The sequence below is a fragment of the Anopheles ziemanni genome, chromosome 2 (genome assembly GCF_943734765.1).
Source record: "Anopheles ziemanni chromosome 2, idAnoZiCoDA_A2_x.2, whole genome shotgun sequence".
NCBI lineage: Eukaryota > Metazoa > Arthropoda > Insecta > Diptera > Culicidae > Anopheles > Anopheles ziemanni.
In genome coordinates, this window is record NC_080705.1 from 23,591,594 (window position 1) to 23,873,781 (window position 282,188).

Below are 282,188 nucleotides of genomic sequence, written 5' to 3' on the forward strand. Positions count from 1 at the left end.
AAGCGACCACCAAAAACCGAGAAAATCGAGGCCACCACCAGGCCTGGCCACAAACAGGCAAAGATGACGACAGCCAACCCCGCCAACGACTGCTGCGGGTGAGGGTTATTTGCGGAACTTCGCGCATGACTCATCGCGCCAGCAGCACACAACGTTTCATTCAACCCGGTAGAAAAGGGAAAAATGAATATCACCACACACAAACATACTCGAAGGCATCCCGGACCTTAAGGTGGAGTGTGGAGGGGGAGTCTAGGTTACAACTCCTTGCGTGCCACGGATGACGATGGGGGCCGCAATATTGTGCCGGAGGAATTAATGCTCGCTGCGGGCGCGATCTTGGCTCGGGGTGAAAGACACTTTTCGGCGGCGCGGTTCAAGCGGTTGCCAACCCTCGAACGATCACGTGAGCGTAGGCAACGAACGTTTCGGCGCGGACCGTAAAGGATGATAAAATAATATTTAGCTCACCGCTTCACAAAGATCCACACCGGTTGCTGCGATTACAGTTGCCGTTCGTTGAGTTTTATTTGTAGGCACGGTAAGGTAGGCAACGGCTCAGCTTTGATACAAATCATGTTTATCTTACTTAACGCACGCACAACAAAAAGCAGGCTAAACAAACGATTGATTGTATTGACACAGTTTAATAATTTACTGGAAGGCATCAGTTGAATGTTAAAGTTTGAACAAAAATATCCGTTATCAAAGCAATTGAATCATTGTCCATATCGTTAGATAAAACGTGAGGAAATGCAAAAAGTCTACCAGAACGAAATAAATTACTAACATTTAATTCATCTCCTACATATTGTAATCAGAAAATACGAGTGACTCACATGGTGCGTATCAGTAGCTCCAGTAAGTTCCCTCATTTGAAGTTTTCATATTTTAGACTGATATTCTGGAACCTATTTGTGGAGCAACTTTTAACCTGTTGCTAATATTTATTACAAAAAAGGTATCACAACTTATTCGATGTTCAAGTCGTAACTGGTATTTGTTCCTATATCGATTAACCGGTCTGTTATTATGATAGTTTTGATATTCTTAATTATTATTCAAAAAACCTTGAAATATGTGTTATTGACTTCTAAAAAAACAGTGCACAGGTTTTTCAATGTTATTCTCTAACTGGTGCTCTCTTTATTTACTTATCAATTTATATTAGTTCGTTTCAATCCAAGTCCCTAATCTTAGTATGTTTCATTGCTGAAGAGCACATTGTGTTGCTAACGAAAAGATGCTGTTGCGATGTTTAAACGAGGATCTTGGATTTTTGAATGCAAGAGAAATGTATTAATAACAAAAAAATCTTCAGCACAGAACTAGTCGTAAATTCAACATGTGCAATTACTTATTTATGATTTTGCTCCACAGCATATGACTCATAACATTATATAAAATGTATTACGGAGAAAGGTTAATGTATACTAGTTTTTTCACCTTAACAACATTCCGTAATGAAACTAGCTAAGGCGTGACTCATTTGACATTTGAATGGCCATTAGTTCGACATGCAATTGTAAATGTTTGTTCCATAAACTCGCAGTTTATTCTGCTTGTTCCAACTCTTAGCCGATATTAGTAACGTAAACACTTCTATGAATTACGATATATCTCATTCCGTATTCGGCTAAAAAACAATTCCTCCCATCAAGAGAGGTTAGAACTGGTCGCATATTAAAAGTTCTCAAAATTGGTGTTCAATTCGTGAATCTGTTGAATCCGTTGAAGGGAACATTGATTGGAACATTCTTACATTCATAAAATTGCTGAACCACTCTGGTTAAGTCGCTTTTCTACCCTCTGCAGCATTTCGAACTCTCAGAGCTATTTGTTGGCTCAACATAAACACGTTGAGCTACCGTATTGGAGCAATTCGTCGTTCGGGCCAAAAGCAACGATTGGCGTGTGTCGATTTCGCCCGTGGCTACAAAGCCCGCGATTGAGATGCTGGCCCCGCGGCCGATCGATCGATCAAGCGCATTCCCAATCGAGCGCCATTTATAGCAAATCGATCGTTTTGCTTCGGTCCGCGGCCGGACTCGAGTGCCGGTTGTGTCCGGGGAGGTGTGGAAGGCCACGATTGAATACCATTTACCGCCGGTGTCAGCCTCGATCGGTGCTGCCAAATTGGATCAGTCGGGCGCACCGGGGCCCGGTGGAAATGCGGCCCGAAAAACTAGATCACATCGCGAAGCCAAACAAGTATCAATCGAACAAAATAAAACAAAAGCCCGTACGCGCCCTGAAAGTACGTTCGCGTCACAATATCGCCGCGTTTCGGTGTTGTTCGAACTCGTAATTGTCGAATTCCGGTGCGTGGAAAAGCGTGCCCATACTTTCCCGTGTTACATTGCCACCATCACACCACCCTTCCTCTGCACGTGCCTCCTACGCCACACTTTCCAATCAATTGCAAACGAGCAACGTTATGCCTCCAACTTCAACCGCTCGTTAACGGCCCCGAATCAGCTGTACTGCGCCCCCTCAAGCCATCTCCCCCACTCTCCGGCGGCATGCGTTTCCATTTCCACCATGATTTCCACACCCGGCTGCAGCAGTAAACTGCATTTTACACACACACACCCCCGCCTGATCCGGCACGTGTGCTATTTTGAGTGCGTCGAAATTGTTGATCATTTTTTGTTGGTTTATTATTAACCAGATCGATCCGATGGGCTCGATCCGGAGCATGAAAAGGGAAAGTCATTTGGTCGTTGAATGTCGCACCCGTGTGGTCAGCCGAAAGCGTCAGCGAGTTGGGAAACAAATCGTGTCGAGGAGCGAGGAGAGGCCAGTTCCGACCGGAGTCGGATGCAATTCGATACGGTTTTGGTACGGTGAGGTAAGGCGAAAAAGTCGCCCGATTTGGAGACCATCGGAGCAAATCCATGCAGTCTGGAGCGAGAAGTTAGGAACAGGAGGGAAGAAAAGGAGCCGAGTGGTCACACTGAAATGTGGGAAAGCGGATGTGACCATTTTATCGTTTAATTCATTCTGCAGATCGCCTTGATCTCAGTTGATTGTTTTCTTAACGTACGCCCTTCGGTGCAACATTTTTAACGAAAGTCTCAAAAAACGATTTTCGAAATGGCGGCTCAACCTGTTGGTAGGCCATTATTATATAAAAACCATTTATAATTCACTCAATTCAATTCAATTAACCATTTTTTTTATTTTTACAATTAATCCATTTTACAAACAAGTTTTAGGATTCAAGAATTTACTTTTACAATCAATGTAAATGTCAATCAATGTGAAACCTTTAACAAACTACTCTTCTGAACAAAATTCATAGTTGTAAATGCTTCGTGCAAATTTATATTAAAAAATTTATTGAATGCTAGCTCTTTTAAAAGAAAGTACAGTTGATTGAACGTATGGTTTCAAAGTGCATGGTTTACATAATCCAAAAAACACTCGTTCAATTTGTAATTTATGTTCTAAACTAAACTAAAAATATCACAAATATTGTCTAGGTATTTAATAAACGGTTAATTTTTAATTCATCAGATTTAGATTCATTTTACTTGTCTGTAGTAGTTCATGTGTTATGTTTCCCTTCTTCACACATGCCCCAATATTAAGGTTGAAGAATCATCTTTCTGAAATGTTGTTTGCTGCCCTGGAGAGACGCATGTTCGAAATAGGACCAACAGCAAATTACCAACCGGTACGTGCGCAGCGTGATGCAATGTGGAGTTAAAACCAAAACAAAAAACCATCAACAACAACTAGATTTATTATTTGAAAAACAAAATCGTAACAACAATCCAACATTTCATGGCCTCTAGCTGCGGCACCGGCACCGTGGACTGACACCGATAAAGTCAAAATCTGGCAGTTGGTAGCCTGTGGAAGTCGCTGTTTTTTGCCCACGTGTTCGGTTTTCGGTTTTTTTTGCCGCGCGTTTACGCCCCTCATATGTATAGAGAATGACACACATTTCGGGGCGTCCTGGGAAGAGGTAAATGAAAACACGACCCAGCCCAGGCTCATCTGCCTCTTTTTCGGCATTTTCTTGGGATCAACCCCCGGAAGAAAAAAGCCGACCGGGCGAAGATGACCCATTATTTCGGATGGCGCCTTACGGATTCGTGTGGTGTGCGTCTCCACGCGGCCAACACTCGCGCACTCCCCGGCTGATAAATGTGCAGAATTCGGTGTCAAGCGAGAAACTGCGAGCTGTACCCCCTTTTATCGAATGTACAGTTACAACACGCCATAAGCACACTCACACTCAATTCGATCGATTCGACGCGAGGTGAATTTTATACCTACATTCCCGCACCACACCCCACACCCCGCCCTCGTTGGGGAAATTCAGAGACCGGCCAACACCGGGAACCCGCGAACGTGTCTGGAAATTAATTTGCCAGCCCCGCAGGTCCGGCCCGGACTTTTGGGCGCGTCGCACCAAAATCCGAACGGAAACACCCTCGATCACCGCGTGGCGGATCCACCGTCCATCCGATGCCGTTCCGGTCACACCGCGGTTTGTCTGCGGTGACTCGTGTTACCAGCAAAATCCGTTACTCGAGGAAGGTCCGGTGAAGGTTTGGGTTTCAATTTTGGCAGCCGGATTCGTTTGCATCCAATGCGGCGCGAAAGGTTGTAAATAATATCTCTTCAATTCGATTTGTTACGAATGGCAAGTTGAAGGAAGTTTTTAACGAAGTGAATCATTTAAAAACATTAAACTGATAATGTGTCTATTCACCGCACAGAATATAAATTTATTCGGCTTTTTTAACTCAAAACGTTCAAGTGAAGTTCCAAAAGGGGACGTCCTAAATATGATTTTGAAAAACAATATTGAACAACGATATTGAAAGTTTTAGGTAAATCAAGCTTTTGTTTATAGAACTCAGCAGCTTTGTTTAAAACCAACAAACATACGTACTTGACTACATGGAAATATAAAAATACATGTATTTTATGTTGTTGAAATGTGTTTAAAAAAATTCCAGAAACAATGCCTACAATCGGCAGAAAAACGCTACCCGCCATGGTTTCAGGAACCGAATCATAGATTCATCGCTAGCTAAGGTCGCTCTAAAGTCAACATGTTGACTTTTAGATTCTCATTGTTCTTCAAATTTATGGGATGAAAAAAGAAAAGTGAAAAATCATTCAAAGTTACAAGAAACTTGAAAAAAACAAAACCACTTAAACCGATGACGCAAGTAACATTCTTTACACCGAGCCGGAAAAGAATGGAACAAAAGTGAATGCAAGAAGAGTCCAATGTAACGAACGACTCAAAGCGACGAACCCCGTATTGATATTCAACCGATTGGGCGGGACCGAGTTTCGAGTTAATGAGGCTTCCGCTGGTTCCGGATTTGTTGTAATGGTCATGTTTTACAACCCCCTAGGCATCCCTCGAAGTCCGCCCCACTGACCCAATAATAATAGTGCTTCAAAGTACGTTTTGAAATTGACGATAATTTTAACCCTCCTCCGAGTGGCGTTCAATCAGCTGATAAAAGTTGTTTTGCTTCAAAGTTCGACGAATTGCTTTTCGGAAATCGACGCTCTGCATGCGATCGAGCCAGTTTGTTGTGTCATCGTGGCGTTCGACGGAGCCGTTTCCGGAAAAATCTTCCTCCCAAGACGAGAGCATCTTCTCTGGCAGTTATACTGATTTACCCGCACCATGGTGCGTGATTAACGAACCAACGTGTGGTTTCTGCTTCCCATCTTTTCCTCCCCGTTTCCATCGAACAGGCGCACAGACGTTAATTATAATTTCACGCACTTCGCGGGAAATCGGATTAACTCCCGAACTCCCTGCCCCTTGGGGAGTGATTTCGCTTTTGTTTCGTAGGGCCGCATCATCCAATCGAACGATTCCGATCCGGGAATCCATTAGGCCTCCCCGCATCGCTTCACCCGACCCCGAAAGAAGTCGTTGTCCCATTATGCTCGGTTGGGAAAAGTTTCTTGAACTTCGCTTTCCACTGGGGTGGCTCCTCTCGTATGGCGATTTGCATTACTTTTCCGAGTTATTTTTCTTTTTTGTCACCCTATCGTATTTTCCGTCCAAAGTCTTTCCACGCACAATAGATTACCGATAAAAAAAAAGATATTGAAATGAGAAATAAAAATGGAAGCATTTGCTCCTGCATCGCGATTAAAGTGAAAATACCGGTAAACAAAAAGCGGAAACTTCTCCCTATACCGTGAGCTTTCCTAGCGCAACCATATATTAACGGGCTTGAAGCGTCACATAAAGGAGGATGAAAAAGGTACAAAAAACGGCACTTGAAATTAAAAAGCTGGTGCCTCAACCATAACCTTGCAACCGATTATAATTAAGCCGGCGCATGTCATTAGTGTTCCCGCGATGGTATTATTAGACAGTTTGTTTGTGTTGGCTATGCGTGTGCTTCTTCCCGTTTTTTTTTTCCTTTCCTAATGATATCTTTTGGAAAACTCTTTTTTTTTTATTTAAAGTTGGAACTTTTCCTGACGAAGATCGGCCTTGCCGGCGCGTTTCTGTGGCCGATGCAGCTCATTAGGGAGCCTATCGCTTGAATGCCACTTTTGTCGTGCATTATTATCATACTCTTGAGAAGTAACGTTAGGTGTTTTTGTGTGTGGTGAAAGTGACCGTATCGAATTGGGAAGATTAATATAAAGTCCATTCGTAGCTTAACAAATGTCAATAAGAAACAACATGGTTACATGTTGCTGGACATTTTATGTTTTGATCTGTGCATTAAAAAAAGTGCAAAAGCTATTATTTTGCTTTTCAGGAATAAATTTTAACGTTATTGAAGTTTTCTTTTCAAAAATTTTTAACGTGAATTTCAAAAGTTCAAATCCTAACTTACAGGCTCGGACCGACCTTTTCTTTTCTGAACTCTTTTTTTTTCCACTGCTTTGGATACAAAAGGGGAACTGCAACGACGCAATCCACTAGCCGAAGGATGTTCTCCGCTATTTTATTTGATGCAGTTTGAGCAATCATTTCGTTCTCGTTGCCCGCAACGAGTGGCACAACGAAAAAGTTACACCATGCCATACCTTACCCACGCTTAACCTTCGGCGCATCCGAAGAGCACACTGACGATTCCCCGATGCTCGAGCGCACACCTTATTTGCTTGAAGAGGCACCCATCGAGGGTGTATGTACCTTATATCGTCACACACCCCAAGACCTTACCTGACTTCATCTTAACCGATGCAAGATGATCCACCCATTTGAAATCCACCCACCGGCACTGGGAGATGAGCAAACATTGCAGCATAATTATCTGCTGCGCTAGTCTTCTGACTCATGCTCGCGGGAGTTCAACAAGTTCGGGGAATTAGAAGGGAAAAGGGGGGAGTGGATGAAATTAAGACATCGCCATTTGATGCACCCCGGGCGTGTGGTAAGATGAAGGCCGGGAAAATTTCCCACCGAGTGAAATGAAAATCGGTGCAGCGCGGAGCGGGGTCACGAAACGAAACAACCGAACAACACGAACGGCCCCAGAACAATATCAGTGAAGCATTTAGTTGCGCTTGCAAGTGTGAAATTCGTAAACGACAATCGCATTGTTGAGCTTAAAATGTTGGCATCGTTTTGTCTTTCCCACCGAAAACGAGCTGCCAAGGGTGTGTCAATGGGTTTGACCGGTGAGGACATCATTGTGATTTTTTTCGACACAATTTTTTGGCAATGTCGAGGTTTCTCAAAGTGTTGCTTCATGAATCGCTTCTTTGGTTTATTTTAACCATGTGTCTGGCTAATCAAGCATGCGTGTTTATGCTTTGTGTCAACAGAAACATGATCGCACTTGGAAATGTTTAACACTTCGTCTTATGTACGCGCGCAGTTTAGTTTCTCTTCATTCATATGTGAATGCTGCTGTCGTTAAATAAACGGTAACAAACAATAAACAAGCAAAAGTAACAAAAAGAAAACAAACATGAACAAACCCTACCCATTTGCCTAACGACCGCTGATGGACGCCTATTTTAATCCGCACGGAAAAGCAGCTAGCGAAACTTGGGGCTCTTGATTTCGCCCGACTAAATTGAATAAAGTTGTCCCCAGCCGACGACGGGTGCAATTAGGCGGAAAAATGAAACCCCAGGCCGAGATCGAGCGATCGAGATTTCGCCCAGTAAAGTGGATTGGACTAACCTGGGCCTCGACAGAAGTTTTTTTTTTTGCCGCGCGGTGAGAGTTGGGTTGGGAAAACGATTGGAAAAATAATAATTAAAATAAATTACACATGTGAATATGTGAAACGAGTTGATTTGTTGCTCTACGAAATCGGGTGGACGTTGCTAGGCGATGGGATGGACATATATCTTCGGTTGGTTCATATTTAATTAACAGTGAAAAGTATGATGTGTTAATGTTTGCAAAACAGAATACAATCTTACAAAAATGTGAATATTCAGTTCAGAACAAAGAAATGGTTCCCGTCAACGCATAATAAAACTCATCAGAGCTTGTAATAATATGGTAAAAAGAAATTAAACTGAAACAATGTTATCTCTATACCAACCCAATTGAATAACACACAGCTCTCCTTGGTAAATTTAACGCTCGAAAATACTCATTTTAAGTTGGTTTCAATCAGTTTGTCAACTCTATCAAACCATCAAAGAATGATCAGACTTTTATCTTCGGTGATTTTGTTTCGTAAAAAGAAATGCGAACAACGGGTGGCTAGTATATAAACTTATAAATCAGAATAAATTGTCATTTTAAAACGTGTTTGGAAGTTTTGTAACTAAGTGCAAATGTTGCATCAAGGTGCAAACGATGACCATGAAGAATATCGACTGATTGAAGCTCCAACAATGGACCCCCACTATTATCAAACGCACGTACGCACGTCATAGCTCCTCCGCTGGTAATGGAAAATGGCTTGAGATCCGCCAGAAGCGAAACAGATCCACGAGAGACCTGAAGATGCACCAGCGGGAGGAAAACAAATGCATCCATTGTTGCGGCTGCATGGCGGTTGCGCAGTTCCGTGGTTTTCTTGTGCGAAGCTGCAATTTCACCGCGGTTGTTCGAAAGCAAATTTCCCTCATTAAGTTCACATTCGCTCAGAACCATGTACCGCCGGAGGCAAACAAATAACAAACATGTCTATTGTGGAGCAGCAAAGCAATAACATGCATTGACAACGGCCAAGTGTGGGAGGCCAACATTGCACCACAGCCCGCATGGACGACCCGAGACATGGACGATCTGAGATGATTGTTTGGTTCGCTTGTTTTAGTATCATGTTTTGATTTTTCATTTTTTCTTTGTAATTTTTGCTGACGTAATTGATACAAGCATAACGTTTTTATAACAGCACACATGCTTTCCTACAAATTGTCTTCCCAAGACCGGCAATGATTGTTTTTCCCCACCCGAAACCATTCTCTCCCGGTCAATGCTTCCTTGAAGCTTGGGAATCTGCTGGCGCGTTGATGGCCCTGGATGCTTTGGTTTGGTTATTCGATTTCGCAGCCAGCAATCCAACGACCGCCAACGCGCTTTCAAATAGTTTCGCACCGGGAGCGAACGAAAGGCGTCACGGGTTTACGCAATTATGCGAGCCGACTTTTCTCTTCCAATTTCCATTGAGTTTTCTTCTCAACATTTCAATCGCGATCCCGGCGACGACGTCGAAAGAAAGTGCTCGTACAGATTAACCTAACTCCGTCTCCGAAAGGGAGTGGCACTCAATTAAAACCGCCATTAGCAATCGCATTCGGGATCGGAGTTTTTCTTCGACCACCGGGTGGGATGGGTGATAGAAAAAAAAGAAGCGCCAGGGAGCGTTATTAAATATTGTGGAACGTCGAGGAAATGGGATTCAATTGAGTCATCTTCTCTCGCCTGAGAAAGTGCATTGCACTTCGGGAACATTTTCCTGCACCCCGATGCGATGAAAGAAATTGTATCCGGAAAGAAAAGTAACGCCTTCGGAATGGCTGGCTAGCGGTTACTTTCATTTTCGTCGGCGGAACAGCTGATCCAGAAAGTTGGCCACTTTGCATAACAATACGAGCGCCACTCTCAATGGAAATGAAGCGTCAATTTTAGCCTGCTTTGTTTTCTTTAGCTGACTTACCTAATCCTACCCCGAGTTTAGTTTTTCCAAAAGTTCGACAACAACTGCGCTTTCGAAAGCCGATGGTTTGATGTATGATAAAATCATAAACTAAATCGACGAGCGAATCAGCGAGCGGTTGTCTTATAAAATTGCATAAGGACATCTTTGGGGTCATCGTCAAAACTCAAAAAATAAGGCGAACCGAGGATAGCACGTTAACCAGCGCGCTTGGAACATTTCGAAAACGGAGATGAGTCCGATATGGACAGTAAAGAAGGAACATAACCAACCGGCCGATTGCACAATGACCGATACAACTTTCGATTTCGCAAACCACAAGAAAGCACACATCAAGACACAAGCTCCGAATAAGACATTAAAAATGCACAAGAAAACCGGAAACAGGTCGTCCCTTATCGCTTTCGAGGGCGCCACCGAGGAACTTCCAAGTTGTTGGAATAATACCAAGGGAAACACGTTTTCCCGGTTTTTCGACCATCCGCTGTGTTTGGCTTTTCGGTGGAGCAGCCCTCGGGGCAGCTTTTGTCGCATGTGGGGAACATTAAAACGATGTTACAAATAGTATTGATATTCAAATCTAAACGACGGCGTCGATCTTAATACATTTTTAATATTTTTAATAATTTCCCAAGCCTTTGTTAACACCGTCACACTTTTTCTCACTTCTCCGTAGGTTGCAATCTGGAGTTGAACCAACCAACGAAATCGAGAGGCTGCAACCGATTCCACCGAACGCTGACATTTGTCAACGCATTGTCTTTTGTCTGGTTTCTGCAAATGTGTTCAACATGTCCAGCGATCGGCCAACTCCCAATGTTAAACGCGATCGCTCGCAACCAGACGGACCGGATGTGACAAAAGGCTGACACCCAAAGACTATCCGTGAAAACGAAAGCTTAGTGAACGTCATTAGAACGAGACAATCTTACGAACGGTCTGGCGAGGCCGTATTACGAATGCTGTGGTGTGTAAGTGGTATACCGTAGTAGTGAAAAGTATAAGAAGAAAACGTAGACGCAGCTTCATATCTTAATGCGAGTGTAGTCATTTTCCACGAACCAAAAACCAAAAACGACCGGTACGGTGCTGTCGCAATGGGATACTTTTCCAAACGAAACATATTTATCTACTGCTGCGTTTCAGCATGTTTGTCATTGGTAAGTAATGTTTTAGGTACAAACTTGTCTTTCTAGTATTTTGATTACCTCTTATGCTCTTAAATGAAAAGTGTGTGAAAATTACATTAATTTAAAGAATTGTGCTTTTTATTGTATTTGCTTCTAAATAATTGACTTCATTCGACAGCGCTTTCTCTGGGCTTGCCTAACCACAAGTAACCATTTGCTTTATTTCTTTCACATACAGTGACCGGCAGGAAAAAGTGCCCACTTCGAATTTTGTTGATTTTCGCTCAATATTTTTTTCTCAATCCAACTAAATATACTGCAAGTATTTTTCGTATATTGATTTACATATTTCACATAAAATTCACTAATGAGTAAGCGAAAACAAACATATTTTGATTTTGAGAAAAAAATAATAAAAAAAGAATCTAAAAAAACAGTGACAAGAAAAAGTGCCCACTTTTAAAATTAGAGCTTTGCATAAACTTTTCCATTGAGGGCTAAGTAATTTATTGGGTTTTAATATTTTTTAGGTTTGTTAGCACCATTTCTGATATTTATACATGTATGATCACGTGTTTAATTCATAGTTGGTTGTATATATACAATTTGTTAATATCAGGTTTTGGTATCTCATTAATTTGAGTGTTACAAGAAATTACCTTGCATAAAATATGTTTTATGACACTCATTTACATTGAAGTAATTCATTCAAAGTACGAAATCCACAAGGCAGCGGTAGGAAAAATCACAATGAAATTTTAAACGTAGGCGGATCGCCCTGGTAGGGGAGACATGTGCAAAACAGATGCACGCATGGACACTAAGATCATTCGTGAGATCAAAAAAATACAAAAGTAACTGTCAGAGAGGTAATGGAAACACTTCACTCATCAGTTTTCGAAAGAACTATCCGTCGTCGGCTTGTTGCATACGGGTTATAGAGCAGACTTGCTAGGAGGCTTCTTTATATGAGCATGACCAATAAAGCCAAGCGTCTTAAGCTCGCTGAGGAACATGCTGCTATGCCTCTAGAGTCCTGGTAAACGGTTCTGTGGTCTAACCAATCAAAATTTGAACTTTTTAATCGAAGATGGCATGAACGTATACAGCGCAGATCGGAGAAGGCAATGCTGCAGGTTCGCCACATCCAGGGCACAGTATGCCATGAAGGAGGCAATATGGTGGTCTGGTGTTGTTTTTCGTCCAGTAGAGTGGGGAGCCTTGGGAACATTAACGGTGTTAAAACTGCAGATTACAACATAAACATAAACATCCTGCAACAAAATCTGGAGATTTCACTGATCCTGACGGGCCTTCAAGAGAAGTTCGTTCTCCCGGCGGGGGCAAGTTCCGCGCAGCCCGGCGGGGCCAAGTTCGACATACTGCCAAGAAGACGAAGTCTTTCTTCCCGTCTTGTCGGACAAAACTGTTGAAATGGCCTCCTCAGAGCCCGGAGATTAAGAATTTGTGGGCAGTTCTCGATGCCAGGGTGGACAAAACTGATGTATCGAATAAAAACGACAATTTTGAAGCTCTAATGCGCGCTTGAGAAGAATAAAATCCCCAAAAACTAAAAATCCTAGTAGAAAGCATGCCAAAGCGCCTTCAGCAGGTTCTAAAAGCTAAAAGAGAACACATAAAATTTCAAAATGCATTTATTATTTCTTATTTTTATGTATAATAATAAATAACTGAAGTGGGCACTTTTTCTTGTCACGGTTTTTTTAGATACTTTTTTTATTATTTTTTTCTCAAAATCAAAATATGTTTGTTTTCGCTTACTCATTAGTGGATCTTATATGAAATATGTAAATCAATATACGAAAAATACTTGGAGTATATTTAAATGGATTGAGAAAAAAATATTGAGCGAAAATCAACAAAATTCGAAGTGGGCACTTTTTCCTGCCGGTCACTGTATACAAGTATGCAAAGAGGAGCTAATTTCTTGATTTATCGAAAAGTGTCTCTAATTTCCAAAGGATTATCTTTTATTTCTTAATCGATGAATATTAGGTCTAATTAGGTAGATTATGTTTTTTAACCAGAACGAGTAAAAAACAAATTTGCTTACATTAGTTTCCTTCCTATTTTTAAATAGATGTAAATTTTCTAACCAACCCACGCGGTAAATGATTTTTAAATCATTCGTAAAAATTTTAAAAGCTTATTTCCCCCCACAAAAAAAAGGTTGTCGGTCCATTAAAAGCTTCTAATTAAATTTTCCGAAGCGCCACATCTTATCAATCACTTAATGATAATCTTTACTAGCTAATGGTAATAGCCTTCCGCTGGCTGATCCGATCCGATTGCCTGCTCAACTTAACGGCTGGAACATGTTTCGCCGAAAAGCTCTTCACACTCTCAGACGACGGCTCGTTCAAAGTGCACCCTCCCGTCCTCGTTTCCCGCCGGGGACTTCAATTTAATCATCATCGACGCGAGACCGTCCGCGCGAATCCACCAACTTCAAACGGGTGGAGTTCACTGACCCGATCGGGCTGGCGCATGTGTCCCAAATCAAGAGCCTGGGGGATGCCGACACACCTACCCGTTTGATGTTTGACGTTAGCTTAAAAAAGTTGACCGTCATTAATTTCATTGCGAGGATAAGAAGCAGCCGTATTTCTGTCTCAATTTTCTTGTGTAATGGTTGGCGAGTTAAGTCATATCGGAAAAACTTACTCTTTGATAGACTAGACTAATTGTTAATACAACAATATCACTTCTGGCATAGGTTTCTATCACGCCGTCTTTACACTTTTTGCGAAAAAATATGTTCCATTTATTAGTCATCCCTTTAACTCATTTGCTGCTTAAACCTAGAAATCCTGAACGTTTCGGGGCATAAACCAGTTGGTATTTTTAAATGACCCCTCGTGGATTCCCACACCCGCATTTCAGTCACCCTCGACTCGCCTCGTATAAATCGTACCGATTTAATCTCCCAAAACGAAACGATGATTCATGAGCACCGCGAGTTAGTGCTGGCCATCGTCATTCACGCAGTTTCACTTCTGACCGAAATGCTCACGCCTTCATCCGTGTTTATGTTGGCCAAAATAAAAAAAAAGGCGATGACGAATTCAATGTACGCTAACGCGAAACATTGCCATCCTGAGCATCTCATGTTGTATGGAAAGATGGGAAAATCTGCGGCTACTTCGGTAAACGGAGAGTACACTGCTTCGGTATTCACGTGCCTACGTTTATGTTGCGGCCAACCGAACCACTTAATTATTGGCAGTAGTAACCACCAGCTACTCCATACGACGCCGTGTGGCCGTACCTGACCTTAATAGGCGGCCAAGGGTTCGGTCAAGTGGTTTCGCTCGAAATCGCTCCACGCTTAGTGGTTCGTTCGAGCACAGTTTGACCCAGCGAACAGGGTGGCTCTGCCTGCCTGGCCATCCACGATTGTGCCTGGTGGCAGCAGGGGTCGCTAATCACCCATCGGAGACTCTCGGTGGCATTCGATACCGACTGGCCACACACTCTCGCCCCGCAAGTGCTTGCCACGGTTGACTGATATTCCGGTCAGTTGGGAGGAGGAAGGGGATACTTGACCGGAATGTTCACTTTTCACCCCCTGCTGTTTTCCTTTTCGAATAATGGTCCAGTATGCGCGGTCGTAGTCGATTTGCCGGTAAATCAAGCGGGAAAATGGAGCAGATAACAATTGGGGGGGCGGGGTAAAGTCAGATAAATATCCAGACAGATAAACATACACAATTGGTTTAAGTTGTCTAGAAACTGCATGGCCTTCGTAAAAGAAACAAAACATTTGAACCAAAACTTCTTTGTAATCTCGGAAAAATACTTGACATTTCATGCATAAAATATACTTAACACTCTAAGAATTCACTTAGAATAAACATTAAGAAGGAGTGAGTTGTTATTATGTTTAACTTAACAATGCCAACACGCAACATTTGGAAACATAAATTTTCTAGAAACTTTCTAGGAAAACAAAATAAAAAACTAACAGTAACAATCCTTCCCCTTAAAGGTACACTGGATTGAAGCTGATTAAAATAAATGTATCTGCCATTTTATTGAAATACGGTTACCTTAACAGTTCTCATTTATTACAAGATGAACAATGAAAGCATGAAACGCCTAAACACACTAAGAAAAAAGTAGAACAAATGAAACTGACTTGTAAAGGAAGGGAATTACTGAAGTGTTCGGGAAGCAGCAATTCGACATAAAAAACACAATCCCCTGTTCGTTTGGCTCGTTATCGTAAACGTTACGAGTGTTTCCATAAAATAACAAAAAAACGCCGTAAACCTCTGCCAAGATGCTCTAGTTTTACCATACTTTTTTGCATACTGCCGTTCCAGTACGTAGGGTGGTTTATATTTGGCAAAGGCGCAGAAGGTGCGCTACCACTGGCAAAGCTTCCACCGTAATTGATCATCACTTTCCTAGGAAAGCCGATGGGGCCGATGTGCGAAGATGGTTTTCCTCGTTTTTTTTCGTACAACCGGCGCTAACCACCGCCATTAGTGGCGTCCAAATTATAGGGATTGTATTTTCTCTAGCTTTTCTCTGATTGCGATTTTTATCGCCCTTCGTCGTAACGGGGTGCAGGTCAATGGAATTTCGTTAATACAGCTGAACCTGCCTATGGAAGGTACGCAAAACGAGCGAAATCGCATTGTACACATTAAATTTATCTTAGAAGCAAACTTCTTACGATCGTCGGAAAAAAGTTACAGCATTGCAACCATAATTGGAAACCAGCAACGCTACACTTCCTGCCAATGCCTCTTTTCAAATTTATATCTAAATGTTCCTGAACTTGTTCCTAAAAGCACCTTTCGCTTTCTGCTGGAATGGTTTTGCTGTTAATAAGTTTTGCGACATTGTTTCCATTGTCCTCCGGAAATACCACCGGATATACTAATTTCCTTGATCCACTCTAAAAGAGTGAAGGTTTTTGCATTTTCCCTCTCTTATACTATACTTCTAGTGGTCGGTTTGTACTATTTTTATCTCTTTTTACGTTCACTTTTCAGCTCACCTACCTGGTGGCGTTCTCTTGCGAAATCTCCTGGATACTGGAGGCCCGAGGGGACCTGCCCATACCGGCCTATCTGTTGTGTGCCCAGTATTTCATTCTCTTCATTTCGTCCGCAATCTTGATACACGGCCTGTCAACGGTGAGTAGTGGACGTGATGCTTCATGGCTAAAGATCATAGCAAAACGATTTAATTTGGTTTCATGTTGCATGGAATAGATGTTGATGACTTTTAATAATACTTACATAGATTGCAACTTATGGCCATCGTTGTATCGTTTACTAATAAAACGCATCCTAACTTCTTTCCCCCTCAGGCCATCTCGTGGGGTCTGCTCAGCTGGTCGATCATTATCGGTGTGCTGTCGGTACCGGAACTGGCACTAGTCATGTATATGACCATACAGTATTGGGTAAGTTGGCGAGCGGTCGCCTTACGGTGCTCACGTCCGGTAACCATACCGATGCCCCCGCGCAGATCCATCCCACTACCATGCTAACTCGTACGTTCTTTTCCACTCCACTCGGCAGGGTCTACAATCGGCGCACGGGCTAACGGAATTAATTGGATATTTAATACGTTTAATAGTCAACTGTTTGGCACTGCTGTGCGTTATTCCTACAGCACTCAGGTAAGGGAAACGGCTGGACCGAAGCCACCAGGTGTGGCAATTGATTTGCTAATCTAACGGCCGTTTGGACAACGTTTCACTTGATTTAGTGGCGAAAGAATCGCTTCCAACGGCAAGCCATGCATCTAGGAGAGATCGAAGATCGAATTGAATTTAAAAATAGACTGCGAATGTATTATAATTAGTTGCGGGGTATAATCAAAACATTTTCTTCCAAAATCATCACACTTACTTTACGTGTAAGCCCTAGAAATTGCCCAACTTTCCAATTCAACCACACAATGGTAATTCATATTATTGCATGCGCTTGTTGGACAGAACTATGATTAAATTTGATTGAGTTTAAACTGTTTAGACCAAGTTTTTATCCTCTAAATAATGATAAATTACGAAGCTACAATGAAGCATGCTTTTTTACATTATGCTGTGTTTGTGTATTATGCTTTTCGCAATATGTTATTTGATGTAAATATCAAAGCCATTATTTTTTTCTACATCTGGTGAATCATTTTGTTTCAAAATAATTATGCTATTTGTTTTCCATTGAAAAAATATCATAAATATCAAAAATTTAAGAAAATAGCACAAACAAAATTATTAAAATTAACTACAACTTCTTTAGTATGATCGTACAACCAAAAAATCTAACTGCCCAAATCTCCTACCTGTGTAAGTCAATTTTGTATCCAGTAAGCAGACAACAAACTAGTTCTTCTAGTTAAAATGCAACATTTTTCAGTCAAGAAAATTAGTTTTAGTTAACATTTTTATGGAAATTTAGTTCTCAAACAGGTATTCGGATACTGATGGATATTCTCATTACAGATGGCGACAGGAGAAGAAAGTATTATCCCAGCTCGAATCGCTGGCATCGCGACTTCAGCTGACGACCCCTACACCGACCACGCCGTTTAACACCACCAACGGCATGAATTCGCTGCGTGCGAGCAAGAGAAGCACCCAGGGTGGCCCGGGAGTGGCCAGCCGGCGCCCATCGACCGGCTTCGACAACCCCGGCTACGTACCGCACGAAAACGCCTCCATGGACATCGTCCAGCAGTACACGGCGTACAACAATCTGTACGGTTCGCAGAGCGAGTTCAACGCCAGCATCTTCGGGCTCAATCCGTCCCAGTACATCGGGCCACCGCCGCCGCCGATTGTGAACGAGTGCAAAAAGACACAATCGCTGCTCGACCTACGCTTTATCTTTCCACCAAAGTTTCTCACCACGCATGCCACGATCAGTGAGAAGAAGTCCAAAGAATCCACGCCGGCCGGCGACGAACCGGACAGCGTGACGCTGCACAACAACCTGAAGAACCAGATTCACAACAAACTGCACGACGTGCCGGAGAACGGGACGCTCCGACAGGGCTTGGCGGGAGGACGCGAAAAGGACACCAACGCGTCGATCGATCAGCACTCGGGCACGGTGGCCATCTCGGGAGACGCGCCAAACGATCCCATCTACCACACGATCGAGTCGACCAAGAACAACAAAATCCTCGGACGCAATTGTGTCTCGCTGGAGAACCTGGGCAACATCACGTTCTCCGAGTCACCGCTGCCGGTGAAGAAACACGACCTACCGTACTACCGGTACGGGCACAATCTGCTCAAGAACTACGCCATGAACCCGTGGAACGTGCTCGCCTACAATCCGGCCTACAGCGCCTACCCGCCGGCGTACTATCACTACCACCTCATGAACCCGTATCATCTGTACCAATTGCAGAACCACCAGCAGCAACATGCGGGCCACTTCCCCGGCGCCGGAAGTCCCATGCCCCCGGGAGGCTACTTTGCGGGGCATCCGCACGCAGGTCCGCACGGTGTGCCGGGTGGTCCCGCTAGCTACGGCAAAAATCACTCCCACCTAACGAGCTACGGCTACGGCAACAACCTATACCCGAACGACAGTCGGCAGTCTCTGGGCAACGAATCGGATGACTTTCGAAAGTACCGCGATGTGGCACTATAGTCCGTAACACCCGGGTCACACAATGGACGCGGTGTAGCCGTAGTAGCAGTAGCAATAGGTTGTTATTACCATGCCAAACCAAGGGACAGAGCAATATGATTATGAGTAGACTGTGGATGAACATTCCAAACGGTAGCCGAATGTACTGGAAATACTCAGTTGTAAGATTTAGCATGTAAGAGGGCGAGAAAATTAAAACAAACGACCACCTTGAATACACGTGGAAATGAAACCGGATAGAAGACCGTAACGACTCAGTTACCTCATGGGGGCAAAAGGGCGAACACTGGAAAGGGTTTTGTTTTGGTAGACTTTTACTTTTCGTACTAATCAAGGACCTCAGCTACCTTCGAATACCGTTCTTGTACAGGAACCTGAAGTGATTACGAAGAATGTTATTTATTATACACTAGCATAGTATTATTAATACAACGGAAAGACGATGATAAACTTTGAATATCTTCGTTGATTTTTTTCGATGTTTTTACACTAAAATAATTAATGAAAGAATTCCCAAACAACGATGACTGAGCACGATGTTGAAATTCTCTCCGAAAAAGAGTATAAAAATAAACTACTTCATGATTTGATGAATGAGAGTTGGAATATGATTGTCGACTTCATTAACTCCCTAACTTTGCTTTGTACATCTTACTGTTCCGACCTTAGTGTAGCACAAAGAAAAGCCTAAAATGCAAGACGCTTTCTTGTTTCTTCACCAACTAATACGATTTGTGAATTTACTTTAAAATTTTAGTGTATTAAATTCCTCTATCGTTTTGGGTTTCAACCCTTTTCGTCATCAACATACTATTTGATAATAGCAAAATGTAAAAAGCATAGTAATTTATTTGATATAATCCTCATATATATAAATCTATATATCGTTAAAAACGTATATCTTAGCTTTAAAAATTTTCAATTTTGATATAAAGTTTAATATTCTTCTTCCCTGGTACAACAAGTCCCTTCCGTTATATCGGCCTATCGAGACATAATAGACTTTTTGACAAATATAAAATGCGACAGCTAACAAATTATTCCTTAATTAATCTTATTTTAACATTTTCGCGGGCAACAACAGTATGGAAATATTTCCGGTTATGGGCCATGTTACGTTTTTCGTAGTAATATGCACATTAAAGGAAAGCTATAAACCTTAGTTTACTTTCCTCCTAAGTAACTATATTGTTATACACTAACAGAAAACATTTGCTGTTGTTTATATAAAGTGTTGATTTATTGGCCCCAAACATGGTTGTACTCGGTGGGTCTAAAAAAATGAAATGAATGAAAAAATCTAAGAACTTAAGGAATCCGTGACAGTGTCAAATTCGTAAAAAAAGCAATTGTGGCAAGCAACAGCGATATTGTACCGTTTTACAGCCAAACATATACTTTAAATACAAAAACTCAGGTGCCCAAAACCAAGACCGTTGAATGGCGCAATACTGGAAATGGTAAACACTTTTTTAAGGAATTTTTGTTTTTTGCTTAGGGCGGTCTGCGACAGAGTCCTAGAAAATCGGCCCATGAGCGCTGGGGTTTACCATCTCGACGGCGTGGGTTCGAATCCCAACCGAGACCGGACTCTGCCCTGTACGACAGAACTTACTATCGACGAACATAAAGGGAATAGGTTTAGTAAGCCCTTAACAGGTAGGCATGACCATGACGAAGATGGTCGTTACGCCACGAACAAGAACGGTCTGAAGGTCAAACTACAAGCTTGACATAACTCAGCTCGGCCGTATTTGCCAAGTTGAAAAAATTATTAAGTGCGACCCAAAACCGGAGACACTCCATTACCAGCTCGTCTGGTTCGTCCACCACGTATTACGGACTGTGACCGTAATGGTCTTTGAATCTACCTTCCTCTTCATCCGCTACAATTCTTTTAATTTTAATTAAAACTCTATCCCGCCTTTTTGGTGACCATTGTTCCATAGACTCACCGATGTTAGTCATAACTCTAACACATTCACTATCGTATCTGTTGTGTTGTGTGTTTAAGCCACTGACTGATGCTGATGCTTCTTCAATGGTGGTCATAGCTCGTAAGCGATCTTCGTCGGATTCAAATGCCTTCCTAAAACCACCGGCAATTGCGTCATTATCACTACCGGTCATTTCCTCGGAACAGTCCTCTTCGGGGTTGAACGCTTTCCAAACAGCACTGATGGAACTCGAGGACTCTCCGATGATGGTGCCTTCTCTCCCGCACTCCATGTCTACACTCGTAAACTCCTTTCCAGACGTGCTGGTGGATGTTGAAGCCTCACCCATGCTGGTAACGTCGTTAATACGTTCGTCTTCAGTTTTTATCAATGGTAAACTAGTGATAGTTATTGGAGCTGGCTGGAGGGTTGTAAACTCCTTCTCATCATGTGTGATGTCATCCTTAGAACTTGCCTGCTATATAAAAACAAAAATAAAACAAAGAACTATCAGATCGAAATGGTCAATTATATATTGAAGATGCTAACGAAAGTATGGGGTTTTCAGAGGTATATGGCATTGACAACAATCAGATACAACATTAGAAGTAAAACAAATTAACAAACTTATACATCTGTTTTTATATGAGCTACCTAATTAAGGAACTGGTGGTTATAGTATGAACTAGAGAATTAAAATCATATAAAATATTTTACCTGCATCGTGTGGTGAACAATGTTATAGTACAAAGATACTCACAGTATTTTCATAAGACTCCGTTGTTGTGCCCAAAAAGCTCATGCTTTTGTACGCAAACCAGGTGGGTTGATTAACTTCATCGCTATCTGAAAAACACCAAATTATTGTAATTTTATTTTAGTAACGATTTTAGTAAAAAAAGCATAAGACGTCCTATAGCAATACATATGTGCTCACCGTACTTCGTGGGCTCAATTTTGCATACACGTCTTTCCTCCATAAATCACGAAGATCAACTTAATTAACATGAACTGAAACAAACAAGTATATGTACAAAAAAAACTAACCAACACACGGGATGGTGCATTCTTTAACTCGAAATAATTCCATGGACATAATGACTTTCAAATTCGTGGAGGCCTTTCGTTTAATTTCGCGAGACATGGTGAATCAACTTTTTAAATAATTCTGACTACCTATTTACCTATTTCTCCTATATATTCCAATCAATCCTCAAACCCTAAAGCTACAACATCTTTCCCATTAAAATGTACCTACCTTCTCCAGTAACTATACTTCTGTTGTAATTGGATCTGTATTTTCGGTACGTCGATTGTATTGATATCCATTTATCCTTAACACTCTCTGTAGGCAATCCAATTTGTGAAGAAATAGTTTCCCATGCTTCCGCACGTAGATCCTTGTTTTTGTAATCCGTGTGGCGTCTATTCCAAAGGCACTCGTTGTCATGAACACTCTTAATTAGCCAGAGGGTAGCTTCTTCGCTTAGCGCAACGGTCTAAAAAGGAAAATGAATATTAGAAACATCATTAACGAAAAATGAGCTTTAGGAACTTTCTATCTTATATGTTTTCATTCCAATTGGAAATGGATTTCCTGTCTCCAGAAGGAATCATACACAGGTTATCTTCCATTTCATAATTTTATCTTCTTCTTTTTCTCATCCACTGTAGGGAGTACAAACATAGTTTACAGTGTAAAAATACAAAACACTATGAGGAATAGCAGTTTCAAACCATGCAACATTAACGCAGGTTAAACGATTAACGTATCGTAGTTTTCTTGCTAATTAACATTTACACAGTTTTCCTAGATGATTATCTTTCGGCCTGGCAGTAACCACAAACAAGACACAACAAACACGAGCAGATACTTGCCTTTTTAATTTTCCGTTTAGTTCCCAGCTGTGGACTTTTCATGCATCGTTTTCTTTCTTGGTCGTCTAAAACAAAATAATTGTTTGGCTATTATTAATATGAACGCGAAATATGTTTTATTCGTTTCACAAATTAACTTACTCATTCTTTACAACTTGTTGTTTACCACTGGTTGGCACAACACAAACATGGAACGTCAAAATCGCGCGGTTGAAACTATAGGTGGGCAACACTGTGTGAACCTAGTTCGCTCCTCATAACGAACCACGATCCGTTAACGATTCGTGGATTGTGGAAAAAGAAAAAACGTTCTTAACACGCTCTATCAAATCCATTCATCGGCATTTGGCTAGGATGGACGGTCCGTTTCCGTCCGGTTTCGTCGGTTTACTGTTTTGTGACTCGCGATCCGTCCTTCGCGAATCATATATATAGTTCCCGCTCTTTGGACTCATCTCTAGTCAGAATGCGAAATGTGCTGAATATAAGCGGAACTTCGGATACACATTCCGCAAATACAATTTTAAATATCAACGCACATTTTGGCGGTACTTTAGTAATTCGTGAACTAAATTTAAAAAGTTTGAAGTGCTTTCACTTGAACGTGTATTCGTAAAGTAAGAAACTAAGAATGCTGGATATTTGTGCGGCTTGCTTGTTTACCATAATTCTACAGAAGAACTTATAGGATTCATTTGGTAAAAAAATTGCCCTAATTTAAATTTCTATTTTTTCTAATTTAATTATATTAATTCCAAGCACCCAGCAAAAAAATGTCACGAACGAGTCAAATAAAAAAGGCCCTTGTAGCATAAATTAAAATCACTTTCTATCATAATACAGAGAGGGCATGATCCTGGTATTAGGTCCATGACAAGTTCTGAAGAAGGGATAATAACTAACAATACAGAAAAAAAACATTTTTTTTACTGAAATATTTAGTATATTACCTACTTTCTTTTGTTTATATTTGTAATAATAAATCAAAGTCACCTTGACGAATATTTTGCTTCGCGATTTTACTCTCTTAACCAGGATTTTTTATTTATTTAAAAAGATCCATCCCTGGTACCAGTAGATCATCCATCAGGTTGCTGCTGAGTGGCTTACCTCCCACGGACAGATCAATTCCAGCCAGTCCAAGTTCGTTCAGCAGATCGTTCTCCGTTGAGCCAGTGGTTGTCCCTTTGCTCAGATCGATCTCCTCAAATCCTCCCAGCAGTTGCCCATCGTCCCCATTTGCACCATTCGCCCGTCCCGAACCGGCTGACGATGGTTTCGGATCGGGACGCACTGTGCCAGTACCGTTTCCTTCCTCGATAGCTTCCTCTGCCTGCGGCACTTCATCATCCACGTACTCTTCCGCCTGAAACTTGACGGTGGATTTGTACTGAAACGCGCTCGCCTTCAGGTCCACCTCGATCGGAAAGAGATTCGGTATGGACTCCAGCCGCTCGACCGTCTCGGCGGCCAGCGTTGCCAGCCCCTCGATGAACTTGCGCAGCTGACTGGCCAGGTCGCGAGCATGCTTGCACTCGAGCAGTTCGATCTTTTCCAACACATCGCTGCGCAGCTTGGCAAACTTCATCCGCGCATCCTGCCGGCAGCGGAGGATCAACCGGTACTCGTAGTTGCCCGTTTCCACCCGGTACAGCGGTTCTTGGATCGCCGCATAACCGTGCTCCTCGTCGTCCATCTCTTTAATCTTCAAACAGTAGGATAGATAGCTGAACTTGGCGTCGGCGTATCGTTTGACGGTGAGTTTGGTGTCCGGGATGGCCTTGTGCAGGTAAGTACCCATGTCGGCCAGGATCGGCTTCAGCGCCTTGATCATTTTGATTCCATCCTTCTCCATGTTACGGTGCAGTTCGCCAAAGATACGAAACGCTTCCGATGCCCGTGGTTGTGGCTCGCGGACGCTAATCGAGGCGAAGATGTTCCCGAACGCCTGGTATGTCTGCAGCACGTCAAAGTGCGCTTTTAGCATCCTATATAAAGGGAATAAATGCGATCAAAACTAGGCAACCCCATGGATCCGTATCACGTTACCTCCTTGCATGATCCACCAACCCCTTGTACATCGTTTCCGTCCGTTCGAGCTCCTGCAACCGTTTAACCAGCGAATCATTGCAAAGAATAGCACGGGAGAGGCCAAGCGTGTCAGCGGTACTACTGGACATTTTTTCCACCAGTCGGTGCTTCATCTTTTTCAGCACGATGTCGAGCGTTTCACCCTGCGTCGGGTCGGCATGCAGTTTGTTGTAATGGATGACGACCTCGTCCGTAGCGGACTGAATCATTTTGGCAACTTCCACCTTCGTTTTACCCTTCACCGAAACACCATTCACTCCCAGCAGCTCGTCACCGCTCTGCAGTGTTCCTTCACGTGCCGCAGGTGTTCCATCGAAGACCTTCGAATTAAAAGTGCAAACATACAATGAAAGATGTTCATGTAGGCCAACCGTTACGAGTTATCCACTAACCTGCACAATGTAGAGACACGGACATAGCGGGGCGCCACCTCCAATGCTTATCCCGATCAGGTTACTGTTATCCTTTTTAACAACAACCGTCCCTGAACTAACAGTCATTCCCCTGTATGGAAAGAGTTACAATTTCAAAGTGGTTGAATTATTCAAAGGGAAGGGCTATGATTTTCTACGTCGATTTATTCTTTATGTCTACAGTTTAGCATAGGAAATGCAAACAACCAACCACATGGAACGCATGCTTTGATTCCAAGACAGTAAAGCAAAATCACACAAATATGCACATAATCGCTCCTTCACCGTCCGGAATAAAGCAGACATAGCAGACATCCTCCCACCCGTGGCAACATTTACTAACTACTACGACTTCCGCTAAGGTTCCACACAAACAGCCACACACAACACACTTACAGGCGCTCCATTTCCTGGCGCTGGCAAAGCATAATGATCCTGTTATCATCCACACACCCGTCCGCATACAGCACCGGATCCGGAAGGTCATCATTCGACATAAACGCTATCTCATCGAGGCGAGGTTTCGTAGTTGCCTTCGGTTCTCCCTGTCGCTTCAATGGGTCTTCCAAAGATCCATTGCCGTCTTCACCATCCTCCCATAGGATCTGCGCTTCATTGGATTTCTTTTTCCCATCTTTTCGTCGTTCCGGTTTTCGCTGGTCGCCCTTGCTATGTACCGATGGGTCCGATCGGTCAGTAGGTGTGTCCACAGCGATGAGATTTGCCTCACCATTGTCCACCAGCAGCGTCTTCCCAGGATGGGTATTACTAGATCCAGCCCTTCCGGATCCACGACGAACCAGTCAACCGGAAAGCAAAGCAATTAACATCGATCGCTGCGTTTGACCACACCATCCCGCTGGGAGGCGAGTATCCTTTTGCGTTTGAAGGGTTTCTCCTCCTAGTGTTTTCATGCTACTCACATTTCTTCGCCATTTTCAAACAGTAACAGGGAGGTCGTTTCCTCGCTATCAAACCAATCCGATACCTTTCCGGTCTCCATCGCCTTCGTGAGGTGTTTATAGCCCTTACTTTCTTCAGCCCTTCACAGAAGCAAAGGGTGTCATATGCACGTTAGATTGTACCTCTCGTAACCTTTTTTCGTGTTGTAAAACTCATCGATGGGGTGGTTAATAGCCATCAGACACACTTACACAAAAAGGAAATGCACACAACAGTACGAAATATAATGAACAAACAAACAGACGGATAAGGAGCATGCGTAAAATTCGGTGTGGTACAATTGCTGAGAACGTATGCAAACAAGTGAACATATGTTTATGGAAACGCAGTGAAAAAGCGGTTTGAATTATTTTTGTGTTTTTTTTTCACATGTGGTAACATTTACCAAACGATTTCATTGAATGATCCTTGCTCATTTGGCTATACTTCTCTTTATAAACGGTTTTATATCACGTGTAATGTTGTTACCACAATTGAAGTAGGTAATTTATACTTCAAAAAACGAATAATGCACAACACTGAACTCATAAACATTCCAGAGCGTGTGAAACTTAGAACGTAGATTCAAAAACATAGCTTACATTTTATCTTCCTCGTAGAAATAATCATAATCGCAGTCCTGTAGCATGCTGGATGTGCGAGTTCAGCGCGGCTAGTACCGCGGCCAATACCCCTAGAAGACGTAAACCAACTGGAATGTCGATAGAAACTGTTGAAATCGATCGTTTCTATGACACGGCGTGGGCGGTATTCTACAGCTGGAGCAACACGACCAACACGGTCATGCGCTGTGAGAACTCACATTTAAATGTCTTGTTCGACTGAATCGAGTGGCAACTAATCAAATGTACTTTTAAAGTGCATCATAGCTTTTTTGTCGCTTTGAATAATCTTTTCGATTTAATGAAATATGCTTTTACTGATGTCGTCCACCTATTTTTGATACCACGTTTTATCAACGGTTAATTTTTATAGGACCAGCAACGACGAGTCAACTGTGGTAAACTTGACAAAGGGGGTCTCGTCAAACTTATTTTTAAGTGTCTTTTTGATTTTAAAAACTAAAAAGAGCTCTATGGGCTCAAAATTACAAACGCGGTGATTTATTGTACGTCCATGAAAATAAGAAACAAACCTTCAGCGAGAAAAAGATGGGATTAAGATGAACAAAATAATCAACAGTTTGTCAGTTCACTTGTCAAATCCGATTCTCCGAAGTTCGCAAAAATGTTTCACCTGAAATATACTGTATCCCTGGGCAGCTTCAATCCGACAAGTGTCAAATTACTTTTGTTGTGATCCGAAGCGAAAAGAAAGAACCCAAAACGACGGCAACCTTTTAACTGCAGAAGAAATGGTCTACTAATGGTGGCAACGGAACAGACCAAGTGAATATTTACTGTGAGAACCTTGCGTACAGATTTTTGCGCTTGTTGGTGTGGTGGAAATCGTGGTGCCTTGACCGTTAACGTCTGATCGGGAGCTGCTCAAAGTCCCAATGGTACGATATGCCCATACGGTCAATGGGGGAGTTTGATTACTCGTACTTTGTGCCTGATAACGCAACAGCATCATTCCGTCCAACCCTTAATCGTCTAACACTGTCGTAATGATTCATTACTGCACTATTTAAAAATCTCCGCCTACCCTTGTCCACGATCATCGCAGTTGTTTTGGTTGTTTTTTGTGGTTGTTTGTTTTCTGTTCGCGGTGAAAAAAAAGAAAAAAACCAACAACAATTGTTCGTGCAGCAGATTTATCGCGCAATCGACGTTCATTTATTCAATCATTATCATTTCCTCGCGAACAACCAGCTGGTGGATGCAATGGACATGGACTTGTACGATTTTCCTTTAGCCTTCGTTCGCCTGTAGCTTTAATTCCTTCATCTACCGTTGACCGGCTACGGTTATTAATCCAATTGCTTCTTGGACCATGGGGGTGAAATTTTATAAAACGTTTCTTTTCTCGCACCTCGCTTTCGATCCCCTTTCCACTTACGAGGTATCCGTCTGAATTGTGATTTACGATAGTACAGATTGGGCGAAATTTGCCTCGAAAGTTTTGCTTAGATTTTAGTGCACACACCATCGCGAGGATGCATTTTAATTGGTATCGCAAACGCCACCAGCGAAACGTGATCTTTTGGGTATTTCATTCGCTAATGCTTCATTCCGTTACAGGCGCTCACGCCGGAAGAACTACGCCAGCGCATCCCAAACTGGTCGCTTGAATCGGACGGAAATCTTTTGCAATATATGATTTCGATAGCGAAGGTAAGCCCCGTAAACGGTTGCGATGCTCGTTCCGTGGTTGGTTATAATCGTCTTTATTTCTCACAGAATCTCGAGGAGAAATGCACCAAAACTCGGGACAATCTGAACAGTCTGATGCTACAAGTGGACCAAACGGAATTGAAGCTCTCGAACGCGACAAATCAGTTCTCCGCCGTCGAACAGGTTAAGTTTGTTGAAAACCGTGTCGAGGAGGACGATGAAAGCTTCTACGGCCTTCGGCGACGCCGGCAACAGCAGCAGCATCTGCAACAACAGGCGGACGAAGGGAAGGAAAGTTCAAACCGCGGCCAGGATCCGGAGCGGTCCTTCGACGATCTTATACAGCTGGCGGTCGAACGCTCGATCGAAGGGATGTACAAATCGTACGAAAAAGTTACACTAGAGCTGACGGACAGTGACACGAGCGACGACGAGGACACATCCGAGGGCGGTACGCGAATGACCGAGGCGGATCTGAGTGGAGGAAAGACTTCTATTATGCGAGCGGTTCCACGCCATCCGTTCATCGATCGTCCACTGCCGCACGTGATCGGCTCGAGGGAATGGCAAAACAAGTGGCATGTCGGGTTGATCGATTCTGACGATGAATCAAGCTCCGAACGGAAGGAAGAGTACTCGGAGTCGTCCAGCCAATCGGACGACGACGACGACGGTGGAATGTTCCCGTCCCAGCCAAATAGCAAAAACCACACACCATCGGAATCGGAAAGCTCGATCTGGGGGACAGATGCGGTGGCACGAAAGCGGGCACCCTCGATGGATCCAAGCATTACCGGTGACGATGGATCATCGGTATATTCGTATGCTAGCTCGTCCAAGCCCCGGGCGCTTCCAAATAGTCTCCCGGTTCGAGGGGTGCTACCAATTGGAGTGAGTTTGAAACAACCGAGTCTGTTCCCTGAGGAACCCCCGGAGCCAGTTGCAGATGATGTGAAGAAAAGAAGTGACAAAGGACTATTCGACGAATCACCGGACGAAGAGGAAGAAGTGGAACCAGCACCAATGCCTACACCGCGACAAACCGTACCCCATTCCAATGCTACCGTACCATTCTTCAAAGGAACTGTTAATCAACCGGCCCGTAAAATGGTGAATCTGTTCGATGATCAACCACCCTCGCCCCAGCAGCAGCGTGGTCCACTCATGCCCGGGCCAAAAAAACCGATCAATCTCTTTATCGAAAGCGACGACGAGGAAGAAAGAAAAGAAAACACACGAAATAATAACAATGTGCCGGATGAGGCGGTCGAACGAAACGTGAGACACTCCGGTCAACCAGTGACGAATCCCCGCACGATGACCAAATTAGTCGACGAGTTGAACAACAACTTCCGCAAGCAATCGGGTCCGGCGGTCCGGGCACGAAACCCGGAGCAGCGCTCTAGCGTTGGGTCACATTTGTTCGACGCTGAGCCACCGGTTGATGATTTCGATCCACTTTTTAACGCCGCAAAATCACCGACGTCACAAAGCGCCTTACCGCAACCTGCCTTCCGTACAGTGGTGGAGAAGAAGACAGTCAATCTGTTTGCGGATGACGATGACGATGATGACGACGGTATAGTGGTGGGAAGCAATGAAAAGCAACCCGTATCCCGAAGCCCTTTCATCAGTCCTATTCGGATCACACCATCGAAGCAACCGGAGCGCAAGAAGAAATCTATCTTCGACGAGTCTGACTCGGACGTGGAAAATGATAATGTCGGGCTGGTTGTGGATGTGCAACGCAACGAAAAATTGCCTTCTGAAAACATTGCTGCCAAAGCATTGCCGCAACTACCAAAGGTCACCACCAAATCCATTTTTAGCGATAGCTCCGAAGCGGAGGAGGACGATGAGGATGCATTGTTTGGCCACTCGTCCAACGTTGTGAAGAGCAAACTGGATGCACTGAAAAGGAATGGAGCGAACAGTGTTCCCACGGTTGCTGCGGTTGCTCCTGTTTCTCAGCAAAGACCAACGAAAAACCCACCGGATGAGAAGAAAATGGCAAAAAAATCGCTTTTCGATGATGAATCTGAGGACGATAATGGTGAAGATTCGCTTTTCAGCAGTAAACCATTGGTCGCCGCTAGAATTTCGTCTACGACAGTGTCAACCCCACAGAAGACGACGCAGGGCAAAGTGTCATTATTTGACGATCTATCATTCGCCGAAGAAGATCGTCTTCCGGTTGATCCCAATCGATCATCCGCATCCATAGCACAGGGTACATCCTCGAAAATGTCCACCAATAAGGAACTTTTTGAACCTGGTATCAAAACGGAAGCCCCAGAGGTAAATACTAACAGCACCGAAAGCTTCGCTGTGAAACCATCCAATTTAGAACCGGCCCATAGTCATGCCGAAGTTATAAGTGTACGGAAACCGGTCGAAGTGGACCCGCTGAATGAAGTTGTGAGTGAAACGATGGTACCAAAAGTATCCGAGCCTCCGGTGGGTGGCAGTATTAGAAGTATAATTCTGAAGAAATCCATCTTCAACTCGGATTCGGAAAGTGAGGAGGATGACTCCATTTTTGGGCCTTCGGGGATTTCTATTGGCACTGAAAGAGCAAGTGAAAACGTTTTCGATGGTCTAAATACGAAAGTTGAATCTGAAAAATGTGATACCGACGGGGCTCAACTTGATCGGGGCCCCCGAGAAATTGATGAACGCTCAGACGTAGACAAGTTAAACAGCAAGGAAGTAGAAATCGAATCAATTCCTCAGCCGGCCCCTCCAAATGGGATCGACTCTGGGAAAGGAGAGCAAGAAAAAACCCTTCCTGACAACTTGCTTGACGATGATTCGACATCAACAGCGAACAAACCCGATATTATAGATCCTGATGTTTGGGATTCTCAGAAAAGTCCATCGCCAGCGGAAGTCGTTCCAAAAGAAACAGTAAACCTTGTGCCAGCGGATGCTAATAAGTCAATATTTGATGATTCATCGTCAGAAAGCGAATCTGACCCTGTTCTAAATATGTTTGCTAAGAAAATCAAAAATACCACGGTCTCCTTGGATCAGGATGTGGAAAGTGAGACGAACAGTTCAGAAAGTGCTCCCGCTGACTATGATGCAGCAGAAAATGAGAAAAAGATTGATCAATCTGTGCAATCAGAAGATTTGAAAAAAGGTTTTGCGCCGGAAGAATCTTTGGAAGACTCCCAAACGAACGAACAAGCACTTTATGGAGCAAAGGACGATCGTTCATCGAAACAAGATTTGCCTTCAAATTCATTTGCCGATGAAACTACGATACCGGTTGACTGTGAGACTGCTCCACCAGAGGACGAACCTTCTACGAAACAGTCGCCCCTCGGGATGATAGCGAATGATATCGATTACTTCCTTCGTACGAATGAACCTGTCCAATCGGAGACCGAGCCATCCCGTCCCGTCACACCTCCAGCGGTGAAGTCTGAACCAAAAAGTGCCTTGAATTTCAGCCCGATCGGGCTTTTCGACGATGTGCCACCACCGGATGACGAGGGGGACGACCTATACGACCCCAACGACCACGTCGTGCATCAGAAACACTTTCAGCCCGGGTCAACTTTGTCGCACGCGGACGATATTCCGACGGAGTCGCAATCGCTGAACTTCATTCCGAACGGCGGCTCGGGAAGTGGCAATGGGGCGCGAACGCGATACCTATTCGACGATGAACCTCCACCGGACGAGGCAGATAACGGGGCTAGCTCAGGATTTGAGGTTGACCGTTTTCCGTTCAAGGGTACGGCGGGCAAAGTTTCGCTCTTTGAAAACCGCCCACCGATGCCGGACGAACCGGTATCGCTTCCACCAATGACGCAGAACGTGGACAAAGCTCAAGCGCGACCAAAGGTAAACAAGTTGAATGCAAAGATTGCTATTAATGTTGCAGCCCTGTTGCCGGGCGCTCGTCGTCCTGCTCCTGCAACAACAGTACCATCAACAACAGGATCCGTTGATTCCCCCGACATAGCTGTTAGCCAAGAATCGCGACCGGAAGTCACTGCCAGCAACGCCGGAACAAATGGTGGAAAATTAACCGGACTAAATAAGGGTCGTGCACGAATACCTACCAAACGTAAACCTCCGTCGCGGCAAACGCTTCGTGCCGCTGCCGTCCCACCAACAGACAGAGACCATCGGAAAGAATCCGATCCAGCTGAGACTGATGATCGGATCGTTGTTGGTTCGGAGCAAAAGATGCTACATATCGAGGCCGGTGAACAAACAATGCCGGGAACCATTCCACCAGAAATTACGGAGCAATTGCAACGCGATGCCGCAAAGCTGGATCCACTCGTCGATCGATTGAGTGCAAGTGTACGCAAACCCTCGGCGACGGTTAGTCGGGTAACGATTCGCCCGGATGGCCATGAAGCCGTGGTTCCGATACGACCCGCTCAACCTAAAGTAACGTCAATTTTCGGAGATAGCAGCGACAGTGAAAACGACGATGATAAAACGGACAGTTTCTTCAGCAAGCTTTCATCTGGGCATGGGGCAGCGGGGCCAATCTGCAAAACTGCCAACGCAGGCTCACGACCACTGGCACTGGGATCAGGGACGCGAGCAGCCACTGGCCCCAGCATTTTCGGTAGCGACGATGAAGATGATGACGATGACGGAGCGGACGACTTGTTTGGGAGTAAAAAGTCGACTATCGCGAAGCATCTGAAAGCGTCGAAGGCAGGGGATTTAAGCGGCAAACCCGACGCGGCAAAGGCACCGGCGGCCAAGACGACTACGAGTCTTTTCGGTGATGATGATAGCGATAACGATGACACGGATGATCTTTTCGGTGGCAAAACAAGTAAGTAAAGAAAATACGTTCTTCTGAATTCGAGTGGTTGCTATCGATTATATCCTCTGTTTCTGTAGAAAGCCTACCAAAAGCCCCAGGAGGAGGCAACGCAACGGGCAGACCAATAACATCGATAACAACGAAAACGGCCACAACTACACGCGCGGTTAGTGATCCGCTGGCGGATCTACTGGATTCTTGAGCATGATGATACCACCTCGAACATTCGATCATCGACTTCATTTTACCAGGAGTAGGCAATTCTGGGGGTGGTTGAAAAAAAATGGTCGAATGCTACATGAGCGTAGTATGATAACCGAGACAAAAAAGGAATGTTACAATGAGTTGCGAACAGTAACCATACTCGATCGAACAAAACTTTATGCAGATCACGCCGGCCCTTAGAAAAAAACCTACTAACAGAACAAACCGCCGAAACAAAAAAAGGAATGAGTTTAGATAAGAAATTATGATTCTCAACGCCCCACGCAACAGGTAGAGTTGGATTTGTTACTGTTGTAATTGTTACAGCTTCTTTGGCTCCTATTGTTATCTAGTCATTTAAAAACAGAAAAATCCTTTATGGCGGTATTGCTTTTACGCCCTGTCTCAGATGTATCTAGCTCTTTTGTTATTTTCCGTATTCCGCGTTCCAGCATCTTCCCCGGAAGTAGTTAAACTATGTCAGGCTAACTATTCGTCAAGACCGCTCAGCGGCTGTAGCGCCACATAAGAAGAAGAAAAGTTAAACTATGTTTATACACTGTCCGTTACTATGTTTATGATTTATCGAACAACATTCCTTTTTTACATTTATGTTACATGTTAGACAATTATTTATCATTATGCGTGAAGGTGCTTCCGATTGGCCGATATAGGTGAGAATGGATATTAGTAGGGAGAAAAGGGGATACGAAATTGATACGAACAATTATTGGATGATTTACTTCTGATCCGTGAAATTATTTTTTTCTCATAAAATTTCCCTGTGCTTTAATTTCAAAGTATGTTTCTTTGATAAGAATGAAATTAAATCAGCTGCAAGAAAAAACAACCAAAATTGATTATTTAAAGCACGCCAAGGCAAATACGAAATCAGAAAGGTTAATATATAAAAACAACAATAAATAGTTTTATTAGAGTATCTTTATATATTCTTAAAAGAGTGTGTTTGAATATCTTTTCATCTCGCAGCGATTGGCCATCTTACGCCTATAGGATTTTTTTCATTTTTCATTTCCTCAAAGAAACTCGGATATGTTTGTTTAAAAAAATACTCCTATCTTAGAGGGTTCCATTCTGGGATATAATGAATAATAATCACTCGCAACAACATTGATTATCCAACATATCTTCTCTTTCAATTGGCACAATTAATCGAATATCCATATCTACTGTATGAGTTGCTAGAGATTCCTGAATAAGATTCCGTACTGGGTCCCTAGCGGCTGTGCCATTCTTTTTCAGTTTTGAAATAAAAGTGATGCGCCATTTGTAACCATCGCATTGAAAGAGTAAAATAAAAATAGGTGAAGCTAATAGCACTACAACGATCACAGCTGGCTGGGAAACGTTTACTTATTCATACGGTCGTCGTTTTCGGCCGTACGGCTCGCGTGCCAGCTGAGATAGTTCTCCTTCGTGGCCATCTCGTACTCTTGCACAAGCGCTTCAACCACGTCGCGCGATTCGTCCAGTTCGCTCAGGTCATCCTTAAATTTGTCCTCTTTACGAAACTGGTCCAAGAAGGCGCCCCGCTTCCGCAGCTTATCGTACTGGCCGAGGGCTCGCTCGAAAAGAGAGCAAATACTGGTGTGGTTGGCCAACATCAATCCCGAAACACGGTGGCTACTCTGCACGTAGGGGCTACTACGCGACAGGGCCACCTGAATGCTGGCCGGGCCCCACGGGATAAACTGCGCCAGTTTGCGCTCCCGAATCCGCTGAATCGATTGATGCACTTGGGACGGATTCACCTCGCCCTGGATGATATTTAATATGGAAATATACCTATGGTGGTTAGTTTTGTCCGGACCCGTCGACACCATCATGTTCTTTGGCTGAAGCAAACGGCGCATCACATCGAGCACGGTCGTTTTCTGAACCGCCTGCAAATCCGATTCCGTCGTCAGAGGCGTGTAACCGGTCATGAGAAAGTGCAGCTGGGACGTGGGAATCAACGGGGCAATCAGCTCAATTAGACTATTGTTCATGTACGATGGATAACGAAGAGTTGTCGTGCTGACGGACATGATGGTCGATACCAGCGTGTTAATCTGAGCAAAGCTTGGATTCTCCAAACGCAACCAATCAGTGGCAATGCGATTCAGGGCGGTATTGTCCAGGACAACCACACAATCGGCACAACTGGTTAAACGGCGGAGCGTAAGGAGACTGTTGTATGGTTGAACCACAACATCACTGATTTCGTCCTGGTTCGGGAATACGCTGTACGTTTGGATCAGCTTCTTCGGAAAGTGATCAGAGAGACGCTCCATAATGTATGAACCCATTCCAGACCCAGTTCCACCAGCAATCGAATGGCAAAGAACGAAACCCTCGAGACTTTCGGTACCATCTGCTTCGCGGTCAATAATGTCGAACACTTCCTCGTGCAGTTTTTCGCCCTGAGAGAAACCGGAAGCCCAATTGTTACCGGCACCACCACCGTCCTTCGATAGGTATACATTCTCTGGGTTGTACAACTAAAGAGGAAAGAGATTAGCAGGATCAAAGTATAAAGAAGTGTCTTTCCATTAGAACATTATTTGTATAGGTACCTTTGCGTATTGCGAAGACATAATAGAATGAATCACACGCGGTTCCAAGTCCAGCAGAACCGCCCGAGGAATATAGTGATCATCATCCGCTTGATAGAAGAACACATCCTTCCGGTCGATACCATCTGTCGCAAATTCTTGCAACATTCCGGACGGTGAAATGCCATGTTCCAGACAGAGCCTCTTCCAGAACTCAAATCCAACTATGAAGCGAAAAGATTAAAAAAAAAACATTTAATGTAACTCAGGAAAAATAGGAGCAAATTACACATTGCATTCACATATTGCGGTTCAGAAAAAAATCCCAGTTCTTACTCTGATTGCCGCATTGGCCCAGCTGTAATGTAATGATACCGCGAGGCATCGTTGCAACAAGCAAAGGGATTTCTTTTGTTTCTTGAAATATTCTTTGCACAACAAATCGAGATAATTCACACACAAAATTCCACTACACCAAATGCCGGTCACTGTTGTTTGGAAAGGACGCTAAACGAATGATTATTGTTTACTGCGGATTCCGTCGCAATCTATCAAACCCCAACAAGAAGTTATCGTTTTGTAAACGGCAAGTAGAAGAGAACAAACAACCAGTAGAGAAAGAGAGTCAATTTCAGAAAACGTTCCGATATGAACTTTTCAACGAAGATGCCAGCGTGAGATTGTAAAAAAATTAAATACTTAAATATAACCTTTATTTAACGCTTTTTCGTGACAGGCACACTAAAATTTGCCTTCAAACAATAAATTAAACTTTCATCATCTGCTTTACAAGCTGCTATTATTATGAGTTTATGCAAGCTGTGGTGTAATAACGCGATAATTCTATTTGCTTCAATAGCCGCCCGCTGTATCAACAATGCTTCGAATTAAAGAAAATTGGCGAACTCGGTCGGTTATACTAACAATAGAAAAACTTGCCTCTATTTACATATTTTATTATCATAAAAATATACTCCGCTCTTAATAAGTTCAATTATTCTTTGCAATAAATCAGTGGTTTTCTATATCTCTTTTTCTTTCGGATGCCACAACACATCGGAAATATCCATCCAATAGATAACTTCACCGTACTCCTAGAGATTCCTGATCAATTAAACACACATCCTTAACTACAGAGAGACCATCCGTATTTGCTGAGAGTTGTGCTATTTTGTTCTGCATTCAAAGCGGCAGCGATTTTAAAAGATGATGCTAAAAACACACTTATGATCTCAGTTGACTTGGCGAATTTTAGTGGTTCATACGGTCGTCGTTTTCGGCCGTACGGCTCGCGTGCCAGCTGAGATAGTTCTCCTTCGTGGCCATCTCGTACTCTTGCACAAGCGCTTCAACCACGTCGCGCGATTCGTCCAGTTCGCTCAGGTCATCCTTAAATTTGTCCTCTTTACGAAACTGGTCCAAGAAGGCGCCCCGCTTCCGTAGCTTATCGTACTGGCCGAGGGCTCGCTCGAAAAGAGAGCAAATACTGGTGTGGTTGGCCAACATCAATCCCGAAACACGGTGGCTGCTCTGTACGTAGGGGCTACTACGCGACAGGGCCACCTGAATGCTGGCCGGGCCCCACGGGATAAACTGCGCCAGTTTGCGCTCCCGAATCCGCTGAATCGATTGATGCACTTGGGATGGATTCACCTCGCCCTGGATGATATTTAATATGGAAATATACCTATGGTGGTTAGTTTTGTCCGGACCCGTCGACACCATCATGTTCTTTGGCTGAAGCAAACGACGCATCACATCGAGCACGGTCGTTTTCTGAACCGCCTGCAAATCCGATTCCGTCGTCAGAGGCGTGTAACCGGTCATGAGAAAGTGCAGCTGGGACGTGGGAATCAAGGGGGCAATCAGCTCGATCAGATTGTTATGCATGTAGGAAGGATAACGAAGAGTTGTCGTGCTGACGGACATGATGGTCGATACTAGCGTGTTGATTTGAGAAAAGCTCGGGTTATCCAAATGAAGCCAATCGGTTGCGATGCGATTCAGGGCGGTATTGTCCAGGACAACCACGCAATCGGCACAACTGGTTAAACGGCGGAGCGTAAGGAGACTGTTGTATGGCTGAACCACAACATCACTGATTTCGTCCTGGTTCGGGAATACGCTGTACGTTTGGATCAGCTTCTTCGGGAAGTGGTCAGAAAGACGCTCCATAATGTATGAACCCATTCCGGACCCAGTTCCACCGGCGATGGAATGGCAAAGAACGAAACCCTCGAGGCTTTCGGTACCATCTGCTTCGCGGTCAATAATATCGAACACTTCCTCGTGCAGTTTTTCGCCCTGAGAGAAACCGGAAGCCCAATTGTTACCGGCACCACCACCGTCCTTCGATAGGTATACATTCTCTGGGTTGTAGAGCTACGATGAAGAAAAAGCAGAGCAATAGAAAGATATTTCTTTGTACGGGGCCATTGATCGTTACCTTTGCGTACGGTGATGTCATAATATTATTAATCACACGCGGTTCCAAGTCCAACAAAACCGACCGTGGAATGTAGTGGTCATCATCCGCTTGATAGAAAAACACATCCTTGCGGTCGATACCATCTGTTGCAAATTCCTGCAATATCCCGGACGGTGAAATGCCGTGTTCCAGACAGAGCCGCTTCCAGAACTCAAATCCGACTGCAAAGAGAACAATGTGAATAACCAAGAAATGTACGTTAGCAAAACTATGATTAAATTATTAGAACAAATTTCCAGTTCTTACTCTGATTCCCGCATTGCCCCAGCTGAAGAGTAATGATACCGCGAGGCATCGTCCACAAAGCAATGTGATTTCTTATGTCTCGCAACACGTACTTTTTTAAGGAAATCGTAAGAATTCACAACGAATACCACTGTACCACTTGCCGGTTTGATCAGGTCACTGTTTGGGAAAATAGGCTAAACGAATGATTATTGTTTACTACGATGCCTCGAAGGAATCTTTCAAATTCTATCGCTTGCAAAAGTTATCGTTTTATAAACGGATAATAACAGGGCTGTACACGATACAGAAAGAAACCGTGCAGGAAAAGGGTTAACTTTATATTTTCCTATCTGTATACATACAGAACTATAGTTTAATTGAAATTAACTGTAACCGCATTCATGTGTCGTAGAATAGATTAAATTAATTTAATTAAAAATCATAAACCCCTTAGTAGTGTTTTTGTTTGACCATGTGTCTAGCAACTTCTTAAATCAAAAAAAAATCCTATTAAATACTGATGTACAAATTATAAGTACATTCTATAATGAAGTCGGATCTATATGACTATTTTAGTATAATAAGTATAAATGGTGGGAAAAATGTTCTCTACCGTGAAGCATTCGACGCGATATTGTATTCCCAAGCATCCGTAGGGGGTGATGTAGCCCTGACATCCCTATCTGTTTTTGCCCCTTCGATACCTTTACGAACGATAAGTATATTTTCAGGCATAGCACTTTTAGGTACGCTTGTTTTTGTGTCTGAAGAACGTCCTCATCAAAGGTTGTTTTATTTTTATTACTTTATCGGAAAGTGAAGCTGTGAGTTGTTTTACATTGAAAATCCCTTATTGCACACGGTTACAATACTGATTAAGCATGTTCTCGGTCGACTTGCGCGACCGTGCCGAAGGGGACATTAGTATCGGGCGGAGATCAATGATGCCAAAACCCTCGAACGCTACTAGCACCAACGGCGAAGTAATCGATCTGGTCAGCGACACTGAGGACGAAGTGGTACATAAAAAGGACCGAGATATAAATGATAACACTGGCTGCGCTAAGGGCGGCATCGAGAAACGAGCATCACTGTTCGAGCGACGATGCTATCAAAGTCCAGCCCGCTCCATTGCCACCTCAACTACCGATTCGCCAGCATCGGAAGGAAGATTATCCGTGTATAGGCGGAAGTCCATCCACATGTCACCCGAGCGGGCACCAATGATGTGGCCCACGGCCACTTTTCGATCTCCAGCAAGCCAAGGCGAGTCTAGTACAAGCAGCCCAAGAACATCTTCAGCCAGTGGGATTATAGTCAATCGCTCATACAACAAAACACCGACAACACCTAGCACATCCAGTAGTGAGCGTTTGAAGCTTGACTCAGTCCGATTAAGGGTTCCCGTCATTCGTTTGGAAGATATTCGTGATCGCTTTTCGCTGTCCGATAATGGGTTACTATCGGAAGATAGCCTCCAAAACGACCGAGCCGGACCGAGTATGAGTAAGTTTACCGTCAGTTGCACTATCTGAAACGAAAATATGATACTAATTTCGATATAATTGTTTGAACTCATTTGCAGTAACCACAGGTCGTACTTTTACCCCACGGCCAAATTTTCTGAGACGATCGTTTCATAAGCTACCTACATCTCCTAGCAAAATACTTACGATCGATCTGGAACCGGATTCATCGCCCTCGAAAATAACGAGCACTTTCTCCGATTGTGAAGAGTGTGATATTGTTCTAGATACGACATGCACCAAACGTGATGAAGTGTTGAAAACATCAACAACCATCGACCTAATCGAACAGCAGCCTACTGAGGAGCAGATGGATGTTGTTGATGTCGACAAAACCGTTCCCGATACTGATTCCGTAGAGAACTTATCTTCCTCCTCCTCGTCCAGCAATATGAAAGTAGTATACGTGGGCAAGCTTGATGCGACGCAGAAAATACCGGCCGTGGCAAGTTTGCCTGATGAAACGTCCGATGCCAAGAAGGACAACGCAAGCGACGAAGTCAGTTCGATGGACAACTCGTACGGTGATGTGTCCAGCTTCGGTTGCTTGAAACATACATCTAACTTTAGTAGTGTTGGCCGTCGGCAGAATGTCCGGATAGGTGCGGACGAGCAAAAGCCGCTAAACGAGTTCGATCTGTTGCTGTTGAAGATCAACCAAACGATGCCACCAATGTCGCAACAGGACCGCATTGATCAGTGGCGCGTGACGGCCGACGATTTGCTGCACTCGATCCCAACGAAGGCCGCCATCGAAACGACCAGCTCAACGTGCGCCAAGCGCCCCCTACACGACACCGTGCGCATCTCTAGCGATGACGATTCGGACAATCTGGAGGCAGACGCGGGTCCATGTGAAAAAGGAGTACGAAAAAAGCGCCGTACGATCGAAGAGGGTGCTGCGACGGAAGCGCAAGGTGACGGTGCCAGTTGTTTGGATTTTCGGAAAAGTCAGATAAATCCTGAAATTGATAAGCCTCCTCGGGCACTAGAGGCGTTGGACGGCACGAGTATGATTCTGTTGCGGAAAAATTACCATAAACTCCCTACGCGCTGCCGAGAACTGACTGACTGGTCCGTTCCCTCCGACCACCGTGAATCTTCCGACAGCGGACTGTCGTTGGCTGGTGCAGAGATGCCGGGCGTAAAACCGTACGCGCACCTTCTTAACCGTAGCAACGACGAGCGTGACAAGTTTCTGAACTATCTCAAGATCAGTCCATACTTTCGAACGGATGAAAAGGCGCTCGTTTGTCCGAGTCGAACGTTTGGAGACCACGCTTCGGACGCCATTGACAACAAGCAGCTGGACGTGTCTGCTCACTCAAATTCAAACCGCCTTAAACCCTTCCGAGCGAATCGAACAAAGAAAAGCGGAAAGGAGAAGCGCAAGAAACCACCGAAGAACAAAGCGCATCCGTCAGTGATTGCTAGTACCGGTCTACGGGGTGCCCGGCGGCTCGTTCTCGCTAGTTCGCTGCGCAACGGTAAGGTGATACGATACAGGAACAATATTCTAAGCACACTCGCGAAGCCCAAACCTAGGACAGCAAGCACGTCACATGGTCGAAAGGTGGACGGATCGGAACAAACTCCGATGCAGGGTAAGGAAAAGAAGCCTCATTTGGCCACAACCGTACGATCCATGTCGGTCTCGGACGACATTTTGCTGAAGTGCGATGAGCGTCAACGGCGTATGTTACGACGCAGCGCATCGGCAGCGATCCCCTCGATACCATCGTCCGATGTCGACAATAAATCCGGCAAGGGGCGCTGCTCGGTGGACAGTGCCGTCAGCAGTTCGACCAGTGCAGAGATGCGGCAACCGAACCACGTCGGTACGCAATCGAAGGAATGTCAAACGGTGGATGTGATGATCGGTCGGAAGGAGTCACTTCTCCCGCCAGCGGCCGTGAACGAGGGAAAACGTTTGCGCAATCCGCTGGTACGCACCGATGGAGAAATACTTCACGTCTTCCTTATCGACGAGCTGCTGATCGCGGTGCAAAAGGAGCGCATCAGCTTCTGGAAGTACTCACGGTTAAGCGTGCTGTTGGGCGTGAAACAAGATTGGCAGCGAGTAGGACAAATTCAACGCTTGACTCGTGGTAAGTTTCAGGCCGGGAATTGATTTTTCGTACGTTGTAAGTGAAGTGTAGGGGATTACAAATCTGTCTTCTTTGCTTTACAGACACCGAGGTGGACCCCCACAACGCTAACCGGATCGTCTACAACCATTCCGATCCCGTCTACCTAGAACCGAGGGCAAGGGATTTGGCCGACGATAAATCGCGTGCCTGCCCGCTTGCTTCGATTTATGTGAACGCATATTTTCTTGACATGCCCGGCACGATACCGACGAAGGTTTACGTAAACGTCGATGCTGGCACGGGGGCCGATTCTACTGAACCCGATGAGGTCGAGTGTGCTGAAGGCATAGAAGAGCTCGTGCGCATGAAATCATACCAGCTTGATACGGTTAAAAGGTAGGCGTTTGTCTCGAATGAGAATTTCGTGGGCTATTAATTATTTTCTTTCCATCCCTTCGAATGTAGTGCACTCGAAGACATCCGGCTAGTACCACTGCCGAAGACACGTGATTTTATTGTGTGTTGGCATGAGCACGCCACCGACATGGAATCGCGCACCGGTTTGTGTAAATACAGTCTGACGCAGGATCTTGATTCGTTGGGCTGCATTCGTGAGTTTGTCGGTGTTAAGCAGCGTCTAACTAGCCTCCGGTGCATGAACGACCGGAAACTGCTTGGTCTGGGACAGTCGACGGTGCACATTTGGTGCTTCGAAAGTGGGTACCTTCTGCGTACAGTCGATCTGAAGATACCGATTGGGCTGGTCATGGGCGCATATTTGCACATTGAAGCGGTACGTAACAAGCAAGGTGCAGACGAGCGAGCTGATTTCTTACTTTATGTAATCTGTTTTTCCTCCCGTAGAACGAAAGCACCCTCATTATGCTACAGCTGCAGCACGCACCGGAACCGGCTGGCAATCATCGCAAACTGGTCAAGGTGGTAGCGGTCAATCTGGCAAAACCGTCGTGGTACATCGCTCACGGTTATGAAATTGCTCTAGCATCGATGAGGTAATTATTTTGCACCAAGCATCAGTTTTAAAAGCAAAAGTTTATACAGAAAGTGTCCCACATTTGGCAATCTTTGATGAATTCCAATTCTCGAAAAAGATTGTTTGTCGAGCGGTTTAGTGTTTTACTCAAATAAGCCTTCTGCCAAATCACCATATGGCACCAACTAATTTGCCATCAATTTCTTTTATTTCACTAAATATCCATTATCAAATAAATAAAAACATTTGATTCTTCTAGTATTATCAGTTCGAGTCCGGTGTCAAATCTGGATGAGGATAACTGCACCCCGCGGCTCTGCGTAACGTTCGACAGTGGTGAGCTCTTGTTGGTGAGCCTAACCGATCCTTCCGCTTGCTGGACGAACCATCAGCGATTAGAGAAGGAACTGCAGCGAGTGGATCCCGGTGCAATGAACATTTGCAACCGGCTACGAAGTAACGGCAGCAACGAATTGTACCGACCCCGAGAACGCATACTGAACGGGTCGAACTGGAACGGCGGCCGTGATCTGGTTTTTCTCAGTGACCAACAATTGACCACTAAAACGATCGATGAGTACATAATGGAGCGCACTAAAGATAGGGGGTAGACAAGGGGGACATCATTCCTTTACTTCATTTTCAATTGATCAAAGAAGATAGTGCAGTGTTGCACATAATTTGGATTGTCCGTTGAACTATAAAGGAGAAATCATTTTTCATATCATCTTTACGTTTTTATCCATTTTGAGCAAATTTTCGTTCATCAATCCTTCGCCTAGAATGTTCCTTTCTCTCACTTCTTTTTCGTAAACGGGTGATAACAGTTTAAAATAGGAAATCGCTCACATAGTATTTATTTTCCTGTTCATTCTGCTTTAGGCATTCGTGCATTCGTTGTGCTTTAAGTGTGACATAGAATTTCACTCGCATCGTGTGATGTAGGGGTACCATGGCCCCAAAATGGCATTAGAAATGACCGTGCCATTTTGCAACGCTGCATGAGAACCGAAAATTGGCTTAAACTGATTAATGTAAAAAGTGTAACATAGCTTTTGGGATAGCATCTCTGACCTTCCTGTTTGTCAAAACTTCATCTGGCTTGGCAGCAAACAGGCAAGAAAAAAAAGATCAGCACTGTTAAGACCTGATACTGGTTCCCTTCTTCTAGCAAAAAATAATAAAGATGTATTTTAAGATCTCACCCATATCTTGTTCTTGTGTAAATGCTTCTTATGTAAGTATGCCTTATTAATAAAAATGTTAATAAATTATGTGTATAACTACACACAACAGGCAAGTGAAGAAATAAACGTATTCAAGAATATTTTGCTAACATACTTCTTCTTGGCGTAAGGACCTCTTGGTCATGCCTGCCCATTATGGGCTTACGAGACTTGTTTCCCTGTTGTACGTGGATAGTCAGTCCTCTCGTACAGGGGAGGGTCCGGTCTCGGTTGGGATTCGAACCCACGCCGTAGAGGTGGTGAGGCCCTTTGCTATCATACAAATAAGGTAAATACGATACGATCGAATACGTTAAATAACTCACAAAAGTCTCATGTTATACACTTTTCAATAGACGACTATTTTAAAATGTTCTTTACTGAGCCAATTAGTCCGAAGATAATGCATGCCCTGAAAAGTTTGAACGATAATCGTGAGGATTTATTAAATGGGTAAACATGTATAACAATCTGTAATCTAATCAAATAAATTGTGTGGTCGAGTTCAGGTGCACATTCCACCTGAACAACGCTACAAAATGACTGAACTTATGTACCATTCAGTACAAGCAAAGTAAAGCTAAAAACAACAAGCAGTAAAATTTTTCAATCTTATCTTTGATTTCGATCTAATTAGCAGAGTATAAAAATGGAACGATTTCACTGTTAAATTAAATTCCATGCGATTTAATACGACGAAAAATTACAGGTATATGGTTAAAGTTGTTACGATTCGCAAAACACTTTGCTTATCTACATGAATCGGAACTAGTTGCACGATTCAGTTACAGGAATCACTCCATCTACCTGGGTTTGAATTCGAACACACCACTCTAGGCATAAATTGCATACGTTTTGAAGTGGAATGTTTTTGTTGATGTTCGTCTGTACGATGCATTGAACAGAGTCAGTGAAATTTAGCTGCACCGTGCAAATTGCTTGATGAAAAATGTGTCGCGCTAGTGGAAAACTGCATTAAAAGCTTTCGTCGAGCTAAATTCAAACCACGCGACGCTACGTGTTCTTTCTGTGCGTCAGGGGGAACAGAACTAGCAGGAAGATGTGATTCGCGACGAAGCGTAAACACATGTAAAATCAATCGGTGGTCAGCAGTTGTGTAGGCAACCATACAACGCAAAAACCTTGCAATCGAACGCCCGATACGGAGTGTAGAGTAGCGGAACGAAACGCAACAAAACGGATACGTTTGAGTGATTTTGGAGTGAGAAAACGAAAAACACTCCTAAAGATCAGTTTTGCCAAACGAATTTCGCATTGCAATCGTCGTTTCGATTTTTGCGCACTACCGTAGAGCGAACCGTGAGCCTCCACTTGGGTAAAGAGGGAACACAGCCGGTCGTTGCGCGGACTACAAACTTCTGCACGTGACGGAAGCAGCATGACGGTGGTTTATCCTCGCAAAATGTTGTCCCGCTTCCATCCGTACCACGGTCAGAACATAATATTATTCAACGAGAACACGGTCGCCTACCGAAAGGCGAGCTTCGGCAATGCGCTCACCTTCAGCGAGAAACCTTTGCAACCGGGAGAAATTTTCCTGTTAGAGATTGAAAAAAATGAGCGCGGCTGGAGTGGCCACATGCGATTGGGTAAGAAAGGTGCATCATCAAAAATGCCGCTGTACGATTAATGTGCTGATTTTGGCTACCATTTCAGGACTGACGCAGCTGGAGATCAAACCGGCCTCCACGCTTCAGTACGCGCTGCCCGATCTGGCCAATCTCGGCTCGAGCTGGGTGTTCCCGATAACACGTAACGTCGGCAACTCGGTGTTGAAAACCAACATCCTCGGCAACGGGCCGAACGTAAAGACCTCAAGGGGCGCTTTCCCCCGCAGTCGACTCAAGCCCGTGTCGCACGACGGTGCCAGCGAGGACATATTGCCAACCGACACCAACTCCCGCATCGGCGTCATCTTTGTGCCGAGTGAACACGAAGCAGACAAGGCCAACATGCACTTCATCATCAACGGGGAGGATCAAGGTCCGTGCACACACGACATCCCGTACACCAAGGGTGCGCTACACGTGGTGGTCGATGTGTACGGTACGACCAAGCAGGTAAAGATCATCCAGCTCTACGGCATTTCGACGCTGCAAGGTGCGTGTCGGGACGCGATACTGGCACGGGTAAAAAAGTCCTCCATTCCAGACCTGCCGCTACCGGAGAGTTTGAAAACGTATCTCTTGCAGTAGGTTTCCGGGTATAAAGTACGTTTATCATTAAAATAGGCATTATAAAGTGTTACCTCCCCAACACCCGCACTACCTACTGTCCTCCGTCAGTCAACAAAACACTCCCCAATCGATGAGCCAGACGAACAGACGGATACAATACGATTGTGCTATGTGCAGTCGGTTTGGACGGTTTTGTGGACAAAGCCTCATCAATCCATGAGAGGTAACAATGCAATGCGAATCTCAAGTTGCTAAGATACGCTCAGATTCCTATCGTATATTCCCCACTTTGCACACTATCATATTCGATAGTATCAGGTATGACCCCAATTAGTTTTAAAAAGAATCAAAAATCTTCTTGTCTGATAAATAGTTTTAATTCGCCGTTTAGCAGGTTCTAAACCTCGGATGGTGTATGGTGGATATGTAAAATAATCGCTCTTATTAAACTTCTTGAAAGCTTTGTCCTTTTTAAATCTTACCTCTTAAATTTCACGGCAGCTTCGATCCAAATTAATCTGTATTTCAAATTCCAGTCAGGCCAAACTAGATTGAAACAGAGTGAGAATACATCGGATTGATAACCGTCAAACAGCATACGGACCATATGAATGACATAGCAGGATAGGATAGTACTTTACCCCGTAAGTGTTTTTCTCACTCCCCTCAAGCCCCCAACTGTATCGGATCCAAGATGCTTGTATGCAGTTTTATTCAGTATCTTTTGCAGTTTTGCGTTCGCCTGCACTTCATAAAACCAGTCTCTTTGGAGTTAACTACTCGGTAGCGTTATTAGCGGGAAAAGTCACCGGTGATAATATTGATTTGCTGCCGGCAGATATGATTGCAGGGTAAAAATTGAGTGGAGGCAACCAATGGTTATTTGGAAGAGAGTTTTTCTCCCCACTGCATCGCCACACTTTTGCTGTAGAGAGTCAATTGGCAGAAGATCGTAGGGTCATAATGTGAATGTTGGTTTGGGAATGAAAAAATGGAAAACCCCTTTAAACTGGATGTAAACATTCAACTCCTGTGAATAGGTATTTAATGAAAGCACACACATGCAAACGTATAATTATCCAAATTGTTGGATTTTGTGTATCGATATCTCTTTTAGATGGTCATGAAACAAAACAAAAACTGTAATAATAAATGTAGCGTCTAGTATGATTGATAATATGATTTTATTATCCAATTGCATTTGGAAAGAAAATATAACTACAAAATTGCTGCTATCCGCTATCATATTTGCTTTTGCTATCAACTCTACCATTTCAATAGGTTTACGTAAAACAAAAACAAATTTAAAAAAATAAATATGAAAAATTCATTTGTGTTGTTTTTTAAAAACCGTGGGGTTGTTATGTTTCAACAAAGCACTTAGTTAATCTATCGTTTCAATAATTTCTAGCGTCGTATCAGCTATAGATCGGTTGGCGATCCATCGTCATTCGGTGCTCCACCATCGGATTCCTTATGCCGCCTAAAATGCAACCGTAACCCGCTCACAGTGGCGAATAACTTCATGCACAAGCTGCAGGAGAATGGCTTCTCCTTAGTGTGGACGCGCTGATGAACCTTCCAATTCGACTTTTGCACAAACTCTTTCCCACAGTGCCGACACTGGTAATGTTTGTTCCCGAGGTGCACATCCATGTGCTGCCGCAGTCTGTGCGGCGTGGAAAACGCTTTCCCACAGTGGGAGCATAGATGATTCCGGGGCTGTTCGGTACGCTGGTTTTCGTGCACCGTTTTGATATGAGCGGAAAGCTTGGCCCTTACCGTGAATTGCTTGCCACAGCGATCGCACTCGAATTGTTTGGAGTGCCACTGGCGGTGGTAGATAATTCTATGATAATCAATCGTCGCATACTGGCAGTCTGCTTCCATGGCACATTGGTACTGCCGCTGGCCATCTGCCGTATGCGTTATCGTGACCCCGTCGAGAGAAAAGGCACGCAACGTTTCCGGATAGTGTTTCTTTGGAGATGACCTTTGGTTCTGTCGCCGACCGTAGCGTGGATCGTCTGGAAAGTGGTCGGCCATGTGGATACGCAAGGCGGTACCGGTCGTGTACGATCTTTGGCACACCTCGCACGAGTGTATGCGCTCCCCCAGATGGAGCCGTTTGTGGTTGGTAAAGTTGTGCTCGTGGTTGAACCGCATGTCACAGAACTCGCAAGCGTATGGTTTTTCTCCCGTATGGATGCGCAGGTGTCTCCGCAGGCACGTTCCAGTACCGAAAGCCCGGTTACAGTACTCACACCGAAACCGTCCCGAATCTTCCGCTTCGTGTGTCCGCTGATGGCGCTGTAGAAGATGCGAACGCTTGAAAGTTGCACCACAGCGTTCACATTTGTGACCTTCCGGATTTGTTTCTGCCGTATGCTCTTGAGTGACGTGAATGTAAGCCGATCGTTGCTTCAGAAAACGTTTCGGACAGTTCGGACAGCGGTATGGATAGAAGTGACTCTGGAGATGGCGGTTCATCGAGATGAGCGTAGTGCACACCATCGGATATTCGGCCGTATGGCAATCGGAACACGTAAATGGAAGGAGTTTTATGTGCGTCGATAGGTGAACGTCGAGGTCTCTTCCGGTTTCAAAGGACTCAGAACAATAGTAGCACGTATGCGCAACCAATTCTAGATCCTCCACGGTGTTCGATTGCGTATCATTAGTTGTGTGAGCACTGTAATCCTTTTTACTTCTGCCATTACTCTGCGATTTGACCATTTTTTTGCTCTTGCCATAGTGCGTGTACTCTTTTCTATTCTTTGCCTTTATAGGTTGGAGATTCTTCTCACTCCTATTTTCATCTAGAGGCGTTACAGTTTTTTCGTCCAAAATATTGTAAATATTCGTAGCCAGCTGATCGTGATAACTAGCTGTGTTCTTGCAACTAGTATTACTTTTGTCGTTGATTTCATTAGGATCAGTATAGGTTAAACCAACTGCGATGGAATCGTCTATAGGATTATTTTCGGGAGTTCTTGGAGCTTCGGGATTATTGGCATATTGCGAATCGTCACTAGGATTGTTTTGCATTGAATCTTCCACGGGCTGTGGTTTAAAATTATAACCTTCAGTATCTAAGCATTCTTCTATGATGTCATTCTCATCACAGTGTTCCATGACTACGTTGACAGGTTCCGGTTCCAAGACATCGTACCCCGAACCGATCGTTGCATTTTCATGATCCATAGGAGCCATTTTTAACCTCTTTAGTACGTCGGTAAATGTGCTTGCCAGTTCGCAATCTTCCTCACCTATCAAAGCCTCATAGTGAGGAAAGTTAAACTCGGCGAGCGCTTGTTGCATCTCCCGGTCGGATTCTAAACATCCCATCCGAAAGGTAAGGGCGAATTTAAGTTTAAACGTACAGATCGAACACACATTCGTAGGCACGATGCTACCGATTTCGGCAGTTATACCGACCGTAGTTTCGATCGCTTCCCGTATGGTTACCGGACCGCACAGTACCTCGTCCAGTCGCTGCATTTCTTCAGCGCGCTCCAAGCAAAGCCTGCAATACATTGCACTGAGGTCTATCGTAATGTTCCTATCGGCTCCATTTCTTGTGTCCAGGATAACAACCCCCGGGAGGGTAGTTGGTTGTATTTCAATCATGTTATATGCTGTTTTGTTGGAAAGTAGAAAAATCAATTCAGTTTATTGTTGGAAAATGATGCTACGTTTAGCCAGCTCAGAATAAACCACAAACCTTTGGTTGGTATTTACTTCCCACTACATCTGTATTATGTACGAATGTCCTACCCGAAAATACATCACACTTTAACGAAAATTTGTTCTTATTTTTAAGAAACCAATAGAATTAACGCTTTGTTGACGAATTGACAAACAAGCGTGTGTGTGACCCGACTAACGCACGCATACTCTTGCAGAATCGACGACTTTACGAAACGTCAAATCCATTTTCGGCTTCGGAGAAGCGTGGAAATGCCTAAAAAATGTTTTAGTGCAAGCGGATTCTTTGCAATGGCCAGACGTAGATGCGACTACTCGATGGGTTCTAGTGATTCTGAAGAAGAAAGTATATCATCTGTTTCGAGTGATTCGGAAGAAGAAGAATGCGACACTATACAAATTAAGCGAGTTAAAGTAGAACCTGGCGAGGCAGAAGAATGGGCTGAACGAGACCAGCCACAAACTTTGGTAGAATTCGCAAAGGTTTCCGGTCCAACCATCGAGCTGAGTTCTACTGCGACTGTAAGCAAATATGCGGAACTACTGTTTGATGATTCGTTTTTTAAACTACTCGCAACTCACACCAACATTAATCACAAACTTCAATCGGCATCTTATAAAACTGCTTCCAAAAGTCCGGTATTCGAAGATGTCACCGTAAACGATATGAAAAAGTTTCTTGGATTGTTGCTGCTGATGGGGCAAATAAAAAAATCACACTGGAGAGAATATTGGACGACGGACGCCTTGATTGAAACACCTATCTTTCCACAAACCATGACCAGAAACAGATTTGAGCAAATACTTCGGTTCTTTCATATCGCGGATGATACGCAAAGCATGGATGGTGCTAACAAGGAACTGTGGATAGTAAAACCGCTAATGGATCATTTCATCCCGAAATTTCAGTCAATTTATGCACCGAAACAACAATTATCGATGAACGAAGCTATCGTTCCCTCGACAGGAAATCTTCGCTTCAGAAAACACAATCCCGCCAAAACAACAAGGTATGGAGTTTTGTTAAGAATGCTTAGCGAGAGTGAGACTGGATATATTCTTAACATGGAAGTATATGCAGGCTCCGGAAAACCATCGATTGAAAGCATCACATCAGTTATCCAGCCATATTTCGGTCGTTGGCACCATGTTTATCAGGATAACTACTACAACAGCGTTGCCATGGCAAACATGCTATATGAAAATCAGACTCTAGTTTGTGGGATCATTCGGGCAAATCGTGGCATACCAACGGTTATAAAAGATAAGTCGACAGCTCTTCAAAGGGGAGAAATTGCCTATGTAAGGAATGGTCCCATCATGGTACTTGCGTGGAAAAATAAGAGATTGATAAACATGATATCAACTGTTCATGATGCGTCGATGAAACCAACGAGAAATAAAAAGAGAGTCTTCTCAAGCGCAGCTTCCAAACCAACGTGCGTGTTGGACCATAGCAAATATTTGGCGGGAGACGATCGTACCGGGCGGTACCTGGCCAACTGCCACGTTTTTAGAAAAACTGGTAAATGGTACAAAAAAATGACATTCTTTCTGATCAACTGTGCTTTATTCAACGCCTTCGTACTTTGTCGTTCCCATAGTGAAGGAAAAAGTAAAATGCGCTACAGGCAGTTCCTACTAGAAGTAGCAAGAGCATGGATAGCTGCCGACGCCTTGCCGGCTCAAAAGGTGCCTAAAACTAAGCCACAAGAGACAAAAGAAAACCATGCTCTAGAAAAAATTGTGACACCAGGAAAGGAACGGCCAACCAGAAAATGTAAAGTTTGTTATGAAGAAGGGTTGCGCAAGGAGACACGATACATCTGTAAAGCGTGTAATGTACCGTTGCATGCATATAAATGCTTCGAGAATTTTCATATTGCTTTGAACAAATCATCAAATAAAAGAAATAAATAAACCTTTTCTCCTATTAGAATAAGCAATGAATTTCAAGTTTATATGATAATTCGAATAACGCAAATGTGAATTCAGTGAGATGAGATTTCAGTGCATAATGGGGCTGGAAGACGAACGCAAGTGAAAGATAACGCCGTATAATCGCCGTGGCATAACCATAATTATACGCTCGCAAAGTGTTTACGTAAATTACAAAAAGGAAACAAATTAATGTTTACAAACAATTCTAACGACAAAATGTGTACTTAAAACAGGGTCAATTCAAACTTGGTTCATGATGACAGTACTGTTGCAACCAAGGATTAAGTTTCCTTAACAGGTGATATCCATCAATTGTAAATACAAAAAGTATTGTGGTTCGTTTTGAAACAATAATTTATTTTATCCTGTCTAAATTTTAGCAAAATACTTCTATTGTTTTCATTCAACAATTTGTTCTTAAGAATTATTCTCGCCTGTGCGCTTGAAATTGGTCACCTATGTGTCAAACAGATGATAGACAAATGCCATTACTTCTATCGATTTGGTTATTTAAATTCACTTCACGAACAAAACATCAACATCAATATCAACGCAAACTGATCACAACATCGTACACTCTTCGGTAACTTCGTCGATTCGTATCCCGAAATCGTCCCACAACAACGATGCATGTTTGTCGCTTCTGTCTCCGATGGACGGAACCTACTGTGGACGTAGAAGATCAGGTGTTACTGGTAAAGAACATTTTTGGTCTCGAGGTAAGTTGCTTTACCTTTCTTCCGCTTGTTTTTCAACGTGCCTTCGTTTAATTTTACTTGTTCTTTATTCGTAGATAGATTGTGCCACCTGGTTTCCTCGGAATGTGTGTGAAGAGTGCTGTACGCGGCTAGAGCAGTGTGTTCAATTTTATGAACAGGTAATGAAGGCAGAAAGGTCACTCCAGAACCTCCACGAAGGTGGTGTGCTGGAGCCACTGTTGGCCGAACCTAAGGAAAGCGGTGAACCATTTGGTGGTATTGATTTATCTCCCAAAGAAAATGCTGATGAGAGCGATCCAGCCTACTACGTAATGGATGAGATTGACGATAATCAACCGGCTCAGCCGCTGCACGAGGATCTGGGCGGTGGATATAAGGATTTAATCGAGGAACCTATGAGTATGCTACCAAAAGAGAGGCTGGTAGAAATTCAGATTGAAGCTGTTGAAGAACTCGAAATAGTGTGTGCACCAACGAAGACGAATGAGGTGCATTATCAACAGGAACACCTTTTGCCCTTTGTGCAACAAGTACGTGAAGACAAACAGGTTGGTGGTATTGAAAAATCAAGTAACGGAATGCTGCATTATGAATCAACTAACAAATCGGAATCTAGAATAGTTGATGAAGATACCAAAGAAGCTTGTCAAAGCAGGCTTGGTCGTGAAACACGTAGTGCTAAATCCGCATCCAACATGAAAGTGCCAACGGAAAAGATCGATAGGATTCCTAACAAATGCTTTATCTGTGATACGGTGTTTGCAACCGTAACGGAACTACAAAGTCACCTGTACGACCACGAGAAAATACTGCCCTATCGTTGTGATAAATGCAGCACGGCGGAACATCCGATCGAAATACGTACCATCATTTCCCTAAACAATCATCTTGAAACGCATCGTTACAAATTAGTATGTAACCGGTGTCCGTTGCGATTTCGAAGTTATACCAGCTGGTATGAGCACAACAAAAAAAGGCATTCCGAGCTCCGGTCCTACACTTGCAATTTGTGCGGGATGAATTTTGAGGTGAACCGTAAATATTTGAAGCACATGAACGGCCACCGGAATAAGCAGATGGGGCGATACAAATGTACCACGTGCGCGAAGGTATTTGAAACCTCAACTGAGCTGAAACGGCACGAGAAGATTCACTTGAGTCAACCCGTCTTCAAATGCCCGGACTGTACGCGTGGATTCAATCAAGAGTGGAGCCTAAAACTGCATCAACGAAGGCACCGTCAGCATAGCGAGGTGTACCGGTGCATCCAGTGTCCCGGGAAATATGCAAATTTCACCGATTGGAGACGCCATATGAAGGAGCACTTTCCGGAGGATGAGCGTTACTGGGAGCTGCAAGATGTGCTGCCTGCCTCGTTGCAGGATGCGGGCGAGTATCCGAAGGGTTGCGCTGAACCGGGCTGCACCTACGTGGCCTCCTCGTTGCAGTTGATGTGGATGCACTATCGCACTCACTATAAGGCGTTTGAGTGTCAGCATTGTCCTCGGAAGTTCTCAAACACGACGAATCTACGACAGCACATCGATCTGGTTCACCGTGGCTTAAGACCACACGAGTGTGGGAAATGTGGAAAACGCTTCGGCTACCGCCATAAGCTGAAGGAACACATGAACATGCACGACGGGGTGCGCAACCTACAGTGTAGGTACTGCGAGAAAAGTTTTACCCATAGCTCGCACTTGACCGTCCACGAGCGGGTGCACACGGGTGCAAAACTGTACATGTGTGATCTTTGCGGTCGACGGTTTCGAACGTCATCGGCATTCGCGAAGCACCGGTCCCAACAGGATCAAACCACTGGTGTCCATGTGGCGAGTACACGTTGTGTACAACAGCAGTTCAAACAGTTGCAACAACATCAACCGCAGGTTGATGAGAGCATCTGAAACAATGAGCTCAAGCAAGAGGGACAGGAGGTAGAAGGTAAACTTTGTAGACCAAAAACAGAGTCACAGAGACATACGTTTGTTCTAAATAATGAAAATTGATACTTAAAAAAAAAGAAATTTTACCAACTAACTATAATTTGTTATATCATATAACCCTACTATCGGCATGAGTAAGGATAGGTAAAAAAATCGCATCGAAATATCGGTGGCCATATATTTTGATTGAAAACTTAATAAAACAACTTTGTTGAAACAACATGAAACCTTGTGTTGTCATTAAAGGAGTATCCAACGCTTGTGAAACAATTTGGTTAGAAAATCGGCCCATGAGCGCCGGGGCTCACATCCTCGACGGCGTGGGTTCGAATTCCAACTGAGACCGGACCCTCCCCTGTACGAGAGGACTGACTATCCACGTACAACAGGGAAACAAGTCTCGTAAGCCCTTAACGGGCAGACATGACCAAGACATGTCAACAATTTGTTTAAATTTAGTTGTATCGTTATTCCATTGGAGGGTGGCGGATTCTCTACTGTCGTACAATGTTAAGTGCCTACTATTGGGATTACAGCAGGTGTTTTAGCGTCACATGTCGGTCCAAAGACTATTCGTTACCAGTTTGCTCAACCACAGCAATGACGCGACCAATTTATTAGGACAGATTACTCTATCAGTTTCATCCAGATCTGTTAGGCCACGACAAGTGATCTCAACACAATTTAACCGTACCAGTTTAGGACATTCTGATCCCCTGAATGTTACGATCCTTGCATTCAACGACGTAGCAGACCCTTTCGACTTTAATATGTCTCATTCTACATATATTCTACGCCACCGTGTGTTATAATTTTATCTATCTAGATTTAAGCTGTCTATGTAGACAGGCACTGTCCGATGGACGTAATATGTAAATAAAAAAAGCGATCCACTTCGGTGAGTTTCTAGCTGCGAGTTAGAAATTGAACACAAGCGAGACAAACAAGCGACAACGACTTTGCCACGAAAGATAAGCGTATCGTGCATGACTGGCACGCGCGATAAGTGGTATTAAGCGTTTCGGTTTCCCTTGAGTCGATTTCATCATCCATCTTGACCTAGTGTGAAGGTAAATTACTGGACAGCAACAAACCTTCTCTTCATCCTATGGAATGCATCTACATGCCACGAGCCGTTGTTTGATAAGAGGAAGCACATTCGGCAATGCCGTGTAAAACAACAAACGGTTTTTAGTAAACAAATTCAAATGACATTTATTCTACTGAACACACATATCCCGTGGCTCGTTTCAATTGGGATTTCGTTGTACAGCTTCGAAATCCTGAGGTATATGTAGCGTCGGCTAGTTCAATCAGCAAACCATAAAGTCTTCCACCGCAATCGGCATCGGTTCGATCCCGTCGAGCCCGGCAGCGACTGCCTCGAACGTCCCCACGATGTTCAAGGTCTCCGGCTTGTGCGGATGCTGTTTGCGGATGTGCACTTTGAGGTAGTCCTTGCGCGGGTACCGCCGAAGGCAGTACTCGCACTGGAACGGTTTCCCCTCGTCGCCCGGATTATGTATCAACATGTGGCGCTTCAGATCGGACGACTGCACGTACCGCTTCCGGCAGATTGGACACTCGAACGCTTTCTCGCGCGTATGGATGCGCATATGAATCTTCAGGCACTGCAACCGCTTGAAGGTAGCCGTGCAGACGGTGCAGGAATGTTTGCGCTCTTGCGAGTGGCTGATCAGGTGCGTCTTGAGCAATTCTTTCGTGCGGAAGCACTTACCACACTCGTCGCACACGTGGTCCTTCGTGCTGTTCGTGTGCAGTTTACGGTGATTTTTGAGATACAGCTTGTTCTTGAACCGCCGCCCACAAACGCCACACTCGAAGGGCATCTCGTTCGAATGGGTCGTCTCGTGGTTGGAGAGGTCGTGGGCCCGCCCGAACGTGCGGCCGCAAATCGAGCACGGGTAGCACTTTTCCCGGAACACCTTTTGTTGGTGCTGCAGCAGAAAGAACATCGAGGAGAACCGTTTCCGGCAGACGTCACACTCGAACGGTTTACCATCGTCCGTGCCGGATGATCCGGTGGAACCGTCCGTCGGTTTGTGCACCTGCAGCGCATGCTCCCGCAGTGCAGCAGCATTGACGAACACCTCGCGACAACCGCCACAGCATCGGCGACTTTGCTGCTCCATTACCACCTCCCCGTGGTGTACCCGCTCGAGGTGAAGCGTAAGAAAGAGCTGCTTCATAAAAATCGCCCCACAAAGTTGGCACTGAAACTGACGTATCATACGTTTGTGCGTTGCCAGGGACTTTCGCGTTGGATACCGGCGGTAGCACGTTTCGCATTCGAACGCCTTTTCCGAGTTAACGGTCCGCTCGGGTCGGTGGACCTCTTGCGAGTGGAGCAGAAGGTCCAGTTCCTGCTCGAAGTCCATACGGCAACCGCAACATTTGTACGTTTCCTTGTTCTTGTGGCACTTGCTGTGTATGTCGAGATTGGTCTGGGTCATGAAGCGCTTGCCACACTGCGCACAAGTGTACTTCCGGTTAACCGACCGTTGGTGTTCCTTCAGCAAGCTCAGCGTACTGAACTTTCGGTAGCATACTCCGCACCGAAGCTGTTCCCCTTCGGTCTTGGGGCAATCAGTGGTGGTGGGCGGCGCCGCCGGGAGGTGCACGGCCTGCGAATGTTCACGAAGCCTTTGTTCGTTGTCGAAGAGCTTCTTACAGCCGCAACATTGTTTTTGCTCTTGGGGCACACATGCGGGTTCATCGTCATTAGTTTCACTAGATTCGTACGTTTTTTCGGCTCTCAACAAATTTGTCGCGAACTTTGGTTCTTCGTGTGTACGAGCCGCGTAAGTCATGTGCAATGATTCCAGCGGTTGTTGTTCTAGTATCATTTCCGGTTCCCTATATGCTTGCTCCGTTCCCTGCTGATATTCCTGTTGATCTGGTGCCAGATGTTCTCCGGGCAAGTTGTTTTCCTCCGAGCACTGATTGTTCTTATCGATCGGTGGCGTGAAATTGCAGCGATTGTGTTCTTCCAGCAATATTCTAGCACCATTCTCAAGCAACATGTCGTCGTACGCGTCGGACAGCAGAAATTCATAGTCTGACGGATCCATATCTTCCGGCTGCAGGACCATGGGACATCTCGGCCCAGCGTCGGTCCCCATCTTAGTACCGCAGTGTAGATTAAGCTCATGCTTGAAAATGGATCGTAGAGTCACGTCCGATTCACGGCACTTCTGAATGGTGTGGTAAGCGATTAGCATATACTGTGCACAGCTTCGACAAACGTTCCGGGGGAGTGCATCGTTCTTGCGAATCTCCACGTGGGCACACTCCTGGATCACCTCGCAGAGTATCACATCCTCGAACTCGTCGTATACGCATACGAAATCATCCTCGCAGCTTTCCATGCAAATACGACACACCTTGTAGCAATCTGGCTCGATTAGGATGTCCATCGTGCGATCCAAACAACCATGCACACAACAGCCGAAAACGGCAAACGCGTAAGGTTTGGCTGAGCCCGCCTCCTTGCTTACGATCTTTACTGGACAACTGCTTGAAGAGTGACTGAGGGGTTAAGAAAAAAAACACTGCACGTCCGTGATTTCATTGATGCGACGAATTTCTTACCCTTGCAGGAAAACAGATAAGAATGAACCGCCCCGGGGATGATTGTTGTCGGGTGACTCGTTCCAATTGTCCAACGAATGTTGAGTTTATGTTGTCCGGAATCGAATAAACAAGCGCTGAAAGGGGAATGGAAGTGGTACCACTTGGGATGAAGGGATTTTGACAGCTGTGTCAGTTTTGTTGCCACAACAACTGTTTGCACAGTGGTCACCAACTGCACATAGCGTGCGCCACGCAAGACTACATCACCGCAAGACTACATCAAGCGTACCATGCCATAAACTTGGTACGGTCTAGTAACAGCGTGTGAGTCAGTGACGATGGCGCTCTAGAAAGAGGGAAAAATCGGGTTTTGACACCTGACCGCACCAGTTTTTTGGTATGGTACGCTTGATGTAGTCACGCGGTTAAGTTTCGTTGTATTCTCGGCAATACGGCTGGCTGCCAGCTGTATATATCTAAGAATATCTTAGTTCTTAATGCACTTATTTGATTCATTATCGCTATGACTGGCCGTCCACACGGCATCGTAGCGTAGCGATTTTGACACTCCATCGTAGTGTCAACTATTGTTTACGGCCGTGGCTAAGGCCTCGCGACCAACATTTACACTACGACGGAGTTTTAAAAACGCTACGCTACGATGCCGTGTGGACGCTGCCTGAGAAGAACGTAATGATTATAACTTTAAAAAGATTGGTAAATATTGTCATGGTTAGTGGAGAAACAGTCGTTCAAATTTGATTCGCTGCGTTTGCTTTTTTTTTCGAAGAAATACGAAACGATTAAGCCCAAAATATGCACAAAATAAGCACTTTCTGGGATAAATGGGTAAGTACGACCCCAACCCCCATTTCTCGTCATTCTTCTGTTCCAAATTTTCGACCGGAGCCTTGTGTCGACTGGTTGAATACATATTGTTTCAGAAAATCGGGTTGTTGCTTCATCCAGGGCACGATCAACTGTCAAATTCAGATAATCCCTTTTGAAACACCCTGTACTTTGAGACGTATGTATCTGTTTTTCGGGGCTGTCAATCCCGAGCACCGGCTGTTTTACCATAGTGCACCTGTAACACTCAGAACAGTCAAGTGCAGGTGTACGCGCCCTTTCCTTCGTCTTCACTCTAGGAGTGTTTCGCGACCATCTCCGCGAGCCGCGCGTCTGCGGTGTTCTTGCCATCTCCAACCCGTGGACCGAAAGGAGGGAGTTAAGAAATTCAACCAATCAGCTGTGTTTATTGGTTCGCTGCTGTTGCTTCCATTTGCCCGCTAGCTGTACCCGTCCAAGGTGGCTAAGAAAGATCGCGAAAGCGGATCTAGCAGCAGCAGCTATACCGATTACCAATGAAGTAGCGCGCGGTCAAGTAGACGGGACAGCCATAACACGAATTATCTCGTTTGCCTTCTTTGCCGTTCAGTGTTGCTCGTGCTTTTTCGGTCGCGATATAGCAGCAGTGCCAGTTTAACCACCAAACACCGGTAATATGCTGCTCGGGAGTTAGTACGGCTTTAGACATCCGTCGAAGTGAGCGAATGTGAAAATTAAGCGACTACCTTCACGTGCGATAAGAGCTGACGCGCGGTATCAGTCTCGCAACAGAAGGGAATTTTCGGTGACGACCCTGCTGATTGCTGCCTAATTTCGTTCAATTTACTTTGCCCGGTGCCTGAGGTGCGAACGTTAGTCATCAGAAAAACGAGGACGGTGGTTGTGTCGGAACTTCATTAGAGAATGACGCGAACGAGAAGTGTGTCTCCGAAATCGATCGAAGCATGCGAGGATAAACGATCGGACCAAAGGTGAGTATGGTGGGGCGGCGTTTTCATTGAAAACGTTCGAGAAACATTATGTCATGACGCGGTGATTGTATGTTCCCTTTCCGACAGGCTGCTGCATAAATGGACCCGCTACTCCAGCGCCAAGCTCGAGGAGGTGGAAGAAACGCTGCTCTCAGGTTGGTAAAGCGATGGCTAGAGAACTGGTGAACAACAACCTGTAGAGGGATGCGAGTGGGAACGAGCGCGCGCGCAAGTTGTGTTTGTTTACTACTGTGCAAACAGCAGTTTTTCGCCACCTGCGGGCAAATACTTTGTCGAAGACGGGCCCCGGGTCGAAAGGACATCCTTCTTTAAGGACATCGTCTTTTTTTCTCGTCCTCATTTCTAGCCCTCCGGAAACCCTTCGAAAGCCAGTTCCTCTCCGAGACTCGTTGCGATCGGACGCACTTTTACCAAAACAGAGTGTTAAAAAAAGTGCAAAAGCAAGCCACATCATGGCTGCTTCGAGAAGCACCCTGCGGGTGGATTTCTCGAAGCTCCCCAAAAGGCCGTCCTTGATGGAGGCCACAACCCTCGCCATGACCAAGCTGGGTCTAAGCAGCTCTTCAATCGTTTCAATCCGGACGAAGCCGGCATCCCACTTCCTTCACATCCGAGTGAAGGACCAGAGCCTTGCTCTAAGAACCGTCGAGGAGAACGACGGCAAGCATTCTCTCGAATGCGACGGGAAGAAATTCCCGATCCCGATCGTAATGGTCGACAATTCCGTGGTCATCAAAATCCACGACCTGTCCGAGGACATCACGGACAGATGCATTACGGATTTCTTTGCTCGCTACGGAGAAGTCCGGTCAATCCGAGCCGGAGTATGGGCGAAGCCATACCCGTGTGCCGGAATCCCTGACGGATACCGCTACGTCACAGCGGTCTTGTCTAAGCCGGTGCCGTCATACGTCTCGATTGGAGGGGAAGAGACGCTGATAACATACCGGGGACAGCAGCAAACGTGTCGAACATGCCGTCTTGCTGCACACCATGGGATGACCTGCACCCAAGGCAGGAAACTGGTGGCTCAGAAGACGAGCGTCAACGAGAGGCTGTCGTATGCCTCAGCGGTGCAGAATGGCACCGAAAACCCTGCTCCAGCAACAGTCCCCCGGGCGAGCACACAAACCGTCCGTGCACCGACCGACCCGGTGAGCACACCGACCGTTCCGGCAAGCACAATGCTCATCCCATCGAGCACACCGATCATCCCGGCGCCCGCATCGACCGTCCCGGAGAGCGCACCGGCCGTCCGCGCACCGACAGTCCCGACGAGCACATCGACCGTCGCGGCGAGCGCACCGGCCGGTGCTTCGAGCCTGACAATAGGCGCACCAGCAACGATCATCCCGATGCAGGCCACTAGCGTTGCGGCTAGTACACGGACCGTCCCGGCAGTAGCATCTTTCATCCGGGCAAGTGCGTTGACCGTACCGGCAGCATCGACCAGCACCAAGATGGACAACGCCGGACTTCAGGTGGACGCCGATGCCTCATCGACGTTCAAAGCCCCTCGTGTCCCTTCACCTTCCGCTACACCTTCATCCCTTTCCTGGCAAACAGTGGCAGGTAAGAGAAAGACGGACGAACAGACGGACAGCGACGTGTCGTGCAAGTCTGGGGAGGAACCGATCAAGCGTAAGCCAGGTCGTCCTCCCAAAAAGACCAATGCCACGGCAGCGAAACCGACTGGGGTAATGGAAGTGGACGCACAGTAGTTTGATGGAAATGGATGAGTTGATGACATCAGTGACGATCGCATCGATAAACATCAATGCGATATCCAATTCCACCAAACTAGATGCACTACGAACTTTCATACGCACTCTTGACACAGACATAATCTTCCTACAAGAAGTTTCTGTCAAAGACTTTGTGCTCCCTGGGTACAATGTTGTAACAAACATTGACCACACAAGGAGAGGTACAGCGATCGCCTTGCGGGTGAACCTAAAATTTTCTCACGTCGAGCGTAGCTTGGACTCACGACTAATCTGCGTCCGGCTTGAGAATTCTTCCACGCTATGCAACATTTACGCTCCTTCGGGAAGTCAAAACAGAGCTGAGCGGGAACTCTTTTTCAACCGCTCGCTGGCGTACTACCTGCGGAATGCACCGGGACCGGTCATCCTTGCAGGGGATTTCAACTGCGTGCTGAAGTCCAAGGACGCCACGGGTATGGGGAATACGAGTCTCACTTTGCAAAACTTTGTTGACAGTATGCAGTTGTGTGACAGCTGGGAGGCTCTCAAAGGAAACTTTGTAGAGTTCTCTCACATCACACGTGGTTCGGGCTCTCGCATCGATCGCTGCTACGTCTCTAAGGACATGAAGGATCAACTGCGTGCAACAGACATGCACGTATTGTCTTTCTCGGACCATAAGGCGCTCACGGTGCGCATCTGCCTTCCAAACATACCTCGCATGCGGCAAAATGGATACTGGCAACTTCGGCCACATATCTTGACAGCCGAAAACATGGAGGAGTTTAGATGTAAGTGGAACTATTGGACAAAACAGCGAAGGAGCTTTGGCTCCTGGATGGAATGGTGGATTCATTTCGCCAAACCAAAAATAAAATCGTTCTTCCGATGGAAAACGAATGAAAAATACTCCATGTTCCGCTTGCAGCATAACATTCTCTATGCGAAGTTAGAGTCCTCATACGGTCGGTATCTTTCCAATCCGATCGAGTTGGTCAATATCAACCGTATAAAAGGAGAAATGCTACTCCTTCAGAGGCGTTTCTCCGAGGACTTTACAAGGATTAACGAAACAAGGGTGTGTGGGGAAAACCTCTCCACCTTTCAGCTTGAGAAACGAAGGCGGGAGCGCACCGTGATCACCAGACTTACGTGTGACAACAACGTTGTTTTGGATTCTCCAAAACAACTGGCAGACTACATACATACGTACTACAGGGAGTTATACACCGACGAGACAACAAACGTTGACGATACTTTTGCCTGTCATCGTGTAATCCCCGAAGATTGCGAAATCAACAACGATTGCATGGATGAGATCACCTACGGTGATGTCCTTCATGCAATTGAAAAATCGAAACCTCGAAAGTCTCCTGGGCCGGATGGAATTCCGATTGAATTTTATCAGCGAACGTTTGGGATAATTTGGAGAGAAATCATATTGATTCTCAACGATGCTCTCAACGGTCGTTTCCCGGCGGCCTTTGTCGATGGGGTCATAGTGCTTGCGAGGAAAAGGGGAGATGGGTGCACACTATCTTCGTACCGTCCGATCTCTCTGCTTAACACTGACTACAAGCTGCTTTCCAGAATTCTGAAGCAGCGGCTCGAGAAGATTATTGCTAGGTGGCAAATCATTTCACCGTCGCAGAAGTGTAGCAATAAACCCTGCAATATCTTCCAAGCTGTGCTCTCTGTTAAGGAGAGAATATTCGAACTCAAACGGAAGAAGAAGTGTGCAAAACTCGTCTCTTTCGATCTCTCGCAGGCGTTTGACCGTGTTGACAGGGGCTTCCTGTTTGGAACGATGGATTCATTAGGGTTTAATCCCGCATTAGTGCGGCTTTTGAGGAAAATTGGTGAGCAATCTTCGTCCCGTGTCATTGTAAATGGATCCCTATCACCTGCCTTTCCCATCCAACGTTCCGTGCGACAAGGAGATCCCTTGTCAATGCACCTGTTCATCCTCTACCTTCACCCCCTCATCAAGAGACTCGAAGATATATGCTGCGATCAGGGCGACCTGATCAACGCGTATGCTGACGACGTCTCCGTGGTGAGTACTTCCCCTTCCACAATCGAGCGGGTGAGAGCAGCAATTGAGGCCTTTGGAGTCACTTCTGGAGCGAGGTTAAACGTCCTTAAAACCACGGCTCTGGACATCGGAATGGTGACAACCGAGAACAGAATCAACCTGCCATGGCTGCACACCGTAGAACGGCTCCGTTTACTTGGAATTCTGTTCTCTAACAGTATCCGGGAAACAGCGGGCCACAATTGGGATACTGTTATCAATCACTTTCGTCAGTTGGTATGGCTGCACAGGGTGAGAGATCTAAACCTGCTGCAAAAGGTAACGCTGCTCAACTCATTCTTGCTCCCTAAGCTATGGTTTGTTGCGTCAGTCTGTGGCCCTCGCGCAATGGACATAGCCAAGGTGACAAGTTTGATCGGGTCTCTCCTCTGGAACGGATCTGGGGGTATACGTGTCTCGCTCCAGCAGCTGGCCCTGCCACGAGACCGTGGTGGCTTAAACCTACACATCCCAGCCGTGATGACAGCAGCCCTACTCACAAACCGCTATGTTGCAGAACATCAGAGCCTCTCATTTGGAGCCCAACACATCTTGTGTGCGGGAAACCCCCCAGATATTACATTGATACCGTCTACGTATCCGTGCCTTCGCAGTGTTGTCCAGCAACTGGCGTACACTCCATGTACGGTAAAAACACAGCTATCCACCAAGGCCCTCCGCAGGTTGCAAGTGAACAGACTACCCCCAGCCAAGATTCAGTCCCATCCGAAGGCAACCTGGAAAAAGGTGTGGAACAACATCCACCGAAGCAAACTAACAGCGGAGCAAAGATCCACCTTATATTTGCTTGCGAATGGCAAGATCCCGCACGGAGAGCTGCTTATGCGTATGGGACGCACGCCTTCGGCTTCCTGCATGTTCTGTGTTGAGTGTGACACCCTGGAACACATGTTCACCTCCTGCACTCGCGTTATTGCCGCCTGGGACCTGCTGCAGCAGTGCATCAGGAATGAAGCTCCAGGGTGTCAGTCGTCCTTCGAGTGTCTCCGATTCCCAGTGCTTGGGAATATAAGCATTGCGCAGCGGAAGGTTGTCCTTCGTTTGTTTGCAAACTACATCATCCACATCATTGGAAACAATGATGCTGCGATCGATGTAAATGTCCTTAAGTGTGCACTGTATTTGTGATTATAGAGTATAAGAAAGTTTTGTTTGTACACCTTATCTATTTATAAAATAAATAGTTTATATTTTACAAAAAAAAAATATTGTCATGGTTAGTGGAGAAACAGTCGTTCAAATTTGATTCGCTGCGTTTGCTTTTTTTTTCGAAGAAATACGAAACGATTAAGCCCAAAATATGCACAAAATAAGCACTTTCTGGGATAAATGGGTAAGTACGACCCCAACCCCCATTTCTCGTCATTCTTCTGTTCCAAATTTTCGACCGGAGCCTTGTGTCGACTGGTTGAATACATATTGTTTCAGAAAATCGGGTTGTTGCTTCATCCAGGGCACGATCAACTGTCAAATTCAGATAATCCCTTTTGAAACACCCTGTACTTTGAGACGTATGTATCTGTTTTTCGGGGCTGTCAATCCCGAGCACCGGCTGTTTTACCATAGTGCACCTGTAACACTCAGAACAGTCAAGTGCAGGTGTACGCGCCCTTTCCTTCGTCTTCACTCTAGGAGTGTTTCGCGACCATCTCCGCGAGCCGCGCGTCTGCGGTGTTCTTGCCATCTCCAACCCGTGGACCGAAAGGAGGGAGTTAAGAAATTCAACCAATCAGCTGTGTTTATTGGTTCGCTGCTGTTGCTTCCATTTGCCCGCTAGCTGTACCCGTCCAAGGTGGCTAAGAAAGATCGCGAAAGCGGATCTAGCAGCAGCAGCTATACCGATTACCAATGAAGTAGCGCGCGGTCAAGTAGACGGGACAGCCATAACACGAATTATCTCGTTTGCCTTCTTTGCCGTTCAGTGTTGCTCGTGCTTTTTCGGTCGCGATATAGCAGCAGTGCCAGTTTAACCACCAAACACCGGTAATATGCTGCTCGGGAGTTAGTACGGCTTTAGACATCCGTCGAAGTGAGCGAATGTGAAAATTAAGCGACTACCTTCACGTGCGATAAGAGCTGACGCGCGGTATCAGTCTCGCAACAGAAGGGAATTTTCGGTGACGACCCTGCTGATTGCTGCCTAATTTCGTTCAATTTACTTTGCCCGGTGCCTGAGGTGCGAACGTTAGTCATCAGAAAAACGAGGACGGTGGTTGTGTCGGAACTTCATTAGAGAATGACGCGAACGAGAAGTGTGTCTCCGAAATCGATCGAAGCATGCGAGGATAAACGATCGGACCAAAGGTGAGTATGGTGGGGCGGCGTTTTCATTGAAAACGTTCGAGAAACATTATGTCATGACGCGGTGATTGTATGTTCCCTTTCCGACAGGCTGCTGCATAAATGGACCCGCTACTCCAGCGCCAAGCTCGAGGAGGTGGAAGAAACGCTGCTCTCAGGTTGGTAAAGCGATGGCTAGAGAACTGGTGAACAACAACCTGTAGAGGGATGCGAGTGGGAACGAGCGCGCGCGCAAGTTGTGTTTGTTTACTACTGTGCAAACAGCAGTTTTTCGCCACCTGCGGGCAAATACTTTGTCGAAGACGGGCCCCGGGTCGAAAGGACATCCTTCTTTAAGGACATCGTCTTTTTTTCTCGTCCTCATTTCTAGCCCTCCGGAAACCCTTCGAAAGCCTCTTCGTGGATGTAGGTCAGTGTGTGGGGACGAACGATAAGATACGTACGGTCGCACTGAACCGGGAATCGGACCAAATTCCCGTCCTGCTGTTGCACGGGCTTGGAGCGGGCGTTGGGCTGTGGGTACTAAATTTGGACGCCATCGCTGACCATCGGCCGATGTACGCCATCGACATACTGGGTTTCGGCCGGAGCTCACACCCAAAGTACGATCCCGATCCGATCGCGGCCGAGCGACAGTTTGTCGCATCGATCGAAGCCTGGCGGAAGGCGGTCGGGTTGGAGAAGATGTACATCTTAGGTCATTCGATGGGTGGTTACCTCGCCTGCAGCTACACCTTATCACATCCGGAACGGTAAGTGCACGGACGGCAAAGAAGAAGGGCATGAGATTATCATTGATTTCGAAATTCTGTAATCGAGCGGTGGTGTTTCATTCCCTTCCATTTTGTGTCGGTTTCAGTGTGGCTGGTCTTATACTTGCCGACCCGTGGGGCTTCATGGAGACACCGGCGAGGATAAAACGCAAGTACTGGATACGAATCCTTTATCGGACGGCGCGAAAGATGAACTTTTATCCGCTCACCGTGGTGCGGATGGCTGGTCCGACCGCGGCTTGGATATTGAGCCGCCGGCGGACCGACATTACCTCGCGCTTTGAAGCGATTGTACCGGACGAACGGATAGTGGCTGACTACTTGCATCTGGTCAACGCACAAAAGCCTTCGTAAGTGTATTTAATGTCGTTTTCCCGAGACTGTTCCCAGTTAATGTTTCGTCATACATTGAATTTCTTTTAGAGGGGAAACCGGATTCTGCGCTATACAGAAAAACTTCGGATGGCCTATCAACCCGATGCTGAGGCGTATCGACCAGATCGATCCCACCATTCCCATGACATTCATCTACGGGTCCGAATCGTGGATTGACTTCGAAGCCGGTAAGGTGACGAAAGAGAAACGGCCGGCTAGTTTCGTCGAAGTGAAGGTAGGCGTTTTCGCGGGTGTTTGTCGGTTTTTATTTCTAATGTTGAAACATTTCTATACTCCCAGATCATTGATCAAGCTAGTCATCATTTGTACGCCGATTTTCCGGAAATTTTCAACCAGCACGTCAACGACGCCTGCTTTGTGTACGACAAACGCACCAACAGTGCGCCCAACAAAGTGATCGAACTGGCGGAAGAATGAATTCCAACGCAAGGATATTTGTCAATTTGAGTAAGGATGTTCAAGCAATCTTTACTCTTGGAGAGGCTACAGAGAATTTACAATTCGGTTGAATAACTTGACGAAACAAGCGCACAGGTTCTTTGCACAACATTAGAGATTGCTGGAACACGCTTACTCGTGTGATCGCAAGCCCTGCGAGATGCTTTTATTAAATATTTGCCTCGAAATTCGTACCTTCTACTGCCAGCAGTTCCAAAAAGCTGGATGTGAAACTAACAAAAAACTAACAAAAGATAAAGAAATCGAAAAGAAAACTCAAACCAGCTCAAAGGTATACTAAAGTTAAAGTATATTGGAAGGGGAAACACATTCTCCTCCGGATCCAGGTACAACCTAAAGTATTTTCGTAAAGAGAAATGGCCAGCGTAGTACACAACCGGTATGACGATAACTAGAAACTCTTCCTATAGCTCCCTTTTAAAAAGGTGTAGTATTACAGGCAAGCTTCCATGGCATCAGTGTAGTAGAACTTATGTTTTCCACGAACATAGCGAGCCATAGCGGTATGTATTAGGTATTCAGCGCCCGAGCGTATCGATTTCATCCCAGATGAAGTGATAACTTTAAACAAAAAAAAAAGGACAAACTTAGTTCTAGCACAATCATTGTGAAAGATGCATTTTTATATTGTCTGCACAGCAGTTTTGTTACCATGTGAGTGTTTCTTTTTCTACTAGATTTTACCTACGATGTTGAGAGTAAGGAAGGTGGCGTGCGGTGGCTAGAAGGCAGGTGAACAAGTAAACAAAATACGAAGTAACAATTTTACAGACGATAGCTAACCCTTTTTAACTAGCTAATCAAAATAAGATGGTATTATCAATTTGTTCAATAAAGAACGTATATACTTCCATTGCGCAACCGTTTGGTAATGTGTTCATGCTACAGAAGAGATGTGGTTCTCTAGGTAATCCTGCAAGGTTAATGCACTTTTACGAGCGTGGTGGTGTGAAATGCAACATAGTATTGCATATTATTCGCACAACGGATGGGGGAAACGATTATGCATAACTAAACAAATTTAGCACGTACATGTGAACGAGAGCTACAATTCTTGATGAAACGAGGTTTCCTAAGCTGAATATCTACTTCAAGCCCTTCAGTTCCCTGTGGCTACGCAAACTGCAAAAATGCAGTTAAGCCGGCATCCGAATCTTGTTCTGGCAACTATGCTTGTTGCTTTGATAACATTGAGTACGGAGACAAGTGAGGATTTCGTTTCTAGGCAGAAACGATTTCTTCTCTTTCCTCGCGCAAACCCGGGCCGTTTGCAGTTTATCGGCGGGTTCGGTATACCGGTCGACTTGCAGCTGGAGTCCATTACGGTGGGATATGTGTTCAAATCCGTTTATCTTCTGCCATGGAATTCGTCCCATTGGATTCACCCATTTTTGGACCGTCACGAGCTGGAAACACAGCGTGCGGATGGGGTGCGCCGTCGACGGGATACGTGGCAGACCCCATTGCGAATGGCCGACGAGAAGTACGAGCATTATAACGACGAACAGGAACAGGAATCGGGTAATGCATTGCTGCCAGGACACTACACAAAAGATTCCCGTTGGACGTTCTACCACATTTTAGAGCAGTTATTCAATCAGTAAGTGATGATTCGAATGGGGTAGTTTAAATATTTAAGTGCAATAGCTTACTGTTTAATTTAACAGGAAAGGATTGAACGGTCGTAGCTGCGTACTTCGGACGATTTGCGAGTCTTCCGATGCCGGGTTTACTCACTCGAGCGGTTTGGTAGGGGAATTACTGCACATAGCATTTACACCGTCCACTACGGAGGACACTGTTCGGGAGTCCCACCACGAATCGTACAGACAAGCGGAAAAGATCCCCCGGCAGGTTAGTGTCCGAGCTGGCGGTTCGGTGTGTGCGGAGATGTATGCTGAATGTACCGTCTCTCTGTTAGATTCCTTTTCTAACGTTTTCAATGGTATTTTTGGTGGTATGTGAAGCGTGTATAGACTTTCCGAAACTTACGCCAAATAAATAAAAATAAAATTATAATTATTTGCTCGTTTTTTCGACGCTTTTCATTGCACTAGCCATGGTTGGGTTAAACCACGTGGTTCGATGATTTTTCAAATGTTAGTGAATCATTTGTAAAGAACGGATCGAACCCCCATGGCCAATGTAGGAGACGCCCATCACTAAGCGTGTTTTGATTCTAAAACCAGCTGTCAAATCGTATCGCGCGCAATGTTTTCCTCCGAGTCTAGGAGATTTATCTTGGAGCAGATGTGATTTTTTCGATAGTGCCGTGGTGTAAAGTTTCTTTTCTTTAGTTGTTTGACGCCTTTCGCTCTCCATCTGATTTGTATCTTAACATATTCTAAGTTTTTCGTTTCAACGTGCAACACGTCGTGATTGTTTTCTATCCGTTTTTGTTTCGGCTCAGTGGCCTTCTTTGGTGGACAAAAATAAACCCAATGTGATAATCGCTATATTTGACCTACGCCGCGATCGTATTCTACTGATCAGAGCAACATGCTGCGCCACGGCATGGGGTAAAGCAAAATAATTGGTTGGGAATATTAGAAATGAGAGATTGATACATGTTTCCTTCCGAACAGGATTGTATTCCTATTAGTTTTGGTACTTGTCTCTTCCTTGAGTCCTGTGTCGGGATCGCTGCTGGAATACATATGGCCGTCAGGTGAGATTAGAAAGATGCAGTTTCGCTTAATCGTAGTGTGAAAGTATTATTTAAAATGTGTCTTGCTTGCAGAAGACGATCCATCGACGGCGGTCGATACCTTTCCTGGTGTGCCATACGAACTGTCCGACGGGGAAGAAAACTTCATACGGGAAGCATCGAAATGGATCGGTATGAACCTCTCGAAGCTTGACCTGTGTCACCATCGTATCATTTTAAAGCTCAAAAAATCCTGCCACGAGCTGAACGCCGAACAGATTGGCAAACTCTCCGTAATGCTACTGAACTGCCAGTCGGATTCGGAAGGTCGGCCAGTGTTCGCCTGCACGGAGGAAATGTCCCTCCGGCAGTGCACCGAGCGGATGGATCCGGACACTTGGAATGCGTACCATCTGATAACGAACCGTGCCAAGGCAGTGTGCGCCAGCGTACGCCACGAGCAGTTCCGTGGACTGACCGAGCTGACGGTGAATAAGTTGATGAACACGGCCCACGAACAGATCCGCATGATGGACGAACTGGCCAGCAACCAGCGGCAGCTGCAGAGTCTTACGAAGGAGGCTGTGGATGAAATGGTGGGAAACAACGAGCGCATCATGAACCAGCAGGGTGATATTTTGAAAATCTCCGAAGTGCACCGGGCAAAGGTGGAATCGAACTTTCGTGATCTGTTGCGTGAAAAAGGACTGATCAGGGCGGGCCAGCAAGAGGTTGCAGTGTTACTGACCGGGCTGCGCAATCGCATCGACGATAGCATGAAACAGCTCGAGCTGCAGTCGAAGCGCAGCAAACTTAACCACGACTCCCTGCTAACCGATCTGGAGCGGCTGCAGGCACACGCAGCGGAGATAGCGGCGAAAATCGATGAAACGGGCGTGCATTTCAACGAGCACCATCGGGTGGCGGAAGAACAGTATCGATACACGCTCGAGCAGCTGCAGCGGATCAATGCGACCGTTTCTAACTTACTCGAGTCGCTCGGCAAGCTGCAGAACGATTTCAATCACCACTTGGCCTGGCTCGTGGAGAAGATTGGTGGCAACGAGAATATACTACAGAAACTCAATGTAATTCTGGTGCACTTTAGCTATCTACTGATCGGTATGATATGCCTTGCTTTCGTGGGGGCAGACAATCTAATCAGGGTTGTCTTCATAGCTGCCGTGCCGGGCAATCTGATCGGTGGACTGTTGGAACTTTTCGAGCCAAACATTTTAAGACTATCTATTGCCTTGGGTTGCATCGTGGTATTAGATTTGCTTAGTCGCTTGATTATAAAAAATATACCTTTACGGACGGATAGCAATCCACGGCAGCAGAGGTCCAGAACGCCCGCTCAGGATCGACCAGATCACAGTCGCCACAATACAGCTCCTCCAGAACACGACGACGACGACGACGAAGAGGAAAACGTCGAGCAGCCGGATGTGGTAGGCAATGCAGGACGCTTCCAACGTCGTGACAATTTCAGCAGGGAGCGGTCCGTCTCTTCCACGGTAATCAGCTCACTGCGCCGTAGTGCTTCTCGTTTCGACGACGACCACGATAACGATAGCCGGGGGCGCAGTACTACCCCGTCGGGGCCATCCAGTGGGCGGCAACATACCCAACGCCAGCAATGTTCCGCCCGAACGCTAAGAGGCGACCAATGTCGTGGGATTGCTCAAACTGGATCCGGTGTCTGTCGCCTGCACGAACCACGAAGCCTTTAGTTGGGCGTTTGCTTTGTTTGCCGGGGGGATATTCTGTTTTCTTGTGACCTATTACGTAAGTTTTATTTATTTTTCACTGTAGCTTTTACCTCGCCTATACTTCTGTAAACCATTCAACCTCATATAATATGTAGTAATAGTACAATTGGCAGGAAATATTGTTTATCCATGCTTGACCATAGACTTAATTCAAATGTAGGTGGAATTGATAGATTGGTATGGAAAAAGCAACAAACAAAAATATTGTAAATGGAAATACTTTTTGAAACTTTTTTTACTTTTTAATTTGTTAAATACATCACCGATGTATTTTATTAAATAGATTTGCTAAGAATAAATTTTATAAATCGGTCTTAATGGAAATGATTTCAAAAACTCTCTTTCAATTAAGTATCACAAGATCTCCTTTCACTAGCTCCGTTAGTAGATACGATACAGAGGTAAAATGGAATGAACTGTTGGTATGCATTTTGAGTCAAATTTAATTTAAATTTAAATGTTTGTTATGGAAAAAGAGCAACAGGAACACAGATCCTGGCCATTAAAATGCACATCATATCAATGCGGTCGCACGTTTCATTTGTTTTGTTTTTTTGTTCTAGTAGCCTGGCCAGTCGCAGTCTGTGCGGAAATCGACTAGTTTTCCCGTCGTATACAATCCTGCGGCCCGATCGTAGACGGGTGATAACGTGCTGCGGAAATGGTTTCGTATAGACAATGGCGCTCTCTTGGTACGTTCGGCAGCGAGTTCACTGGAGGAAATTTTCTTTCCACAAATGTCCCCGTGTCGGAATTTGCTAGGTATGTACGAACAACGGTATACCGGTGTATACCCTATTGCTATGCACTCGTTGCTATGGTTGCAGCACGTGCCTGGTGGAGGGATGGGTTTGGCTAAATTATCCAGCGTGCTATCGTGTTTCACTTTCCGGCTGCTGCTGAATTATTGAGAACACTGTTAATTCGTCGTATCCCGTTGCTTTCGTGGCAACCGAGATGTTTCAACGAATTGGAATAGATTTAGTTTGGTTAAAATTCATACTGTTGACAAACGGTGTGTCTATGAGTTGTGGAGCAAAGATAAGCGGAAAATCAAACAAAGTGCTAGTAAGATATTCATAAATAATACAAATAACTAAATGAATCTCCGCATCAATGAAAAAGGGTACACTGTGATCCGGATTTTCATCCGGTTTCGAGCCTGCCCGAAGTTTCCGTTTTCCTATGCGGGAACATTGAATAAACAGGAAGCATGTCCTTAATCTGCTACACCCGGAATACCCGAAAGGCTCATGAATGCTACGCAATTTTTGATGTTTTAGCTGTGCTTAACAATATGCTATACCGTTCAAGTAAATGTGCCAGGATACATGTTTTTTATACACGCTAGTGTTACAATTTAACAGTAGACCAAACAGTAGACCAAACAGTAAAGCATAATGAAATCAAACAAAACATAAAAAAACGGATTTATGCTTCGAGCTGCAAGGTCGATATTGGCGGAAGCCCTTTTTTTTTGTACAAACGCTCTTCCCACATGTGTGGTTGCATCGATACATGGAAGACGTGTTGAGTAGTTTTTTACAGTTGTATGTTTAGAAAAATTATTCATACGTTTCGTTCGTTCGTTTTACGAAAAATAGGCGTAGGAAATTGTTAGTTGTACGAATATTTTTTAACTATTTTTTTACTGATTTTGTTCGTAAAATTGTTAATGTTCAGTCCATGAAGTCGTGCTCCAGGTATTATTTCTTTAGCATTTTGAGAACAATGTTGGTGCTGTTTGTTGAACTTATTAAATTCATTCGAGTGTAAAATTATTTTTTCATCTTTCTACCTATATTTTATTTATGGTGCTCTGAAGAGATTGGGATGAATTTTATTCTTGGTTAAGTTTAAAATATTTACGCTTAAAAAAGAATAAAGTTATTCATGATACTGTGATTACTTGTATTGTCCGTACATTTGTTATAGGATTTAAAATATTTTAAAAGGTATCATATCTAACAAGAAATGAATCACCCTGTTGTATGATTTTCCGATTCAAACAGACACGCAGTGCATCCTCCGCGTGCGGTTTCGATCCGTCTATGTTCTCTTTCCATTATTTTGATGTTTTTTTTCAGCACATCCTCCCGGCAGCACCTGCGATCTTGTGTGCGCCGTATATATCCTGTATCTCTCTTCGACGCACAATCACCGTTTTACGAATCTCCGTTTCCGGGCCCCTGTCATCCGTTCTAGCCGTGTTTTAAGTTTTTTTTCCTCCAAAGGAAGCAACCAACATTGCTCGGGGAACGGGAGTTTACGAATTTACGCCTGCATTTGTTTTCATGGAGTCCTGCGAACCGCATCTCGTCCTCGCCGCTCTCCGTATTGTATCCGCATGTGGCAGTGAGATGCTGCGCGTTTCTCTCGTTCCGGTAAGCATTTTCTCTCTGTTTTGTTCCTGCATTGCTGAGCGCGCTATGAGGTTTTACGCGCGAGAGCGCGAAGGAAAATTTGCTGCCAGTCCGTCGCGAACTGTGCTCGAGAACAGTCGAAGTCACAACGTCGTTCGTCCTTGCTCGAACATCGTTCTGTTACTGTTCGGTGCATTTGTCTTTTTTTGGTGTTGGCTAGGCAGTAACTCCTCTACAAGAACTGCGTAAAAGTGAAAGCGTACTCCCTAGAATTCGTGCTTCGAAAGTACCCGAGTGTGTTTGGAAGGAAGGAAGTCAACAGCCACCCGGCACGGTTTGCTGGAATTCTTGTGCCAGTGAAGTTTGGTGTGCGCGCGCTCCTGGCATTTGCCATCCCTGAATCCCTTGGCCGATTGTGTGTTATAGCATCCTACGTGCAGGAAGAAGCGTTTGCCTCCCTTGGATTGTGCAAGGATGTTGATTTTTGGTGAAGGATATGTGGCCGCTAGTTGCGTGCTGAGTGTGTGAGGCTGTTCCAGCCTGTTCCATGTACGGTTTCGTGGTGCTTTTCAACGCCGGTTGAGGCAGCGCTATCGACGAGTGTCTTTGGTTGCGATGGTAACGGCGAGATTCGACTACTGCAGGTTTACGCTGGTGGGTCGTTCCCGTGGGCACCGAAGGAATGTCCTTGCGCGCTTGGTGAAGTATGAGTGAAGCAAGTGCCATGTGCTGCACAATCGCAAGCGGGTGTTTTCTGGAACACCACCGACACCTTCGTGAAAATGGTAACGGCAATCAGTTGCGGCTCGGAGCATCGGTTTGTGACAGTGGCGCGTTGGTAATTCGCTAGAAAAGTGTCATTTCCAAGCTGTGAAGAGATCGGAGTTGCCATAACGGTTAGGAACCGTCAGGAGAAGTAGCCTGTGACAAAGTTACACGTGCAACATACGCATATTCAAGTTAAAATAATATATCAATCCTAGTAACCTACTGTGGACCGCACTCCCGAGGAGCAAGTGTCCAACATCTATTTATTGTATTTATTACAACTAGTAGCAACATAAACAAGTATCTAGCTGAAAAGTCGAACCGCAAAACGGGTGGTGAAAGCACAATTAAGTCAACCAAAACATGGCCACGAAATTAGTCCTTTACTCTCCCGGACCTGCCCGGGAGGGTAGCATTTACCATCGACCCGTGAGGAGGATGCGTCTGGTGCTACCAATTCTTCTCGTATGCTACATCGCCATCGTCCAAGGAATAAACGAGCAGATGATGATAGCACCCATCGGTAAGCAAAACCCAAGCGAAACAAGAAAGTAGCGCAATAGATCATAAGTGTTTCAGCCTTAGGTCACGGAAACATTAAATGGAAGTTTAAATCTTCCGTTTCTTGCTTGTGACGCAAGATTTAACCTTGAACCTTGATAATGATCAACCAACGCAATCATTATAAGTGACCTCTGGTGGAGGCACACTGGAGGAAAAAGATTTTTCAACCCAGTTTCAACTGAAAACGGTGAAGAAAAGTATGAGCGTATACATGTATTGGAAAATTAGATACCATACATGAGAACGTAACTACACACTGACACGTACTCCTGAAAACTCTCGGTTTTCCGGTAGGATGCAGAAGGGCAGGAAAATGATGGCATGTGCTGGGGTGAGGCGGTTTCGGAAGCTTCCCGGGTCGGGAGGTTTAATTGCTTCGATATGGTAATTAAGCCCTTTCAAAACATCCAGCTCCCAGTGTGCGGCTTTTCCGCTCGTCAGAAAATTTGGTGGGCGGATTTGAGGAAAAGCATGAGTGAAGGAGACTTTTAAGAAAATTGAAATTATTTCCTGGAACGATTCCATTGTATGGAGGAAAATTATGTTAGAAAAGAGAATCACTTTACCCACTTACGAGCTGTTAAAAATAGATCTGGTAGTTAACGGAACTAAACCGTTGGAATTGAAAGAATTGGCTGTATACGCTAAACTTAATCTGATTGGAATAATGGAATTTTTATTCCTATTATAGTGAGCACGTTGCCTTTGGCCTTTGTTTTCAAAGAAAGATTATAAGAAACTACATATATTTTCTTTTTCACAAACAAATCATCAATATACAATTGAACAAAAAAGTAAAACAAATTAGTAATAATATTTAAATTGATCACAATTTTCAGAACTTATCTTAATTTAACTTAAAAAAGAAGATAGTTTAATTTAGGCATACTCTACAAAAATATTTGCAATAGAATTTATTTTAACAAGGAAACAATTGGTAACATGCTTGGTTTATTAATGCGTTATGCAATTACACACCTAAAATTGTTTTAACTAAGGTTTTATAGCACACAAGATAATTTGCTAGAAAAATTAAACATAAGCTAAAACATGTTTCAAGGATATTGTATCATTATAAAGATTTCTCTTTCATGGAATTTCTATTATTTTCTTTGTTTAATTTTGAATAGTTTTCGCTACTATAGAAGAACCCTTGTTAGAGCTGATTAGGTAATAATTTGTGCTTTTGATAATCCAGCCTACTTTAATTTAATGATGGATGAAAATGAACATGCTTCACGCTACATTAGGACACAATCTTCGGACAAATCAACTGATAATCCGATAGACTGACTTTGTGCTGTAAATTTGCGGTACCGAGAGATAATCTCCTCGTACGGAAGCAGATGACTTCCGGTTTGGAAAAGGTCGTGTGTTACCCTAGGACCTAAATTAACAACAGTGGAATCTCGTCCGTCGGGCCAGGGTTTCCTAGCCGAGCAAGAAGGGAAACACCTTCGCAACGAGATTATAATAAAAAAGAGGAACATCAGTGTTGATTATTGAAAGTTTTCGGGGCTGGCATGAGAGGTCTAGTGTATCCACATTGGTTCGTTAGCAAACTATGTAGGAGGGTCAAAGCGGATTAGTTACGTACTAGTGAAGGTACAACAACAGAACATGAACAGCCATCAACAAGCCGGTAGGTTTAAGCTGGAATAAGATGAACTTAAACCAAAGCACCCTACACACGAATGCCGGTTGGTTGTAATTAAGTTCGCTCCTTGCGCCATTATTCAAGAGCAAAGACATTTCACAAGTTCACTTGTTCCTTCGGATCGAAGTTTTGGGAGTGCAATAAACGACCCAGCCACATTCCTTGCACCTTCGATTCAGGTGACCACCCAAAGAAAATCGGTAAATGGGCGGAGGGTTGAGGATGCGTGCTGCAATAAAAACCAAGTAAACGAACCATTTGACAGTTCGGCTCGTGCAGTATCCTCCTCGAGCTATATCCTTTTTCGTCCTGCAGTTCGCAGCTGGGAATAATCAGTCGCCCGGAACCGTCTCGGGGTCGTGGCTGTTTGATAAACGTATGTGTGTGTGTGTGTACGTGTGTGTTACGATGGAAGATGAGGGGAAGGATGCGGAACGGTCTTGGCCGTAAAGCCGTTAACGGCGTTTCCGGAACCCTTCTGGTGCTCCGTGAGCTACCGAAGAAGAGGCACAACGTTTTGGGGCGTAGGACTCCTGAACAGGTTTGAGTTTGGGTGCGAAATTTTATTTCGAATAACACAAAGGATAACATTGCCTCTCTTTTTATACTTTGTTCGGAGTCCACCTTCGTCGGCGAAAGGTTATTGATATCGGAAGGGTTTTGGCGAATGGATGCTCGGTCGGTTGTAAAGTGGCTGTTTTGAGTTTAAGGGCTGTGCAAATATTATTGAGCGAGCACCCTTTGCCACACCGCAACAGCGGTGAAATGAAAATTGTTGGGGGGCGCAGGATGCGAGAACCGTTGCTTGTGTGTGTAATCGTATTTTTGGGCGTGGGTATGATCGTAAATCGTGTTTAAGACGGAGACCCCCGTTTTAGATGGGAGTTTAAATAAGCCGGTGCAAACAATGGATAAATGAATGGGATTTTGTAGTGTTTGAGGTATGATTGTCATCCTTCCGATGAAGCAATAATTTGAACCCGTTAGACCCGTGGTCTGGTTATCAGAATTCATCTTTTAACTAGATAAAAAGAATAATGTATTTAATTATGTGTCTTTGTGGAACAATTTGACCATGGTATCTATGGTTCATTTTCCAAATGATCGAAGAAAAAAAAACAGTTCAAACTCTTTTAACCTTGCTTGTGAAAAAGAATTCTTGACTTTGAGTTCGTCTTCATGTACTTCATGAGTTATCGCCGTATGGCAGCAATTTTTTTCCAAAATATAGAAACCGTTTATGTATTTCTGTGACAGGGATTTTTTGAATAGGGCCTCCTCCCCTTTTTTATAAAGAAATTGTTTGTTTTATAATTATTCTTTGCCTTTGAGGATTTTCTTTCGCAATTTTCACAATTCTGGAGGATCAACTTTTTAATTATGGAGTAAACTTATTTCTCAACAGAAAAATATAAGCGACTAGTAAGGTATATCTGTGCGAAGTGGAGGAATTCTTTTGGGTAGGCAAATTTTCTTCTAAACCCTTTCCGATCACGCCTGGACAACGTCGTTTGCGTAATTATGGAGGAACACATTTGCACGAACCGAAACGACCATCCTTTTATAAAAGGTCGATGGAAAGGAGAAGCTTGTCAAGCTTTTTTTTTCTATTCAATTCCTTCCGCTTGACAAGATAAATAAACCGACCCTCGAAGATGAGGTCATCTCGGGGGAGTGCAGAGAAAACTTCTGAGTCAGACGGTTTCGCAACCCCGTTTCTTCCACCTGGACGAATAAAATGTTAAGTCCAGCCGAAGGGGGAAAGCCAAGCCAAGGGCGAACATTGTGTACGTCCACTCTGTAGTGCAGCTACTATTGGCCCCGGGGTGTTCGATTTGGCCGACAGTGGGGTTTGGCAAGTTTATCGGCGAGCAAATTTTCCTTTCTAACACTATTTTGTTCTCCATTTTTCTTCATTCCATGCTTCCGTCCGCTGATCCCGACGTCGTTCTGGCTGGCGAAAATGAAAATGAAACTCAAACGCTGGACGATTTTCCCGGCACAAACCCAATCGACGGTCGCCTTCTACCTGCCCTCTTTCGTTCGTGTTTCCGCCGGCAGAGGTCATCGAGGAGTGGGGCTGCTATGACACCGAAATACGGCTAACGTGCGGAAATCTCGAGTCGAAAATAGCGATCCTCGAGGCACGGTTTACGCCCCACTGCCAGGACCAGCGCAACTGCGTCTACATGGACGAGAACAGGTAAGCCATGAGGGTGTTCCATTTTCCTTCGTCTTTCAACGCCAGCAGACAGCGAGTATGTTGCCAGTTTTGCTTTTTGTTGTTGTTGTTGTTGTTGCTGCTGCATCCACTCCGGCTCGTATGTGTTGAGAAATTGATTTCATTGAGGTACAGGTCAATCGCGGGTCGGGCAACGGTCGGTCTAGGTTAATTTTATTTATGTTTGCTTTGTGGTGGGGTTTATTTTTCCTACTTCCTTTCCACACAAGCGCACGCTTTTCAGCTCAATTTAATTTTAAACGTTCCAACGTTAACTGTTGCCGAGCAACATACTGGGTTGAAAGATGTCTGCTGTCAATTTTTTTATAAACTGTAAATTATTAATGGCCCCATTTGTTTCCAAAAAAGCCGATCAAACGTTATTTGTTATGTAAATTGATCTGCTTTTCAAAAAGTAATTGAGTATTATTTTTTCACAGTAGAATGTGAGGGAGGAAACATTACAATCAAAATGCGTTTAATCGATTACCATTTAAACCAGTTTCATTTCCTTCTTTCTCATGGTCAAAATTTCAATTCATAAAGGGAAATTTAATTTATGCTTGAAACCGTACACCCACCAAAACCATCCTGATGTTATGAAATGTGTTTCGCAAAAAATGCCATATCGAAATCGCCATCCAATGTTAGTCGACCACAAATAAATAAAGGGACTTTGACCATATGTTACGTTTTTCTGATGCCTACCATAATATCTTTCCAATTGCTATCGGATTGATCTGAATATTGTTACGGAAACATGAGGAATAATTTTAATTTTTAATTTACTTCTAAAATTCGTCACGCACTCTGTCCCTTACATTAATTTTATAAAATAAGATTATTGGCTTATTGTGTGAAGAGATGAGTACTCTATAATAACAACATTATTCACAAATTGCTTTCTATTTCATCTGAACCATTCGTGCTGATATAATTTGATTTGTTTCAGGATGTCTTAACTGTTAAAATAACTGTTTAACTTCAAATAGTTGGATCTTTGATTCAAAGTTAATCTTTTGTAAACTAATGAGAATAACTGTGCTTCACGGTGCTCAGGTGTGCTGTGTACTGTGTGCGCATTAAATGAATACTCTTACATGGTTTAAGTATGCATGGCACAAGTGGCGGTATGTTGCACCAGCGAACAAATCCTTTCGCTCGCGATAAAATCATGGTCGCGCCATAGCTTTGACACACAGCTCCATGCCCCATGCTCGATGTCAACCGGTGGCGTTTGAGGCGTGGGATTACCGTCCCACGGCACCGTCATGTGACACGACGGCGAGCACGGAAGGAAAACATATTTTCTTGAACGTCGCGTGCCCCTTGCCTCGTCTGGCGGGGAGGGTTCTTGAACGATCCTTATGTTGTTGCCGTCACTCGCTCGACGACTAGACCTTGACCCGGTTGGGTTGTGCGAGCGACGCCCAACTCCCATATCGCTGCTAAGATGTAGCGGAAGAAAAGCGAGGAAAAGCATTGTACCCCGACACTCGACACGACACCTTGTTCGCGCTGTGTCCGACAATGTTCTGTTTGCATCCTTTCTTCGCAACGGCTCAGTGTTCTTTCTCTCTCGCTCTCTTTGTAGCTGTCACTTTGTGTGTGTTTGTGTTGAAAAATAGCTACCGAGGCCAAAGTTTTCCCGTTTTTCCTAATTTGATATTACCGTCGTTTTTTTTGTTGTTACTTTGCGCGCACTAGTTTTCACTCCGTGCGCTTTCCGTCATCCATTTCCAGCGAACTTAGTCAAATGAAATTTGCACTGACGTTGTTGAAACTGTGGCGACATCGCGCTTGGGCGTAGGGAAAGTTCTTGCTTTTCGCCCATCTTCGAGCGCGTTGGGCGGATGCTGGGCGAAGGAAAATGTGTCTTATAATGGATGGTGATAAAGGTTTATCACGCCGTTGGCGAAGACGGTTCCGCGAATAATTGACGTGGAAAAAATGGTTGATGCGCGAAACAACTATTTCTTGGCGGGTGAGGAAAAAAATAACCAACAATGAAAAACAATCCATAACCCAAAAACCTTGAAAACCTTCCTTTTAGTCAAGCGACAAACGCTACGGAGCGTCAGTCAGAATCTTTTGTTGCTGCTGCTTCTTCGACTGCTGGCATCCGTCGAGTGTGTAATTACTTCGTACATTTCTTCGTCTTTCGACCGCCAAGGAAGTTGAGGGAGATTGTGGTTGTGTGTGTGTGTGTGTGTGTGTGGGGGGGGGGGGGGGGGGGGAGGATGCGGGCGCAAAATTAGTTCCTTAGCTCCCAGCATCATGGGATTCTTTTGCTCAGTCGGTGTCCTACGTCCAAGTAGCGAGTAGTTGTGGAGAAAGTTTAATTGAAATAAGTAGAATCCTTCGGATTGGCGCTTTTTTTTTCTTATTCTTTCCACGGCAACCACCAACACTGGCTGTTACGAAGAAATTTTCAATTAGGTAATATTGAAATAATTCAATTAGGCAGGAAACCTTAAAACGTTTCATTCGGTATTAGCAGTTCCTATCCAAGAATCCAAGGAAAAATCAGTTTTGCCAAGGCTGTGAACTTTTGAGAACCGGGCTAATTTTGAGAGGATTGTTTTGGATGGATAAAACCTTAATACGATTGATCTTAATTGACAATGGCGATATTACCATCGGCATTTATATTTGTATATTTGAATTGTAATAAAAATCTAATAATAATATTTAACTCAGTAACCATGCAGCTTTGATGCGATTTTGGGTCTGTTAAATTTATTAATCCAAGTCCAGCAAAAAAGTGGAGTAAAAGCTGATAAACATAAAGTAAGAAAAACAAATCATAATAGAAACCTTATTATCAAGAAGCGTTATTATGGATAACTGATGCTCATCCCATCGATTAAAGCTACAGGGAAAGTTATTTAAAGGTGCAAGGATCGAAAAAATATCATCAAAAACCATAATATATAATAATCTGGATGCTTTATATAATCACGATGCAGGACATAATTAATGATGTATAAATAGCATCGAACTAATTTGCTTAAAGAAGAATTTTCATCTCTTAGCAGACAAGTTTAATCGTGTTCAAATTGTCCTTTATATCATAAATAACTTCTTTATGTCTTAACAATTGAGGTTATTATGATTGGAAGGTTCGAAACGCTTACTGTCAATTTTCTCGTCGCTGTACAAAAGGTAAACATCACTTTAGAAAAAAAAAGCTAATAAAAACCAGTCATTTTTTGTACAATTATACAATGTTATTACTGTTTACTTAACTTATCTGCCAGTGGTTAGTGTGTTCTATTCAAAATAATAGAAATTGAGCTCCCACACACGTATGGGCTATGTAATAATCACCCTTTTTCTTGCATAAATTTCCCTCAAAACACACCGACATCCACGTGCGCGGTCGTATTTGAAGGCAGTCGTCCATTTAAGCTATTTCCGTTGATATTCCTGTGCGGCGGTCGACGCGAACGTTCCATGGATGGTGGATATATTTTGATTCTTCCAATTTATGCACCCGAACGTCGGCGAGCGTTGCTCGCTTGGAATGTCAATCGAATGTGTGCCGCCCAGGGTGGCGTTGGGCGGAACATGTGTTGTTGTTACGTAAAGAATTTTTTCCTAGGCCTAGCGCTAGGAAAAGCTCATCCCGCTGGCGGAAGTACTTTTTTTCTCTTTTTCGTTAACGAAAGCGTCCCCGTGGACTCGAGCGGTGAAGTTGGGGAAATTGTGCAACAAAAAGAAAAAAGGAAAATCATCCGCGGACGTGACGGAATTCCGGTTGCTTTCTTTTGGAAACGGAGTCTGTTTTCAGTCTTCCCTCCTCATGGGGGGTGGGGACTCGTGAGGGAGCTGGGACAAATACCCGTCACGTTTCACTCAGACAGAGTAGTGATGTTGGGCTTTGTTTTTCCTGCCGGCGGTGTCCGGCGGGACGATTGTGTTGGTGAAGCAAGGAGAGAGGGAGAGGAGGGGGGGGGGGGGTGTATGGTTATTTTCCGTGTCACAAGGATTGTGGGCCTTTATTCAAATCACGTACATCCAATGAAAACCAAACGGAACGGAACGCGTTCGGCTTTGTTATGCACGAAACGCATCAAAATCCTCCGACATATATACACATACACACATACACACACACGCGGCCGCACCCACACATTTGAATATCCCTTCCCGAGCGGAGGGCGCTTCCTTGGAGAAGTCCGGGCCATCTTTTCTTCCAACCCGCAGCCGAGGCACATTTCGTCAAATGACGCTCTTTAGTGTCAAACGTGCCGAGTCTCTTTGGATGAGACCGCAAAGTAAAATGTGTAGGGTAATGTGGGGCAATGTGGAGTTCAACGAAAAACATTTATTTCCTGCTGTTCATTGAAGAAAACTACATCACATTTTTTACTCTACTCCACTACCGAAACAATATCAAGACGACATTAAAATTCTCCGATTGCTTCTAAAACATAAATACTTAAGAGCACTATTTTCCATATGGCCTTCAAAAGTTGTTTTGCTCAATATGATTCTATACAAAATATCGAAAATTAATCTTTTACGTACAACTTTGTGTTAATTTCATTGAGACAGCACCATTTTGAGAAAGTTAGGATTACTTCAGTGTTTTCCCAAATCTATGTACCGGTCTGTTCTGCCCAAAATATGTTTGGGCATATAACACCAGCTGGGGGTTCTATTTGCTGTGTTAAATTTTCATGTAGATCGTTGAAGTTCACACGATATTATTGCACATGCCAATGAACAAATTACATTAGTTTAGTTTATTGGAATTGTATCCGTCCCGTGCATATTACCCTACTGTCTCCTAAACTAACAAACGTTGAGGTACCTTTCGTTGGATTGTCGGTAGAAAGATCCAGCTAAGAGTAGGCAATGAGGATGAGGACTTGTAGAAAGAGTTACGCCATCGGACCGACGAAAATCGGCTTCGGACACAATGGTCGGTTCGGGACCGGGGACGTTTTCACACGGGAATCAACTTTACAGTGGAACCTCCTCTGCCCCGCGGAGGCTACCCGGGAGTGTCCGGTGCGGAGTTGTGCCTGAAATATGTTCTGACCCAGTTACGAAACTGCGCACTGTACGGTCGGGAAAAAATATGTACTAGTGGCCGAAAGCAAGCCGTGTGCCACCGTTCGTTGGATGTTTTTCCGTGCCCGTGTGTGCCTGTCTAGTGTGGAAAACTTTGCGCATCCTCATCTACCGACGTAACCTCAGCGAGGGTCACGTGTAGGTGTACGCTAGGGAGATGTTTTGGAATGGTCGGGGCCAAAACATCGGCCCCGGGAATGTTCACGTACTGGAATCAACGGAACTTGTTGTTTTTCCGCTGCCGTTGAGAAATGGAAAAACATAAACCTCGCTCCCTCCATACAGTTTGCAAATATTTTGTGATACCTCATCAGTAATGCCCGAGTGCAACGCCAGAGGGCGCGGTTTGGAAAGTTAGTAATCCCGCTGGCTGGAGGTTCGCTAAACGCTTCTGCGGCAGAGAAAAACCGCCGGTCCCGGTCAGGAAGTCCTTTGGCCGCCCGTATCGAGATTCATTTGTGTGTATCCTCACTCCCTCCACCCCCGGAAACGTTACTCTGATGATGCTGTTGTTGATGAACATGATGATGATGACTGTGTAGGCTGTTGGTCCGGTTTCGGCGAACTCGTTGTCGTCGTCACCATCGGTGGGTGGCTTACGGTGGAATAAATTAATTACTCCTCTGATTGTTTTCGGCTTAACGTCGAAAAGCCTCTTTTTCGGCGCTGGATCCCGGTGGCCGAAGTCAGGTGGGAGTTAATTGTAGGCCAGCAGGGGCCGACCGGGACCCAACCGGGACTGACCAAGCTACGCACGGTGGAACCTTTCACATCGTCCGTTTCGTATCCTTCGGCTGGTGGTTGGTGGTGGGCTGAGGGTGTTGAACGTGGTTTTAGTTTGCTTGCCAAGTCGGACCGGTATTACAATGAGCTCGTAAAGTAACTTCATCATCGTCCAGGCCGGCGAGGCGGCTGTTTTGCGTCCGGCTTTCCGAGCGGTAGCAAATAATAAAATCATAAAATTATGCTCCCACCGATGAATGCAGGAACCCCACCGCCCGCCGGGCGTGAGGAAGCTGCGCACGAGCAAGAGGTGAACTGCGATATGATGGGTGAAAAATAGGCGAAAGTTACACAGCAGTTTGATAAAGTTGTTCATTAAGCGGTACAATGTGCCCGAGCACAAATGAGGCACGTTTTGTGGGATAAATGTGGCACGAGGTGAAGGTGGAAGTGGAGTGGGGGGTTCGCAGCAATGTATAACGGTGAAGGAGGTTATCCTGTGGCCGTGTCCACGCTGTTGACATTTATTAATTTTGGCGAGTTTTATTATTTGTCTTCATTCCGTCAGGGGGTTTTTGGGATAATGTTACAAAATGACGAGCTGATTTGCCTCGAATGGGGAAGTTTGAGAAGAACTTCTGAGTCAACAATTTTCTCTGCCGTAGCGGAGTGCATGAGCAGTGAATATAAATGTGATATGTTTCTTCGAAACAGCAAGAAGCCAATTTATGTTCCATAATTTCACAATTTGGCATAATTCATATTTCTGCAAACAACGTAAACATGGAAGAAATGAATTTCTATGTCTTTATGGTAAAAGCAAAGTCATCTCCCTTAGCCCTAGTTTTCCGAGATTTTTGTCAGTTGAACACAGTTCTAAATTTTCCAAATTTTCAAAAACTGTTTATATATAAGTGTTTTTAATGACAGTTCCATTTCTGTATGTTAAAACAACTTAATGCCCTGGCTGACAATTGGCCAATGAATAATGAAAGGATTTAACCATTAGAGTAACGCGCAGAGTTTATATAAATTTAAATTGCACGCTAAGTCCTACGGCTATCCTCTATACTGAAACAAATAACAACCAACATAATAAGTTCAAAGCTTTGTTTATTTAGGGAAAATTTGTTGTTGAAAAAAGGTTCCATGGCTGTTGATATTCTCTGGTCCGTTATGCTACAAGTGATAACATTTTCGATACGCAGGATTATTAAAAGTTACTTATAAAGTTCTGGAACAAGTTCAGGTTGCGGAGTAAATTTGTTGGGTATGCCAGCATGATGTTCATTGTGTAAGGAATCATTAGTAGAATTTTCAGTTATGTTTTTCAGGCAAACATGTTTTTCACAATCAAATTCTTGGCAATTGTTTATGTATCTTGTGCGCATTTTCGATCGTTGATTAAGGAAGGAGAAAGTTGGTTGCTTTAAATCAAAAACACTGTATTTTTTTAACACAAACGATGTCTAAAGGTTAAATTCGGAGAGATGGAAAGGTTCATAGATTAGTTTGTTTGTTTTTATGTGTCTATTTTCATTTACACACGCTTCGCTCTTTGATGGCACAGAATAAAAATCAGTTAACTCCCTTTGTTCGAAAGTCTCCTCAGGTCTCACCAGATCTGGGAAAGTCTTAACTTATACTTTTAATGGAGTACGTGCTAGCTCGCACTCGTAAACAATATCCTCCCGCGCTAATCTCAATGAAAAGTTGGAAATGGAACTGCAATACTGCCGCTCGGAATAATCTCATTATTCAAACTTATGCAGCACATTGCTGAAAGTGCCCCCGGTAGAAAAACGCCGCTCGCCGCCTCGGGTGAGAATGCTTGTCAACGGGAAAATGCAAACACTGCACTGACCTAGTTCCGCTGTGTCCTGCGACACGGCTGGGGCAGCAGAAATGGTGGGGCGGAGCATTCGAGGTGGACAGCAGTGCTCTTAACATCTTACCGTGCTCGGCAGCAGTGCCCAACGCTGTTGCCTTTGACCAGTTAACACTTTAAACACGACATTATCACCAGCGTAACTGATGCTGCTACCGTACGGTTTCGGACCTTTGGGCTGCGAAGGAGGGAAAACTTTCTAGCTCGACGAAAGTTTTCCCCGACGGTATGCTGCACTCGTCCCCCAAGGGTCGGTGTTTTTATTCCAACGCGCTCCATGGCCAACGAATGAGAGTTCCTCCGAAAGGGCGTGCGAAAATGCTGAGGCAAGGGAAAACGTTGTTGAAAGTGTCACCGAAAGTCAAGCGTGTCCCTCCGGATCCACAAGCTCTAGCTAGCTGTCCTTTTGGGCACATTGTAGAACGAGTTCCATGCTTTGTCCGTGTCCCCCCTTTTTTTTCGCAAACCTCTACCTTGGGTGAAATGAGAAGAGCAAAAATCGTTTGCAACATATGTCCAACTCTTGGCCGCACTTTCTTGGCCATAGTTTGTGCTGGGTTGGGTTGTGATGTTTTCGTTTTCGGTTTGTTTGAAGGTTCCTTTTTGTGTGTGCAAATTGTCTTTCAAATTGGGATTTGGTCATATATCTTACGGGAGGCAATATTTTATCCGAAGCGTGAATTTATTGTTTAAGATCAATTGCTTTTACTTTTTTGAACTTTAAAAAAAATAATTTGATATAAATTATTGCGACATCCAACATTTGCCTTTACAGAAACGACACCTAAATGAAACAATTTTAAGATTTTTTTTATCAACCAATCATTATTTAGAATTTTATTTATTAATAACCACTGTGCTGGGAAATGATAACTTGGGGTTAAACTATGAGAATGTTTAGATAGTTTTAACGTTTTATTAACATATTTATACTCTTTATACGTTGTCTTTAACTGATACCAGTTAGCATAGCTTTTAATCGTTATTTTTTATTTCTAACAATTTTTTACCAAACACAATTTAAATTGAAGTACATATTTGCTTGGCAAGATATTTGTAGTGAGGGCTGTTGGCTCGGAAATGTCAATTAAAATTTTAAAAACTGTACTAAACTGATGAGGTTAAGAATCCCTGAAAGGTATTAATTGTGTTCTTTTTCTCATTTGTCTCCCATTTGCATCTGTGTTGCAGCTCTGACACGCAATCTTTCTCGTATCTTCTACATAATTTCTCTCTCTTTATTTCCATCCCGTCTCCACTGCAGTGTCGCCCATCCGTTCGCGTCACAAAAGGTGGACAAGCTGATACTGGAAGAAACGGAAGCGGGGCGGCGCTTTCTGGCCACGCTGCGGCGCAATCACGAAAAGGAAATGCTGGAAGGTGAATCGCACCCGAGCTCGGCTCAGCCCGACGATGGTTCAACCATCGTGGTCGCCCGTTCCCTGGCGAAGGACAAACGAAGCTCGCTGCGGGCCACGCTAGAGCATTTGATCGTGCGCTATCTGCGCCGGCTGACGGCGAGTGGAGATGAGGACGAGAACGGGGAGGAGAACGGGGAAGCGGCCCGATACCGCAGGCAGTCGCCCATGGGCCACGAACGAACGACGACCGTCGGCAGCTTCCCGCCTCCGGAAGGTGACGAACCGGTCGGCGGGACCGTGGGAACGGGCGTCATTTCCAACTCGATGGAAATCACGCTGCTCACCAACGATACCGATACGAACCTGACGGATTCTTGGGATGACTCCGAGCGGTTCCAGCAGCAGCAGCAGCAGCAGCAGCAGCAGTTAAAGGATTCCGGCCACGGATATGGACTTCCCGGCTCGTCGGTTTCCGGCCAGTCCGCCGAGAAAGGTGTGGAGCGCGCTCACGAAAGTGGCGCCCGGCGGGACACGGCGTGGGATCGAAGTGTGGGGGCGAGTGCCGGGGACGAGCGCGTTCCTCCAAATGGAGCTTATGGTGGTGGTGGGGTCGGTGGTAGTAGTGAGGGTTTGGAGAACACTGCAAGTGAGGGCCACCGGCAGCGGGAGCAGCAGCAGGGGTCCGATGTGAGTGCTACCCATGATAAGCTTCGTGTTGGGGATGGCGATGGCATGCCTTTGGGTGTAGGCAGTGATACGGGGATGGGAACGGGCGAGGGGCACGTGAAGGCGCCCGGAAGTGGCGGCGGTCTTCGCCGGCAGAAGCAGCGGGAATGCGGCAACGTTCGGAAGCGCGTTTCGCAACTGGATCGCTTCGAGCTGGAACGGTCGATGCGGAATGGTTCCTTCCGGGAGTACAACATCCGGAATGCGCTGAACTACCGGTGAGTTGTTTCGTTCTCGTTTTTAATACTTTGAATTGTTTCCTGCTGTGACAGTGTGCCTCACTTTTCTTCGCCGCATTGTGACACAATGTATTTATCTTCTATAGTAACAATGGACGACTAAGTTTGCAAAAGAGACAGAATTTATGTATAATTACGACAATCTAGGAGAGCACACAAAGTCTGGCAAGAAATGATCCTTATTAATGTATTTCTAAATTATATTGTTGCGCAAGTTTTCTTATTTACCTTGTTCTTTCCTGCGATATTCTTTCTTAACCTGCTCATGAACATGGGTTCTTAAAGTTTTATGAGCAGGAAGTTCTCTACAGCTGTCTTGATAAATAACACATTTTTGAAACAGAAGACTTTAGACTGCACATAAAAATCGATAAAACACTAAAAGCAAACTTTTCACTTAACCGAAATTAAACACGTCGAGCGTTTCCGTTGAAAATCATCGATGAACGTGTTTGTTTCCATTGTACTATAAGCGTGTTCAGTCATTCGCATGGTGGTTTTTGACAAATATGAAATCAGGACAGTATTTTTAAGTAACTCTCCTTGGGAGAAACACATTTATCTCATTTTGCTTCGAATTTCGTTTGAATGGAACATTTTAAATCTCGTTTGTTGTTAAATCTGATATTAATTTTCCCAAGTTACAATGCAAATATTTATAAATTTCTTAGTAACAGTATATTCTACTTATTTGAAAAGATAATTTAAAAGTAGGAAATTTAATTTTAAACTCAAAAACTAATTAAACGAAGCCAAATTAATTAATACACTACGAAATTACACTACAAAAGCTAGATTGTAAGATGTTTACGCCATGAAAAGTTTCATGTGGATTCGTCATTCTAAAACACGACGCTTTTTCCTTTTTGTATTTTCGTCAACTTATTGGAGCTTCTCTAGAGGTCTAATTACTGCTGCTTCCGGTTTATGATTGAAAATATCGGTTTGATTTGAACATCCCACGCTCGTCAGCAGGTGACATTTTGTTGAACCCTCAGCTTCTCCGCCGAGTGACAAGTGTCGATTTCGATGCGATCTGGCAACGAATTGGAATGTTGTAGCAGATCCTAGAAATTCGCGGACAGGTATGTAAATGACTATGTAAATAAAGCCGGCTAATGGTATCGTGCTCCGGTAATACCACCACGTCACGGTTCGTTCGGTTCGAGGGTTTGTCCGCAGATTGATTGAGACACATTGCTCAAAGGCGGTTGCTTTGGGCGCATCTTGTGTTTTCATTCCTTCGACTCCTCCTTCCATCGCACTCCAGTTCTTCGGTGACGAGATTTATCTAGAATTATCCATCAATTCCGCCCGGTGCGGCCGGGGCGCTTCCCAGAAGACGCACCCGTGGTGGCCGGGTTTTTCTCGTTGCGCACGAACGCACTTATCCCCGGGGGCCGGGGTCGAACCTCGTCTTACGCACCCGCGCAATTATGCTGCCTTGGCCCGGTGATGCTGGGAAGTGAAGCGTTTCAATTATTATCAAACGGTGGCCTCGGCTGCTCCTAGCTTGGCCGATATTTTATTTCTTTCGCCGTTCCGTTCGCCGGTCGTAGCATTCCGAGCTGCTCGAACCCCGGCTCAGGCTGGGTCGGTCGGTTGGATTTGCATTTATTTTTTCTATCTTCCCGTTGCGTTGTGTATTTTGGCACTTCCCGTTCCACCTCGCTACGCAAATTGCAAACGAAACGAATCGGAGAAGATTGTTTTTCCTATTTCCCTTTTTTTATGGAAAAGGAAACCCCGTTCGACGATACTTCCGCCCTGCCCGGTGTGGGACTGATGCTTTCCTCTTTTTGTGCCAAGTCTTTTTCTTGTGAAATTTCGTCTGCTATTTAACTTTTCCAGCAGCTTCCTGAGCTCGTTTTCTTTCTATCAATTTTTCATTTCGCTCTTCCCTCTCCTCCGGCTCGCTACTTTTGCGACCATCTTTCATATCCTCCTCCCGGGATACGGGCGGGGAATACGCGCGTACTGTACCGATTGACCTTCTCTCCAGCGCCCCCCCGACTTTTCCCTCCAGCATTGCATTCGGGTGGAAAATTCTTTATTTTTCATCCGCCTCGGTTTCGGTTTGTTCTTCCAATTTCGGTCCAATTCGACCGACTCGGTTGCCGGATCCGTTCCGAAGCTGGTGGAAAGATGCTCTGTTTTCTATTCCCAGCATATACGATATGGTATTTTTCCGAGCGCGATACGAATCAAAACAAACCGAGCTGTGGAACCAAGCAGAGGACCGCATCGATGATCGTTTGTTTTCGTTTAATACGTCACCGGCTTTTCATAATTAAGTATCATTCGATTTCGGAACCGGAATAAGGAAGGTAGCCAAGACAGGGGAGGGGGGCGGGTGGACGTTGGTATTTATTTTCCGGCTAGCTTTTGGAGTCGCCGCTTCACAGGTCTGTTTATTGAGATTGGATAAATATTGCTGTTAGCTTTGGAAGTTTTTCTTCGCTGTGTATTCGAACATTTTTACTGTCATGTTGTTGACTTTCGTGCATCATATTTGCTTTGACGTTGGCACCGATTACGATGTTGAAGGAATCTTTTATACTTTTGAACATGCAACATTTGCTTGCAGCTCTTTTAACAAACGTCACGAACGATTTTTATTACGGGGGTTTCAATTACGAAATATTGCTTTTATGTCGCCATAATACTGGCCGATAAAATTGCTCACCAAAGCAGCAAAGGTACGGTCGGTTTCATGCATAAGTTTATGTTGTTTTGCATTCGCAATTGAACCGGTTGCTCTTTTCCGTAGCCTCCCCTAGAGCGGCGTAGAGTCTTTTGCACGTTGCAGTCACGTTTACCGTCGGTGGCATCTTTCCCGCATCTTTCGCCAAACGAGCTCCGGAACGGTATTAGCGGTCATTTCGACGATTCGCTAATAAAACTCGTCCTCGCCCCCGGTCGCCTCCCACATGCTGGAGTGAACCATAATTTACCTAATCTGCCCTCGCTTAGAGTCGCTCGGAATGGAGGGTTGCTCGTGGTTTGGGCTGCATCGCCATAAATCCACTTAAAATTTGCACCAGATCTGGCGTCATCTCGCCATCCGTGCGCTCCGAGCTAAGAAACGGTCAAGGTGGTGCCGGCAGTTCGCCAGGTCGGATCGAGCCATTGTTTCAGCGCTGGCTGCAGACAAATTTGCATATTCATCCAGCCATTCATCCGGGCAGTCGCATAGTTTCGGAAGGTAGAACGCAGCGGAATACGCCTCCTCGGTGCGAAGGTTTTTGCGCGAGAACGATCGAGAAGGAGTGTGGCAAGTGGATGAAATCCATTAAACTTTTGATGCGACTTGACAACTCGTCAGCGCCTCGGTACAATTTACGTCGAGCGAGTGATGGAATGGTGCTTCTAATTTCTGTGCCGTAATGTGCTGCGTCGCATCGGGCCTCCCATCCCGCCTGAAGGCCTCTCTAATTATGTTGAATTGTGCGCATGTTTCCTTTTTCTAGCGAATTTTTGGCTTCAAAAATAATCCCTCGCTCTGGACCAGGGACACTGGTCGACTGGACGTAAACACACCGTACCTGGGCGGAGGCGAAATTAACGCCAATTCACGGACCCGACCGGATCGGGAAGTTTTCCCAAGCGAAAGCCGCGGCCCCTTGGGGCACGCGCAGCGCACACTCACACACAACCACACCGACACCGGTGCGGACGCCAATTGCCAAAAACACGGCCGGCGCTGGATTTACTGACAGCTGCCCCCCCCCCCCCCCCCCCCCCCCCCCCCCCCCCCCCCCGGTAAAGAGACTAATTAATTATGCAACTTAATTTATTTCGCCATGTCTCGCGCGCTTTTCCGGAGCGTCTTCGGCGGGACGCAGCCGAAAACAAGGATTACGACACCGGGAACGACGGCGGTTTGAGTCGGTTCGGCATTGTCGCGGGGGCGTTCGGAAAGAGATTAGCAGCGTTCGCAACTGAAGGGGAGCTAAGACTTCCATGCGAAAGACTTCCAAGTGCGGCGTGCCGTTTCGGGGAAAATTCATTGCCGGTAGAATTAATACTACTCAGTCGACCGAATGTGTAGGTACGTGATGCGAGACTTCTTAACCCTTCAAATTGTGTGGTAGTTTACTAAGCCTGGCGTGTTCATACGGTTCTGCATTGAACGTTAGGAAAGTATTTGTTCCAGATTAAAATTGACTAATGAAGATAAAGAGAGGATAAGGAGAAAATAGGGCGATTATATGGGAAATTTTACAGTCTTTCTGTACAAAACTTACATTTAGAACAATTGTTAAAAAGCCACTATTCTTAAAAGTAATAAAGATTTTAAAGATTTGATATTAATTATGTCTTATATGATGAATCCTGTCTTAAGATGTTAAGAACTTCCGGGGTGAGTTAATACCGCATGTGCGTTTAGAACAGGGATTGGCACACGTTTTTCAAAAAGGGCCAGATGATTAAAGAGAAACCGAAGGCGCGGGCCGGATACTTTAAACGATGCTTCAATGTTTTCAAAGTAATACCCTTTGTAATGGAGAGTGGAACTTTCTAAAAAGCAAAGTTGCATAAAAAGTGGTAAAAGATAAAACATTCAAAATGTTATCGATAAACATATAACAGGAACACCTCGTTAAACAATTATCATCTTCATTTTTAGGAAGAAAATAAACCTGACATCGTGAACAAATCCTTTAAAAATTTGGAATGGGTTTTTAGTATAAAGCACCTAAATATTCTTACGGGCCGGATAAAATCATTTGGCCGGATTTGGCCCGCGGGCCGCACTTTGCCGACCCCTGGTTTAGAAGCAAAAACTTATGTTTTACCGTTAATTAACAATTAAAAACGTTAATTAATTATGCTAAAATGCAAATGACCCATAAGAGCGTTTCAATATAAATTTCAAATCTGTTAATTTAATCAAATAATATTATTAAATGATAGTATCTTCTGAGAGTTAGCTACGGTTTATTTACGATTTTCGATTTTTAAAGAGTTTAAAAAGCAGATTATATCAAATCAACGTGCCAAAACTGTGCCGACAGTTGATTTGATTGCATTTATGTTATTGATTGTTCCTGTCTATGCATTGAAAAGTTTGCGCCAGCGCAACCGTTCTATCTTTTACCGCTCGCTAGCGCTATGCCATAAAATAGCATAAAAAACATACAAAATTGAAAAGTTCAACAGTTCGTCGGAATGCGACTGCCGTTGCGCTGCCATCGGCGATATTGACACAAATTTGTACGCTGCAATCGTCGGCGAGCGATGCTGGTGGCTCGCTTTTGTTAGTGATCGAATCGAAAGGAAAAGCGGTCGTCGTTGCAGCGAACCGACGCGATGCACTCACAATGTGTGACTCTAATCAATTAGTCCAATTAGCAATTAATGGTAAACGCTCGGGAGCGGTACGGTTGCAATCTGCTGACAAGGATCCTCTCGGTTGCCGACAGCTAAGAGCATTTCTGCCTCAGAGAAGGGTCGTTTTATGCTACGGTGGGGTTTTTCGACCGGTTTTTTGCTTACACAAACTCATCGGAAAAATCTGGTGTTTTCGTTAGAAAGCAGAGAGCTAGAGAACAGGCGTTTAAAAAGACTGTTCACTTAGAATGGTTACCGCAGATTTAACATGCATAGAAGTCGGTTTGGATGTTATTGGTTATTGAGAGGAAACGATCTGTGGAATCTCGGAACTGTAAATTTCTGAATGGTATTAGGTTTGTCTTTTGTAACTTTCCCGATGTGCTAGACATTGCCATAAAATTGTCCCACCGGGAATGCTCAATAGGAAAATGAGGTCGCCTTAACCGATACACAAACGTGAAATCGATCCACCTGCGGAGCTGACAGTTGATGAGTTGCCAACGCTGGCATACTGCCAAATCCCGGCCAGGGGTGACACATCGTGATGAACTACGAAGCATGAGCTAAGCTGGCGTACACCTGGATTTTCATGTGGCCACCATCACGGATCCGGTCCTCTTGCCACCGGAAGCGGACCACCGCCGGAGCCCGACCTGCTCCGTCGGCTTAAGCTGCGAACGAGCGGCGTAATTGATGGTATGACATATTCGTTTATTGTTGTGTAGACATCTTATTAATGCAAACGAGCTCGCCGGCGAGAGTCGTACATCACTGTCACGGGATTTTTTGGCACCGCTCGGGAAAGGGACCAATTTGCCAGACCCAGGGCATGTCTGCGCTGCGGAGCGCCCCGCTTCCCCTTTCCTCCCACCTCTCAGCCTGTCATGGATGATCCACTTTGAGCCGATGATGTGAGCTATGAGTTATGTTTCGATTACATCCTGCGCGGTCCAAAATCGGGAACGCCGCCACCGAATTTCGTGCCGTTCGTTTCGCCATGTTTTTGAATATCTCTATCTTTGAAATGCCACAAGATGTTGGTCTGGCCCAGCGATGCAGGCGGCAAATGGGAATGTAATATTTCACTAATTGCCAGCAGAAATGCCTCACGGTTCGCGTGACGTTCCCTTCTTCGATTACTCAACGTCATGGTTGACGTTATGAAAGAAGTTCTGGCAAGATTGATTACGAGTTTCGTCGATTGCTTTTCATTACCGGTTGCTCGTTACACGAGAAACACTTGTGCAACTAATTATTTTATTCAATTTACGAGCTACAACACGACATGCTTGAAGCTTTATTTATAATATTTTTGGGAAGGAACTTTACATGATATTCTAATTAAAAGGCTTTCCTAAAGGTTTGTTGGTATTATTTTAGAGACTGTTAAAAATGACGGTAGCCCAAACCCTCAAATGGCATTTCGGTTCCGAACCGATCTTGTGGATCCTTTGCGAGCGAAAATGAGGCCCCAGCTTCTTGGTTCGATTCTTGTTTATTTACTTTGGGCCCGTTTTTCATCGGCTTTCCTGTTATCTTACCAATTATGTACCAGACTCACCGGGCCATCCATTAGGTGAAGGCACAAGGGAGGACTCAAGAGCCTACTTTTGGTCGCTTTCAGCAACAGCCTGCATGTTATCTTCGTTTCCGCTCGGTTTCTTGCTTCCTTCCCCCCTTCTCATCAAGAAAGCAATACAACAGTAAGAGTTTATTATATACCACTTCTTTCTCTTACCGGCAGTTCAATGAACCCTCCCGACATTCCACGTGCGCAAGGGTTTTTCCTTTCGGCTAACCCTCCGGTGGCCTTTCGGTCGGAAAATGCCCCGAAATTTGTGCTCTGCGGGACGTGCGCAGGTACGGTACCTTACCGTACCGGAGGGGCTTTTCTTCGGTTTCTTATCAAATTGAAGGCAAACCGGCTAGACGTTCAGCCATTATGTTGTGAAAGTTTTTTCCCTCCCCCTCCTCCCACCGATTGGCGGCGAAAAGGATACTTAGTCGACCGCTTGCTCCAGCAGTCATCTTTGTGTGCGCCATGGTAACGAATGCCTGAATAATTTCGTTGCTTCCGACCAGGGCACTCTACATCACCCAAAGAGAAGTGGAGTGGAGGACCAAAACCACGTAGAGAGTACCTGCGTCGTTTGCTGTAATCGAAATTGTCACCGAACATGCGATCGCAAATTTTCCCACCCTTTCCGGAGGGCTGTCTTCTCTCGTTCGCTGTTGTTGATTTTTCACTCCACATGGTAAGGGGGGTGCAAGGCGTTCGGGGTTGGGTGGAAGCGACGCGGACCAACTGCCAACCCATGGTCACCATCAAGCACCACACGTACAGGAAAAACCGCCTCCACGTCGGTGGATTGCAACATTGAAGTAGTGAGTCCTTGCCGCGACACGGTTGGGGAATTGGAAATGCGCAATGGATAAATAATGGAACGCTCCGTGTTGTAGAGCGAAATCCAACCCCGTGGTTCCCGAGGGTCAACTCGGGCGGTTTTTGCAAAATCCATCCGGACTCCGGACTCTCCCAGCCTTAAAGGTGGATCGGGTGTAAAGTTGGCTAAACTCGGTCACGAGAAATTGAGCGACATGTGAAAGTTAACGGATGGTTTCGCCCTCCGTTGCACGACAGGTGGAGATTTTCCGGAAGTTTTTGACACCGTCTCAAACCAGTGCTTAGCGGGGAAAAGATTGACTCGACGTGCAGTGTGTTTCTTTCGGAGGGAAGCACGGAAACGAAGGATCCGATTCGACTGTGAACCGTACTGCAGTAACACTGATGTCTGTCCTCCCGAGACCCATGCCAGCCGAGGGATAGTTCTAGGGGCCACTTATGAATGTTGCATTTGTTCCTAAATCTCCTGCACAAAGGCACAAAGGAAGGGAATGCCAATGTTACAACGAAGTGGAATGAATTTCCCGGTTCGCTTCAGATCGACTTTCAACCCGAGCGCCACTTTCCCGGCGGAAGAAGAATGCGAACTGCAAAATGCCACCTCGTACATTGAGCCAGCAAGAGGATTCTTCTTGCAATCCCATGCCGGCAACATGATGGGTGGAGGTGGTGACATATCATTATCGATCGTCTTAATGCCGGCTTATGCAGTCGCTGTTGAACGAAGGTTTCGCAACTCCCCTGCTTTACGGCGAAAACATAGCAATCGAGTCGGGGAAGGATTTGGAAGCCCTTAAAGATGTTCAACAAGAGCACTCTTCTCGTCTCCAATTTCAGCGGAGTTTGTTTGCGATAGGTGATATTGGAGTACCTCGACCATTCTGATTGAATGTGCCTTTTCTTTCTTTCACTGTCCATTCGTTACTTTGACAGTTACTGAATTTCTTAAAATGTGACACTGGTTGCAAATTAGTTCGGATGAAATTAAAAAATTCAAAATGAGTAATTGTTATACTTTACCGTAGCTTTTGATGATAGTGCTATCCATACTTAAAGAACGTTGACTTAAGCTAAATACCCCTTGAGCTATCAACAGAAGTATCTTCATCAAGTCGCAAAGCAAATCTTTGCATAATCATTGTTTCGACATTCCAATCTACCTCAATCTGATCGAATGAATGTGTTATTCTATGTAACCAACTGATCACCATGATTATTCTTGTACGATACTGATAATTTTAGTTTTCCTATTGTTAAGAGTTTAGGTTTTCCTGGCTAATCTGGCGAAACCAAGCACCTGTTGCGTTTCTTAAGTTGTTAAACTTAATTATTCTTTTGGAGTAACCCGGTCACCTCATTTTGAAAATTTTCTTTGCTTAATTACGATACTAGTTGTTGGCCGTATAGGTGAATTATGTTATTTTAGTGTACCAAGAGGTTGTTAACTTTATATTTAATTCACTGAATATCTTGAGATGACAAACATTGCTTCTACTACTTCAGCTACAAGCATCAATTGGGGAAAACAGATCTGAATGGACCTTTGATTGAGGAGCTGTTCGTCTTTCCCGTATTTCTTTTGCACTTTCGCACGAAAAAAATTCATTTGCTTTGCATCGTAGATTTATGAGACAGTTTCTTTTTAAGCTTCACGAGGGGAATCATCAAACAAAAATTGGGAATAAAACCATCAAGCATGAACGCTATGAATCGACCAGAATGTTCGTGAGGTATTTGCGCGCATTCTTTTTTTAATTTGGAATTTTAATAAAAGTGTTCTTTCAAATGTTCGAGTATCTACGGAAGAAAGTTTGGTGTCCTAATACTTTCCGGTGCGTTATTGACATGCGCATCACACGCTGGATTATGTTATATTTTTCTCGAATATTGTAAGACATGTTGCATTCTTAGGAACTTTGTTTGAACATGAAGTCCTCGGTTATTCGGCTGAGCCGAACCCTGACTTAAGCTTAAAATATAATTGAAATGTCTTGTCGATTTACTGTATACCGAAATTCTTCTCGCATTTTGGAAGGACTTAAGCGCAGTGCAAAATCATCCAAGACGGATTAGCGTAACCCACTCCAAGTGACAAAGTGCCTACCGATGTTTGCGCAAAACCCCGAACAAAAAAAAAAAAAACATTACATCAGCAACCATCTTCCCTGCTGGTATTATCCCGAACAGTTTCTTGATATCGACGGGGAGAAAGAAGTGAAAGAAATAAAATAAAACCCTCCGGATGGATCTTTAACTTGTCGCCATCAAATCAACGAACCACTGCCGCACTCCTCCGCTTGGTTGGTAAAGTGTTTTCCGCAAGCTGCCAGGACCGTGATAGCCAACCCACGCCCGCAGGGCATTTGTTTAGTCTGCGAACGACATCAAACGGTCGTCTGGCAACTTTGGCCTGCGTCTGCGTGAGGCTCAGCGTGTTCGAGGCAGGAAGGTGAGTGTATTTACCTTCACGCCACAGATCTCACCCCGTGGGTTCCGTCCTTCAAAAGCCCGGGCTGCGTGTGTTTTTGTTTTCCCTCCTAGATTGTGTTTGTGTTGCGTGTGCAGCAGCTAGGAGTTCTAGCTTTTCCACCCAGCGTCGGTTGCCCGTTTGTGAAATTGATGTTCCTGAATCGCCTTGAAGTCCTCTCGGTGAAGGTCCTCCCGTTTCTTGCCATCCCCCTGATGGCGGTTTCGGTAATGATGCTCCAAGACCGCACCATCGCTTTCTTTTTCATTGAATCATCTTGGTTCCATTTCACCCCACGTTTCTTCAAGGACAAAAGCTTTCGGGCACGGGCGTTGCAGGCGCAATGGTGTGGTGTAGGTACCGCCAGAAAAGCGCCGAAAGAAAGGATCCCGCTCCCGCTTTTCTGAGGTGAGTGTGGCTGTGCGAATCGGTTGCGTCGGGTGAGAACGATTGGATTGAATTTCATTTCGGAACAAAAGAAATTCGATTTGGAGCCACCTTTTCTCGGCAAAATCGCGTAGGTTTGTTTGGAAGCGTTGTTGTCCATAGCTTAAGGGCGCTGCTGCTGTGTTGTTCGCCGTTCAATTTGGTAAGAAATACCGTTTTCCTACTGCCCGGAAAACACCTCACATTCGAACAAAATCGAACCAATCGTAAGGCAATGAAAGCGAATTAAATCTGCGTTCGTTGGGACATATTTTAAAGAATTAAGTGGTTGAATTTAACAGTTTTTAAATCCATTTTTTGTTTTGTTTACTGCATTCAGTTTTGTTAAATCACCGGGCTTTAACTAAATGTTTATGCATGCTTGCAGTGATATGGTAGCCTACATTATTCAAATAAAAAAATTCTAGTTCATTTAAGTTCTAGTTCATTCAACTTTTCGAATCAGTGGTAGTAATACTGTCCGATATCATATCAATCGCATTGTATTTTTCCGAACATGTGTATCAGATGTTTCCTTCCGTTTTCGCGTAGAGTTCAACGAAGCTAATTCGCGACTCGAACGTTGACACACATTTTTAATGTTCGATGTTTATTGTAATATTCAAGTTGTCCGCCAGCAGATTTTTCTTGTTCGAGAATAATTTCTCTGAAAGATTCAAACAATGATAAAAAGGGAATCAAACACCTGTTGCTTTATCGGTGAACTTCAGCACAATACATTTATGACCAAAATATTATTCAAGCTTCATAAACGTGTTCAATTTCGCCTCTGTCTAAATTGACTAATTTTTTTACAATTGTAAATTATCTAAGCAACTCATCACTTACTTATTTACTTATGTGGCGCTACAACCGCTGAGCAGTCTTGGCCTGACGAAGCAACTCATCACAGCATCGAAAAATAAGGTGCAATTGTACTTCATTCGTAGCTTTTCGAAATCATAAATTTTCATCCATCCCCAATCACCACTTGTATTGGCTTAACGTAACAAAAAATTTAAAATGGCCAATCCGAGTATTGTGAACAACTTCAAAAGTTATGTATAGTTAAGTTTTGTTTTGGTTTTAGATTATATGAGGTTTTTTTTTGTATCCTTTTTACGGACTTTGTATCCAATGTAAAAGGACTTTGCTGTTCACTATCCTTCGTTATGTGGTAAAATTAGTTGAGTTTAAAATAATGTTTGTTTACATCTAAAAAACACCATCAACGTGAAATTAAATCGTAAAGTCTTTTATAAAAACACAGTTCAAGGACGTAAGAAACTGTTTTAAGTATATTCCTATTTAATCGATAATAACAGATTATATGTTGTTTTGAAAAGCATTAAAATGGCTGCAAGGTAAAGGAAACTGTACATGTGCAAATAATCTGTGGCTTTGGCCCGATCGGTTCATGTTTCCTCTAAAAACCTTTCTTCCCGACTGAGTTACAATATCATGTAATTTCTATGTACTATTGAAGTTGTGTTACATTGCCTTTGTCCCGTGAAATTTCTCAACTGACCTCAACAGAAACGCCAAACAAACCTACAGCGACGGTACACGCACACATTGATTCGATGCCGATCGAACTAAGCCTAGTGGCAGTAAACCGCTCCTATGCCTGGAGCAAAATTTACATCCACATTTCCCCCTGGTATATCGTTAAGGACCGGTACCGGGCCGGGCAGCTGAAAAGGACCTAAAAAAGGGTTGAATTCTCCCCAACGGTGGAGAACGAGTTTGCTTTTCATCGACACAGGGCGAAAGGGGGTAACGAAAACGATCGCTCGATTTGGTGGAGCGCATAAAGAAGGAAGGTTTATGCTCGGAGACATTAAGGCGTGGCTGCTGCATTAGTTTTTGCTCCTGCAGCCGGTGAATGGGGGAGTCTATCCGCACTCTGTCTGTTAAATTATGATATTTCCAGTGAACAAGTAACCGTGCGTAAACTCGTGGGTCGCGCTCGATTTGGAAGCTAACGGAGTGTATGTTTCTGGATGAATATTCGATGTACTTGATACTCTACTAGCTAGTGTATCGTGCAGCACTGTGCCTGTTTTTGTTGTTTTAATGTTCTGTATGTAGTTAAAAATTCCAGTGAAAGGTATGATTTAACAAATATTTTGTTAGTTTTACAAAAAACTTAGTACACAAAAACGAATGATACCTACTGTATTGGTTTGAACTGAGCCACCATTAAAATAAATTCAATCAAAGACTTTTTGCAAAGAGCATGACTATTTTCTATCCGCTTTGTATACCCGCTGCTGTTTGCTGTTTAAACCCATTTAAATATCCCAATTTAATCGATATTCAAACACCGAAATGTACCGTTTTCATACCGCGCTGTTTAATGAACGAACCGTTTTATTGACAAGAGAAATGAAATTTGCGAAACTTTTACCTCATATTTATTCTAACCACGTCCTTCCAAAGCGCGCATTCCACTTACCGCTTCGATACCCAGCCACTTTTCTTCCCGGAAAATGGCCCCGTGCAGTGCGCGAAAATGCGGTTAGCATTTCGCCACGGCTCATCGTTCGGGATGGGTTTATCGAAAAATCGAATCTCTCCCCTCAAAAAAGGCGGCGTTAGATCCTTGATTCATTAGATTACACACCAACGGTATAATTAAATAAATTATCCATTCGAGGCCCCCGGGATGGTCGTGTTTGTACCTTGCACCGGACTCGCCAAACAATGATTCCGGGACGAACTTTCTGCCCATGACAGGCGCCGCTTCGACGTCCACTGGAAGGTGCAATAATTTTTCCAACCCACCGGGAGCGCATTGTCCTTTTCTGTGCTGGCTTCAATGGCAGGCGAAATTGAATGGTCTCCTCCCGATTCATGTACTCCCTCATCGGTGGGGGATTTGTATTGTGTATTCCCGCTGTTGAGTGTGGTTAAATATTTGTGGAAAAATCATCCCCCAAAAAGTCGTACCGAGGCGAGCAAAACGTGCAGGTGTTTGCGTGTGTGTGTGTGTGTGTGCTTTCTTGCAGGGTGGAAATTCAGAGGGGTCACACAGCAACATAAGGTGCCGAACGGCAACAGCCTGCTGTGGACGGCAACAACGTGTTTTAATTCAATATCAATCATATTTTCCGACCTCCGGTACCATGTGTTGGTGGATATTTCCCGGTGCCGGCAGATGACGCGAGGACGCCGGGATTCGGTTGAGGGTGACATTCCGCCGGTAGACTTTCGGGGGAAGCCAGCAAAATCAACCCCTTTTTTTGTAAGCGGCTTTTCCGCCTGCCAATCCGTCATCAGCGTACGGGGGAGAATGCTGGCTTACAGTTAGCCGTCACTACCAACGATTCCGTACATTTGATAAACACCTTGTCGTCGGGAAAGTGTACCGGAAGGGGCGTGCTCTGGCGTCCCGGGGAAAATATGGCAAGTAAATTCCGAAAGCGTGGTGGCAAAAAGGATCTACCGAAACTAATTTCCTGGTGCCATTCGGCGGGTGAAGTTCGACGGTTATGATTTTTGTTCGGCCTGCCCAATTTTCCGCATCCTCCGAAAGATCGCTTACCGTCTGGTGGTGGTGGTGGTGGTGGTGGTGGTGTTGGTAAAAATCCCACCTCACTTTTACAGACCCTCGGTACGCAGCGAAACAATTTCATTAGCACACGTTCCGCAGGTGCCCTCCTTATCCGATGAGTTTCTTTTATCTACGGCTAGAGATAGAAAAACCCCGAACACAGGCATCGTCCTGATTGGCATCTGCCGTAACGGCTGGAAACGTGCCTACCATCGCAAGAAGGACACTTTTGGGAGCACTTTAGTTTCATCCCGGGCGCGCCGAGGAAAGACTGTGCTCGTTTTTGTGCCGTCTTCTTTGGCCTGCAACTTTCCAACGCTCAACCGAACCGAGAGTGTCCTTCCGGCTGGAGTGCGGGCGTTAAAAGTTCGCCGAACCGGAAGTCAAGTCCATTCAGCGAATGAATTATCTTTTTTCGGAATTTTCCGCTACTTAGGTTTTTCGACTTCGGCGGAGGTAGATTGTGCTGCGCAGGCTGAGAATTATTACACTTTGATTGGTTTTTGTGGGTTTTTTAGTACAGTTCAGAACAACGACACGGTTTGATACTAGGTATTGTGCAGGCCTGTGGTCTTTTCAAGACATCAACTTTGCCAGAGAAAGGGAAAACTTCTGAGTTTCGATTAAAATAAGAAACAGGTACGCTGCGATTAATCATGTTAATCAATATCAGGTATATAGTATCATCTTCTATATTCGTGTAGATTCGGAACTAATTTAATGTTTAATTTAATTCTGATATGTAACTAAATTTGCACATTTTTTTTAAAGCAAACCTGTAACTTCACCCTTTTGTTGTTTTATTGTTAAGAACCGTTAAACTTCATCATGAAGAAATTATGGAATGAGATGTTTTTACGTACTTTAGATGATCGTTGTGTTTTTTCAATGCTTTGTTACTGGTATCAACCAGTAAACAAACTGAAAAAATAGCTTGTCTTTTCAATGTTTTGATTGTGTCAATGATTGTGTTTTTACTTAACTTTCGTTGCTTTGGTTGTACTTTGTTATAAACTTAATTTAAAATAAGTGGTTAAAATGTTGACATAGAATTGTTTATACGTATAATCTTGGCAGATTCATTTTTTTTTTTCATAAAGCTTTCGAGATTTCTCTCGATTTTCTTCAATCATTTGAGTTGGTTGTGTCAACGCCAGCAAAACTGGCGTGGTCTGGTCGTCGGGCCCAGAAATGAATTTCAAAGCACATTTGAATGTAATGCAATAAAAAGCCAATTTTCCTAATCGCAATGCCTGTGCTCCTTCGCGGGGAGCTAGATTCGCAAATTTCCTCCAAACACGGCCAATCGACTGAGAAGCCGGCCGGGGAATCCGGAACGCACTCCGGCACGCACGAGCTACGTCAAGTAGATCGGCGTGGGAAGTCGCCGAGGGTGGCGGTATTTTGGCTTCCCAAATCGGGCGCCGCGGTATCGTGTTTCGGATTTTGTGTGCTGCGGACTTTCCAAGGTAACATTGGCCATAAAAATTTTCGGCCCCGAGAACATGCGCACTGCCAAGGGCACCAAAACCGTGGTCCTCCACGGGTTTTTCTTTTTCCCCTCGGTCGGGTCGAAGCAAAATGATACGCTCGCTTTTCCGCGGCGCTTCCCAGCGGAAGCATATGGATGTGTGGGCGGGGGGAGAAGTCTACGCACACGTTGTGGGACGGAATAGGGTGGCGATACTTTTACTTTCCATGGTTTTGCCTGCAAATGCTTTATTATGCTTCAAAAGGATGACTAGCGGCAGCATTGAAGTATTTTGGGAATAATGTTTTTGTGGTTTTCCTTTTTTTCCATTCCGAATGGTTTGTTGTATTGATGGTGTTACATTGCTGTTGAGAAGGTTCCTGCTTTGTCTCGGTATACGAAACATGACCTAACGTGTTTCGAAGAACATTAGTTTCGAATCATGCGGTGCATGCAAATATGTAAGAACCTCTGGAAAAATTGCTTATAAGTTAAAAACAATTGCCGACGTGTGATTTAGATTTGAAACTGAACAAGTACTAATTTAATAAAAATATAGTTGTATTAGCAAGGCTAGGAAATTATATAATCTAGGCGCTATTGAACTTTTGAAACCATTTTTTTAGAAGATAATTTCACCAACTCCAATCCAATTAAATTATTTAGCCTTTGACTGAATTGTGCAGGCAGTAGAAATCGCGGTTTGCATCCTAATGCAATTATAAAGCTAATCAAATTAACAGCAATGCAATGGACCGATTTGTGCAGCGATCATTTTGTTCGAATGGGTTGGCTAAATATCCATTTTCTAGGTTTCTCTTTCAATCACAGCAATAACTTAATGATACGATTTAGCGTAATGGCTTCACACACCACCTGTAGGGCCGACATCACTTTGATTTGAAATTGTACGTACTTGATCGATGGGCAAAATTTCACTTTTCACGTTCGAAGATTGTCTGCAGAGAGTGGTTTTTAATTAAACGAAAGTGGATGTAGGTTCGTAAATGTCACACAATGCGAATGGTTTCATTTTATTCTCGTGCGAGCCGTTCCTGGGTTGACAAGTATACTGTTTCGGTTTTAAAAATGGATGAGTTCTTGAAATCTCTCAACATAACCACCACGGTTGACGTGTCCCGGTACGATAGGAAGCTGGATTCGATCGTGCAAGTGCTGAAGAGGACCGATGGTCCTGCCGAGAATTCCACTGTCTCAAACATCACTGTTGGAGTAAGAAAGGAACCTTTTTGTATCACTGCAGAATACTTTACTGTATACTGTTTCTTATCTTCATCCATTAAAGTACGCACCAAACACCCCAGAGCGTGAGATGCTCGTGTGGGTGTTCGAGTTGATGGGACATTATTTCAACTGCAAGTAAGTTAATCAGTTTCCACACCCGCAGAGTGACTGCTAAAAGAATACTTTCTACGTTCGCAAGCGTACACTATGTCAAGTACAGCGGATTGCGGGCTGTGCAAGATGCGCTTGACAGGGGCGAAGTCGACTTGGGCATGATGTTAAGACCGATCGTCAGCAATCATAGTCAGCAGACAGTGGTCGCCAGACTGGAGTATGTAATCGGGATATTTTAGATCTTTGAAAGAAACAGCTTGTTTCTCTTTTTTTGTTCACTTCACTTACTGCTCTTGTGTGATAAGAGTCAGTATCTGCGCTGGTTGGTATGCTTCCTAGTAGTGGTTTTATTTCATTTATTTGCTTCAATGACATCGAGAACCGACTAGATAATAAGGCATATTTTGTAGATGTAACAGCTTCTTATGCTTTGCTCTTTGTTGCTGCTTTATTGATCAGTGCAAGCGAAAACTATGTTAAAATATCGATGATCTTCGTTAGGTGTACAATTGATTTGAATTGCAACAGTTAGGATACTGTTTGGAAATATTTTTCTATCTCACCAAAGGCAAAACCTGTACCTCCCGGTCAACCATACGCACCATTCGAGCACCTTCTTTCTCGACATTTTTTCGCTCGATCTACGGTACGCCATCCTAGGTTTCGTGCTGCTCATCACCCTGCTGAACGCGTTGCTGATGAGTCGACTCTCGCCCTGGCGGCACCTGCTGTTCCTGTACGAGCTGCTCAGTGGCACTCAGGCTCGGCCTTACCGCCGCGGCCAGCACCCGTACGTCCCAAACCGAACGCTTCAGCTGCTGCTCGGTGGCGTCCAGCAGATCGTGGTGTGTGCCATGGCAACATTCCTGGTGGCGCAACTCTCCATCCCTATTATCAACAGTCCGTTGAAAAGCGTAGCCGACCTGGGAGACCATCCCGAGTACTCATTGTGCATTCCGCGTCTGCACAACTTTTTTGGCCATATGGCGTCGTTTGTGCGGTTTCAAAATATCCGCAACAAAGTCGACCGCGAGTGTCTCCGGCGCGTGGATGATCCGGTCCGGCTGGCTGAGTATCTTTGCGACGCAAGGAGCAACGTGGTGCTGATTACCAACGATATCATCCTGAACAATATCTTTCCCGATCGTTCGGTGGTGGATCGGATGTGCGAGCTGCAGCTGATACAAAAGGGCTTCATCAAAAATTGGGTCGCTCTACCGTACGGATCGCGTTTCAAACACGGAGAGCAGATCAAACGCTTGTAAGTGGCTTAACGAAAGTTTATTCGTTGGCTCGTTTGGGCAGAGTAACTGGAGTGGTGAGGAGTGTTTTGTTCCGATTAGGCTCCATACGAAACCGCTCAGCGACAGCGCGGTTGGTATTCTAGGTTCTCACTCCCTTAACAAAATCTGAAATGTCTAGCACAAGAATTACACCAGTTTTTGACCGAGTACTGATGATTTCTATTTGCAACCCTACGAATAAAATGCATTAAAGTTTGTTTCAGGTACGCTCGAATGGTTTGCTACAAAAACCGTACCGGCATCTGCTGGGAGCTTGGGGTCGCCGAAAACACCACCCGAAGAATCATTGGGCAGACATCGAACTTCCTACCTTAAAGTGGCTATTCCTGGGATACGCCGGTTTCGTCTGCTGCAGCGGGTTGCTTTTGCTGCTGGAAATTCTTTATGCCAAGTCTGTACAGTACCTGCGTCTACTAAAGAGACGAAATTAATGTATTGAACAAAAATGATTTCTAAAAATCATTACACATGTGAGCAACTAAGGTCGCTCAAAATATGCACTTATATCACCGCTGGGATCACGCAGATCTGTTTGAATGTATTTGGTTTGTTTTAAAAGTGTGATGTAAGTAAATAAGAACATGTAGTTCCAAATGTTGGATCACTTTAACGAAATGATAATTTCACTTCCCCAAAATCTCGTATCGGAAAATTCGTGGTAGTAAATAAAACGTTTGCATCATGTTTAATTGCACGGGTAAAACGACGTCGACAGCACCGATTGCACTTTCCACGAAACGCACCCTTTGAATGGAAAACAGGTCTCGTTGGCAGGTCAATTTGTCCGACGGCGGGAAAATTTACAGCTGCTCTTTTGTGTGCTCAAGCACCGCACGTCGATCATGATTGGATGGAAGCTGCTGAACATTCCGTTCGCGTCCCGCAGAGAAGTGTTTTTAATCGATTTACGTTAATTGGTACGCTTTTCATTATCCTGTCGTTCGGTGGTACGGTAGGATGATACAGTGAGGGAGGTCCAGGAAAGGCAGAGGCCTTTAGTATCTGCAAACTTTTGCTTGAAAACAAAAAATGAAAGATCCTTCGGCGTGAAAAACTTCACTAACACCCACGTTTGGCCCGGACTACGAATGTGGAAACAAATGGACTTTTTCTCGCTATCTGAAAAAACATTCCAACCACACGGCAATCCTTCCTCTCTATTGTTTTCCGGAACGATGACGATCCAATCGTTTGTTTGGCTGTCGGTTTAGACCCGGCTCGTTCGTTTGCTCTTTTTTCATTTCATTTTGTACCCTTGAGAGGATGGGAGAATAAGAGATTCATTTTTACCTCATGTTGTTTCGCTTCTTTCTGCACCGAACAATGTTTTTGCGATCGTTGTGTGGTGTTGAAAATCACTAGACTTTACACAACAGTACCGGAACTTGGTGTTGGGAAATGTTGGAAAAACAACCTAGTGTTATCTGTACATAGGAGAAAGGTTCAGTCAAACACCGCGGGGGATTTGCGTATGCCTTTATTCTTGCCGTAGTTAACAATTAGAATTTTTAATCTGTGGAATATTGCACAAAAGGCATTCATCATCCTCCGTGTATACTCGAGAAATGTTATTTTCGGTCCAATTATCCCACATGTTGATTACTTATTTTTGGGGAAGATTAGAAGATTAGTCGATAACCATGTTTAACTATTTTACAATATTTTATTCCTTGATTATATCAAGAACAAACAATATTTTATTCCTTGATTATATTAACAATTAAATTCTCGTTTACTTTTTATCTATTTGTTGACTGTGGATTCTTTACTATTGATGGATCATTTATTCAATTACGCTCCCTCTCCTATAGCTTTGTATTGTCTTTGTTGCGATTATTTTAGAGAAACCAACCGAGTTTTTGCAATCTCTAAATTTGTTATCCTGATTATATTTATGTCGGTAATTTGAAGCGTTCGGTTTACGTTTGAAGCTCTTCATTGTGCTGTTAGGATAATTCTGCTGCTAGGAGGATCTCCACTGCCGACGACGTTGTTTTATTAGCTTGGTCGCGCTGACCCAAAAGGACGAAAAATTTCATCATAATACGTGTTTGAATGTTTATACCGCCCCAAGAATCTTCGCACAATCGGTGTCATTTGGTTGGACAACATGACAGGGTGTTTGTTTATTTATTTAAAACATACACTTTCGCCCGCGTGGCAAGCAACGAAAAGCAAAGACAAAACACGCTGAGAAGAAAACCATAATTTACACAACATTCAAATCTTTCTGTTTTTCCACGCGCCCACCTCCTCTAGCAGGTTGACCGCAGTTTTTTCAGCTGTCATCTTTTGTCGCCCGATTATCATCGCGCGCGCCAGTGGACAAAATGGCAGTTAAAGTTGTTCTGCCGCGTTTTCGGTGTCGTTTTTAGCACCACAGGGACAGATGACGGACAACGCTTCCCCATCGGACAACTAGCGGCGGCACGTGCCATCGCACATCACTCATTTCCGTTTCCCATCAGGACCGGTTGGTTGGTGGTCAGGACGCCAGCAGTCCCGATAAATCCAGCAATGGCCGGAAATAAATCATAAAACAACTGAAACAGGCACGCACATTAAACCATTCCCGGCCCAGAAAAGGTATTCCTCTAGAGAAGCAAACGGTTTGTGTTTGAAACACACCTTTCTTGCCCTGTTTTGGCTCGTTCTGTGTCGTTGCGTAAGAAAATTCGACAGTTTTCATAGCGCACTTGTTGGGGGTTACTTAAAGTACGTGTTTCCCCCAAATTTTCGGGGATTTATGTTCTGTTACTTAGCAGTGTTTTGGAACAACTACTTGCGTGTGTCAAAAAGAAGACCCTTAACATATTGTTATCTAATCACTACTAAATCTTCATTGTTTATTTTTTGCTATCCAAACTAGTTCACTATTTAGATTTTTCCTATGTTACTTTCTAAGTGTCTAAAGTTATCTGATGTATTTGGGAATAAAAAAAAATCTAGCAGATGTGGTGCAAAATTCACCGTTGGTGCTCTTTTAAAAGCACAGGATTAAAAATCAACTCTAAAATTTCCCTTTGCACACGTGCAGTGCTCGTAAGCCGAGGAGAATTGATTTCTTTTTCGATTTTGGAAAACTCTCGAGTGCCTCGAAGGGACGGGTAGTTTTTCCGGATCGAATCAGCTCCACTGAGGTCCATCGATGTGGACCCACACCGAGGTAAACTTTCCCAGGGAATCGGTCGAGCCGATGTTCGCATTGGATCAGGCAGCTGGGACGAACCGATTGGGAGGCAGCTCCAAAATCCCGCTGTGGTTTGCTCTCGTGTCTTCACCTGGTGGTGGGCCCCCGACGGTCGAACCCCGCCTAAGGATAAAGTGATGGAAAAGTTGGGGCCGAAATTTTATTGCCCTTCCAGCGAGTGCGGTTTGTGCGGTTTCGTACCGAAGAAAGTCGTAAGCGCCGGTTTCGGGGAAGGATTTCGAGATGGGCAGCTTAATGTACCGTCAAACCAACACCATCGTCAGCCTAGTTGTAGGGCCTCAAAAACTAGTAGATCGGAAAACGTGCGGTAGCCCCTAATGAAGCGCTCGTAAGTGCGGCTCAAAAAGTTGTACCAACCCCGAAAGGGAGTTGCCGCCAACAACGACCGGCTGGGGGCTACCCGACAGATGTTAGCTCTCTTCCAGCTTTGGTTTTCCGACCTCTCATCAGCAGTGCTTTCGTAAGGAGTGGCGCAGAATCACGAAACACGGCCGCTCGGAATGAATTATGGTCTTCTTTCCGGCGTCGCCGGGTCTTTGGGGGGCCGTTACGGCAAAGTGGGTCGGTTTCTGCGGTTTTCCCTGGTTCGCTCCGAAACACGCTTGAGGCCGGATATCTCCAGGGCTCGGCAAAGCTCTTCACATGTGCGCCAGGAGGATTATTAGGCCGATTGCCGATGCCATTATTCGTGAAGCGCCCGGCCACGGGGGGAATGCTTTGCTTAGCTGTCTGCCCAAATCAAACAGCCGATTGAGCACGGAAGGGTTTGTAATTAAAATATCGTCATGCTTCGTCTGGCCGGCGAGTCCTTGGTTGAAGGAGCATTAAATTACTGATGCTGATTATTTTTCTAATTAAGGGATCAATCACGAGGGTCCAATTAATGTTATAAGAATAAATATTTCTCGTAACGAAGTGAGTTGGAATGGTTGGCTGGCGTGAACAAAGTTCGAACCATTATATAAATTTTCGGTTAGCAGCATTTAATTTTTTTTTCATTATTTGTATTTGTTTATTCATAAATAAAAGTAGTTCGATGAAAAGTATACCATATTCGAGACGATGGAATATACAATATTTTTGAAAAGTTAAATGCTATGCAAATTCTTTCAGAACGCCACTTTATGTTCTGATAATCTTATACAGTTGCTCAGTTTTTTTCATTGTCATTGCACTACTTTTTTCTTAAATGGTTCAATCTCCGTTACTTTAACATGAACGAGTCTATCTATAATTTTGTATTGCTCTCTCTCCATATTTTATCACTACCTCCATTTCTTCATCATTGTAAAGTTTTTATTTTGACATTTTCTAAGCAAACCTCTGGTTCTAAAAACTGACGAAAAAGCAAATACTCTATTTAGAGGTGCGCTGCTCATCATCTCCACACATTGAACGCATTCGAACCTTATGTAACGCCTGTCTCAACATATTTCTGGAATGTGAAGTCAACGACCTTTACTAGAAACCCGTGTGCAGAGCCTTTGAATTGTGGTTTCGTTCGCTTCGGTTGCAAAACTTGTAAAAAAGCGAGTCATTGTCGAGAGAGTCCTTCCAAGCAAAAGCGTGATAGTCCTTCCAAGTTCCTCCCTCCCCCCTCCTCGCAAAACAGGCCCGAAAACGGTTCCAGTGGGTAAGTTTGGTTCCGCTTCGGTAGGAAATGTTTGCCAAAAGTTTGCACTGCTGGCGAAAGGAGTTATCAACACCCTGTTGCGAACCTGGAATTTATGTTTTATTTACTTTGTTCGCCCACGAAGCATTTCATAAGCGACGTGTAGAGTCGTGGGAATTTGTTTTCCGTTTATTTTTAACCTAGCAAATCATAACCGATGTCACAATATGCGTGACATATGGGATCCATAGCGCACCGACGAAGCCATTGGCATTTTTTATTCAAACCAACCACTTTGGGATACGAATTGAATAAAATATACATCGTTCCACTCAATGCAGTTGAAAAAACCCCAGCGAAGTTCTTCATGTGGTAACATAAGCCACTCAATAGCCATACCGGGGCTCGGTGTGTGTGTTGCGGTTTGGTGGCGGATGCTGGCCATGCCTAAGGTAAAATGGCTGGGAACTATTTAACGGAGGTTAGGTTTACGATTTTTTTGCGGCCACTATTAGTTTGCTCATATAATATAGACAACTACAAAGGACTTCCCTTTAGTCATTTTTCTCGAAACTAGGTCAAACGTGTCCTGTTGCGTTTCCTCCATCTTTGCCCCAAGGAAAATGGCAATTGGTGACGCAAACACACTCACGTGGCAACACATCCAAACACCGACCACCAGCACAGCTTGGGAAATGTAACGCCGGGAAAAAGGTCAATGTTGCATGGCTAATAAAATGTAATTCCCTTTTTCCTCCAATCGTTGGCGGTGCAAAGGGTTCACGTTAATGCACATGCAACGCACGGATCGGTGCACGGATTGCACCGAATTTGCATAATAATAAACCAACACCCAACCGTCACCCAGGGCAATATCTCAATTATCACCCATTTATCCAGTCCGTTTAGTAACGATCCAAAGGGGGTTTACGGTCAAAAGGTGACGAAGGGCGGGCTGCCTGTGCGAGAAGCTGCCTGTTTTTGCCTTCCTTCCACGCAAATGCCTATGCAGGAAAAGATGTGAGGGAGGAAAAAGCCACCACAGGAAACAGGTACAAAAGAGAGAGAGAGAGAGAGAGAGAGAGAGAGAGAGAGAGAGAGAGAGAGAGAGAGAGAGAGAGAGAGAGAGAAGTAGAAAGAGAGAAAGAGGGAGGGAGAGTGCACGTTGATTGCTAATTTGTAACAACTAGTCGTGGCGTAATCACGTGCCAACAACATTATCCCGACACGGATGAATACTTCCCGCGCTGGAATGCCGGAAAATGGTTCATTTCCTGCCGCCGGCCAGTGAAAACTCGAGCGGGCGAGACTGGCCTGCCTCCCAGCAAAGGGAAACCGGCGCTTTGTTGTTTTTCCACTCGTGTTGCCATTTCGGAAGGGGTGCGGAGGGGAGGGTGTACTGCTAAACCTTTGGGCAGTTCGTTCCGTTCACTTCCCAGCCTTCTCGGTGCTTGTTTGTGTCGCTCGATTTAATTCAATTTCATGCATATTCTCGGTTAGTTGCAACTTTTATATTTGCTCTTCATTGCTCCTTTTTTCCACAATTGAGCTCGGCCATTCCGCCGGGCAAGCTGATTGAGCCTTGCGGGATTTTCCCGCAGGGAAGTGCTGTTAACACGTGCTCGCACGGTGCATTGAGCGGATTATGCAAGTTTATTGTTCGCCTTTTCTTCGCCCTTCAAACAATTGCGCGCAACGGGTCGGGGCATAATGACATAATTCTACGTTTTATACAAACCAGCACCAAATCCGGAGCTTGTTGGATGTATGCTTCAATCTGGTCAGTCTAGATTAAGAGGATAAAGGAAACCGTCGCGATTGGTATTTTTTTCTTTCACTTGTGGGAGGATTTAAATTTGAATAAGCTCATAGAGAAAAAATAATTTAGTTTCTACAACAAAATTCCCTGCACTAACATTCGGGTTTTGTCCCGGCACTTGGACTATTTTGAAATTTTTGTAAATCAATAAGATACATACTCAGTGTTGCACTGTTCCCAAAATTATTTGTATTACTACTTCTTTGGAATAGAATAAAAAATATTTCATTCCATCCCTAAACAATCTTTTAAGAATTAACGCATGGGAAGAAATGAAATTCGACCACTGTAAATTAAGTTCCTTGAAAACCAATGAACTTCAAAAAAATATAGTGGCATCCGCAAAAACATTTATTAAACTAGGAAAGCCTTTCTTGAAACTATATTAGAGTAAGTAATACTCTAAAATGATTTAAATTTTGAGAAGAATTTAAATTTGAACAAGCTTAACGAACAATTAATAAATAATTTTGGTTTTACAACAAAATTTGCTATATAGCACATTCTTGAAATGAGTTAAGTTTTTTTAAAAGCAATAAGCTACGAACGAAGTATTGTTGCATCTCCAATTTAATTTACATTTCTCTTTATTTGGGGAGGGAAAAACACATTGAACCTATTATAAATAATTTTCGAGAATGATGTCCGACATTCTGATCGATCTCTCACCAATATTAAAAATCATTCATCGTTTTCATCTTAGAAAAATATAATTTTCTTCAAATACTAGTCTCATAGAATTTACTCTCAATATTAACAGCACATCGATTCAATATTTCAAATCATGTTGGAAATAAAGCATGTGTATAAGATTTTGATACTTGTTTAGAAGGACAAAATCGTTCCTATGCTTTTCTTGCCCTGGCAGAGAATATTTTGATGAATTTTGCGCTCGAAATGGGGCTTATTTTCCATTGATCACTCATCGTTTGCTTCTTACGCATCTCCTGGGATGGCACCGATTTCGGCTTGGCGTCATAAATTTGACAACGAAAACCGGACGGCGTCGTGGGATAGGACCATTCGGGGGAAGCCCACGAAACAGGGGAGAGCTATAAATAATTTCTGTTCATGAACCGAACGGAACAACGATCTCTTTACGTCCTTCCGGCATCTATAAAGTGGATGCGTTGTGCTTGGTTTGATTTCCGCGTACGCCCGGCTGTGGGTTCCGTTTCCCGCCGACCCTTCTGCCAGGCGTGAAGAATTAATTCTCACGGGACACGCCTTGAGACCTTCGAAGCGGCTCCGGAAGGAAGTGCTTCCAATAGTCAACCAGGGCAACATAAATCACCTTCGCAGGGGTCCGCGTTTTCTCGATGCTGTGCGCAACAACGCAACGTGGCAACGATGGAGCGAACGATCGTCCCTTCATCGGTGGAAAGTGTTGGTGACCCTTTTCTTGTGTCTCGGTTCGATCCGAACCGCCGGAGGAAGTGACGAAACAGAAAGCAATTGTTGCCGGCAATGCGTCTTGCGCGCAGACGTCGGCTTAAGAGTTGAATTGTTAATCGACCATTTTTCATGGATCACATGCATGACGCTAATGCGATCATTAAGTCGATTCTAGCGCAATCGAAGCGGTTCCGGAATGCATTTTGAATGGAGTGCTAATGTGTTCCGAGCCAAGTCATTTTATTTAAAAGGTTTTTACTTGCATCGAAAGCGAAGGGTTGCTTAGTGGCTTCACATTTGACTGATCTTCGTTTTGGGCATAACGAAATGAAAATGTTGAAATGCATATGATTGGTTTGTTAAATTTATGTTTTATATACAGTTTTCGTAATAAGGCAATGCTTTCCATATTTATTTTATAGACGCTTGATGTCGTTCTGTTTTAATAAATACAATTTGACATGTAAGTAATGTTTTAAATTTTCCACTTCTCGAGCTGCACTCGCGCCAGCGTTTTTTTCCATACGTTTCCGTGCCGATCCGGTGGCTGTGTTGGTACTTGACAACTCACAAACAACTGGCATGTTGGTTTTTGCTGTATCTTTTTAACAGTTCCGGTTTTCATTGTTCGGAAGCTGACTTATTTCCTTATTTATGACCACTTTCAAGCAACTCGAGTTTGCTGCGGAAGGCTTCCTTCGTCCAATTACATGTTGTCATAAATTAAATCCCACGCAAGTGTTGATGTGGAAGCAATACGAACATGGAACAGAAATTTTTCAACCAAACATCCCACCTTCATGCTGAAGTATGGATTTTGGTGTCATGTTTATGGCCGCCCGACGGTACTTGCAACGCAGCCGGGGCATTATTTACGGCAATTATTTTTTCCGTATTTCATTGTTTCATGGAAAATATAGCTCAAACGGGCCCACATTATGGAACCAAATGTCAAAAAGAACCCGGCCCATTTGATGTTTCTGGTCCGGAAAACTTCCCTGTAATCCCGAATGGGGGAAAAGGCGGTTCACAATAAAGTAGGCACGATAGTCGAAGCGGCGAGAGTTGTCCTCAAGGAAACCGGACAAAATGTGGCCCTCTAGTGGGCGTTTGAATTCCCGACCGTAACCATTTATTTTCCTCTCCGTATCCCACGGGAAATGGCTGATGTGCTGCGGCCAGAGATGGGCAATTAATGTTTCCATGAACGCGAGAAAGGACCCATAATTAAACGTCGGATCCGAAATTCTGCTCGCCTGTTCTAGGATGGATCGAACCAATCATTGGAAACTTTGACGCACGGGACAGTCTATTATTAAAATATCTTCACGTGAACATTCATCATGTACAATTCCTTAGACATCCGACTTTGCAGAAGACTTTGCAGAAGGCTTGAAGGCTGCTGGTTGATAATCCACACTGCGACACGCGATTGCTTATGCAGACAGACTCGACTGGTTTAGTTCTTCGCAGGTGAAACCGCCGGCTGGTGGTGTGACCTGTCGACGTTTGCGTCTATTAGGACATCACCGGATACTCTCATAGACCGAATGTACCCTCCGCTAGTCCAGTTGATACTTCCCGCTCGCTAAAATGCAATTTTCATGTTTCCCTGATTGCAGCTGCTCCGGCAAGAACCACTGCAGCTTCGTGTTCTCCCATGATCACCCGTTCGCCGTCGTCTGGAAGGAGGGCACCGTGCGCATCAAATACATCTGCATGGAGGGTAAGTGTGTGTTTGAATAGTTAAATTTCACCCGCGCATCGTGCGGATTCCTAGTAAACGCGCCGAATGGCCGGTACGACTCTAGCTTTCACCATCGGTAATTATCCGCCCGATGCGCCCACTCGTCCGGTTGCCGTTGGATATGATAATTTATGATTAAATTGATGATGGCAACAGTAGGCGGTTGGTATTATTTATCACCAGGTAAACAGTTGGACGAAAGTTGTTTTTTTTTCTGTTCCTAAAGACGTTCTTTGACTTCATTTCGGAGTTCCGTATGACTTCGACGGGAAACGCTTCGAGTGGAGTTTTATTCTCAGAAGGTTTATGGGTTTAATAATTGAAAAGGGTCTGGTTTGAAAATTACATTTTGCTACCATAGGAAAATGTGCCCTCTGTGCAGAATGTATTTCTACTGGTTGTTTGAGTGGTCGTTATGTGCTGTACCGCTTTTTGTCAGGCAATTTTCGCGTCAACATCACAGATTTTTGCTTATTTTATGCAACAAAAGTTTTAAAAAAATTTCTTTTTTGTGAAACCAGCTTAAAGATAGGTTGAAATTATTTTCGCATCATGTATTGTGATTATAGTTTACACAATTTGTGTGGTAATGGTATCATGATAATAGTCAGAAATTACTCTAAACTCCTTAAATTATTTGTTGTCTATTAAGTGACATTACAAAAATAACGATATTTTTCAAAACAAACTACAACAAATTTCACGAATTTCTGTTGCTATTGTATAGAATATTAGAACAATCACACGAAATTGTAGTAAACAATCTAAGCACTTTTGGTTGAATGGTTCTGAATGAAAAGCTTTATATACTAAACTATTTACGTCCACCCATTTAACTAAAGTATGCTACATATGGATAAGATACATTTCAGATACAGGTACAAGTTAGTTTTCTTCATGTAATTTATTTGTTGTGGTTTAATTCGGTCGTTAGTTACTGCAGTTAACAGTGTTTTTAAAGTTTTCATTGATCGAAACCCTGTATTACTATTTATTAGTTTGCACAGATGTTTTATGTATCCTCTTTCTTTTTAGCAATTGAAAATTGACACATAATTAATCTGGATGCATTGTGTGGCATATATATACAAATTATCAAATTGATTTACTAACCGTTTTTGCCGATTTATGTCGATGCATACTTGGAACATTGGCATGCACGTTTTAACAGTTGTTTTTAGCTTTGTTTGATGGATAAAGATAGTAAAGACTATGGGATCGTCCTCCCACATGCTACCGAATTTCATGCCGAATATCTCATAAATGCAAGAAAAGCAGTTTTACCGTACGGTTGTTGGGTACACATTTGGATTTAGGCATTGAAGGAAAATTCTATACCCCTCTGTTACCTTGGGCACTCCAATTCCAACTACCACCCATTCCGAGGACCACAAGTATGTCAATAAACTCCAGCAGTGCCACAAAAAACGTATCAAGTGGTAAAATTCAAGGCCGAACCGGTCGATGCTAGTGGTCTAGAACACCGACCCGCTCACCCACGTCTCGAACACATCAATTCGGATGGCTTTTCGCGGCGCCGCCGGGTCTGGAGGCATAGTTTTTGCACACGTCACGCCGTGAAACCTTCTCGGCGCATTGGTCCTTTTCGGTTTGATGCGTTACGAAACGACCGAAAACGTACGCAGACTCGAAAATGTGCGTCTGTGTGTAGGTGGGTGTGATTTTTTCATCTAAACAAACACAACAAATCGACGATGTATCTGTCTGCGACGCTCAGGGGTTGCGTTCTTAGTGTCTTCCACTGTTCCGAATGGGTATCCTTGACTGGTTCTGTGCTGAAACAGAGGGGACATCGATCTGGCGACGGTCGACGGTGGATGTAGCGTTTTATGGGAGCGATATAGCCGACGAGCTAAAGCCTATCGTTAGTGCTAATTTGTTGTGGCATGCGACGCGTGGTTGCATTCGTACGATCTTGTCACGTCCCGAAAAAAACACAACAAATACCGGTTGATTTGTAGTATCAGGTCGGTTGCGAACGGCCGTTTGTATTTTTGGAAGACGTTCTTCTTATCTAGATCGTTTCACTTGGCCGCTCGAAATAAATATATTGATAGACGATAAACATTTACACCCTGCTTAAAATGAGTTATGTTTTTCTTCACAATAAAATCCAGCCAGCTTAAGCAATACACACAGGAGTTGTCTCTAGTGAAATAAATAAATAAATGAGGAGTTCATGTATGCCGTTTTCAAAAACTATTATATAGTACATATGTTCTCGTAAAAGCATAACAATTAGAGTTGTGTAATTTCGATTCAGATTCATGAATCTGAATGATTCTTTGCATCGTTTTAGAGAATAGCATCGTAAATGGCGATCGAACTGAGAGCAATCTCGATGTAATGCGAATAACGAAAAAAACAAAAAACTGATACATAAATACATACGTCATTTAACATACATTATTTTTTATGTTTTAGTACATTTAGGGAAAAACTTTTATTTGGAAATTTTATTTTTTCATTTAATTTATTTTTGGTCGCAAGATCCACGCCAACGAAATAATTATGACGATTCGTGAAAGATTCATGAAAGATTGATGATTCATTAATGTTTCACAGGATTCATCAACGTTTGATGATTCCAATCCCAAAAGATTCATAAATAAATCTGGTTGAAGCTTAGGTGAAAGATTCATATGAATAAAACTCGCGTAAAGATTCAAAAGACACAACACTAATAAAAACATAATAACCAAGTTTAAAGCTTCGACAATATTCGTAGAAGAATATCTTCACGTCGAGAATGTTTGGTTCAACTTAAAACTCCGAGCCGGGTCGCATTTTCACAGAAAGACATAATCCACTTTTCATTGGAAATTCTGATAAATCTGAGCAACGTGCAGCTTTTCCGAGCCATTCTATCAATCCTAGCCACCCTTGAAGGTCGTAAAGTAGTTGCGTGCTGGACGTGGCAGCCTTTGCCAGAAGACGCCACGTACCTCATGAAGAGACCTCGTTCTGGTGGCGCCAAATTTTCCCCCAGCTCTCGGTGTGTGCGTGGATGTCTGTCTGGTTAGGTTTCTATGTTAACTGTAAGTGCGAACATAAATCCGATAAAAGGAAACCGAAGGAGATAGCAAAAACCCAAAGCGCCACGTTTGGCCAAAACGGCCACGACGTGAGCGACCGTGACGGAGTCCTTGTCCGCGCGGAGTCACTTTTGCGGATCGTTAAGCGCACACGTTTTTGTGTAGTTCCGTTTCGTTTGAGAAAAATGAAATAAACGAACTTAGGGGCATGGAGTGAATAAGCAGGGAGGGGTGATGATGTAATGTGTCCTTGGTTGGAGCAGAGTTAATGCCAATCCGTAGGTCGTGAAATTCGTACACTAGACCTAGAGAAACAGGCCCAATCCGATGGTGGGTGGAATGGGTTTTCGCAAACACTCACAGCCATAACATATTTGCTTTGTTTACTCCATCGAGGATAACTCTCTTCTCCCGCTGCGGTCGTAACACGGTAACGAATGGTCGTAACGCGGTAGGTTACTAATTGACTACAAGTTTCCATGTCCCGTCCCGTAGCAGCGGGACTCCAAACTTCACTCTGCGAGCCGTTATTATTGCTGCACTAAACCGTAAACTTTTCGCACACACTCTGGTCAAACAAAGCTTCGCATCTTTCGCCCTCCAAGGTTTGTTATATCTCGATGGAAGTAGTTTTCAACTTTTGCAAGCCTAATATCTCGTGTTTTCCTAGTTAACAAAGTTACTGTTTGTTTGATCTTTAGTAAGAAGATTTAACAAATCACTTGAGTAACACAATATCGCTGTTTGCAGAGGTAAAATCGACGTACGATGTTTCTAAACATTATGTTTTTCATAATATTACATAGCTCTCTTTCCCCCTAGTGATTTTATAGGTTATGTTTACAGCATCAGAGGCGACCTTAAGACTACGTTTTTGGTTCAACTCCAAGCACTAGTACAAAAATCACAACAGAACTGTTTATCCTCTGCCGTGTGCCATTGGCGAAGGTACAAGAAGTAAATACTTGCTTTGTTTGAAGGCTGAACATGAATGGTTATCACTGATGAACTCATCGGTACGCAAGAAGTGTGTCACAACTGTTTGCCTTTCCCACACCGACCAATTGCCCAACGGCATCCACTGCCCTTGGCAGGTTCGTCCTTTAGTCTGATACCACCTTCTCTCTTGATCCTCCTGTACAAACATTCATCCCTTGCCTCAGGACATCGTGCCAAGAGTAAACACAATAATTTGGGTAACACTGTAATCTTCGATGATGGACGATCGGATCGCATCGATGAGCTTGATTTGGAACAAGACATCCCTCTGGTTGCTTTTTCCCATGCTTCCCCCCGTCCATCGCTCTACTGTGATTGCTGCTCCTTTTTTCCAGTGCTTGAAGTAATGCGGAGACTACGGCGATGAGCAGCCCGAATCGAAACCCTGTTGTCACATGAAGTGATTAATTGCTTGCTTAGAGGTGGTGTATAGGCATCGTTTAATAGGTGGGTTTTGGAAGCAACGGCGAATGTTGCAAAACTAAAAACAGTATCTGTTGACAGGCTCAACAGTGTCGTCCTCCGTCGTCCTTGCACAGTGCGACGACACTTGCGCCAAAAAAAGCTCCGGTTACAGTTCAATCTTTCGTAATTAACACCACATTCAACCACCAAGGGAAAATTGGCCTTCATTCTCGGTTTCGTTCCCCAGTTCGTCTCTATATTTTTTCTATCCTAAGGGAAAGTTGGCTTTGGTAGGAAAATGTAGGGAACAAGTGAGTCCCTCTCCGAACCGACACGGAGTGAGAGTTAATGTGTCAATTCTTTTCATTCTCCTTTTGCTCCTTCCACGGAATCCTTGCCTGCCGAAAAGGGGGAAGAGAACGATATTGTTTGGTGGTTCGATTATCATCTCCCAAGTTAGCCGGGACCGGCCTGAGAAGGGTGAGAAAATGCATGTGTTGCAGTTTTACGCCTCGCTATGTGTTGCGTTTACTTAGGGAGATGAATTTATCGCCAAGCTAATATCCGCAACAGCTGGCGGCATTGTGTTGCACATCCCTGCACGTTTCGACCCACGCCAATCGAAGCCAGAAACGCCGGCTAAAGGTATCGGAAAATCGTACTGCTGCACCCACTGTGCACTGTTTCACATGTTTCTGTCTCTCTGGCGGTAAAAGTGATGCGCGAAATATAATTTTCCTCGCTTTCGGGCAAGGGTCGTGGTAATGCTTCTTTTTACCCACCCACGGAGCGTTTTGTGGTGTGGCAAGTGCTCGAGGGAAATCCTGGTAGATTATACGAGCGTAATGCTATACAAATCCCAAGCGGTCGTATTTCGATGTTGGTTTTACAGTTGCTGTATTTTGTTTTCTTTAAGGCTTGCTGAGAAGACCACAGTGTAATATTTTCAAACTCCAAACCAACAACACGAAACTGAAATCGTATAAATAGTGATCGCCAAAATTTGGGATGGATATTTGTGTACACACCAATGCTGCCAAATCTTTGTGGGGACGCCAAAAAGGGACTAGAAAACAATGAGCTCTACCAAGTAAGGCTTCAAACCCTGACCCTGTGGCAATTTCAATGTACGTAAAGTTTGCGTTTTGTACATAAGAGCTTTTTTTTCTTGTTGTTTGCAGAGACAAGGTCACGGTTTGGGAAACCAATGATCTTGGTGGAGGAAAATAATCAAACTGGAGTCCTTCTATGAAGGGTAATGCAAGTTTCATAAGGGGAAGGTTGCAACTTTTCAGTACCGTTCGCAAAATTTATCGCAAATCAAGCAAAGTTGGTCAACCATAATAAGTTTGAAGTAGATTTCAGGGATTTCCATAAAACAAAACAATCAAATAAAATGCATGCTTGACCATTTAGCTCCCGACACTTTGGAATACAATGGACACTGCAAAGATTGTTACAAGGCTAGATGGAATTTAACCCCGAAACCCTTCTTTGAGTTATTTACTCTACTGTCAGTTTAATTTTTGGGTAAACCACATTTGCATCTATTTTGTGACTTCATTTTGCAATTCTATTGCTCAATTCATACATCATCAGAAATCAGCTCAACATAATTCAACTCAGGGTAGCTGTTCCATACTTTTTTTTCCTTGTGTCATTCTCTAGAATGTAAGTACACTGCAGCACACTTCACGATTGAACAAAATGCCAAATATATTTCCCTTCCTCTATTAAAACGAGGTTTTTGTTTGGGTTTATTTTTTCCTATATCGAAGATTCAAACCTAAGGGTGATTGCAGGGAATTATGTGAAAGCAGTAGGGGACGTGTAAGATGCATACAAAATAATGCTCGTGCATGTGACCGTGACCTCAGGAACGTGCCTGGGTGAACCTCCCGTTAATAAGAACACACTGTCCCGGATAGCGAAACTGCACTATGGGTCGTGGTATGGACAAAAGCGTATTGAGTCCGAAATAAGCACAATGCATCTCGAAGAGGTATTGTATTTTTATAAAGCCATACATCAATATAAATACTGCCAGTATTAATTATTTTACCCAATCATAGTGTCATTTAATTCATCAACCTTACTTCAAACATTAAAGCCATACCTGCCTTTTCTGTCCCTCTGATACTCTTTAGTGCCTCAAGTTCCGGTACGCCAGCAACTTCGCACTGGCAAGCGAAAGCAAATCTCGCCACCCCGGGCTGACACGCGCCCGATGAGCTGGTAAAACGCCAGTCAGCGCTTACCAGGGCCTCGCCAGCTGGGGTCACGTATCCGTCACGATCGCTTCTGCAAGTCAGCTGACAAATATTGGACCGACACTCGCCTTCGCTAGCTTATCGATGGCGAAGCAAATCGGAACGTCCCGGGAGCACGATGACGATTGGCACGGGATTCGGTTTGGTTCCGGTGTTCGGTTCGGTATAGGGTAACGTTCCGTTGCGGTGGTTCCCGGTCGAATGTGTGTGATTGGAAATCACCCAAGCGGCACCGAAACGGCGCCAAGATTGATTATGCTTTCTTCGGTGTGTCCTGTCGGTCGTGTCCTTCCGTTCACGTGCGGTACACGAAAGGGAGCGGTTCACGAAAGGTCGGCTTTCGAGATCCCGTGCCGAACCTAACCTACGATCTGACACCGGGTTCGAGCGCACCGGATCGTTTGTCGTTGTGGTGCTTTTGCTTGTTTTCTTCCTTCCCTCCCTTTCTCTTGAAACGACAACGTTTAGTGATGCGAATAATTTTCCATTCCCAAGACCGGTCAGGACGAACCAATGGAGGATATATTTTGGGTTCAGACGTTGCGCGTTCAGGGAATGAACAGGTATGTAAGGGACATGATTCCAGAATTCAATGGTCCGTATCCTTCGGGTGGTTGGTGATTTTATTTAGCTGCTCTCCGTGTCCCTCTCTTCATTCAATTGTTGTCAGCGTTTTGATTTGCTCTTCAGACCCGCTTGTAAGCGATCCATAGCATTTTATTGAAAACAGATATATTTGAAATGAAACAAAAACAGATTTAATTGGGTTCCCAAACTGTTTGGATGCTGTGAGCATGAAGGTCTTGTATAGTTTGGTCAAAATTAAACGAACCGATGAATAATATTGGTGGGCTGCAGTATGAAATAGAATTAAGTAATAAGCACTCTACAATAGGAATTTTACAAATTTGTGATGACATCCTTTTTGAAAATTTACATTCTACCTTTCCCTTTAAATCTTTCTATGGCTTCATTGTAAGTGGCTATATTATTTGCAAAGCTGTACCAAGGTGGTAGGAACTGTTCTTTGATGTTTCACTTGAAAACCGCTTCTATGAAAACCGCTTGTTTCTTGTGCCCAAAAGAACCCATAAAGCAACGGTGAATACCTTGTTGAGCCTTCAGACATAACCATGGGAACGCGAGCTTGAAGCGAACACTGTTTGCATAGTTTTCCCACATTCAAGGAGTTCCCCCCGCCCTCCCCCCACCCACCATCTGCCCTACTACTACCGGAGGAGAAGGGATCTTTTGACATTTATGTCCCGACCTACAGATAAACAGAACGAACCAACCAACGTGACAGCTAATCGATACGTGAACCGGGCGCGTGACATTTGATGGGCAGGTCCGTTTGAGCGAGCGTCAGCCGGGTCGATCGGGGTGTGTGTATGCATGTGTGTGTGTGTGTTTATCCTGCTCCCATCTCCTTCGATCGATTGCCAATCGGAATGGTCGGACCATCTGGTCTGGGAGTGGAGGTTCGCCCCGGATAAAACACCGCACTCGCACAGTTCATCTTGCCATGGCAGTTCAGTGGTGACAATTCAACCGATAAATTGTTTAATTGAATAAAATTTATCGCTCCGATAATGACACTGTTATGCGCTCGAAGCACTTGGTCGTGCGTGTCGAACGCTATCCCAAAAAGTGGAAGTGCATGTCCGGGGGGTTCGTTAAGCAGCAGGGACCACGGTAGCAGGGCTAGGCTAGACAGCTGGTTGGCATAAACAATAATTTGATAAAAAGCCAAAATGAAAGCGAAACGAAGGCAAAATTTCTCTACGACCCTGGCCATTTTTCCGTCAGCTGTTGCGTCGTTCCCGTCGCGTTTATCGTGAACCGAAAGCGGCAAGAATATACTGTTGCTGGATTGTTTAGACTGCGGCGCGTGCACACCATGGCAAAGTCTCACGTTCCACCGTTCATTGGTAGGTCAACCCGGTCCGAGCCGGTGCCCGCCGGTCTCACACAGATTAAGCGTTTGTTCAGTGTAACAACGGGTATCGGTAGCAACGGTTAGAGAAATGTGGCGGTGCAGTACGAGCGCCCTGGTGTTAGCAGCACATTCGATGATGGCAAGTGCTATTGTTTTGACAAGTCTTCTTATGGGCAGCACAGCCCAGCAGGCTCTAAGGACGGTCGCCAACCCACCCGCCAGCTGCTACAATGCATCGTCCGCACCAGACTACCTCTGTCCGCCAGATGTGGCCTCTCTGAGGCTACCGCACGAGACGACCTGCACCAAGTATTACGTTTGCGAGAATGGCAAGGCCACCGAGATGTCTTGCGCTGGTTCAGCGCGCTCGGGCAGGCGATACTTCAACGCCAGGAAACAATCGTGCGGCCGCAGTTCGCGATCGTGTCGGACCAATCCAAGGGTGCTGATAAGAAACGTTACCGCCTGCCAACCGGTATGCCACCCGGACGCGCCCGGAATGGCCAATGCGGTCTGCCCGAGACCGTTCGTACCGTACCCGAGTGCGACCAACGCCACCAGCTTGCTGGTGTGCAACGAGGACGGTTCGGCCTATCTGGCTCACTGCCCGCTAACGGCCACCGGCATCCAGACCGTGTTCATCAATGGGAAGTGTCGGCTCAGGCAGCTGCTAAAGGGTCGCTACAAGTGGGAACGGCTGTTGCGTAGTCCGGGACTGTATCCGCCCGGCGGTGGTGCCACTAACGCTTCCCGAATCACCACACGCTGTCGAGCTGGCATACGGCCACTGGTATCTTCCGAAGAGCGGAAAGCTGCACTAGTTGATGCTAAAAAACACAATAATAAGAACATCAAATACATCAAAAATGACTGTCCAGATGCAAACAAGTCGAAGGTACTTCCGATAGCTCACTAGGATCTAGTTTTAACGTATTTTACAATGTGACGTTAACGAATGGGTGACTAATCGCAACCGCCTTAGTAACACAACAGTGGCCTTCCGCGTAAATAAAATGTTACTGTGACTAAACAAAATAAAATGCAAGTGCTGTCCTCAATTTCAACATTTACTTCCTTTTTAATAGTATATATGATCGTTTCGGGGGTGCGGAATAGGCTTGGTGCGAGTACGGTATTAAGAAAATTATCCCCTAGGCGCCAGCGGCGTGGATTACAGTCCCAACTGCGATCGGATCTTCCCTGTTGCTAAGGGACTGATTATCTACGTAGACAAACCTTAATGCCATTACGGTAAAGAAGACGAAAATACGATACGGTACGATCATTTGAAAGGCGCTAAGTGAGCGAATGATGTTGCGCAGGTTCAGTATGGTATTTCACTAAACTATTTCACCTTGATGTTCGCCATTTATCAATTTGCAACTGCATTTATCTCTTTGATTCCCAAAATAAATGTCCGACACAAATATTTCTAATAATATTCAATATAGTTGGACTTCAAAAGCAACTTATGCTCGTATGTACGGGTGTTTTTTTTATAGCTGTTTGACATTTTTAAAGCTAAACGACCATTATAATTCCCACCGCACGATTCAACAAGCGCGTGGTTCTGCTTCACTGCTATCAGACGGCAATTTTTATTCAAACGCAGACACAATCCCTACGCATGGATGGATATTTGTTGTCTGATAATAGCATGTGGTCCTAATGAGCTTTATATTTAGACATTTTCACGCGGTAGTAGCAAAGATCAACTTACTCAGTTATTGAATTCATGGCTGTCATCCATAAAGGCAAACGATCATTCAATCACAAAAGCAGTAGTGTACCAACTGTTCTCGAAAGTAGTCGAAAAATATCATGCAGTGCTCAACGTTGCCACACTCGTATTTAAAAAACCACAAATTAAAAACTGTTTGTAAAAGGTATCTTGAATATTTTTTTATTTCAATCTAACTGTTTTCAAATACTGCATTGTTTTTCTTTTTTCAGTGCGATTATATTGCTATTGCAAGTTATTTCAACAAATTCCTTACGTTTTGAATGTGATACAGATTATCAGTGTTGGATTTTCAATTGGAACCCGCGTGAGGAAGGAAAGTTTGCCATGAGCCATATTCCTGAGAACTACACCAACCTACAGCTCCAAAATCTGTTGGTGTCCTCCTTCGATACTTTGGACATAGAGGATCACATACCAAAATTACGAGCATTGGATATTGTCCGTTCTCCTGTCCGGATATTTAACTTGAAAGATAACAGCCGGGTAGAGTTCTTGATAATCGAAAGTACGCTTCTAAGGTCATTAACATTCGGCACTTACTGCATTGTAGAGACTTTGAAAGTTGCTTTCAGCCAGCTGGAACAGGTGCCGCGATCGATTGCTAAGTTGAAGGCAGTAGAAAGGCTTACGATTCGCAACTCGCTTATACGAACAGTGAATTGGGATACTTTCAGTAGGTTGACAAAGTTAGAATTCTTGGACCTAAGCAAAAATCTCATCCATGCATTGTACTATCGAACCGAATCTGAACCTTACCCTGTGTTACGCGACGTATTTCTGCGAGAGAATAAGCTGCAAAGCATCAACACGGATCTGTTTAACTCCATGATAGCGCTAACTACTCTCGATCTTTCGCACAATCAGATAAGCGTGGTGTCTGGATCCTTAATGGCAAGGAATTTAACATTTTTAGACCTGTCTTTCAACCGCATACAAAAGTTAGACTGTTGTCAGTGGAATGTTCCTAATGTCCATACACTGGCAATTACCAACGATAGATTGAAGCATATGCCAAACTGCATTGCAACTGCTTTCGTAAACTTAAAGTCGTTTGATATATCCAATAATCAGTTACATCTTGATGAATTGTCGAAGATTGCAAATGCTCAAAGTCTTGAATTTTTGAATTTAGCAGATAATCAGTTGTCATCGGTAACGTTCACCGAAAGAACATTACCATTAACGTTGACAAGACTAGATCTTTCTCAAAATAAGCTAAAGCACGTGGAGGTCGCTTATGCTCCAAATTTCGATTTTTATCTAAATCTGGCATCAAACTGCATCACAAGTTTAAACGTACACACTATTTCAAAAAACATCTCGACGCTACAAATGTCAAATAATCCTTTAGATTGTAGCTTAGGAACGTCGGTTCCATATGATATCAAACAAAAAGAACATTGCAAACGAAATAACATTGAATGCACTATCAAGTAGCGTGAAATTGATGAATTAAGTTTGACGGTAATAGAAAATAACGTAATAACCGTGTAAAAAAAAACGTTCTGGAAATTTTCATTACCACAACTTTGGTACAATAAATAAAAAGCAGCAAAATAACAATACGATTTACAAATGGAACTATTTAGAAATGGAAATAGATATATATTTTCGTTTGATATTTAATGGATATTGTGACTTTAAAAGTGTACTGTTTTGTAGTAAATGAAAATAAAAATGTAAAATTCTATTAATACTAAATTTGAAATAAACAACTTGCAGTCATATTCAGTTGTCGTTGGACATAAACGGTTTTTTGCGTCAAACCTTGCTTAAACGTGATGCACAGTAAAACTGTAGAATTGAGCTTAGTACTTCATCAGGTATATTATATTAGACGTTACTCGAAACGAATCGTATGGAATCGACATTTCATCATAATTCAGGCACGCATCAGTATTAGTATAATCATGATGATTTTTCAAAATTTCATAAACATTGATTGCATTTAAATTTAGACAGCAGAAATTAATGTTCTTTTTAAGTGGGAAAAAGTACTGTCAATTCGAGGTTAACATAATAGATGTTCCGGAGTTAATGGGGCAAATGGATTTTTATTATTATCACGGATTTATGATCACAGGAAATTAGGATATATAATAAAAGGGAGGTTAATCAGAGCAGGTAGTCGTTGTTTGAAATACGAAGAAATAGGTTGTCGTTTTTGTTTGCATTGTACATAATGAAAATAAAAGCCGCCTCTCTGTACAGAAGGTATGTGAAAGACTGGAACATTGACTGTAAAATAATTAATGCATGATTTTTTTCTATTAGTGTCGCATTACTACTAATTCTAGTATTACCAATACTACCATTACGGTTCCTTTGTGATTCATGGGATATTGGGTGTCAAATATGGAACTGGAACCCTCGTGAAGAAGGATCGTTTGTTTTGAGTCATATCCCTTACAATAGTTTACAATTGACACTAACAAATCTGTTGACATCATCGATCGATACTGCCTTGATAGAAGGTCACGTAAATCAAACGATTCCGCATATGTTAACGGTTGAAAGTTCTGTGATACGTGAATTCAAAATGAGAGATAACAGCAGTGTGAAGTATTTATTCCTCATGCGCACGTATCTGACCACAACATCTTTCGGCTCCAACTGCACGACTAAGATATTGAAAATTGTTGCCAGCAAACTAAAGGAGTTACCTCGATCGATTCCTAAGTTGAAGCAACTGGAAAGGATGACCATCAACAAATCGTTTATTCGAGCAGTGAATTTGGACCTTGTTGCAGGGTTGATAAAGCTAAGCCTCTTGGACCTTAGCAACAACAAGATCAATTCGCTGTACTACAGAGCTCAACCGGAACTTTACCCTGTGCTACGTGACGTGTTTCTCCGGGGTAACAAGCTGCAGAGCATTAACACGGATCTGTTCAATTCAATGATAGCGCTGCATACGCTCGATCTTTCCCATAATCAGATAAGCGTGGTATCTGGTTCCCTGAATTCACGAAACTTGTCATACTTAGACCTGTCCTTTAATCGTATCCAAAAACTGGACTGTTGTCGGTGGGTGGTTCCGAGCATTCGTATTTTAGTTATATCGAAAAACCAATTGGTACAAGTACCAATGTGCTCACAGTTAGTCTTTGAAAATTTAACTGGTTTCAATGCTCATTACAACCAGCTCCATCTCGATGAAATATGGAAGTTCGCAGGCATGCGAAATCTAAATTCACTACAACTATCCCACAATAATTTACGCCACGTAACCCTGAACGAAGACACGTTGCCACCGAATCTATTCTTTCTAGACTTAAGCCACAATAAGCTGCAGCAGCTGGACCTAAAATATATTCCAAACGAAAGGTTTAGTATTAATATTGGATTTAATTGCATAACAGACCTCGACTGGGACAGTATCCCGTTGAAGTTTGCGGAAAGGCTCAGAGCTTCAAACCCTTTCGATTGCGTTTCTGCAAGTCCAACGCCAGCCGATCTATTTCTAAAAACCGTTCCGTCATATTGTTTGAGAAACATTCACGAGTGTAAAACGTTACAGAGTAGAATTAACTGATCACATGGAGTGTGTTTCGCTCATGGAAATCGTGAAAATAAGCTAATGTTTAATCATTGTGAGATACCACAATCCAACGACATGATAAACTTATACTTTACAAAATTATTTTTTATTGACAGTGGTGCTTTCTTCTCTTTACTTCTAATATTCCGTTAAAGTTTTCACAAAGGCTCATATGATCATACGTAACACACAACTTACTTGCCACGCACAGCTCCACAAAAGAACAATGAAAAACACATACGATTTTCAAGAAGTTAAAGAAATCAATAAAACTATACAGTGTGGAAGCAAATATTTATTTCAATTACCTTGTAACTGTTTGTAATTGTATATGAAACAACCGTATTCACTTCGAATGTCCATCCATTATTACAATCGTATCTCTAGCAATGCTTTGGCGATTTGATACTTCACTAATGTTGTTGGAGGCTAGATTGAGCCTCTTTATCGAATTTGTCGCGAACATGGCAAAGTCTATCTTGATTATTGAGTTGCTATTAAGCTCAAGGTACCACAGCGCTTCCAAACGATTAACGCATCGAAACATGTGGGTCAGCCTATTCTGGCTCAAGTTCAGCTTAGTTAACGACGTCGCATTCCATTGGCACAGTTCGATAGTAGTAATTTGGTTACCTGATAGATCCAGGCCTACCAGACTCTTCGTGGTAAGTGTACCCAGTAGTTGATTGATCCTATTAAATGCAATGCTTAGCTGTGTCAGGGACGATAATTCGCTAAACTGTGTCAGATTGATCGTTGGCAAGTCGTTGTAGGACAGATTAAGGTCCGTTAGGTTGCCGCAGCATTGGTGTCGCTCTTCCGGGAAGTGCAACTGATCGATTTGAGCGTGAATCAACTCCATAATCTCCAAGTTGGGTGCGTTACGGAACAGATCCAAACTTACTGACTTCAAATGACAGCGAGATATGCTTACAGTTTCTAGGGCGGTGAGATTTGTAAGCCAATCAATAGAACCTATCAGCGCGCGGGAGGATGTAACATGCAGTAAATGCTCGTTCCAGTCCATTTCAAGCTTTCCGATACGCACACGCTCTACTTCAAGGGAGGTTAAGTTGCAAGTGGACGGTATGATCAATCTGCCTACATGCGAATCCTGGATCTTTAAGGCTCCGGTTTTTAAATTGCGCAAGTTTATGCTTGCCATGTACGTAAGTGCGATAGTTAAATGCAAAAAGGGTTGTGAACGATGAGGGAAAAGGCCCTCCCATGTATCGTTTGTCAAATGCTCTATTGTGCAATCATCGTAATTACACGTCATCTGCATTGCTGAGCACTTCCCAACGATAAGCATCAGGATTCCTAAGGTTTTCGATCTAAAAGAAAAAGAAAAAGAAATCAGTTCGGCTCGAATTCTCTATGCAAAGTACCATATCCTGTGAATGATATTGAATTTAAAATCATAGATACCGGGTTTTACATATCAACTACAAACTCCTGCAACATTCTTTGTAAAGCAGACAATCTTTCACAACAACAACAAAATTAAAGTGGCAACGTCAACGGCGTTATCAGTAACTCTCCTCCTCTCGTACAGGGGCGTTATCAGTAAGCATTATGACATAACTAGACAGGGAGGGCGTAACTGATCATTGCCGAAAAGGAACTTGTCAATGAGATGAGCGTTCTGGACACGAACACCAGAACGCCGGGCGTCAACGTTCACGTCCTCATCTCATTGGCAGGCTTCTTTTCAGTTACGCCCTCCCTGTCTAGTTATGACGTGATGATGACTGATAATGCAGTTGACGATACAACTTTAATATTGTTCCTGTTGTGAATGAAAGTTTGCTTTTCAAAGAATGTTGCTGGAGGTTGTAGTTGATCTGTCAAACCCTGTAACGAAAAATATATTAGTTTTCACAAGGATATTCCTTTCTATTCAATATAAAAATCTGTTCTTAAATGATTATTTAAAGTTTTCTTATTATGGACTGGCGTTTTCACTGTTCTGAAATATCTGTTTTGCTGAAGTCTCGTATGGTGTGGATAGTAAGGTTTGAATAAAAGCGTACCTGTGAAACCCCTGCGTCATCTCGTAGCACCACTTGGTTGACTTGTTGCTGAGGATGTCTAACTAAGTTTCAGAATATGGTCCAGTTGTGGCTTATTTCTTTAGCATCGTGACAGTTTTCCTCTATTCGTATGGGATTTATATACGATTTCAAATTGTTCTCCATGATTTTCATGATGTGGGCTTCTCAAACCACTCGGTTTCAGCTTCGTTTACGAACTAATCGTTTCCAGCTAAAACATTTAGTTCAATTTTATTCGAAAAAAAAAAGTTTCTTTTGGATACATCTGAACTCTTTGCGCTCGTTAGCCGTGCTTGATTATAGCCATTTAAATACAAAGAAAGATCATGGGTTGTAATTTTGTTGAAGTATAATTTCTTTTTAATATTTCATGCCTATTATAGCCATTTAAATACAAAGAAAGATCATGGGTTGTAATTTTGTTGAAGTATCATTTCTTTTTAATATTTCATGCCTAATTCAACTACAGCACTTGACAACGAATATGAATTAGTCTCCACCATAACTGTGACTAATCGTCTTGTACGCTCGATTGCTCCCATGTATGAAGTTAATTTGCATGATAAAAAAACTGTTTAAAAATAACCGCCAAAAAATATCTCAGTCGTTTCAAAGGCAAACGTGTACAGTTCATTTTGTATCTCGGTTGGATGAGATATAGTGACAGTTTTGTTGTGTGGTACTCAGTGGTTTCTTGAATCGAATATAAAAGCACTGATATGTTTCATTGGTTCGTTTTTTTAAATGTTTATAATTTAGCAACATTTGTTCATTTCAATTTTTCTCTCTTCTACTAACAATAGTGTTATTTTGATACTAATTCAGCTACAACCTGCCTTATGTTTAATATTCCAATGTATACTAGACTATCAGTGTCAGATACGGAACTGGAATCCTCGTGAAGAAGGCACGTTCGTCTTGACTCATATTCCTGACAACTATAGAGAGGTGAAACTAACAAATCTGTTGGTTTCGTCCGTCAATAGTGCGCTCGTGGAAGATCACGTTTCGGCTGGCGTTCGACTGATGACACTAAGAATTGTAAAGTCTGCGATTCGAAACTTTACAATGAAGGATAACAGCCGTCTGACATTTCTAGGACTTGAGTACACCTATCTCAGGACGCTTAACTTCGGTATAAACACCAGAACTCAGGTGTTGCAAGTAGATTACAGCAGGCTAGAACAGATGCCCCGATCGATTGCAACACTGAAGGAACTAGTACGTCTTACGATCACCAAGTCAATAATACGGGCTGTGAATTTGGACCTTGTTGCAGGGTTGATAAAGTTAACTGTCTTGGACCTTAGCAACAACAAGATCAATGCATTGTACTACCGAACCCAACCGGAACTTTACCCTGTGCTACGCTACGTGTTTCTCCGGGGTAACAAGCTGCAGAGCATCAACACGGATCTGTTCAATTCAATGATAGCGCTGCATACGCTCGATCTTTCCCATAATCAGATAAGCGTGGTATCTGGTTCCCTGAATTCACGTAACTTGTCAAACTTAGACCTGTCCTTTAATCGTATCCAAAAACTGGACTGTTGTCAGTGGGTGGTTCCGAATATTCGTATTTTAGTTATATCGAAAAACCAGTTGGTACAGCTACCAATGTGCTCACAGTTGGTCTTCGAAAATATAACTGCCCTCAGTGTTCATTACAACCAGCTGCACCTCGATGAAATATGGAAGTTTGCAGGCATGCGAAATCTAAATTCACTACAACTGTCCCACAATAATTTACGCCACGTAACCCTGAACGAAGACACGTTTCCACCGAATCTATACTTTTTAGACTTAAGCCACAATAAGCTGCAGCAGCTGGACTTAAAATATATTCCAAACGAAGGGTTTGATATCAATATTGGATTTAATTGCATAACAGACCTGGACTGGGACAGTATCCCGTTGAAGTTTGCGGAAAGGCTCAGAGCTTCAAACCCCTTAGATTGCGCATCTTCTAGTCAAACGCCTGCAAATCCATTTCTTAAAACTGTTCCGTCAAATTGTTTGAGAAAAATTCACGAGTGTGAAACGTTACAGGGAAGAATGTAGAGCACAGATAGTGAGAACCTGGTGAAACTTAAAAATATGCTGACCTTAAAATAAATGGAATAAATATTTTGTAGGTACCAATAAAATAAAAAATAAAAAATTAGAAGATGTAGAAATCAGACTGGTATCCAGCAAATGATTTAAGTATGTACAATTATTACTAATTGGCAGGTTCACATTGACTGCACATATGAATATATAATATCATTTGTAAATGTCTACCAATTGCAAAATACACCATGACGAAGAGCATTTCCATCAAATTTGTTCCTATATCAGTAACTCAGAGCAAAATCATCGTTCACCTACGACCTTTCTACCTATTGGCAGTTCTTAGTTATAGATTATCGTTGGTCACCGCGTATTTAACTCTTTTCAATTTCTACTGAATATTCAAAAGATATTAATTTATCAAGAATGGCGCTTAATGTTGGCTTTTCAACTAAAATTTTAAAGCTACATCGCTAGAAAATTTATTTCTCAATGTAGCTACACTATCTTCAAAATGAAAGGTGCAACAGCAAAATACAAGGTGGAAGAATTAATGCACAACTTAACCATATTCTGAAACTAGTCATACAACGGATTCATTTCAGTGAAACAAATACATTTTTTTAAAGAGAGTTTTAACTTGTTGTTGAAAGAATTGGGAATGTTATTAAACAAAAATTGTGAATTTTATGAGCAAACGCATCTTTTTAACAGGTTAAATGTCCAGCTTCACAACTCCCAACCTAATAAGTGTTAATTTAAGGGCTGAAACCTTGACAATGGATTGGCTTCGCAAACTTTATCGGTACAAGGTTATGTGACACTATTAACCACAATACACTTAAGATGATATTTGCAGTACAGGTTGGGACCGGTTTCACTTAACCGTCACTGGTGACATATGCTTCATAAATAATAGGTGCATCGTGATGTCGCGTAATCGCTCCCAAAATTGTGTGCAAGTTCTTAATTAGAAGTGCTGGCCACCCATCATTAATCCTCTCCACCTTGCGTTCGTTGCAGAATTCCGCATCAGCAAGTACTGCGGTGGGCACCTGATAGTGGGCAACGAGGTCCACTGGGAGTCACTGGACGGTGACGACGAGGAGGACGAGGACGCCGTCGGTGACGTTTACCACCCACAAGCCACCACTAACCATGCCGGAAGTCCTGCACCGAGCTGGCAGCAGCCGAACGGGGAGCCAATGCTCGATGGAGCCGCTAATGGATTCGCTAATGATGCTCGATGGCATGGCACCAGGGAGGATGGCACAGTTGCGGAAGATTTACGGGTTGCATCGGACTTCGAGAATGACTACGGTGGTAGCAGCCCCTACGCACGGATGGTTCGAGCCGGGGAGCCCCGCGCCGAAGCGCTCCAGGCGGCCACGGTGCACTCGTTTCACAATTTGAAGATATTTAAGCCCATCGACGAGTCGGAGCTCCAACAGCAGCAGCATCTGCAGCACCAGCTACAGCAAAAGCAGCACGAACACCAACAGCAGAATGATACGGACGAGCGCAATCCCGAAACGGAAGCTACACGCAGCCGGAGTCGGCAGAGGCAGAAAGTTTTCTCGCAGGTAATATAGTGGCACATGACTTTTTGGTCAAGCACAGCTCATTTGCTAGGTATCAATTCGCAGCTATCAAATGCGTTTACGGTATTCTTTTGCTTGTGAACATGTCTTTAATGTGTAGTGACTGACTGGAACTCAATCAACTGAGTCAAATGTTTCATTTGATCTAGTGGATATGCAAAATCCGTACATCAAATATGGAACACGTCGGATAGAACACACATACAATGCTCCACAATGGAACACAAAGTGACGTGGCTCGCCTAAAAGTCGTTGTTGACGCAGGTGAACTGTCTTACACCTGAATAGAGTAGCTTCCCTAAATACTATTTGAGGATATTACGATATCACATAGGAGATATCATACCCATAAAGAGACATCTTTAGCATGTTCATGTTAGTAAGAGAAGAAATTACACAACAGAGAATTTATTGCGGGTAATTTCAAGACCACCCGGTTTCGAGAGGTACAACTACAGCGGTACAATGGATCCACCTAGGGCTAGGAAAGTATTGTGAACCGCCTTCAGTGCGGGGTCGATATTTGATGGCGACAGTGGGAACTGTCCGAGCGTCGTTTCCAAGTTGGTAATGTTGGTCTGGAAGGTCTTCAGCGCGTTCTGCAATTTGGTTCGCTGTGCGAGTGACACCGCGTTGCTGTTAGTCGTTCCGTACGTCGCGTATAGGTTTTTGATGCCGGCTATAGCTGTTTTAGCGTTGTTCAGGGCCGCCTGCACGTTGATGTCGCTCATCACGTCGTTGACTGCCAATGTCAGATCCTTCACCAGTCCAAGCATATCCCCCAGTCCCTTTTGCATTTTAAAGACGCTGGGTGATTTTGTCTGCGCACTACCGGAGGCCTGACGGAAGATAGGATACAGTTAAGATTCGGGTACGTTTGCACATCGACATCTGGTCACTTTGTATAACTAACCACAAAGGCGCACAATACAACGGAAAGCAAAAGAAACTTCATGGTGTAGCGCTGGTTGATGCAATTCTTGCTACCTCGTTTTAGAAGTCCGTGTAAAACGGCTCAAGATCCAAACTTGAAATGATCGTCTAGGAACCAGTACTGATTTCATTTTATCGACGAGCGGCCAACAAGACCTTCGCAACGAAAAGCTGTTTGCATGGCAGCATTCGGTACACCTGTTTAATCAGTTTCTCACACATTTATCGCCGGTTGGTGCGTTCGTGGAAGTGTTTCTTCAAAATGTCGTCCGTTTATCTTCTTTGTGACGCATGTGTATTTGACTCATCGGGTGCCAGATTTAGCCGCTAGTTGTTCATTTTTCAGTGGCAGTTTTATTATACATACTTGTTTTAAACTGTAAAATTTATGTTTTGTGAGATCGGTAACATTTAGATAAAACAATCTTTTGGCTTAGGTTTACTGATGTTATCATTAACACACCATCTATTAAGGCTTGGCACTTTAGTAATTATCTTATTTGGATGTGCTTGCGAGCAATGAAAAAATGTGTGTATGAAAAACAATATAAGAAAGTAAGATGAAACGAGCAGGAAACTATAAAAAGTTGAAAGCTTGCTTTATTTAAATAAGTGTACATGGTTGCGAATCCTCGCTCAAACGACAAATGCCTCAAGAGAGGGAGACACCTTTCTTAATGAGTTTTGCTAACTTAAATTCAACATTTAAAATGAAATAGTGAGACACGGATAAGGGTACCTTTGGGTGCCATTGTGATGATGTTTGAGATGGATACTTTTATTTTAATTTATCTCACCCTGAAGACCTGCCCCAGTGGGGTCAGCGCACAATCATCTAGGCCATAACACACCGGTGGTGTTGCAATGAATGTGCACAATAAATAAAATAAATGAAACCATTTCCACGTACGGGGGGCCAGCCGAGATGCTACCCTCTCCAAATGGGCTGGTCACGAATGTTAAAAGGTTGGTGTACCTAGTCCCGCGACCCTGTTACGATAACCCCATCAGGGTAGGTAGAAGCGGAAGGTGTCATTTGTCCGTTTTTTATTATCGTTCCTCCTCGTGCCTGCGACATTGCTAAATTCCGTAAATTAATGGGAGTTTTCGTTTCGCTTTTTCTCCGTTTAATTTTCTACTCATTGGATCGGATACGGACCGCATCGCTAGGACTTTCGTGTGCTGAAAATTTTGCCAAGCAATTTGGACGTCGTGGAGGACATAAAGCAGATTGGCAACGAGTACTACTTCAAGAAGGACGTCGAGATCGTGGTGGACGACAGCGAGAATGAAATCATCGACGGAAGGGAAGAGCAACCGGTGGTGGTGGTGGACACCGCCGGGCAGCAGCAGCAGCGAGGGGTGGACGACTTCACCACGAGCGACGGCAGTGAACAAACCGAAACGCTGGACATCGTGGTCCTACCGGCGCCAACGAAGGACGTGGAAATTTACGACACCGAACTGCTACCAACGGAAGCGACCACTCGCGAATCGGATGGCGATATCAGTGTCATCGGGTTGATAACATCAACCCGCATGGGAACCACAAGTGCGGCTACGCCGGTTGTGGAACCGTCGGGTTCGCCAGCCCTTTCTGTCGTGGAAACGACCCTAGGACACTGGGACGAAACTGGATTAGATCTTCCGGAACATGAGGGAGCGGATAATCGGACCAAAGACACTGGTGTCTATTCGGAAAGCGACAGTACGCCGTTCAGTTTTAACAACCGAACGTTTCAGACCATTCAAGACACTGTCCGGCGGCAGGAACTCGACGAAAGCCAGGGTCCCTATCCACCGGTCGGTGGTTACGATGAAGATGAAGGCGACGACGAAGACGATTTAGACGATATCGATGATAAGGATAGCAACGTAGGGCGTACCGACCACGATTCGGATGGTTCGTCCGAAAGGCCGCACAGAAAGTATCTCAGGTAACTTAAGATTTACTTTGGCGTGTGGTACAAACTATCTTCCATGTGATCTTAACTCTCGATTTGCAGCGTGCAACGGACTCAGTTGAACCATCCTCTGCATCAAGGATTCCTTATGACCCCCAGCTATCCGAAGTACTATATTGGTGAAAGTGTTTGTCGGTGGACATTGCATGCCGGACTGCATCAGCGTATAAAGTTGACCGTGCTGGATTTGGCACTGCGATGTAAGTGTGCGGCACGTAGGAAAAAAACTATGTAATCATTATTCTGGACTGTGTTCATTCGTTTCTCATCTCATCTCTCATCGCATGGCAGTTGACGAAGAATGCCGGGATTATCTGCAAGTAGTCGATTTGAACACGAATCGAACGCTCTTCCACAGCTGTTCGGAAAGTAACCGGTTGATCGAGATCGTTAGCATACAGGAGAGGCTTGAGGTAGGTAAATCGCGTTACTAGGCCAAAGAGGCACAAAAGATGTAAAGCATGATTAATAGCTTTCTTCAAACCATCAGCCATGCGGCATGCGATTGCTGCCATTGCCATGCACGTTTGTATCCTTGAGCGTGCAGGATGTTCTAACATATACGTTTTGTTTCTTTTCACGCGTCGCTTGTACTACAACCATCAATGCAGGTTTCCATACACACAACAACCAAAGTCATCTATCCCAAGCGGGGCGTGCTAATACATTACACAGGTGAGTGTACTGTTTGATTTTGACCAGCTGGTTATTTACCCTTGGGCTTGTTTTGAATCGATAACAACCTGGCAGAAAATGGAGCAATTTTACTAGGTAAAATTATGCTTAGATGAGACGAATTTGTATCGAGAAACCAATGAACTAACATTTAGCATAATGAGGAACGCAAAAATCAAAGGGAGCCGTGATCGAAAACGAACGATGGAATAGAAAAATGGATAAAAGGGTAAATGAAGCCCCGGCCTGGATCTTCATCCTCCTGCTGGTGCAGATTTGTCCCTGAAGCTATGCAAAGTTCGACGCATGCATTCTTTTCGAATATTTGAACCCTAACGGTTCGCCGTAAACTAATCATGCAATTTAGCTTGAATGGAGGGTAATCTAATGTTACATATTAATTGGCCTTGGAAAAACTGCATAGGATAGACAGTATAAATCAATGTGTTTCGCCGAATGAATTTGAAACGGCGACGCGCCCGCGACGAGCGCAGCGAGCGGACTGCGCTAGGTCTGTCGAAAAAGGGAGTTTGTTATACTTTTGTGAAATTAGGGGAGCCAGTGTGCCTGATGATTTAGAGACAATGTCAGATGAGTTAGAGGTAGAATTCGATAATCATGGGGTGGGCTAGAGGCAAAGATAGCTGCCAACGACTGTAAGAAAACGTATGGTTCGCTGTCTCCCTAGAGGTGGTAGAATTTTTCCTTTGCTATTGTTCAATTGCTATTTGTTCAATTTCTTGCGGCACTCCTCCATGACAAGTTATTCACGTGATTCTTGCACTGTTGCAGCAATACCATTCTATAAGCCAAATTACAGGATATTTGCAATACTTTTCTGATAATGGGATAAGCGTAATTACGTTTGCAGCGCATGAATAAAATCTACGACATTTCTTCGTCTCACTCGGTTTTTGTTTCTCTTGGTCAGTGGTAGTCAAAAAATGTACATAAGTTTGTGCTGGCGTTAATTTGTCGTACTATATGTTAGAACTTTTTGCTCTAGACTTTGATGAACTAGTGGTAATTTAACTCGGACTAGATTATTATTTCCTTATCGATGTTTTTATTTATTTTTTTTTTCTGCACGCATTTCTGACTGCTTTGTTTCAAAGCATCAAAGTCTTAACATTTTTAAGACAGTGAATTGAAAAAAACTAACTCTATTGGTATTATTCGAATTTGTTTTATTATAGTTGTTCGTAAATAGAAAGTTTCTTTTTCAAGTAAAATGTTATCTTCGGATTATGAAATTAATCAATTAAACATTATCTAATGCAAAGGCCTTTACCAAATGTACACTTTTGTAGATCGGGAATTTGGAAATGTAACTTTTGTTTAGCATATTGCTTGGCAGTGGTAAAAAGATGATTAAGACGTCTTAGCCCGACAAGGTTGCCGACCGCTGCGTTTGATGATTTCTCTCTCTCACTGTTCAGTGAATTCTCTCCCATTATGTTGCCCTTTGGCGGTTGTGCCTTTCCTCGTTTATCTTCTGCATTCATTTAATCTTTCTCTTTTCCTCCTTCTAATTCTAGCGCTAGGATGCGAAGTACCCTCGCCGACGCCGGGACACATGCAGCTGGTCCGGCGGACCGAGCGTCGAGCGAAATTCGTCTGTGATCCGCTGTACGTTTTCCCCGACACGGGCGAAAGCAGTCGCGAGCTGATCTGCACAGCGAAACACACGTGGAACCGTCCACTGCCGGCCTGCATCGGTGAGTATCGCCGTGTTCTGCTGCCAGCTGCTGCATTTGTGGCACAAAATGCACTTCCGGCTGCATGCTACTTTCACTTTCGTGCGTGTAGAGCCTCGATGGCGAAAAAAAGGGGCGCTGCCCGAAAAAGAGAGTTACCCCACGGCTTGTGTGTTTTTCTCACGAAGGATTGAAGAAACTTTGGTGCTATGTATGGAAGAAGAGGATCTCGGAGGAGGTAAACGAATTATTCTCGAATAGCAAGACCAAACACACAATGCGCAGTTCGCGTTCGGTTGGTTGTTTTAAGAATACAGTTCAAAGTGGATGACATTTGACTGATTTGTGTGTGATATAATAAGTGGCGGCCAGAGGAAACAGTGATACCGTTTCCTGTTTGTTTACCGTAAACAACCGACGTCAATGGCGAAAGAACTGTACGCGTTGGTGCATTTGTTTGTGTGCGTTTCAGGAGCGAAAGTTAAGGGAAGCTGGGGCTGATTACAATGGCTTATTTTAAAGGCAATCTGCTGCGCTTTTTGTATAAATATATCTTTCTTCTATCCTGCTTCATTCAATATGACGTTATGAGCAGACGTTTACAGTAGGCTTATGTTGGCTCGCTAAAAGAAGCCCTTCAAAATTGTAATCTCTTTTCTGAAGGACAAAAAACATTTTTTTAAGAACAGAAAACATGTGTTGTATACATGTTTTCAGGTCCGAACTGTTATGCTATTAACGAAAATTAAGAGTTATCTTTGTACAGACGCGGTCACTATTGCCCCAACTTGCCCTACGATGCATGTTGTGCCCACCAGAATGCATTTTGTTGCACTGTGTAGGTTGCAACGACCGTGCTGTTTTTATTCAGTCAATTTGTTTAACAAGTTTTAAAACTGCAGATGTTGACGAATTGCCCGAAGAGGTGACATTCACTATAACATTATGCTTAAGCCAACGTGGTGCGGCAAGCATTTAACTATGAAGCGAAGTGTTGTTCTAACACATCTGTTTTAACGCAGCGGAATTTTAACTGAAAATTTTGCGTCTCCAAAAACATGTATAGTATACGAAGGAACACAATAAGATGTGTTTGTGACGTTGCAACTACGTAATTGTCGGTTAAATATAAACGCACAATCGCTTACCGTTCCGTAAACACGTTCGGAATCTTTTTCATTTCCTTTTTTATGTTTTGAAAATTTAACTCTACCTTTTCCATCACCGGCGGACCACGTGCGCGCAACGTACGAGCTGTCACTTGACACTTCACGGATGCCGAATATCATTGAGGTCGTTCACACGCAATCGCTAACTAGTAGAGCCGCGCATGGAAATGCGTATGTGTATGCTGTAAGAACAAAAGTTGCAAGAGATTGTTGGAAAACATCATTACATAACATGATCATAAGTATCACATTGAAATATTTGTTACAGATTGGGAACAAATGTTTCGTGCTACGAAATAACTGTACTGCATTGTTTTACAACGTGTAGCCAAGTTTATATTTTGAATTATTCATTTGTAATCAAATTAACTACGAGATCTATTGCTTTCTGTATGAATTTTTTTTTACAAATTCATTAAATTAATGTTTCCCAAGTTAGGTCTTAATGGTTTCCGCTATGCGAACTGCTGGCGCCAGCCCCAACGGTTTGTACAGCATATGCTGCAAAACATAGCGAGAAACAGAAGAGGCATGGTTGACATTAGTTTGGCCAGCGAGCTCCATGTATTCAACATGGTCGCAATGAATCATCTATAGCGAAATAAGCGAGAAAGATTTTTTTCAACAAAAGACACAGATTAATTTTATATTCAACCAATGGACAAGGCGAAAGATTTATGCGCGGCGGAAGAAAACCGTGGAATGAAGAAAAACGAAAAGCAGGATTGAAGTTGAAACTTGTATGAAAACAACCGATACCTTACGAACTAAGGCTAACGATTGTTGGATGGTTTGGTCATATTTTGATAGTTCTGCTTGATGAAATATCTGCCGTAATCTGTACAAACTTACTGATGTACCATGTATATGTATTCAAATGTCATTGTACTAACTCCGCGTTTTTTTTACATTTTATATTTGTAAATTTTAAATTGTCGTTAAACTTATTTTTTAATTGGTTAGTTTTACACTCCAAATTCACCTAACTTCATTTGCTTACTTCATTTAACATTTACATATTGTTTTAAGTAGAAACTACACCATGAATAAACCTGTAACAGTATTTTGAAGTCGCTATATTCAAAAGTATTTGCAATCGTTACAAATTTCTCGGTTAGGTCCAAACGATTGAATAATTTAGTCTGACCACATCATTACATTAGATTGGCTTTGGAATGTCGTTTCGGAAGGCCGCACAATTTACTCACCGAGCAGCTTGATAGACCATTCCATCCCAATCCAATAGCATAATGAAAGTATTCCAGCTGATAGTGAACGCTCCTCGTGTCCAGTTCGCATTATCTGCGGCTGGCAATATCGCGTTTCTCTGAGGACGGTTTCTCTGGCCAAGCTTAAACTCTTATCACCTCGATTGAACTCTACTGATTGCCACTCGTTGGTCTACACGGACGTGCGCATTATGTGTGCACCCGTCTGAGCGATTCAGTCAAGTTCGAACCATTTGCCCGTTGGTTGGTTCGTTCCTAGGAAGTGTCCAATCGCTCTTTGTCGCAACGTTTGCCCATCATCGCAGGGGGCTTGGTTAAGTAACTAATCGTTCAGTTAAGCACAACAACGGACCAACGCATAGCTGAACCGTTCAGCGTTGTTGAACTAGCCCCTGCTAATGTAGTAAATGCTTCTCTCTTTTGCCCGGTGTTTATTTTTAGAAAAACGAGCTACTGAAGGAAGCGGTCTAGTGTCCCATTACGAGCAGACGCGCAGGTTTGGTGATATTGACAGCATGTCGGATAAGCAGGCGGACACCGTTTACGGTAGGTGGTTTATGCTTGCTATACTGGAGTAGCACTTTGTTGTGTTATTCGTGTTGATAATGTTTCAATTATTTCTCCTTTTTTTCTTTCTTTTTAGATATTCTCATCCCATCGTTCATCATCGCTGGCCTATTTATTGTTAATGGCATCGTGTTTGCGGTCATCATGCGCTACCGCAACAAGCGAAAGCAACGCCTTGATCTAGAGAGTAAGGAACTAGCGGAGCTGTAGAAACCTTATCGTTGTCCATCCACTCACACACCAACCTAAACGGCATCATTGTTCCGCAATCCAACATACACAAATCTGAGCCATGATCAACAGCAAAATAGACATATACTCTCGGTTGGATTGGGTTGCTTTCGGCGAGTTTCGAACAATTAATGAAGGAGAGCGCAATGCAAGCACAAAATTGAAACGAAACACAAAATTGGAAAACAAAATCTGCCATCGATCGATCACTAAAATCCTTTGCATCCTCTTTACCGTCGTGTAACACTTCCGACTTATGTTAACACGGGTACACCCTCGGTTGGCATGGGCTTTTGGCGAGTTTGGAATAATGAAAAGAAGGAGTGCAAGTGAAATTGAAATGAAAAACAAAATTGCAAAAAAAATCTTTCATTGCCCGATCACTAAAACCCTTCGTATCATATTTACCGTCGTGTAACACTTCCGATTCCGTGCCATTCGCGGGTACTTCGTCGATTGGGAGAGAATATCGTGGTATAGCATTGAAGTGAATGTTTCTTTGCGCCCTGCACACCTGAACAGATTGTCACCAGTGAGGAAAAACATTGTATCGAGAGATTCTTTTGATGGCGATGACGCACCAACGGATCGCATACGGGCTGCTGGAAACCGTAGGGCGCGTATCAACTTCCCGACTGACGCAAACAGTACCACTTTCAAATGCTTAAACCGATAGTAACGAGATGCAACGAGACGACTCTTTTCCGCGAGGGAAACAAAAAAAACCAACACAATTGCACCAAAATCCAACTTTAAAATGCACGCTTTATGAAATTGGCACGGAAGAGTCCAATAAATTGTGGTTTTTGGTAGTAAAATGCGATGTTTGATGGAAGATGCTCTGATAATGTGGTGCGTTTCGTAGCGCAAGGATGTTATATAGCGAGCGATATGGGTGAAAAACTGTACAAAAATTGCATGTAGATCGGTGCTACACAAGGAGCACAAGATATCAGAAAGACTGTAGAGCGAACGGACAACGTCAGATGTAAAAAGAATGTCCCTATGGAATGAGAAGATACACGTTAGCTTAGAAGCAGCAGGAAGACGCATAGAAAAAAAAACTCCCGCCGGAACGCTCTTGTAACAGCACCACAAACAGTTTACTATTACCGAATCACAAACATGATTAGAGAAAGTTAGCCGGCGGCCACCGTTAAGGGAACCAGATCAATTAGAATTCAGAGCCAACGGACATATGAGAAATATATGTATAATTCGAAATCTTGTTTTGTCTCTGGACCGTGGTACCTATGGAATCGGGAAATGGAGATGAGCTTTTGCTTGAAACGACAGGAAATAAGAAACGCTATGCAGTACTGAGATATTTTAAAACTGCTTGGAAAAATGAAAACAACTCCATGAAATTCGTGTTGACTAGACACGTACTTTTCAAGACAGTTTTTCAATGTTAATCACACACGGCGAAGGTGAAGAAGAACCAGATGAAGGTAAATTCCCTTCAATTATTAATACAGTTTACAAATCAAATTTAGCACTGAACCACCGTGCAGAACGCAACCATCCCAAGACGGGATAGACAATTGCTATGCCAAAGATTAGAATAACAGTTGCGCAGAAACAGTGAAAACCATTCCTGGCAGGGAAAGTACAGCAAGCTCTCATAGTGCTCCTGAGTTGGCCAAGTTTGTGCATTGTAGATTTCATAGAACTTGCCATTTGGGACGATTTATTGAATGATCTCTGGAGTATCAACATTCGCCGCCGTAGACCATGCATTTGGACAAGATGGACCAAATTAGGCAGTGCACATTACGTTTCGAGTATGTACATACCGATTTTTCGTTGTTTCCGTTCAGCTCAGTTACAGGAGAGTTGTATTTTTAACGTTCATCTCTCTCGTTTCCCCTCATCCGGACACACACCGGAAGCTCGCGGCCCAAATCCAATGCATATCATACAAGATTCTTCTGCTTTTTGCTGCACGATGTGATAAGTGGTGAAGACGGGACATAGACACACACACACACATACACTCAAAAGTAAACATATTTTGCTATACTGCATTTATCTTTCCTTGCCCCATCCCGCGCCGATATACTTCGCCACGGGCTCTAGGCTTTACATTTTTGGCTGAAGCATTATTCTGTGTCAACATACACAGCTCGATGGGATGAAAAGTTGCAGAGTTGAGAGAAAAACCCCTAAAAAACGGAAGAAGAAATAGATTAAACAATTCAAGCAAATATCGTTTTGCACTGGGAGGATTCAATTGTATTGTGACATAAAGTTCCCAAAACCAAACCGATGTATCAATTAATATAAAAGCCGGGCCGAAATCGGAGAAGTTAAAACTGTTGAAGGAAAAAACACAAATTAATGCCATGTAAAGAAAGAGAAGCAAACAAGAAATAAAACTAAAGCCTAACACATACATACTAGGTTTGTATTTTTGATATCTTTTGAAGACAAAGCTGAAATCCTACATGCCGATCATTAGTACCTTGTTGGCCGTGAAGGGAGAGAACTATGATCCGGACGCGGTTTATGAACTTCTGTGCAACGAACTACACTTAAGGCAAGGCTAGAGCTCACATAAGTCGAAATCTGACGAATCTGCCTTAGCCGTGTTCGAGAGTCAGATGCTCAGGAGGATGTTTGCCCCAGTGTGTAAGGTGGGATAATGGAGGAGCTCCACAGTACCGAAGGATAGAGCGTGGTAGGCCTAAAATGCGGTGGAAGGATGGTGCAGTTTGTTAGAATTAGAGGTATATGGTCTAATTTCGGATCGGGAAACAAGGAACACGTGCGACCGATTCCACTATACACACAGGAATAAATTCTTTATTCAACAGTTCCGGTCATTTGACACATGCAGTGCTGCCAGTGTCATCAATTCAGTAGTTGTTCAAACCAGCTTGGTTCAACACTTCTTGTCAAACCAGGTTGGTTCAACACTCCTCCTCAACGCTGAACGTTTTGATGCCGATTGCCTCCCGATGTTGTCGAAGCTTCACCGCTTGCAACGGTTTCGTGAGTAGATCAGCTTGCATGTGCTCGGTCGGGCAATACTGCAGTAGCACGATGCCGTCCCGAACCATTTCTTTCACAAAATTGAATTTTGTATCGATGTGTTTTGTCTTGCGTTCAGCTCTGTCTCCGCTAACCATCGCAATGCAACTTTGGTTGTCCTCATTGACCACGACCGGACCAACCTGTTGTTCGCCAATATCTGCCATTAGCTTGAGGACCCATTTTACCTCCTGCAGACACTCGGCAAGGGATACATACTCGGCCTCGGTGCTAGATAGTGCCACACACTTCTGCTTATGGCAGCCCCATCCGATGAGCCCGCCGCCGAACTTAAAAAAGAACCCTGAGTTGGATTTGCGGTCGCTCTCGTCTCCTGCCCAGTCGGCGTCCACAAAACATTCCAGCTTCTGTTCGCTTCTTCCGAGGTAAAGTACGCTGTCCAGTGTACCCCTTAGGTAACGTAGTATTCGCTTAGCCTCATTCCAATCCGCTTCTGATGGATCTTGTACTCTCCTTCCCAGAATGGCTGTAGCTATTGAAATATCGGGTCTACTGGTCACAGCAGCGTACAACAGAGCCCCAATAAGACTTTGGTACGCTTTCGCCGAATCCAACTTCTTGCCAATCTCCTCCTTTCGTTTTAAGAAGCCGGGATCCATCGGATATTTTGACGGCTTTGCATCTTTCATGCCGAATCTTTCCAGAACTCTTTCCAAGTAGGCTTGCTGATCAATACAAAATTGTCCTTTGTTTAGCCTAACACGTATTCCAAGAAAGAATCTTAGATTACCCATGACACTTATTGTAAAGTTCTGTTCCAGGACGTGGACCACCTCAGAAAATTCCTCCTCCGTGTAACAAATGACAATTACATCGTCTACGTAAATGAGTACAAAAATGGACTTATCCGCTTTTTTGCAAATGTATAGGCACGGGTCCGCCGTTGATTGAATGAAACCCTTAGTTTTCAGTACGTCGTCGATTTTCTTATTCCAAACACGAGCTGCCTGCTTGAGCCCGTAAATACTGCGACGCAGCCGGCAGACTTCATTCGGTTTACCACTCTCGTACCCTGGTGGTTGTCGCATAAAAATCTCCTCCTCGAGATGACCATGAAGATACGCTGTCTTTATGTCAACGTGTTTCGCCAACATCTTCCTTTTGCTCGCTAAAACCAGCATCGTCCGAAAAGTTATCTGTTTTACGACTGGAGCAAAAACTAGATCATAATCGGTCCCGAATTTTTGGCAAAAGCCCTGCGCCACCAAACGTGCTTTATAACGAACGAGATTGCCGTCTTCGTCCGCCTTGCATTTGTAGATCCATTTCGACCCGATTGCCTTCCGTTGTGGCGGCAGTTCCACTAGCTCCCACGTATTATTTTCGCGATGGGACTGCATTTCCTCTGCCATTGCCGACTTCCACTTGGTGCTCTGTGGACCGGATACAGCTTCCTTATACGTCCTTGGTTCAGGCAAACTTTCCATCACCAAATTCACTTCCTCGTCGTATCTTACCGGCGGAACGCCTGCTGTTTTCCTCTGTGAACGACGAACGGTATCAGTAGACTCCGGAGGTTCGATCTCTGGCACCGCAGCTCCAGCTTGAACTTTACAGTCATCATCATCCCACAGTCCACGAAGCCAATTGTTGTCGTTGTCGTTCCAAAACCCTCGTGGCCAACCATCACCTGGACAATCCTTGCCGTAGAATTCGGACTCAGAGGTTGTTTCGTGAGTCAAATCGGGTTCAGCTTCCTGTATCACTGTTTCATCGAAAGACCACTCGATTTCTTCCCTTCCAGTCGGACTATCCTCCAGTTTGGGTTCATCGTGATGATGCTCCTTAGATCCGTCGCTGAATTCGAGAAAACGAACATCCCGACTGATTTGGATTTCTCCCGTCCGTGTGTTTAGCATCCGATACGCTTTATGTTCCGCGGAATAGCCGACGAACGTCATTCGTTTCGCCTTGACGTCTAACTTCTTACGCTTTACCGACGGAATGAACACGTAACCGACGCATCCAAATAGTCGCAAGTGGGTCAAATTTGGTTTTCTTCCAAACCAGATCTCGAACGGCGTACGGTCTACTGCAACAGATGGCAAACGATTTTGCATGTAACAAGCGGTGTTGACTGCCTCCGCCCAAAATCGCTTGTGCATGCCCGCGTCCTGAAGCATACACCGGGCCATCTCACTCAGAGACCGGTTTTTCCGCTCCGAAACCCCGTTCTGCTGTGGTGAATGCGCCGCAGTGTACTCCACCTTTATTCCTTCATCCGCGTAGAATCTCCTAAGTGTCTTGCTGGAGTATTCTCCACCCTGATCGGAGCGAATGATCCGCGGTTTACGTCCGAACTGATTTTGAACCAATTTCACAAATTCGCGAATCTTATCCTCGACCTCAGATTTTTTTTTCAGGAAATAGACGAAACTATAACGACTGTGATCGTCTATTAAGGTCATAAAGTAACGACATCCCCCTGGCGTCGTCTCCTCCATTGGGCCGCACACATCACTATGGATTATATCCAGCACTTTAGTCGATGTCTTTTCTGCTTCCTTGGTGTGTCGGCTGTCATTCACCAATAAGGCCCGTTCATCAGCCATATTCAGTCGGTATAGGCCACCCACTTTATCAGCTGTAGCCACGACTTTCGCACCGTAAACAAGCTTGCAATTGCTTTTGTCGAACACTGTATGAACACCTTTACTGCAAAGTTTGGGCACTGATATAAGGTTGCACTCTATACCCGGGGCAAAAATAACGTCCGTTAGTGTTATCGACACGTTCTTTCCAAAGTCATTGTCGCACGAAATAACCACGCAATCCCCTATTCCACCCGTACGGATAGATTTGCCGTCCGCTGTAAAAATCTCAGGACGCACACTTCTGTCTAAACGGCTGAACAACTTTTCATCGTTGGCTAAGTGTGATGTTGCACCAGAGTCAATAAGCCACGCACGCGTAGTTCCGGGAACACTGGAACGCACCGAAAGAAGGAACGACGCTTGGTCGTTTTCGCGCACTGTTTTTGCTCGTTCTATCACCTTTTTCTTTTCGCTGCTTTTCTGCTTCAGGAACTGCTTGCACGCCTGCTTCTTGTGACCGGGTTTTCCACAAAAGAAGCACACAATAGACTCCTTGTTCGTTCGGCTGCCCGTTTTCAGCGCCCGCTCCTCCGCCGCATCACCGCTATACAATTTTTCGCTTTCATCCAGTAGCTTGGACCGCACCAGCTCCATTGTTAGATCTTCGTCGGAGCGGTTTTCCAAAACGGTGGTGAGGGTATCGAAAGCCTTTGGTAGGCTCCGCAAGATCATAGCTACTTGCATGTATGGTGACAATTTTTCTCCAGCATTCTCGAGACGAGAATACAATTCCTCCATGCTGTAGAGGAAATTCTCCATACTCTCTCCTTCAACGAAATTTGCGCTGCATATTTCCTTTAGAAGTGCCACTTTTCCAGTTAATGTAGCTTTATGGTGGTGAGCCTTCAGGGCATCCCACGTGGATTTGGCGCTTGTTTTATCCAGTATGAGGTTATGTTGGTTGTCCTCAACCAACAAAGCGATGGTGGCTCGCGCCTTCGAATCCCCTTCCGTCCAATCGGAAGTTACCGGTGCCGGCGCGACACCCGGGTCAACGTATTTCCACGTTCCCTCCCGCATCATCACCATTTTTACCTTGAACGCCCACGCTCGGTAGTTCCGATTATTCAATCGAACAACACTCACTTTAGAGAGATCCATTGTATTTTTTGTTTTTCTGACTGCGACTAATTTCACTTTTAAAAAAAACTTCGCCCGAAAGATTAACAACACTTAATACACACCGCGTGGCCTGGGCCCATAACCTGTTAGAATTAGAGGTATATGGTCTAATTTCGGATCGGGAAACAAGGAACACGTGCGACCGATTCCACTATACACACAGGAATAAATTCTTTATTCAACAGTTCCGGTCATTTGACACATGCAGTGCTGCCAGTGTCATCAATTCAGTAGTTGTTCAAACCAGCTTGGTTCAACACTTCTTGTCAAACCAGGTTGGTTCAACACAGTTGAAGCCGCCAATAATGCTGGAATACGGAATTGGACCAATTTGGCAGGCGGTTTAGGATGGAGCTTCGTCAGGCCAAGACCGCTGGTTGTAGCGACATTTAAGTAAGTAAGTTTAGGCAAATAAGTATGTAAAGGTATAGATACCGTCACTGTTGGTATTTCCCTCGATAACATCGTCCCGCTCAACATCGCTCTGGAAGGTGTTATGAGGAGCGCGGGCTTCGACATCCGGGGGACGATTGTCACCCGCTCTCTCCAATTCCTCGGTTTCGAGGATAACATCGACATCATCGGGCGGAACGCTAGGACGGTGTACGAGTTGTACACCCGACTGAACCGCGAGGCCACAAGGATTGGATTGATGATCAATGCGACGAAAACAAAGTACCTGCTCGTCGGTGCCTCTGACTGCCTTGAGGTAGTAGAGGAGTTTTGTTACCTCGGCACTGTCGTAACTCCGGACAATAACGTGAGCTGCGAAATCCGGAGGCGCATTGTTCAAGGGAATCGTGCCTACTATGGACTCCACAAACTCCTGCGGTCCAGATAGTTCCTCCCACGCACGAAGTGTGACATATACCGCACGCTGATAAGACCGGTCGTTCTCTATGGGCATGAATCCTGGACTCTGCTCACGGAGGATGCCAACGCCTCGAGGACTGCGCCTCGAGCGACGCGTGCTCCGGTCTATCTTTGGCGGTGTGTGTGTGAGTAGGGCGTGTGGAGGAGAAGAATGAACCACGAGTTAGCTGAGCTGTATGGCGAGCCGGACATCCTGACGGTGGCGAAGGCAGTCAGGATTCGTTGGTTGGGGCGATGTGTTCAACTATGAGCGGGCCATTAAAGAAGAAGAATATAACATCGTCCCGCGAAGAAGAGAAACCTCTGAAGAGCAATCGGATGTATCTACACTAGTAACTGGACAGTTTTGTGCAGTTATAGCAACGGCAGTAAAATGCTGCTTTTTATTTTACATTCAAGTACTGCTGACAGATAACGACCGGTTTACGCGATGCACTTGTTGTAGGCGGCAGCGATGGCCGCAAAATCGTTGGCTGCGGCGTTGGCCGTGTTGGTCGTGCAGGTGGTGACGGCGACACCGGTGTTGGCGATATCGATTACCTCGCCTGTCTTGATAGTGGCGACATCGGTTGCCACGTTGCCAATGTAGGCCAGAGCGTTGGGTACGGTGACGGTGGCACAGGTGGACGCCACGAACACCCCGATGCATCCGTTGACGGAGGCGGTCGACTGACCGACGCGGGTGACGGCCGAGTTGATGACAGCGATCGTATTTGCGAGTAGCGTGTCGACGACGGTCGTGGCCTGGACGGCACAACCACCGAGTGCGGTGGTGTAGTACACATCGGTGCGGACAGCTACCGGCAGATAGGCTTGCGAGCAGGCCACCACCGTTGCGTTCGTGCTGGCCAGGTTGGCGATGATCGGCTGGATGACGGCGGATGCGTTACCTGCGATGGACGCATTGGCGGTGGCGACCGCGTTCAGCGTGACGGTGTTCAGTTGCGCCAGGCTTGTTTGAACCGATGAGACTAGACTGGTTAGGTTGTTGTAGACATTGCCCGCTGCAGCCGCTACACTGTTGCGCGTGGAGGTGCCCACCAGGTTGAACACGGTGTTGAGCTGTTGCAGAGCGCCGTTGATCCTATTGTTGGCCTGAGTAAGAGCGTTGCTGAGGGTCGGCTGGACGTTCGCGATCACATTGTTGAAGGAGCCAATGGCCGAGTTCAGCACGTTGTTGGCGTTGTTCACGGCGGCATTCACGGACGCGCTGACGGCGGCGATTCCGGCCGCAGAGTACGGTACGGCGGCGTTAGCAGCGAGCGTCGCGTTGACTCCGGCAACCGCGGAAAGCTGCAGAGGAATGTTGGCGGTGGTGTAGAGAACTCCGGCAGCATCGGCCAGGAAGTTGCCGATCGCACCGACACCGGCCGGTCCGAGTGCTCCAAGCAGCGACGTCGCCGTGCCAGGGTTGGCGGTTGCGTTCTGGATGGCTTGGATGGCGGTGGCCAAGTCGGCGTTCAGGGTGGTCGGTAGTGAACCCAGCGCGGTCGCGACCGTACCGCTTCCCAGTACGTTTGCTGCGGAATTGACGGCCGTGTTAACGGCAGTGGCTACGTTGTTCAGGGCGTTGATGGCGGTGTTGCCATTGGCGACAGTCGGTGCACTGCTCAGCACGTTTCCGAGCGTGGACAGATTCGTGTTCACTCCACCCAGTAGGGTATTCAACGCGTTCGTAATGGTGGCGACCGTGTTGCCCAACAGGGTACCGGCCGAGTTGCCGATATTAGTTAGGGCCGTGTTGAGCGCACCCAACGTCGAACTAACCACATTGTTCACCAGGTTTAGGATCGGCAGATTCGAGTTGAAAGCCAACGTACCACCGGCACCGATGTTGCCAATGCTAGCGCCACCCGTGAGCGATCCGCTTGCTGAAAGCGATCCAGAAGTGCCTGCCTGTAATCCTGTAGCAACACCATTTAATAGTGTGCCCGCTCCATTGATGACCGATGAGGCTAAGTTCGCTATGCCGCTTAAAATTTGCGGTTGTGGCTCGGCCTGCAGGGTAATGGTGGATACCGGTCAGCTATACTCTATTCGCCCAGCTGTCCATCCGCTCTGATACTCACCTGTGCGGCGGCCAGCAGCGCACAAACGAAAACGGTTTTCTTCCACAGCATTTTCGCACTTATGGTTTAGAGATGAGAGCTCTTCTTGTCTTCGAAACTGTAACGCTTTGGTGAACGTTGCGGACCATTTTATACCACCTACCGGGGATCACAAAACCGATCAGACGCGAGGACCCTGCTGGATCCCTGCTGGTCAAAGCAACCCATTGTGCTTCCTTACGCAATGAAGTTGCATAAATTTATATGGATTGTTCTGGTATGGAACACAAACATAAACTTTGCTCATAAACAACAGTCTTTCCAATATGCGGCGTCACAACTCCTGGAAAAAACACGTGCCTATAACGTAGCACCCAGAATGTTCCTGCTCCCGACAGACAGAGGAGAAGCTTTGTCCTTCGAACGACAGTGTGACGTCTCTTTGGGAGATGCGATTCTGGAATCGAATTTTATTTATTTTGCACGTCTCGACTCTTTTGCTCGAACCGTAAACGTCGTTAGACAATATTTTCATTGATCGTTTTATCGCCATTTGGTTGAAGAGGGTTTTAATTGTATTATCCAACAACTACGATCGTGTAAATGTAAACTGCGTAAGATTGTGTAAATGTGGTTGGCAGTGTGGTAAAAATGCTAAACAATTGCTTATTGTAAACCATTTACAATGGCCGGATTATTCGAGTTTACTTTCCGGTATGCAACAGTGAGTCACAAACGAACTGCTATAAAATGTTTTTAACCCTGAAAATTTATAAAAATATGAAAAGACAGGATGCATACTGTGCACAAAAAAATCGTACACTGTAAGTGATGCCATAAATTGAGTGAACACAGTAAAACTGTAAACATGTTTAACGTTTGCGGTCAATGAACGACCTTAAAAACAAAATGTATGTTCATGTTATAGTTAAACTACTTAAACAACATCGCGTGCCTATGTAATTCGATTGTGAATTGACATTCGAAAACTATAATTTTCAAGCAAAAAAGTGAACATTTTATTCAAATTTTAAGTTTAGTCAAACCACGGTGTTTCAGTGAACCAACAGAGTCTTTAACAGAGGGTAACAAAATTAATTTTCTGTCTATTGGACAAATGTGGGCTTGCACACTAGCTTGAATGGAGCTACAACTACTAATCCAATTCCACTTTACTCTACTGACGGCTTAGCCTAGATCATCCTTCCTCTTACGCTTAGGTCAATGCTGATGTATTCTACGTCCTACAAGACCAGCTAACAGGACAGGGTCCCTCGGTTGAATTCGCATGATATGACCAGGTCTTCTAGGCCGAGGATTTTCATTCACTGCATCACAGTGAGGTCAGATCAGTCCCTCCCCGCATACGGTACCAAAACATTTCCATTGCCGCTGATGAAGCCACTAGGATGGTCGCCGCTCGCTTAGTACATTGGTATAATTCTGTCACATAGAAGAGCCTTCTACCGATCACCATATCATTAACGTGTGCCATTAAGTTCCCAGCATGTAGTTTTGTACGGCCCTATCCTGCGATGGGTTGAAGGACAAGCCTCTTGCTGGAAGAAGCTGAACATTCATCTCCAAAATTTATTTCGTTGGAAGTTCTTCGCTTCCGTCCAAATTCATCTGATATATAACGTTTGTAACGATCATTCCATCAAGTCTGATTAATTGCTTTCTTCTACAAGACTTGTCGCATGAATAATAAATAACAAATATTGTTACAAAAAATAATACAAATAAATACAAATACAAATACACTGTCCTGATATAACAAAAAGTACTCTTAATCTCGGTATTTTGAGTTAGTGCTGTGCCCTCAATGTATGGTTCTGCCGGCTCATTCTGGTGGACCCGATCACACAGCATGCCATGCTATGCAGCCTTCGTTCCTTGCCTTCCAAATGATCCGGCAACCGGCTGTTTTAGAAACCGGCATTAGAAAACAATTTCTAAAACCTCAAAACAATATTTTATGTTAGCTAATTTGTTATGGCTTGAAGTATTCAATTGTTGGATGAAATTTAACAGAAACAAGAAAATCCTTTTATTATTTAGACAAAAAATAAAACTGAGATTGTAAGAATCAGCGGCTACTACGTCACCAAGGCGAGTATGGAGTAGTCTGAAATTGGCGAAAAACGCATGAGAACGAAAAATGTGGAATGATCTAGAACACACCGACACTTCAAAACAACATTCAAGGCCCTGTAGGATTCTTCTACCGACACGTTCCCCGGACGAGGTGTGTTTAGTGTTGTTTATTCAACTGTTTCTTTATCTGCGTTACTTGTTCGGACTGGGATTGGCTCTTCGAACACAAATTGGTACGTATGCGTACATTTCTAGCATTTTATCATACAAATGAATTCCAGAATTTACGACAGTGAGGTGGAAACTTAAGATTTTCGTAAGCAAACACACAAAGTGAGCTTTTCGAACCGAAGATCGGTCTTTATTCCTTTCCAAAATGTGCGATCGCCGTACTGATGCGCTCTAGCTACCGTTCTATTCCATAAGGACTATGTTGTACAACTACTGGCTGTGCGGGTTCAAGCTAGAAGCCGTCCTGGTGCCCTAAATGCTATCTCGCTACCGCTTCCTTCACCTTCATTCTGGCCTTTACGAGTTCGATGTCTGGCACATGGCCAACAGCATGTCGAGGCTTGCGGACTTCGCAACTAACCCGTGGTACATGACGGACGCGGTACTTTCGGCCCGCTGAATCATGGCCAGTCCCTCCAGATTTACCGCAGCCAGCACCAGCTTCGTCTCGAAGGTGGTGTCCTGCAGCAGTGTGGTAATCATGGCAACCGTCTGTTGGTAAGAGAAGGAAAAAGGGTTTGAGAAACAATGGAAATTATGCTTGACCAGTTCTTTGATTTATGGCATCAAAATTACCTCCGTAAAGCAACGGGCTATTCCGGCCTTGATGATGGTGCTGGAACTCGTTGAGCCGAGATTGAGGCAGAAGTTGATACGGGTGTTGATGTAGCGAGTCTGCTCGCGCATCACCTGATTGTACTCACTGATGAACGCGTCGGTGTAACCGGTGTTGGAGTATTCGTTCAACGCGCGATTCAGCACATCACGCATTGTGTTCTGGAGGCTCGTGATAGTGCCACCGTACTTGCCGTTGCAATTTGCTGCATAGGCACCGCCGAACGACATGGTGGCTGCTAGCCGGAAGTTGGTACCGTTAACGATATTCGTTAGCTGTTGGACGGTGGACTTTACAAATCCATCCGTACCGACGTAGATCTGCGTGATCTGAGTCTGCAGCTTACTGAAGTAGTCGGCCTGAACGGTCTGGTAGGAGGTATTGAACGAGATCATCGCATCTCGCAGCGCCTGGGCCTGGGTGCGGGTGCTCGAGTCCTGGATGAACTCATTCAGCCGCGACTGAGTGCTGAAGATCTCGTTTATGCCAGAGTTGGTGTCTGAAGTCACCTTGCTCTGGAACGATTGGACGCGGCTAACGATCTGGTTGTAATAGTCCCTCTGCGTGTTGTTAACCGAGGTGAACGCGTTACCGAGATCGTTGTTGTAGGACGTCAGGATGTTGTTGGCCTGCTCGAAGGCAGTCCGAACCGCTTGCACGGTGGTGGTGAGGGCCCGCTGCATCGTTGTCGATACTGCGATCGAACCACTCAGCTGGATCAGTGTGTTGATCTGGATGTTGGCGTTGACGGTACTGGTTGTGACCGGGCCGGCGGCAAGCACCGCCACCACCTGCTTGTACAGCGCGTCTAGGTTGGTGGTGATCTGGGTCAACGCATCCAACAGGGTGGCCACGGCGGACGTGATAGCGTTGCCATTTTGCGTCGACGTGGATGACACCACGTTCGTCACCAGGGTAGGAGCGGCGTCGAGGACCGCGTACGCCCCATCGATGGTGGCGTTAATAGTGGCGAACATACAGGATGGGGCGGTCACGCGCTCTCTAGCAATGACCGAAATGTTGCGCAGAACGTCATTCACCGGACCGGTGATCACGTTCACCAACTTCACCAGCGAATCACCGGATTGGATCAGTGACGTAACGCCGTTAAACTTCGGCAGCTGGTAGCCACCGATGGCACCCTGTAGATTTCCGGACACTTCGCCGACGAGACTGGCAGCCGCATTGATGTTCGGCGAGTTCCTCGTCACGAAGTCGATATCAATTTCCAGTCCCAGATCAGGCGAGGCATGCTAGGAATATTACGGCGGTAGGAAGAATGAAAAGAGTGTAACACATGTCTGTGTAGCAGATCGCTGGAGGTGAGTGTGGAAAAAACTCTATCGATTGACCACTTACGCTCAGACCTAACAGCAACGAGACCAAAATGGCGCTGACCGCTGCCCACTTGCCCATGTTTGACACTTGTAGAACGCGTACTCGGAGCTGCCAGAAAATACTGCTGTCAAGTCGGAATCAAACCCGATACTAAGTAGAATCTACCCAGAGGCGGCTGTCTAATAAATTTTTCGGAACTTCTCTCTTTTTCGCTTTTAAATTCCTCAGTCTAGCCTGAGTCGATGGTACCGTTTCTCTAGTACTACCGTGCAGTCTCCTCGAGCACCTCTGACACACTCCTGCTTTCTACCGGCGCTGGTCCGCTAGTTTTTCTGAGCCCCGAGCCAACACGACAGCCATCGGTTGCGTCGTCTGTTTACTAAATCTGGTATCTGGAGCTCCACCAGGCAATGTCACCATCTGCAGCTCCCGCGTCCCTCGTCTACAACGTGTACGCTCGGGTGTGTAGGACCTTCCGAGCTCCCGACAAACACGACCAACATTCAACCCAACCTCTGGCGACATGGCCTACCGAAAACCTTCAACCTCCCATAAAACACACACACACACACCGGATCATTGGAGTGACCGTGTTACTGACGCCGAAATCCTCTTGCGTATGCCAGGCGTTCAAATATTGAAACAAGTATCCCAATCATCCGCGGTCCATTGGATATGTTATGCCTTTAATATGTGTGTGTGTTTCTTTTCTTCCTTCTTAGGATGCCAGATTGAAATAAACACTCCACAGAAGCGAGGATCTATAAAATGTATTTTTAAACGTCTAAAGACGTCAATGGCGCGTGCGTCAATATATCTTAAGTTATCTGAGTATAGACTTATCCTTTTGCAACACTCCACAATCTTCAATACCAGTTGTATTGACATTTTTATATTGTTGCATTTTCACATTTTTCCTTGAACTCTGAATCGACTGAGTGAAATTACATTACATAAATATTTCTTTTAGATTTTTGCAAGCATTTCGTTGGCGTATTGTGATATTACCCTCCATAGGTGTAATAGATGAATTTTGCATCTTACCTGGATCCCTTTCAACTGGAATGTTGTTGTACAAATGTTTTTACTTGCACATGCATACAAATTTGAATACCTAATCATATTGCTATAAAATTCGCACTTTCTTTGGAATATGGGAGTTCATTCATATTGTAATGAGATCTTTACCCAAGTAAGTAAATTGTACACTACCGATTCGGATAGTTTTTTTTTTTATGTAAGAGACTTTGACCTCCTCGGTCATTCGTCTCTAGCACCGATTCGGATGGTTGAAACATGGTTCATGTTGCAAAGTACTAAGGCAAACAAACATTTCGAAAAACGTGCTTGAAGAAAGAAGTATCGTAGCCTACTATATGGGAAAATAATTTATACTACTATATTTAATAATTTATAATAAAATTTATTTCTATGATTGGTACAATTTATGCAAATTTGGCTATGTCCGCCATAATGATATCAAATATTTGAAGCACACAAAACTAATTATAGGGTAAATTATATATTAATCATAAATCAAAAATGCATGAGTTAATAAAAATGTATGAACTAAAATTAATTCAGAATACAATTTTTGTTTCTACAAAACCTTCCCTTGAAGGCATGTAGCTATTATTGATCAGTATATTGGTTGGGTATTGCATTAATACCCAATCAGATAGTAATCGCTTGGATATTTTGAAGAGTGTACTTTTATAAAATACTAATAAACATTCATTTCATTAGATGGATGGTTCAATTTTAGTTTACACCTACAAGAATATGATTATTAGTCTTACAAGGCACGTTAGACATGCCATGACGGCGTAATAACTATAGTTATCAACTGTACTAATAAAAGGCACTACGTACGAGACATTTCAACACGACGGCGAGACTTCTAGGCCATACGATTTCGATACAGGACAAGGTGACACGATACACACAGATTCTGACTGTTTTTCCGACCATCGATCCGACCTTGACGGATTTGTTTGTTTCTATCCCACAACACTAACAGTATCGAGCGTGGCGTCGTTGTCTTAAACGAAGGTCTGTTGTCTTACGTAAATCCGTCACCACATGAAACACGTACAAGGTCTTAGCCAATCTTAGCCGAGGGGCGTAGAACACTTGCAATAATATTAGGCTTTCGGTTGCTTTTGGCAGGAACATTCACCCTGTTTTTGGGATGCTCGAAGAAATAGTTAGATCAATTTCTTCTGATCTGGTGTGCAATTATTTTGCCACAGTCGCCTTGAGCACAGTGGTCCGGCGCCAGTTTTGCATCGACAGCAGCTCAAGGGTGCATAAAATGTACCAAGGACTTTGGCAGGCTCGTGAAAAACAAAGTGAGCCAGAAAACACTTGAGCAAACGGCAGGCTATTCTAGGAACCGTTTGGCGATACGATCGGAAGAGTTGCGGTACATTGACGCAATGTTGTGGATGTTTTCTTCTGAAATCTAGAATGTTCTATGTACGTGTCTAATCTATTAACACTACCATTGTTAATCAGATACACGTCTGTAACACTTTAGTATTTTATCAAAATAATGGTTTTCAAACCAAAACAGAGAATCTTTTCCTCAAAAGCCATAATTGAGAGAAACTGTTTTTGGAAAACACCTTACATACCTACAACGAGATTTAAAAAGTTTCTGTCTGTACTCTACTGTCAGGCATTCGGAAGGTACCTTAGCGGACATTGTTTTCTGCATTTCGCATGTTGCAGCCCAGAACACTATTCTGGGATTTTATCTCCATTTTCTGCAATATTATAGCTATGATTGTTACTCCTAAAGTTACTTCGGATTTCGCTAGGGAACACATCCCAGGCACCCGGACAAACACGGGCTTCAAACGTACAGCGAATCCACCTGGGACAACATTGCCGCAAGACACCACACATGTGGTAACCATTTTCTGGTGATGGAACTGTAACACCTACCGACGAAACATGGCCGAATTTTCGTGCGCCAAAGGCTTTTACTTTAAGTCGACAGAATTCTTACTTTCACTCGTATCATAATTTATTATTATGCTCCAAGGACGTGGACTATAAAGAATTGAATTAGAAATAAATGCGACAACAAAGTAATATTTAATGGTCTACGTGAAAACGACAGTTTATTTACTCTCATCTAGATCTGTCTCTCCTATTACTAATGAACTGGCTATTACTGGCCCGAAACAAGGCACGTGTCCAGCGCAGACTGGAAGGCAGTGGCCATCGCCTGGTAGGTGACGGTGACCTGGTTGATGCACGATTTCACCCGGTTGTTGGAGGCGACCACCTCAAGCTGCAGCATGGTGCGGGCCAGGACGAACTGTTGGTCAAGGTTGGCCTTGTAGATGGGGTACGCGACAGTAGACAGCTGTAAAGAGTAGGCGGGTTCACCAAACAAAACAAGACCGTGAGATTGTAAGAAAGAAGGAGGAACACTGGGCAAGGAAAGAAAGAAGGAAGAAACCTACCGATTTGAGGCAACCGTTGATTTCCTGCTTCGTGTCCGCGCGGGAGGACACGGAACCGAGCCCGGAGCAGTAGCGCACGTTGTTGGTCAGCCCTTCGTAGTTCTTGCGCATCAGCGACATGTAGTTGTTCAGGATCGAGGACACGCGGCTCAGCTGGGTGTTCTCGTTGTTCAGGCAGTCCTGAATGCGATCGGCAAACTGGTTCATCTGGTCATTAGCCGTGTTGGTGTAGCGACCGCGGCACGTACTGGCGAACGTGGACGTCGAGCGGCTGATGGTGGTCGTAAAGTAGTTGTTGGCCGTCGTTAGCGAATCGACCGCCAGGTTGACCGAGGCACTCGTCTTCGTGTTCATACAGCTACCGACGTTACCGAAGGCGCTGGCCGTCACTTGAATGTTCGCCGAAACGCTAGCCGAAAGGGTCGAACTGGCCGCGTCCAGGGCATCCGATGACGCCAGTGCATTGGTACCGATCACCGAGTCGGTGAGGAAGCTGGTCAGCGTTTGCTTGGCCGAGGTGAGCTGATTGCTCATGTCAGTGCGCAAGCTGGTGAACTTGTTGTTGTAGTCCGTAATCTTGCTCTGGATGTTGTTGCTGAACGAAGTTAGCACGGAGGAGATACTCGATCGTCGGCTTACCACCGTGTTTTCGAACTGGGCCGACGCATCGGGCAGCTGGGAATCGGAAATGGTGACATCGAGATCAAAGGGTCAGAGCGCCATTGCTTGTGGTCAAGCATCCTAACCGGAAGCCTCCCATCCCAACCCGAACTACTCACATTCACGGCAAGCACAGCCAATACGGCAAACAAGGTGTAAAAAGTCTTCATCGTGGGCGTCCCTTGTGTGTCCTGTGCGTCGTAAAGTTGGCGACTAACTGAATCCAATCAGGTACGGGTGTTAAAATGGTTTGGTAAAAAGAAAAACGCTGTTCCGTGGCCCGAACCGATATCGTTCAATCATATATGTTTGAAGAGCGTGCACACACACACACACACGCACACACATATGCTCATAAACACACACACATACACAAAAGTCTTCTGCCACTCTAGTCGGTGAGTATTCGGTTAGTAATACATTCAATCCGACATTGCAACCATTTTATAAGAGCACACATCTTGTTGGATTGAGCTCAGAGGAAGGGGGTTTCGGGGGAAGGTGGTCGGGGATGACGATATGGGATGAGGTACATCTTCGTACGAAAAGATTTGTCAACATCCCATACCAGCAGGGCGCTTGAAAGGCAATCGTTTTCCACCGTGGAACGGTTGGAGCTCTGTGGCCATCTTTTTTCTTTCCCTCAAGAACACTCGGCGGTGCGGTGGAGGTCTAATATGGGGATCACTTGTACAAATTGATCGACTAACACGAATTGCGTGTACAATCCAAAGACCTACGTCGGCTAGCAGTGCCATGGTACCGTAGGGGGCAATATCGCAATACGAGGAGCGACATGAAGAAGAGTGCTGGAGTTGAATGACGTCCATGTTTGCGACCGGCCAGTCCTTGAGGTAAGGTCTGGTGTGGGTAGAGCATCTGTTTGGGGCCAGGAGATATTTTTCAAAAATAGCGTTACATGGCTCGTATCCGATCCGCGTACTCTATGGTATATGGTATCGATCGCACCGTATAATGCGCATGGTTCTTATAATAGCAGAACCATTGCATCCAACATTCATAAGGCATGTTTTATTTACATAAATGGTACTTCAACCCCCGAGAGATCAGGCCCGGTCTTCACACGAGACTGGTAACTCGGTTTTACTGGTGGGGATTTAGACGTTATCCGTCCATCACCATTTGATTCGGGACAGTCACAATACCGGACAATCACAATATAGAACGCAGATGATGAGCTTGAGTCGAGTCGACAATTTCCAGAGCAGGATAAAGGCTTCTAGGGGCCCCAAGTATCTATAACTGCAGATCCTAAAACATAGAGCTATATGGCAATGGAAAAGAAATTTATGTTCTGGGATGTTTGTCTACACCCGCCGTACTCTACTGCTGTTACGTCATCATACTTGTTCCGGTCACTGGCCAATGCAATGCAATGACCAGCACTGGCCAGCAATTCAGGTCTAATGAGAAAATCTAGAATTGGCTGAATGAATAGCGTCAAAAAACGATTCCTTTTATAATTAGAATTTTTTTGTTAATAAAACTCCCTTACTAGAAACCTAATCGAACTTGTCTTTCATACATGCGTATGTTTTGTGCCATAACGTACGCAACTCAACATGCAACGTGTAACAGTTCGAACTCCTAGAAGCTACAGATTTTCAATCCTTCCCTAAGACATGACGGTCAGGGCAAGGTCCTATCCACAGGGATAAGCATGTGGTCCTTCAAAGTGCAGAAAGGAAGAAATTAATGACTATTTCAATGGCATACATTTTCAAGAATTCGCTGTGGGACATTCGCATTCTGCCGATTGTCTTTTTTATGTGTAGGAACTATAATGTTATGGAATGGAACTTCATGCAATAGTGAAATGTGCTTTGTAATTCTAAAGTACAGCTAAAACATTTACTCATTTTTTAGAAAACCCCCTGCTGCTGCTGCAAAAACCAGGTACTTGAGGTACTACAGCTTCGCTTGCAAATTGTTCAAGTATGTAGTTCAATCACACAAGTGGTAATACCGGTAAGTCTCTTTCTCAGCAACAATGATACTTGAAAATCTCTTACTTTATGAATGGGCCGCTTGTAAATGATTGTTCCCATCGGAATCATCCTAAACAATTGGTATGGAGTGACTATGTTTTCCTGACTGAATACTGATTAGATAAAGTAGCAAATAATAGTGACCTTACAGTGTTTCGCAACGATCAGCGTTTCGTTTGCACAATTACGGTAGAACAGTAAAATAGTGATGCGGAAGCTATTATCACATTTTGGACGAATTTACCTAATTTGGCAAACTAACCTTGGTTAGTTATTACTGAATAACTAAGATTATTACTGCGTAACTTGTTGTCTCTTCTTCGAACCAATGTTTTGCTGATGAATGAGGGTAGAGCAATAAGGTCGGTTAGAAATTAGAAAAGTTAGGATGACATACAGCAAGATAACATTTTTCTTTGAAGCCAAGCCGGGAGTAATAAGCTTGGTTTCTGAGCAATCTTTTGGCCATAATGTTAACACTAATCTTTGTCTTTTGCATAAAAACTAGCAAAATTTTAATCAAAAAATGCCATTTAAAAAGCGACCCTCCGACGCATAAAACCTTCAGGTGCACGATGGAGCGAAGCCGGGATAAAAATCAAAAATTCATTTTTGGATTTCAGAAAAATGAGATATGTTTTCTTAAACTACAAGATGAAACTAAGAAATGACCCAAAAACTAGAGCCTCTGTTCTTCCAGGTTCTGAGAAACAGCCCGTCAAAGTCAAGACTTGTGAAAATATTGCTTGAAAAATTGAAAAAAATCCATCAACTTTGAAAGTCTGTAACTCCTATAATAATGGCCGGAATCGAATTTCAAGCACAGTTTTGGAAAGGTATATTATCCTGCTTTAAAATTGTTGACAGTTTAAGTAAATTGAAATTGAATGTCACAAAATATTAAGCATTGTTTCCCAAAACTCCTGGAAAATTTTTCAATTTTCTGTTTTTAACCTTACGCCATCGCTAAGGATTGTGAAAGATTGTAATATGATGCATACCCACTTATAGCCTAGAATGTTTTGTAACAATAAATGATAGTTTTTTTTGCGCATACGCGCGCATCTTTACGTCATTCTGTACTTTATATGTGAAGCTTATAGTTTATCACCTACTAGGCGTCTCCATCATGCCATATGAAGCATCATGTGTGGTAAGAAATATATGAAATTCTCATTCAATGAAATATAGGTCGATGATCGTATCGTAAAAATGTGAAGCAGGGTAGTGGTTGAACATCACGTAAAAGGGGAAAGACAAGCCAAGTCAATAACAAAGAATGAAATTTGGTTTGGTTTGCTTTGAATGCATTAGGTCGCTTTTTCTTGTTCTACAGCTCACAAAACCATTTTTTCATACCCAAAATTCCAATTAATAATGTACCCTACACTAACATTTTGTTCTGTTTGTACCCTTACCTGTAAAAGTTTAAGTTAATATTCAAGAGTTGGTGAATCACACTGCGTGTAGAATAATTGAAATGTAAAAAGCAGAAATCTTGCGGCACCTTTCATCATCTTTGTGTGATTCACTAAGCGTCGTATTATTGAGCTCGTGAGGCATTGACGGATCTAGTGAACACAGCATTTACAATCAACTGTTTCATGGTTCAGGAAAAAATACTGCATGAGACAGTGATTAGCTAGTATCAGCGTTAACGCCTATCCGTCTTTCGTTCATTAGTGACAATTCAGATATCATCTGGATAAACTTGATGCCCCAAAGTGTTGGTTCTGCTGGCCAATTGTGATCAAGTTTGCGAAAGATTGAAAAGAAAAAGTTATACAAATAGTATAGTATGAAATCAAAAGCCAAATAACCAGGTTAGTTCCTTATACAATCCAGCTAAATAAAACAAGTTATGTGACGGTAAATTATTCATTTTACATGAGTTGAATTGATGGAAAAATTATGGCATATTTAACCGACGCTATGTATACGCAAACATGTTGTATGTATGGAGCAAAACTAACAGAAATGAACAGTGTAGAGCACTTATAAAATGGATTTATTCCAAATCCTGAGAATTTATCTTATGTTGGATGAGATTTTTCGAATGCTTCACATTTCGTACAGAATTGAATTTAAAAAAACGGAAGGTTACTAAAAATTATAAAAACATGTACAATGGTCAAAAAACATTGTATTGGAAAAGATGTACAAGGAATTTGGTGTTAAAGTAGATGAACCAAGGTGAATGGGTGGAAATAGTACGACGGGAAATGTCTGTCGTCGGGCTTTTTCAAACATAGAAAAATTGAGCGGTATTTTGCAAATAGAAACAGAACTTATAGAAAGGATTCGAAATATTTTAATAGCCATCAACTGTAAATGAGCAAGGTCCATTGGGATCCTTAGGAGAGGAAGCAGCACAAGGTGGAAATAAAATATACAGAAGGGATAGAAGAGAACACGTCCGTAAAATGTAACGAGAATTCAATGTTAAAGACATTTTTATGAGAGCATTCTGTTATTTAAATTTAAAAAAAATTAAATTTAAATAAAACTTTCAGAATGTTTTTATTCTTCGTTGATTACAGCTCCTCAAATAGTAACAGACCCTTGCCAATTCAAAACCAAGAATATGATGGTACAAGCTCAGAACAGTTCAGAAGTTATGTCCACGTTAGATGCTTTAAATATCAATTATTTTCCAGATAACAATATTTGGAATAAAAGTTTTTTGTAAATTTAGTTTGTTTTATATCAAACTAAATAAAATCTTTAAGTTAATATAAAAAAAAGATTGAAAAAATAATGCACCCATAGAAAAATCCAAAAATATGAGGTTTTTGCAGCGCCACCTGGCGGGATTGTCCAGAAACATCATAATTCCGTGTAATATAATAATATTACACGATATTACAATGAAAAAATTGCAAAACATTTGATTCTGAATTTTATCCCGGCAATTTGCTCTTTTCGCTCCATAGTGAGGTGGCATGAATAATTAGTACGGTAAAAACAAAAACAGTGATAAAAATGTTAATTTTTTTTATTATGCGTGCTGCCAGTATGTCTATATAACACTTTTCGACACTGTTTCAGTTCACTTCGGAGTTCTTCACGAGGTGCGTGCCACAGTTTAACACACTTAATTTTACGGAGAGTTTAGTACGGAAATTTCCTTGAGAAACGCGAATCTGTGGATCTTTCCAAGCAGCCGGTGGGCCTCCCCCAGTTTGAAGCACTTCACAAGCAATCAATCGACGCTATCGATGCCGCTAATTCTTTTTAAGCCTGTCACTTCTATTGGACAGCCTCTTATCAATTGACGAAGCACTACGAAAAGCTCATTCCATCATTAGCGCACGCTGGAGTATCTCACCGTATCGAAAGTGATAGTAAAAGATTACGCTATCAGCAATTTGTTGTGCTTGTAAACCGCTGCCAGTCCGGGTTGTGTCTTCCAGCTGACGGTGTGGAAGACTAGTTCCTTCCCATTGGCCGACCGAAGTGGGAGGTTTTTCGGGGACAAGTTTAGTTGCGAGTTCGTTAGTATTTTTCCACTCCCCAAGTCACATGATGGGGTACCGTTTGCTGCTGGTGGCCAGTTGCCTGATTGGAGGTATCTTGGCATTGCCGGTGGATCCCAAACAGTCGGAGCTGAAAGACTTTACCTTCGATGAAATCATTCCGAACCAGTTTGGTTTGAGGGGATTCAACGGAACCTGGCTATCCGGGAGCGAGCTACTCTACCGCGAACCATCGACCGGGAACTATGTGAAGCTGAACGTCGACAATGGGGAGAGTTCCGTGCTGCTCTCCAGTGATGCATTGGTAAGGTCCACGCCGACGTCCAGGTTCTCCTGGTTTGTTCTGAGTTTATAAACAGTCGAATGTTCTTTTCTCATCGCTAGAGTGGATTTAGAGGAGCCTCGGTGCAGATGATCAGGCCGGACTTCACGAAAGTACTCGTCCGATACGATGTCCGAACGGTAAGGTATTTGGAACTGCCTCTGAACGAACGAAAATAAAGTATTCTTCTGTTTTGCTTTAGGTCTTTAGACATTCCTCGCTTTCGAAGTATGCCATTTACGATACATTGACGAGGTAAGTGCAGTTCAACTAATAAAATGTCATTTCTCAGTCCTCAGTAGGCCATTAAACCTGGTCGTACAATGGGAGTACCATCACGAATGACTTTAATCAATAGTTACTTGGCTGTTTCACTTCATTGGCGTTAGAACCATTGTTCCATCGATTGTTTACCTTCATATTTGTTTTAATATCCTGTAATGGTTTTCTTTCCGTCTAGTGAGACCTACCATGTCGCTAATCAGGAAGAGGTATCAATCTGCATTCTTGCACCCACCGGCCAGAGCTTGGCCTACGTGAAAGACAACAACGTCTACTACCGAGCTAGTCTGTTGGATGCGACGGAGCTGTCCCTCACCGAGGACGGCGTTCCGGGCATCATCTACAATGGCATCCCGGATTGGGTGTACGAGGAGGAAGTGTTCGGTACCGATGCGACTCTCTGGTTCTCGCCGGACGGCCAACGGCTAGCGATGGCGAGCTTCGACGATCGGGAGGTGAAAGAGTTTTCCTATCACGTCTACGGCAGCCCGGACGATCCGGACAACCAGTACCCGGAGGAACTGCGCATCCGCTACCCGAAGGTGAACACCACCAACCCGATCGTGCATCTGCGCGTGAAGAACCTAGCCGCCGATACAAACACCCCGTGGGTTGAGCTACCTGCCCCGGTAGCGATCGTCAGTGAGGATCACGTCCTTGGCACGGTGAACTGGGTCAGCTCGAGTGTGGTCGGTGCCATCTGGACCAATCGGCGGCAAAACATTGCCACGTTCCAGAAGTGTCAGGCGGACGATGGCGCGTGCAACGAAGAGATCCGCTTCGATAGACCTCACGGATGGTACGATCTGTACACGCCGGTGTGCTATGGAACCGGTGAAAGCGCCCGGTGCTTCCTGATGGGAGAGAACAATGGATGGCGCTCGATTCTGGAGCTGGGCGGAACGGCAGGGGTGCAAACACGCACCCCGGAACGTTTTACCGTGTCCTCGATCAATGGATACGATCAGCAGACGGGAGATATCTTCTACACGGCGGTTCCAGCCAGTGCACCGCACCATCGTCATGTTTACCGGAACGAGGAGTGCCTGACCTGTGATCTGCGCGATGTGGACTCGATTGCGTGTAACTTTGCTAGCGTGTCGTTCAGCTCGGATTTGTCCTATATGGCTGCAACCTGCTCAGGACCGACACCATCTTACACGCAGATCTTCCGCACCAGCGATCGACAGCTAGTGCTTGACTGGGAAGCGAACCGGGAGCGACGCGAGCAGCTCAAGCAGTACAAAAAGGTTCAGGTGCGATTCCTGCGCGTGCCAGTTGGAGACGGTTCGTTTATGGCCTCCGTACGTCTATACCTTCCGCCAGAGATCGACTTCGAGGGTGCAACCACTACCGAGAAGTACCCGATGGTGGTGTACGTGTACGCGGGTCCAAACTCGGTAGGCGTCACTGCCAGCTTTAGTATCGGGTTCGGAAGCTATATGGCCACCACCAAGCGAACCATCTACGCTCAAATCGATGGTCGCGGCACGGGCAACCAAGGTTACGAGTTCCTGTTCCTCATCAACAACCGACTTGGCACGTACGAAATGGAAGACCAGATTGCGGTAGCCCAGTATCTTCAGCAGACGTACAGCTTCATCGATCCAGCTCGGACCGGTATCTGGGGCTCAAGCTACGGCGGTTATGCGACCGCAATGACACTCGAAAAGGATCACGAACAAGTGTACCGTTGCGGTATCTCGGTCGCTCCGGTTACCTCTTGGATGTTCTATGGTAAGCACTTGACCCCCTTACCTCTAGCACTTTACCAAGTCGCTAACCAATCTCTAATACGATACAGATTCCATCTACACCGAGCGCTACATGGGCCGGCCGACGGACAATGCGATCGGATACAATCAGAGCGACATCAGCAGCTTCACCGAGGAGCTGAAGAATCATCTTTTCCTGCTGATTCACGGCACCGCCGACGATAACGTGCACTATCAGCAGTCGATGGTGTTCGTGAGGGCCCTACTGGACCATGACGTAGACTTCGAGCAGATGGTACGTACCGCGATATATTACGTTGCACAATGCCACTGGACAGGTTAACAATGGGAGTGGCTTGTCAAACCAAACAATGGAGGCACTGGTTTATCTACTAACACGCATCTCCTCCTACAGACGTACCCGGACGAGGCACACTCTCTGTCGGGCGTACAGCGCCATCTTTATCACACGATGGATCAATTCTGGGATCGTTGCTTCGCGTAATGGCTTACCGATGTGGTATCCGCATCCTGGTAGAACCAATGAGTGACTCGTTTCATAGCAACGATATGAAACAATTGTGTATTAAATACCCAGGTTTTGGGTAACTTTCTATTGCGAACAAACAGAATGTGTGGTTTAATGCTGAATCCGAAAGTTCAATTGAAAGTTACAGATAATAATAGGATTAGCTGTTGTTTTTTTGTTTAATTAATTTTCGATGGATTAACAATTATTAATTAATTAATTTTCGATGGATAAACTTTTCATAACTTGTTCGTTGTATTTAAAATATATACTTGACCATCACGAATTGTTATACATACGTTGTTTTCCCCAATTTACATAGATCCTATTCTATGGCTACCTTAGATGGAATGGGTGGAGCACCTTCCAGCTTCCACCTCGTCACGGAGAAATAAAATGCTAGTACCAGTCCGATCAGGCCAATCGCGCCTATACCATACGAAACGTACACGCCGATGTCCGGAAGCAGTAATATCAGCTGAAAAAAGGGAGGTGATAGAATAACACTATGCTATACAAGGACTACTGTCTCTTATTGTACCTTAATGTCATCAGCTAGATCTTCCGTGATAGTAGCCGTTTGCCGGAACCAAAGAACCGGTAGCATGACGTCAGGGATGCCATTGAGGAGACTAAAATGAATGGGCATAGACTAAATGTTGATGCCAGCTGTCGATGTAGCGTGCTACTCAGGCATTTACTTACGTAATTCCATAGTTCCGGAGATTCAGATTGATCTGCAGCTGAGCCTTTACGTTCAGTGGCACCCCGGTGTATGGTTCCAGCTCCATCACGAATCGATGCTCTTCCTCGTTCGGCTCCATGCCGCTAACGGCGTTCAGGTAGCTCTCGTTGGCAAGATAGAAGTGGGGAAATGAGACCGTTGCCGGGGCACCGAATTTACAGCGGGACACATCCATCGCTCCATTGTCCAGTACCGGGCAGCTCGCTTCGTCCTCCGCCGTACACTGGCAGGCCGTCTCCTCGTAGTGCACACCGTTGTCGAACACCCGATCGTTCCCGTACCAGCGCAGTCCTTTGATGCCGAACCGCTCCACCTCGTCCAGGTACTCCAACGTGACCGCACTGCACACGTCCGGTGCGAAGACACTCACGTTCGGTGGGTTCCCCCGTAGGTTTCCGAACGGAGGCCACGCCTCGCCGGTCGTCCCAAACACCTGACCACACCGGCCGCGATAGTAATCGGTAGTGTTCGCCCCGTTCCAGAGCCGCATGACACCGGTGTTCTGGACGTGGTCCTTGCCCGTCCCGACGGTGAACGTACCGTCATACGTTTCGCTTTCATTGCGCCCGAAGAACCAACCAAACTTATCGTACGGTGGTAGGTCGATGGGAGGCAGCGCACCCGGAGGCAATACGGCTAGCAAGGACAGCAGACTGGTCAGAAGATTATCGTCGTAGCCATCGAACATCATTTCGCGAACTAGAACGTTGTAGAAGGGGCTGGTAGCGAGTGCATTCAGCATGATGATGCTGTCGATCAATGGCAGGAATTCCGGTTCGTTGCGTAACGCATAACCAACGGTCTAATGGGTGAGAAAATAAGAATTTTATCGAACACATTGGATACATTGTAACAGTTATGAGGGCCCAGTATTTAGAGTTACCACCAACATTTCAAGTCTCTCCAATCTAAAGAACGGTTGGTTAGACTCCTCTTTAGACATGAGACCTCTACACCTACCAAAAGGACCGGATTGATCGTTACGACGCGGTCGTTCTCGTAGTCACCGACCGACTTTTCCGGCACGTAGTGCCAGATGCGCCGCTGTTGAAAGGTCAGCAAATCCTCGTCCTCGCTCCACGTCAGGTTGACCCGCTCGTGCCGTTCGAGGAACGTGTACGGACCGAGCTGCTCGAGGTGCGGCTTGTAGTTCTCCTGCCGGTAGTCGTCGGCATTCGTCCAGTTCCAGAGGTACAGCTCCAGGTACATATCGATCGGAGGATCATACCAATTGTCGTACAGTTCGGTGCCCGGCACGAGCACGAACTCGCTTTTCGCAATCTGCCATACTAGCGCCGGCCACAGGAACCCGAGGCCCAGCGCGAACACACACACAGCAGTCGCGCTGCCTAGCGCACAAAGTCGCTTGTTCGTTGGTGAACAGTTTGAGCAGCATGCCATGGTTTCCGGTGCAAAGGACACTACCACCGTCGAATAAAGTACGCACGTGTAGCGCAGGCTGTAGATTAGCGGTAGTTAATCAGAGAATGAAGAATGCATTGGCAGCAATAAATTTTGATAAGATTTCACAATTTCTCATTCTCCTCCAAATCGTTAAGGATGCTTATCGAAGCAATGGATTTGAACAATCGGTAAAACCACCCTCTAGCAACCTATTAGGACTACCCCAATCCACCTTCAACTGCCAAGTGTCCAAAGCTGAGGAATGAAATCATGTGTCAATTTTTTAACAGAACAAGGTATAACAACACATCAATCAAAGTAGCCATTGGACTAGTTTCATTTCGACACTACTTGTTGGCATGACATTTTGCTCACGTGTATCTTGTTTCTGTGCCATTGGTATTAATTGTATATGAAAAAAAATAAATCAGCAAAGTAAACTACTCGAATCAACCCGACAGCTAGCAATGAATTCTGAAGCAACACTTTCCAGTTCAGAAGTATTTCGCGTAGCGTGCGATTGGTTGTATAGCTTACTATGTTGTTTTTTACGAAATTAACCAGCATTTTCTAAATTTTAGTGTCACTTTCTCGATCATTTATGAGCTTGGTCAGTCGGTTCCATCACTCACTGCAGTCTGCTCGTATGAGCCGATGGTAAAAATCCATGTAAACGTTATTCCTTTTACACAAAACAATCAAACTCAAGCATCTGGACACAAGTTATTTAGTACCTTTTTTTCTTGCGGAGAACCACCTCAGAGGGCAGTTGGATCTTTACTGAGTTGGGCCAAAGCCGTTGCGACCCATCTAATCCTCCTGCATGCCCTACGGCAACACAAATCCTAGTATTCAGCCGGCCAATCGCGGCACCGACCACAGACTTTGGGGCTACATGCTGCTGCGGGGCAAAACTATGGCCCACCTCGCCAATCGATAATCAATCGACCAATTTCCATTGTCCAATCGCCGCCTAATCTAAATCCGTTGATCATCACATGATATGACCCGTAAGCAACAAGATAAGCGGGTGTGAGATCGCGTGGGCGATGCAGCCGTTCGCCAGGTGCAATGTTTTACCTTGAATTGGTAAGATTAGGAATTTTATAACCTGCCGGATGAATGTCCTGTGATGCAATTGGGGAGTCGCAATCTTTGGTATAAGATTTGGTTCACACCACGACGAAATGCATTTCGAAGTTCTTAGGAATAATGTTTTGTTTTTGGACGGTCAAACTCGTTTGAATTCGCGGGCCACATTTCCTCCCAATCTTCTTAGCAGTCAATCGTGATTAATCGTGATTTTAGTTTAGATTCAGTTGATGTTGTGTAAGTATTTATCGTGAAACTAAATGTGTCCCAAAGATCGATAAAATATTTGAGGTTAATTCAGTAGTTACTTAAGCTAGCTTTTGTAAGTTTTACTTTTAGATTCCTATCATGTGATACGAGCGGTTATTGACTGGAGACAGCATCTTCAACCATTTAAAACGGTGAACAGAAAGAACTCCGTCGGAAGCGCATCGAATGCATGGAATCATCTTCCTACTTCTACCGAAATCATATAATGTTTATTCAAACATATTTTGCAATTCAACACTAGTGTGCTTTTTTATCCAGTATCAAAAACTTTCCATGCATTGTTATAAAAAACTTGTACATTCCAGATTATCTTAAGATCTTTTATTAATTATTGAACTTTTTATTATGAAATTTACACTTAGATGTTGCTGATGCTTCTTTCTGCTGGAGAAATTCTGAAAGAAGCATATCAAAGAAAGCATTTCTCAATATTTTCAATAACCTTTTGAATTTTCCTTTGAAAGGAAAAGTAAAAAATAGCACTTCTTTTTTTGTATGTTTTGTTTTGTAGAATGACACATGCTCCTGTTTATTTAACGCGCACAATCCAGTAACTCTGCATCTCATCTCAATCGTGGATACAAGCCCTAGAATCCATCCACCGGGAGCTGACCGGCATTGGAAATGTATCTTCCCGTCACGCACAATAATATCATCGCCCGCTAACACACGAAGAACAGCGAACAGTTTAAAGCTTATCATGCAGCTGAACAAATGGAGACGAACAAATTGTGCCCAATGGATCCGATCCTGCCCGGAAAGGATGGCCAAAAGAGAATGAAGATAGGTCAAAGAAAGGAAACTTCAACGAAATACGGGGGGCAAAGGAAGGAAAGCTGGAATAATCGAACGGGAAGGAAGGAAAACGAAAGTGCCTAAGGATATAGATTAAAAATGGTCCATTCTTACAGCAACAATATGTACGCACACGCACACACAAACATATACACTCTCAAACAAACCCACTGCGTGGAAGTGGTTAGAATTCGTTGACTTAAGAAAGAACTAAAATAGCTTAATTCATCTATGGTCTAACCACCGGTTTTCTTCGCTTATCCACTAGCCATGTTTGACCACTGTCGCGCGGTCCTCTCTCTCTTTCTCCGTCGATCACTGTCCACTGCGCGCCTGTTTGTAATACTTGTTGCACCATTACTAAACCCCCTCCCACTCGAGACACACCCCGTGGGCATTAGGTTGTTTCAAATTCGTACAAATATATATATATACGCTGCGATAGGAAAAATAGTGATACTTTGTTTGATTTTAACTTTGATAAATAATTTCTCTTCCGATATTCCGTTCAATAAATCGTGTCCAGGTTGTTTTCGTCTTATAAAATAACCTCTTCACTTGCCTCGGGCGATCCTCGGTTCCGTCGAGGTTCCTAGTTCAATTAGCGTCAATCTGCGCAATAATAATCGGCCAAGCATGTATAGGAAAGTTGATATCTTTCTAATATTTTTAACCTCCTTTTGTCTTATCGTACTGTTAAAGGATATAACGCTCCATGGCGATCGGGGGTTGCTCTACTAAGGTAAATATTATAATACGTTCTGATACGATTCCCCTTGTTTGAACGGGTGGCGATCTTTTTTTTTAATCAATTTTCGCACTGTACATACAACTATGCACCCACAGTACTGCCTCACGAACACGGCTACCGAGCCTATGGGGTACGTATTTTGCGTAACCCCGGAGACGGTAGAATGCTCAACAGATCTATAATTTCCATCTTAGACTAACGCCATCATCTACCTGTGGTTTCCATTGGATGTACTGTTGGATATTCATCTGTCCGTTCCGCGACATGCATTTGTTATCAATTTAATGTCGTAACATTACTGGCGAAATAATTGTAGTACTTCAAGCACGTTATGGTGCAACTAATTTAAAAGTTTTGCTTAAAAAATAGTATACATTGGACTGGGATAAAATATCATTCTCTTTGCCAATGTGTACTCGTTGCGAATGCAAAATGGATTGCAGTAACCGCCATTTTACAACCACGACCCGCCTTTTGCACAAATCACACAACATAGTTTGATAGTATCGTTGCTTATTATGCTGTACACTAGATGGATGCCCGAACAGCTTTAACATTCGCATTTAGATAAATGTATACTTGCAAACAGTTATCGCATGGTCAGAACCGGATTTACAGAACCGTGTAGCACGTGATCCGTTATTTGTCTTCCGCAGTTTTCGGTATCCGCTAGCTAATAGTTTCGAACGAATCTACATATCTAACGGGGCACATATTGCCTCCTAAGGTGTGTGTGTCCCGAAACCATTTGCGTTGTTTCTTCGGGTTATTTTTTTTTTATGAAAGTGGTCACATTGTTGTGCGAGTGAAACATTTCCTTCCTAGTGCCGTTCGTATCACGCAAGCGATTTTTATTTTATTCCGTACTCATACTAGGAAGAGGAGTGTAAATTCATCTAGCAGCCAAAGTTAAAAACTGGCTGCGTTGGTTAGAAAATCGATCAAAAGGGGAAGTCAACAAGAGCTGAATAAATAAAAGCTGAACACAAAAGTTCATTTTTAGAGAACTCTATACGAAGTATCGTGGGGGTCGAAATATAATTTATAACAATAATAACGCATTTACACCAGTAGTGTTGGGCAAAACTTTGATTCCGAGTTCCATTAACACTACCAACATCGGATTTGGAATAAGTTGGAGGAGTTTTACGATAGTATTCAGTTCGGGGAACCTTTGAGATTATGACTTTTTACCTTATACATACATAGACTATCAACATTTAGAGACTTGAGAGCCCACCGTTGCCTTAATAAGTGCAGAGTATACAACAATGCTTGGAAAATGTTCGAGTAACAACCTTCATCCGTCCGGCCGGTCACTGAGGACAAGTATTGACCCGATATTTTAACCTCACACAAACGATCGCATAGCGGCAGGAGTGTCGACGGTGACGCTGATGACGTCACTTCACAGGTTGGCATGGTGATGCGGTTGTACATGGGCGTGATGATGCGCATGGTGGGTAGTTGCACCAGAGGGTACCGTCGATACCGTGGATGACGATGGAAGGGACGAGGGACCGGTCGCTGCCAGCGAAGAGCTTCCCCCGCCCAGTATCTGCTCCTGCAGTTCGATTTTGATGCGTATGTCTTCGCGCTTCTGCTGAATGTGCAGCAGCTCCTCGCTCAGGTCGCTGCATATTCGCAGTAGCAGAAGGTTCTGCTCTTTCAACTGCTTCAGCACGTCCGGCATGACGGGCGGTGGATCATTGCTCTTGAAGCGTACCTGCCGCAGGCTGTCGCTCAACGCCGAAATGCGTTTGTCGTAGTCGAGGGCGGTTGCGGCCGATGCACCGACCGCTGACGAGGATTCTACACTTCGGGACGTAAGCAGCGGCGGCTGCTGCTGCTGGTGCAGTGGGGATTGCGAGCCACGGACGTTATTTTGCGGCTTGCGGTACACCTCGAACGCGCTGTTTCGCGGTTGGTGCATGACGAGTGACTTCGGCAGTGAACCCGATGCCCGAGGCGTCGAATGATGCGTCATGTTGCCAGCCGCGTCCAGATGAATAGTGGTGATGTTGTTCGACTCTCCCGTGGGCTAAAACGTGAACAGAAGAATTCGGTGAGGACAAATCAGTTTTGGTGCAGAATTAGGTTTTTCATACACTTCTTCAGAACCACACTACAATAATTCTTAAATAATAAACAGTGGAGAACTGTTGCGTAGCAACAAATGAATATACCATAGCAACCAAGCAGATCTCATATTGTAACCAAAGTTCCTCCCAAGGTTCAAATTGTAACCAAGGATTGCTTGGACAGTAACCTTGGTTGTAACCACAGAAGATGAGCCTTTTTTAGCATTGGACCCACAAACGTCTTAGTCATGCGCTTCCCTCGGATCGATAAACGGTAAAACGACCGATTCTTGATAAATTTGCAATACGGCTTTCGTTTTCCCAACACTAAACCACTGGAGAAACGATTCCCTCACAAAGATTTCCTGTTTTGGCCTGTTGTCCTCAGACTTTTGTGGTGAAGTGTAACCGTTGTCACCACGACCAAACTGACTCCATAAACATTTTCCACAAGGTTGGGGCCTAATAACGGAGGGCATTTTGTCGCTTTCTCTCGATTTTCTAAAACAGAAAAAAATAACAAACTTACCACCATTCGATGGCCAGCGGTGCCACTGGCGGCCCCGCTCGGAAAATGAGTAAAATCCGCAAACCCATGATGTTGATTTCCAGCAGCCTCGGACCCGGCCTGTGGTTGCTGTTGATCGGCCGTGGGTGTTACTCTCGGCGGAACCTCCGGTGGCGGTGGCATCTTCAAGGGGTCACCGATCGGCGCCATGCCCATACCACCACCTGTACCACCGCTCGTGCTTAGTTTCAGCTTGTTCAAGTCCAGGCTACTGCTGCGCGTATGCCGATGGGCCGATGGTCGAGGTGGTGGCAAAGGAGGCGGTGGCGGCTGCTGCTGATCGATGGACTGTTTCTTCGCCAGCGAAGGGAGCGTGTTGCCCGCGGTGGCGGATGATGCAGCGAAACCGGCCGCGTCCAGCGATATTGTCATCGAATCGTTGCCTTGCGAGTTGGTACTGGCAGTGTTGCTGGGGTGTCCGACACCACCGGAGTCGCGCTGTGGGGGTGGTGGGATGGCCCCAACGCCCTTCGACGGTGGTTTCTTCGGTTGCGGTCTTTGGATGGCACGTAGGTCGCCGCTGTTTGTGAGCGAATCGCGCTGCTGTTGTTGGTGCGACGTACTGTGATGATGTTGTTGCTGCTGCTGCTGGTGCTGCTGTTTTGGGCTGGAATCATCCCGTGACTGGGTGGCCAGCACACTTCCGCCAGAAGCGACAGGAATGTCACCACCGTAGACTAGACTACTATTGTCAACCGCTTCGGCACCTGACGACAGGTCGGAGAAAAGAAGTCGTTCAAGTGAAAAGAGGATCAAAGGAATGATTGGTCGATCATCATTCCGACTTACCCACTGGCGTCACGCGAATTGGCACGGGATAGAGGATTTGCGGATCTGATACGATCGCCAAAGTCGTTCGTTGCAGATCAAAGTTGACCGGCTTAGGGCCCGGACTAGAAACGTTCGATGTAGGAGATTCCATAAATTTGGTCCATTCTTTTGTAGTTGAGTTCCACTCCTGCCAAGGGAAAACAAATGACAAGTTGTAGTACAAAATCATAAAATAAATAATTTTATAAGTATTTTATCGAATTATGTTGTGTGTATGTTGGTAAAATCAGTAAGTACCTGTGTTACCATACGATCTTGTACCCACCTTATTGTTTTTCGTATTCGGAGGCGTAACGGGATGATCAGTCGATTGTTTCACTTTGCTCTGGGACTGCTGCTGCTGCTGCTGGGTAAGCACCGGGGGTGTTATATTTGGTGGTGTCTTGCGTACCTGCGACGAGTTGGAGACAACACCGACGCTACTACAACTGTCGCAGCTGCTACCTTTCGTGGCGTTCGCTACGGAACCAGATCCGCCCGTGCCACTACTGACACCGGTGGCGGATGACACCGAGGGTGGACTGTCTTGCGCTACAGCCGCCATTGCACCACCTGCTACCTTCCCGAAAGCTAGCGAATCTGGCACCGGCACCATACGCTGATAGTCTTTGGCCACATCGAACCGCTTCCGGGCGTTATTTTGCACGTTATCATCACTCTCTAGGTGCAAGAGGTCCGCTTCAGCAGGTTCGGTTCGCTCCGGTACCCCATTATTGACTACAGTAGATTGTAGCACGGTGGCAGCACCAGTGGAAGCGTCCGCCGGGCCACTTGTTCCACTGGAGGATGCGGCCGTACCCGAAACGGAACCACCACCAACGCCGGGCTGTAGAAGCGAATGCTGTAGCAGTGATGGCAGCAGGCAGGGTGGTAATGTTGCCGGCACCGGGATGTTGTTCCTTCGCAGCACCACCAGATGCATGGCGGCGGTAAACTCGGCCAGATTGAGGGCACCGTCCCGCGTCACGTCGCACATCTGCCAAATGTGCCGTAGTTCGTCGATCGGGATGCGAGATTTTTCAAAAAACACTCTGTAAATAGCAAGTGCCAAAAATAAGTTATTTAAATCTACTACAAAAACAAATCTTCAGATGAAAATTCAGTTTTTTATTGCCTGTACTTCTCGATGTCAACTTTCTTCAACCATTAATATTGTCAGTAAACAAATAAAAACTAGCAAAACTCTAGTTTTTAGTGCAAAAATGCATCCTGCTTTTTTTCCTTGCTACAAGCTACGATTTTGTTTCAGATTCATTTTAAAAATGACAAAGTTAAATAAAGTCGTAAATGTTTGCGTAGCTTCCACATATTTGATCTGGCATTGAATGCCCACCCGTACAACTCACCTTGCCACCGGGCCACTGACCAGCCCGTGCACATCCGGCTGTATCGTGCGGAACTGCTTCAGGTAGTACTCCTTCTGTGTTTGCGAAATCTGATAGAAGTACTCGAGATCGATCTCCTGCTCGTCCTCGTCGCTGCTGTGCCGGTCGGACGATTCCTCCTCGGTGCCGAGCAATTGCCGCTGTTCCTCGCACACCAGACCCTGCCACAGCGTTTGATTAGCCCACGGACGTTCGGCCACACTGTTGGTCGGGGTCGGACTGTCGCTGGCCGTGCTCCACGCTTCCGGTGAGCCACCGGGCGGGTGTGAGCTGCCCAGCATTACCACCGCCCCACCCTTCAGCATGCCGACCGTGTGGCGCTCGCGCTCCCCGCGAATCATGTTCACCGGATCGTCGGTGTGCTCCACCTCCGAGTCCGTGCTCGGTTGGTCAGAGTTTGTCATCTCGCCGCCCGTCGATGCACTGCTGTCCTGGGTCGTGCTACCACCCGCACCCACTTTCGCCGTCCCTACCACCGGCACTGAGATCCGGTTCGGCCCTTCGACGCCGTAACCGTTGTTGCGCTCCAAGGTACCGACGCCGCTACTGCTGACGTTCGTGGAAGCTAACCCGCTGCTGGTCGTCGCAATGCCACCGGATACGCCATCAATACCCGGTGTTCCGCCAGAGACCGGATCGATCCAGCTGAACTGTGGCAGTGGCAGATTAATCGAGGTGGTCAGTATTTCCTCTCGCAGCGGAACGGACGCCTGGAAGGCTGCGATTAGCTTCAGGCAACCGTAAAACTGTTGCCTCGACAGGTGTAGCGCCGTTGAGGGAACGCCAGCGAGTGCCGTAATCTAAGAGGATGTAAAAGGAAAAGACGAAGAAAAGCATTAGTAAGTCGCCCGAAAGCAAAAAGAACTACCTTCTAACACGAGCAAACTGCTAGTATAGAAAGGTGAGGCAGCTATTTGCATGCTGATAACGGAACACACATCGTATTCGCTTCAGCTGACATCACTGTCGTTTCCTTCTAAATCGCACTACCTCACCGACGATTGCGTGAGCGTAGAGAGTCAAAGCACCTTTTCGTTCGGTCTAGGAATGTTCTTACTCACAGGGCGGTGGAGCGGGGAATGCCGTTGCTACTGTTGCTTCGCTGCCGAACCGAATGACCTCTAATCTTGCTGGTTTGAGGTGCCTGTTGCATGGCGCCCTAATTTAGCTCAAAGCAAACAATGTAACAAAACTATCCGGATGGCCCAAAGGCAAACAGAAGCCTCCCATCAAGCGGACCTTTTCCTTCATTCGCGATACAGTGTTTTTTCATTCCAAAATTAAATTGTAAATGATATACGCCACATTGCAGATACGCTATATAAAACGTTTTGTTCACCAAAAGTCTCGCGAGTAGCATTATTCTGGACAGCATACCTCCAGGAAATGCATGCAACATTCCATTGTATGATTGCAAACTTCCAAAGTAGACATGTACTGTTCCAGTACCGATTTGAAACATTCCAGCAACTGATTCAAGTTTCCCATAATATGATTCGAAACCCAGTAATTGGCAAGATGTGCAAATGATCAATGAATGAACATTGAATGACTGATATTAATTAAATAACTTTAAATTTAACAATATAAAAGTGTCTGTGAAACTGAAGTTGGAATAGGGAGGCATACAGGCTTATATTATAATCTACATTATTGTTGAGATCCACACAGTATTCTATGAAATTCTTCAAAAAAAACTTGGCACATTTTGTCCGTTGTCTTCTGAAAAGCAAAACCGCGGTCAGTAAATTTGATTAAACCAAATTTTGCGAGCCAAATCGAGCCAAATCGAGCCAATGAACATGCGAATGGTACTAAAAAAAATACAACCACAAATTATCGCGAATAAGCATTAGACCTTCAGAGAGTCGTTCAGAAGTAAATACTATCGCTAGAAATAATAAAATCGTACATTTATTATCGAGGCTGATGATAAAAAGCTTTCAATTTGTTTGTGCATTGTACTCAAATACACTATATTAGAACGCGGAACAACGTCTAGGATAAGATAAAGTACTATATTTAGATATGGGGCTATAAAAAAATTACTAATGATTGTTTCAAGACTTAACATTGCTTAACGTTTTGTTTACTATTATCTTTTAGTTTATTAACTGCAAGGCCAAGTAGTGTTTTAATTAATAGACAAACACAACTGTGTCTTTCCATCTGCACCTGGTTGGGCTTCCGTCGTTGTAGCAGAAACATGGTGTTGACCTATGCTTCCTAGTTCCATTTGCCTCTTCCAATGACTGACCCGCCACCGCTTACCCTCCATTTGTTGCCTACTCTGTGCGCTAATCATAAATTATGTTCCTCCGCAGTGTCGCTCGTGCTATCAAAAAATATCCTGTATGCGTTTACAGTCTGAATTGGACGACGGGCCCTGCTATTATCGTTAGATAGTATTATCATACACACCATGACGAAATTCTTACGTCATTGACAAATAATCTTCCCAGAAGTTTTTAAACAAGAAAATCTGAACCGAATATTGACATCCAGTTAGTGTGTGTGTATGTGTTGATTAATCGTAATCTAACGTTGGGCACTAGGAGTTCGGAGCCTGTGTCAGGTGGAATCTTTTCCTGAACTTCATACATTGCAAAAAAAGAACACCTAGAGGAACGACGAATGCAACAATCTGTCCATCATCCCATGCCAGATGGTCTCGGGGCGAGAGGGTGACGACCGTGACCGGAGGCTACAATCAAAACGAGATTTTAAATAAGCCTAAAAGAAATAATACTATTGTCAGGGTAAGAAATTCGTAAAAGAAGTTCGTAACACAAGAAAAAGTGTGAGAGAGCGAGAGAGATAATAAATCCGACCAATAATGGACGGAAGTACAAGGATCATCAATTACCGTAAAGTTTGGTTTTGGGAAAACCCTTCCCATTCCGGGAAAATGGGTGCAAAGTGCTGGACCACAGGTGTAGATGTTCAAGGTTTGTGGCATTTTCCCCAGTGGGTGGGAAAAAAGTGAAAGCACCACTCGATGGAACCGTGCCAAAACAACAAATGAATAAAACTGAAACAAACAGTTGACGTACTACGAGTTGTACCATTATGTATCGTGTAGAACGGAAGACTGAACCCTGCCACATCTTTCTCGCTAGACGAGGGTCAAAAGTGGTCCCTGGTGGATGCCCAAACTAGAGGACTTGCAGCGAGTGTGGGGAAGGATCTAGTACCAGTTCGTTATTGCATGTACTTTCCTGTTTGCCACCATCCTGCTTACCTTCGCTTCCTGTATTTTTTTTCTGTTAGAACGCTAGAGAGCATCCGGCATGCACTTCCTCTTCGCACTTTGCCATCGATTCAATTCATTCGCTTCCTCCCGGTAAGACACGTGAGCCTGGTGTTGCTCGTTGCATGCCAAAAGAACTTATCCTCCTTTACTCTCGGGGTGTGTGTGTTTGTATGCCATCCGACGGTGCTAATTTTAGATAAAACATTTAGATCGCTAACATTGACCCCGCAAGTCCGTTTTTCATCTCTCCCTCTCTCCGTCTGCCCTTGTCTCTATGTCTCTATGGCACAGGCCAGCGACCCACCCCGATTACGGATGTTCCCTCCTTTGATACCGATTATTTACCTTGTTTATGATCTCGTTGGATAGGTTGGCCGAACGGAAGAGCGAAGTGGCCTTCAGTGCCGGGATCTTGCCACCGCTACCCTCCGACTCACTGCATATTTTGAACAGATCATTGTAGTACCGTAATTCCGCCTCGCTCAGCTCATCCATCGTCGGACGGGGAGAAAAATTTCGACTGTCTTCGGATGCACACCAGGCTCTTTACGTCCGTTCGTTCAAATAACCTGCTATGCCCGGGGTCCAATCAATCTGGTACACCGTAGATGTACCCCGTCGTAGTAGGTTGGCTGTAGGTTGGCAGGTTCAATTACTGTCACCGCCCTCTAGATGAAGGTTTTTGTTCCTGCACACACGACAAGCTCGCCGTGCAAGCCGCCGTCGTAGTCGTCGTCGTCGTCACTACTGGGTCGGGGTTGGGAGTGAAAATATATAGCCAACCCGCTCCGGTTGTACTCCTTCCGGTGCACCGTTCAATCGCACGGAAAGGTTATGGTGTCACTTCTATTCGTTCGCTCTATTTGCCTTGCGCTACTGCTCCATCTAGCGCCTAATGATCTTGCTCACGAACTATTGCTCGGGGGACGCAACAATTTAGCAAACAATCATCCATCCAACCCGAACACAACACACACTCTCGACCCGTACCAAACTACACGCTGGCCAGATCGGTTTGGCACACACCAAATGATGGGTGCTACACTGCTTTCGCACGGCTGTCCGACTTTACACTTTCACCGTGGCCCTATCCGGTTGTTTTCCGTCACCCTCTTCTTCCCGTTCCCTAGCTCCAGCTTGTTTCACTTTGTGCTCGTACCGACACCGACTGGTAGGGCTACTACCTCGGTGGCGCAACGTAATTATTGGCCCACTCGATTCGATCTGTGGGTCATCCGTAATGTTCTCTCCGGGACGACGAGTGATAGTTCAATCTGCGTGAAAACGCAGTCCCGTTCGCGTGCTACTGTGACCAGCACGAATGAGACCCAGCACCCGTGAGACTGGCAGGCACAGGATTTAGCTGGCGTTCGTGGCAAAGACACGGTTGCAGGATTTGTCCACCAGCGCCATCGGAGGGTTTGTTTGGCAAGTGGAACAACTTTTTACAACTGCGCTCAACAACTGTGGAAACACAAACTCGCGAGGCCCTTTCGTCCGTGCTACTGCTTCGTGCTGAGATGTTTTGCGTCCGTTTTACTTAGCAGTCCATATGACGGGAAACTGGTGACTCTTGACAGCGCAGCAGCGGATCGAAGCTGCTGCTGTCATCTCGTTCCTCGCGCAAACACGGTACCGATTTGAAGACAACGGAAAATAGTGGAATACCCGGATTACTCATTGTTCCACCAGCACCGTGATTCATCGTTCGATTGTGATTGCGAGGCCGATCTTCATTCGTACATGCTTCCTATTGTTACATCAGACTGCTTGCTATGGATCTTTTCTACCGCATAAGGCGCCTTTGTTTTTCGAATTATAAAAAATTCTCGAATTTCTGTTCTGAACAAAACCATTGTTATTTTGGGAAATGTCTTCCCCAAGTTTCCGCAGTATTCCAAATGTTCCAGGAAAAACGTTCGCCACATAATTTCGTATGGTAAGTTGTATTTACCTTGCGCTTACCTTGCGTCTTTAGCTACCTCGAAAGGGTGCAGCTGTCATTCGAAGTGACGGACGTGCTAAAAACGCGAATTACATGCGTGTTTGTGCGCCAGTTAACTGCGAAGTCTTGTGAAATCATCTTCGGATTTGGGTAGTTAAATTCGTCATTCACACGCGGTACCGCGAGGCAGCAGCATTATTCAAGTTCAGCTTCGAGTGTGGCTAGTTTGTGATGAAGACTAGCGGTGATCATGCGTTGAAGATGTATTCATTCGTTATTACAAACCTTGCCAGTGACTGGAAGCAAGTGAAACCCTCAACAACCCCGTTTGCTACGATTGGTGGTGATTCGATTGCCCGCGCGCTGTGCGGCAGTACTTCTTGACCGAAGTAACCAGTAGTGAAACGAAATCGAAGCAGTTTGTGCACTGTTCGTTTATTTCATCATTTCTTCGCTCCCGATAGCAGCAGGGGGTGCAACAATTACGCATCGTTACGAAAGCTGTGTCCGCCCCGCCGGAGAACGAAAACGAGAACTCCTAGTACTGCATCCTGCTGCAGCAGCACTTTCGGTACGGACGCCGTTTCCTCGCGGTTTGTGCTGGTGCTACACCGTTTTGCGTAGCCCCTCCGTACGCGCATCGTGGGAGATAGTGTGTTGTCTGAAAATAAATCCCATATCTTGAAGGAAGCCAAAGCGGCAGTATTCGTGAGCACAGAGGCAAGGCAAAGCAAGGCCGAGGCCGCGCAGCAGTGCGAGGCAAATAAAAACATCATCGTACGACGGCGACGACGTCAGACGAACACAGCCTTTGGGAGGAAAAGGAAAAAAAATACGTAATCAGCAACAACGCGGCCATTCCTTTGTGGCGCATTTCTGTGGTAGAGGAATAAGGATTTTCGTTTGCCGCTTGCAAGGATTTGAGTGGAAATTTGAAACCCCTAGCCGGTGTGAAACTGTTTGGCAAACCATGGAATATTCTAGCAACGACGTGAAGCAGTTGTTCAGGTAAGACATTAGATGCATGGCATCGTGCACTTTGAGTACATTGTCTTGTAAGTGTATGAGCTTGGACCTACGTCACCCGAGGTGAACGGATTCTGTATGCACAGCTGCTGGCTGTTCAGAATGCTAGAAAAAGGGAGAGGATTTCACAAACAGTAGAATTGCTGGTAGCCATGATGCTCCTGATTGGAAAAGGATTTCACCATCGTGCGACAGCGCGAATACGGAACAATTTATTATGACGGTTGCGAACGACGGAACGTGTGTGTGTTTAAGGGGCCGTAAGAAGTGTATGTGTGTGTTTGTGTCTCATGTTCGATACCTGCATGCATGCATAGTTTTTTTCACAAGAAACACTCAGCACTACCGTGCCATTCGAATAGTCAAGGAGAGTCGCGAAAAGAAAAATCAAACAACCAAAACATTCGCTTATTCGAAAGGGTGGTTCGTTCTTTCTCGCATCGATAAGAAATGAATGTGTGCTGCGATTACGACTACGAATGTGTACCACAGCCGATTTCATTCCGCTATGCTCACGGGTTGTTCGTCACGTAAGCAGCAGGCAGGGATATTCTAGCGGCGCTGTGCGTTGGACAAATTTTGTAAACAACCTATTTTCCTTGCCTGGTCGTCGTTCAAGGCCAATAGTGGTCGAGATGTTTACGCATAGTGTGTCGCCGAATATCTTCCACTGCGGAATATGTTTGGAGCAAATAATGCTTTGAAAGATGAAAGGAGAGCCAAGAACCATTCAAATTTGTCGAACTTTTCATCTTGTTTGATGTCTGGTATGTTATACTAATCATGCTTTCAATATCATGTTTACTTGCATCGTGAATGCAAAGGTTACCTCCAATAATATGTATGCTGTACACTAGAAACGTCGTTTTCATTGAAAACACGGTCTGCCATATGCTTTGTTTATTTTGCATTCCCATAATTCAATATCGGTGATAAAATTAAAGATACTTTTTTTTTTTTGATTCACTTTCATTTTCCTCCAAATGAGTTATCTAAGTTTCCAAGAAATATAAGCTGTGGATGAATGTGCAATTTCTTTCGTGAATTAGGAAGGGAGGAGGAGGCTATTTGTGGTGATAAGCAAGGGTGAAATTGATAACGTTTAGAGTAAATGCTGTACCGGCCCACCTACGACTTGAAAACCACAAGTTTTAAGACAGACCATATAGACAAATGTGTTATTATTACGGAAAATCAAACCGTATGGCCCGATTCGAAAATAGTTCCACAGTTCGATTGCATGTTCGTTTTGTTCATGTCAGTAGTGTTTTATTCGTTTGGCAACATACCAATATATTTGTCTGACTTGTTTTTACCCTGTTTTAGGTCGGTCTATACCCTCGTGAAAGGACAGGACGAGCGTAAGGCGACATTGACGGCCAAAGAGATATTGGATCCGAGCTTCCTGCTCAGCCATCGCCTACTAGTCGCGCAATGTATCCAGCTGATGTTTGAGGATTTCGAAAATGTCGGCAAAAAGTCTCGTGAAATCCTCTGGCGCAAGGGTTACTACGATGTGATCTACGTACTGAAGCGTCAGAAGGGTCGAACGACTGGAGCCGTACTGCAACGTGCGACCGATCAGTTGATCCGGGAGGGAATCAACTACTTGAAGGCCATCGTGCTTCGGTTTGCAGAGCTCTTCCACTTGGATATGATGCGATTCCTGGTCGACTATGGTCTGCTGGAGGACTACGACGATGAAGCTCTGCGGCAGGAGTCATCGTGTTACTCACTACTGCAGCTTCGTGCGGATGACGGGACGCAAAAGAACGAACTGTACACCAAGCAAGAGATATCCTACGCCCTGGAAACTATACACTCGCTGTTGATTTCGTTGGGCGATCTGCATCGCTATCAGCTTGAGTTTAACATCGGCAACCGGGTGGAGGTGCTGGAACGCACGCGCAACTTCTACCTGGAGGCATTCAAGCTGAACCCCAAGATCGGAATGGCGCAGAACCAGCTGGGAATGTTAGTGACCGGGCAGAATTGTAACTTGGATGCCGTCTACCACTACCTGTACTCGCTGTGCTGTGCGATTCCCTTCGAGTGCAGCGAAACCAATGTGAGCAACATCTTTCAGCGGAACATTCGCCACCTGGAGAATGGCGGGAGCGGCATCGCGGATGATGCCGGTCTGGGCGAAGGAGATGATCGTGCGATAGAAGATTTCATCGCGACGTTCTTGCTGGTGGTTGACGTTTTCTTTTACGACAAGGACGTTACCGACTTTACCGCCCTGTGCCATTCGGTGTTGATCGACTTTAAAAAGGTGTTGGGCCTCCGGCAACTTCTTGACGAGTACTACATGACGGAGGATATGATCTTCAAGATCGTGTCGATTCTGTTCTTCTGCATGCACCGCATTCGTCTGAGCAACTCGGACAAAATATACAGTCTGAACGCGTTCCTGGTGGCGCTGTGCTCCGAGCTGCTCGAGTACTGCACGATGGGCATCGAGAAGTGGATGGTTGAGCAAGTGCGCGAGGACAATCGGTTTCGCGAGCAGTATGCCCGCCAGTATCAGACGTACGACGAACAAGTCCATCGTGCCCGGTCGACATTGAAGTCGCACGGTTCCGGCATGATGTTTTCGAAGGATCAAAAATCTTCGTCCGGCGTTGAGGAGGGTACGGCAAGTCAGGACAGCCATGGAACGGCCAACAAGGAGAACGTCGGCAACACATTGGATGGTAAAGGAAAGTCGCTTGCTAAACGAGACCGTGGTTCAACAAAGGAGGAGTATGGTGGTACCGATGATATGCGTTCGAAGAAGCATTCGCGTCGCCGACGTAGGGCGTTCTCAAACGCCAGCGAGTCAGAGGATGAGAACGATGAAGAAGAAGCGCGCTATGAGGACGATTCGGACGATTACTCCGATGGATCGGAGCCGGACACGGAAAGTGAAGTAGAAGAAGAGGCAGATGATGACGACGAGGCAGATATTATGTCGCTGTCCAGTTTCGGATCGTATGATGAATACTCCGACGACGAGGATGACGACGAGGAACGGGACGAGCGTGGTCGTGAACGTGACAACGACAAGCAACCTCTTCCGACCGCTCAACGAAGCAACGAGGATAAGAACCCGCGCAGTGGCGAAGAGCGCAGGGCGTCGGGCAGCGTTCCGGACGAGCAGCTGAAGTTCAAGAAGCGCTACAACAAACCGAACCCCAACATCGTGCTGGAGTTTGCGCACTGCGAACGGACGCTGCGCTCGCTAAAGCTGCTGTTCGATTGGATGTTGTCCGACAATCTGGACGTGCTGCACAACTGCTACCAATCGAATCCGGAATTCCTGCACAACATCATGAAGCTGCTGAACTACTTCAATCTGGACGTGCTGACCAATCGGTTCTACTTCACGCGCGACATGATCACCGTGCCGGGTTTGCGAGACGATCTGCAGACGATCTTCAACGAGCGTCGTTCGATTCCGTTGCAGGAGGACGTCGCCATGAAACGCTTCCCTCTCTTCGAACTGGCGCAGGATGGCCTCGCTTGGGAAACATCCTACAAGCTAGCGATCAGTCGTGAAGATGAAAGTTTCCTTCGGCTGATGAAGCTGGTCGACTTCGGTTTCGCGGTGTGCAAGTCGAAGAAGTTTTGCTACTCCTTCCTCACCAAGACGCGTGAGTTCAGCTTCCGCTCGGGAGGTGTTGCTGGAGGTGGACGTAAGAAACAGAAGGGCGGTGGGGGACAGAAGGGCTCGCAGCAACAGCGGGGAGGTGGCAACAAAAACCGCACCAACCTTAAGAAGGGCGATGAGGCCAAACGACGATCGGACTGGAATGCAGGTGGAGACGGTGCAAATCGTAACCAACGTGTGGGTTACGATGGCCGACGAGGTGTGACCGCTCGCCGAGAGCATCGCAACGGACGTGGAGTCTTACCAGATGTGGATGGTGACGCTGCGTTTAGACTTTCGCGAGAGGGCAAGCGCAATCGCATTCGCCAGTACAAACGGGAAGCTTTTGCTGAAGCGAACGGCGACGGCAACGATGCTCCTACACTCTTCACGAAGAAGGGTTATCTTCGCAATCGAGCAAACGGCGGAATTCTGCAGCGTTGCGCTAAGAAAGAAGAAGTGAATGGCTGCGTTAGCTCAGTAAAGGACGGCGAAGAGCAACAGGCACATCGTCCCGAGCAGGAGAAAAAGCAAAGAAAAGAAGGAAAGGACCTTAGTGCGGTCATGGGCAGACTGTGGCTGGAGAACGAGGTGGAAACGCTCGAATCGAAGGTAAGTAGAAGGGAGTCATGGTGGGGACGGTTCCTATCAATATTTACGGGCTGTGTACCTTATTTTCAGCTCAAAAAACGCCCGGTGAACGTTACTTTGACACCATATTTGGTCCTTGACTCGAAATGTCTGACCGAGTACACGGCGATCGTGAAAAATTTGGTCAAAACGAAGAAGTTCGTCGTGTTGATTCCTAGCGCTGGTAAGTGTCTCCCATAAACTACCTAAACTGCACAGAAACTTAAAAAACTTCTCTTTTTACCGATCTTGAACACACTCTCTTTATTCTCACTAATTATTCTTATGGAATTCGGAATTCCTTGTTTGAGATGTGAATCCTTGATTGAGATTCGAATCTGTGATTAAGATTTAAATCCCTAATTGAGATTCAATTCCTTGTAGTTTTACGCACTTTTGGGTTTCAAATCCCTATTTCGGATTCGAATCCCTCTTAACGATTGTAATGTAAAACGAGTTATAAAAACTATCTGTTATCCGTGAGGATTTAAATTAACCAGTTCAAGCGAAAGATTCTACTTTACTGATTCTTACTTAGTACGCACTTCTCTAGATTGCGGTGGGATTTTGCTTAGCGAATATCGGCAGTTTTATGGCTTTATTGAAGCTACTAAATTTCATTGTAATTCAAAGCTAAAACTTGAAGTTTAGTTACTAATCAAATGTTGTTTCTACTGCTTTCAGTATTGAGCGATCTGGATGAGCTGAAAAAGCATAGCGAAGGAGCACGCAATGCCATCAAGTGGCTGGAGATTGAATTTAGCAAGGGCAACCGGTTCTTGCGCACGCAGAAAAATAACGAATCGCTGCCGATGCCGTTGGTGAAGATCCCGAAAAAGTTGGGTAAGTGTTCGAATGAAATGTTTTACTAGAATGCGTTCGGAAACTAACGAGTATTATTACAATCCGACAGATCGCGACGGTTCGGTTTTTCAGCAGATCGTACAGTTCTGCAACCACATTGTCACCAACCACGCGGACAAGGATTGTACCGACATAATCACCTACCTGTCCGGCGATAGCCTGTACGATCGCAAGCTCGGCAATGGCAGTAGCTACACCGGCATTCTGGAGGCCATCCCGGTGAAGTTCGAACAGATCGTCACATTCTACTCCAGCTACAAACGGAAATGAACGTCGTCGAGTGACGTAAGCCGAACAGTGGTCTTTGGTCTAACTTAACTGCAGCCAACATGCGAATACGAGCAAAACAGCAAGAAGCGGAGCAAGAAATTAACGCGAAAATCGAGAGAAACAGCAGCGAAGCAGCAGAAGTCAGCCGCCAACAAAAGCAAAGCATACAAGTGTCTCCTTCTGGGTACCGTTGTCGCCATCCGCCCCAATCCCCACCAGAAAAGAAAGCAGTGAGCCAAAGGGCTGCTGAAGGAAGATGCTTTAGACGACCGGAACTCAGTCGGAAGTGAGAATCAATTTGGTTCGAGACACGTGCGCGTCGTTCGTTCGTTTCGATCATTCTCATGTCCTTGCGTGTGTGTGTGTGAACCGTGGCGCAGAAGCTGTGTATTCTCTCGTCCTCTCTCATCCTTCGGCGAGATATTCCTACACCATACACATACAAACCTACACACAAACACACACCATTAGCGGGTCCTTCCGACACGTGGTGCTGTTGTGCTTCTTGTATCGAGTTGTTCCGTCGTTCGTCCGGCGTGCAGGAATACAAACAACATCAACAGTTCGTCCTGCATCGCAACGGCAAGCAGCAAATCTTTGAGACGATTTGTTCCATACAAGCTAGAGCGAGGCACGATCGAGAAAAAAGGAAAGGAGTACACAGAATGTGATGTCGAGAGGTAGAATAATTTTGAAGTACCACGAGCAATTGATCGCAAATGTTGAAGTAAAGGTAAAACGCATCATTGAACATAGGAGAAGAGTTCTTTCAAACGCCAGCAATGATGGATCGAGCAGATGCCATCTGTAATGGGAACGCAGCGCTGGATGGATTTTGGTTTTCATTTTATTTGTATGGTACACAACACATTTTCGAGCGAACAAATGGCCCTACGTATTCGTTGCGCGTAGTCATTTTTCTAACAAGAATCATTCTCAAAATTAAATCAATATGAACTTTAAATCTGTTGTAAACTGTGAACTGTTGAATGAGCATGAAAACTCCTTTGAGGCATGGCACTACTTTAGCAAGTATTCCCCATCAACTTCGGAAGTGCAGGACGTAGCTCGGTGTCCTAAAAATTGCAATATTCTTTATTTTTTCTGTCCAATGGGGAATGAGTGTATACAAGTTAATCCGATCTGCTAATCCTGATTTCCTTTGCTACGCTGCGAACTGTTTGTCTGCATTGTATGGATGCCAGATGCAACGTTTAGGAATAACTTTAATTTAAACAGAACGTAACAGGCGGTCTTTCTCAAATTCATTATTCATTGGCTTTTCGCCGTACTCTAGTGAAGTTTCCTGCAAAGGTTAAGTCTTCTTGAAATGGCTCTTAGTATGGGGAATCGCTTATTTGGTTTTCATCATTCGGACATCTACAACCTGATAGACGGGTCGAAAGTTCGTAGATGGTCGCCAATGCTCCTGAGTTCTACGCATTCCAACACTTCGTTTTCTTTCTTCATAACAATTAGGTCTTTTGAGCGAACTATCAGATCAGACTTAAAATGAGCCTTTCAGCACCGAGAAACTCTCTGAATACGTTTTTTCCATGAGCAACTGTTGCCATTGCTGTGTGGATCTCAAGCTACGTCGTAACGTATCTATTTCCTTTGGTCAGTTCATTTCATGCCGATGTGCCGTGGCAGAGCATAACTCAGCCGTCTTCGCGCATTGAATTTCGCATCGCGTGAAGCGAAAAGTAATTGTAGTGCATCATTTATTCTTTTTTTTTTCTATCTATAAGTTCACCGAAGAATTCATGCAGATTTACGATACTTTAACCATCAGTTCCATCGAAGATTAGACTACAAATGCAAACCAATCCTTGGAGATAGGAATTGAGTTGCAGGAATTTAGCTCAATCAGCAGTACGATTTGCATACAAACAGAGCATAAAGACGTCAACATCCTTCTACAAACTATTGTTTACCGGTTGCAAACGCATATTTTCATTTTTTTTTTAACTAAAGGAAACAAAACACACTTTTTTTTCTACGTCTCCTATCATTCTATTCGGTTTTATATTCTTAAACAAAAACATTAGATATTACGATATATAATTTATGCTCCGATTCTGTACTGTCCCGTATTATTTTTTTTCTATGCAAAGCTTGCGTTAAATGCTTCCATGAATAAAAATACGAATTGGCGAAATATATCAACCGTGTTGTCCTTCGAAGAACATCCGATAATTAATCCTTGCCAGATATGATGCACTAATCATAAATTTGGTTGTTCATAAGACTCAAAAGTGTATTCTAATTGGCTTTCCGTTTGTCGAATGATTGTCTCAAACATTTCTTTCACCTGGTCATGTAAACAGTTTTGCCTTTTTAAATCAATTTACGCAATTTTCGTTTACGTGGTTGGTAATTTTGTGTCGTAGTTAATTTTTAATATTACAGGCAAAACAATAAAAAAGTATAAAGAACTGTTCAGGAATGTGTCATTACCATACATGTATTAGGCGTGGTACATTTATGCATTCGCTCATCAGTATGGAAATGCGTGCGTGTTCTCGCGGCGCCTCGAAAATCATATTAACATGCCCCATCCTCACGCGCTCGTATAATATACGCCACGACGTGAAACAATAGAACAAGGTTTGAGAAATGATCTTTTTTCGCGCGGGAAAATTTTTGCCCGTCTTTTGTTTTTTTTTTTTAATTTAAGAGCTCCCGTTTACAACATGGTGTAATTTCTTTGTAGATTAGTAGTAGAGATTTATTACTTTTTTAGTGTACTTAGTTCTATTTTAATGTTTCGTTTATTTAGCATAATTGATCCGGTTCCGTTGTACTGAGTTCTATGATACTCCTTGATCGATCGTGTTTGATCGTGAAAAGTGAAGGAAATCGTACTCGCGCAATTGATTTCTATGTAGCTTCGTGCGTTCGGCATGATTGCACACACGTGTCGTGCCCATAAAATCTTTTGTTACACCGCACATCTCTATCAGGTTAAGCTACCGATTGAACCACGCATGCTTGTGATGCACCAACCGGCCACCAGCGTAATCAATAACCGAAGCATCCTGTTCGATTAGCGGCCAGCAGTAGCTGGTTCCAGTCGTGACAATGAAGGGCCTTCCGAACGCCATTGGTTCACCTCAACCCAGACCGATAGATGTACCGTGAGCCTTAACCCGTTCACATTGAGGTCTCCGGAGGATGGCAGGCTACCTGTTGCAGTAGTGCCTTTTTCCGGAGTCAGTCAGAGCACGGAATACTAAGGCCACCGGGTGGCATGCCTTGAGGGGCCACATGCTAAACGTGGGTTCGTGCATATCGGCGTTGGACTTTGACAGTGACTGATCCAAGCGGGTTCTATTTCCGGATGTTTCTGTATAGCGTAACGCGTAATTTATTTAGAATCATTTTTTCGAGAAGTTGTGAAAAGAAATGGAAAACATACTTCTTCTTATCTCTCTCTCTCTCTCTCTCTCTCTCTTATAGCTATGACGCAATACCAGTCATAGGGGTTTGATGGTTGAGGAAGAAACAATCAGTTGTTGCGTAATCATGCATTATTACTTGTGTTTCAAATACTGTAATTCAAATGGATGGAATGGAAATGCTAGATCTTTTGCTTAGAAAATGTCAGCCTTACGTTCTCGTTAGAAACTGCAGATAGTAAGCTTTCTGCAATAGGGATATGACATAACTACAAATGATTCAGCAACATTAGATTTATGCTTATTTTGGAAAATATTTTGCATTGAATACTAAAAAAGCCCTGTTAGCAAACGCCACTTTCTCAACAATTGTATGTTAATACTACATCGGTGAATGCGAAACAAAAGAATACATGCAGTAAGCATGATATCTTTGACAACCGGTCCCTGACCTTGAAGCCTCGATTTCAGGCGGTAACCATTGTCCAGGTGGTTTAACATAAAAAAAATTGGCGGTTCGTTATAACTAACTTATTTTGAGAACAACAATTCGCAGTAAAATTCCTTATAAAAAATTAAAAAAAATGTGCTACTTCATTCAACTAAAACACATTTTGAACATGTAAAGTTCAACAACGCATTCAGCTCAACACTTTCAAAATGTACTCTAAACTTTCCACTTTGACCCCACCAACCATAAAATCAATCATTCATAAGGCACACATCATTCGAACAGGTTAAAGCAGTATGTTTAACTTCCAGTAAACGATTTTCTCAAAGGAGCCCCGGTCGCGGTCAACGCTCGATTGCGCCACCATTCAGTAGGGCAAACCGGTTGCCCGACACACCGAATTTGATGTCAACTCCGTCAACACACGATTATCCGATCTGTGCGTTTGTGCACTCAATTTCCATCATGAACGTCCTGCGAACCAGTGGCAGTGATGGCAAACTTATGCAAACCACGTCGACCATCTTCAGTACGCTTAATTAGGTAGTAATTTCTTACAACAACAAGATCCAACGATGTATACGGTAGTGTTTTATTGTTAATTTGTTATTTTTTTTATTGACTTACAATTGTATTTTACTGTGGCCAATATTTTCTTAAAGTTTGTAGTTTTTGATAATGTTATGCTAAATGTGTAGAAAACGGTTTAAAACATGTTCAACCAATAATCGAATAAAAAACAGTTTTTCTCACGGTACTTCAGTATCTACAACCAACAATAGATCGACACCACGTGTTTACAACACGTTTTAGGTTTGAACGATTAATCGGCTTACATTCCTGACTAGAATAATTTTGTTTGATTTGGAGTCAAAACCACTCCGTGAGCGAACCTTTTTCAGCATGAGAAGATTGAATATCCACTGACTATAGAAAAGGAAAAAGTTTAGTAACCTTTAAGTGGATCATCTTGACCGAAAACAGTCACTAAGTCAACGATGAAGTGTTCTTACGCTTATACCGTTATTGTGCAAAAGTTGAACCCTCGCATGCAACAGGCAACCCAATAAACCTGGCCAGGGTATGTCTAGAGCAGGGATGTCAAACATGCGGCCCGCGGGCCACATGCGGCCCGCAAGACCATTGGGTGCGGCCCGCGACCCCTTTGAAACATTACATCGAAATTTTGGATCCTTGAGTATAGGCTTATAGCAATTACCAAAATATTTAATGTAAATTTTTTCATGAACTGCGAATTGCAAGAGAACTTAACGAATGTCAATTTAAACTATTTCAATAAGAAAGTGATATGCAACTTTGCAGCAAAGGTTTTACACAGATTTTTCTAGACAAGTGGATAAATAGTGTTTATAGAAAACAAATGTTTCTATACTACAAGACCATTCCAAACAAAATAACAAATGCGGAGCAATAAGTTAGCTATTGTAATTACAATACCTTTACTTTTCTAAAATCATTAACAAAATACACAATAGTGTTGAACTGCAACATAAATTTCAATAAACTTGATTTGAATTCATTAAAATTTGGAAAATGATTGAGCAAAAAACCCTCTCTTTTACTCAAAATTTATAAATTTTATAAGAAGTAATATAATATGAAAAAATGTGAAAATGTAAAACATGATTGACTGTTAAGATAAAACCACATTGATAAGAACATATTTTCATCACTCCAATCAATTATATGGCTTGGCCCGCGAGCCTATTTTGGGAGAAAATGCGGCCCGCAAGGTGAAACGAGTTTGACATCACTGGTCTAGAGATTATTTGCTTTGCGAAAATATTGCTGAGCATTTACATAATTTAAACACAAACTTTGTTTTTAAAACTAATGTTTTCGTGGGATAAGATTTGCAACCTCTGATACGTTGCACTTCTTTCAACAGTTGTAGTGACACGCAGTTTTTACACGCAAACGATATCAACAACCATAAAAGAATCTCTCATCTTAATCAGCTTGGTGAACTTGTGAAACATTCATAAACCATTTTCATCGCTTTCGCCTGAGACCTCCGTTTTGTATCCTCATTTGTGGCTTTTCACTTTCACTTGCCCTCTTTTCCTTACTGACCCAATATGTGATCTATCCAGAAAGTGGGCAGCCGTATTTTCGAACACTTTTGGATTCTCAAAACCGGCTGTGATTCGACGTTTTTGAAGTTAATAAAGAGAAACAACATTACTGCACTATAACTTGTTCGTTTCATCGTACAAACACGCACACGCGTCGTAGTAACCCTTAAATGCATAAACCGAATCGATCGCGAGGAGTACCATTAACCTGAAACACACAGCTGAGTTATTGCTATCATCATGATGAATTAAAAGTGAAACCGTGTACTAGATAGGGAGGACCATTTTCGGAGAACTGTGGGGTGCGCGAGGAGGAACCCGATGTGCAGCAGTCTTAGTGATGGCCGACGAACTCTAGAACTCGTAGTGAAAAATCTCAAGTGCTGCCTTTGCGATCGAAACCGGAGAGTCTGGGGGCCGCATTTCTATAAAAGCGCCCACCATCGTCCGGCGACTTTCAGACAGTATCCTACCAGCAAGATCGACAGTTCGTGGCTCGTGACAGCGAACCGAGTGCTTATCGGAGTGCAATAAAACTACATCTCAGTGTCCGTTCCTGCAGTTGTTTGGTCCTTCCTTTCATCCCGGCCAAGGACACCATGAAAGTGATTCTGGTTTTGTGTGGCGTCGCGCTTGCCGCGAGCCTCTCCGCCGCCGCCCCGCAGCCCCTCGTTGACGATCCGGAGGTGGAGTTGCGTAAGTAGCTCGTACAGCATTCGTTCGCAAGTTCGTTGCAAAATTGTGGCGAAAAAACATTGCCCTTTGCGAGGTCTGCTTTTCTGGTTTGTGCATGAAGTGATCGTTGGACAGCATCATATTTTCCGGTTTTTGGTCGCTGTTCAAGTCACAGTGTAAAGCTAACAAGTTTTCAGATGGTCACTTTAATTAAGTGTATATCAAACGACTGGGAGAATTGGACAAGCCACCAGGGTAGTGACCAAATGGCTGTTTAAAATACTGGTGCTAACGAAAACAGCGACATTCTTTAATTGCCGGTTGTCAAGAGATAACAACTATCTTGGAAGGAACACGTTTTTCTGCACGTCATGTCGATCACACATTAGTGCATAACGCTAAAACTACCATTTAATTGACCAAAATGTTTAAATTTCTTGATAATTCACCGTTTGTTTGGCCTACATTTGGTTTACGCAAATAAGGAATCCTTATACCATGGCTAACAGTTGTCTTATTTAGTTAGCACAACATTACTAGCTGGAGTTAACTAAAGAACACCAACATGGTTTGGCTTGTTGTCAGATTATTTTCTCACCATGCTTGTATTGAAAAACAATATAAAAATATATAAAAAATTTGATAAAATTCAGTTTAAGGGATTTAAAAAAGTTTGCATTTTCTTAACGAGCTTAATATTCACCTACGTCCAATAGATTTAAAAAAGATGTTTAATTATCAATAAGAAGAATTTTATTTATATGAAGAATATCGTTGAATTTATTTGCGCAGTTTATAAAAAAGCTGAAGATAATGTATGATATAAGGGTAGAACTTAAAAACTATGAAACATGTTTTCGAATCCAAATAGACTTACAAAATTCACTTTAATCAAAAGGAAAAGAAACTAGAAAACTAGCAACGCAAAAGACACATCATCAAAAAACAACAACATAAATGCGTCAGTAGGAGAATTTATGAAAAGGAAGAACTAGCGAGAATAGATAAAAGTTTAATGGCGCATAAAGGAATATTAGCATTGGTTAACATAGTATCCACTTGACCTTGGCGGCGGAACAAAGTTACAAACAAAAAAGAATTAATTTCAACAGCAGCTAACCAAGATAATCACTCATGCAGACGTTAAACTGATTCATCATGATGTCTGATAGCTAGAAATAGGTTTTTTTTTCGACAATTTAGGCGAAGCGATAATCAACAGGGCAGAACGAAGTGGGTTAGAGTCGAGCGCTAATCGTGAAGTACCAATTTGGAGGTAATTATTAAAATTTCGCTTTCTTAAGTTCGCTTCCGAACATGCAGTCATCGTCTCATGCTTCTTTTTGGCGTGGTCATATTGTGCGGAGAATCTTCGCGTAACTCATTAAGTCACATAGCAGAGTAAAGGTGTTTGCAATGTCAAACAACCGCGCAGTAAAATCCATCGTTTATTAAAAACATCGCTACAATTTTCAACCACTGAAGTACACTCAAGATTTTTGCATAATGTGAGTGGAATCTAATCCACATTATAACCTGCCTTTTCAAGTTGTCCTTGTAATCAACAAAATACGCGTTTTCAATCTATTGTGCCCGAGATTTTCTATTCTCACGCAGTTTGCTATCGTTAATCAAACAGTCGACTGCGTCCGGGGCACTTCGAGATCAAGAGCCACTGGTAATTAAGTGGCCAAAGAAGATGCAAGTAATTGAGCGTTACAGAATCGATTAGCTCCATGGCGTAGCGTAGGGCATGATATGTAAAAATAACATGCATGATATGTTAGGAAAACGTACACCCAAGCTCGGGTTGTAAAAGAAGATCGACTCCTGATCACAAGCCGTGACTTGTGTTGACGTTTGTTGCGATATCTATCTTCAATCATTGCTCCTTCCTAACCTTGAATCCAACTTATCGTTCGCAGCATCGTTCATGGAAATCTGTTACCGCGATGGCCCTGAACTCGGCGAGTGCATCAAGAACACGATCCAGCGTATGTTGCCGGAAATGCAGGTGAGAGTAGCGCCGCGCCGAACCGACTAACGACTTAAAACGGATATATCTAACCGGCCGCTTGGCGTCTGTCGTGTATTACTCGGGCAAGGCTGACTTGCCAAAAGGTCAGAGGTTCAGGGTAGTAGCTTGGAAAACATCCTTCATCCGTAATGACCGTAATTTTTTGCTCGCGTTATTGTTGCCGTGCACATTACGCAACACGTCCGGCGTCTCGTTGTGGGCTAGCAGTTGATTTCTGTTTGTTTTACATGCATGCGCACTGGTTATGCAATGCGAAAAAAACAATTTAATGAATACTTAACTTGGATGCATGATGCGTAATGTATATTTCATAAGAAAGATTGACGCATAGCTGGGAATTGCATATTTGTTAAGTTGATTCTAGTTACGATTCGGCATTTTGATGCTTCGATTAACTTCTCGGCATATTTAACAGTATATTTATCTACTATCCATAAATGATTTTTTTTTTTCAATTTAGATAAGTTTGATACTACAAGATATTTGGACTTCAAGTAGTTTTTAGTAGCATTCCTATCTTTTTTAATCAATCGGTGTAATTTGAAAGAACTGCTTAAATTAAAAATAAATAAATTACATAATTGAAATTAATTTGTTGGTCATGCCAAGCAGAGCAAAAGTTTACATGCAAACATTATTTGTAATGACCAAAAATGCTTGGAATGGTGGTGATTTATTTGGTTCCTTTACATTTGTTGAGTTAATTGAAATAGAATCAGACGTTTAGAAAAAATGATTAAGACAAGAAAACAGGGATAGTTGTATTTCAAAATGGCTCAGTGAAAAATATCTATCTCAACCTTAAAAAAGTTGCCAAATAAAAAAATACCTGCTTTAGTAATGAGCCTCCAACGAGCAAAGCTATTTAACTCGTTCATTTTCTTTACAGGTTGGAATCGAATCGCTAGGCTTCCCGTCGCTGGACCCGTTCGTGTCCAAGAGCACTTACATCGACTACAAGCGCAATCAGATGTCCGCCTCGATGCACGTTAAGAACGCCAAGACGTTCGGCATGAGCAAGGCCCAGATTATGGACGTCCATGCGTCGGCCACGGATAAGACGCTCAACCTGGAGGTGGACGTCCGCTTCCCACAGATCCTCATCGAGGGTTTCTTCAAGGGCGAAGGCCGCTTCAACAGCATTAAGCTGGCATCGAAGGGTTACTTCAACAACAGCATGAGTAAGTTGGCGGTTCGTGAGCCGGCACCGCAATTTCAACCTACGACCGGGGAAAGCTCATATATCCCGTTTGCTTTTCATTCCAGCTGATGTCACCACCACCTGGAAGATGGCCGGCAAGGTCACGGAGCGCAACGGCGAGGAGTACCTGCAGATCGACAGCTTCGACATGAGCCCGGAGGTTGGCGACATGAAGATTTACGCTACCGGCCTGTTCCCCGATCCCGAACTCAGTAAGTCACGGTCAACCCTTGTGAGGTCGACAGGCACTCATTCTCTCTCTTTCCACCAACAGACCAGATTGCGCTGGAATTTGTCAACCAGTACTGGCCAATGATGTACAAGGAACTGCTCCCGGCCAGCCGGCAGGTGTGGGAACCGGTGATGATTGAGGTGGTCAACAAGATTTTCCTGCGTGTTCCCTACCGACGACTTCTGCCGAAGCAGGAGTAAGCGACTGATGGCAAACCGTCGTTGGGTTGTGATATTGTCCCAAGAAAAGTGGGAAAACCATGTCTATTAATAAACGATGAAAAACGTCGTTCTTTGAATGCACCTTGTTTGCGATTTACGTTTGAATGATGACAATGAATTATAGCAAATTCGTGCTAGAAGTTTTATTACATCACATTCAATTGATCCAAAATAAAATAATTACTCACATTCTTATAATCAGATTCATATGAAATAGTATTTATCAAATCATAATTACCCTCATTCAGTTAATTCATTCTCAGAGAATCTTTTCAAAATACAGATATAACAGCTTAATTTTTTATTTCATGTTGGTGGAGCGCGATGTAATAATTTGGAATAACGAAATTTTTAATCACGCAACAATTTTAGAATGAATTCATCAAACATGATGTATGTACTTAAATCGAAGAATGTTTATCGGTATATTTCAATATGTAATTTTTATTTAATCTAAAGCAATTTTTTTCGCAGCATTTAATCATTTTAAAACTTTATTTAATTGTACTGCGTACTATTATGGATCGTTGTAGTGAAACGTCTAACGTAATAATTTGATGCTTTTAGAAAATTAATACAAAACAAAGCACAGATTGCTTTCTCTTTTAAAACATCCATTCGTATTCTATGAAGCTGAAAAACCCCCTGTAGCTGATTAATTCTTTGACACTTTCGTTGCCGGATACATTTCGGAAAATACGTCGGGTTCCAAATAATCTGGCTTGAACAAGACCTCGTTTCTGAAACCATGCCCCCTTCAAGTAAGCGGTTGAATATCGACTTAACTTTAATCCGCTGTTCACGAGGACCGGAGAAACCACAAGACTGTAGCTAGTAACCTTTACCTTGTTTGCCCTGTAGCTTCGAGAAGTGCTCCAACTGACGTGAATCGTATCGGAATTAAGCGATGAGAGCATTGCCTGCGTCAGTACCTAAAATTATTTAAGCGAGGAAAAATTCCGTTGCTATCTAAATGAGCTTTTAGCAGCTTTAATTCAACTCGACGTTGGGTTTTATCTTTCCCCGTTACTATTTTGTTAATTTAAATGGCCCTATTTTTGATATGGCAAAAAGAAACTTATCTCATCGCAAAACACACATCAATTTCGCAATGTTGTTACCCGAAAATTATTATTCTAAGCTGTGATGACATCGAAGAAGATAACGATTTAAATCGGATTCTACTCCTTTTATGGAGCAATGAATGTGCCCCTAAATAACGAAGATCGTTACCAGCAAAACGGGTAGTTAACATCTTCATTAATGGCCCCATTCTTAACCCATAAAAGGTTATTCGTAGTACATAATAGCTGTATTGTTGTATTTAGTCAGGAGAGCTACAGAAGCTAATGAGACACAACAATAAATGCAAAAGAAAAGCCGTTCATATTTTTTCTCATTTCATTGAAGTTGCTTTTTATCTTCGGAATAAATAATGGTATAACCTCAGTCGAAAAGGTTCACTTCGTTCATAGAAAATGGGTGACTGCTATGCTGCTATTGATTCTTCAGGATTGTTCTTAAGCCTTTAAAGTCTATCTGAATGGGATTGTATTGATCAAAAACAAGAAGCAATGGACATCCAAAAGACAAGCGTAACAGACACACTCGGGAGCGTTTCTCTGTCGGACGAATAGGAAAGCCAGGCCTTGCTATGAAACAAACAAGAATACGGTAAGAGGTGTCAAGATGGAGGATAATGAAAGAGTTGACATCTCGGATTTCCCTAAGAGAAACAGGGCTTTTGGAAGACGCAAGCCGAAGAGTGGTGCTTTTGGTGTATCCTGGAAGAACGAAGCTAGTGAAACTTCTCCATTAATCGTGTTGCAGCTGTTGAAGTAAGTTTAAGTACTCAGATATTAAATAATTGTATATCTAATTTGAATGTATGCCGTTTCTTATGATAAATACAATTTTTGCTGGCTTTGTTCACAAGACTGAAACAAATAAATGTACCAATCATAACCATTTTAACGACTTTTTGTTGTAGCTCAAACTTAAGCAGTTATGACACACTACAAATATGTTTTTATTTAGAAACAAAAAAAAGTATTTTTTATAAAAAACAAAAAAAAGTAAAACCTCAGATCATCGTTCGAGTTGCGTTTTCAAGCGCCCCCTAAACTATTTGGGGTTCGTCGCCTATAAGGCGTGAGCAAACCGTTGAAGTCTTTTGTCTCTCATACATTTTATGTACCAGAATTTCTTTGCGTTGCGTTTCGTAACGATTGTATTGTTTTTTTTATGATTGTATTAAAATGTTTGTAAAAAAGTAAAACATATATTTCGCACAAGGAAACTTTGTATTTAGTTTGCGGAGAAGAACGAAATTTTCTGATTTTTGTATTGCTCTAGTTTATCTACAAGAGAGTGTGATTCGTTCTCATAAATACCAAACTAGAAATCACTCTTTGGTAACTCTTATATTTTTAAGTATTTTTACTCAGTTTTTGTATTTAAATCACAGTAAGTTTATGATTATATCCGTCAGTGTTACGCTCCTATCTTGTGGGCGAAGATTTCTTCTTCTGGATCAGCGACGGGAGCTTCGGTCGTCCGCGGATCGATTCTTGCGTGACCACACACACGCTAGTGAACCCGATGGGCAACGACAACTACGAAAAACACTACGCCGCCCCGAAGCGGACTACGCGTAGTTGTTCCAGACCATTCGGGCAGCACTATACTACCGGATTAGACGCTCGGGAAGCATGCGATCGATCGGGAGGCAGCCGCGTCCCTGCTCCAGGGACGCCGGGCGCAACATTCCCGGGGCGGGCAGACATTCACCTGTCAGGAGCAGCCAACAACGACACAGACAGCGACACAATGGGGACGCACCAATACCAATGGGCAGGTGCCCGGCGTGTCTATATAAAACGATCATCAATGCGCAGCCCGCATTACAGTTCAATTTCAAACGGTTTCGAGTCAATGTCACGGGCACGTCCGCGTCGCGATGGTGGACCGTTCGTTGGCTAGCCGGGAGTAGTGACTGGGTAGGCAGAAGAAACAGAAGAAAAGCAGGACGAAGAGAGTTTTGCTCCGAACTAGATCTGGTGCAAACAGCTCTTAAAATCCTTCCAGTAGACGCTTCAGAAAGATCAAGCTGTTTGGGTCCCCTTTTGGTGAAGAGATTTACTAAAAAGTTCGCCGTCTGTTTGTGAGTGCATGTACTGAGTGAAAGAAGAAAAAAAAGTTCAGTTCTTTCCTCGTGGGGCCAGCGGCAAAGTATAGGCGCAATGTTCGCGCTAGCGAATTTCTGTCTCGTACTTGCCTTTGCAACAGTTATCGCTATCAGCGCCCAAGATGCTGGTGCTAGCGAGGACAAATCGACCGACGATACGGTGGTGATTGAAGGTACGTGAAGTGAAGTGTGTCGCCTAGGGTTCGAGTTTAAGGGTTCGTCGCTTGTATGGTTTCAAGCAGAACGAAAGACTTCAACGAAGAGTGCACGGTATGAGATGGCTTAGGATGACACATTTTTATTCAAAAACGGCTTGTGATGGTTGTGAAACTCTGTTGAAAGTTCCGTGATATGAAACACTTTAAATGTTTACACCAGTTTGTTGTAAAATGTTTTGTATAATACCCCTTTTCAACGCTAAATTTCTTTGCCAAGAATCAACTTTTTCAAGAAGCAAATGAAACATCAGTGCATAAAAAAAGCTCTTCCTTATTAAAAAAAAACTCTTCAATTTTTTCCGTCTCCGGTTAAGTAGAACGAAGCGAAATTCCTTCCCGCCCTCCATGGCGTAGAAAAAATACTGCGTAGTTGTTTCCGATTTAGCACAGTGCATGCTGGTTACATACTAAAAGAGCAATGAACCTGTAACGCCCAAACAACGTCCTGTTCGGACGTGGACGCGTTCGCTTCTCCACGCTTGATGGAGCGAGCTTGAATCAGGAACCGTCCACGGAAGAACGTGACAAAGACGCTGAAAAATATTGCTCAACAAAGGAAAATATTGTCCACCGATGGATGGTGGCTGCTGTTTGGCTAATTGTTTTTTTTATTGTTTGCGTTAGTTTAATCTGTTTTCCGTGTGGTATTTTGAGCTGGCGTAAAACAAACAACCCCGAGAAAAAATAAAACAACAAAAAAAACGATACAAGAATGGATGCCATTTACGCGTGACATTTTGTCCGCAAGGTGGTACCTCCCGTATTTGCCACCCCAAATCCCGACACTCGCTTTAAAAGGGAAGAGATTTTCTGCTCCACCTGGGAATCGAACAAGGCGAAGGTTTCTTCAAGAACTGGTTCATATCGATAGGACCGTGAAAAAGGTCGAGGACAGAAGGCATCGCTCAGGAACAATTGTAAGCTGGAACAAAAAAAAAACCCATCTTGTAGGTACCGGTTTGGGATAGGCATGGTATCTACGGAACCTTTTCCGTTTTCCACAACTAAACAAGGAAAAAGTGTCAGGATGTTGCGGATGTATAGATTTCTTGCTTGTTATGGCAAGTGATCGATTGTTTCGCTTAAAAGCCAAGCAATAAAAGTATTCCAAATGTTTGTTCGAACGCTGGTTTAAAACTTGCTACTCTCCGTTTCAAGTGTCCGATCTTCAGTTTCGCTCCCCCACAACCGATCATCGATCGCATTCCCCGAATAAAACGCCTCCGCACGCCACCACGTCATCGGGAAACAATTTCCGTTTCGCCCGAAATTGTGACCGCGATGCGAAGCAAACATAAACAGACCCATTAAACACGGCCCTGGCAGCAGCTTGCGAAATGTGTCATCCGAAACACCGTAAAGGCCATCGTCACCTAGAAGGGATGGGGTGGCCTCAGCGGAGGAGTTAACTAGGGGCAATATGGTGGAAGAAAAATCAAGCATGTACTTTCCACGCCATGCGTAAGTTCATCGCACGGTCTGCGAGGGGGCAAAATGGGATGGAGGCAGGAGTTTTACTACTTTCCACGCGACTCATCATCCATTCCGATCAGGTGCGCACCGGCGAGAGAACGTTCATTACTCTCCGGTTTCAAAGGGTATGAACACTGGACGTTGTATAGCACGTGGACGTTGTCTGCTACGTGGCCAAACTTTTATGATCATCTATTAATTACCATTGCATATTGTTTCATAGTAAAAGATTACCTAAATCCTACTGACATACCACAATTACGTATAAAAAATAAAACAATTTTGAATTTAAATGCTTTATGGCAGAGTTCGGTGTTTGATGTTTGAATTGCACTTTGTATTTATTTATGATAAAAGGGTTTGTTTAATATGTTTTAAGTCTGTACTTTCCTAATTGTTTTTACACTCTTGCATTTTGTATCAAATCAAATCAAATTAAAAATCAAATAAGCAAGTTATTTTACTCAAACAAAACATGACGCCTTCATACTGTTAAGAGGAGTATACTAACGCATATTTGAATTCTACATATTGCTTGGCCATAGTCTATGTTTTGTTTTAAATTTACCTGATATTTATATTAAAACATTGCCATTTGTTTTGCACGTACTAATTATTTACACAAAATTAAAAGGATGTAAATTTTCATCTGTTCGTGCTTCAATCCATATTAATCTTCGAAATGATTTGCTGTCATTATGAATCATACTACAAATACATATTCTGTACTGGTTTCTTGTTCAACTCTTTTATGTCCACAATATACTGCTACCATTACCTAGTGTTGCTGATCTCTAGTTCGATCGAGTGAGTGCCAAGCGATGGGCGGCTCCATCCATGCTTCCTTTGATTGATAAACCTGCAAACAACTAATTATGTAGGGTCTGCCTAATGGCTGACGGACCTACCATTCGTCCGGGCTATTGAAAATAACACAAGCGAACGAAGAGGTTCGCTACAAGTTTTAATTAAAAGTCATGTTTTATTTTCCCCTTTCAATGGCGCTACTGGTAGCGATGGGTGTGTCCTGGAGCGTATTACAGCAAGATTAAACTAGACTTTGTTCCATGATCGGCAAGAATGTTTTCTTTATGTTTTATTTATGCGCCGCAGCAGGTTTGCTTGAGTGCGCTTTTTCTTCATATTTATTCTTCCCGAAGGATTGTGGAAAAGGTGCAATGGGCGGGCGATGGTAAATGGTCAAAGAAAATGCGCTTTTTACAACCTTTGTCGATCGAGGAGTAGACGGCAATGCTTTGTTTGCTTCGGTGCATCATTTCATGACCACTACTGCACATTGATATTCTAGTTCGCTTCTTCGTAGATTTATGCGCTGGATCAACACGGACAGGATGCCGCACCCGGAGCCGAAGGCGATTCGTTTTTATGATGCTGCTTGCTTTTATCTCTGTCCCTCTCTCTTGTGCTATTTATGTTTACACATTTCGCGCCATTTTGCGCCAAAGAAGAAAGTACTGTTATGGTCATGGGTAAATACCGCTGAGAAAACAAGCCGACACGCTTTTAGCATCCAGTCTGAGCCGGGGACTCATTAGCACAGAATATTCGATTGACAAGTTGGAGCAACTTCGGCCAGTCGATGGGCTTTCTTTTTCCCCTTGTTTCATACCCGTTGGGACATCCTTGGGCTAGGTGCGAAAATAACTTAGTTTTCTACGTTTTCTCCCATTCGTTGGAGACTGGATGGAGAAGTAGGACCATATCGAGTGTCCCACATTTTAAAACAGTGACACAAGAAATGATATACCTGAAACGATGCTGAGATAAATATTAAACTGTCCTGGTGGAAAACCTAATGATGAAAGTGTGCCATCTTAATTAAAAGGATCAATAATCCACTTTAGTTAAATTTAAACACATGTTTAAATGACCAAATGAATCGCGTTTCTACTACGCAAGAAGAAAATTCAATATGTTGTTGTGTGTTTTTTAAATATTCTTATTGCTCTCTATTATGTCACAAAAATCTTTAAAAAAAAAAGAATAATCAAAAATACTGCTGATAGATGAAGTTTCTGTCTCAAACTTTGATGTTTAAATATAAACCAATGTGGAATATGGTATCTATGTAAGGTCCATTACGTGTTTGCATAGACTCGAAACCTTTCATTTTTTAAGCGCAGTTGTAAACAAATAAATCCAACTGCTTTTTAAAGTTCAAGCCATTTAAAGAAGGAGACATAGTAGTTTAGAAAAGTATCAAACAACCAACATCACAGGTCGTTGATCTCATCCGTGCTTCAGCTTCGAGGACACCCGAATCTTTCGGCTTCGTCACAGTTTGCACGATTTGCCATGTGGTGGTTTCCCAGTTTTCCACTTCACCTCTCCGCCTGCTTCGCTTGTTTACATGTCGAAAGTCCAGAAAGCACGTCGGTCTTCAAGCAGGACCAACATTCAGCATCTCGCTGGCGTTGGCCTTCGTCGTTGTACATGTGGGTTAATAATGTCAGCAAATTGATTGATATCGGCAGGCTCGATCGATCATATCTGCTTTATTCCTGGACCACAATTGAAGCAAACCAGCTTTCGGGAGTTTTTGATTTTATTCTTTTTTTTTCATTCCGTTGCCCATCGTCGTCGCTCGCCTTTCGTTCGTTCCTCCCGCAACGTGCAAGTATTAAGATATGTAAATGTATTCAAATATCGCCGCGAAGGTGTGAACGAACTCTGAAATAAAAACAAAAATATCAATCAAATGATAAACATGAAACGACTAAAAAAAACTCAATGATCGCGGGAGAGTGTGGAAACGGCGACGTGTACAGCCGCGGACACTTACATACGTGTGATTCGAGTTTTTCTCTTCTTCTTCTCCCTTTTTCCTTGGGTTTTATATTCCTTTGTGTCTTTCTGAGTCATTTTATGTTATTAGATCATTTTTTAATCCTTTCGTTTTTGGTCCCATTTGATACAAGGAAAGCAACGGGTTCGGGACAGTTGGAAGAATATCTTCTCAGTTGGTTAACCTATGGCTGACAGTGATTTATGGCGATGGTTACCGATGTATTAATCGATCGCCTTTTATGACCACATTGTACAGATACTGCAAATAAAACAAAGAACTGTTTATAAGAAAATGTTAATGTTATATACACAATCCTCAATAGTCACTTAATGAGTCACTTTAGGAGTCTGTATAAACTTTTCATTTAATTCATTTTTAATGTGTACAGCGATCAAACAATTTTTACTGATACCAACTTCAGGTTTATGTATAATGATTTCATATTTTTGGAATTGTTTTTACTGTCTTAGAAAATAAAATATAGGTGTTTTCAATTCTAAACATATATACCTGATTAAAACTTCTGTAACTCACATACATTTTGCGATCGGTTCAAATATTTGTTCAATTTGCTTAATTTCGTTTGGTATAACCACAATGATTATGTATAAATGTGATATTATGTGCTTAAAAAAATATTGCTAAATGGTTATGCAACTTTAAATTTCCAGCTACCGAGCTGAAGCCCCGACAACCGCGCCACATTTGGTTGACACCACGTGTTTCCGGCGCCGACTGGAAGCAGGCCCTCGGCGATGGTAGTCCCTGTCTGACGGCCAAAGGTCACCTCGGCTTCTGCACCTCGTTCCGCACATGCTATCCCTACTTCAAGGTGCCGGACCTGAGCGTCTGGGAGTCGTGGGTTCTCGGGAACTACGACACCTGCAGCTACTTCAACGAGCAGGGTCGTCAAGCGTTCGGAGTATGCTGCACCAACCCCATCACCCCGCTGCCTATCCCCGACGCGTCGCCCGTCCTCGAGCCTCCATCCGGGATACCAGCGCCACCCACCTTCATCGGTGCGCCCCCCAAACCGCCCAACAAGAACAACAACTATCCCAGCTGGCCGCCACCAATTCCGACGCATCCGCCAGATCACACGCCCGCCACCCACCCGCCCGCATTTGGCGGTCCGGCGCAACCGCCCGTCCCGACCACCGTTTCCTCCGTCGGCATTTCCGAACCTACGCAGCGCCCAACGACGACGTGGCCCACGCGACCCCGCCCTCCCCAGGTGCCGAATCAACCGGGACAGCCGGCACCACCGCAGCCGCCCTCTCCCGGGCAACCGATCGGTGTCTGGCCACCGCCCGTTCCCACGCATCCGCCCCTCGAGATCGCCACCGTTCCGCCGGCTTCCTCCGGGGTCATCACCGGCGACTCGCTCAGCGCCGCTTGCGGTGTGAAAAATGGTAATCCGGTAAGTCGACACAATTTGACGGATGGCCGATCATCGAATCCTTTTTTTTTACTTTTCCACATTATTCTCCAGTGCGCACAAGATTAATTCATTTACATATTCTTCCGTTCTCGTCACATAACTTCCCAACGAGAAATTTTGGCGTCATTTTGATGTAAAAGAATTCTCTTGAGACCTGATCGCTCTTCTTTTCAGAAGTGTTTTACACCTTCTTTTGCAGCAGATTTCCTATGCAATTTTGGATGTAAAACACTTCTGAAAAGAAGGGTAAAACAATTCTCTTGATACTTGCGGGACACCGCAAAAGAGAACTGTTTTGACAACGTGACTGTGCAACGTGTTTATAACACCTATTTCTGGCTATACGCGTAAAAAACGTATATCCATTCGTAGTAGATTATATGAGCTGGGTTCAGGATATCTTTTCTTTCCCAAAATAATTATTTTCATGCAGGATAATGTTTTTGATTGTTTTATTATTTTGATACAACGATAATATTATATACATATCGTCCGGTTCGGAAGGCAATCAGGGGAAATGTTCAGAAATCGTCCGACGCCTCCTCTGGTTCGTGCTGGCAAACAGCGACCACGGATCGTAGCAGGCTCCTTCGATGTACGATGTGCAGCACCACTCCGTCATGGCCAGTGAAAACACGTAGAACGCATTGATGATTATTTCAAGCCGCTTCTTCCTCCTTGTCGAGACCCTGAAATGTGTGAAAAGCACGGAGAAATCATCATCAGTAAGAACTCTCTGCTGTGGGTTCTTACACACGTACTTACTGTCTGATGCGAGTTAACCCGGCCCCGGTTAACCACCCCGAGTCGGTCAATCCAAGCGCTGCTATCGAACACTGGCCACCGATACTATGTTACAACCGGTAACAACCGATGATCGCCGCGAAGTCCGTTGGCCACCGACCAACTATTTACACTGCGTTGCAGTTTCTATACCTGTCGATGAGGGTCATCGTCCCTTCCTGTTTTCTTTCCTGCCCTTTTGCTTCCATGTTTCAACAAAACTCAAACAAATAATTAAACAACGAATACGCTGGTACACGGTCGAATGCTTGCTAGTTGGCCAGACTTGCACAGTAAACAGTAAATAGTAAACAAACAAAGGTTTGACAGCCAGTACCTCTTTCCACTGCGGTGCCTCCCAAAACAAATTATTGGTAGGTTATGAGGTGTCCATGCCTACCAAAAATACACTCGGCAAGGTTCTTTTAGGTAGGCATGGATACCTTTGGTAGGCAAGTGCAGCAGGGTTCTCCTTGGGTTATGGTTTGAATACGCAAGACGCATTTGCAATTCTTGATCATGATTTCGTTTATCAATGATCGATGGTCACCAGACAGATAAAGGGGGACTCCCTGAATGGCGACATATTTTTTGAACATTGAATTTCGCAATGTGATCTTGAAATTCGTGTATGTTAATCTTTACTCATTTATATCATCTGTTAACTTTCATAGCATTGCATAGCATTTTCTTAGCACCAAAACGTTGGTTAATTTAATTTTTTAACAATCAGGAACGTTTATATTTAATAGTTTAGTCAGTCCTCTTGGTTGGCATTCGAACCCACGCCGTCGAGAGGGTGCCACTGTGCTTATGAGCCGAAGGAATATTTAAACGCGTTTATTTGAAAATTACCCACGTCATCAACCGAGCCGTAACATATTTCCGCCTAAAAGTATGCAATACGCATGACAAATACACTTGTCGCTTGCTTGTCTTCCATCGCCAGGACACGGAGCGCATCGTCGGTGGGCACAACGCTGATCCGAACGAGTGGCCCTGGATAGCGGGACTGTTCAATAATGGACGACAGTTTTGCGGCGGTTCGCTCATCGACAACATCCACATCCTGACCGCAGCCCACTGCGTGGCACAGTGAGTTCGGAATGACGGGCAAAAGATGGTTAAATGTTTCATTTTCATTTGCAAAACCCACCTCTCCCTTTTTCCCCAGCATGAGCTCGTACGACGTGGCGCGACTGTCAGTGAAGCTTGGCGATCACAACATCCGCTCGAACACCGAGGTTCAGCACGTGGAGCGACGCGTCAAGCGTCTGGTTCGACATCGTGGCTTTGACTCGCGCACGTTGGTGAGTTGTAACGAACGACGTTAAAATCGTGGAGCTCTGGTTAACTCTCTTCAAACTTCGCAGTACAACGACGTGGCGGTGCTAACGATGGACCAACCGGTCCCCTTTACGAAGCAAGTACGACCCGTCTGCCTGCCGGCAGCGGACAATTCGAGGGCCTACAACGGACTAACGGCCACCGTCATCGGTTGGGGCAGCTTGAGAGAAAGTACGTGCTTGGCACGAGTTAACAGCGTTGCCACGATTACCTAATGTGTTCCTCCCTGTTTTCCATAGATGGACCACAGCCGGCGATTCTGCAGGAAGTGAACTTGCCCATCTGGACGAACAACGAGTGCAGGGTAAAGTATGGTCCGGCGGCGCCGGGCGGCATTATCGACACGATGCTGTGCGCCGGACAGGCGGCCAAGGATTCCTGTAGCGTAAGTAATCTTCAAACCGACTCGCGCTCTTGTGAGTAGTAAAGCAGCATTCCTTCCAATCTTTCAGGGTGACTCCGGTGGACCGTTGATGGTGAACGATGGCAAGTGGACGCAGGTTGGCGTCGTATCCTGGGGTATCGGATGCGGCAAGGGCCAGTATCCGGGTGTGTACACGCGTGTCACCTCCTTCCTTCCGTGGATTAAGAAAAATATTAATGACGCTTAGAGGGAAAGGAGCGGTGAACGGATTTTGACGAACGCCCCAATTCCCTTGTCATCCTAGGGAATTGCCATCGAGTGGTCGTCTCTCTCTCTCTCTCTCGGTCTGTTCTAGACCACCGGACTGTTTCTGCTCTTTTCTCGCAAGCTAAGCTATTTTTTAAATAAACAGTGACTGAACGATTTCTTAAGTTTTACCTTTAGTTTTCTTTTAATGCACGCGCGATGACCAAGTTATGATTCGGAACAGTATAATGCAACAGAACAAATAACGGTTGTTTAAATGTTTTATTTATTTGTTCAGTGAGTCCATTTAGTTTTGTTCTGTTTTGCGTTTCTCAATGTTTAATCCTCCACTTTTTTTTATTCCACTCAAAGCTTTCACCTTCGTTTCCTGGCCAGCTGATAAACCAACCGCTTTCATCTGCCTTTTTTCCACCTTCGTTTGAGTTGAGTTCTGTGGATTTGTTTTTCGTGTGCGTGTATAGTATGGTTCCTGGTTTTGTGTGTTTTGTTTTAGTAAAAATAAACGCTTGACGCTTGTGTTGGTTACTATTTAAAAATGTTGATCACTTTGATATTCGTTAGACACTGGTTTTAACAAGTTGGTACTACTTAATTAATGTTTCTCCGGCGCCTGATGGCTTTCGTTAATGGTGTCCAGTGTGTTTTATCTGTTACTGCTAGTTCTGCCGGCGCTACCGACACCACCGTGTAAACTTGCCTTTCTTCCAATCTCTGCGCTTCTGCCTCATACTGATGGTTTGAATCGAAAGCTTAGCATACATTACTTTAAATATACGTCATATGTGGGAAACAACGAGCAAAATTTTCAAAACAAACAACTCTCCGTATTGTGTATAGGAAAATATCACGATTAAATTAAACTTCAATACAACGCATAGACAAGATGAGCCATTTTAAGCGTAAAACAAACGATCGTTAGTAGTTGGATCGAGATGTATGTACTTTTTGTACACTTGTTGTTCCATCTTCGTAGTAGGTGTAAATGTAATTCAATGTATCCCATTTAAACACACATTACTCCATAAGCCATCGGAACTGCCTTCCGCTGAAGTAATGGGTTTGGGTGTAGGTTAATAATAAATAGATAATAGGATAGACAAAGAACGAATAAGGGTAAATGAGAAGAAAAACAATAAACCGGTCGCAGTTTTTGAGGCCACTCGAGTCGGTAGCCCTTCTTAGGAGAGCTTCGAATACGACGGCGGTGAGAACTTTTTGCGCAAGAACTTCAGAATGTACAGCGGAAGACAGGAGACGAGCGTAATGACCAGCACCTTCCAGAGGAAATCCCACGACCAGATGAATTCCCAATCTGCAAAAGAAAAAAAGAAACGTTGAAGAAAACATGGTGGAACCTTTCGGCGAAGAAACGTAAGTTGGCGAACATACCGAAGTACTCGTGCAACACGGCGAGTGAGACGATGTAAAGCAACAAGCTGAACAGTTCCGCAATGACCATCAATCTACGGAGGGGAAGTCAAGCATCAGTAGGGATTCTCTACGCTGCTCGTCAGCAGAAAAGAACCATATAGCTTACCTGTGCCACGTGCGAATCGTTAAAGCTACCATAATCAGCTCCGTTAAGATGAGGGCAGAGAAACTGATTGCCACGATATGGATGAACTCGTCCTCGAATAGGATCAACGCACCGTACATGATAACCCCGCCTGAAGTAGAATGGAAATGGTTTAACAAAACAAGTCTTTGTTCGTTGCATTTTAACTTAAATTCAAGCAAGGCTTGGGAAAACAAGATCAAATATGGTGTGGATATTGAAATGCTCCTGTTTCATATAGCCTTTAGCTACAACCATTGAATAAAGCACACAGCAACATAAAAGCCAACAAAGTAAGAACGACAACACAAACTTGTATATCATTCTAGAGTTTGGAGAAAATTACAAGGGACATAATGATTGCTAGTCCTTACCCTGGTAGATACTGATCAGCACCCACATGAAGAACGTCTTGTAGCTGAGACTGCGACCTTTGGACAGCTCTTTGTACAGCTCCGGGTAGGTAATGGCGATGTTCGCGCTGATGTCCTGATCGAGCACGAGCGAGAACACCGGGAACATGGTGTAGAGCGTCGCGTAACCCACCATCAGGAAGCCCTGGTACAGCGCGACTGACGATAGGTAGAAGACGGCCGAGAAAACTGCCTGCATCGTCGAGATGATCAAGCCACGGTGGATGACGAACTGCGAAAGCGCCGCCGATCGTTTGTACGAACGTCGTCCGTGGACGATCAGCAGCCGGGCGATGTGCGAGAATTGCGGTATACTGAAGTCACCTGCCAGTGACGCCTGTTTGCCCTCCCGACCCTCGATACCGATACCGGCGTCCGCTTGCTGGATCATGCTAACATCGTTGCCCCCATCACCGACGGCGCACGTCCGCTTGCCCGAGTACTTCTGGATGAGGGAAACTACCTGCGCTTTCTGGGTCGGGCTGCACCGACAGCAGACCACCGCCGGACAGGCCGTGGCTAGCTCCATAAACTCCGGCTGATAGTATTGCAGGCACACCTCGAGACTCTCACCGGACACCACCAGCGCGCAATCCTGCTTCCGGCGGAACTGATTCAGCTCCAAGTGGGCATCCGTGCGCGTCAACACACTCTTCAGCACATGAATGCTCTGGTTGCGACCGACCAGGTGGGACGACTTCGCGATGCACGTAGCCGTCTCGAGTTTGTCCCCGGTGAGCATCCAGATCTTGATGCCGGCATTCCGCAGCAGCTCCAGGGTGGGTCGCACACGCTCCTGCAGCCGATCCTCGACACCGGTCAGACACAGCAGCTCCATCTCTCGCTCGAGACTCTCGATGACGGCGGCCACCTTCGTGACGCGATCCGTCACACTCACTTTCGCCGCGTTATAGCGCATCATGAAGTCGTTGTATTGGTCCTCACTCAGTACTTTCTTCGCGACGACGAGCGTCCGGAGGCCCTCCCGTGCCATATTGCCACTTTCCTCCGCCAGCCAGTCGTTGTACTGCACAATACCCGACATGACCACGTCCGCGCCCTTCAGGTAGAACGTGATCTCGCCCCCGTTAACCTCGCGCACAATGATGCCCATGCGCTTGTTTTCGCTCGTGAAGGGAAACGTTTGTAGGATCTGGTACTTCATGACTCCGGGAGCGCCGGGTGCGAGCATAGAGTTCAGCGACGTCACGCTTCCCGCGCTCGATGGCGAGTTGAGGTCGGTCTTCGAGTTCACCGAGAGGCTTGTGACCGTCGTGTTGATCGACGCGTTTTCGTTCATGTTGCTTCCACGCGATTCCCGCGTTGCGTCCCGTATCTGCAGCGTCATGGTGTTCAGATCGCGCTGGACCAACGTCAAACCGACCGATTCCGTCCACTTGACCAGTGCAATCTCATCGGGGCTGGATGCTTGGTAGGTTTTCTCTGTTGGTGGCTTCACGGCCGAGCCCGATGGTTCGCCAGCCTCGACGGAGATCGAACGAGCCGGCGATTGTCGCCGCTCCGCACCGGAAGAGGATGATGAAATAGATCCACCAGCACCGCCACCACCACCAACACCACTGCCACCGCCACCGTTGGTTTCGTACACGGGTGTAACGTTGTGACAGAGAGCGAGTGCCTTCACCGACTCCCAGATGCGCCATCCGTCCGGTTTGCGTAGCTTCGGCTGATAGTCCGGTGCGGGTGCCTCTGGGGATGCATCGGCCGGCGTCGAGATCGTCCCGTACACCGACTGGATGGCCGCGGAAACCATCGGGAACGTATCGCGCCCGTACGCAGCCGTACCGACGTGGATCTTTTTGAAGATCATCTCGTTCTGCGTAAGTGTGCCCGTTTTGTCCGTCAGCAAGTACGACATGCGACCCAGCTCCTCCGGGATAGTGGTCGATCGGACGACCGTTCCCTTGATTTCGTCATCGTTCTGGATCTGCCAAGAGTAGAACGCCTTGCCCATGTCGAGGTTCACGCGCAGACTGATCGGGATGATGTACGAGAACAGCAGCACGAAACGGAACATGTACCGATACCACGGGCCGTTGAAGCCCTTCAGGCACATCATCGCAAACGATAGCCCAATGACGGCGCAGAACAGTACCTTCGTAAGCCCGTTGATTTCCAGATCGAGCAGACCGACTTTCGAGCGCGGTTGCGAGTTGTTCATGACGCTGCGCGTTTCACTGCCAGTGTATATGACGATGCCGATCGCTGTTCCCGATGCGACGACCGTGTTTGCCCACAGTGTGTTCTCCACATTGAGGCCTTCGTCCTCGGTACCTCCAAGCTAAAATCATTTGGAAAGTTGGAAACTGTTGTTAGAAGAGACTTTTTACAGGAAAAGAAGTTCATAATATCATAAGAAGGAAAAGCACTATAATGAAACTATAATGTTTGCAAAATCGAGTAACGATCAAACAGTTTCATTGCCTTACCTTCGAATAGGTGCCGATAAACGTGTGAATATCTCTCTGCGGCTTTTCCACGTACAGCGAGGCGTTCACGTTCAACAACTCCCCGTGGGTGGCCAGCTTCTGGGTGGCCGGAACAGCCAACCGCAGCTTCCAATCCGTCTCCCCGTCCAGCATGTCCGTGCGCACGAACACCGCCCCGCTCTTATCGCTCGTCCGCAGCAGTATCAGATCGGCCGGCACTCGTTCGTCCTTCTCCACCATGATGATGTCTCCGACGCGCAGCTTCGATGACGATACCGACTCCGGCGGTTTGTCCGCACTGACAAAACGCTTGTACTTCTGCGAGTTCACTTCCCGGTCGCGCTTGTGCCGCCGTAGATCGTCGACCGCCTCACGGCAGATCGTGACCGCGAGGACGAACCCGAGCGGACCCCAGTACGTGTACAGGTAGCCGATGCGGATCTCGGGAATGAACTGGCTCACCGCCATGATGAGGAAGTACAGATTGAGGAAGAACCGAAACTGCTCGAACAGCACCAGCGGGAGGAAGGTGAAGATGTTGTACTTTTGGTTGCGGATCTCGTTCGGCGGGAACTTCTCCGTCAGCGGCCGACCGATGAAGATCGTCCGTGGCTTCAGTTCCTTCGATGCACACCATTTTCGCCAGGCCCAGCACCAGCAGCTAGAACGATGGAAGGAAACATAAATAATTGAAGCTCAAAACACGGAAGTACGGTTTACTGTCGTTCTGATTTATCGATTTTTCATAATTTTTAAAAATACCTCAGTGAATAATCGATATGAATGGAGCAATGGCATGGAATGAGCACAGCGAAAACTTGTTTAAAGCCTTAAACACGCAGAAACTTTTTGTGAGCATGTTTGTGAACTTTCCAAACAAATAACCTACCACCTTTCTCTTTCAAAGTACCCTAATTACTCAATAGTAACATTGCGAAGCGCCTTTCTTTTCCAGCCATTTCCGTGTTAGCTTCTTCTTGTGCAATTTGTTGTGGGTGCACGTAAAGATTATAGCACTCCTTCAACGGCGCACTTTACGTTGCAGGTGATGACTCATCGGACCACTTGCGTAGTCGGGTATTTTTGTATTGATAAGGAGAGCACACTGCACTCGATATCCTCAACAAAACAGTCAGAGTATGACTTCGAAAGACTATTTGAAATGGGCACACCACACCAACGGGAACGTTTATTACCTGAACCAGCGATTTTTGGGGGTTTTCTCGATGAGTGGAATCGTTTCCTTCGTGACCGGTGCGGATGGAATGGTGTGCGGTGGGGCGTCCTCCATCGCGTCACGGATTACCTGTAGCTCATGAATTTTGAGAACCTTTTCGCTACCACGGGTGCCGCAAGAAAATGTGCCTAGCCGTTGCGTCGTGAAGCAACTGCGTGTTGGAGTGTCGAAGCGCTAACACCATACGGGCCAAATATTTGCCAAAATGGAATTTTCTGCGCTGCGAAACGCAAATGACCTAAGCTCGGTGGACGACACTATTGACGTTTCTACGTTGCCTCTTTTTGTTGACTATTTTGCTTTTTCTCCACGCCAGTGTGTGTGCTGGCGCAGCTGGAAAAATGGAAAAGCATATTGCACCCACACACTCGTGCCCGTTTGACATTTGACCGATTTGACAGCGTTTGCTATTGGACTGGAAATTGTTTACAGTCATGTTTTGATTTTTTTGGGCAGAAAAATAAGGCAAAAAACTTTTCCCTGCGATAAGCATTCGCCCACCGATGTGGCTTTTAGAATGATGCGTGTAAAAATGATTAACCTCACTTGTTACTCACCAGCACAGATTCTTCAGAAAATTCCCCAGCTTGAACGATTCCTGGCGACGATTGCGAAACGAGCGGCCGTTGGGACGATTGGATCGGTTTGCTGGTTCGATTAGCAGTTCGGTTTCGGAATCACTGATCTCAAAGTCACGCAATTCTACATTCATCCTACAGGATGGTCCGTTTGGTCGAGGTCCACCCGGTGCCTGCTTCCTGCCCTACGAGGGTTTTGTTGTTCTCGTTTTGCAAATTGCAATGAATCTCCTCGACGATTGCACCAATTTAGCGAAAACTTCCTCCCCGGGGTACAAAACCAAACAAGGTATGCTACAATTCACTTTCAATGGAATTGGAAGAAAGCGCCCGGAGACCGGAAGGCGCCCATCGTTGAAAGCGTCTTTTCTGGTGAATTTCACAATTTAAACTGTACTGAGAAACGTACGATCGCATCAGCAACAGAAATGTTCTGCGTTCTTATCGCACGGCGCACACAATGAAATGTTCGGCAGAAAAATACAATCTGGATGTCTTCAAAGTGCCTAGAGAATCAGGTTGGACAAGCGTGAGTTTACAGTTTTCGCCATGGTCCATAACAATCAACGCTTATGCAGGTTGGGTTGCTTTCTGAATTTTGAAAATAATTAGGAAACGAGGAAAACATGGTGGCATTCGCGTGTGAATAATATTTTTCATGTTTAGCTGCTATTGCAGCATACTGGCAAGACAATAAAAATAGTAAAAGACGATAGAAATTCAATTTTCATCCCCATTCCGCATAGTCAACAAACCAACCGTTAGAAACCGTCCAACCTGTACCTTTACGCACCTTGATCGTTCGTTTTCTTCTTCTTTAGTTCGCCAATTTGGCTCACAAATGTTCCTCTTCTCGGAGGGGGTCGGTGGCTGTCGTCGCTGATGAAAAAGGTTTTCGTTTATTAAAATCAATTGCCAGTGATGATTCGGGAATTAAAAATCAAATTGTCTACATATCAGTTACAAGCACTAAGCTTTCATTAGTGTAAGAACGCGTGGTGAAAATGGCAGTGGTCGGAAATCGGTTTGTTGATGGTGAAAAAAAGTGAACCGCGATCCGCTGCAACGCTGTTCCGCTGTGTGTTGACAAAATACGTACCCCTGGGAATGTGTGCAGTCTGCATACGTGAAGCAAAGTTACCAAATGTTAACAGGGAAAGGACTTTTCAGGTGCACGAAAAGACAAATGAAACTGTCGTGATTCTAGAACCCCTGAGGCTGGTATCGCCCGAAAATGCACAACCCAACTTCACGTGAAAATGGAAGAACGCGTAGGAATGCTTGGCTGTAACATCGTTACTAGCGCAATGATTCCATCACACACATCGCACCTTCGCAATCCGCTAGTGTGTCGCATGCAAAACAGGTGAATAATTCATAGGTAAAAGTCATTCAAGTAGTGCAGCTCATCTTGAGCAGCCGTCGGAAATGCTAGTGCAATGGACATTTCTATAGGCTGTGTGAAGCTGCTTGCCCGAAAAACATAAACGCACTCGTCGCTGACAATAAGCAAGGGCAGGCATCGCATCAGCGACTTCATCAATTCATTCATAGATCAATTGCGCAAAGCGCACCACAACAGCAGCCCATCTTGCAAGAAATAAATCTTTCGGTTGCCACTGCCGGAAGCGAGCGGTGGAAAGGTGCCGAGACGTGCACCGTGTCGTCAGTTAGCCGGAGGTAGTAATTAGTCACGACCATCAGCGTTTCGCTCGACTACCACCCAGTAGAATGAACCAATTAGCCCCGCTGCAGTCGCAAAAATGTAATCAACGTATGAACGGCTCGCGGTGGCGGCAGCAGCCGTTTGCGAATACTCCGCAAACAAATCAGTGCGGAGAACAGCAACGCAGCAACGTTATCGTCAGATGCACGAGCGCGCAACAGAAGAAAGCACCAAGTGCAAAAATGTGCCGCCGTGTAGAGATAACCGTGCGGACACTCCTATCGGCGATCGTGGTGTTGCACTTGCTACCGTACGCCTTGGTGGGATATACGCTGGCCAAAACTGCCCAACCGAAGCAGTCCTGTGATAAAACAAGACGCGTCTTCACACAGTCCCATGGGGAAATCAGTGACGGCCCATCCGGATCCAACTACACGCAGGTACGTACGCCCGCGTGATCGTGGTAGGCGTTTACCGTGGGGTTGCTTTGATAAGCTGAACTCTTGTTGACTAGCACTGATCTTTTGTCGCTTTCCAGGATTCCCACTGCGAGTGGCTGATACGGGCGGCAAATGATAGTCAATTTATAACGCTCAAGTTTCGCAGCATGGGTACCGAGTGCTCGTACGACTATATCTTCATCTACGATGGAGACTCGTTTCGGTCGCCACTGTTGGGCAGCTTCAGTGGGAATACGGAACCACAGCACGTCGTCGCCAGCTCCGGTAGCGTAAGTGTTACCGTCACGTTTTTGTTACCGCTATTATGTTATTGCTTACGAGCCTATCTTCTTTATGTCCCTGTAGATGCTCATACTGCTGTACAGTGACACGAATTACGTGTTGGAAGGTTTTCGGGCGGAATTTTTCGTCACCAACTGCCCGAACAATTGCACCGGCAATGGACGGTGTGCTGATCATATGTGTGTCTGCGACAGCGGCTGGATGGGATCGGATTGTAGTCTGGAGGTGTGTCCGTTTCGGTGTGGCGAGGAAGAGGGCAGAGGGAAGTGCAGGACTGACCGGTGCGAATGTTCAATGGTAAGTGGTCACTAATCAGCTTGGGAAATAATATACAGTCGGGAGCAAAATTGAGCTTACAATTGCAACTTTTTGAAGATTTTTTATCTACCGGGAGAACTAAAAAGGAAACAAATGTATAACTTATTGATTTTGGAATATTACATTCGTGTTTTAATCTGCGATCTTGAAATTTAATGAAAGTTCATTATATCCTCCGATATTTACAAAACAAAACCGAACGCACCATATTTCAACATCTCTAAATTGGGTGTACAGTTTTTTATATATTGTAATATATTGAGCAAATTGATGGCAAATTGAATAAAACTTACGACGTACCAAGTGTGTTCAATTTTTCATTTAAATTTGCTACAAAACTACATTTAACAGATTGCATTATATTAATGTTTCCTCGAGCTGTGCTAGAAACGTCAATTCGTCTTTAGTTGTACGCTCCATTTTGCGGCCGATTGTAAATGATTCACACAATCCAGTCTACAATGGCTGTCTTATGGTTATTATTTTTCTTTTATTGCAGGACTACGTAGGGCAATCGTGTAGCCTTCACCGATCCAACCCTGTCCCGAAGGAATGGCACTGGCTGTCAAAGTCGAGAAACGGGCTACCCCCGAGGGCGGCCCATACAGCCGTCTACCATCAACCATCCGATTCGCTGTACGTTTTCGGAGGCTACAATTTAAACGAAGTGCTTGACAGCCTTTATGTGTACCGGTTTGCGAAGAACCAGTGGGAGGATGAGTGGGGTTTGCGCGTAGAGCACAACCATACCGAGGCGTCCGGCTCGGAGGCGGAAGAGAAAGCGCTCCGGAGGGCGATGTTCCTGGAGGTCGAAACCGACCGGTTGGGTTTATCGAAGGAACCGAACTTTCTGAGCAACGTCATCTACACGCTCGCCGACAATCGGACCGACGTCGACGGGTACGGCAATGGGTCGCGCCCGGCAGCACGCTACGGTCACGCTGCGGCCACCGTCCCCGATGGCTTCGTACTGTTCGGTGGAAAACTTTCCACCGGCCAGCAAGCGAACGATCTGTGGCTGTACAATGTGTCGCACCAGGGTGGTGCGTGGTTCGAGCGGGGCTTGGAATCGCGTCTACGACCACCGCCCCTGACACGACACACACTAACGCTGGCCGGAGGGTTTTTGTACGTTTTCGGTGGTGCAACCGAGGACGGAGAGTTTTCCCCGAAGTTGTTCCGCATAGCACTGTCAGCTAGGGGTGGTGAGGAGCAGTGGGAGGAAGTGATCCCGCGCGGAGGTAAAGCGTTAGACGTGCGCATGGTGGCGCATACGACTTCGTACCAGCGGGCCACGAACTCACTGATCGTGTACGGTGGTTTGGTCGCGAACGTGGCTCGTTTTTCACGCCTCTCGGAGCGTATGTTTGCGTTCCAGCTGGATCACAAGCACTGGGCGGAACTGCAGTATCCTCGGACGGCACTGCACGATGGATACGCACCGCGCGAGCGAGCCTTTCACAGTACGAACATCATCGGCAACTATTTGCTCGTATTCGGAGGTTACTCACACAAGCACAACAAGGAGGAAATATGCTACGACAATCAGATGTACCTGTACCATCTCGGCTGCCACAGTTGGATCAATCCGGAGGTGCTGGGTGCTGTCGGTCGGTTCCGGTACCCGAAAAAACAGGGTGTGTTTGCTCACGCGGCTGCGGTGCGCGCTGGCAATACATTACTCGTAGTTGGCGGATACCATGGTAACGTGAACGGAGATCTCCTCGCCTACTCGCTGCCAGTAATGTTAGTGGTGCACGGTGGCTCGGACACACCGGAAGCGGCATGCCCTCGGCACACGTCGTTCAACGAGTGTTTGGCCGATTTGGAGTGCGGCTGGTGTTCGGCGGATAGTGTTTGCTACGGACGCACGATCGGTGCCAACTGCACCACGAACCTGCAGACGACACGCTGCAAAGGCATTTGCTCGGTACTGGGCGACTGTCATTCGTGCCTGGTGCACGGTACGTCATCGGTGGATCTAGACCCGAAAGCACCTTCCTTCTCCATCCATCATCATCAACAGTCGATTGCGCACAAGCTCGGACTCGATCGGTGCACGTGGTGTGTGCAGAATGCCCGTTGCCATCACAAGGACGACAACTATGGTGTATGCGGGGAGGACACACCCTCGCAAAAGCCGGGCTGGTGGGGTTCGAAGGGTACGGAAGTGACAAGCCCGCGGGAGTGTACTGCCCTCGACAAACGACCCGGACTGACGTTCCTCAAGTATCTCCACCCGATGAACGTGTCCATGCCGGACGCCGTCATGATCGTGAACGCGACCATGGCCGACTTCACCTCACCACCCTCGAACACGCCCACGGAACAGCTGCTTGGGGGGCCGGGCGTGGTGGCCCGTCTGCTCGGCTTCATTCGTTTTCCTCCCGTGAGTCCCGATCAGTCGATGGCGTGGCTTCAGGCTTGCGTTAGTCACGCGAACGCCGTCCTACGTACGGTGCAGGTTCCACCACGCCGCTCGTCGGCCAACTCCCATCACCATCCAACGCTTCCGCCGGGTGGTCCCGGTCTTTCGATGAACTTCTCCGCCAACGAGAGCGTCTGCGATATGCTCAAGTGGCCCGATCGGGCCAACATTCTCGTGGATTTCCGGGCGCAGCGCAACAAAGTTGGATTTGCGCACCATCCCCACCATACCCACCACCACGGGCACCATGGGCCGGATCTGAGCAAGATGAGCCTCCAGCACGTCTACGGTGGCGCCCTGCAAGCGTTCACCTTCGAGTTTCTCGAACCGTACTCGAACGGGACGGCGTGCGAGACGTACGGCAACTGTCTCGAGTGTCTGTCCGACTCGTCGTGCGGTTGGTGCGAGCTAGCGGACCGGTGTCTCTCGCGCCAGGTAAGCGAGCGGGACGCGTGTCGCGATGGCGCTGGGAACTGGCGCTACCTTACGATTCAACCGGCGCACTGCTCGAACTGTTCGAACTATATCTCGTGCGAGCAGTGCCTGGGACCCGGAGCCGGTGGTGAATCGTGCGAATGGTGGACGGAGGATGCTACGTGCGCACGGCGTGGACGCTCGGAGGAAGCGGTCCGCACGCTCGACCAGTGTCCGATGCCGTGCTACCAGCGGGCAGATTGCTCTTCCTGCCTGAACGATCGTGGACGGTGCGTGTGGTGTGAAGCCACCAGTCAGTGCTTCTCTTTCTCCGTGTACACCAGCGAGTACCAGTTCGGGATGTGCCGGGAGTGGCTCGATCAAACGCTTCCCCTCGGGGGTGGCTCGCTGGCGCCGGCAATAGAGCCGCCACCCGTCGTCGTGCAGCAGTGCAAGTCGTGCGCGAGCCACCAGAACTGTTCGTACTGCCTGCGTTCGCTCAGCTGTGGCTGGTGCTACGACGAGGACAACCCGATCAACGGCGTCTGCATGCAGGGTGACTTTGGACGCTCGTCGAAGGAGTGCACACTGTCACTGAATGGAACGGATCGGGCGGAAACTCGAACCGGTAGCTGGGCGTATGCGCAGTGCCCGGACGTGGACGAGTGCGAGCTGGGGCTGCACGATTGTCACGAGCAGGCCGAGTGCAGCAACACGCACGGTTCGTACAACTGCAAGTGCCGCAAGGGTTACTTTGGCGACGGTGTACGTTACTGCCGGCAGACGTGCTACGAGTCGTGCGTGCACGGCCATTGCTCGGGTGCGCCCGACTTTCGGTGCGTGTGCGATCTCGGCTGGACCGGGGTGGATTGTAGCGTTAACTGTGCGTGCAACAACCACTCGACCTGCCTGCAGGGTGTGGGGAAGTGCGATCGTTGCCTCAACTGGACCGAAGGCGAGTTTTGCGAGCGATGCAGCCCGGGAAGCTACGGAAACGCAACCACCGAGGCGGGCTGTCAGCGTTGCGATTGCAATGGGCACGGGAATGTGGCGCTCGGGATCTGCGATGGCCGCACCGGAGAGTGCTACTGTCAGGATTACACCGAGGGATTGCACTGCGAGAACTGTAATCGAAATTTCTACGGCGAACCGAAGGACGGTGGACAGTGCTACCACGAGTGTGCATCGCGCGGAGTTCTCACGCAAGTCGGCACCCAGGGACTGGGATCGTTTCAATCGCACCGTTCGAGCTGGAGCGGCCAGGAGACGCGAGAATGCCTTTGGATCGTCAGCCCACAGGTGACGCGTGGTTCGCCCGAGCTTCGCAACGCCATCATTCAGATCGAAATCGAAGCGGACCGGATGAACGTGACCTGTGGGGAGAATGCGGTGTACGTGTATGACGGCCTACCGGACCTGACCGGGGTGGCCCAGCAGAAGCAGCTGATTGCAGTGTTTTGCAATGAAAATCGTGGCTCGTGGATTACGGAAGCACGGTCCGGGCATCTGACGGTACACTTCAAGAAAGGTCCCTCGAGCGAGCAGGGTTTCAATGCGATCTACTCGGTGATGAGCTGTGCGACGGGCAGTTGCCACCGGCCGTACATCTGCACCGAGGATGGGCAGCGCTGCGTTTGCCCTAAGGGTTTCACGGGGCCCCGTTGTGCGATGCGTATCTGCCCATCGGACTGCAACGAAGAGAGTCGCCGGGGCGTTTGTGATACCGCCTACGGACGGTGTATCTGTGCGGCCGGGTACGGTGGGGACGATTGTTCGCAGGAGGTGCGTCCATCGAGCGTCGTGTACACGGAACTGTTCAACTCGTACCTCGTGTCGGAAAGCTTCGAGCATCTGCGCAAGACGTTGCCTCGCTTCGGCCACTCGCTGGTGGCCGACCGGCGTGGTTCGCTGTGGATGTTCGGAGGGTACTCGCTGTCGCACGGTCCGTTGAACGATATCCGCCAGTTTGATACGCGCAACAACACCTGGATGCAGGTGACGGTCGACTCGAGCCCCGAGGACCGGATGCCCCAGGGTCGCTACTACCACGCGGCCGACATCGTTATCCCGCGGCAATCGATCTACATCTACGGCGGGCTGGCGCGCAACGGAACGCTGGACGATTTGTGGCAGTTTGGTCTGCAGACGCAACGCTGGAGTGTGGTTTGGTGGGCGCAGGAGAACACGACGGCGCAACGACCACCGGCGCTGGCAGGCCACACGCTCAACTACGTACGGGATGGCGAGCGGGAGGTGCTGCTCCTGATCGGCGGTTACTCGATCGGTCAATCGGGCTTACAGAGTCTCGTTTGGATGTTCAACCTGGCGACGAACGTTTGGACGGCGGTGGTGCCCAGTGGCGAAGGTACGGCGGGTCCCGGTGGCATCTACGGCCACACGGCCGTCTATCATGCCGCTAGCCAACTGGTGTATGTTTACGGCGGCATTCGCACGGTTGACGGCGTGTCGGTCGTATCGAATCGGTTATACACGTTCAGTGTCGCTAGTAGGACGTGGGCCGAGTTGCCTCCGTTCATCTACCACGGTGGGGAGTATGTCCCGGCGGCACGCTACCTTCACTCTGCGGTCGCAACCGAAAACTACATGCTTGTGTTCGGTGGGCGATCGACCAACTTTAGCTCGCTCACGGCGGCCCAGGAGGTGATGGTGGCGTACGTGTACCGCTGCAATCAGTGGATCCGGCTGGCGAAGGACGCCGACAAGGTGGGCACCATCTACGGGTACACGTACGCGCAGGCGATGGCCCAGGATCCGGACGGGGGTGCCATGTACGTGGTGGCCGGTTGGGACGGCAGCAACCACTGTCGTGTGACGCGCATCCAGCTGCCGGACGATCTGTGCGATCTGTGGAGCGGCTCGAAGTACTTCTGCCGCCAGTACACCGGGTGTAGCTTCTGCTCGGTCAAGACGGGCGGTGCGGCACCTAGTTCCGATGGGCCATCGCACTGCTACTCGACCGGCGCTTCGTACCATGCGTGCGAGACCTACAATGGGACGATCTCGTTCAACAGTGGCACAACATGCGATGCAGAGTGGATCGGTCGGCGAGCCTGTGGTTCGTTCAAGACGTGCTCCTCCTGCCTCGCTACCTACCCGTGGCACGGCGAGCAGGAATCCCCTTGTAAGTGGTGCCCGGATTGCGCTCCCAAAGGCAGCTGCGTGCAGCGATCGGTGGAGTGTGCGTTCGTGAAGGTTTGCTACACAAACCAAACGGCAACCCTAGAGCTGGAGCAGTGCCCGGGGGTTCGATGCGTCGCGGGAGACTGTGTCGGTTGTCGCGCGATGCCTGGCTGTAGCTGGGAGCGCGATGAAACTACCCAACGGTACGGGTGTCGTGCACTTGTGGAACCGACGGACGAAACTGCGATCGACGATCAGCAACATTCGCACGAACAGCAGGAACCAGGTTCGAGAGAAATCCCGGTGACACCCAAAGCCACCCCTGCGCCTCGCAATGTATCGCTGGAAACCTGCCCGGTGCCATGCAGTACGTACCGGAACTGTACCGCCTGCGTGAAACACCCGCCGGGAGCGCGAACTGGCTCGAGCTCCGAGTGTCTCTGGTCGACGCAGTTGAACGAGTGCATTTCGCCGACCTTTCAGCCACTGTACTGTTCGGGCGGAATTTGCGGCCTAGTGGTGCAACTGAACGACGCGGGCCACTGCCCAGAACCGTGTGCTAGTTTCACGCAGTGCGCCAGCTGCCTGCGACACGCGTACTGCGGATGGTGCGCACGGAACGATACCGATGGGGAGGGCGTGTGCACGGAAGGGTCGGCGGATGGGCCGGCCAATCATCCGGCGGGCTCGACCTGTGCCGCCATCTACCAGACGCGCAGCAAGGCACCGACGCACGAGGCGGAGGGTTTCGGGTGGCATTACTTCAAGTGTCCACCGGAGAACGAGTGCACCAACGGGCATCACAGCTGCAACGCTCGGTCGCAGCGCTGTGTGGATCATCTGCATGGATACGAGTGCGTGTGCGCGCCAGGGTACAATGCTACCGTCGTTGGAGGTGGCGGTGGTACTGGTGGTGGTGGTGTTGGTGGCCAATGCGTACCCGTTTGCAGTCAGGGGTGCGTGCGGGGCAGCTGCCGGGAGCCGGACGTGTGTGATTGCGAGTTTGGGTACGTCGGGGCGAACTGCAGCATCCAGTGTCAGTGCAATGGCCACTCGGACTGCGCCGGACCGGATCGGCTCGATCGATGCCTGCAGTGTCACAACAACACGAAGGGTCCGCAGTGTGATAAATGCTTGCCGTTCTACGTGGGTGATCCTCGGAACAGTGGCGGCTGTGTGCCGTGCATCGAGCATTGCAACGGCCAGACGGACGTGTGCATCGGGCGCGATCAGGAATCGGCACTGGCGAACCTTTCCCGCGGCCAGATCGAGGACCTGATCGAGGAGGGTCCGCTGGCCGACGCGATCTGTCTCGGGTGTGGCAACTACACCGACGGCGACCGCTGCGAGACGTGCGTTCCCGGGTACTTCCGGCGGTTCGTGCCCGGCAAACCGTGCTGGCCGTGCGAGTGCAACGGGCACGGTGACATGTGCGACCCGAATACGGGCGAAAAGTGCAACTGTGGCAACAACACCGAGAGCGATAACACGTGCTCGTCGAAGGGCAAAAACCACGCGTACAACTGCTGGTCGCTGCAGTGCACCAAGTGCAAGGACTCGTACTCGGGCCACCCGTACAATGGGCATCAGTGCTACAAACACATCACCGTTGAGTCACGCATGTGCTTCGATGCGAAAACGATTGGTGAGTTTTGTGATTGAGCGATTGAATTAAGAATTACTATCTTGCCCGGTTACACAGGCAGCACTATGCTTTTTTTTAAGGGGAAAGCTATCTTCTAGGATGTGAAATATGAAATGTTGGTCAAATATAACATTCATTCAACAATTTTTCCAAGTCAAGTTGGGCTACTTTTCGAACCATTGGAACCAAATATATCCTTCGAATTCCGCGTGTTGTCCAGCGGACAAAGCTCTGGATTGCGTTCTGGTTGATTTGTGCATCTTAACAATATTTTTGTTTTGTGTATGACTGTGATTTAAATGAATTTGTGTTTTGTATGTGTTTCGAAGCACTTGAAAATTCGTGTATCCCAGTATTCTAAAAGACAGTGTAAAGAAATTCTGCTATCACTTCTGTTTGTGTTGCATTTGATTTAGCTTTTTTTCTGTTAATTTATAGGAAAAATCTTGCTTAGTTACTCGTTGTCGATCTTTTTTTTCACTAGACTAATTTTAACGTATTTCGTAAAGCCCGGGTGGCCCGGTTCCGCGCGTAAATTTGGAATTGCTTCAAAAATCAATTTCAACATGAAAAGTATTTTATTAATCCAAGCATCCTTACACTTTCCCAATGCAAGCTGGTTCCTATAGCAATCAATGCTACGTAATGGGAAAAGCTGTTTGGTAGTTTTTACCAAAAGTAAATGCACGTAGTTATTTTGTTCATATTCAATAATTGTGGACAAAGTGAAAATACCAAACATCCGTGGCAAGTTAGTGACTTCAAAGCGAGAACAAAGGGCATCATGACCGACAATGAAGACGCTAATTCTGTTCTTCTGTTGCGGGACAGTTGGTTGGGATTTTTTTCTAGTCTAGCAGCAGGCTATATCGCATAGCAAACTTGCATGCAAGCTGAGCTTGTACAACTTTACGCCTTACAAGTTTCAAGCGTACTTAGTTTGGGGATGTTTTGAATATTGCGAACCAGTACGGTTGGCTAACAAATGTGACCAAAATTGAGATGAGATTTTATTACGGGACCTACAAAAACGTTATTTGGAATGTCTGTATGTGAATTGTTGTGTATTAATGGCATCGTGTTATATTATCGCCCACAGACGAGTGTAAAATAAAACCACAACCGCTCAAGGCCGGCCAGACGGTGTTTTTCGTCATCCAGCCGCGCTACATGAACGTGGACATACGCTTCATCGTGGACGTGACGCAGGGTGAGCTGGACTTCTACATGAGCCCCACGGACGAGTCGTTCATCGTGCAGACGAATGGGAGTACGGGGCACCATGACATTCATCTCGACGGTGGTTACGCTTGGTACCGCGATAGTCCCGGATCGGCGTCATCTTCCGCCCGTGTCATGAACTCCGACCCAGCGGACGAGGTGCACCCGCTAAACATTCGCCTCTCCGACACTCCAGCCACGGGCGAGCGCAATTCCCCAGCCTGTGGCGGTCAGATACGGTACGAGGGCTATCTGGTGACGGATCGCACTGCGAAGGACCTCATCACGTACGTGACGCTGCGTCAGTGCAAGTTCCTTCTGCGCGTGTTTGCCCTCAAGAATCGACTCGTCGTAACGCTGCCCCACACGGTACACGCGCTTGGGCAGACAAAGTTCTACATCGCTCTAAGGGCACGGTCTGGTTCGGCCGCCAGTTACGGGTTGGTGTTCTTCCGCCAGGACCAGCTGCACATCCACCTGTTCGTGTTCTTCTCCGTGTTCTTTTCGTGCTTCTTCCTGTTTCTGGCCATCTGCGTGCTTGCGTGGAAAGCCAAACAGGCGGCCGATATGCGCCGAGCCCGTCGGCGCCACGTGGTCGAAATGCTGCACATGGCCAAGCGACCGTTTGGCCGGGTGAACCTATCACTCGAGTGTCCGACGGTGTCGCGTGACGGGGCCGACGGCAGCGGAACAACTCCTGCACCACATCGACGGCGTGGTCGTGGTTCGAAACATTCCAGCACAAACGCCGGTGGATCTGTGTCCGGCGTCGCTAGCAGTAACCCAGCGATGACCCAGCATTCGCTTGCGCATCAACACCAGCAACAGCCGGCGGATGTGGCTCCTATTGCACTGGAACCAACGGCGGACAACTACGCAGCCGTCGGGACGGTGTTTGTCCGATTGCCCGGCAAGCAGCGATCTCAGATGACGCTTGCTTTGGCTTCGGCACTGATCGTGATGGGACGCTCCGGTAGCTACCCGTCGTACGCAATCCGTGGTCACCATCATCATCATCATCGCCGGCGTAGCTCGCCAGGTCAAGCGGCCGGGGGGAACGCATGTGCACCTCTCCACGCCTCATCGCCTGCAAGGCATCATTATCCACATCATCATCATCATCCGAACAACCATCAACACCAGCAACAGCAGCAGCAGCAACAGCAGCAGCATCGCGTAGAGGTGGCCGACGTTGTTGGTCCGCTGGCGGAACGGCAACCGTTTATCGAGGTGCATCTCGAGCAGGTTCCGATGCAACCGCTCGGTGCGCAGAACCGCGGCCATTAAACGAAGTGCTGAGAGAAAACACAACCGTTTGCTCAACGAAAATTAATTACAGGAACCCAGAGGGCCAGTCTGGAAGTAACCGCCCATCGGAAAGTAGCAGCGCTTAAATGGCAAACTATCGTTTTCTTTTCTTTTTTTTCGATTTTACGCACACATGCTCTAATTTATGTATCCCGCTGCTTCCTCCCATGCTCCTCTAAAGCTTGCTTACAACAAAACCCCCTTGCCTTAAGTTAGCTTGTTCGAAACCGTGCGTATCGATTCATCATCATCAAGCTTAGCTAACTGAGTTGCGATAGGATAATTTAGAAAACGGGCTCCGAAGAGGCTTGTCTGATCTCCGAACAACCGTGTATGAACAGTTTGAAACCAAACCCACGTGGTAGGCTATTAGTGTTTTTTTCTTTTCTACACCACCGAGTGTTGATACTAGGATTAGGTTGTATAAGAATTGGCATATCGCAAACTCTGTGTGTCTGTGTGTGTGTGAATATATTTTTGGCACATGCAAAGATTGTTTTAGACGAAACATTTATTTTCATTTCAGTGGAATCACAGTCCACTTTTAAGTTAAGATGGAGCATTTGTTAATCTGTCGTAAAGGATCGACAAGAAGCATTAATATTTTGTTCTCCTGTGAAGCGTTTATGATGTAATAGGTAAAAAAAATGGCAAACTCATCAGTGCGAGTTCCCGGTACGATCTGTAGCAAAGAACCACTAGTAAATTATTATCCATCCATGGAGGATGTTGTTGTTCATCCTCCAGAGTATCACTTTAGAAGCAAAGGAAAAGACAAGCGCTAGGTACTTCGCGAAACCGTCTTAGTTTACGTACTTCTAACGGCCATGTGTTATTTTTCTCTTAGTAATAAATTTGTGCATGTGTGTGTGTGTGTGCGTGTGCGTGTGAACGTGTGCAATTTGTATGTGTGACTAGGATGAGGTGGATAAGGTGCGATCAAGCAAGGTAGTGTGAAACTGAGTGCAATAAGAACGCGAGGAAATGGAAAGGAACCCGCGCAACCGTGGGTAGAAAATCTTAATCTTATACTTACCGACTTATAGCGTGTTAAGCTACTAATACTACTGAACGCAAACCGTGATACCGAATGTTTACCATAAATCGAGAAATCTACGGATGGAACCACTGGTCTTGATGTGAACCCTTTCCTCCCGTGTAAGGGCATATACAAAACCGTTCTCCCGTAAACCGACTCGATCTCGACACAGAACTCGCAAGTATTGTTATTTCAAGAGGATATTTTTACATTGCACTGAAGCAGCTGCAAGATTATTGTCATCATTATTGTATACAAAAATCGATAAGCAAATAGTATTATACATTAAGTGTGGAAAACACGCAACGCAAAGGAACAATTTAATGTATTAGTTAATCCATTGTTTTCCGTAAACTATTTTCACATCCTTACCATTGCAATAGTGTGTTAGTTTCAATTTTCTATTCACTCAAAGATGCTTCCTATTTTTCGATCCCCTTGTGGCCCAAGTAAGAAACAAGTCGATCCAGTGTTAGTTTCGATTGAGTCGTGTCCGTACATCGGTGCTTCCCTGGTAGCGAAAATAATTCTAGCTAGGATTAAGCGTTGGCCGACGGATAGTAGTAGTACGCGATTGGGAACGCATAAAGCAAACATGATCCCGACGAGCACAAACGGCACGGTAAGGATGAAACCAAACGGATCAAGAATCTCGTCCGGTTCGCGAAAACCTTCGATCGCTGGTGATGATATAGTAAACTGAACAAAACGATGTGTGTAGATAATTGTAAACCTAACCAAAACGATGATCGCGGGCTAACCCCGCGGGAAACGGGTCGCGTAGGCCCCGGAGGAAATAGAATTTAAACGGTAAAACTTATCGAACCGAGCGCCATTTCTCCAGCACGTTGTTTATATTTTGTACATGGCTGGTGGTCGGTGGAGCTGGTTGAGCTGCGCGCAAAGTTGCGAAGTAAACTGTGTAGTAATCTCAATGAAATAAAGTAAAAAGTTTACAAAACGTATGTGTACCGCTTTTACTGGGTAACATTTCGTTTGACAAAGTGGGCTTACAAGTTGGGGAACTATTCTACTCCTCACTATGTATTATCCATCTTTAGGGTGGCTTTAGATTAATGTGGAATGTTAATACCGTTACCCATTACTTTGTTGGTATAGATTCGAAACACCATCATGGCCATAAAATTCATAACAATGCAGATGGAAAGGAAAATCAACAAAAGTAAACATATTTTTTTACTAACAATAAAGAGTAAATAATTCTATAATTTGTTTCTAAAATGTTGGTATTCGTTAAACAAACCTATTTGAGCTAAAAGATTATCTGATAATAATTTTTATCAATACGGAATTCGTTACAAAAAAAGTTCAACACAGTTCTGAAACTGTACTTCATTCTGAGCTTAATACAAAAGGAGCACTTTTATCATTAAATGATATTCGATAAGCGTAGAATAATTTCACTTGAAAGTGAAATCAAAATTGTAAATCAGTAATGACTAGCAATCGAACGACCGTGATTTGCAGAAGCATTTTCGTCCGTCAGTTGTTATGGAATTTTTCGTCGAAATCTAGTAACCACAGTGCGCTCATACTGCGTCCAGATTTTACCAATCGAATTCGTTTTCGTTTTCGGAAAGGTCGCTAGAATAATTGATAGAATCTCTCGTTGCATTTTAAAATTTTACTGTTGAAAACATCCTTCGAAACGGGGAACGATGTCGAACCAGTCGTTGGTGACGAACGATGCTGCGGATGTGTTGGATACAATTCTTGGCAAGCTGCCGGTGGTACCCAGCGGGGAGTTCGGCGGGGAACCGACGGTCGGTGGTCCGCAGGTGGCGAGTGGTGCTGCCACTTCCGACGGTGTCAAACCAGATTCGTTAAGGCGATTGGCAAAACTGCGCCACAAGCTGGCACGGCAGAGCAACATAATGGGGGAGCTGAAACGGAAGATACGGGAGAAAGAATCCATGAAGCCGAAGGCGGACTGTGACCGGGAGGAGTTGTCGTTCCTTCGCAACCGTTTGCAGAAGGAGGCGGAGTTGCAGCGCAAGCTGCTAGAGGAAGTGATCGCGGAGCAGCAACGCCAAGGCATTGATGGGGCCGAGTGGCAATCGATCCGTCTGTGCCCGGATAAGGTCGACGAGTTCAGTGCCAACCCGTGGACGATGGGGAGTGTGTCGATGGACGAGGGTATGCGATCTTCTTGCGACTCCAATCTTTCGACTCGATCCAGTAGCTCCGGCGAACGGATCTGCGAAGCGAAACTAACCGAACGGTTCGAGAAGGAGCTACTCAATCGGGATCGCGTCATAGAGATTTTGCAGGCGAGGCTCGAGAGACTGTCGGTGGATGTACGCAAGGTGCGGCAGGGGAACGAAGTTCGCGGGACGAAACGCGATCCGAAACCGGTAGCGTCAGTGCCGCATTTTTGTGAGTCCGACATGCTGCACAGGCTGGAGTTCTATCGCGAGAATACAGACAGGTTGGGAAAGAACTTGGAACAGATGGAGCAGGCTCTACAGTGCATCCAGAAAGAGTTGGGCCCGCTAGGGGACGAACCAAAGGTGTCTTCTAAACTACGCCATTCGGAGACAACCGAGGTTCCGAACAATACTCGTTCGTCGAGCTGTGTGTATGACGACCCTCCAGTATCGGGGCGGGTTGTCCAAAGTCCGAAGGATATGGAGTCCCAGAAGCAGTACAGCTTGTTGCTGCACGAGTACACCAAAAAGACAACGGAGTGTCGGCAACTGTCTGAGCGGTTAGCGAAGTCCCAGGCAGGTCCCAGTGATCCGTTGCCCGAAGAAACCGAGCGAGAGGTGCTGAAGAAGCGGTGTACAGAGCTGTTGGACGAACAGGACCAGTTTCGGGTATTGATCCGCGAGCAAGCGACCCAACTCGAGGACTACCGGGCCAAATATCTAGACGCGCAGCAGAAAACCGAAGAGCAGCGGCTACAGCTGGACAAACTGCGCCACACCAACAAGCGGGTCGAGGCCCAGATCAACCACGAGGTCGAGCTGATCAAGCGCAAGTTCCAGGACAAGCTGCGCGAGCTTACGCCATATCCTCGATTGCTCGAAGAGGCAGAGGCAAAATCGGAACAGTTGAAGGAATCCAACCAAACACTTTACTCCGAGCTGGAGCGTGCCCTTAAGCAGGCCAAAACACTCGAAGACCGACTTGCCAGTGTACACGCCGCAAAGGACGCCGAACTTCAGCAAGCCCTTCAGCACTCGCAGCTAGAGCTAGAGCAGCTTCGGGAGCAACTAAAGCAGCTTGTCACCGAAAAGCAGCAATCAGACGAATCCGCTCTGCAGGCACGGCAGGAGTTGGACGATTTCCGAACGGAAAGCGCCCGGATTATCGCTCGAACCAACGACCGAATGGAGCAGGAACGCAGGACGGCCCAACAAAGGTACGCCAAGCTGGAGACGGAACTGGCGCGCTGCCGGGCGGAGGCATCGTTCACCATTTCGAACCGCGAAGAAGCTCTGCGCGAGATGCACAACCAAATCCGGGTGCTCTCCGGCAGTTTCGACGATGCGCAGCTTCAAATTCGCTCCCTACGAAATCAGCTGTCCTACCTTCAGAACGAGAAGCTGGTCTGTTTGCAATGAACAATTGAACTCGTTGCCAAATGAGCGGAAATACAACTTTCGAATGTATTTCAAAAAAATCTTTTGCATGTGACAAAATAAAATTTGATAAAATGTCGTTCTATTCAACTAAACTAAATCTTAGAAGAGGTTGTAAACAAAAACCGTAAAGAAAAAAAGGCGATCATATTTTTTTTTCCATATTTTTCAATAATGAATTTATTTCGTCCACTTCTGATTCGATCCTTTGCGCCACGGTTCGATTCGAACCATCGACTTATGCAGTGCGATGTGCGAGTGGAAGGAAATGGCTAAAACTAGCGACAGCTTACACGGTAAACTAAAGAAAAGGAACATAAATGTGGGTCACTCGCAAACTTATCCTAAACAATAGCAGCGAGTTGGATCCGTTATGCACCATACCCTTTTTTTATACACATTCTCTTCACCTTTGCCCTGAATTCTGCCACGATTGGATGATTTTTCCGTCTTTCCGGTAACGCCTTGACAAACATTCAGTGCTTCCCTCCAACCTTAATGACTCATCTAGTGACCCGTTATTATGTCGTTTTATTTTATTTTCCTTAAAAAAGTTCTTGTGTCATGTGATTTCCCTAATTTGCACATCATTTTTAATTTATTTTTCAGTATTTTCTGTCCCAATCAGTTTGTAGTTCTATATCACTCTGTGTGTTTGTTTTTTTTTCTGTGTTTCTTTGTCAATTTTATTATACCTTAATTCGTTTTGTCCGCTTTGGTTGGTTGGTTTCACTTGGCGCAACGTTTTGTTTTACCTCTGACGCTACACTTATCCTAACTGAACGTAACACTTCGCGAACCTGCCGTTCCCTTTTCGGTAATGCATTTTCCTGAAATTTAGTTTTCTTAAATATCCATCTGATAGTTTCGTTTTTATTTTTACAATTTTGTCGTTCACATTATACATACAAAGAATTGGACAAAGAACGTAAAAGCGTAACATGTACACACCGCGTCCACCTCACACCATTCTGCAACCGGTTGCTTAGCAGGATTTGCACAGGTGTATTAGATTCGTATCTGCGTGTCCAGTCGGAGTCTCACCCTACCCTTACTGCTGCTGAAGCAGTAGATTCTCCAGCTCGTCGGCGCTACGCATCAGGAAAGCGGCCGACTCCCGGTAGCCGGTGACGAGCTGCTTGACGGCGGTGATTTCCGCGCTGTTCAGCTTGTGCGCCAGGATCGGCCGTTTCATCGAGAGATCGGTTGGGGCCGCTGAAAGCAAAGCAGAGGTATTATTGGTACCAACGTTTCGTGCAGGGACGTTGCGTTCGGGGTGGGCCTACAGTCGCTCAGCTGACTCCACAACTCACCAGTGCCGGCGGCGGACATCGTCGTGTTGGTGGTGGCACCGCCGCTGCTCGTGCTGCTGCTGTTGACCGAGTTCATGAAGTTCTGGTAGTGCTGCGACCGGTTCGAGAACCCGGTGTTGTAGTCGTGGAAGTTGGAAATGGTCGGCACGGTCGTCGGGATGGTAGGCGTGGAGCTGGCGCTAGCGCTGGGTATGTTTCTGCAAGGCAAACAACACTCTACTTTGTTAGTTCTGGTAGATTCGGGGTTCCAACTCAAATGCTGGTAGATTCTGGTCGGCTGGAGTTCAGATAGGTGTACTTCAATTCATAAGAATTGGAAGCTATTTAAAACATTAATAATGATGCAGAATTCAACTGCAATTAAGTAATTTCTGTGGCTACATTGATCTTCTAAAACTAAGTTCAAACTACAAATATTCTCCTATAGAAACTAAGAGTCCTAATCATCGCCTCCTTTAAACAGGAGTTGTTAGGGAAATAAGGAAATTTTTCCTTATTTGAAGAAAGAATTAACTGCTGGTGAACAAAAATATGATGATTTGGCGACCACTTTTTACCTGGAAAGACTAGGCTGCCTATTGTGAACAAAATGAACAAAAGTCCTGAGGAACGTGTAGTGTTTCCATTAAAAATATATTTTAAGCACTTGCCTTAAGAAATACCATATCATCAGAAACTCTCAGGTTAACTATTTTGAATAGATCAGTCCTAACTAAAGCTGTACGGAATACAGAAAGTACGAACTCCCAAAACCGGTTCTTCAGACGATATCTTTCTCTTGACAAGGTTTATATACCTCCTAGCCGTATTACGCGGAAGTAAGATCACTCTCGAAATTGATGCTAAAACCTTAATATCCCACGTCCACACGGATTTGGTGACCCTTGTGACTACTTACAGCTTCATCTGGTTCATGTCCGGCGTCGGCGTGCTCGGCACGGGGGAGATCTTCGGTACGCTTGTCATCGGTTCGCTTTTGATCGTCGAAACCGAAGTCGACTCCTGTTCGCGGTTCGCCAGACTCTGGTACATGGTCGGTACCGTGCTGGGCGATTCTGCTGACGTCTGCCGGGAGAAAGGTGGGAAGATAAGAAAGGGTCAAGATTAGCCAAAACGACAGCCATCGCTGGTGCAGACGATGCAGAGAAGTGCGGTCCGTGCGGTCGACGTCTCTTTCCGACAAACAAAACAAAACGGTACGGCGTACGTGTTTCGTGTGTCCGTGTCCGTGACGCATTTGGTAGGAAGCGATCATTTTACCATAAAACTTACCGCCGCCGGCTGACTGACCGTCTGGCTGATCGGCTCCAGCCCTATCCGCATGCGCTTTGCGTTGAGGCTCTCGTTCTCGCATGCCACGGCCAGTATCTGTTCCGCCTGCACCGACGTCAGGTGCGCCGGCGTTGGGCGGGACTGGAAACAGACAAGCATACCAAACCGATCATACCCTCCGCCTGAGCTTCCTCCACCTCCTCCACCAACACCACCACCACCTCCGCCTGCCTGCGGTGCCCTTGTTTCTTCTTCATCTTCCTCCTCTTCGTCCTCTTCCATTACCACCGTTGCTGGCCCTTCTCCTCCTCCTCCTCCACCTTCTCCTGCTCCTTCTCTTACTCCACCACCTCCACCATCCCCGGGCGGCCCACTCACCGTGTTCTCCCAGCCCTCGCGCGTCTTCTTGTTCCGCCGGCAGGACTTGAGGTACGTCCGGATGCGCTTCCGGGCGCGCTCGGCGAACTCCGGGAACTGGCGCGTACACGAGTCGATGATGGCCTGTATCTTCTCCTTCGGTTGCTTCGAGATCGGCACGATGCGGTCCAGGTTCTCGTCCACGAACAGGCGCACGAACATGTTGAACGCCTTCAGCCGCTCCGGATCGTTCACCGACGCTTCCAGCCGGTCCTCCGAATCGTCCTCGGACAGGTCGTCCTCGTCCTTCTGCTCGGACGAGTTCGTTTCGTCCTGCTGCTGCTCGATCGGGGACGATTGCCGCTCGGCGACGGGCTGCAGCTGGCCGGAGAAGTTTGCCCCCTTGCCGGTCATCGCCAGCGCGTTCTGGTACTGCTGCCACAGGTTGGTCATCGTCGCCAGGTCCGGTCCTTCCGCTCCATTTTGGGCTGTGTGAGTACCGGGGGAAGGTTGTGGAGGGTAAGTAGGGCTTTGGACGTAACGTTCTCGGGTGCTCGAGGGATACCACTAACATTTACCTGCCGCCGAGTTCTGGTAGTTCCAGGCCAGTAGCATCAGCTTGAATTTGTCCGCATCTTTAATAAGTCCTAGGCGGAAAAAGGATGGTTTGTTTTGGTAAGAGAGAAAAGCAGATTGATTATTTTGAAGTGACAAAAACATTTACATTTTTTAATAACTGCCTTTTATTCAACTACAAAAAAGTACTTCTATTACAATAACTCGATATTATGTCCTCCCTTCATTGAAATATTCCAACCTACAAAATATCTTTAAGTATTTAACATCTCTGGTAATGGATGAAAACAAATTTAATGAATGCTAACATTAATACTTGTTTTCACGATACGCATTTCGATTAATTCTAAAATCTTTGGAACTGCATATTGTTAAAGTCAGGCATCAAATAAAAAGATAACAAAAAAAAACTCTAAAAGGGACCTGTTCTTACCAGCATAAGCATCTTCTCCGGGTGTATTCGTTGTGGTGCCGTTGTTTTCTGTTGTCTCACTGTTGAACGGCATGGATATAGAATCCTGGAATAGGAAAAACAAGGACATGACCATTAGTTGGGATTAAAAGAACTCGGACTACAATGGTTACCCTTAAAAAGTAAAAGTATAAAATGTTGTTTCAAAAATCTAAGTTCATTCTTAAAGGTTGATGATCCGATAAATTTACTTGATAATATAATATGGCTTGTTGGCATGTTGCCAACATCCTCTTATCTGAGGATGTGGCGTTTTGAAAATTTGATAAACAAATTCCACCACTTTTTCCACACTACGCAAACTAGAACTGCTACTTTTTTAAATTTAAGTCACAACAACCCTTAATCTATATGAAAAAAAAATACTTTATAAGAGTGTTTGCGTGGTCTGTTTTAAAAATAATTTTCACTCTGAGCGTTCGTTTTGTGCGAACACGCGAAAAGTGATCAAACCAAGCAATGTGCGTGTGTTAAACCCAAGTCCAACAACTTGAACTAAGCTTCCGATCTTAATCAGGAGAAGTGCGTGATTGTACGTCACTCTCTTTTGCAGGGAACGTAAGGACATGTCGCCTGGAGCCTTCGATGGAGTGAGGAATGGAAAACTCCTCTTCCCTTTCTTTTCGTAGAACCAACAGGGTCATGCAACAGGAAACGCGCTTGGCAAGGCACAGGAGTGCTGTAGGCTCCAACCAAATGTTGTACATCCGGAGGGGGTGGTGGGTAGTTGATCGATCAAAAAAGGTCCATGGGATAACACGCATGTGAACGCACGCACACATAGCGTCTGTATGCCTACGTCAGTGCAAATGACGCGAGAACTCACTTTGGGCTTTTGAAAATAAAAAGGTACGCAAGAGTGGAAGAACTTGTGTCTATACTATTTATAACAGTAACAAGAACTTTCGAAGAAACTGTCATTGAACTTATGAAAGGAGAAAGATTTTTTTTCATTAATATTTGGGAGCCTACGAACAAAACAAAACAGCATCTTCTTTCTAGTTTATTTATAAAATAAAGATCAACCACGGGGGTGCCCATGGCGCAGCGGTAGCGCGAGGAAACACCACACCACAGGTGTGGGATCGAATCTCGAGTCTGGCACCCCCCGGTATTACGAACGGCTGACCACCGATCTATAATATACCGTCTTTCGGTCACACAAACTCTCTTCGGAGAGAGGCCTTGTCCCACTAGGGGATGTCGTGCCACATAAAAAAAGATCAAAAGAGTAATGACAAAAATGAATCACCAATTAAAAAAAATGTTTTTGTTATAAATGTATTTATTGATGTTTTACATCGATTATGCACCGAACACAAAGTGTGATTCTGTTAAGACATTCCAACTCAACAGTTTTCACTGAATATGAAATGCAGTGTGAAATACTAAAACGAATGAAAATTTTGGTTTCAATCTGTTGCCCAAATGATAAATGTGGCACGAAAAATGACTGAAGACAAATCGTCGCCGTATCAACTATTCTCTCGTATTATCCTCTATAAACTTAACATTGCTAACTTTAGTGTTTCAGTGACAGGTCCAACGTCGAACCACTCTTTCATAATTCTGCGTCCTGTTCCCTCCTCGTCCGTTCGTGCGTGCGTGCGTGCGTGCACAACAAAAGCGTAACAGCCCGCGGGTTTTTGCCAACCAACGTCCCTTACGAGACCAACCCCTCGGAGTCCTTCGCCTTGAAATGGCGCGAGTGTGGGGCGTTGGGACTCATTTCCAATTCTCCCGAGCTCGAACCTTTGCGTTAGGCGACACACACCAACGTCCTTACGCATCGCATCGTAGGCCATTCTTTTTCCCAGCCGCACCGGCGGAGGGTTTCTCTCGCAAGGGGTAGAGGTTGTGTGGCACCAATGTGTATGTTTTTTTTCCTTGTGAGTCTTTTTAATTGAAGCAGAGTCGAGCGGAGTCACTCTACGCCACCGCCGACCCGAAGTTTTCCACGCGCCCCTGTCACGCTGATGACGGTCGCAGTCAAGTTTCCGCTGTTGGTTTCCTGGAGGGCCCCGCCATTTCGGGGAGTGTCAAGTATAAAGAAAGGCGAACAACATCCCCCTATCGCAGGGGGTTTGCAAAAGGACCGATGACGCACTCACGGGAGAGGGTGGAGGGGTGGGAGGAAAATGAAGAAAATCCGGCTCCGGTTGAAAGGACGAAAGTAGTCGAAATTCAACCGAGTCGGTCCCCGGTTCCATCCTCCCCGTGGAGGACGATTTCCGGTGCACGCGTGGGATGGTGCGATTGGACTTCCCCTCCCCTTTCCCTACCCTAATCCACATGGGGCGATGCTCTATGGCAGAGATTCTCAACCAACTTGAGTGTATCGTTAGGATCAAAATATTGACCATACATTTTAGGTATTTTCCGGTCTTTCACGAACAATAAACATGTAGTACATGGTTATTAAAAAAGGTAAACATTTTAGAAATTAGTGCACAATTATTTAAACAAAGAAAAGTGGCTATACAACGTGCCTTTCTTTATGAAAACAGTTGTACATCGTTTAAATATGTGAATACAATGGAAAATGTGGTTAGATGTTCTGCTTGCAAAGCGAATTTCCCTTATATTTTTATTATCTAAATAGAATTTGTGCAGTTTACCATTTTATTGGATTATTCTTATTTTGAGAACTAATCGCAGCGGACAAGTGAAAGAAAATATTATCAAAACCAATAAACATATCTAATGGGATGCAATCAAAGATCTTGTTTGTCGCATATAAGTTGTTTGTTTTTTAATTTGATTATTCTTTGTTAAACGAAAGTAAGTTGAAGTCAGTTTAAGTCTACAAAATTTTATAAAAGTTAATAGAATAATGCCAAAGAATACCGTTAGAGTTTTTTCTGTTTGTCTTAAAAGAACGTGCAACGTGACGAAGCAAAACGTTGAGAAGCTCTGTCCGTACCATCCCACACGAAAGTTTCGTTCGTCTTTTACCCTACGAGCCGTACCCGTATCTTCTCTAACTTTCTCCGACTTACCGGCGTCTTTTCCTGTTCCGCTCCTGTCGTGAGTTTTTTTTTTCTGTTTATTTTTCCCCGGCGGATATCCTTTCTTCCGAATCGTTCCCCACCCTCATCGCCCGCCTCGAGTGGGTGTTACGTGGAAATCGTCCTCGAAGAAGGAAACCAAGGAGCCACAACACTCCTATCGGACCGTTACCCCATTACTTCAAGGCAAACGCACACACACACACACGGGTTTCAATGTACGTAGTCACCTTTTCTTCCGCATACAGCGAGAAGACGGCAGTGGCAGCATCCTGGAAGGAAAGGACGAACCGTTGCTTTCAACCGATGGAACCCTAGGACCGCTTTCCGGCACACAATGACGAGGGATGGAAAAGCGACCGGTGCGTCGTGTGTCCCTCCTTTTGGTCCCTTTTTTTTCCTCCTGAACGTCCCGTTTGCTTACGCGTTTTCACGGAACGGGAAACCCGGGGCGGGTTTCATCCCCTGTTTCGGTGGGTGGTGGTGGGGGAGCGAGGGTTGGACTTAAGATTAATTAATTTTTATATTTTCCGACCCATTCCGACGGGTGGTCGGGAAAAGTCCGTCTGAAGATGAGATAAGACTTGGCCGAGCTCCGACGGAATGGGATGAGGCAGGTTAAGAAGTGGTGGTAAAGCGGCTGGGGGAGGGGAGGCGAGCGAAGGGGATTGTGAAAGAAGATGGAATCCTCGCAGGGAATGCGACCCCTCCCCCACCCTGCCGGGATCCAGCAGGATGTAACGCTCCGAAATGAGCTCCGAGAGTCGAAAGAAAGTAAAAGAAAAGATACGATGGCAACGGAAGGAAAATGAGTTTCGTTAGGGGGTTTGAGGAGGGGGGGACTTCCTTCGATCGAACGAACGAACCGCTGCGTCCTGCCACTGACAAATGCTGTAGCCCCCCTCCCCCAAATCCACCTCAAACTGCTGCCCACGCGCCCAATTCCAACCCCCCCACAGTGGGCGCTGCTGTCCTTTGTTTTTCCAACCCACCGCTCGGGCATTGAAAAAAACTTGATGAAAAACACGAACGCTACCGACTGAGGGTCGGGCCGAGGGGCATGGGGAGCGTGAAAAAAAACGTGGAAACTCAACCGTGCCACACCGAAGGGAACGATATGGAATGGTCCGATTTTATTCGGTACGCTTTTCCCTACTTTTTTTTTCTACTTTCCGTCCATTTCATTTTTTCCCGTTTTTCCTACGCTGCACCCCATTCCACCCTCCAAAGGGGTTCTTCTCCATTTGCCATCAGGGTAGCAACACCCACACCCCCCTCCCGCGTCATGTTGAGCTCCAGAGTTGGTCGGTACGAGGGAAAATTTTATTGGGTTTTTTTTCCTTCATAATTTGTTCCCCAGCACAAGTCCGTTTGGCGATCGGGGAAAAAGGGGACTGGCCAGACTTCAGCGCTAAAACCTTGACGGAACCATACAGCGCTCGTGGACTAGCTTCCAGAGTTAGGGATATCTTGGGACGTCGGAAAAGTGATAAGAGCAACCAACGGCGAAGCATATATTTTCGGGAATCGCGAAAAAGAATGTCAGTTTTCTAGTGTTTAATTGTCATATATGCCAACTTTTGAAATGCGAAATCATTTACTCAATGTTTTACTCATTCCGCTATGAAACTATCTTTTACTTTGATTGATTGTTATTCAATCTTATACTTTTCCTAAACAATACGACGTGATTTACGCCTTAGTAGTAAGTAGTTATAGAAAACAGATAATATGACTGGTAATTCAGCAAACGTAATTGAAAATGAATCATTTTGGAAACTTTATGAATTAATCATGTTAGTTTAAATTACTTTTAACTTCATTGATTGTGTTTATCAAACAAAAATCGGTTAGGTATCAACAAAATCTACTTATTTAAAGTAAAACCTGCTAAATTGTTGTCTATTCGTTAGTATTTACAATTCGTGTTGATTTAGCAAAAGGTATTGAAAATAGTTTGGCAACTTAAGCCAAATGACATGTAGCTTCATTGGTTTTTTTTATCAAGTAATCAAGTAATCTAGAGGAAAACCATGTCTATTGGTTTCTGTTCATTAGTATTTACTATTATACTGTTCAAAACAAAAATAAAATTTTATATTTAGCTAAATATTTGTGTATCGCTTCAGAAATTTTAGGAAGTTAAGTTTAAGGTTATGTTTTTTATTCATAACTCACTTCTATTGAGCATTTTGCAGCTGAAATCAAATTAATTAGCAACTACAGGTAGATAACAGCTTTCTGTAATACGTATTCAATTACATCTAAAAGAAAATTTTCAATTCGTCAATGTTTTGTTACGCGTTTCTACGTTTATTATACCATTAAGATGAGTTTTCTCTTTTACCCAATTTGGCCAATAAAGTGTGACACCTCGAGCCCACCGTTCATCGTATCCCCTAGGAAGGCGCGGTCGTCCCATCGCACCGGGAGATGCGATTCAAACGATCCGATCCAAACCCCCCTTTTCCATCTGCTTCGAACTGCCCGTTTTTCCTTTCCATATATCCTTTTTTTAATTTTTCGTTCCCAATTTTTCGTTTCGTTTTGCCCCTCACTCCACTACTTCCGGCAGAAATATCGGTTTGTCCACCACTACCACCGTAAGATCCCCGACCGGTCGTTCTTTTTTTTCCAATGAAAACCGGAACCACCCACCCACTACGCCCAAGCCCGTCACTATCCGGAGGCATTCCATCGGAGCGGATGAAACCAAATAAAAAAAAAGACGGAAACATCCGGAAGGAGCTGATGAACCGATTCGCTTTCCCTCCGCGGGGAGGCTTGGGGTAGGGAGTTTGCGTTGGGCTTCTTCTTTTTCTTTGCCTCTAATTCGAGCGAAGGCGCTCGGTGGTCTTCGATTGGGTGGAGAAAGGAACCGGTAGGGCGGGGAGTGGGTTTCCCTCATTCCTCACTACCAAAAGCTGAGCAGGCTCCCCGGGGTTTCGGTTGCGAAGTCACAACGTCGGTCCCAACCGTTTGGAGGAGATGTGATGAGGAAGACGCAAAAGTGGAGCGGGGTTCGAAAACGTCGGGAAAATAGAAGAAGAAGTAAAAGCAAAAACACCCCTGTCCGGGAAAAAGGGGCAAAAGGAATCCGTTTGGATCGTTTTGGAAGCGGGCCGGGAGGATTGGATGGCCTCGACCATCTCATCGCCATCTTTCTTAGCGATGAGCAAAGCGGTGGACGAAGCAAAACTCCCACTCCCAACCACCCACCCACCCACGTCCGGGTTGCGGTCCTTTTCTCCAACGACCTCGCCACCATCGCCCCCTCCAGTTGCCGTGAGCCGAGTTGCTCCGAGAAACTGTCAGGAATTAAAAAAGATGGATGACATGGGGGATGAACGGTTTTTCTTCTCGGAATGTGCCCACCGCTTCCAATCCAGCATCACCTTCCCCTCCCTTCTCCAGCAAACACACTCCGACGCGGTTGGATTTTCCCGGTTTGGTCCCAATCCCAAACCACCCCAAAACCCTCCCCTCCCTTCGGTTCACTTTGCACACTCCGGATCTTTCCTTTTTTTTTCTCTCCCGCTTGTCCGCTTTGCGCCATCGTCTTCATCTTGATCAAGGTTTAGGAGGGTGGGTTTCTTGTGTTTTTCTTTTTCTCCGCTCTTTTCCTTATTTTGTTTTGTTGTGCTGCCTTTGCCTTTTCCACACCCGGACTGGAACGGACCAAGGCGGCAGTGCTCGGGCACATCGAGCGGTCCTGCGGCACGATGGAAAACTTCCATCATCGAACCAACGTCCCTTAGCGTCGTTCTCCTTCTCCTCCTCATCCTCCTACCTCCTGCTCCTACCACTTCCGCCGCACCGTCTCTCTTTGTGCCACCCGGGGAAAAAGGCAACCGAAAGGAACGTCCCAAAGGGGTGGGGTGTTGGGGAGGGAGGGAGTGGAAAAAAAATCCTCCCCAAAATCATGCGAACGACGTCCGAACGGACGGACAAATTCGAGCCCCGCTTCCACCGCCCGTTGGGTGGGTGGGCGCGGACGTTGGCACACACCGACACGGGCACGTGGCAAGGGGATTTTTCTTTCCCGGATTCCTTCCCTCGGCGGCCCTCCTTCAGTCCGCTTGTCCTCCTTGAGGACGAAGGACGACGTTGATGGTGTTTGATGCGATGAACCAAACGAGGGGACTCCCAGTGGTGGTGATGGTGGTGGGGTTGATTTTTATGAAGAAAATGAGTTTCTGATGAAGAGGTCAGGGGGCGAGGGTGTGGCAGAGGTGGGCGAGAAATTTGGCTGGCTTCCCAAAATGGCCCGGGGAAGGATTTGGATTCGATGAAGCGGCGCGACGGAGCGCCATCCGGTGACGGACGCGCGAGGGGTCTTTTCGTACGAATCTTGGACGCGTTTTCCTCGGGACCGTCGCGCAACGGTCCTCCTCCCCCGGACGAACTTTTTCCTGGGCGCGAAGCAAAGGCAAAGGTCGTTGGACGTATTCGATTGCGGTTCAATTAAGAGATTGGACGGCGGCTTGCGCAAGGACGGGACTAGCTGGGCTGGGACGCAGAAGTCAAAAGTTATGAGCTATTCCGTTGCCGGGAATGGGACGCCGAAGGAGCGTGGATCGCAATTCCAGAGTGAGGGGAAAACAAAGTTATGGAGCGCAGCTCAGGATGAGCCTTGCTTCCATTTCAGGGAATGCGGAGTGATCTTGGCAATGCCGAAATATGGAAATTCATTTGGAAACTGAGAGAAACATTTTTCCAAAAACATAAGAAATGTGCAATTTGTTCCAAAAAGCAATTAGTTATGGTAAAAGCAATAAAAAACAGATACTCCATCGATACGTGGAATAAGTTCCTGCACAACCCAAACAAGGAATCGTTATTAATGATTGATTAAAAGGTATGCTGATTTAAGTTTGTTTTTCTCTATACTATTGAAGATTGAGTTAAAAAACATTATCAGGATAATTGAAACTGGAATTACTTTTAAACATCACTTTGTCAACTATAATGCAACAAATATTTTCCCGCACTTTGCACACATTAAACATGGATTTGTAAAGGAAAAAATTTTTGTTTGGCCAAAAATCATGTGTAAGGATACGAATTCGGTAAGGTGTAATGTAATAAAGGATAGCAATGTTAGTTTAGCTGATTAAAACATTATTCAATTACACTTTGAATATGTAACGTGAAATGTTGGGAGGATAAGCTTACTTGCAAATTAATTAATCATTTTTATTTAAACATTTCAAATGAAGTGAAGTGCATTTTTTCATTGTGCAATGAACTTTCACATTTGAATTTTTTTAATAAGGACAATATAAACCACCATTATGCGTTTATACTTCCAAGAAAACAATTTGAGCTTTTATTAACTTTTTCTCATTATCAGATGAATAAATAAATGATCTGTAATATCTGTCTGTAGAAATCTCGCTTGCAAAGATTAAAAAATTCCAAATAGCGAAACGCGGTCAAAGGTTTGAATTGGTTTTATACTATTATTTTTATGTCCGTGTACAAAAATATATTCCCACTTCATCTAGGTTCGATTCCACATTTTCATCAATATTATGCTTTTAATGAACACATTGGTACTGCACAATGTATGTGAAAAGCTTTGTAAATCATATTAAATCCCGGGCCTTGCTCACGCGGTCCACAAATAAATATATATTTTAATCTGCCCATCCGATGGGTTTTAAATAAAAAAACAATTTTTCCCACAAACTGCACTGCGCGCTTTCATTCGCTTACCTTATTATTATTGTTGTTGTGTAACATGGCGGCCGCTTTTCTTTTCGCTAATAACCATTTTTCCACGCACGGTCCGGTGTTTGGTGTTCGCATTTTCAAATCCAACGGCGAAAGGGAAACAAAAGCACAAAACATGGCAACAAATGAAACAGATGATGTTTCGGAAAAATGGGGAAACAACAGAAAATATTCAAACAAAGATGAAACGCGATTGCATTCGCACAAACCGCCCGGGTGTTTTTCGAAAGAAGTCAGGAGAAACGATGAATGAATGAATGAATCGCACCACGAACACACGGAGCGGTGTGAGTGAAACGACAAAACCGGTGTGCGAGGCGAACCAGGCACGTTGCGGCGTTGTTGAATGAAATTGTAAATCCCATGTGCAACCCCCAAGGCACGGGCAGGGGAAGGTGGGAAGGGGGAGGGTCGGTTGATAAGGGGTTGCATGTTTTTGTGACGCGCGCGATCGACCGACCGATGGCGGTGTGGAATATGAATGCGACCGGAAAAAGGACACGTGCCAATGGAAAAATCGAATGAAAAACGAGCATAAAACAAAATGACGGTGGATGGAAAAAAATGGAACATGAAGAAAAATATAATCAACAGAAAAATTAATTACAAAATTGAAAAAAAATATCAGATGGAATTAAAGTCATGAAAAGAATTGGGCAGATTTCCAATAGATAGCATTTGAGGACAAAGAAGCAGAGAAAAAAAGGGAAGAGACAAGAAAAAAAAGATACAGAGTTAGTGGAACACATTTTTACGCATTCACTTAATCACTCTTTTAAGTTGCTGAGAGTCTTGTGTTAGCAAACAAGGACTGGTGAATTGTATATCTTAGTCAAACTCTAGGCTAGGTTTGGCAAACAATGTTTTGCAACACACTTTTATTTTGTTTTGTCATGTCCTGAATGTGAGCCAAACTTGTAGTAGCATTTTTCCTTTCATGTTTTGCATCCCGTGTCGTAAAATGTAACTTTTCACTTAGTTTCATTATTTCACCCCAAAAAGGCTCAACCGGAAACTCACTCATTGGTCAACACACTTGGTAGCCGGCGACACGCAAGAAGACAGCAAACGATCAAACGATGGCACGAAGGTACGCTTCGCAGTTGTAGATTCACACTCGCTGGACACGGTTTGTTGTAAATTGTGTTTTTATTCGTACTTGCGGGGTATGGATTTTTCTTTTATTAATTTGCTTTATCAGCTGTTTTTCTTTTTCACTGCGTCAAAGCACTTTGTTTTTAAAATCGTCGACCAAACGCCTGGCGATGGTTTAATCCTCCGATTCGCTTTCGGTTGTAAAGTGCCTTGTTGTCTTGTGCGTGACAAACTGTTTCACTTTGGTTTCAACTTTTCCCACACGGAAAACTATCCTTTCCACGATGGTTTACTCGACAGAGTGGTGGGTTTTTGGTTTGCGTTTTTCTATTCAACCCGGTGTGTGGCAAAAAAAACGGGAAACGATTTCCAATGCAACTGGTCGTAGGCGGCTGGGCGCGAGATGTGTCACGATCCGTCGAGTGCTAGACTTGGACTGGCCGCAACAACACTCGCTGCCATCCGCTATAGCGACGACAAACCGCTGGCAAAGGACAAGCAGTAGCCGGGAGCGGCGAAGAAAAGGATGCGCGCGAGCGAAAATGCGCCCAGCGGGAGTGAGAGAGGGAGAGAGAGGGAAAGAGGGATAAAGAAAAGGGACACAAGGTTCGATGCGTGAGAGACAGAGAGCCGGTCACCGTCCCGTTTCACAAATACACCCGAAGCCGATCCTGACAAGCGAGCGAGTCCCCATCCTCATCCTTCCCAAGTGGGCCTTCCTTTTGTACCCCGAGCTGAACGGCAAAACCCACCCATCCACCCATCCACCCACCAGCCCACCGGAGAACGCAGGACGCGTCGTGGAATGGGAAGGACTCTCTCGCCCGTGGGTGGAAACTCCCTCGATTATGTACCGAGCCCGGGAGGGGGAGGTTTCCCATTCCACCGGAAAAGCCGGAACTGGAACTCGTCGTAGTCGGGTTTTCCCATTCCACCGGCACAAACACTCACACACACACACACCCATACACCCCACGAAGGGTGCACCAAACTTACCGTGCACGACCCCTTTTCGGTGCTGGCGAAGCGGAACTTCCCGGTCTTCCCCATCGCGACGGATTCCACTTTCGCGACCGCTTTTCCGATCCGGCTGCTCCGACGAGTGGGATGAGTTTTCCAACCACCCCTTCGAGTGGATGGTGGCGGTTTGGTGCAGGGTGGTGGTTTGTGTCCCTCTATCTCCCATCTCGCTGTTGCGACGCTGGCTCAACGGCACCCATTTCACCCATTCCTACCCACTGTTCCCTCCCTCCCCACCTCAGTCGGATTGGAAGTGGAAAATGAGTTTTTTTTTGTGTGTGTTCACTTCATCCCATCCAAGGTACCTACTCCGCTTCGCGCCCTTCCCGCTGCGAGAAACCGCGCGTTGGAAAATGCTTTTTGGACCAAAATGCCACTCTCCCCGCTCTTCCCCGCTCCGCAGATATAGCTCGGGGGAGGGGGTACTCCGTGAACCTTCTCATTAGCTGCTGGCGACCCAGGCGCGTTGTTCCAGGTACCCTTCCCTCCACCCGTTCGGTTGAGTTTTCCGTCGAGGTGCTGGTAAAGGAAAATTTTCATCGCCGACAATCGCTGACGATCGAGAAACGGTGCGTGCGTCGTGGGCGGAGGGTGGGAGGGTGGAAAAGGTATTGGAAAACCTGGGGATGAATTTTCGCTCTCCTGTCGTGAGCGCAGCATTTATTTTACGGTACGTTTTTTTTTGTCCTCCTTCCCAAACATGCTGGACGCGGAGGTTCTGGCCATCGCTTCCTAGCCCCTTCCCCCCGCCCCTTCCTTCCTTATTCCCGACCGCTTTCCCACTGGACTCGACAAATTGTCGGACCCGCTTTGGCCGAAGCTTTTTGTCCACGTCAGTTTTCCACCGGTGCGAACTCGAAAACCGAAACTTTTACGAAAGCGAGAAAAAATGTACTTTATATCATGTCAATTCCGGTGGTTTTTGTGTATGTGTGTGTTTCTTTCCTGGGAAATGTACTGCGCCGTGGAAAAATATTTAATCCGTGGAAAATTATCCTCCAATGAGTAACATTTTGTGAATTTTTAATTGATTTTTAACTTTCCGATGAAGCACTGCGAACCAAATTTGGTACGGTTGTAGACTTTATGCACTAGACTATAAGATAAAATAATAGTTTTATGATTAATATTTTATCAAACCGCGTTGGCTCTGGTAACATAGGGCTCAGTCAAATATATTATTTTAAACAGTTTATTTTAAATCAGGGACGAACAACGGCGAATATAAAAGTATAAACTACTCTTACGGATCACTTTCCAAATGATATGATTTGCAGAAAAGAAGACATTAGTAGAAAATTAAGGAACTGTTCGAACGGAACAAGGACCACGGTTTACAGCCAAAAAAAAACAAATAAATTAGAAAGATATTAGAAATGATTTATATTTCTTATAAAAATAGGTAATACGATTCAAATTTCCAGTGGGAAAGTGTTGTGCGATATAATTTAATGCGAAAGTTTAATAAATGTTTAATTAGTAGTTGTTTAATTGCTTATGTTTATACTTTGCTCAAAATATTGCTACAGTTTGATAATCTCTTGGATGTAACTAACAAAATGTGAAATAAGCTTTGATTTCACCTTTTCTTATAGGTGTCTTGAAAAAAATGCTTTAAGGAGCACCTAATTGGTGTTAAATTAACTGAAAACAAAACACCTATCTGACAAACAAAATTCGGCGTTCGGCAAAAATATACTCAAAATTCCTGACGATAATGCTGACGAGGATGAAGTCGAAAACAAAGTCCGACATTTATCCGGCCCGATACAAACTTGGGCATTATCGGTCCAATATTCAAAAACCCGGCTCCCAGGTCGTTCGCGACTTCTTTCTGGCGGTTGTTTGAGGAAATGGTTCCGTTGGTTCCCCGTTCCCCACGCTCCGAACCTTCCCCCAGCCATCATTTCGTCTTACGCTTCTTGAGGCTCCGCTTCTTGAGGCGTGTGTTTTTACTCAACCGCCTGTGCCGCGTTTGGGTTGTGTTTTTCCTCATTGCTAATTCATGCGGCCCCGCTGCTTCCCATTTCCCCGACAGCCGCCCTCGTTTTCGTGCCAGAAGCCACGGAAAAGCGGGCTCTGGGATAGGGGAAGTATCGCGCCGGTGCGCTGTAGGATGAAGGTATGCCCGAAGAGGCCGTGTTTTTCCACGGGGTGTTGTGGGTGGAAAAGTTGAAAAACTCCACCACCCCTCAACGGTGATCCTCTCCTTCCACAGGTTAGGTGAGCCAGGGGCAGGAGAGCATTTTCCCGATATCGAAGCGGGGGTTGTTGTTTTCGTGGAGAGCGTCCGAAGTGAACGTGTGTACAACGGAAGCTGTGCCGTCGTTCAAGGCAGCGATTGGAACAAAAAGGAAAAAAACAGGAAAATAGAAAACCATGCCCAAAATCCACCCCGCGGCGAGCTCCGTCCTGAGGTGCTACCGGACGGAGAAGACGTTCGCACACTGGCAGGAAAACGCAAAAGACAGGGACTTCTGGCAAAGGCGAAATGAAAATGGAACGCTGGACAAGGGAAGGGAAGGGAGGCCCAACCCGGGCGGGGCATTTATGGATTCCAGAGTAAGAGTCTCAACGGGAAGGGTAAGTGGGAAAGACGACCGCCACGACGACGGAAACGGACCTTCACAGTGCGGGATTGGGAAATTGGTTTGAAGAAGGTAAAGGGATACGAGGGGAAGATTTTGACGAAACACTGAACCACGGAGACTACGGGATCGACACTCCTTCGCCATCCTCCCTTGCCAGCTTTCCCAGCAAAGGGAAAGAAGTAGAGTTAAAGTAACAAAAACACGAAAAAAACGAGGAAAAACTCAACCGCTTTTCGTTCCTCCTTTCGGGAAGGATTTCGGAACGTTGGTCGGTGGAAAGCGTAGCAAGAGGCAAGGGATGGAAACGGAAGCCATTTGGAGTGGGGTTGAAGGAAGGAAAATAAAAAAAACCCCAGCCAGGTCCTTCGAACCAAACCGGACGGGGTGATCCTTGGGTTTCCCTAAAAATTTCCACGGCCAGCGGCACACGCGAAGGATTCGGAAAAGCCCGCTGCCATCGTTCCTGCCGGCCACAACGCTTTGGGCCAACTTTCTCCGGAGACTGGCGGACCCGTCCGCCCGCTCGCCTGCCTCCCTAAACCCAAACCCCCTACGAACGGGGGGTTTTTCCCTTCAAAGAGGATCGTTCTTTTCCCATCGTTACGGGGGGGAGGGGGGTTTTCTCCGAGTTGCTTCTGTACGCCGCTTGACGTTGCCGCTTCTATTTTCCAACTTTTCCCCTCCCATCTCCCCCACCTCTTCTCTTCCATTCGATCGGACAGTTTTTCTCCGCCACCTTCCCTCCGCAAAGCACATCCGATGCAGGGGGGGGGGGGGGGGGGGGGGAAATGCGTCCGGGAAAACACGGACACGGACGGGTCCGTGCTTGGTAAACGAAGCCGAAAATGAAAAGTATTACTTCGCCAGGCGGGTTTCATCGACGGATGGTTAGTGGGTGGGTGGGTGGTGATGGTGGAGGAAATGGACCGCCAGGACTCGAAGGAAAAACGATAAAGAGGGGTGAAAAAAAGAAAACCGAACGTCGACCGTGTGGCACCTTTTCGGGCTTTTCCGCTTCGCGGAACGGGCACCATTTTTCCGTCCATTTTCATCGGACGAGACGATGGTGGATGGGCAGGGAAGGGGAGGAGTTGGAAAAAACACACCCAGTGAGGAAAAAAAAAGCAGCGAAAAAAGACCGACCAAATACCAACCCCATTCCGTGTCACTCCGCCTCCCCCCGCCTGGTTTGGGTGGCAGAGTTTTCCTACATTTTTCCGGCCACTTTTTTTTCCCCCCGCCTTTCGGCATGCTCCACACCACACTAGCGAGCACCGACCCATCGGGGCCGGATCGGAAAAATCCTCCCACCAGAATCGGTCGGTTTTTCCTTTCGGGGTGCTTTTTTCCACGCTTCTTTTTCTGTTTTCTCGCCGTTGTGTTGCCCCTCCCCGTCCCACCGTCGGCGACGTCGACGTTTTTGACGTGCGTGGGGTTCGGAGTCGGGGTGGCATTTTGTTTCGTTCCATCATCCACCCCGGCCCGGTTCCGCCCCCCCCCCCCTCTTCCTCCCCAACCAACCGGTGTCCTTCGTTTCATTTGCGCGTTTGGAGCAACTGCTGTGTGTGTTTTTCCTCCCCCCGCCACCGAACGTTTTCCCTTTTTCTTTCGGGGGATTTTATTTTTTTTCCTCCCCCTCCAGCAGGGGACAACAAGACCAACCCCGAGGAAACCCAACCCGACCGGGTGGGTCGGTGGGTTGGTGCGTGTGTTGGGTTGGTTTTCGGGACGAAACTCCCATCCCACGGGCCCGGGTCCGGGTTTTGCGGAGCAAAATTGCGAAGAGATAGTCCACACTGCGTTGCTGCCGCCATCGCTGCTTGTATTTCTTCGACGTCGGGGGATGGGAGAATTTTTTTTTTCTATACCCTGGCGCATCCATATTTCGCCCGAAGAATCCACAACAAGGGATGGGGGCGTCCTTTTTTTTCCCGGCGAACGCTCATCAGCGAGAAACGTCAGGGAAACGAACGAACGAACGAACGAACGCGAGGACCTTGGGCTTCGATGTTGAGGTGAAAATCATCCAAGAACGGCCACCCTTCGGTCACCCCCCACCCCCTCCAACTGGGGTACGGTTTCGGTAAGACATGAAACACACTCAGACACACACACAAAGAAGCGAGAAAGAAGTGGGAAAAAATGAACCACCGAGGAAAAAATTCCGAACGGGAATGGAATGGAACTGACGAGCGAACGGAAGCTGCACTGGGTTCGTTGGCGTTGCTTGGCCGGTTTGACTGTTTTGCTACGCTGCTGGGAAAGGGTATTGCCATAGAGTGCCACAACAGGTCATAAATATCTACGTAGAGAATATGACAATTTTTTTGGTTTGAGCATTTGTTAAAAATGTACTGGAACTTCAACAAGTGCAATCGACATATCAACTAAAAAATTTAACTACAATTTTTATACGAATACAACTCCAATTTTTAATAAGATTGAAGGTGTATTCGTGTGCTGTAAAAGTAAAAAAAAAAACAAGTTAAAGTAGTAAAATTTCGGTTAGACTACTATTAATCAAAAACAGTAGTTTTTAAAGAATACTAGCTTATTGTAAAGTAAGATTAATAAAAGAGAACCAATAGACGGATAGTATACATTGACTGATGGACCATGTTTTCAGGTGCATAAACAGGCAAGTCTAAAACAAATGGGTTTAGGTAAATTCACGCAAATTGGCTCTATGCTCCTGTAACAAAATTTGAAATTATTTATTTAACTTCAAACTATGAGATTTTATTATGCGACGAACAAAATGGGGAACATTTCGATGGACATTTAATGTGGCACTGATAACCCAACCAGGTGCAAATGATATGCAAACATTTAAAACAAATTAAAAGTCGAAAGTCATAAGCTTTAAACGTTTTTGATTGGTCATTAAATACAATTATTTAAATCATGAGAAACACAAATAAAAACACTTGACAAGTACAGTATTATTCATTATTACAGAGCATTTAAAAGTATAATTTTTCTAAAGATAACTCATCGAAAGCCTCTAGTGCAAAGCGAGTCGTTTTGGTTGTTCGGTTGGTTTTTTTTTTCATTTCAGTCAATTCCGGTCGAAGGAAGGACCTTCTCCCTGGCGATGAGGCACAGAACGAAGCCCAACGGTTCCAGCGATACGTCGTCCCGTTCATCGTCGTCGACGTCGCCGTACCCGGGGTGGTCGAGGCTGATCGTCACTAGCTAAAAGCGGTCCTGTCCTTCCCGTTCCAGTTCGACTCCAACTCGGTGGGATGGGATGGAACAGAACCATCTCATCGGTGGAAGCGGAGAAAAAAACACGCAAAAAGAATACACACACACACACACACAGAACCCGGCAGCCAGGACGAACCTTTCCTGTCCGCTTCGTTCGTCGACCCTCCTACGGAGTGCACGAAAAATCGGTTTGGTTTGAGAAAAAAAAGCGAGGGGAAGCGAGGCAGCGCCGGAAGGTTTGGGGTTAGGATGATAAGGGTGGGAGGATGGAAAAGCCGTGGTAAGGAATTCTGTGACTGTGCGCGATGCGAAGTCCTTGCCTGTGGGAACGCTGGGTGCGGAGGCAGGAAGGAGGGCGCGTGGAAAAGACAGGGAACAGGATCGGCCTCGATAAAATCGAGCAGCTTCGTGCGGAAAAGGCCCATCCAAGGGTGCGGTCGGTGGAGAAGGCGTTGGGAAAATGGAGATGAAAATGGTAAGTGGAGTTTCGCGATGGAACGAGAAAATTATTAAAAGGGGTTTTCCCGTGCACGAGGCATCAGCGGGGGAACCACGCGCCCGAACAAACCGACCGAACCCCGTGGAGAAGGCCCGCGGGAGGAGGGTGGGAGGGAAACAGGCACGGAGGGAACTTTGGGTGCCGAGGCTACTGCGGGAGCCTGGAAAAACGCGCCAGGTTGGGGCGCAAAACTTTCGATAGCCTTGTTGTTTTCCACGGGCACCATTCTCGCGTATCCTTTTTGGAGGATGTGAGGGTAAGCCCGAGAAAAGGCATGGAAAGGGGGACACGAAAGGACGATAATGCTATTTTTTGGGTTGAGAAAAATTTGACGCTTTTCCGTGTTAACCAGCAGGGAGAAAACCGGGACGACCAACCGGCGGGGGCCGTTTTCCTCGAACGGCACACCAATCGGGCAGGTAGAAACAATCGATGCCATTTTCCATCGGGTTTCGTTTTTCCTCTTTACTCGCGTGACGGAAATCGACTAACGCGATTGAAACGGGGGAAAACCAACAAAAAAGGCTGCAAGCGTGGCTCTCGTTTAATCTCGAGCAGAGGAAAAACTGTGCCTCAAGAAAACGACGAGAAGCAAACCCATGGGAGAGGGAAATGTGAAGAACTTAGACCGGGAGAAGCGTCATCAGAAGAGCAAACAGACAGGGGACAAGCTTCTAGGGCGTTGGGGGACGCGGATCAATCGGTCGGATTTTCCACCCTCGAAACGAAATTAGCGTCTTCGCGACGGAACCTTTCCTCCTTTTTCCTTCCGGCACTCGATTCCGACCCGTTTTCGGTTCGAGATTCCCCTTTGCGTACGAGAAGAAAGTTTTCTTTCGATGGAGAATGGAGAAAATAATCAAGGAAAGTTTGCGTATCGGAAAACAGAATAGTTTTACTATGGTTGGAAAGTGTGTTTTGTGAGGAAAAGCGGAGTTTATTGCTTACCATACAGGAAGTTGACAAAAAAGGAAGCCAGCTAATTTATCAGTTAAATACGTTTAAAAAACAGACAAAATCTTGTATCAACTCTCAATATGCTTGATCAAAAACTGTGCTCTATTTATTCATTAATAATTAACAAAAAAATGTGAAAAGAAATTCATCTCCAGTATCATCCATCTTTTCTAAAACAATTACTATTTTATCATCACTATAATAAAATTTCCAATTTTACTTGGTAGTATGTTTTGAAACTTGTACTTATTGGAAAAGTAAATAACAAAAGAAGTTAAAACTAATTACGTTTGTCTTCAATCAATCAATCGAAAACATCTAACTGTATAGTTATGTGAAACACAAGAAGGCAATGCGCCACGCGCGAACTAGCGGCCACAACGCCACGCGCGAGCCAGCGGCCACAACACCACGCGCGAGCAACTGGACACCAGCATGGAATCGTGGGAACGGACGCTTCCGGACACCAGCAGCCAGACGCATCGTCAGCGCAATCGGCGCGGCCAACGTAGCCGTACTATTTCCAATAAAGCAGTCTTCAGTCTTTAGTCGTCCAAGCTCGGACCAACATCGTAAAATAAATAGTTCATTTTTTAAAAAATCCGAAAGGAAAGTTATCCTATAACTGGCGCAGCCGTACGGGCCTTTTCGCTGTGGAATCATCCGGTTAAACACCATCTCCCGACACGAGGACGATTAGTGGCGGTTCCCGACGTTTGAATATCAATTCAGAGAAAAGGACTCAGATCTACTCTTCAAAATTACCAACCGAAGCTGGACACCGACTGGACTCAACCCAACACGTGGAACCCAGGTACCAATCGAATTTTCGATTAAACACGAAAGGTGAGTTAGTAAGTTTTAAGTGTAGTGAGTGAAGTGATTGAAACTCTATCACAAAACGCTTAAACATACAAGTGCATAACTAGTGAAAAAGAAGAAAAATACGTATTGTCCAACGCGTGACAATCGTGTGGAAAAAAGTTGCCTATGCCAAAATTTTCCCCTTTTCCAAAAGTGAAAGCACGCACCTTTACTACTATGGAGGAACACAATTACCAAGCGGTATGTGACTCCATCCGACAATTGGAAGCACGCATTAGTGCTCTCCAAACGGAAAACAACGCGCTGAAGTTGCAGAGCCAAAGCCAATCGGCTAGCTCGCTCTTTCGCATTCCCGATCCAATTAGGATCATACCTTCATTTGATGGTAACAAAAAACAGTTGACAGCATGGTTAACTACTGTTCGTAGGACACTGAGCCTATTTACGAACAACACAACCCCACCTGAATTGCTTGCTATTTACGAGCAAACAATAATCAACAAAATCGAAGGCAGGGCACGTGACACAATTTGTGTGAACGGGAATCCCTCAACCTTTGAGGAGGCGGCTGAAATTTTACAGTCAGTGTATGGCGATAGGAACACCATTGCCACTTACCAAACGCAACTCTGGTCTATGAAGATGAACGAGTCGCTGAACATTCATTATAAAAAAGTAAAGGAAATTATGATTAGCATGAAGTCGGTCGCAAGAGAGAACGACTTATATGCCAAACATTGGCAGGCTATAAATCACTTCCTTGAACAGGAATGTTTAGCCGCATTCATTAATGGACTGAGCAAGCCCTACTTTGGTTATGCACAAACCGCACAACCAAACGACTTGGAATCAGCATATGCATTTTTGTGCAGATTCCAAAACGCTGAAAAAACAAAAACCCAAACTCAGGCCGTATTTGAACAAAACCAATCCGGAAAAGCATTCAATAACAAAAAAGACAAAACTTCGGAGAAAAAATTTAACTCATACTCTCCAAAACCGCAATCAGATAGACAAAAGCCAACCCCCATGGATATTGACCCTACCCTCAGGGTAAGCAATAGAAACAAAATTTTCGCACACACAACCAATAACGATGAAGACTCAGATTCAGCTGAGGAAGTCGAACAAGAAACCCCAGAACAGGAGGAAGTAAATTTTCAAATCTTAAGTCAGGAAAACTTTCCGATTTAGCGACAAATGGCCTACCCTATCTTTGCCAAACAATAGAAGGAAAAACTGCAAAAATCCTTATTGACAGTGGTTCAAACAAAAATTTCATATCTCCAGAACTTGTGCCATCGACCTTAAGAAAAAAGTGCCCAATAACCACAGTTACAAACAGCAAAGGAAAACATAAAATCAACGAATGTTACTATTCTGACATATTTGGTAAAAAGAATGTGAAATTTTACGTTTTTAAGTTTCATAAGTTCTTCGATGGAATCCTCGGATACGAAACTCTATCAAGTTTGCAATGTCACATTGACACTCGTGAACACAAACTAATCTTTCCAAACAATACAGTACCATTATCCATAAAACATTTAGGACTTCCAGATGTAACTCTGAACGCTCATACCGTACAAAAAGTGAAAATTCCGGTAACTCATAAAAACGGTGACGTCTTCCTGGAAAAAAAGATAAAAATCCTAGACTCTGAAATTTCACCTGGTCTTTATAAATCTAAAAACGGATTTATTACAGCACTTGTAACCAATTTTGGCAATGAAGTCAAATTTGTATGGACACGTCCTGCTGAAGTTCAACCAATTTCAGACACACTCGAATTAAATTGTAGCATTTCAAACGAAACCGAAACAAGTTCGATTCCTATTAAAACAATAGAAACACTGATTCGCACAGAACATCTGAATTCGGAGGAAAAAACCAAACTTTTACAGATTTTGCAGAAAAACTCTCAAATAATACACAATGAAAAAAATAAACTTTCATGCACATCCTCTATTAAACATTGTATTAACACAACAGATGAAATCCCTATCCACACAAAAACATACAGATATCCCTACGTTCATAGGCAAGAAGTTGAGAAACAAATCAACGAAATGCTTGCCCAAGGAATAATTCAGCACTCAATTTCTCCTTGGACATCCCCAATTTGGATAGTTCCAAAAAAATCAGATGCTAGCAAAAAACAAAAATGGCGGATTGTAATTGATTACCGCAAATTAAATGACAAAACCATAGATGACAAATACCCTATTCCAAATATAGAAGAAATTTTGGATAGACTTGGCCGTAGTTGTTATTTTACAACTCTTGATCTAAAATCAGGCTTCCATCAGATCGAAGTAGAACCAAAAGATCGTCCAAAAACAGCTTTTAGCACAGAAAAAGGTCATTTCGAGTTTATTCGAATGCCATTTGGCTTAAAAAATGCTCCATCTACCTTCCAAAGAGCAATGAATAGTATTCTGAACGAGCTCATTGGTAAATGTTGTCTTGTTTATCTAGACGACATCATTATTTTCGGAAGTTCATTACAGCAACACATGGAAAACCTTAACAAAGTCTTGACAAAACTCGCAAAAGCCAATTTAAAAATTCAACTTGACAAATGTGAATTTTTAAGAAAAGATTGTGAATTTTTGGGTCACATCGTAACCCAAGACGGTATCAAACCTAATCCTAACAAAATAGAAAAAATATTAGATTGGCCAATTCCAAAAACCACCAAACAAATAAAAGGATTTCTTGGAATTCTCGGATACTACCGTAAGTTCATTAAAGATTTTGCCAAACTAACAAAACCACTAACAAAATGTTTAAAAACAGATGCTAAAATAATTCATACCGAAGAATTTATTTCATGTTTTAGTGAATGCAAGCAGCTTCTTACATCCGACCCGATACTGAAATATCCGGACTTCAACAACAAATTTATACTGGAAACAGACGCCAGCGACTTTGCATTAGGCGCAGTACTCTCTCAAAAGTTTGAAGATAACAAAGAGCACCCAATAGCCTACGCATCTCGTACATTAAACGACACTGAATGTAAGTATTCGGCTACAGAAAAAGAGTTACTCGCAATAATTTTTGCAATCAAACACTTCAGACCATACCTATTTGGAAAAAAATTTGAAATTCGTACAGATCATAAACCACTGGTTTGGTTGAGACAAAAAAAAGATTTGAACAGTAAATTACTGCGATGGAAACTCGAACTAGAAGCATTTGAATTTGATATAAAATATAAAAAAGGAACCCTTAACAATAATGCAGATGCCCTATCAAGAATCGAAATTAACGCTAACACTAATAGCAATGACATGACTCAGCATTCGGCTGACACTGACGATAATGAGTACATTCCTGCAACTGAAAGACCATTAAATGTATTCAAAAACCAAATAATTCTTGAGACAAGCAACGAGGACAGTACGACAGCCTCTACACTTTTCACAAACTATCATCGAGTAGTTATTAAACGACACGTTTTTACCCCAGCAATCCTAATAAACATCCTGAAAGAATATACATCCACTAGATGTGCAAATGGAATCAATTGCTCAGAAAAAATATTAGCGACTCTACAGATTGTGTACAAAAACTATTTCTCAAGAGTGAAATCATTCAGAATATTTTGGACCCCAAAAACGATCATTGATATTACCGACGAAATAGAGCAGAATCAAATCATTCAAGTGCAACATGAAGCAAACCATCGAGGCATCGTTGAAACATCCAAACACATTGCAAGATCGTATTTTTTCCCTAATATTAAGTCTAAAGTGACCAAGTTCATTAACTTGTGTAAATTGTGCTTGAGGTCAAAATATGAACGACATCCATATAAACAAAAATATAAATTCACGGAAACTCCCACAAAACCATTGCAAATAGTGCATATGGACATTTTCATCATACATGATAAAAATTATCTAACTTTTTGCGACAAGTTTTCTAGATTAGCAATGGCTATACCAACTAAAACACGTAACACGGTACATATTTTGAAATCACTCACAAGGTTTATAGCAGCTCTTGGAAAACCGAATCTTTTAGTAATGGATAACGAACCAACATTCACTTCAACAGTGATACGTTCATTTTTAGAAGAAAACACGATAGAATACCATTACACAAGTGTAGGACAATCTTCTTCAAACGGAACCGTTGAAATAGTGCATAGAACGCTTAGAGAACTTCATAACATTCTCTCCAATAAGGAAACAACTAAAAATTATCCAGAATCTACCAAAATGAATTTAGCCGTAGCCATTTACAACGATTCGATTCACTCCCAGATCAATATGACTCCTAGAGAGTTATTCTATGGAATAAAATATGATACACCAATCTCAGAAAACATCGAAGAGAGAATTGCTCAAAAAGAAAAACTCTACAATGAAATATATCAAAAATCCATAGGAACAAAACAACAAACCCTCAACAGGCTAAACAAAAACAGAGAAGAATATGAAATATTCGAAGAAAACGATACAGTTTATGAAAAGAAACGTAATAACTTGAAACACCAAGAACGGTACAAAGAAACAAAGGTTAAAGAAAATAAGGAAACAAATATCATCGATCAAAACCAGAGAAAGCTCCACAAAACAAAGCTAAAAAGAAAACGAAAAAAATAAAAAATACTTTCAAATTTTCTTTCTTTACAGCATCTAAACATTATGATAAAATTTTTTATTTTTTTCTTATTAGCAATAAGCAAGCTAAAAGCTACTAACTATAAAGAAATTACCAACGATAACGGAATAATCGTTACTAAGTTAGGTTTAGTAAGGATCCGAGCTGGATACACTCGATTAATACATAAAATTGATTTGAAAATAATTGAAACAAATCTTGATTACATAGAAACAACAGCTAATTCTATAAAGCCAATCGAACATCATCTAGGTAGAACACTTAAATACAAACTGCAACATGCAAGAAATCAACTAAGTGGTCTTAAGCCAATAAGACAGAAAAAGGTCTTATAGACGCACTAGGAACAGCTATTAAATTCATAGCAGGAAATCCAGACAGTGATGATTTGAAAAATATTCAGGAACATCTTTTCCTTATTGAACAAAAAGAAAATGGACTCATAACCAACAGTAATAGACAGTATAAAATAAACTCAATTTTTGAGGAAAAATTAAACAACATAACAAAAACACTACATAAAGTCACGCAAAATATTCTACAAGTTTCGAAAACACCAAGTGATTTGGAAGTTGTTAGCATGATTTTCGAAGTAGATGAAATTATTCAAATACTAAGAATAATAGGAGAACAGATCGAATTTGCAAAATTAAACATTGTTCACAAGGACCTCTTTACTCTAGGAGAAAAAGAAAAATTGTACAATTTGTTAAAAAATCAGATGATCAGCATGAACCAGCTTGACGAAGTCTTCAAATACTGCAGCGGGAACATCGCCTTCTCCAATAACCAAGCCGTCATGTTAGTCAAGATACCCATGCTTGAAAAAGAAACGTTCGAACTCCTAGAACTCCATACTCTGAACAGAAACGGAAGTAAAATCGACACACATGTCCAATATGTTGCAAAGAACGCTAACCGCATATTCATACAAAATAACATATGCGAAATATGCGAACCAACTTGGCCAGTTGAAGACCAATGTATCTTCAACATCCTAGTTCACAAAACCCCAATATGCCCTATAAAAACTGCACTTCAAAAGTGGGCAGCCAAAGAAATCCTTCCAGGGATAATTTTACTGGATACACAGAGGCCAATAACGGTATACGACTCATGTGGTGTTGCAAAGAATATCAGCACACCAACAATCATAGAAGCAGAGAACTGCACAATTCAGCTAAAGAACCTCACATTCAACAGCAGAGCAATAATCACACACGAATATCTAATCCCAACCTACGGAAAATACCCGAAGAAAGCAGCGGAATCCGAAGAAGACGTTGTGTTGATTAAAATAAACAACCTAGAGAAACTAGCTGAGCAACACTTCAACAAAAATCAGAAACACACAATCATAACAGCAACAAGTGCAATTTTGCTGTTAGCTGCAATTTTGGCATACTCGTGTACCACATTCTGGAAGAACAGGAAAAATTCCCATCAATTGGATCGAGGCGCTCCAATCTTAAGGGGGGGGAAGTTATGTGAAACACAAGAAGGCAATGCGCCACGCGCGAACTAGCGGCCACAACGCCACGCGCGAGCCAGCGGCCACAACACCACGCGCGAGCAACTGGACACCAGCATGGAATCGTGGGAACGGACGCTTCCGGACACCAGCAGCCAGACGCATCGTCAGCGCAATCGGCGCGGCCAACGTAGCCGTACTATTTCCAATAAAGCAGTCTTCAGTCTTTAGTCGTCCAAGCTCGGACCAACATCGTAAAATAAATAGTTCATTTTTTAAAAAATCCGAAAGGAAAGTTATCCTATAACTGTATACTTCTTCTCTTCTTCGACATTGCAAGATAGTCGAGTGGAGTGCATTAACCCATTAGTGTGTTCTCTCCACTCTTACTAGCTCAATGCGAATATGTATGGAATTTGAACAAAACAGAACATGAAAACCGATAAGTATCGCCCTTAAACGGGCAGTTTTGAGCACATGATTTTATGCGAGCTAAATGGGGTGCAAAAATGTCCAACATACAATAAAATAAACTCTCCACCTAAGTAGCTTCGGAGCACCCTCATCAAGAGCACTTAGTAGCAGACATGCGAGGGTAAAAACACAAACACAAAAAGGAGTACAGCACGTCCGCATGGCGGAACCGTGCGGACGAAAAACGGATACAATTCTTCGCCGTTCCATACTGCAACTCGTGTTTTTCCTTCCATTGCGCGGACCAGTCTGGTTAACAAGGTCAGTTTCGATGAGAAAATACACAACCACACATACACACACATACACATAAACACATGCAGATACACATCCGCGACGAAGCCTACTTTTCCGAACCTTTAGGGTTTTTTGTATTCTCTCGAACGGAAAAGCGAGAGCGAAAAACAGTGTCATAAAAAACCCCTACCAAACATAAACATTTTATTCAGATCGCTCTGACGTATGCACAATATATGCACGTGCGCGTAGCTGTGTGTGAGTGAGTGAGGGGGCCGAGTGGGTGTGGGTAGGGCAAGGCGTTTCATGTTTATGTACATGCTCCTGATGCACGTGTATTCTTTCGCGTGCGCGCTTTTCCCGCGCGCGCTCGGGAAAAGGCGGCTGGAAAACTTTCTCCCAAACACAAGCTAAATCAAGTCTGCCCAGCCCTGGTTCTCTCATCTCCTTTTCATGCACACAAGCATACACACACACACACACACGCACACATCGATGCTCACACTTTCTCCCTAAATGTCCTACATTCCGGACGATTCTTCACGCTCAATGTCAAGTTCTTGTTTATTTGCCCCCAACCGTGCACATGCATACACACACGAATTGGCATTTGGATCGGTGTTTGCGTATTTTATTTCGTTTATTTGTGCTTTTTTTGTTGCCCGTCTACCTCTTTTCTTCCGCTGACTCATTCGGAAAAATCAGACAAACACCGTTTTCCTTGCCATTTTCTTGTCCTTGAGCGACAGAGAACAACCGGATAGCCTTGCGGGAAAGTGCTGGTCGCAGGGGGAGGAAAGAGTGGTTGGAAGTGTATTCAACAGGTGATTGTTTTCATTTGATTTTATACTGCCCTTACCTCGAGCACAAAAGAAAACCCCCACCCGGACTTGGCGTAGGCGCCGGCAGATCTCTTTTTTATCTTTTTATGTGGTTTTTCTCTTTTATCTTGCGTCTTTATTTCTTTACTGACATAAAATCGAGTCGTTCGTTTTATCTTGATAGTGTTTATGTGGCACTTATCTCTTTTGCTACTATTCCTTTCCGCAGAACTTGAAAAAGGAAACCTCGTTTGATTGTTTTGTTGCTTTTTCCTACACCAAAGTGTTGTTTAGCCCTTTTTTTCTGATTTTCTCAACTTTTTGTTTTGTGTTGTGTTGTTTCGTGTCATAATTTGCAATGTTGTTTGTTTTCCTCGCCATTTTATTACCCAAAGCCAGCTGACATTCAGATGGGGTGCTACATCGGTTCTGCTTTCGTTGCCAATAACAAGGTTCTTTATTGCATTCTGAGTACTCTAATTACTTAGGTAGGAATAGGCTTTTTTGTGGCAAAACTCACAAAGTATTTTCTATTTTCCTTCTTAGTTTGTCGTTTCACGCTTCCCTAATAACATTTATTTTAGGCCAGTATTTTTAGCGTAGGCGTGTTGTAAAAAATTCGGATTTGATAAATTTATGTTTATTCATTGATTGACATCCTACATTACTTTTTTCTTATTACCGTAGAAGCACCATACTTGGCGCGGGTCCAAACTTGGCGCACTTTCTAATATTTTCTTCGATATTAGACTATTTCCAAAACATTTCAGCCTAAAATATGTAGTCATATATTTGTTTATGTTTGTACAATACATCCGCATCAAAACATGTTATTGATTTTTTGTTATTGAATGTAAATTTAATTAAATGAAAAATTACATCCCACAAGTGCGCCATTTTTTACCCGCGTTAGCAACGCTGCTAAGGAGATGGTGAAACTGTTTCCAATCATTTATCCGCAAAGGAAAAAATATTAGGGATTTTTCTTATCAGAAATTGTTAAAACGTAAGTATTTCCAATGAATCGTGGTTAGATTCGGCGCTTTTTGAGATTTTTATACTAATTTTGAAGCGAAAATATTTTGCGCCAAGTTTGGCTCACAGTGTTCCTAATTATTTACCGTGGAGAATATGACTGTTCGCACCGCTAGATATTTTTGAATCATAGAAGGCTTTGATGAATGAGATTATAAAAGTTAGCGATGAGATAGTTTTATTTTCACGAGAGAAGCCAAAGTCCGCTGCAAAAAAAAGCTAAATTTTTTTTTAAATTGCTGTTGAAAAGTGTTTCTATTGTTTTAAGTTGAATTTTGAGTAAAGCTGTTGAATTCAATGAACTACACCCATTTTGTTTCAAGTGCGCCAAATAAGGAACACATCGCGCCAAATAAGGAACATTGCAAAAACAATGCGCCAAGTTAGGAACATAATGTGCCACACAAAGGGTTTCTGAAACTTGAAGAAATATTAATCTAAGAGTTTCTCACTTATTTTACTTGTATTCTATGGTAGTTAGGCTAGCACTGTGCAAAACGTAGTATGATTTGGCCGAACATAGATTTAGTTATTCAACTTTTTATGCAGAATTTCCTTAACTGCGCCAAATATGGTACATCTACGGTACGGTTAAATTCATATACATATTCAATTTTATTTTAATTGAACTGTCAGGTAAGAGCTGACTATCATGTTATTGCTTGGTAAGATTTTTCATTACCCAAGGAAAACAAACATATTTCACCTTCAAACCATGTCAAAATAAGGATGTCTTTAAATGCTAACAGTTCCGAAAAGATTTGCTTGCAAAACATTTCTCGTATCCAAGAGCGAGTTGTTTTTCGGTGGACATTTTCTCTGGACTTTTCGCGTGGAATACTTCAGCAAAAATATAATGCATTGATTTCGATAGCACTTTTATTTCTGATTCATTTCATCAAAAGTCGAAAGTCACTGAGAGGGTCGAAGCTGCAAAACAAAGGCTGATCGAACTCCACTTTTTCATAAATACATTTTTCTTGTTTATGTCGCTCGAATCGAATCTTCACTAGCTTCACTCTCGCCAACTTCAAGGCTTCTTGATCGCTACCCATCATCCAGTCTGGAAAGAACTTTGCCGGTATCTTTGGCCATTCCAGTCCAACCTTTTTCTCCCTTACCGGAGTTCGCTCCAACGGCTATTGCTCTTTGCCGTAAGAGGAAACGGAGCACGGTAGAAAAACTAAATTTCCAAAGCATCTTTGCTTCACTGCGTTGGGAAAGGATGGAACGGGTAAAGAGTGAGAGAATAAAAGGGAGGATGATGTTGACCAGCCCCCCAGTCCGTTGCTTTGTAGATAGAAAGAACCCGAAGCAAGTAAAAAATAAAACAAGAAAAATGGTTCCATTCGCCGAACGAAACGACGCGGGAACGCTCTCATAAGGATTCGAGGATAAATGAGGGCGCTCGCTCGCTCGTTGGGGACGTCAAGGATTTTTTGTGCCTGGTGCCTTTAACTTTCCCACTGCTCCACCCACGGCCGGAGACGTTTCAACGTGCCGGCACCCAAATGGAAGCCCGATCCGATGATGTTGAGTTTCTGGGCCGAAGGATGTTTTCTTTCTTCGTTTTTTTTTGTCGATTCCCCGTTCGCTTTTCTCTTGATCTCGAATTTTTCCATCCTTCCTACGACTGGATGCCTGCTGCCCCTGTTGCCCTAGCCTCCGGGCCCCGCGGACAAGGAACTGCTTTCTGTTCTGGAGCTTTCGATTTGAGTCCTGGCGGGAGGTTTTTCCTTTTTCGCTTCCATCCATTTTCACGTCCATAGATTTCTGCATCCCCCCGCCGAAACCCACGATTCCGATGGTTCGGATCATTCCCCCTTTTGGTATTACCACATTTTATCCTTCACAACTTATCCGTCTCACCAACCATCTCCCCCCCCCCCCCATAGGTGCCCTGCCACGGCTTCCGTTCCGGCTTTCCACGTGTTGCCCTTGGGCCGGAACGGAATGGAACCGTCCTACGCGATTTCACCGCGGGAAGGATGCGGTGGGCTGGGGGTTTCGGCCGTGTTCATACTGGTCACCATCTCTGCTCACCCTTCCCAAAGCGACATAAGAAGGCGAGCCATACGGAAAAAAGGACCAAAAAAGCGAAGGGAGGACCAAAACGTCCCCCCCCTCCTCATTCCCACTTCCGTCGACCATTCCGGATGACGAAGGGAACAGAAAAACCCAAGGCAGGATTCCGATTTCGAATGGGGGACGCACCACGCATTCCTAGAAATCGAATACTGTCCTTTTACCTCGACGCATTCGCCGTTTCCCTTTCTTTTCCGCTCGCGTTTTTTTCCGAGCTTCCGCTGCGATGTGATCCGTTTTTCTTTTATTTTCTTTTTCACTTTCCGGTCCCGAAGGTTTCCACCTTCGCCGAAACTGCCAGCACGGTGCCAAATGCCAACCCACACATTCGGGTTCGGCATTCGAGGGTGAGTACAAAAGTATGATAGGGTATTTTGGGAGACTGTTCGAAGATCGAATTTTAATACTCAAATCGATTGATTGATCAAACACAAAAACTTTTCCCCGATCGTTGCCGCTGAGGAGTTCATTTCTGTGCGCGTGTTATTTATTTATTTTGCAAGCGTTTCATTCTTAAAAGTATTTAAAAAAAAGGTTGTGCATTCGTAAATATTTATTTTCACGGTTTGTCACAGTTTTAGATACATACTTCATAACACGGAGAAATTCCCGTTGAGCTTTATACTCCAAGACGAACATATAACGAATTTGATAAAATGCAAACATGACAATCTAGTTATTGGTGAAATGAATCTAAAACAAACTTTTGTTAGTTGATAAAACTCATTGCTTCCTTTGATTGGCTATACGTTTGAAAAACTTTGAATTCAGTGCCACTTACAAAATTTAGTCTTATGACACGTTTCAAAACCAAGCACTTATCACATCTTGTACAAATTCCATATAGTTGAATGCAAAATGTGCTTTGCAATGTGATTCAAGTAGTTATTTTGGTGCTAAATATTCATACAAGTCAATTCATCTCGTACCTTCTACGGACTTTTTTAAATTATACCTCATCAATACAAATCACCTAAAAACATATGAAGACTAAGAAACACACTAGTTGACTACACAGAAATCTCGAAACAGTGAGCTTTAGAGATTGGCTTTGCACAGTTTTAGGGTTCTTTTCAAAAAGCGTGCTCGGAAGTTGCAATCTCTGACTATTGGAAGTCAATTAGGATGGTGTTGACGAGGGTCTAAAGACGGTCTTCAAATCGAGATGTGGATGTTAAAGATGTGATTCTGTACAAAGTAATGGTGAAGGCACTTGTCCTGGAGCCTTTGACAAGTGAAGATTGCGCGCACTTACCCAATGGGATTACGACTGCGCCCTGGTAATCAGAATTTCAGATCTCAAAAATAAAAATTTAGAACTAAAGTTTCCTTGACATCTGCTTTTGTACAGGTTGGGCACCATTGTTCTAGACTTCATTTGCCTCTCAGGTCACATATAAATTGAGAACTTGTTTGTTAACACGTTAGACATTGATTGATTGATTTTATTGAGGTAAAAAAAAATGACACCAGCAAAACATTGCCTCGATTCAAGAGAAGTCCTCATCGCGTAGATCTCTCAACTTCACAAACCTACGAAAGTCGTTAATAAACTTCTGGACCCTTTTCGACCCATCCCTGCGTAAGCTGCCCCACCCTGTCTGTCGGTCCCTCGGGGGGGTGGGAAGGAATGGTAAGGCTTTCGCCTTTGACTCCACACTTCGAGCGCCGATGGTTCTGCGAACGCAACCTAATATACCCCCGTTGCGTTTTCCCGAGCTGAGGAAGAAAAACTGAAGCGCAAAAGAAGAAAAAAAAACCTCAAAAGACGCATCAGCTTCCCCGGGACAGGACACACGGGGACCAACCCCCGGGACAAACCCATCCTCACACCCATCCCACACCGAGCCTCCGTTCTTGTGGTTCGTCTTCTTGTGGCGCTCGAAAATGGGAAGCGTTCCGTCCGGAGACTCCGAAGGCGAGCGGAAAAAAAAGGAACCGTACTCGCCCCGCACTTCCGGTCGGACGATCTCTGGCTGCGAAACCTCTGGCAGGCTTTGGTAACGCTGGCTAAAACTTCGAAACCGTCGCCGTTTCCAGCGCTTTCCCGCAGTGGGAGGACAAAAACACGAAGAATCCCCATCGGAAGGGAGGGGCAAAAAAAATCCTCGAGGAAGCAGAAATGATCAGAGTTTTGCCATGGACGTCATCCCGTACCCCTCTACCCTCCAACCCCCCTTCCTGCACAATTTTTCCGATCCCAGTGGTGTCCTTTTTCCATTTTCGCTTCTTTTCCCTCCCATCGCCCGGTTGCTGGCGGTGTTTTTTCCGTTTTTTTCTGCTTCTTCAACATTTTTCCTTTCTGTTCATCAGCAAACAGGACGGTTTTCTATTTAGCCCCTTCCGGATCATACCCGTGCGCTTGCTAACCGTTCGCTCCCAATCCACCCCACACTCTTCGACCTTCTCCCGCTGAGGTGGGGGGACATCCTACGTTTTTCGGTGTTGGAATGGGTGGTGGATTTTTTTCTCTCCCCTGCTCGTCGTTCGCTCGCTGTTTGTTCCTGCCTTCATCTTTTTCTTGACGCCGACTCGCCGTTCCGTACCGTTCCTCCACCTGCCCCTACCCGGATGTGGTGGGGTTCCGCCGGGCGTTCGGTTCGCTTTTCGGCATCAGAGTCCCGCAGTGCGTTCAGCCAGGAGGACCACCGGGTTGGCTCGCCCACCATACGGCTAGGGGGAGCGGGGTCGGGAAAAGCGTTCCCTCGTAGCGACAGAACGATGGCTCCGTAGGACGTTCGGGGGGGTAAAAAGGAAAGGACGAAAAACCGTTACGCAGGAACCCTGCCAGTCGGTCGGACGATCGCTCCCTTCCCTTCTTGGGGCAAGAGGGCGAAGGCAAAAAACCCGTGGGCCGCCATGTTGTTCCGCTGGAGCTTTTTTTTTTCGTTCCCGGCTTCATTTCGTTCAGGCAACCGACGCCTTCCGAAAGGTTCGGCTTTAGCACAGGGGGGGCCGTTAGCGAAAAAAAAACAAAACACAGCAAAAGATATTCGGGTGGTCGGATGCGAGGGTGAAAGGAGAAAAACCATTCCACGCCGAGTGGAGCCTTGGTGTGGGATGTTTTTTCGCCCAACGTTACACCAACGCGGGAACAAACAAAAAGACGAAGCGTGCGGCGGCGGGGCGTTGACATCGGAAACAAAAATTTCGGGCAACTTTCTCGAGCGAAAGGAACCGAAACCGAAAACTACTATCGAAAAGAAACCGTTTGCGATCTTTGAATTCTTAGCGAACTGCAAAGTTCCAAAGCAATTCATTGTGTTTAATTATGTGTACGCAGAATCAATTCTCCTCAGAGCAACATAGATTCACACCTCAAATGTCAACACAATATTAAAGCGCCAAAATCCGCTGAACCCCAACAGCCGATACCAGCAAACATCCTACCGGGTGCCGTTCGCCCTTAACGGCAATATCAATTCCATCAACTAAATTTGATATTCGATACGACATATTCCCACTAAGCGTCTTCTACCAACACCGAGCGTTGCGTGAAGTCCCCTCCAGTTTGGCCGGGGCTCAACGTCGTAGAATCATCTGGTGGTGAACGGATTACATCCAGATTAGGTTCAATCCGCAACCACACGGAACTGTAATCAGGTAAGCGTAGAGCGTATTGGAAAATGTGGAAATTTTTACATCTTTTCCCACAGCAGATCAACGTTCTAGACGTGTGAGACTACTTAGAAAAATCTCGTTGATAAATTTATTTTTAACCTATCTGCACGTCATCGTGATTGGCGAAAAATGTAAAATAAAAAACCATACGAAATGCAAAAAAGCTCCACGTCTATCATGAACATATAAGCTTAGTTACCTTAACAATCTGTTTACTATTCGATGTGTTATACACTATACTACTTTTATAATCTACTGCTAAGACTTAAAGAACAAAGATTTTCATTAAAGGAAGCGAAAAGAAGAAAAAGAAGAAGAAGAAGTAATATTTAAAAAAGAAGTAATCTGTAGAAGGAAAGATATTTAAAAAAAAGAAGTAACCTTACGAAGTAAACATAGTTTTAGCTCAACAGACAAGACTCGAAAAGCTCGATCGGTCTTTTCAGAGTGTAAGAAAAATCCATAAGGAATAAAAAAGGATTCAGAAACCCGAAATCTTTTATTTTTTTATATGTTTTGTCAACAACAACAGTTGAAATAAAAGAAAATCATTTATATAGAAGACTTTAAAGATGATTTTTGATACACAGTAAGAACTACAATGATCAAGAAAATCAACATTATGTGTTTCATAAAATAAAAATAAAATAATAAATCAGCATTATGTGTTTCAGCAACATCGTAGAATTCAACTTAAAAATTTAATTGATTGCTGAAGGGTAAAATTATACATCAACATAAACCAATACAACCGAGACTGTGTACAACTATAACATCTTCTTGGAAAATTAAATTACTGATTTGAAAATGGAACTATTAAAACTGTTCCATTGCGTTTGGTCGAATTGTGTCGTTTACAACTTCTTCACAGCACAGCACAGAAAAAGAACCTGTTTACGGCTAAATTGGGTCCCGCCAAACAGAACTTAAATACACTCCACCATTTCGAAAGGACCCCGGTACCGGTGAGCCAATCAAATCACGCTCGAACGTCGCGAACCGAAAAAGGCGTCCGCAAACACGGTTGCTCCCACTTTTTCGCGTCACTGACGTCCTTTTCAGTTCCGACTCATCCCGTGCGTGCGTGCCCATAATCTCGTACATCTTCACCAGCCATCATCTAGACACACGGCCAGACAACATCACCACCACCACCACCACCGATTACCGACAATGGCGAACGATTGAAGCGAAAAGTGCAGTTACAAGTGCATCCGTGAATCGAACGACGTCGAGTTCATCACGCTTTGATGACTTCCCGGGGACTTGATCGGATTACTGTCCACCCGGGCTGGTGGAAAACCGTCTCCGCACGGAGGGAAAAATAGACCGAAAGCCATCACGGTTGGCGTACGCACCCGCCCGGGGGAAATGGGTTTCGTTCGCGACCCGGGTTCCGAAAAACACGAGACATCGAGGACGGAACGAGGTTAAAAACACGTTGGTCCGTGCTTGCCGGGTCCGAGAAGATAAATCAGGGCGCGAAGAGCGGAGTACAGGAGAAAGTAAAAAATCTCATCGGTTTGTGCAAAGTTGCATCCTGTCCAGTTCCGGGGCAAATTTCAACCCGCCAGGACTGACCCCTTCGTGTGGGCGATTGTTTCTATTCATCCTGGCGGGGGCTTTTTTTTTCTATCCGAGTTTAGGGAGCGTACATGTATTTTTGGAAACCCGTCAGTTGAGAAGTGTCCTTTTGCCGTTCGGAATAGGGTGCTTCACATTCTGCGTCCCGAATGCACCGAACCAAAGGGGAATGCACTTTGGAAAAGGACAACGCGGGAGTTTGCCTTAGCGGGAGTAATTTCCTTCTTTTTTCCATCATTGCCAACGGTCGAGCGTCCGTTCGCCGAAAGGAACGTTGGATACGAAACATTCCTTCCTTTTTTTCCGAAAATTTTCACTCCCACCTCGCCTCGTGCGGGGCGAGAAAAATGGATGTAAAAAAATACCATTCCTTCAAAAATGCGCCCTCCGTCTGGGGGTGTGCTTTCCTTTTTGCGTTTTGTATTTTTTTCTTGTCGGGAGAGGACCGGACCGAACGGCGGGATGTTGCCACCGGCAACCAGGACATTCGCCTACTCGGATCTCCTGCTGACGGGGTGCTGCTCATAGTTTCATTTGATTATATTCCAACCGGGACTAGAGAATCGGGGGGGCGAGTTTGGATTTTTATTTCGTATTTCTGTTTTTCGTTCCCCCCGTCCCGGTCTTCATTCCCTCTTCGGGGTGTGTCTCCTAGGAAAAGCTTACCATCCCCCGCGGTTTCCCCATCTTTAGCTTCTTTCATCATCATCCCGTTTCGTCGACAGCACATCCTGCGCGACGAGTGAAAATTCGAATGGGTGGAAAAAGGTTCTTCTTCATCGTTCGTCCTGGCCACCGGGCCAGTAACGGGACTGTACGCCGCACGGTTTTTGGGGTGCTGGCAACAAAAACAACACACGCGCCACAACTGGCGTCGCCGGAGAGAACCGGGTACGGTTTTGCTGCTGGCGCTGGATGGCAAATGGAAAATTATGGCGAACGGGCGAGCGAGCGAACGGCTGATGAGGAAAGAAATGCTGGTGAAAAATTTAAAAGCATCCTCCGTTGTCGTCGTCGTCGTCGTCATCGTCGTCGTCGCCAGCGTTGTTGTGAGCCTTCCATTTAGCACCCGAGTTTCGCTGGCAGTCGGAGTGTCCCGAACGGTGGATGGAGGTGGAAAGTTGCTGGGAAACCCTCCGAAAAACAGGTACCAGGATTGTGAGGCACCCGAGAAATATACCATCCCAACAAGCTCGCGGACCGACGCAGAGGAGACAAAGGACGCCCTCGTAGGACGCAGATAGGGCTTGCTTGGGGATGGTTTTTCGCGAACCGCTACCCTACCCGCTCTACCCCCGTCCCGGGCTCCGAAAAACCTTGAAGCCTCAGTTCGCGTGTGCCTATATCGCACGGAAAGGGACTCCCAAGGCCGGGTGGGATGAGTGTTTCGTTTTCTACCTTCGTCCCACGGTGGTGAACTGGAGATCGTGGAGAGAGGGTAGGGGTGGGGCTTTGCGCGAACGAGCGTTGGGTTTGGTTCGTCAAAAGGAACGCAAAAATGGTACACACCGAAACGGGAAGTAAGGTTGGGGGTGGGTGGCCGAGGAGGGAAATTAAACCAAGCGCCTGTTGTCCTGAAAACAACCACTCGATGACAGTGTGGTGCACGAGTAGCGCATAAAATTGGCTTTATTTGCCAGTGTTACAATCGTATTCGAGATAAATGACAGGTTTTTGACAAAAGTTTGTTTATCAAATTATGCTTAACACTTTTCACTTGAAATCATTTGAATATTATTTAGAAGGCATAGAAAAGAATCAATCTGGGCTTAACTAACTTCAGATTATGTCCTAAAGAGCTAGTGTGGTTTTTGGATGAATCAACTTAATTTAAATGCACACGTAAGTTTGTAGTAAGAAGTATTCAAATGATAAAAAATCAGTTTTGACCAAGAATAATAAAAAAATATCTAGGCTTACGACACAAGATTTGTGCAAGCTTTCTGGGTTCAAAACTATATCTTGACAATTGTGAAACATCTAAAGATTCGAATCCAATGTAGCATAATAGAAAAATTGAAATTGTGCTTGTATGATAACGGGCACTCTTGAACATTGGAAACTTCCAGTAACTTGGAACCATTTGCAAGATAGTTTCGGAGGGATGTCCTATCAGTTCGATATAAACTAAAAGCAATAAACTGATGTATTAACTTGGAAATTTTAATAATTTAATTTAAATTAACAAATTTAATGAAATTATGAATGAATGGATTACGTGAATGACATGTAAATGTAAATGTGAATATAAATAAGTCCGCAACTTCAATTCTACATTGAACAAATTTTGCTTACGCACAATTTCTGCAAATTAATATTAGTTTGTTCGTCAATTTTTCTCATGATGGATCTAAAACCGTGTCGCTTTATTAAACGTATAAAAGAGTTTAATAAGTTTGCAAAAGAATGTTAAAATTACAAACAAGAATAGCTAGAAGCTCAAAATCGCTCGCAACGCAGACGAAAGTTTCAAGGATTGTGACTCGGGCGAGATTCATGGGGAGGCTACGTAGCGCCCAGAACTTCTCGAAATTGGTCGCTCCAATCCAGTTGAAGGATCATTTTTGCAATCCAAGAGGCCAACACGGCAGTGAGTTGAAAAAAAAAAGCACGTGACGGTATGTGGTAGAAACAAATAAAAAACGAAGAGGAAGGAAAGGCAAAGCAGTAGAAGACCAATATGACAGGTACCTATACACAATCGAGACGCGTGACCGTCGGTTGCAAACTATCGCGAAGGTTTTCCACGAGCCAGAAATCCGTGTTTCAGGTGGACCAACGTTACCCAGGGTGAAGCCGGATGGAAAACTGACCGGTGGGGAACCGTCTTTTCTGCATCCCGAAACAAAACAAAAAACAGGGGAAAAATTCTGCTCGATGCTGCTTGGTTTCACAC

General features: G+C 44.8%; 28 protein-coding genes and 1 long non-coding RNA gene across 30 annotated transcripts; 16 read left to right on the forward strand and 13 right to left on the reverse strand.

The window, feature by feature from the left end:
- The first annotated feature begins 11,182 nt into the window (after window positions 1-11,182).
- LOC131281907 (uncharacterized) lies at window positions 11,183-18,858 on the forward strand. The gene is made up of 5 exons (XM_058311271.1): window positions 11,183-11,245; window positions 16,240-16,383; window positions 16,560-16,655; window positions 16,774-16,874; window positions 17,700-18,858. The coding sequence occupies exons 1-5, from the start codon at window positions 11,183-11,185 to the stop codon at window positions 18,856-18,858; spliced, it is 1,563 nt and encodes a 520-aa protein (XP_058167254.1).
- Window positions 18,859-20,584: 1,726 nt separating this feature from the next.
- On the reverse strand, window positions 20,585-22,780 carry LOC131281229 (uncharacterized). 2 transcript variants are annotated; one of them, XM_058310497.1, is made up of 4 exons: window positions 22,674-22,780; window positions 22,054-22,294; window positions 21,556-21,641; window positions 20,585-21,270 (listed from the first exon to the last, which is right to left on the reverse strand). In XM_058310497.1, exons 1-4 carry the CDS (start codon window positions 22,713-22,715, stop codon window positions 20,695-20,697), a joined length of 945 nt encoding a protein of 314 aa, XP_058166480.1. In that variant the 5' UTR covers window positions 22,716-22,780; the 3' UTR covers window positions 20,585-20,694. The 2 variants fall into 2 exon arrangements, with proteins under 2 accessions (XP_058166480.1, XP_058166479.1); XM_058310496.1 differs by having other exon boundaries at window positions 20,585-21,273.
- Window positions 22,781-23,718: 938 nt separating this feature from the next.
- Window positions 23,719-25,268, reverse strand: LOC131280945 (PRKCA-binding protein). Its single transcript, XM_058310190.1, has 3 exons — window positions 25,157-25,268; window positions 24,723-25,084; window positions 23,719-24,661 (listed from the first exon to the last, which is right to left on the reverse strand). The coding sequence occupies exons 1-3, from the start codon at window positions 25,262-25,264 to the stop codon at window positions 23,719-23,721; spliced, it is 1,413 nt and encodes a 470-aa protein (XP_058166173.1). The 5' UTR covers window positions 25,265-25,268.
- A 1,505-nt stretch (window positions 25,269-26,773) lies between these two features.
- Window positions 26,774-33,419, forward strand: LOC131293219 (WASH complex subunit 2). The gene is made up of 4 exons (XM_058321298.1): window positions 26,774-26,920; window positions 28,324-28,416; window positions 28,483-33,226; window positions 33,295-33,419. The coding sequence occupies exons 1-4, from the start codon at window positions 26,774-26,776 to the stop codon at window positions 33,417-33,419; spliced, it is 5,109 nt and encodes a 1,702-aa protein (XP_058177281.1).
- A 1,360-nt stretch (window positions 33,420-34,779) lies between these two features.
- Window positions 34,780-36,361, reverse strand: LOC131282492 (tubulin gamma-1 chain-like). The gene is made up of 3 exons (XM_058311973.1): window positions 36,313-36,361; window positions 35,998-36,200; window positions 34,780-35,922 (listed from the first exon to the last, which is right to left on the reverse strand). Exons 1-3 carry the CDS (start codon window positions 36,359-36,361, stop codon window positions 34,792-34,794), a joined length of 1,383 nt encoding a protein of 460 aa, XP_058167956.1. The 3' UTR covers window positions 34,780-34,791.
- A 778-nt stretch (window positions 36,362-37,139) lies between these two features.
- Window positions 37,140-38,759, reverse strand: LOC131282575 (tubulin gamma-1 chain-like). Its single transcript, XM_058312079.1, has 3 exons — window positions 38,711-38,759; window positions 38,423-38,625; window positions 37,140-38,358 (listed from the first exon to the last, which is right to left on the reverse strand). Exons 1-3 carry the CDS (start codon window positions 38,757-38,759, stop codon window positions 37,228-37,230), a joined length of 1,383 nt encoding a protein of 460 aa, XP_058168062.1. The 3' UTR covers window positions 37,140-37,227.
- Window positions 38,760-39,573: 814 nt separating this feature from the next.
- On the forward strand, window positions 39,574-43,946 carry LOC131293220 (uncharacterized). The gene is made up of 6 exons (XM_058321299.1): window positions 39,574-40,198; window positions 40,278-42,326; window positions 42,410-42,704; window positions 42,774-43,101; window positions 43,173-43,321; window positions 43,562-43,946. The coding sequence occupies exons 1-6, from the start codon at window positions 39,574-39,576 to the stop codon at window positions 43,911-43,913; spliced, it is 3,798 nt and encodes a 1,265-aa protein (XP_058177282.1). The 3' UTR covers window positions 43,914-43,946.
- Window positions 43,947-45,543: 1,597 nt separating this feature from the next.
- On the forward strand, window positions 45,544-47,235 carry LOC131281128 (neuralized-like protein 2). The gene is made up of 2 exons (XM_058310381.1): window positions 45,544-46,138; window positions 46,206-47,235. Exons 1-2 carry the CDS (start codon window positions 45,928-45,930, stop codon window positions 46,742-46,744), a joined length of 750 nt encoding a protein of 249 aa, XP_058166364.1. The 5' UTR covers window positions 45,544-45,927; the 3' UTR covers window positions 46,745-47,235.
- Window positions 47,236-48,148: 913 nt separating this feature from the next.
- Window positions 48,149-50,227, reverse strand: LOC131293221 (zinc finger protein 345-like). The gene has a single exon (XM_058321300.1). The coding sequence runs from the start codon at window positions 50,225-50,227 to the stop codon at window positions 48,149-48,151; it is 2,079 nt and encodes a 692-aa protein (XP_058177283.1).
- Window positions 50,228-52,945: 2,718 nt separating this feature from the next.
- LOC131293222 (zinc finger protein 260-like) lies at window positions 52,946-55,001 on the forward strand. Its single transcript, XM_058321302.1, has 2 exons — window positions 52,946-53,094; window positions 53,169-55,001. The coding sequence occupies exons 1-2, from the start codon at window positions 53,002-53,004 to the stop codon at window positions 54,999-55,001; spliced, it is 1,926 nt and encodes a 641-aa protein (XP_058177285.1). The 5' UTR covers window positions 52,946-53,001.
- Window positions 55,002-56,230: 1,229 nt separating this feature from the next.
- On the reverse strand, window positions 56,231-58,477 carry LOC131282200 (zinc finger protein 420-like). The gene has a single exon (XM_058311608.1). The coding sequence runs from the start codon at window positions 58,475-58,477 to the stop codon at window positions 56,354-56,356; it is 2,124 nt and encodes a 707-aa protein (XP_058167591.1). The 3' UTR covers window positions 56,231-56,353.
- Window positions 58,478-59,778: 1,301 nt separating this feature from the next.
- Window positions 59,779-60,844, forward strand: LOC131282201 (uncharacterized). The gene is made up of 3 exons (XR_009188661.1): window positions 59,779-60,454; window positions 60,542-60,609; window positions 60,822-60,844. It is a non-coding gene; the product is annotated as an uncharacterized LOC131282201 (long non-coding RNA).
- A 5,060-nt stretch (window positions 60,845-65,904) lies between these two features.
- On the forward strand, window positions 65,905-68,270 carry LOC131286367 ((Lyso)-N-acylphosphatidylethanolamine lipase-like). Its single transcript, XM_058315317.1, has 6 exons — window positions 65,905-66,580; window positions 66,668-66,735; window positions 66,948-67,329; window positions 67,437-67,700; window positions 67,774-67,960; window positions 68,026-68,270. The coding sequence occupies exons 1-6, from the start codon at window positions 66,513-66,515 to the stop codon at window positions 68,161-68,163; spliced, it is 1,107 nt and encodes a 368-aa protein (XP_058171300.1). The 5' UTR covers window positions 65,905-66,512; the 3' UTR covers window positions 68,164-68,270.
- A 1,065-nt stretch (window positions 68,271-69,335) lies between these two features.
- LOC131293223 (uncharacterized) lies at window positions 69,336-70,170 on the forward strand. The gene is made up of 2 exons (XM_058321303.1): window positions 69,336-69,805; window positions 69,873-70,170. The coding sequence occupies exons 1-2, from the start codon at window positions 69,336-69,338 to the stop codon at window positions 70,168-70,170; spliced, it is 768 nt and encodes a 255-aa protein (XP_058177286.1).
- A 534-nt stretch (window positions 70,171-70,704) lies between these two features.
- On the forward strand, window positions 70,705-72,779 carry LOC131293224 (protein brambleberry-like). Its single transcript, XM_058321304.1, has 3 exons — window positions 70,705-70,724; window positions 70,791-70,873; window positions 70,946-72,779. Exons 1-3 carry the CDS (start codon window positions 70,705-70,707, stop codon window positions 72,583-72,585), a joined length of 1,743 nt encoding a protein of 580 aa, XP_058177287.1. The 3' UTR covers window positions 72,586-72,779.
- A 3,414-nt stretch (window positions 72,780-76,193) lies between these two features.
- On the forward strand, window positions 76,194-146,556 carry LOC131293226 (uncharacterized). The gene is made up of 12 exons (XM_058321306.1): window positions 76,194-76,278; window positions 80,038-80,179; window positions 89,155-90,195; window positions 118,200-118,303; window positions 137,408-137,967; window positions 140,089-140,855; window positions 140,925-141,082; window positions 141,174-141,295; window positions 141,494-141,557; window positions 143,096-143,275; window positions 146,094-146,198; window positions 146,296-146,556. The coding sequence occupies exons 1-12, from the start codon at window positions 76,194-76,196 to the stop codon at window positions 146,427-146,429; spliced, it is 3,462 nt and encodes a 1,153-aa protein (XP_058177289.1). The 3' UTR covers window positions 146,430-146,556.
- Window positions 146,557-154,516: 7,960 nt separating this feature from the next.
- LOC131293227 (extracellular matrix-binding protein EbhB-like) lies at window positions 154,517-156,213 on the reverse strand. Its single transcript, XM_058321307.1, has 2 exons — window positions 156,163-156,213; window positions 154,517-156,091 (listed from the first exon to the last, which is right to left on the reverse strand). Exons 1-2 carry the CDS (start codon window positions 156,211-156,213, stop codon window positions 154,517-154,519), a joined length of 1,626 nt encoding a protein of 541 aa, XP_058177290.1.
- Window positions 156,214-158,766: 2,553 nt separating this feature from the next.
- LOC131293228 (uncharacterized) lies at window positions 158,767-160,501 on the reverse strand. The gene is made up of 3 exons (XM_058321308.1): window positions 160,445-160,501; window positions 159,046-160,338; window positions 158,767-158,961 (listed from the first exon to the last, which is right to left on the reverse strand). Exons 1-3 carry the CDS (start codon window positions 160,499-160,501, stop codon window positions 158,767-158,769), a joined length of 1,545 nt encoding a protein of 514 aa, XP_058177291.1.
- Window positions 160,502-163,601: 3,100 nt separating this feature from the next.
- On the reverse strand, window positions 163,602-164,729 carry LOC131293230 (uncharacterized). The gene is made up of 3 exons (XM_058321309.1): window positions 164,679-164,729; window positions 163,900-164,574; window positions 163,602-163,799 (listed from the first exon to the last, which is right to left on the reverse strand). Exons 1-3 carry the CDS (start codon window positions 164,727-164,729, stop codon window positions 163,602-163,604), a joined length of 924 nt encoding a protein of 307 aa, XP_058177292.1.
- Window positions 164,730-170,090: 5,361 nt separating this feature from the next.
- On the forward strand, window positions 170,091-172,868 carry LOC131281192 (venom dipeptidyl peptidase 4). The gene is made up of 6 exons (XM_058310452.1): window positions 170,091-170,348; window positions 170,429-170,506; window positions 170,569-170,621; window positions 170,827-172,385; window positions 172,453-172,658; window positions 172,779-172,868. The coding sequence occupies exons 1-6, from the start codon at window positions 170,091-170,093 to the stop codon at window positions 172,866-172,868; spliced, it is 2,244 nt and encodes a 747-aa protein (XP_058166435.1).
- A 349-nt stretch (window positions 172,869-173,217) lies between these two features.
- LOC131293231 (protein croquemort-like) lies at window positions 173,218-175,038 on the reverse strand. The gene is made up of 4 exons (XM_058321310.1): window positions 174,598-175,038; window positions 173,598-174,439; window positions 173,434-173,524; window positions 173,218-173,370 (listed from the first exon to the last, which is right to left on the reverse strand). The coding sequence occupies exons 1-4, from the start codon at window positions 175,036-175,038 to the stop codon at window positions 173,218-173,220; spliced, it is 1,527 nt and encodes a 508-aa protein (XP_058177293.1).
- Window positions 175,039-179,092: 4,054 nt separating this feature from the next.
- On the reverse strand, window positions 179,093-186,562 carry LOC131282278 (ralBP1-associated Eps domain-containing protein 1). The gene is made up of 6 exons (XM_058311692.1): window positions 186,413-186,562; window positions 182,776-183,614; window positions 181,695-182,460; window positions 181,388-181,556; window positions 180,560-181,305; window positions 179,093-179,990 (listed from the first exon to the last, which is right to left on the reverse strand). Exons 1-6 carry the CDS (start codon window positions 186,560-186,562, stop codon window positions 179,358-179,360), a joined length of 3,303 nt encoding a protein of 1,100 aa, XP_058167675.1. The 3' UTR covers window positions 179,093-179,357.
- Window positions 186,563-188,982: 2,420 nt separating this feature from the next.
- On the forward strand, window positions 188,983-194,868 carry LOC131294921 (nonsense-mediated mRNA decay factor SMG5). Its single transcript, XM_058322976.1, has 5 exons — window positions 188,983-189,020; window positions 190,365-193,281; window positions 193,351-193,483; window positions 193,984-194,142; window positions 194,213-194,868. The coding sequence occupies exons 1-5, from the start codon at window positions 188,983-188,985 to the stop codon at window positions 194,431-194,433; spliced, it is 3,468 nt and encodes a 1,155-aa protein (XP_058178959.1). The 3' UTR covers window positions 194,434-194,868.
- Window positions 194,869-200,980: 6,112 nt separating this feature from the next.
- Window positions 200,981-204,727, forward strand: LOC131289512 (uncharacterized). The gene is made up of 5 exons (XM_058318791.1): window positions 200,981-201,077; window positions 202,982-203,070; window positions 203,984-204,275; window positions 204,361-204,507; window positions 204,570-204,727. The coding sequence occupies exons 1-5, from the start codon at window positions 200,981-200,983 to the stop codon at window positions 204,725-204,727; spliced, it is 783 nt and encodes a 260-aa protein (XP_058174774.1).
- A 3,263-nt stretch (window positions 204,728-207,990) lies between these two features.
- On the forward strand, window positions 207,991-216,617 carry LOC131293232 (transmembrane protease serine 9). Its single transcript, XM_058321311.1, has 7 exons — window positions 207,991-208,108; window positions 213,107-213,855; window positions 215,609-215,754; window positions 215,834-215,969; window positions 216,033-216,177; window positions 216,246-216,391; window positions 216,459-216,617. The coding sequence occupies exons 1-7, from the start codon at window positions 207,991-207,993 to the stop codon at window positions 216,615-216,617; spliced, it is 1,599 nt and encodes a 532-aa protein (XP_058177294.1).
- A 1,169-nt stretch (window positions 216,618-217,786) lies between these two features.
- LOC131283509 (probable phospholipid-transporting ATPase IIB) lies at window positions 217,787-221,716 on the reverse strand. Its single transcript, XM_058312776.1, has 6 exons — window positions 221,056-221,716; window positions 219,917-220,907; window positions 218,567-219,772; window positions 218,175-218,304; window positions 218,027-218,100; window positions 217,787-217,949 (listed from the first exon to the last, which is right to left on the reverse strand). The coding sequence occupies exons 1-6, from the start codon at window positions 221,521-221,523 to the stop codon at window positions 217,816-217,818; spliced, it is 3,003 nt and encodes a 1,000-aa protein (XP_058168759.1). The 5' UTR covers window positions 221,524-221,716; the 3' UTR covers window positions 217,787-217,815.
- A 3,062-nt stretch (window positions 221,717-224,778) lies between these two features.
- On the forward strand, window positions 224,779-235,733 carry LOC131293233 (multiple epidermal growth factor-like domains protein 8). Its single transcript, XM_058321313.1, has 6 exons — window positions 224,779-224,976; window positions 225,075-225,266; window positions 225,343-225,576; window positions 226,097-231,794; window positions 231,876-233,225; window positions 234,325-235,733. Exons 1-6 carry the CDS (start codon window positions 224,779-224,781, stop codon window positions 235,731-235,733), a joined length of 9,081 nt encoding a protein of 3,026 aa, XP_058177296.1.
- Window positions 235,734-238,472: 2,739 nt separating this feature from the next.
- Window positions 238,473-240,380, forward strand: LOC131293234 (cingulin). The gene has a single exon (XM_058321314.1). The coding sequence runs from the start codon at window positions 238,473-238,475 to the stop codon at window positions 240,378-240,380; it is 1,908 nt and encodes a 635-aa protein (XP_058177297.1).
- Window positions 240,381-241,449: 1,069 nt separating this feature from the next.
- Window positions 241,450-253,207, reverse strand: LOC131293235 (nucleolar protein 4-like). The gene is made up of 8 exons (XM_058321315.1): window positions 253,115-253,207; window positions 244,350-244,434; window positions 243,913-243,987; window positions 243,362-243,828; window positions 242,972-243,124; window positions 242,610-242,776; window positions 241,685-241,908; window positions 241,450-241,613 (listed from the first exon to the last, which is right to left on the reverse strand). Exons 1-8 carry the CDS (start codon window positions 253,205-253,207, stop codon window positions 241,450-241,452), a joined length of 1,428 nt encoding a protein of 475 aa, XP_058177298.1.
- Window positions 253,208-282,188: the final 28,981 nt, after the last annotated feature.

Coding starts and splice junctions, on each gene's coding strand:
- LOC131281907 (XM_058311271.1), top strand. CDS start 11,183: ATGGGATACTTTTCCAAACGAAACATATTTATCTACTGCTGCGTTTCA. Junction 11,246..16,239: donor TTTCAGCATGTTTGTCATTG/GTAAGTAATGTT, acceptor TTCACTTTTCAG/CTCACCTACCTGGTGGCGTT. Junction 16,875..17,699: donor GTTATTCCTACAGCACTCAG/GTAAGGGAAACG, acceptor TTCTCATTACAG/ATGGCGACAGGAGAAGAAAG.
- LOC131281229 (XM_058310496.1), bottom strand. CDS start 22,715: ATGAAAAGTCCACAGCTGGGAACTAAACGGAAAATTAAAAAG. Junction 22,295..22,673: donor CTAAACGGAAAATTAAAAAG/GCAAGTATCTGC, acceptor TTTCCTTTTTAG/ACCGTTGCGCTAAGCGAAGA. Junction 21,642..22,053: donor AAGTATAGTTACTGGAGAAG/GTAGGTACATTT, acceptor GGTGTTTTTCAG/ATAGCGATGAAGTTAATCAA.
- LOC131280945 (XM_058310190.1), bottom strand. CDS start 25,264: ATGACTGTTAGTTCAGGGACGGTTGTTGTTAAAAAGGATAACAGTAAC. Junction 25,085..25,156: donor CGTGTCTCTACATTGTGCAG/GTTAGTGGATAA, acceptor TTTAATTCGAAG/GTCTTCGATGGAACACCTGC. Junction 24,662..24,722: donor TTGGTGGATCATGCAAGGAG/GTAACGTGATAC, acceptor CCCTTTATATAG/GATGCTAAAAGCGCACTTTG.
- LOC131293219 (XM_058321298.1), top strand. CDS start 26,774: ATGTGCGAGTTCAGCGCGGCTAGTACCGCGGCCAATACCCCTAGAAGA. Junction 26,921..28,323: donor GGAGCAACACGACCAACACG/GTCATGCGCTGT, acceptor ATTCCGTTACAG/GCGCTCACGCCGGAAGAACT. Junction 33,227..33,294: donor TCTTTTCGGTGGCAAAACAA/GTAAGTAAAGAA, acceptor CTGTTTCTGTAG/AAAGCCTACCAAAAGCCCCA.
- LOC131282492 (XM_058311973.1), bottom strand. CDS start 36,361: ATGCCTCGCGGTATCATTACATTACAGCTGGGCCAATGCGGCAATCAG. Junction 36,201..36,312: donor GGGCCAATGCGGCAATCAGA/GTAAGAACTGGG, acceptor TTCGCTTCATAG/TTGGATTTGAGTTCTGGAAG. Junction 35,923..35,997: donor TGTCTTCGCAATACGCAAAG/GTACCTATACAA, acceptor TTTCCTCTTTAG/TTGTACAACCCAGAGAATGT.
- LOC131282575 (XM_058312079.1), bottom strand. CDS start 38,759: ATGCCTCGCGGTATCATTACTCTTCAGCTGGGGCAATGCGGGAATCAG. Junction 38,626..38,710: donor GGGGCAATGCGGGAATCAGA/GTAAGAACTGGA, acceptor TTCTCTTTGCAG/TCGGATTTGAGTTCTGGAAG. Junction 38,359..38,422: donor TGACATCACCGTACGCAAAG/GTAACGATCAAT, acceptor TCTTCATCGTAG/CTCTACAACCCAGAGAATGT.
- LOC131293220 (XM_058321299.1), top strand. CDS start 39,574: ATGTTCTCGGTCGACTTGCGCGACCGTGCCGAAGGGGACATTAGTATC. Junction 42,705..42,773: donor CAGCTTGATACGGTTAAAAG/GTAGGCGTTTGT, acceptor CTTCGAATGTAG/TGCACTCGAAGACATCCGGC. Junction 43,102..43,172: donor CATATTTGCACATTGAAGCG/GTACGTAACAAG, acceptor TTCCTCCCGTAG/AACGAAAGCACCCTCATTAT.
- LOC131281128 (XM_058310381.1), top strand. CDS start 45,928: ATGACGGTGGTTTATCCTCGCAAAATGTTGTCCCGCTTCCATCCGTAC. Junction 46,139..46,205: donor GAGTGGCCACATGCGATTGG/GTAAGAAAGGTG, acceptor CTACCATTTCAG/GACTGACGCAGCTGGAGATC.
- LOC131293221 (XM_058321300.1), bottom strand. CDS start 50,227: ATGCAGCGACTGGACGAGGTACTGTGCGGTCCGGTAACCATACGGGAA.
- LOC131293222 (XM_058321302.1), top strand. CDS start 53,002: ATGCATGTTTGTCGCTTCTGTCTCCGATGGACGGAACCTACTGTGGAC. Junction 53,095..53,168: donor AGAACATTTTTGGTCTCGAG/GTAAGTTGCTTT, acceptor CTTTATTCGTAG/ATAGATTGTGCCACCTGGTT.
- LOC131282200 (XM_058311608.1), bottom strand. CDS start 58,477: ATGGACATCCTAATCGAGCCAGATTGCTACAAGGTGTGTCGTATTTGC.
- LOC131286367 (XM_058315317.1), top strand. CDS start 66,513: ATGACGCGAACGAGAAGTGTGTCTCCGAAATCGATCGAAGCATGCGAG. Junction 66,581..66,667: donor GATAAACGATCGGACCAAAG/GTGAGTATGGTG, acceptor CCTTTCCGACAG/GCTGCTGCATAAATGGACCC. Junction 67,330..67,436: donor ACCTTATCACATCCGGAACG/GTAAGTGCACGG, acceptor TGTCGGTTTCAG/TGTGGCTGGTCTTATACTTG.
- LOC131293223 (XM_058321303.1), top strand. CDS start 69,336: ATGCAGTTAAGCCGGCATCCGAATCTTGTTCTGGCAACTATGCTTGTT. Junction 69,806..69,872: donor TTAGAGCAGTTATTCAATCA/GTAAGTGATGAT, acceptor TTAATTTAACAG/GAAAGGATTGAACGGTCGTA.
- LOC131293224 (XM_058321304.1), top strand. CDS start 70,705: ATGCTGCGCCACGGCATGGG. Junction 70,725..70,790: donor ATGCTGCGCCACGGCATGGG/GTAAAGCAAAAT, acceptor CCTTCCGAACAG/GATTGTATTCCTATTAGTTT. Junction 70,874..70,945: donor GGAATACATATGGCCGTCAG/GTGAGATTAGAA, acceptor TCTTGCTTGCAG/AAGACGATCCATCGACGGCG.
- LOC131293226 (XM_058321306.1), top strand. CDS start 76,194: ATGCGTCTGGTGCTACCAATTCTTCTCGTATGCTACATCGCCATCGTC. Junction 141,083..141,173: donor GCTGGATTTGGCACTGCGAT/GTAAGTGTGCGG, acceptor ATCGCATGGCAG/TTGACGAAGAATGCCGGGAT. Junction 146,199..146,295: donor GCAGGCGGACACCGTTTACG/GTAGGTGGTTTA, acceptor CTTTCTTTTTAG/ATATTCTCATCCCATCGTTC.
- LOC131293227 (XM_058321307.1), bottom strand. CDS start 156,213: ATGCTGTGGAAGAAAACCGTTTTCGTTTGTGCGCTGCTGGCCGCCGCA. Junction 156,092..156,162: donor CGCTGCTGGCCGCCGCACAG/GTGAGTATCAGA, acceptor ATTACCCTGCAG/GCCGAGCCACAACCGCAAAT.
- LOC131293228 (XM_058321308.1), bottom strand. CDS start 160,501: ATGGGCAAGTGGGCAGCGGTCAGCGCCATTTTGGTCTCGTTGCTGTTA. Junction 160,339..160,444: donor CGTTGCTGTTAGGTCTGAGC/GTAAGTGGTCAA, acceptor TAATATTCCTAG/CATGCCTCGCCTGATCTGGG. Junction 158,962..159,045: donor TAGCCCGTTGCTTTACGGAG/GTAATTTTGATG, acceptor TCTTACCAACAG/ACGGTTGCCATGATTACCAC.
- LOC131293230 (XM_058321309.1), bottom strand. CDS start 164,729: ATGAAGACTTTTTACACCTTGTTTGCCGTATTGGCTGTGCTTGCCGTG. Junction 164,575..164,678: donor TGGCTGTGCTTGCCGTGAAT/GTGAGTAGTTCG, acceptor TCCGATTCCCAG/CTGCCCGATGCGTCGGCCCA. Junction 163,800..163,899: donor TCAACGGTTGCCTCAAATCG/GTAGGTTTCTTC, acceptor TACTCTTTACAG/CTGTCTACTGTCGCGTACCC.
- LOC131281192 (XM_058310452.1), top strand. CDS start 170,091: ATGATGGGGTACCGTTTGCTGCTGGTGGCCAGTTGCCTGATTGGAGGT. Junction 170,622..170,826: donor ATTTACGATACATTGACGAG/GTAAGTGCAGTT, acceptor CTTTCCGTCTAG/TGAGACCTACCATGTCGCTA. Junction 172,386..172,452: donor TACCTCTTGGATGTTCTATG/GTAAGCACTTGA, acceptor AATACGATACAG/ATTCCATCTACACCGAGCGC.
- LOC131293231 (XM_058321310.1), bottom strand. CDS start 175,038: ATGGCATGCTGCTCAAACTGTTCACCAACGAACAAGCGACTTTGTGCG. Junction 174,440..174,597: donor CGATCAATCCGGTCCTTTTG/GTAGGTGTAGAG, acceptor CTCACCCATTAG/ACCGTTGGTTATGCGTTACG. Junction 173,525..173,597: donor CTCCGGAACTATGGAATTAC/GTAAGTAAATGC, acceptor CATTCATTTTAG/TCTCCTCAATGGCATCCCTG.
- LOC131282278 (XM_058311692.1), bottom strand. CDS start 186,562: ATGGATGAGCTGAGCGAGGCGGAATTACGGTACTACAATGATCTGTTC. Junction 183,615..186,412: donor CCAACGAGATCATAAACAAG/GTAAATAATCGG, acceptor ACATCCTCTTAG/ATTACGGCACTCGCTGGCGT. Junction 182,461..182,775: donor GTCAGTGGCCCGGTGGCAAG/GTGAGTTGTACG, acceptor TGCTATTTACAG/AGTGTTTTTTGAAAAATCTC.
- LOC131294921 (XM_058322976.1), top strand. CDS start 188,983: ATGGAATATTCTAGCAACGACGTGAAGCAGTTGTTCAG. Junction 189,021..190,364: donor GACGTGAAGCAGTTGTTCAG/GTAAGACATTAG, acceptor ACCCTGTTTTAG/GTCGGTCTATACCCTCGTGA. Junction 193,484..193,983: donor CGTGTTGATTCCTAGCGCTG/GTAAGTGTCTCC, acceptor TACTGCTTTCAG/TATTGAGCGATCTGGATGAG.
- LOC131289512 (XM_058318791.1), top strand. CDS start 200,981: ATGAAAGTGATTCTGGTTTTGTGTGGCGTCGCGCTTGCCGCGAGCCTC. Junction 204,276..204,360: donor TTACTTCAACAACAGCATGA/GTAAGTTGGCGG, acceptor TTTTCATTCCAG/CTGATGTCACCACCACCTGG. Junction 204,508..204,569: donor GTTCCCCGATCCCGAACTCA/GTAAGTCACGGT, acceptor TTCCACCAACAG/ACCAGATTGCGCTGGAATTT.
- LOC131293232 (XM_058321311.1), top strand. CDS start 207,991: ATGTTCGCGCTAGCGAATTTCTGTCTCGTACTTGCCTTTGCAACAGTT. Junction 208,109..213,106: donor CGATACGGTGGTGATTGAAG/GTACGTGAAGTG, acceptor TTAAATTTCCAG/CTACCGAGCTGAAGCCCCGA. Junction 216,392..216,458: donor CGGCCAAGGATTCCTGTAGC/GTAAGTAATCTT, acceptor CCAATCTTTCAG/GGTGACTCCGGTGGACCGTT.
- LOC131283509 (XM_058312776.1), bottom strand. CDS start 221,523: ATGGCGGTGAGCCAGTTCATTCCCGAGATCCGCATCGGCTACCTGTAC. Junction 219,773..219,916: donor GGACGCAACGCGGGAATCGC/GTGGAAGCAACA, acceptor GCGCTCCCGGAG/TCATGAAGTACCAGATCCTA. Junction 218,101..218,174: donor ACGATTCGCACGTGGCACAG/GTAAGCTATATG, acceptor TCCCCTCCGTAG/ATTGATGGTCATTGCGGAAC.
- LOC131293233 (XM_058321313.1), top strand. CDS start 224,779: ATGTGCCGCCGTGTAGAGATAACCGTGCGGACACTCCTATCGGCGATC. Junction 224,977..225,074: donor CCGGATCCAACTACACGCAG/GTACGTACGCCC, acceptor GTCGCTTTCCAG/GATTCCCACTGCGAGTGGCT. Junction 233,226..234,324: donor CTTCGATGCGAAAACGATTG/GTGAGTTTTGTG, acceptor TATCGCCCACAG/ACGAGTGTAAAATAAAACCA.
- LOC131293234 (XM_058321314.1), top strand. CDS start 238,473: ATGTCGAACCAGTCGTTGGTGACGAACGATGCTGCGGATGTGTTGGAT.
- LOC131293235 (XM_058321315.1), bottom strand. CDS start 253,207: ATGCGAACACCAAACACCGGACCGTGCGTGGAAAAATGGTTATTAGCG. Junction 243,988..244,349: donor CGGAGAAGATGCTTATGCTG/GTAAGAACAGGT, acceptor TTTTCCGCCTAG/GACTTATTAAAGATGCGGAC. Junction 241,614..241,684: donor GTGGAGTCAGCTGAGCGACT/GTAGGCCCACCC, acceptor CTTTGCTTTCAG/CGGCCCCAACCGATCTCTCG.